Source organism: Rhea pennata, chromosome 17 (assembly GCF_028389875.1).
Source record: "Rhea pennata isolate bPtePen1 chromosome 17, bPtePen1.pri, whole genome shotgun sequence".
Classification (NCBI taxonomy): Eukaryota; Metazoa; Chordata; class Aves; order Rheiformes; family Rheidae; genus Rhea; species Rhea pennata.
The window spans coordinates 5475765-5731967 of record NC_084679.1 but is presented as its reverse complement, the minus strand read 5'-3'; the positions used below and the strand labels follow the sequence as shown (position 1 = coordinate 5731967).

The 256203-nt window shown below is 40.3% G+C and overlaps 1 protein-coding gene across 1 annotated transcript; it reads right to left on the bottom strand.

Annotated features, from left to right (window-relative positions):
- Window positions 1–32294: 32294 nt before the first annotated feature.
- Window positions 32295–239341, bottom strand: TMEM132C (transmembrane protein 132C). Its single transcript, XM_062589914.1, has 9 exons — window positions 239258–239341; window positions 181521–182409; window positions 122801–122947; window positions 86524–86707; window positions 61921–62064; window positions 45924–46129; window positions 45145–45418; window positions 43956–44147; window positions 32295–35318 (listed from the first exon to the last, which is right to left on the bottom strand). Exons 1-9 carry the CDS (start codon window positions 239319–239321, stop codon window positions 34119–34121), a joined length of 3300 nt encoding a protein of 1099 aa, XP_062445898.1. The 5' UTR covers window positions 239322–239341; the 3' UTR covers window positions 32295–34118.
- Window positions 239342–256203: the final 16862 nt, after the last annotated feature.

The following is a 256203-nucleotide window of genomic DNA, read 5'->3' as shown; positions in this document are numbered from 1 at the left end:
ATTAATCTGGCACTTCTCATCAAAAGAATGAGGCCTTTTTGAGGCCTTTAGCTGATTCTTCCTTCCTTTCTTATCTTCTAGCATTCCCACTACAGTCGCGTAAGTAAGATTAATCTATTAACTTTGTGACTGAGCACAGCACCTCATTGAAGAAATACCTTGAAAAGTACAATTTGCATTTAGTTATGTTCACTTCTTAGATTGTTGTAGTGCAGTAAAAAGATCTAACAGGAGTCACCTTACTGGACATATCTAAGCCTCTGACTCTGCCAGGTATCTTTGAATTCAACGCACAACATTGAAAAGCAAGCATTTGATAAAGATGACAGCATACAGCTTCCTAAAGTTCATTACTGTTATCCACAATAAATTGTGGAAAAGAATAAGCCTGTGCCTTATAATGCCCGTAACAAGCTATAATCTAATCACATATGAAAAGCAGCTTCCCTAGACCCTGCGTTTCATTTGAGATCGTGAGGTGGATGTGTGGGCTACATCTTGTGTAGAATACAAGCTCATATAACTTGCAGCTCTTCTGATAATACAGCAAGACCTGTTTTCCTGGGCCTTTTGTGCTTTTATGTCTATGTTGAATATTCCTCTTCAGAAAACAGGATTCTTTTAAACACTTTTTCTGCTTCTATAAATCTCCAAAGTGAGTTTAATTACAGTAGTTGAGGCATCTATCAGTATTTCCCTTAAAAGTCTATAGTTAATTCTGTATTTTTTTTTAATTGCTCAGGGCTGACACTTTATCAGACAAGAATTCAGCTCAACAGTAAATTTGTCTTAAGATGTATGGAGTTCTTAGTATTTTTTGTATTTGAAATTGCTTTTTGAAAAGCATTATCCCAGTGATTTTGTTTATATGCAGGGCAAGTTACCTTAGTGCAGACAAGCTCTTTGGAGAAACACATTACAATGATGTTTTTGATTTCAGTAGTCAGTTGTTTGAGATGCAAATTCATCTTTATGGAAGCAGACTTTTTTTCTTTTCTTTTCTTTTTTTTCTTTTTTTTTTTTTTTTTTTTTTTTTTTTTTAAATCAATGTATGCTATTGGTGAAGTAATGCATACACCTGAGAGCATGGTACTGGCTGGACCCAGAGCAAGGATTTCACCTTGGAATTAAAATCTATGCTGTGAGCACTGTAATGGAAGAATTATTTTCTGTATCAGTGGAAAGAATAATTGTCAAAACCTGATTGGGTAGTAACTGGATGTGCTTACACATGTTTTCAACTGTGCTTTACTATGTCACTAATGGTCTTTTAACCTACAGTCTTTTAGAGTTAAAAGATCATAGTAAAGGATAAAAAACATTATATATCCACAATTAGGAATTAATTACAATCCATCCTAGTACCTAATATTAATGCTTGAAAAGGAGATAAAATAACCTAGCGTATTAGGGAATTATCAGCGTATTATGAAGCAGGAAGCTTAAGTGGCTGATTTATATCCTGAAGAATAAGGGCTTACTCTTCTTTCCATTCCTTGATTAATTCCGCACTCCATGAGATGCATTTTTGATTATCTTTCCTTAACATGCTTCCTTTATCAGGACGTTCTCCTACAGTGAGTAAGTTCAAAATACATACGTAACATTAACAGATGTCCTTCAGTGGGAGGAATATTTTTGCACAGCTAAGTTGTGGCAGTGTTTTGGGTAGACAATCCTGAGCTAGCTAGTTACTGATCAGGATAGCTACGACACACATTGGTATGGACAGTCCTTGGCTGGCCCTGCTGCTTCAGGGAGATGTCATCAACATCCAACAAGCAGTCTTGGGTCTAGTCTACACAAATTCAAGTATATTAAGACTGCAGTGGAGACATTCAGTACTGTATTCCTTCTTCAGTGCATAGCTACAATACAGTATTTTACTGTAAAGTGTTTTACATCGCTCTTACTTGGAAGTGTTACCTCAGTAATGAGCTTGTGATAGAGAGTCCATAAATGACTTTTGACAGGGAAAAGAACACTTTAACTGAGCAAGGGAAAACAAGATAACTATTGCCCATACCTTAAAAAAAAATGGGACTTCAAATAGATAAAATTCTTTTTGAAAGCTGTTAAATGTTCTTGACCATCTCTGCACATTTTATGCTGTTCATCACAATCACTCTCTCTGTCCCATCACCTTTCCAAGGGTACTTTTTCTCTTTACTCTGAGCTCTAAGGAGACTCTAAGGTCTTGAATTGTTCTGGCTGCTGTAGCTGTGGAAGCTGGTTAATACCACGTACTGAAACACAAAATGACTATAACACATTTAAATAGCAATAATCATTGTAAACTTGATCACAGTGACAAATGGCTTTACTGTCGGGCAACATGTTATAAACTACTACTCTGGAAACTAAACATCTGTAAAGAGCCGAGTTCTGCTCAGAGGTAGGATGCAGGGGCTGGGGGAGAGATTTTTTAGGCAGATTGCTGTGCAGACACTGTAATAATAAAAACACAGTGCAAGATTCCCATTAGTCTAATTCCATATTGTAAAGTTTTATGGAGTAGTCTAGAGTTAAAGTACAACTTTCTAAAGTTGCATGACAAATTAATATACATATAGAAAAATCTGGATCAAGTTCCCAAAGTGGTTCATGAAATAAGTAAGACATACTGGCAGACTTTGAAGTGAGTTTTCATCCTGCGTATGCTAGGATGATAACAGAAGGACGGTAACTCTTGAGCCAGGGAACAGAGAGAAGGATCCTAGTGAGGCCTGTAAGTGCAGCGCTACATTTACATTCTTGTTCTTTCCTTTGAAAGATGTCCAGAGCATTTGATAAAATCTATCCCCTCAATAACTGACGTGCTGCCACCTCTGGGGAAAAGAATAATAAATCAGATAGAAAATACAGGAAAGCAGTAATTGAAAGGATGACATAAAGCAGCTGTACAGATGCATGAGTTTGTGTGACATTGCATCAGATGTGATGCTTCTCTTTTTATTTGATGTCTACATTTAGAGGGGTGGCATTTTTTGCAACAGAAAACTGTCTAAAGACTAGGGATAGCTGCAGGAGCACTAACTTGACTCGTAACTTCTTTGAAGGTTAGACAAAACTACGCTAACAAAGCATTTCTAATAGGGAAGCAGTTACACTGGCACGTAAGTACTCCTTTATAGCTTAATGATATTGTATAATTTCACAATAACAATTCTAACCCAAAGTTGAGCTGTTGGTTTCATAAATGCAAATATTGTCATTTGTTTCACCATATTCCAATATTGCTCTTAGGTTAAACTAAATGAATTTTTTGGCTTCTTTTTTAAGACATTACTGATTGATAACCTCTGTACCTTCTAAATAACTGTTAGCTCATCCCAAATGAGAATGCGTTATTTGATAGACATCCAAAGATTTCAGGTTTTTGGTGAAGTGAATATTGTATTAAATGTCACTGATAAGGGGAAATCGATTAACAGATGTTTTAAAAGCAGCAGTGGTGCTGGCCACTTCTGGTTTCTGCTGCTTATCAGGCAGCCGGCCCAGTGACGAACCTTAGAACTAGCACAGCTCTAGGGCAGATGTTTTATGACCAGAGATGATAGGCTGGGCTTGAGACTAGAGTTCCTGGAGTAAGATGGGAAATGTACCCTTCCCCTTCTCTTCCTAATAATTAAAAAAGGACAAGTGGTACACTGTGGGGGCTCAGTTCTAGCTGGGTCAAGCTCTGATGCCATGGGACCACGTCATTCTACATCAGTGCAGGTAAAACACTTTGAAGCCAAGTAAACTGGTTGTGCATTTCACCTTTTCTGCTCTAAATAGAATGTTCTAGCTGCTACAAGCCTGTAATTCAGGAGTTGATAAATTTCATCTTTATTTTTCTATAAGTGAATTCAGAACAACCCAAATGTTTCTTCTCCAAGGCCCAAAGGACTAAAGCAAGGCAGATAATTGCTCTCAAATAGCAGACATTTCACCTCAAAGGCATGAGTTAGAAACATAAACCAGGTGTTTCTCTGCCAGGAAACACAGTACTAGCACTGGGACTAGGTTATTACTCAAAATGGCAGAAGAAGATCGAATAAAACAAGCAGAAATGATGGTAAATTCTTCCACTTGATGCGTACATCTCTTCTGCTATAACCCAAGCATTTATGATATCGTATGTAGTTTCATGTGAGAATTATGAAAATGAATAACTTGTTAGTGCATCTTTTAATTTCTTCACTGTTTATTATTACATGAAAAGTCTATAGAGATATTTTTAGAGTTTTACTGTTTTAGAAGTATATTTGAGCACTGTGCTAAAATGTTCAACTCAGTGCTAGAAGAGTGACCCTAAATCAGGCTAGAAAAAGAAATCTAGTTGAATAAAGGACTAAGTAGGAACTCGAGTCTGGACTTGTTTGCAATTACCAGTAACTGGGAGTGCATCTAGAAGATTAGTCTGTCAATAATTATGCTAGTTAGCTTCTCATATTGATACTTATTCTGTCTAGACTACCAGTTTTAGCTGTTTTGAAATGGGTTAATTTAATCTGGTGCAAGATTTTGGCTAAGAGCCCTCCTGCAACTACTGACAAGAGCTCAACATACTAGTAACAATTTTGTTTATGTGCAACTCAATCCTGTATCTGAACCTAAAGTGTCCACACACTAAATCAGCATAGAGAAGTAATTATATCATAAAATAAGCAAAAATGTGAATGTTAAAGCACCTTTACAGTGTAGAGGAGCCTAACAGCTATCTAGAGTCTAGAGAAACACTTAAGCCCTCTTTCAATAGACTTGAATCTTGGTAGTTTAACCTTTACAAAGGTTTCTCTTTGCTGTCTTACAGTAGCCCACCCTTCAGTTCTGTAGCAGTCCAGCATCACTCATAGCTACTAGCTTAGCTGAGCAACAGCAGAGGATAGTGGGTAAATCCTGTCACTGATGCTGTTATAGGTTTTTCAAAAGTGTAATAGTTTCAAAAATTGTATTGTGCATGCCATAGTCCTCATCACTTCTAAATTCCAACTCATCAAATTTGATCTCTAATGTTACAAAATTGCTCTGCATGATAGAAGACTGTGCAAACTCAAGTACTTATGAAAACCATGAAGGGCTACAATAATTTAAAATAGCAGTGTGCTCTGCAAAGCACTCACATTGCTGGAACTAACACTTCAAATATTTTTATAAGGATATCAAACTGGAACATGGTCAAACAGTCTTTTGATGTGAAATTGGAAGATATCAAAAAACTCTCCATGTATTGTGAACAGCACTTAGAGGGTCTTGAAAAATAATTTCAGTTTGCAGCTTTCTGAACCTCAAGTGTATATATTGATGCACTTAAAGCAAGAAATTTGTCTGTTACAGATATGTTCCTGAGTTCAGGTCCTGAGCCTGCAGGTAGGTGCTTGTTTAATTATATACATGAACAGTGTTAGTAATAACATTTGTGACCTCAAAGCCCAGCATGTTTTGTGGCTTCCTAGAAGCAATCATCTTAATCAGTTCTTTTGAAAAGTCATTTAAAGTTCTTGTTAGTGAGAGTTCATGTTCATGCATTGCATTGTCTGACCAATGTAACAAATTCAACTGAGCTAGGAAAAATACATTCAAGCACCAGGCCATACATTTGGGCATCTTTCTGCTCAAGGGAAGAAGGCAAGACATAACCTACAAGATACCACGCTGTCCCGATTCCTAACAATTTCCATACTCAAGACAGTAGCTGTCCGTTAACTGTTGCCAGGAGATCTGGTCATATCTACATATGTGCACAAGTGCCACATGCCTGCTTGTGCATCTGTGTAAAAGGGTCTAAGAAAAAGTTTTGCTTGAGATAGGGTCTTTCAGCACTTAATGTATACTAAATCCAGCAGCCTAATTTTCAGATTTCTTAAAAAAGTGGCTGATTCAAAGTTCAAATTAGTTTTGTTTGGTTTTTGCACAAACAAGTCAATTTAATTAAAATTGTATCATTGCATCACTCAGTCTTACAAACTATGTAGTGGAAAAACAAGCCATGATAACATCCTCCATCAATTTCCTCTTTCGTTTTTTGCACAATGAACGCAATTTTTTCTGCCTTCTAAAGACGACACAAATGCATCTCTGGAATTAATAAAATAATACTGGGTTATTTGTAAGAAAAAAAGTTAAACATCTGCCATGTCTATGGCAGTACATTAAACAATACTTTATTATTCTTACTCCCCCGACCCAGGTCTCCGGCAGGCAGAGAACCCTATTGTCTGCTTTTCATATACATGTAGCAATTTAAAATACGCCTGTGAACAGAAGCTGGAGATGCAGCTCGGCTGCTGGGACAGGCCGTTAAGGAGAGGTGGCATTAATGGTCCCTCCCTGCCCTTACCAAGGCCGGTTGAGTGAGCCCTCCCTACGCTCTACTCTGTGAAAGGGCACGTGGAAATTGCTTTAGGGGACATCACGCCCTTCAGAGGGAGAGGGGTCCTTAGTGAGCCCATCCAGTGCTAGACCTGAAGGGGGTCTTCCAGCTCAGCTCACCTTTATGCTGAGGTAAAGTAACATCTATTCAGACCAACACCCTGCGACTCGGCACATCCGTCTTTGAACCGATTCTCATATCGGTAGCGGCTCTGTTCCAGGCTGAGCTTTCCAGTTCCTTAGTAGCCTGACGAGGACGGGAAGAAGTCTGGTCGCCAGTGAGACCTGCAGCCTATTTGTTTTCTTACAGTCTGTGAGGGGCTGAAAGCCTCGCAGAGCTGGGATTTCTCGGAATACTTCGTTTTCATAGTGACGATCTTAATGAAGGCAAAAATCTCACCAGGGAACATCCTTGAATACACAGGGCGAACAGGCTTGTTCTGCCTGCTCAGTGCGCGAGCATTGCTTAGACTGCTATTTTTCCCTGGAACTGTCCAAATATTGACTGTGCTCAAGTGCCACTAAAATAACATTCAGTGCTTCTGCAATCACTTCAGACTTCGGAAGCTCTCCGACTGAGAGAGTAAACATTTTGCTGGAGTACTGCTTTTTAAAATGTACTTTGGGTGTTATTGTCTGCAGTCAGTTTAGAGCAGGATTTAAAGGCATGGGCCAGCCTACAAGTGATCCTTGGCAGGGTGAAGAGAGGGAGGGAGGGAAGCAAGCAACACCACAGCATTAGTTTGGCAACTTGGAGGAGTCATGTAGTCTATGGTCAAGGCAGAAGACCCTGACAGGGGACGAAATTTGAGTAGCTGCTTCCCCAGCAGGAGGAGCAGGATGCTGCAAGGACAGAAGAAGCTCTGAGAAGGTAGCACAGTATGAAAACTGCTCTCAAGTGTCATCCCACAAAGGACCTGAATTTGAGAGAGTACAAGGAAAAGCGCCAGCACTGCCAGCCGTCTCCAAGGACTAGAGCACACAGCTCCTTGGTCAGGACTCACTGCCCAATCTATCAGCAGGGAAGGGGCTTCTGCTACAAACTATTTCATGGTCAAGTAGTGAGGAGTCTCCACAAAGCCCCACCACGCTCACAAACCTGGGATAAACAACCTCACACTTTAAAACTAGAAAAGCAATTATAAAAGCCTGCTACCTTTCTACATATTCTCACTGACATCTGCTCACACTACTAAAGTGTTCTTCTTGCCCAGATATCAACCATAGAAACAACTGCTTCCCTACTGAAAAATGTTTATTATACCCAGCATTATAGTCCAGCTACAGTTTCAGATTCCAGAGCAAATCTGCAGGCTTCCAGAAAAAGTAACTTCTAATGTCACAAGTAGGACTAGTGCGCACAAGCCCATCCAGAAAGCTTTTTCCCTGCTTCCTGAGCAAATCAGACCTACACACAACATCCCAGGCTGCTGCTCCACAATTATCATTCAGAATATTCTTTTTGCTAAATAAGAGCTGAGTTTTTGAGAGAAAACCTGAAAGCAAAGCATGAAATTCTGCTGCTCCCGAAGCTCTCCAAGGCTAGGATCCTTTCCTCTAACATAACGAGCTGTAGGAGAGGTGAAGCAACATGGATGATGAAGAACAGGAAGATAAATAATAAGGAATGGGAAAGTGAATGGGGGAACAACTCTTCACCGTTAGAATAGTGTTAGCGGCAGCTTTATAGCAACTTATCATTTCTCTTTAATGCCTGGTTTGGAGGCTATAATGTCTCAGCTGTTTTCTGTACCATCCGGCTGAAATTTAGAAAAAAAAATGTCATCTCAGAGGTAAATGAATTCCTTTCCCTTTATTAGAGTTGCAGTATTCTGGTAAGAGAACCAAGATACAAGATGGCCAACATTTAGGGGCATTTTGATCAGCTAAGGCAGTCTTCCCTTGAAATAAATCCTGTTGAGATAGCCTTGCCATAGAAGCAATGTCCAATTCTTCTGCAGGATTTTTAATCATTATCTGAGTATGCTGACAGAGAAAGAGAGAAGTTGTGAAAAATCAGAGCCAGGTGTGCTGAAACAGCTCACTAAGAAAAAGGCTAGAATAGCATCAGACCCAGGAGCAGCTCTCCTGTACTTCAGCAGAGATCCCATCTCTACCGAGCCGCTTGTTGGGATTTCAAAGCAGAAGCTCCCCCAGTCCAAGACAAGACCTGGCAAAGGTGGAGACACTGTCAAACCAGGGCTTCATTAGCTTTTGAAAAGGAGCAACAGGCACCTCTGTGCAAGCCAAGCAACTTAAAGCAAATCAAGCCATGTGCCACCTGGCACAGTACATGCTGCAGGTTCCTGTCCTTCAGTTTTGGCTTTGCCAGAAGTTTGTTACGCTTTCTCAGTCCCATCACTGGGCCCTTCTCGCCTCGCTATCCTGATGGCATTGACTGTGGTCAAATACTCCAAGACACCTGGAGAGGGAGAGCTTCACTCTGCTGTGACTATGAGCTGTTGTACTCATCAGGAGTGTGTGACACACAGAAACATCATCTCTTGCTCTGTTTCTAGGCCACCACGCTTGGGAGATGCCCTAGTAGGAATACAGAATGGCACCAAGGTGCCCTGGAAAGGGCTCCCAGGAGCTGGTGGCTCCTCACATGCTCTTTGCCATCTGTTAACTGAACACGAGCTGCTTCCAGCTCAGGTCACCTAATAGAGGATCACACAGGAGTTCCCACTCACCCATTTCTCCCACCACACGCCTCAGCTCCTCTTGCACAAGCTGCAGATGCTATTACTCCATTTCCATGTTTTACAACTGAACATTACCTTTTTCCTCAAACCCCAGACAATTCCTTTTAAATTCATTTTACATCCTGATTATTTCCCTGCTCTGTGCTGCTTTCCCTCACTGTCACCTTCAACCATCCTTTGAGTTAAAGGTATAGAGCTTTATCTGCTGAAAGAAGATTTTCCAGTCCAGACTCCAATTATGCAGCAAATAACGCAGTCAGTAGAGCAAGGTTGTTGGAATAATTTGTATCTTTTATACAAACTGATAATAAAAATTTAGCCCTTAGATGTATTTTTCTCCCTTAAACTGTAGTTATGTTTCCTTGAATAGATAAATGCAAGATAAATTCAATTACAGCATAATTTCTCCCAGGATGAATAACCTTTAAATCAGCTCTGATCTCAGAACACATTATAAGATAACATACTGTCCATTACATCGGTGAAATTGGGGCTATGGCAATGCCTAGAGTTGTCAGTATGAATATCAAATTATTTATGCTCCTCTTTGCATCTTTTAATACTAAATAAGCTTTGGAACAGTGACAGCAAGAAACCCTGTTTAAACACAGATTTTTAGTGGAGGCAAGAGGTGCTTACTTGACAGCTCTTGAAATTGCAGTGCACTCTTTATCACTGCGATGTGCAGCAGCACTATAAGTTTCCACTGCGCTGTCACCTTGCCGAGAGCTTCTTCTGCTCTTGGGGGACAGCTGAGAACTGAAAGCTTGCTTAAGCCTTCCACTTGAGTGACTGCATTGCTGCCGGTAAGAGCTGGTGTGGTGCCTGGTACTCGAGATAAAAGGGGAGAATCTCAAATATTTTGAGCAGGGACTTCGGATACGAGCCATTAATCAGGACAGTTTTGAAGTGCAGGCCTTTCTCTATCACTTGGGTCTCAAGACTTGCAAGTTCTCCCCACATCCTCTTCCATTTTCAGAGGCCTAAATATTAGCACAGTTAGATATCTCTGCTTTCAGGGGACATTTTTGCCAAAACAGCATTCAGTACAAAAGCAATGGGACTTAATGTGATGCCTCTCCAAGGCTGGGTAGCAGCATCACATGCTGGAGTTCCCAAGGAGAGCAGCAATGATGCCACATGGCATCTAAATGCATTGCCCTTTACACCACAAAACTTCCTTCTTACAAACCAGATTAACCCAATGTGACAAAGCTTGAGATCACCCAGCTTGCTCAGACCAAATGGTTCTTTGTGAATTTAAGTTCAGAAGTAGGAGAGGGATTTTTCTTTTTAAATGAAAGGGATGGTCTAGCTAGAGAAGGCCAAAGGCTTTGCACAAGCCAAGAAAAAAAAAAAAATTCAACCTAGTCACAACCTGCAAAGCAGGCTGCGTACAGGCAGTTTGAGACCTTCTTCTGAAAAGCCAGCAGATACAGCGAGAAACCTTAAACTGTTTGAATTATGGAGAAGGCGGGGGGGAAGTCTACTCCAAAACCAAATTGCACTTAGGAAAGCTGTTATTTTACATAAGAGACAGTCCTTGCTACGTTAAATGCTCCATTCAGCATTGGGGAAAAAAAAATATCAAACCAAGCACAGGGGACTTAAGTGAGAAGGATGACAGGAGGATAAAGTAGTTTCTCATCACCTCCCTTTGCTCAGACACCTAACTACTCAGTTTTGCCCCCAAAATTAACATAACTCTACCACCATGCTGTAGCAGAAGCTTTAGAAAGCAGCTTCTCCTGCTCTCTTCAGCATTTGCTTTCCTAATTTTGAAAGCCATCCGAATGACAAGCAGAAAATCCAGCCAGCTGTGGAGAACAGTAATTACCGTTTACAAGACACTTTGATGGCAACAAACCTTTGCACAGGAACCAGTTTACCACTGAAACAAGTTGAGTGTCAAAACGTCCAGCTGAAGTGCCTGATGCCTTGTTATTACCTAATGAACAATGAGGGCAGAGCAGAAGGTGCTATCTGAGCTACTTGAAGTAAATAAGCATGAAAGGCAGAAACCTTTTGTCCACAGCCTGGAGCAAGAGCTTGATGGTGCCAAGGAAGGAAGATGATGGACAAGGATCTTGTCACCAGCTCTCCGAGCTTCCCAGGAGCCCGAAGCACTCGGCAGCAAGCAGAGGACCCGGGTCTGCAGTTCCCACTGCTACCACTCTGGCCAAGACCAGGGAGCAATGTGCTTCCATCGCCTCTCTGCTCCCAACCGGGCTAAGGCATGCAAAAAAGCCGGGACAGCCACAAAAGCCTGCTCCTTTGAGCCCAGCAGGAGCAAAAAGACTGTAGGAGTTTGCCAGCCCTGGACCTCAGCAAAGGGATGCTGGGGAGGAGGGATATCAGCTGGGCAAAGAGATGGTTCACACGTAGAACGACCATGAGGGGCCACATGGAGCTTGCTGAGAGGAAGCCTTAGTTTCCTTAATGCCCCAACAGCAGGAGGAAAGCTTGGTTAGCAGAAGGGTTTGGAAGCACTTATCTCCAACTTGGTCATAATTTGAACTTTTTTGTTAAATATTTTAAGGCAAGAATAGCTGTACTGAATTCCCAGAGGTTAAGGGCCAGGTTGTCTACTTATGTAAATGAGGTTATGCCAAAGGATGCATCTTTTGCCGCTAGGAGAGTCACGGGACACTGGCAGGCGAGCGCAGGCTGCTTTCTCGGAAGCAGGCGCTGAAGTCACCAGTACAGGGAGCTCCCGTTGCTCACAGAGTGGCGTTTGCCCCACGTTTATCACTGGGATTTAGGCGGCCCAGCTTGACAAGCCTTCACTAAGCAACTCCACAAATCACCTTACATTTATGGTCTACATTTTCTTGCAGCCAAGGGACGTCACTTTGTAAAAACAGCAGCTGTTAGCCACAAACTCCCAGGCCCGGGGAGTCGGCATAACTTAAGAAACACGGCTGTCGGGTGTGATTTACCAGAGAGGAAAAAGCATTTAAATTTTCTTGACGTAACCAACAATAATCATTCTCTGCGTTGGAATTTTTATTAAAATATGTGCATTGCTGGTGGTGATGTACGAAGGAGACTGAAGATGGTGCTTTGAATCTCAGAAGCGAGCCTGGCCCTGCAGGGCTGAAGAAGTATCTGTGGCAGAGCAGTACATACGTACAACAGCAGGTGTCCGTTTTACGGGGTAATGACGCCTCTTTGACGGAGAGCAGAATTACTGTAGCAGTAATGTTTCTGAAGAGCCTCTGAGGCGGGAAGGAGAAGGGAGAGGCCTTCTGGTCAGACCTAGCCGGTCAGCTGCTGAACCTGGGAGCATTTTTCAGTTAAAATAGATTAGGCAGATACCTTCTGCACATTCCGTAAAGTCAGTTTTACTCTAGATGAGGAGTAGAGACCCAAACACATTTTGGTAGCTAGAGGCAGCCTTGCTCCAGGCACCTGGAGGCAGGAGCCTCACGCTGGAGCTGCTCCAAACTGCCTGCTCTAGCAGAGTCACTTTGTACCTTAGCTCTTCACTTAAAAAAGCAGCTAACGCTCAGCTGCTTGTGCTATTTAGCATCTACAGTGTTTTAAAGTACTTAATACAAGTCTTTCTGGCTAGCAGAAATTAAAATCCAGGCTAGACTGAGCACGCACGTTCCTTAAGTGCAGTAGCCAGGGCTGCTGAGGACAAGTACTTCCACTGCCTGCACCATCACAGGCCTCTAAGGAGGTAAATAACCAAGAAAAAAAAATCACCCCAGAAGACATACATACCACAAACAGTACCAAACACTATAGCTAAATAAAACTAGACCCAACCCAAAAGCCTTCGTGTGCTGCAGGGCATCTCTCCAGAAACTCTGGCAGTCTGGCCACCTGCTACACCTAAAGATTTAAAAAACAAAGTTTACAACTTTATAAAAAACAGAACTTTCCTGAAGAACTTTTGTTTAATTTTTCTTTTCCCTTCAAGGCAGCCATTTGTCATTCAAAAAGATCTTGAAATGTATGTTTAAGTCATACCAGATTCATGAAGGCACTTTCTAAGGAAGCTTCATCAGGAAGAATTATACCTCTAGCCAAACCATCACATTACTTCGATTAACTAATGCACCACAAGTGATGTGAGAAAGACAGCATAGAATTTACAGTACAGAAATTAATCCATTTTATGATAGCAGCTTCCTCTAGGATTCTTTTCAGGAAGCATTTGCACAAAAGTTAGGCGAATACCTATACGATCAGCAACACATAATTCATTTCATCCAAAAAGGTGTTTCTCCCTTAACTGCCAGTGTTTTCCATTTTCATTTTGCAGCTGTTTGTAATATATATATATAAAAAAAAAAAAAAAACAAAAAAAAAACAATCAAACAAAAATCAAACAAAACCCAAGTGTACTACCCATGCATATATACACAGTTGGGCAACAAGCTAGAACAAAGCTACCAGCAGTAGATTTGCCTTGAGGGTTACAGGGGCTCTTTCCTTCCCGTTTTAATCACTCTCTGCCATAGAATCATCATTCTCCCAATCCAGCCCTCCCTCCGTGTTATTTTGCTACTGAGTTTTGCAGTTCTCTGCTTTTATGAGTGGGGAAAGAGGGAATCCTACTATGTTACCGCATATTCAGGTCCAGGCTTCCCTTTGGTATCCTGAGCAGTGAAGATGATATCCAGCTTTGGCATTTATTGTACATGGTGATAAAAACCACTGCCAAAGCACATAAAAGATGGAATACGTGCATAGGAATAATGTGCAAGAATAAAAGAAAGGTCCGAAGATTTACCAAAACATCACATTAATGCCACGAGGCAGGCTTGTATTTGTAATGATCTTCAAACTAGGGGGGGCGGAAAAAAAAGGTGTTTCAAGAAATCTTTGTGTGTTATTAATGACTTCAAGCAAGGCCTGGAAACAGTGAATGATTTAGGGCTAATTTGTGTTTGGAAGAGTCATTTAAAGCATACTCTAAGAATACTCTGCATACAGCAGTGAGGACCGAGCAAGATTTCTGAACAATTTTTAGAGATATCAAGGAATTTTAAAGTGTTTTTGCAAAAAACGATTATTTGCTATGTGAACATCTAGCTCACTTCACTGGCCGTGAAGGCAGCATTGCTAGCGCTCTGTCCCCTGATGAGGGCTGTGCCCTTTGCAGCCGGCCTGCTGCCAGGGAGTGCTCCACTCTGTCCTTACACCCAACGCTTTAACTGCGGCACTGATGGCCAGGGCTTCTCTGCGGATTCACAGCTACTTCAACATCCGCCTTCAACATCTTATTTTTTTTATAGAAACAATTCTCCATCTTCCTTTATTTTTAAGAGCAGATATGATTATGCATTCTGAACAGTCTGCAATGGTTTTCTTATGAATAATCCAAGTATACGAAAAGGATTTTCCTGTATTTTTTGAGGACTGGGCCTCTTACAGGACTGCAGCCTTCATGGTCCATACAAAATGCTAGTTTGATTGCTGTGGTCATGAAGGTGTTCCACCAGCCCAGCACCTGCCTTGGGGCCAGGGCTGAAGAAGAAAGCACATCCCATGCATGGCACATTGCACTAGAAACTTTTCTGCTGGACTCACTGCAGAATCTGACTTCAGCAAGAACAAGAGACTGGGCAGGACTGATGGCTCTGCTGCACCGACTGTGGGGCACTGAGGAGCTGTGTGATTTTTGCGTTAATTATTCACAGACCTCTGGCCATCCAAGAACAACTGATTTTTGTTATGGTTGGGTTGGGGGCAGGGAAGGTGTTGCTTCAAGGTTGATCTGTTTACATTGTATACATTATATTTTTTGTTTTCAGGAAGTGTTTTCTCTCTGGTTGGTGGCTTTTCTGTAAAAGAAATAAGATAATTGTAAGAGCTGAGGATCTGGTGGGCAGGAAACTGAAAAAGTGAAATGAGAGGCTGTGTTACAGAGAAAAAGGGAGGATCTGAAAAAGTGGCTAATGAGAACTGGAACCAACAAAATGTAAAAAGGAGATGTGCTGTGACCTCTTGAAGAAAACTGAATTGTGGTCAGTTTTCTGAGGATTACTTACTGGTTCTGATATTCCTCAATTGCATTTCTTTTTTGTGACTTAAGAGGATGTATCTATTGTCTGATCTTTGACCTAGCTGCTGAGGTATCTTTTCCAATTTTTCCTAGTTCTACTCTGGCTAACTTCAGTTGTTCTCTCTGTTTTTTTGAGTTTTTTTTTTTCTCTTTATTTCTTCCATTAAAACTTCTGGGACCTACTCTTTGAATATAGATGCTGGCTGAACAATTCAGAGGCCAAATGCAGTTTGGGTGGAAATCCTGCTGGTTACAACACAGTTTCTAAACTCTTTGATGCATTTCCCCAGGAAACCTGCCTTTGACTTCCAGCCTCGGTGACGGTGCTTGTGCCTGTCACAGGGCTGATGTTAGGTCACCTTTTGAAGCTCATTATGCTGCTCCAGCCTCTATTCCAGCTCTTAGGCTTATCTTGTCCGCTGCATCTCTTGGGACTCTTCAAAGGGACTCGTTTTAGGCAGGATTATTCAGCCAGTGAATGTAGATAATGGAACGTGAAGGCTGGGACCTGAGCACCGATCACTTATCTGGCTAGCTTCCTTCTGAGCTTGCTATTTTGTTCAATTGCCCTTGCAGCTATGTTAGTCTCTTTTCTGTACCTCTGCCCTGGACACTGTCTATAATTATTTCCACGTGGGGCTGTGACTCTTGATCTCTGCTGTGTTCAGAAAGTTTGCAGTGGTGTAAATAAAATGCTTTGTCTTCTAGTGCCCTGTTATACGCAAGCTTAACTTGACTGACCTCAGAGCAAGGCGTTGCTAAGTGCATCTCTAGTATGTGTATGGCTAGATCTATTAGTTTCGGGAGAAAACCATGCATCAATGTAAGAAATGAGCTGAAGTAGCTGTGAATCCGCAGAGAAGCCCTGGCCATCAGTGCCGCTGTTAAAGCGTTGGGTGTAAGGACAGAGTGGAGCACTCCCTGGCAGCAGGCCGGCTGCAAAGGGCACAGCCCTCATCAGGGGACAGAGCGCTTCACGGCCAGCGTGGCCAGTCCTGCAGAAGGACAACGTGTGATTCAGGGCTTGATTCAGCAGCAGAGGTTATCTCACCACTGCGTCTGTGCAAAGAGAACAGTCTTAAAACCTGGTAAACAAAATTTAGACACGCAAATGCAATTCAACAAGGAGACAGGGGGTCAGTGAGTCCCCAGAGCTGTTGCTGGATTAATTTTAGCTTTCTTTTGATCACTATTGCCATTACATTAAGTAGAAAACTAGATCCCTTGTACTTTTCCTTAGCCTGTTTTATCAAGGATTTCTCAGCTTTTGGGGGGGGGGGGGGAGGGGTTAAAAAAAAAAAAAAAAAAACAGACTGAAGTCTCAGAGTTAAGTAAAGAGAACCAACTTCAGTAGGAACTGTTTCTACTTTTCTCCTCCAGGTCATGAGCAACTAGATGTAGTTGGCATCAATATTACTTTGATGGAGTTACAGGATGTTTTCTTTTCCTGAAGGACCACAGAAGCATTCTTAAACTGAGATTTGCTTTCTAGGCCGAGTCCTTCACCAGAAGCAGAACTATCCCAAATGCACCCAAAACCATAGCAGGAGAAGTCAAAACAAGCCACTCTAATAAGGCAGCAGAGCTTTATGAGCATGCAATTCATAAAGAATATAAGTTGTAGAACGTGCATAAGCATAAAAGGGACCCCCAAGGTGTACAACCAAAGCCAGACTCCCTGGTGAATTACAAGAAAACGAGATCTCCAATTCTGCTGTTATCCTGATGCAGGAGCCTGGAGAGCAGCCAGGATTCCCAGAGCATTTGGCCCCACCAGTATCCTCTGATGGGCTCTCACAAGCTTGGGGAGGTACTTATGTCTGCCTTCATTCCCCCAGCTTCACTCCAGATTTGAAGCAACTATGAAGAAGCTAAGGCAGAAAAGGCTCACCCTTTCTGAGTCGCTTTCAGGCTTCCACACAGACTGTTTACATGGAAAACAGAGGCAGAAGAGAACTGTACCCAAGAACAAAATGGCAGCAATGCTAGAAGTTGAATCCTCATCCAGGGTTGCTCTGATGGATTGCCCCTGTTGGGGTTCTTCAGTGGGCATGCTTGGATTTGGAGAGGATTTCCACAATCATAACTGTGGATTTAATGTCTTTCTTGGCTTGAGCCAGCCTCCTTTGTCCTTCCCAGGTCCTAGCCTTGCCTGCCACTCAGTCAAGTGTGCTGTTTAGCCAGTCTCTATTCCACAATCAACAGCAGGGCAGGGGAGATCAACTGAAACAAGACAGCTGCCTACTAGCCTTCTGTAATTTCATTTAGCTTAGTATTTTTCATTAAAGAAAATCCATGGAAACAGTAGCAGACATACTAATCTGAGGTTACTGTTTGTTGTTTTGTTTTCTGAGGCTGGAATTTAAGCTTTTTTTTCCAGCTAGGAGAATTAAATAAAGCATGTCAACACCACAGCAACAGGATTATTTCCTAAAGTACTGGGGGAAAGAGGGGAGGAAAATTGTTAGTATTTGTGCTTCAACACAATGGAAGTATTTGCTGTTAGATGAGAAGGGAGAGCAAGGCAGATGTGGCAATCTCCAGATTTTAAATATTGCATGGCCATGCTCAACTGTGTGGCCAAAGATGAGCTCCGGACGGACTTTCAGTTCCTTTATTGCCCTGGTGTGAAAAGATTGACTGTTCCCCCTCATCTTCAAATCTGCTTCATGTTCAGGGCTGGGGAAGAGGGGATTTTATTGTACTTATAAAGTTAAAGTAATTCTCTTCTACTGCTCACAAATTTTATGTTTTCAGCTTAAGGAAGGTCTGTGTGAACAGGTCATAACGCAGAGGGAGGAAGCAATAACAATGTGTGAGGGGTTTTGATGAGCAATGGAAAAGGGGGAAGCATCTGTGTCAGAAGACCTTTTCATTGCTTACTTTGCAAGATGCCAGCTGATATGACCAGTCACTTCTAGAGCTTTCCTCAGGAAAACATTTCGTAAAAGTTCGTCTCCTAGATTGCTCACAGCTATTGATCGAGGAATTTATGCTCCAGTGCTGAGCATGGCACATGTCCTTGACACTCTGCTCTCTGCTGTCACCGAAAAACATCTGCTCATACAGTTATGCCCTAGCCACCACTTCACACTCTACTCCATGAGATGTTTGAAACAGTGACAGGAAACTTCGTATGGAAATCTATGCATGATGCACAATCCTCATCTCCCAGGCACTTTGCAAGGTTTTCTTTATTTACCTTCAGCCCTGTTCTATCAGCATGGCATAGAGCTGCCTTTTCACTAGCATGGAAGGGTTCTTACAGTGCAGTGAGACTCTGTGTGCTATTTATTTGAATTCTTGGGAGTCTCAGGGGGAGAAGACACTTGCAGCCTGCTCTTCTACTATAGCTGAAGTTCATCAGTTGAAGCATAACAAGGGCAGGGCAAGAGGGGGCACTGCTGGAAAGGGAGACAAGCAGGAGCAAGCCTGAAGGTGTTGCATATCCTGACTGTTCAACTACTTTGCTCTAGTTTTAGCTATGGACAGAAATACAAAGGTGACCAATTTACGCTGAGGAATCATTTATCCTGTAATGTCTGCAAATGCCTTCTACTCTGCAGTACATGCAGGAGAGCCTGGCAGCAAGATCGATATGGTGCGCTAGTGATTTCTCGAGGACCTGGCGCACTAGTGATTCGCAGCCCCATGACCCATGACTCAAAACTTGTGAGAGCCAGATTTTGCATCAGGCGCATACACACTGACAAACCATGGCCAGAGAATGCTTGCTTTCATAACACTATCTGCAGTCTTTAAAGATATCATTACCAACTATCATGGGCTTTTCTGGTGCTCTATATCAAGCAGCAACACAAAAAATGGGAGGGAGGGAGGGGTTCTAAAGATTCCTCCCTTTTAAAAATTGTTCCTTCTACTGACAAGATATATCAGGAAGCTAGTCATTTTTCTTGTCATTAAGAAAAGCAGCTCTGCCTAAGGTGTAAAACATATCAGCTGAAAATGAAGACGAAATGTCATAATTATAGCAGGGATTCATTCAGAAGAGTTCCATTTTTTCCACTTAATTACTACAAGAGATCCTGAAGCTAGTATTCCAGACACAGCCAAGGCTTAGCTATACAGAATGACAATCCTGCATCTGTATTTGTAGACAGAAATTTCAGCTCTTCTCTAAATTCACACATCACAGGAACTATCAAAGCACAGATTCCTTTTCCCAAGGGACATACAGCAACACTGAAACCATGTCATGAAATCAGAAGTCTCTCAACAGAGCTTGAAAGTCACCAAGATCAAATGGGAAGACAGGCCTCTTACAGGTGTATATAAAAAAAAATGTAGCCTCTCACAAAACTTTGAGTCATACTGAACTCCATCACCTCTAGGTCTTCACGTGCTTAAATTGTCACCCAACGGATTAGAAGCAAGTAGATAAGGCTCCAGAGCATGTAGGCATGCCTAACTTTGAGTGCCACCTCCTGGCAAATAGTACTGTATGCCAGAGCACCGTATACGAAGTACTCTTACATGCTGATGGTATCTTTACATTGGTTAAGCAGCTAATTGCATCTTGCTTTCTTGGCCAAGGTTTCTGCCTAGGTGAGCACTTGCTGCTTTCCCTTTACTGTGCCAGGTTAGCATTTACTTTGCTGAGAAATTTCTTCTTAGCTATTTAGGATCACACACCTTCCTTATCTTCTCCCCAATAGTCTAGTTTCAATTAACCTTGAAATCTTAGAGCTATCTTTTTCTCATAATGGATGCATTAGAATTTTTTCTTCATAAACATTATAATGATGAAAACTCTGGACTGAAGCCCAGGACAGAGTGCCTAGTCCTAAGGGGCACTGCGTAATGCCAAGTGAGTCCTGTTCTTTCAGCTTGAAGATTTTCTGCCAGGTATTTGCTAATGTTTCTGCTATATGGAAAGCCAGAGATGAACTCCAGGATCAAGATTTTCTGGAGCTAAGTTCTAGTAACTCAGAACTGGGTACTTGGCATGAACTGTTTCCCACTAGATCACACACTGGAGTCTGGGGACTTATAAAAGCTATCTTCTCCAGTCAAACTGCAAGTCTGTTTCAAGGACTCATAAGATAAATCTGCTCCAAGACATTTTGTCCAGGATTGGGAGGGGACACTTTTCCAATGGTTTAATTTGGTTTATTTCCAAGAGAACTCTAGAATGAGGTCCTCAGGTTGTCATCCTACCTGCCAAAACCCCTCAAGTTTGAGACTGAGTTCTTGACCACTATTAACGGTCCCCATTCTTCTCAGAAACGCTTTCTTTCACTCATGCAAGACAAGAGATTCTTACATGGCCTGAAATTAAATGCACAAAGAAAGGAGAGCAACTTTTCTGAGGTGGCAAGACAAGCAAGGTAACAGTACAGTCAGAATGATGGTGCCTGGACGTGAGAGCCTGGATTCAGTTAGGAGAATCATCTGGTGCGCAGCCCTTGGTGAAATAAATAAGTTCCAGATGACTGGTCCAACACATTGTCATTGCAACTAGAGGGGTCAAAGGCTTTCTTAAACACCGTGTCCCCCATCAAAGCCAATGGATTTAAGCACCTATCACTGAAAGGTCTAGAATCTGAAATAGCCCTCACTCTTCCATAGTGCTCAGCAGCATTCCTAATGTACCTTCCAAATTTGGACCTCCACCCCAGAGCTGGAGGGAGAATTTCTACTGCAGTGGATTAACACTGGGTCTGCAAAAGCCTTTAGGATGCATTTTTAACTATCGTATCACCAATATTTGAAAGAGATTCAGTAACTTCAAATTCTAGCAGATTTACAATTCTGCATGAAACTGAACTAATTAGACTTGCTTAATTAAGTCACCGGGCTCTGAAACTACTAGCAAGCATTTTTGTAGGACTTTTTAAAACCAAAGTTATATTAAGCCTTGTTCAACCATCATTTTTCTTTTCCAATCAACTAAACCATCAATTAAACATCTAAGTACACTATTACTCATGTGCCACTTCAGTGCAACTGTTTTGCCCTTGAAGAACTCCTGCATTATTTGTAACTGAATTCTAACTTTATTGTAAAGAGCCTGTATTGAAATTTGTGACAATTTTGCTCTCCTTACTTTGAATTTTCTACTAAATAGCCAGAGATCCATTACTGAATCTTGCAGTACTATGTCAGTTTATCCCAATGAAGCTCTCTAGGCCAAACAGACAGAGAGCGGGCAAATCTGAGTTCTACCCAGCTTCAGAAAGTGCTTGAAGACAATTTATTCTTAGGAGCAAGACAACTTGTTCTAATGACTAAAACACAAGTTATAACATTACCTATATTAGCTTCCTAATTCAAGGCAGGAAATAACTGTTGCTAAAAAGACACTTGATGAGAGAAGAGACAAATGGGCTAACTAGGTTAATACTTTTTCCTAAAATGATTTCTCAGCATACAGAGATTTTTATGTTCATTACCTCAGCTAAAAGGCTGACATCAGGCTTTCTGGCTGGTTTCCACCCCCTCTGCTCTCATACTAGTATCAAGGAATATTTCTGGAAGTACCCATGGTTATTTTATAAAACCTGCTTTGTTAACAGTAAAGAGGTCACTTGTGATAGCCCTTGCTGTGCCATGCAAGGCTCATGCTGCCACTGTGCAACCCTGCTTCATACTAAAACTGATCCAGAAGCAGAGAGGCAGAAAAAAAAATAACCGCCTTGTCCCTCCAAAGTTCTCCATGCATTATTGTGACTACCTTGAGACTCGACAATAGAGAGCTGATGAGCTCTGGCTCTCTTCCCTCCCTCCATAAACACCCTCTCCTGCTAGGAAATGGTTTGTAGTTGAGGCTGGTATGCATTTTGATAGTATCCTGGAAGGGAACACCAGGCTGTGAATGTTCCCTCTTTCTGACCAACCTGAAAAGTCTACAGAGGAATAAGGTCGCATATAAGTTAATCACTACCTGAAGAACAAGTGCACTGAAAGATTCAGCATTATTGAAGGAAAAGAGCAAGAGCAGGAATGGGAAAAGAAAATCAGACTTGAACAGATCACACACTTGCTGCATATGCCAGTAATTACATGCAAGATATATATGCAAATCAATTATCTGCATTTGTCTGCACTGAGAAACACCCTGAAAAGGGCTTAATTTACTGTCCCATCTGCACCCACTTCTATGTGCTTGTGCCCTTCACCTGCTAAAGGGCTGTACTGGCTGAAGCACTGGTTTGCGTCATCACTTGAAGACCTTGCGGATCACCAAGCTCATCTTTCCAACAAGGTCAACACAGAGCAATTCCTTTTAGCATCAGCCCTATCACAAAATCTGATTACCTGCTGGTTTAATTTGGTGAACTGTTAATTTGAATCCACTGATTTATAAATTCAGTTTTAATCACAGCTTTTGTTTGATTGCTGCATTATTCCTTTCTGGTAGGTCAGTGAAATTATAGTATATTAGCTTAGTAATATGCTCGTTTCATATTTATTTGCTCATCTTTTTAATAAAATCTGTAACTACACAGGACTGGTTATTTCAAAGCATAACTTGATTCATAAATCCAAAATTAAGGGCAATTTAAATCAGGATATTAAAAACATTGATCTAAAATAAGATGCAAGAAGTGAATACATATAATCTCTCTCCCTCCTCCTCTGCTCTCTCTGTATACACTTTAATGCTGTCTTTCCCACCACTTCTCAGGAGCTTATACAACTGCAGACATATATTGCATTGACTTCTAGTCCCTATATAAATTAACATAACATGCAACACAGGAATATTTAACTACTGTTCAGCTAGTTAGATGCTAGTGGTGGAGCTTGCATGCCATTGCCTCTGCCAATAAGTATTGCATTTCAGAAGCTGCAGAGGCAGGAATAGCCCACTAATGCAAGGCCTGGCCCACAGAAAGACCTCAGGATATTCCCATACCTGCTCCAGTGAGGAGAATGACACTGTGAGAAAAGGCACTTGATATCTGCAGCTTCAGTGCTGCACTTCCCACCATCTCAGTTTAATTATACTGGATTTTTTACCTCAGCTGGTTCCCATTTAGGGGTAGGTGGGAATAGAGTGGGAAGAAAGGACTTAAAAGGAAAGAAAAACCCCTCTGCCTTCTTAGCCTTTTCTAAAGGGTCTGAATAATTGTGTTTTAATCTGCTCTTTTTATGAGTAGCAGCTGAATAAATGAGCCCTACTGTATCAGTCAGTTCTGTATGGACAGATGATGCTACTGCAGGGACTGCCAGAAAGCAACCTGAAATATGGAGGGCTCCCTGAAAATTCGTATTAGAAGAGGTCTGTACTCAGAGACTTGTGTGAACACAACGCTCTGAGCAATTTAATGAGAAATGCTACACCTAGTAACCATTCACTGCTATGATGGACCACAGCAATCACTCACAACAGCACATTATCCTGGGTGATAATTCACTCTGGCCACTTTTACAGAGTGACAAACTCGTAATTCTTATATAAATATTTAACTCCTTCCCACTTGAGACAAGCTGGCTATTTCATCAGCACATGTCTAGGTGCCTTCCCTTCAGCCACAAACAACAAGACAATCCCAGATTAAACCCGAGTCCACAGACTTTGCTGATGGAGCAAGAATCAAGGCAGCCTTGTGGAGCGGCAGCAGTCAGAGCACAGACATTCAACTTCAGCATTTCCTCTGAGCTACCTGCAATCATACAACAAGGAATAACAGGCCCTTGCGTTGATTTGAGGACGTCCTATGCAGGATCAGGTAACAGAAGGAACCCAATAAACCCTCACTCACATGTACTTGATTGCCACTGTCTGGGTCCCATTAGCACTACCCAAGGGAAAAAGCCCCAGAGCTCTGGCAGCTACAGATACAGTCACAAGGAACAGCATTTGGGGAACAGCTCATTCTGGTCTGCTTAGTGGGTTTCCGAAAAGCCCTTTTCCCCAATACAATCTTGTTTTTATTGAAGTGTATTTTAAAGCCAACTACTACTACAATCAATACGTTACAGAGCAGAGCAGATATTCTTGTAGCACTTTAAAAAACACATGTAAAACTCACGTTATGCTGACGGATGTAGTATGACGAACCTAGAGGCATGATGGAAAAAGTAAATGGCAGATTCCAAAATGCAGGGGTGGAGTGGAGTGGAAGGATGGGAAATGGTGCCTTGATTTGCCAAAGTGTTTCTGTTAAAAAATATTAATCTTTTCAGACACTCCATGAAAAGACCCTGTAGCAATATCATATTAAATTAATAGAGTCTCATCATTATGGTAACTTCAGCTCAGTTTTATAAGATCTATAGTGTCATAATAACCAAAGAAGAGTTCCCAAATAATTCTGCTCCTATAGCTATTACTATTAAATGACACTGAAGTGATGGTCATTAGCTGCATAGCATTTTCAGTGCCTGTCTGGAATGGAGCTTTTTGCATACAGTGCAGCAGTCCAATTAGACTCTGTACAACTCTACTTAGGAACCAAAACGTTGCCTGTCATCATATAGCATTTAATTATGACTTGCTCCCAGAATCAGTCACTATAAATGATAATTGAGGTCTCAGTTATTTGGACAGTTCATTATACAGTTCCTTAGGTGTTAGCACCAGTCCAGGCTTTGGTACCTACAGTGCTACTGCTCCTTCCCATGACGATGGGAACCAGGCAAAGAGACCAGAACAGACAGGGAAGTTACACGCACATTACAAACTCCCCCCAAAAAACTAAAAAGCAATCCTTTCTTTTATACAGTTTAAGCTTTTACTTAATCTCTTCTCTCACAAGACTTTTCATTCACTTCTTGCTTTTGTAAGAGTATGATAGCAGCCAATGGTAGGGATTTCTCAGCCAGGTGCCTCATCTTTTAGGCCAACTCTATTATACCAGCAAAATAACCAAGAGCCTTCTGTAGAATTTCCCTTCCTATTCTGCCAAATAGTGCACAGATAATTACAATGCTGCATTCTGGTTATGAAGGAGTCTAACCTAAATCACAGCTTTTAGGAATTCAGTTGCTATTCACATGTAGTTGAATTCAGATTACCAAGTTTCAATCTTCCAGCACAAAGCCGGATGCTGCAGGGCCACCCCAGCAGCCAAATCACACAGACACTTCTCCATCCCCTGCTCTCTGTTTTGCATGCAGCCAGTTTGCTGCATGCCCTGCAACAGGCAGGGGTGCAGTCACAACCACACCAACAAAAAAGGGGCAGAACAGGAGCCTACCTTCACCTTTTTTTTGGGGGGGGGGGGGAGGGAAGGGGGAGAAGCAGCTATCAACTAAGTGCATTATTGCACCTCCAGAAAGCTGTTATATTGGGTGGAAGCTGCCTGGCAGGGTGCAAAGCATCCCCTCCCACAGCCAGGGGAAGAACCAGCACAGGCTGCCTTTGCAACTTGATATGGCTCAGCTGAATGTACTGTCAGACATCTTATCCCTATGATGCTTGTAGCTGGCTTTAATATTGCAGTTTCTTACAAAGAGCTTTAATACTTCGCTAGCATAAGCACAAAAAGAATGGGTCCAAGTTTGTCCAAAATAAGAAAGAGTTATTTGCTAATTTGCATCATAATTGGTCTCTACTGCTGCATCTTTGCTGACAGCTTATTTTTAAGCATTGAAATCCAGCTTAGGAGCCTTTCAGAACAGAGAAAGTCTTGCTACTTTGGCTACTTGGTCATGGAGATTGGCAAGGGAGAAGGAAGTGCTGAGGATGACTGTACCATTTCCAGCCTAGCAAGTAGGGTACAGCTTTATGGATGAACTGCTTTGGTCAGTGCATTCCTGCTTTCCAATTCTGAGCACCTTTTTCAGGTTGTCTCTCAAATTAAACCAAAGTCTAACTATTCCCAGAAGCTGAAGGTGAGCCAGGACGCTTGCTGCTCAGAGGAACATGCGCTTTCAGAGGAAGCCTTTGCAGGATCAAGTAAAGCCATATCAGAGGGAATTAGCAGGTAGTGTGGATTCAGGATAGTGCTGGCTTTGCAATGTCAGATGTTTCAGCATGCACGTACCAGAAACTTGTCTAATCATCTTGTGGCCAAACTTACAACTCCAGTTTGTGATGTGGAACAAACATTGACAAGCTTTTCACACTGAGAAACAATCCCTGGAATTTTATCTCACTTCAGTCTTTCAGGAAAGAGTGAGATTTTTCTTAGTTTAAACGCTCTTCTAGGGTGTCATGGATTTTAAAAGGCTAAAGCTATTAAACAGTCTCTCTGCTCTAGTGTTCACAATCTTTTAGGTATATCTCAGCCCATCCAGTACTTCTGAGACTAGGAGCTTTCTCAGATCCTCTTCTAAAACTTGCTAGCTTGCTCCACTTCTCATTCCACCCTCTGTACTGAGTCACCCCTGCAAATCTGGGTTTGGGGAGGTCTCACCACATGCCAGGATCTACTGTCAAGGCTGGTCAAACAGATCAGCTAGGTTCTTATGAAAGCCCCTCTCTGTCTTGTCCTCCAGAAGCAGAGAATAAATGTTTATTCTGGCTAGAACAAAAGATATTTCTGCTCTCCATTAATCATGTCCAATTTCCCAAAAGGCTTCTTTGCTGTTTTTACCGCACCAGTCTTTCCCCTCTTCAGTGAGATTGCCACAGAAATATGAAGTTGCTCCCATCATTTGTCACAATGTATTCCAATCCAACTATAACGCATATATTGGCTTGAAGCTCTGCTCATCTCTCTTTTAAACACTTCCATCATGGTACTGTATAAAAAACTGGTGTACCCCCAGGGCAGCTGTTCACAGAGACAGAAAATGTTTCCTTTCCCTAATCCTGCCAGCAACAGCTTAAATTCAAAACCCACTCAGTTGAAAGCCTCCCCAGCATTTGGCAAATGAACCTTAGGCTTGTAAAATTTAGGGTCAGACTTTTATTGTGAGAGTGAGCTGGGAATTCTCAAGTATTTTTTCCAGACTAGTAACACCACTTTTTCCCAGAGCGTAAGAAAAATTTCTCCAATGAAGAATTCCTCATCGAAGGATCTGAATCACAGAGAAGCATCCCCCCAAAGCCCAGCAGCTCCAGCACATGTATCTCAAGCACGAGAGAAGTCACTCTAGCGAGTGCAGCCCAGCACGAGGGATCAGGATCCCCAAAGGAGCACGAGGATTTGGCATCTGCTTACACTCTAGTAAACTAGCTCTCAGTCCATCCCCACATCCTGCTCCTGTGACCACCCGGGTTACACAGCCAGCTGCCACCTGGGCTCTCTTCTGCAAGGTCCTTTTCAAAACAGAAGCAAGCGCAAGACCAAGAGCGGTCACTGCAAGGCTCCTCTACCGCGCGGCCGGGGCGAGGCTGCCCCAGGTCTCCTCTCCATCACCGGCGGCCCTGCACACCTCACACTGCGTCACCGAACGCATGTGCCCAGCTTCACGCCGTGAAAATCCCACCCCAGCAGCCGTGAGGGGCCCTGCCACGTTTCAGGCCCTTTGAAACGAGGCAAAGGGCAAACAAAACCATACTTTCAGGATGGTTTGCTCCTGCCATGGAAGTTCTCACATGCAGCAGGGGAGACAGCAGGCTGGAGCGCCGGGGATGGCAGCTCACCCCCACCACGAGTGCACGAATGCGGCCTGCACCGCCCGGGAGCCGCGAACGGCGTGGGCAGCGGCACTGGCAGCACAGAGGCAGCCTTCACCTTCTGCCTCACCCTGGAAGCTGGGGCTTTCAGGGCTTGCTCGCTCCCAAGCGAGGACACAGCCTGCCGAGCCCCGACCTGCTCAGGCACACACGGGCTCTGTTTCACGCCTGCGGCGGGGGCTGTTTCTTTGCCCCGGGTGACACACGAAGAACCTGCGTGCTTTCCTCCTGCCCGCTCTCAGCCTCGGGGTACTTAAGCAGGCAGCAAGGCTTCTCCCTCCCCCCAAACACAGCCCCATAATAAAAAATCCTAAATAAAGCAAGACTCACTTTTTCCACCAAGGTCCTGCCTGCACCAGCAGCTCCCGAGCATCCCTTCTTCTTCTTCTTCTTCTCCTGCCCCCAGCAGCCACCACTCTCCTACCTGGGCCACCTCTAACCACGCAGAAGCAGCACATCTCAGCCATGGAGCCCCCTTCCCCACCAGGCTGTGCTCCTCATTGCTGCCTTCATCAGGTGACTTCACTAATTACACCTTCATCAGGTGACTTCACTAATTACCTCCCCTGGGGCAGGCAGCCCCAGGCCTCGTCCAGGCCCAGCTGAGCTCCCCCGCCTCGGGCGCCCTGGGGCCGAGCACCGGCTCCGCTCCGGGAGCGCAGGCCCCCCTCACGTTGGAGGTGACAGGCACCCTTCTAAGCACAGATTTATTATTAATGAATTTCCATCCTGGCTCCTCAAGACATACCTTGCAGCACGTTATCTTTGCAGATGCGCGGTGCGGTGCCCTCCCCAGGCAAGCGCAGCCCCTTGCCGGCAGCGCCGGTCGGAGCCCCCGTCCCGGGGCCTTTGCAGCCGCCGCGCGGCAAAGCTTCAGAAATGTAAATCCTGACATTTGACCCAATGTGAGTTTCAAATAAATGCTATTTCACAGCCTGGTGGTTTCCTCCCTGCCGAGAGGATCCTTCACGCCGGCTTGCTCAGAAACGGGCTTTGACGGAATTTTTGGTCAGAGGAAGATAAATTGAAAAATTTGCACGCCTGCTGCTGTCTCTAAAGTGCCACGTCCTGCAGATTCAGAAAAATTAAATGTGATGTCAGGACTGCATTTTTTTTTTTTTTAATTCTCTCCCTTGCCTCTGGAAATAAGGCCTCTCCTCACAGAAACCATGCTGTTTGGAAGACATACTGTGCTTCAGCCGCACGTTACAGGAATCAGTCAGACTGTACAAGCCTGGTGGCCTCCACCTACGAGTAGCAGAGAATCACAGTGTCAAGTCCCCAGGAAAAGAAAGAAGACCCCTCTGCCTGCTCTTCTTCCCTCTGAAAAAATGGAAGCCTTATTTTGGAAAAGTTTAATGGCCTTTACATATTCTACAAACTGTTCCCGTGTGTTTAGTAGTTCTGTGCAGACAAGTGAGGAATGCCCTGAATTTCCATCTTGCTCTGCACCACGAATCCTTCTCACGCGTTTGTGTACCTGGGAAGGCATCAGGCCCTGCTGCACCTCCCGAGAGAAGCAGCAGCAGCTTTCAGGCCCCCTCCCCAGCCAGGGGTCTTGCAGGATTAGGTTGTAACTTTGAGAAATTTAGGGGCCACCTTGAGGTTCTTGAAATAAGGGGAGCTTTCTTTTGGCTTCAGGAAATGGCTCTGTGCAGAGCCTGGCTCCTGCCAGACGGCAGTGCCAGCAGGGCCGGCTTTGTTCTGTCCACGCTGCACAGCTCCTATGAGTGACCCTCTCCCTCTCTTCAAATTCACCACTGCACAGGCACTTTTAAAGCTGCATGCTAGTGGACTGGGGAGGAGCAGCCATAAACACCTCAAACCCTTCTCCCCCGCTGCTCAGCCAGGCCCAAATTGAGGTGAGGGTAGAGGCAGCGGGTACCTGAGAGGCAGCAGGCTGCTGGGAGCAGCAAGAGACAGATGCCTTGCTGACTTCATTTGAATCAGTGTCCTCATAGTCAGGCTGGCACCTGTTACTAAAGGAAATATCAAAATACATAAAATGGTTTCTGCTGCTGAAGAGACCAGCCAGGAGAGGTTGTCGTCACCCCATCCCTCCTACTCCAGGCAGCAGAGCCCAGCTCTCCCATGGCCACCTCTCTTCTCATTTCCATGGCAGGAGCAAACCAACCCCTCAGCCAAGGAAGTATGTAAGTTCAGTTCCACCATGTGGCAAGACAGCTTCAAAATAACTTTTCCTAAACCCTCAAGGACTTTTCATATGTATAAAATCAAAGGCCCAGACTCCCAGCTGCTCTCCATTAACGTGGCTCTACCAGATGGCTTCAATGGAGACGCACAGATTTACGCCATGTGTGGATCTAGACAGAAACACTGTATTTGTGACTAGCAAAATAGTTGATGCAGGATCTTGGGTCTGGAAAGGCTTCTTTGAGTCCTTCCTTCTCCCACCCCCAACCCCGCAGGCCTTGCATGGTGCAAGCCTGTGGTTAAACATACCTCACCCTGTCTGAACCCATTTTCCACATTTCAATTATTATTGCATATCTGCTGCAGAGCCCGGAGCTGTGGTTCTTCCTGTTCACCATAGGACAATGTCATGTTAAGATAGGCAGTATGTCAGGTGTCTTCCTCTTACATCTTTAAAACCGCACCTTGTAGCCATTGTGGAGGTTAGCTGAAATCCATCAGTTGATAACCTGAGAACTAGAAGACATCAATAACTGGCATGTGTTAGTGAAAAAGCAACAGAGAAAAACATTGCAAGTGCTTCAGGGATGCTTTGTTTCCATTTCAGTTTGCTCTGGGGAAGTGGCTCCTCCGGCTGCCCTAAGAATCCTGCAGCACTTCTAAAACTGCTGCTTATGCCTCTGCTTTCGGCCGTGGCATGTGCTTATGCTGGCAGTTGTATGTGACTGTCACTATTTGAGAAGTGATTATTATGGCACAGACAAGATAACAAGTCAGAAGTGTAACGAATGTCCATGGTAATCCGCAGTGTGTGTAAAATGCCGTATGCACGGGGGAATGGCACAGGTCCAGCCCTGCGTTGCAGGCTGCAGGCGAAGCAGCCGCATGTGTGTGAGGCTCCAAAAGCACCTGCTTGGGAGGCACTCTACAGAGACAACTTCTTCTAATTCAAATCCCATGATAAAATAACGCAATTGAGAACTTATATATGGCTAATAGTCAAAAAAATTTGGTCTTAAAGAAGGTACCACTTGCACATTGGCCAATGCTGCAGTGAACATCACTATACACAGTAAGTACCTTTTTTTCAAAGGGCAGTTATCTCAAACAGCCTAAGTCTGAATCTACACCAAACAGAGAACTATACAATCAACAAACAAAGGAAACGACTGTGATTATTTCACTGAATAAACTATAACTTTCCTACTGTTAACAAAATATCTGTGCTCCTCTTTGGAAAAGTTGAATCCAACCTGAGTTGCACTAATGTGTGCAAAGACACACACAATGTGCCTTTCAACACACATTTACATCACTGCTCATGGAAAGGGATTGTAAAATAGTTTCTCCTAGGAAACTTTCAATTTTTTCCCATTCTCATTTCCATGAAAAAAAATGTTCCTCTTTCTTGAAAAAACATTTGAGGTTTTGGAGTGGAGGTGAATTAGAAATAATGTTTCTATTCACTGTGAAATACTTTTCCTAGCTAATATGGTGAGACAGCAAGGTCAAAACAAACATGCACATGCCATCACGAAAATACAGAGCAAGATAAAGTCTCCCCTTAAGTTTTTCTCTCGGTAACCAACTGTTTATTATGTTAGATGGAGATACCATTTTCTCTTCTGATCCTGCAAAAACTCAGCAGCTGAAAATAAAGTCAGGGTGCACAGACTAGAAATAGTGATTTAGCAATCACTCCTTTTCTCTCTAGTCAGTATTGTACTAGCATTCCAGAAAATGCAAGGGAGAGCTGATTTTCTGGAGGTGCCATCCTTCATATGTGCTGTAACGCACTGGGGCTGTTACGAACATCTTCTGCCTTCTTAAAAATGCATTTTATACAATTATACTCTGTGTAGGTCTGTGCTACCCTAGTGTATTATTTTTGTTCCATACCATCTTTCTTGCTCCTCTCCTGCTGTATTTTGCAGCTCCATGCTGTAAATGTCTTTTTCACCTCAGAGACACCTGCATTTTCACAGGAAGATATACTGATCCCTGAGGTGTGGCTGATGCATCACTGTGCTTAGCTTGTAAAGGAGCTGGGGGTCCTCTGGGATACAGGGTGCTTTGTACATGTCAGTTGTGATTCAGTGCAACTTGCTTCCATTTGAACCTACTGTATCAATCAGAGAAGCAACATAATTAATTATGACTGGGCTGCAAGGAAGTTACACACATCAGAAGCAAGATTCCTGGAGTTGTTCATGCTGAGGGTAGGCATGAAGATGAGCATGATTAATAGTGACAATGCCATGAACTGTGCCTGCCTGCTGTCTTCTCCTGCCATCCATCATCATCACCACATGTTGGGTGGGAAGGGGAAATGGTTCACAAAGGAAGGGTCAGAGCAGTGAAAAACTTCTATATATCTCTATTCTTCTCTCTTCAGAAAGCAGCTTAGTTTTTTTTTCCCAGTGTTCCGCAATAGTTCAGCAATAGATGCAATACTTCAATACAGAAATGACAGAAACGGCCCCTTCTCCTCAGAAAAGAGAATTTGTCAAGCCATGTAAAGCATTTTAATTACAATTCGTATAACGTATAAATAAATATTACATTCTTTCAGTCTACAATGCATACTAGGCATATCTTGTTAAAACGTCCATCTATGTTACTGGGTGGCAGGATTGATTTTGTCCAAGTAAAAAAAAAACCCAAATTACTGAATGTAGTAATTAAAAAAAGGAATACATGGGTCTAAAGACAGGAACTGACAAACAATGCAAGTGCTTCCAGCTAACAGTCAAGACATAATACTGCTTGCCTAAAGGCTTGCTATAACAACCTTATCTCAGTTACAAAAGATTTTGGATGACAGTGGTTTCCTCATTGCATAGACTGTGATCTGCATCCTCCATTAGTGTAAACTGGCACTGAGAGGACGTGCTGCCACTTTACACAAAGAGTCTACTACTCTACTTTGTATTTGCTTCAGACTCATTACTGGTTTTGTATTTTGTTATTCAAAACAACAGCTTTACAATCTAATCTAGAATTTTCAGTCTGAGCTAGTCCAATGGCAAAAGTATCTATAAAATAGCTCCAAGTATTTCTTGATCTTGGTTCAGTAACATTTCCCTCCCTTCAAACAGTGTGTCCAGAGGCCAGCTCTTCCAGTACAAGGACATAAACATTCGGGGGAAATCAATGTCTTTCTGTCCATTCTTCTTCTAGTTTTCAGAGCTTGATTAGAGCTGGTGACATTAGAATAAGCAGAAAACTACAGAATGAAATTATAAATTCATAGAATTGGCAAAAAATAAAATCCAGGCTGTACATATTTGGCCCATGATGGTCTCAGTTCCAGGTATATTTAAAATGTACCAGTGGGGCATTCCCATCAGTTGTTACTTCTAAATGCTAACATAAAACAGCACCTTCTTCCGTTGGTGAAACATGGGAACTTTGGTTGTGGAAATTTAGAACAAACAACTAAACAAACAAACCAAACCTGCAAGTAAAATTAACACTTCTTCCAAATAGAACATATTTCTAGCTAGTGTGAAGCAACTGAGGCTTATACTTTTAGAAGAGACACCACACAGAAATTATGAGTTAATATTTATCCTCTGAGCTCTTCAAATTACAGGAAATTATTTATAGCTAACTTAGAAACAAAATATTCTTGGTCCACTGCAAACTTACTGAATTGCAAATTTTCCTGTTTTTTAAAGATCCTTAAAAGAAAAATACAATGTGGAAAATGATTCAGGATCACCTTGCAAGACAAATAGAAAGTAAAAATAAAAGTAACAGGTAATTTCTCCCTCCTACACACACTTAATAACAAGGACATGTCTTCACTTCAAATGAAGGAACAGAAAGAAACAATCAAGTAACAATCTAAAAAGTCTCCTTACAGGTCATGTGTCCACAATCTTGATCTTTTATTAGAAATATAAACAAGTTATTGTTTGTCTCCTGTTTATTCTTTTCATGCTCTCTTATGTTCTTTTTTTTAACAAATATTTTTGGTACTTTGAAACATTATTATCATTATGATTACGATGACCCATAAAATAAATTTTCACAAATAAATTTTCACAACCTCACCTTGCCCAGTTCATCATACTGGTCACTCCAATTTCTTATTCCTTTCTGCTATTTATATTCCATTTCCTAAATCCATGAATGATAGAATATCTGCTGGAAAAACAAAACAAAGCTAAAAAACGAAACAAAAAACAAACCATGGACAGTTTGGCAAATTTCTTTCCCTGATTATAAAAACTGCCTTATCACTTCTCCTGTGGATTCCTTCCCCTCCCCCTCTTCTGTCCCAATATATACTGTAGAACTGAAGGCATCAAGGTGTGGTTAAACCAATAAAACCAGCAAGGAGCTACACTTTGTCTTTGAACTTCTCCATGTACTTTCGTATCTCTTTGGAGTCCCCCAGGTCCATATCCTGGCACACCCACTTAATATCATCATCATTGCTGCTTAGGATCGAGTTGACAGTAGGACAACCATCGTCAGGTGGGATGGTAGTGAATGTTGTGAATTTAACCCGCTTCCGTTTAGATGTTGGAGAATGTAAAGGTTCAGATTTCTGTTCCTTTCCGAGTTTGCCCCCTGAGTCAGCACACCTATGAATCTGGCTCTGAATGTTCTTCTGAGCACTGCCATTCAGAAGCTGGTTGCTCTCTTCGCAGCCTGTCCCTCGGTCGATAATAGTTGTGTGCTCATCCTGCTGAGGTGATACATCTCCTGCGTTCTCCAGCAGTTCTGCTTCATTTCCTAGCCAGACCCAATCATGAGAATGGGTCATGGTGGCCTGTCCTTCCACCAGAACCTGCTTGTGACGGTACTTCAGTGCAAACGTTGCACAGTTTATTAGGAAGACAAGAATTGCCAGGCAGAAGACCCCTAGCAGTGCATACATCCCGATCTCCAGATCACTAAGGCCCCTATGTGTCTGTACCAGGTCATTTTCCTCCATGCCTGCATTGCTTTTTGGGAGGTCAACTTGAGCAGGGAAATTGGTGAAGTCTATGGGAATGTTCTGCAGCTGACTATCATCTGACAGTTTGCTGCCATCTAGCCTATTGTTTTTAATTACTTTATTTTTTATTACAGATTTTGCTGTAGTACTGACTTTCCTGATGGCGCTTTCCTCTCGTTCTGCTGAAGAGCTACCATAATGTCGTCCATCCTGACCATAACGTTCCTGATCTGACACCTTGTGCCGCCGGTCGCTAGCACGGTTTTCAATTTCATCAGCATCATAATCTCCGCCTGTATCGAGGTCAGCATCATTCTGGCCAAACTTGACTTTGATGTTGCCATTCCCAACAGCCAGGACACTTTTCCTCTTGGACTTTTGGCAGGCTTCGGAAATCATCATATCTACCTTGATTAATGTGCCCTGACCTTCACCTTCTGCTGTAACAACTGGCCATTTTAAGGCAGCATTCTGATGGATCGAGACAACAGATTCATCTAATGATATAGCAGAAAGGGAGAAGTCCTTGGAGTCATAAATATCCAGGGGAGTAACAGAGCTGTCACTGAATTGAATCCAGGTGCTTACCACAGCTTCCTGAAAGGAGAGGGATATGGTTAAAGACAGGGTCTTAAATAAACAGCTCAGACCATTGCAGCTCATCAGCCCCTCAGCTCCGAAAGGCAGCAGGAGGACATGGGAGACAACGGCTCTACACTGCACTGATGCCTGCACTTCAACTGATGAGGCAGAAAATTGGTCACATTTTTTCACTAAGATTCCATTGCTGTCCTTCACATAAATGTTTGACAAAAAAAAATAATAATAATTGATATGAGATTTATACAATACTAACATTAACAAGCTACAATTTACGTGATTTATAAAGAAGACCTTTCCTGCCATACAAAACCTGAAAGAGGCAAATAGAAAAATTACTAGAGGCGCTTGACAGTACACTTATTCTCCTCATGTTCCCCAGGCGGAGATTTCACAGGGAGCTGTCAGATTAAACAGGGCATAAATATCTCAGCAGGAATAAGGAGCTACCATAGCATCTTAGAAATGGTTGGAGCAAAACATTCACCTGAAAGAAAAAGATTTACAGAACAAATGCCATTTTACAGGAGAAGGGTTTGTTTTAAGTGAAATACACTCTATTTTCAAGATAATTAAAAAGTCCACTGCGTTTCGACTGCATTTCTATGTCATGGAGAGGACTGTGGGGATTCTGGTGTGATCTCTGTGATACACAAGCGGCCTGGATTTAACTGGACTGTCTTTGTTCTCTGCAGGTAGCATTGTTAGAAGTCACCATTAGAAGCAAATACAAAGCTAGAGGTCAGCTCTTTACCATTTAAATCCCATTCATATGATATAGATATTTACTTCTCCATGTCTCAGTAGCTTTCTTTGCAGGCGACTTCTTTATTTTTTCATTTGCTCCAAGTCTTGCCTGTTTAGCCAGAATACATGCAGGCAGGTTGCTGGAATGCAACTTCACACAAAACCAAACTTCTTTTCTTCACCCGACTTAAACTGTCGATAGCCTTAATAACTTTACATTTGGGTATATCAGAACAACTGGGCTGAAAATCACCATTGGGAAAAAATACTGCCACCCTGTTAACATCCAGTCATAATACAAATTTACAACCTAATATGGTTTTCAATTGGTTACAATTTGTTATGCTATGGTTATAAACAAAGGGAATTGCTACCCTTCTAGTTAAATTTAAAGCTTTTCAATGAAAACAGCAAGGGGCATTTAGCTGTGCAGAAGGCTGGAATTACTGAATATTTGATTTCCAAAGTGCTATCAGCAAGTTCTTAAGGGACTGAAAGAGGGAAAATAAGTTGTGGCACAACAGGAAAGAAGGCAAAGTACTTGGTGATTCAAATACACTTCAAACAGCTGAAATGGAGCCAGGGTAACTCAAAAGCTGGGAAGGGTGATGTGCATAAGGAAATTAAAACAGCTGGTCTTTCATTGGAGAAACAATCCTGAAATGGTTGAACAGTCTGAAACACAGAGCTGCAGCTTGAATTTACATCATAGAAGTCTATGGTGGAGCAAACCCAGCCGTGGGAAAGTAAACAACATTTTTTTCTATGGATTTGTTTGGAGAGAAAAAGATGCATCTCCTCAGGGAATCTGACACCCTGGTTGGTATCTTCCTTATCCCTAAAGCAGAGGAGTACAGCCTCAGGTACCACTGGAGAGGTACCACAGTGTGTTAGAAACGATTGGAGCAAAAGATTCACCTGAAAGAAAGAGATTCATAGAACAAATGCCACTTAGCAGGAGAAAGGTTTGTTTTAAGTGAAACACACTTTATCCTAGAGATAATTAGAAAGGTCCACTTATTTTTCATGAACTTATGGAAGGCAAAAACAACAGCATCATTTCAAGCATATATCACTACAGGCTTGACATTGTCTACCAGTGGCACTCTCTTTTGGAGAGCAGAATGAAAAAAATGATTGGAAAATTTCATAGGGTCAAGGTTGAGGAAATGAGGAGGCCTGCATCTCTTCCTAGCTCTATTATGGACTTCTTGCATAATGGGAAGGTCTCACCTGACTTTGTATTCCTGGTTTTATGGAGTAGATGCAGAGAAGAATGAAATGAGGTTTGTGGGCAAACATGTGATTTACTGTAGATAAGAGAGGTGTGCAATAGCCAAGCCATTATTTTCAGTCAGCACTGAGTTTTTTTAATTTCATAGAGATCCTATTTTTATAGGAAGAACCAATTTCCTCACAGCACCACACAAAGCTGTCATGCTTAGACTACAGATGATATTAATTAAAAGGAAAAAAAAAGAAAAGAAAAAGGAGAGAAAGGAGAGAGAATCTCAAATCCTGCCAAAATGCATTGCATCAGCCCAAATATTCTATTTGGCAAAAGATCATCTCCCCTCATTTACAAGGCAAGCTTAAGGCAGGGGAAGGAAGTGACTTTCCTAAATGATTATAAATTCTGAAAGGCCAAAAAGAAAAAAAAAGAAAGAAAAAAGAAATGATTTAGTGCCATGTCTTTCAAAGCGCTGTTTCTGCAAATCCTATGTACTGCATCAATAAATCCCCTCTGAATCTCTGACAAGGTCCTCCAATTACTATCAGCGGATGAAGACGGATTGGAGCCTTCCTACCTGAAAAGCTGCTGTCTCATGTCTGATGCTCCCAGCACAGAGGTGACAAATGCCTGTGCTCATTAATTATTAAGCATAAACAAATAGTTTGAGGGATTATCTGGCTCTCCAGCCATTCTTTCCTCCTCTTTTCCATATACGCACACACAAACGCATACTCACTGCACTCTAAACAAATTAACCACAACTACACATTACTGTCAGCATCTCTTAGAGGACAGGATGATTTATATGGTGACTGTGATGATGTGAAGTGAGTCAGATACTGTACATTAGATCACATCAATGACAGCACAATTCAGTGCAGAAGAGATAAAGAAATTCCTTCCCAGAACCACTGTTGATTACCAAATAATCTGGAAGGACATAAAGCACTTCCTTCATCATTTTCCCTTGTTGCCTTTGCTATTCTTCTTGTCCATACCAGGTAACACTACAAACCAGATCAGCAAGTTTGCCATTTTTAATTGACCAGCTGCAGTTCCAGCTCCTTTTTTTGGCCTTGAATCATATCGCTGCTCATCACCCCAAAGATGCCACTTGATATACCTTCCTAATAAAAAGCCAACTTGCATTTTGCTTGCTGTTAGTAGCTTTATCTCCTTTGTTATCTACTTATTATGTTTAGGTGGGCAAAACACAAAGGGGGAAGTATCAGCAGACATCAGCAACATGGCACTAACAGAAGCCAACAGCACCTGAGGAGCTCTGCACTGCCTAAGCTGGCAAGCCTCGAACCCTGTGGCAGGTGTTGTGCGCGGATGCCTGTTTGCTGCCTGTGTGTGATCTATCTAGTTAAAACAACCAGACAAGCAGCCCCACACTCCAAAAGTGACCCGAATGCAGAAAGCAGAGCACGTTTGGAAGCTCAGCAGTAAGCACGTCGCACTGAGAGCTGGTGAGTCCCGCTGCACTGTGCGTCGCACAAGTTGCCTGTGAAAATCTGGGAGATATAGCAACGATTATTTTGCCCTTTAAAGCCTTACATAGCATTTGAAAGTCTGCTTATCTTACTGTGTTCCAATGAGCCCATCTGCAGCACCACAGTCAGTATTGCTAGATACCTTTCACTATGAGAGACTGTGACTACAACATGTCTTTCAGTACCTGCTCGGAAAAGCTGGGGTCACTTGGATATCAGGGCACGATAGCTTGCACTTTTCAAGTAAAAATTAGGGGGAGTAAAAGATGTAGGATTGGCTGTATTTTAGAGAATTCTGCTGCTTAGAAAGATGGATGAGAGGACTGATCAGTATATTTGATTTTATTCTATGCCCAGCAGTAAGAGTCCTTTTAATGGTCTTCATTCACCAAAGCACAGATAAATTTATTTGTGAATAAGCCTTCAGTTGCTCGGGTCAGCTGCGATAGTCTTGGAGTGAGGACACCAAAGGCAAGAAATGGATGGCTGGATGGCTCTGCAGAAAACAGATGCATCCCTCCCTCACACAAAGGCCAGGGAATACTGTTTTCAGCAGCTTCTATTAGAACAGTTCTGATTATTTTATCTAGGGACTTAAATACTGAAATGGGTTTCCCTAGCAATTTTATCACATGAAATATCAAAGTATTCCATGTGCATTTATTTTTAAGCCAGTGGCTTATGTAGTAAAAATTGGGCTTCATCATTATGATGTGGAAATGAAAGGCAGCCAGGACTCAGATCTTAATTCAAACCATGCATTCCCTTACAGTGTACTTCTTTCTCTCTCTTTTTTTTTTTTTTTGTCCAATCTGCTAATGTGACATTCCTTTCCAGTGGGAATTTGCTTGTACTTGCAAGGGGAGAATTCAGATTTTTATCTAACAATACATCCTTTCTCCCTCTCCCAAGCTGCTTAATTCCTTTGTCATACTTGTGCACCATTACATTGCTCTGTCAGTTAAAGTAGCTATAAATACAGTTTAAGTGTAACTTATATTGCCAGAATGAGATAATGAATCTGTACCGTACAAATACCCTTAATATCTGTTACTTAACTCTGAGAACTAGTCTGCAAGAAGGATGTAAGCTAAAACAAAACAGCATTGTGTCAACCCAAAAGGCAGGGATGCGTAAGTAAGTCCAGCTGGTCTCCCTGGCTCAAGTGGTGCTGGGCACCCACACTCCTGTCAGAGTGAGAGCTGACACTCCAGGAGGTGAGGGAGGACCTTGCAGGATTGGGTCTTGTCACTGATGTCAACAGGAGTTACATGTGTGAAGGATAAGAACTTGGCCTTTAGCAAGCACTAACATTGCTCTTTTTTGCCCAAGAAAAGTTCTGTAGTTTTCCAGTAATGCTTAAGAGATACACTAATGCAAACAGCTATTTATTAAAGGCTTTCTGTTTTGTTTCATCCACTCTCCCATTTCACTTCCTTAGACCATAGGCGATATCCTACAGTGATGAAAAAGCTGATATAGCTGTGAGCTTCCCCTGCACAGCCAGCTGAAACGTAAGAGTCCTTGAAGCTCACTCTGATCACAAAACACTTAAAACACTGGAAGTTTTCTTTTATTTATGATTTTGGAGAAGGCTTAAAAACGGTACTGTTGATTCAAGTCTTCTGCAAGCTGAATGGAACAGCTTTTCTACCTGAGCAGATGGCCACTAAAAATAGATTGTTCACAGCTCTAGTTTCCAAATTTTCAGAAGTAACTTTGGCCAAGATATTTCAACTTTGATATTTAAAAGTTAGTCAACATGCATTTATTTTTAGGCACCTAAATCAATGACCCATTCTTCAGCATCACCTCACTGATTTCAAAAAAAAAGGCATGGGCTCAGTAGCCCTCAGGGTCATTTCAGGTAATTAGTTACCTAACTACAGATAGTGATACCCAACTTCAGGCATCCAAGATTAAAAATTTTGACTTACCCTCTTTGGATTATTAAGTATTTGGGGAAACTGTCAACTTTTAAAGATTTGTGCTTTGGCTGCTTCATGCTACTTTAGCAGAAATGGTACAGTCATTATGATCGAGAAAATAATCTAGTCATTATGTTCATTGAAAGAAAGTCACAGCTAAAATGCTGAGTTCATTCAGATGATACTGAAGTATGTGTAATAGCACAATCTGTATAATGCTTTACGCCTTCCATTGTACTACAGCAATGCACTGTTTAATTTGCAAGGGACAATACTATGCCTGCCAAAGTACCAATTACCCAAGGGCATTTGCTAATCTTTGCTGAGGCTTGGCTACTGAAGATGTTAAAGCAGAGCCAATGAAAATATTTGACTAAAAACACACTAACTGTTTTTTTCATACAACAATGTTGAGACATATACAATCATTTCTGAGAAAAATAAAAATAATTGTAGCTATCTTAGCTACAATTTATTTGTTTTTCAGCTGTATCAGTAAGGTTTCTATGACTGATTTGGTCTTTTTAAAAGCCTGTTTGACAGGAAAAAACACACTTCAATAATGAAGTTCTTGCAACATTCATACACTGACAAGTATATGCTTAGTTCTGGGCTGCTCCAAAGAAAAAAAGCCCCCTTTCAAAAATGATTCATTATCGAAAAATACTCAGAGCTTGCCTCCTGAAATTCCAGCTCCAGTGAGGATCTCAGCTGGTGTACTCCAAATCACTAGTCACTTTGTGTAAATTTGAGCCACAAGCATTTCTGCACTTGCATTAAGTGACTTGCAAGGAGCATTCCCTGCACAAGGCTGAGTAAGGTGTAGGCCTCAGGACACACAAATGCCTTATAATAAAGTGGAATGTGAATTCCATAGCACGTGGAATTAGCAGAGACCTCTGGCATGAAGCTACCATGAAAGGGCCTAGTAGCTGGGTCACCTTACTCCCAGCAGCCCCGTATGACCAGGATCGCTAAGAGGCAAATCTCACAATGCTTGAGGAGCTGACCATCACCAACACCCTTCCTGCAAAGCATTCAGTGAGGAAGTTGACAGGCCACTTCTCTTTCTCCCAGGGAAGTGGAGGTGGGTGGGATATGGATGTAGGCAATGGGCAAGAGGGCTCCAGAGTGGAGGGACTGAAAGGGGAGACAGAGATGGAAGTGGGCTTCTGCAAAAAGAAGGAGCTCTAAGTTTGCTGGAGAGTGGGCAGAAGATGTCTAGAGTAGAAAAAAATGACTAATTTGGGATTCTTACTAAGCATCTAGGTTTCCTTGGGCTTTCCAGGTCCTGGTTTAGAAAAGTTATTCCATTGCCTTCTAATGGTATCTAGATACTGATTTTTTCCACTTGAAGGCTGGAGAAGAAACAACAGATTTTAAAATTCTCTTACTGAAGAAAAGGTGTTTGAGTGGCTCTTGCCTCCCGTTTTATGGTCAGTGTCTTCAGAGAGCACAATGCAGCAGTGCTAGCTGTAGCCTGAGAAAAGGGACAGTAGCAACATTAGGACAGTGTCCAGCAGTACCAGAATCAGAAGGTATTGCTCAGAATGGGAGCCTGGTATGCCCACCACTTTTGTGTCAGCAGGTGTCATTCTAAGGAAGCTGAAATTGTTTTGCAAAAGAACATCAGCTTCAACAAAATATCTCATGAACATCATTCCATAACGCAAATGCTTGGAAAAGTAATTTCAAAACAAAACTTATTTTATATGTTTATATTTTTATAAAGTATACTTAAACTAAACTAAATTATATTTATAGTTTTATATTTATATTATTTACATCTTTTACTCTTTATTATTTCATATCTTGCCAATTGTAATGATGTATAATGGCATGTCATATCACATCATATCACCATGCCATAATAAAATATGGCGCGTCATGTTAGGCACTACTGGAATGCCATGTCATAATATGTCATTACCTGCTTTTGATAACTATCTTTGCATACTTAGGACCGAGTATCTATAAATCTGATTAGTTGATTAAATACCTCTGCAGCCCTTCCAGACTCACAAGCTCTTTTATCTGCGGTCTGAGCCATGATACTTCCAGTGATGCTGGAGGACAAACAGTGCACTCTGTCCTACACAGCAGAACTAGGTTAGGTATGCTTTAGCCTTTGTTTTCACAGTCTTTGTCTCAAGACAATACGTCAGGAGTGGTTTCTAAGCCCTGGAGAAGGGTATAAATGGGTTAATTACATAAGATTCTTATGTTTATAGGATGAAGTAAATTGAACAGATGGGCAGCATGTCCTTCTAGTTTGGGCATTTTCCTGTCACTAAGTTATAAAACAATCTAAATTATTTTTATGTTCCAGAAAATTAGGTAGCAATAGTCATGAAAATGGGCCATAAAACTTGACTTGAGTTCTTTTCCTACTTATGTGAGATGAAATACAGTTTTTGTGAGAGCAGTGATTGTGGATAGCATTAATTGCATGGTCCCCAGCCTCACTTGTCAAATCAACTGACAGAAAAAGCAATGAGCATACAGCTTGTTCCATTGCTATTGACCCTTGTTTTTATCTGTTCCACAACAACTGTTTGCCTTGATCTGGTGTCCTTCTCCAGTCCTTTTTTTCCATATGGGTTGTGACCTGAAACACGCTTCTTGAAAGACTCTCTTTATAGAGATGGAAATTTGCTGTCTGGAATTAAGTAGGATCAGCAGAGTGAGGCCCTAATGAACTCAGTGATGATCCCACCCCCCTCCAAATTCCAGCTAGAAAAAAGAACAAAGGAGCTTGGCTGTCTGTTGTGACTCTGACAGGAAAAACAAATGTGTTTGGCTTTCTTCTGCCTCTATTTTATAGCCTTCCAAAATACTAAATTGTCATGATACCCGCAGCTCTGTGCTCGCTGGTATGGAAAGCAATGGCATCCTCATACAGCAAACAGGGATCACTGTCCACAGACTGCCTGTGTTGCAGCAACAAAGGCTTGGGACAGCCACAGATATTGCATTATTTAAAGAAAGTGTACTACAATACAAACATAAGAACTTTTACTTAGGACCTAAGTCCATATTTCAAGGTAAGAAATGAGAAGACAATTCCAGAATGCCTCTGGAGGAAAGTAATTGCCACAGATATGTACTAAGGCTCTGCTATGGTGCTTAGCTTGTAAACTTGCCACTGAAACACCATCAGTATACCAGACTGATAAAATATCAACCAATCACGAAAGGCAGCAACAGTAAAAACTGTCATGCACACTACCTGTTTAGGAGTATGAAGCAGCTCTTGGGCAACTGTTGTAGCCACAATAGCTCGACTACTTGCTGTGCTTGGCTGAAGAAAGAGTGAAAGCCCAGCCACCAGTTGGACTCCAAGGTCTGTTATGGTCACTTTGTCATCCAGCACAGTCACTGTCTTCTCTGCCAGGATGGAGTCAGACAGAGGAGACAAAACCTTCAGAGAAACCCGTAAGAATGCATTTAGCAAAAGGTTGATCAATTAAAACAATCTTTATTTGATCATTAGCCTCTTGTCTTCAAAGTTTTAAGCACAGAAATGAAGTGACAGAACATGCGGAAAAGGCTGTCTGGTTTCATGCAGAGGATGGGCAAATAAATGTTCAGCAGAGAAGTTATGACTAAGAAGACTGGGCTCAATACCGAATGGTATTCTGTCTCAGCTGTGTTATTTGCATCACTTCATTTGAAGTGCTGATTTAAAACTTTCTTCCTCTGCTACTCTGGGTCCCAGGATGAATGAGCTCATCAGATTTATCTCCCAACTGATACAGAAGGAAGTTAGCATCATTTAGGATTTGTCCTTCACTTCTTTGCTTGGAAATACTCATTCCTCTGTCTTTGCTCTTTTTGATGGAACATCAAGGATGTATTCCCTTTAATGAGACTGATGGCCATATGGCTATCTTTAGGGAACTGAGAATAGTTAGTTCGTGTACACTCCCTTTTCTCCCCCTTTCATCTCACGTCTACACCCGAGACAAGCTTTATTCACTCTTTGTGCTTTGACTTAAGCAAGGATTTAGCCAAGAGGGGAGCTGGGATACAGTACTGGCAAATTCCAGTATTAGCCTTTCAGGGTTATTAACCAGGCTGTATTTTTGTTTCCTGAATTAGTGTTTAAATGAGTCAAAAGAAACTCAGCATTGTCTAAAGATCTCTGTCTCAGTCAGAACTGTGCCCATCAGCTGACTGGTGGTAACCTGCATCTGTGAGGGGCAAAAGCTCTGAATTTCCACTGAGTCTGAAGTGCTGGCTCTCCTAAACGTCTCTGAAAGCTGTATGTCTTGTCTATGCCTCAGACTGAAGCTAGCTTGGGTCAATGACCCTGTGCGGCATTGCTGAAGGCCACTGGAATTTTACGGGAAATTATCCTATTTCAAGATAGCAGAACACTGTATGGGAATGGCAGAATCTCATCCAGAGCACAGTACCTGCATTGTTGTCATTCCTATTTCCCGTCCGATCAAAATCCTGCCATCCTGCAACTTGGCAATGTGAGGCTCTTCCACTTTCATAAAATCCATTACCAGGTCTGTAATGTCAAACTGCCAGTCTGAGCCGAGGAGGTAGTTCAGCTGACCCCAAGGGCTGGAGTCCTCAGCTACAAACTGTGTCAGGACGCGCACCATGGCATGTTGGTACTGCAGAGTGCATCCTCGTCCTTTCCGTTCATCTTCATCCTCGTCATCACTGTCTCTGGTGGGTCTTTTTTCATTAAAAATGAAGCACAAAGAAATGTTTTCAAGAACATTAGTGAAAACTAACATGAACTATTTAACAGATATTAGCTAATGTAAAGTATCCCCTTAAGTAACAGCCCTCCCTTCTGCAGTGTTGGTACCGATGCTGATTCATGGCTAATTAGCCTGGTGAACAACCATATGGGTGGACTATACTGCTTCTTCACCTAAGCTGGTATGTCTGAACAGCACTTACTAACCCAAGCCAGTTGAAGTAAGTGGACTTTACCAGGGCATCACTCTACTCTGTTGCCCACAACAGACACACAGAAAGGACCAAAACTGTCACAGACTTTAAAAGCTTTATTACATTTGCAGATGCCCCATGCAAAGCTGGAGACTCCAGTATTGTTGTTCCTCAGGGAAGGACCCTGCATTTTGGGTGCAGGTGTTATAGCCGTTCTTGGTGAGGGTTAAAATCAACTCCATTCTTTTCATAAAAACATAGAAACTGAGCAACTCAGACTCACCTTTTGTTGGAAACAACGGGGACTCGCCAACCTTTTATTTGACTCAGTTCAGTGTCCGAAATGTCGATCTGAAGAGGCAGGCGTGGAACCCAGACTGTGATTTGCAGAGGAGCACTCAGATACTGATACGTGAAGTTCACAAGTGCATTCACCTTGCCTTTCATTTCTTTGCCATTGACAAAAACATAGTCACACCTGTCAGAAACCTAGCAGAGCGGGAGGAAGGAGAGAAAGAGGAGAAGGTAACTGCTGTGACAAAACAGGCTCAAAGGGGAACCCTGGCACCTCAGCTACAAAAACAAACAGAAAAGGCTCTCTTCTCCTCATGCATGTTAATGACAGCCTTTTACAATGGGAGCAGCTGAGTGCAGAAGTCCCTGGTAAGTTCAGGACGTGTAATTATATTGGAGATCCTGAAGACTGGATCCTATTTCTGAAAGTGATGGTTGATTTTCTGTTTGTTATGCAACAAGCCACTAGTGGACCACAGCTCTATGGAGTCTATAATGAGCAAGGCTCCTTCACAGCTTGGCCAAGAGGAGCCCAACAAACCAAGACAGGTCTCAGTGGAGGCACACAGTAAATCAAAGCTCTGCCCTGGTGATTTTGACCTCCATGGGATGTGACAGTGCTTTTAGTCTAAAGACAAAGCTGGCTCTGGAGTGGATTTCATCCACTGAAGAGTAACCACAATAAATGTTACCTGTTTATAAAGGTTTACATTTTGATTAAAGCTGTAAAGGATTTCTAAACACTGCAGTAGATTTATCATTAACATGTAAATACTGCCCTGAAATATAAGCAAGCATTATCATAGTCATGTAAGAGTTATATCAGTAATCACTGCTTTAATCAATGTTGTAATTTACAGACCATTGAGTTTTCTCATTTATTACCTTACTGAGTACTAGTGATAAAATCACTCCCAAATATATAAATCATTAAGAGGGATGCAGATAGTAAGAAGTGACTCCATGTGATAAAGTCATTGTCATATCTATTCCTAAAGGTGTCATAAATGTCTGGGGAAATCCTGTGGCACATTAATCATACATTAAGTGGCTAGCAATGGGAGCTGTTACATTACTAAATGAGTTGGTATGTCTGCAGAAATTAACAGTAAACCCAGCAGATCTCTTCAATTCCTAGGCCAGCTCCCATCCCTTCAGAATCCTATTTCATCATCCATAATGAGTATCATTACGAGTGGTAATGTGTCTCCCACCTGAACATCTATTTATACTATCATCTGCTCCCTTTAATCTCCACCCGCTCTTTCCAATACCATTTTATTCAAATGAGGTTTATCAGCTGGAAATGCTCATGTCCCCAGGCTAATCAAACAGATGGGTGCCCTCTATGACCACAGATACAGGAGCTTAACTGTTCCCAGTCGGACATCCACATCCAATTTGTATCCTCTGTCAGGATGAGGCACTGCTTGCATTCTAGTGGAATATTTGATGGTGAGATTGCAAGAGAAAAGTTCAGAGAACAGAGTAAAAACATTTCCCTGACACATTCCCTCAAGAGGCTTATGCTCTAATGGGGTTGTGTACATACTGCAATACCAGACCTACCAGTTTGGTTAGGCTTCTGCCTCAGATCATCTCAGGCAGGTTAATAAGTGGGAAGGTGGTAGAAATTCCCTCATTTTATAAATATGAATAGCATGGTCTGTTTTCACATGTGTTACTTGAATGCTAATACCAAAAAGGGCTTAGTTCATATTAGGCTGTTCCTGAACTTGTCTCATATAGAAGTCCCGCACACACCAGCAGGAGTTACATACCAGGAGCTAGCACTGACTTCCTGGTCCAGGAGTTATTTCTGCATAAACCTGTGCACAGCTACCAGGATGTATGTACCAGTTCTCCTATTTTCACTGCTAGTATCTAATGCAAGCCTATTGCTTAGCTGCTGTTTGCTGAAAACAGGAATGTCCAGTGGGTGACTCTCCTCTCTAAACACTGAATTCAGAGACGGATAAACTTTAAAGGAATTCACATCTAAACAATATACCACAATTAAATGCTACCTGTGGCACATCACCCTCAGTGCAGGGCTGGGTACAAGGAAGTCCTGGCTCACATGGGCTCTAAATCCTGTCTTCCTCTGTGATCTCAGAAAAGTCACTTAAACTCTTCCTATCCATTTTTCTCCCCTGGTGTGAGCACCACTTAGCTCAAGGAGCCTTGGTTAGAGGGAGTCAGAGAGTTGCACTGCATCTGGAGTGCAGACCATTTCTAGAGCAAAGCAAGAAGCAGTCAGTGTGCCTGGGGGAGAAGGCCCTATCTCCGGGACATTTGAAAGGCAGCTTCAGATATGGCTCTTCTTTTCTTAGCCTATCTTCCTTTGCACAGAAGCTTGCTGGAGGCTTGTCAGTACAATCTAATCTAATTCTGCTTGAAGCAGCAACCATTCCCATTCCGACACTCTCTCCATTCAGTTCATTCCTGCAGAGTTGCTCCCAAAGGGAAATGAATGAACCTTTTTGAGGTAGTTAATTGTCTGAGTTTCTTATTTATGCACATAGGAAACCACGCACTAATAGAGATTTCTGGTAACACATTCAGCTTCAGAGTAACTAGGTCTGGCCTAGGTGTATGATTTAACATTATCTAAAGCTCAACATTGTCAGTTAGAGAACAAATGCAACTGTCAGGGGAAAAAACACAACAACAGTAACAAAATTGCAATTCCTCAATGGTTCTGGGCTGAGATCCAACCTCCATCTTTATTTGTAAAGCTGCTATATGCCTTCATGGATATGCGACAAACAAATGGCTAAACAAATATATCCAGCATCCTAGGGGAATGGCTGTAGGAGCCATCAGGCAGCCCTTAAAATTGCCACAGGTTAATATTTATTACTGGATATGCATCAACCATAGCAGCAGGTCTTTATGACTTGCAATGAGAAAAGCATTATTCTTCACCAAGTACAAGCACGGTTCATGTCCCTACATATGCTCTTTCTTCTGTTCCTTTATTTCTGATAAAAAACTGAGAGAACAGTAGGACCACAGCTTCTATAACATTGCATTACTGTATGCATTTTAGCCGTGGTACTTTCAGGTACCACACTCTTCTTGAAGTAACATTGATTGCTTTTGACAAAGAAAGGCTACAGCTAGTGCTATACAGGGGTTGAAAGGGAGAAGGGAGCAATAATATCTTAGCATCTAATTTACAATGTGAATGTGCTTTTCATACGCACAGGCTTAGGATACTCCTTCTCTAGAAACATTTAATTAAAGCTATTCCATAGTTTGCAGCTTCTGTAATCACTGCATCTCAGGTAAGCTTAGTTGTAGAAGGCTAAGTGGAATAAGAGCAAGTGGAATCACTTCCCTTGTGCTTGTCCCATGTAATACCACTTAAAAATAAAATAAAATAAAAAGATTTCTCAGTCTGAGTGAACAAATCTCAATGTACTGATTTGCTGTAATTTAGATTATCAGAAGGCACGTGCAAGGTCTGATTTGCTAAGCAGATCCCCTCACAAAAAAAAAAGAGGATTACATGACTGCATTATGTAGTAACAGACCCCTTTAGCTCAGATTAACTTAGATGGAAATCACATCACAGTCATCTTGTTTTTGGAGCGATTCAAAGCAGATGTTATAACCCTATTTTGTTCTGTTCTCATATGGGGTTAAAAAGGGTGGGAACACAAGACTGGTAGGGAGAACCTAAAACATGGAGGAAGGGTGGTAGGGAGATTAAAAAGAGTAATAAATTAAATGGGAGCATATTAGAACTCAAAATCTTTTTAATTTAAATGATGTGTTTGTCTAAACATTTTTGATTGATGGTTGTATCTCTTTGTTTTTCACTGATGTTTTAAAACACCCGCAGGAAGGTCCCTGTAAATACAACAACCACCTCTCATCTCAGAGCCTTGCCCACAATACTTTATGGAAGTTTCTGAGAGAGCCTGGAAGGCTGGAGATTTTGTGTGAACAGTGATATTTCTCTCATCTCCTGTAGTATTTATGCTTTTACCATGAAAACATTTTCCCTCTGAAACTGCTTTTTATCTTTGGCATCTGAAGAGGTGTGAGATGATGAAGAGAAAGCCTGCTTAGCCACCACCTTTACGTGATTGTTTTTACCCATTCTGCGTAGCAGATCAGCAGGAAGTTTTGCATTTTAAAGAGCTTTCTGATGCTCTTTCAGCAGTTTCTTTCATTATTAAGCTGCATTCATCTACTTTTCCCCTTTTTTCTACTTTTCTACCTTCTCTCTAGATTAAAACTAAAATAAAGAAGCTAGACAGCAAAAGACAGGGCTAAGCACAATTCCCAAGAGGTTTCTTCTTTGTCTTTCTTTTTTCTGCCATCATATTTTTGTGCCCCTTTCTTACAAAGGCCATTGCCTTTCCAAATGACTTGGATAGCTTCTCTCTGCCACAAATCACAGTTTATTGAGCTGACTAAGCTAACTTCTGTCTGGAAATTGAAAAAAAGTCACTCCTGAATCACAACCTATAGCACTAGGTGGCTTTGTGATCTGGGGAGTGAATGCAGCTTTCCACCCGCTAATGAACAAATTAGTTGCAGCGAATATTAAGGAGATTCCCAGTGAGGTTCCTAGACAAATGCAAAACCTCTGTCTCTTCCTTTACCTGCTGTTTTGCAGATTACGGTTTGATCCTACAGTGAGCTCTGCATTGCAGAACTGCAAGAAGAGAGAAGCCTATTACAGCACAAGCTGCCTGAAGTCACCATGAAGAATGGGACAACATACTGCCTTGGAGTCTGCAGCCACAAAAGGGACTTACACTTCTGTAAGAGGGAGGAATAGGGTAATCCTGTTTTGTTGGGTTCAACTCCTGTGCAGGTTCCTGCAAAATCTTCATTCAATTACAGAGAGGTGGAGGCAGACGCTTTACAAGACAAATTCCATGTCAAATATATGTTAAGATTGTCTTTCAAAAGATGGTGAATTCAAAATACCGTCTGTTCTGTTTCATGTCTTCAGTGGCCAACAATGGACGGAATGATGACTAGAAGACCTAAAAATGACTGTTACAGACTCTGTGAGTCTATTCTAAGCTTGTTTAATTCTCTAGAGTTTTTTCACCTCTGGAGACATCAGTCTCTACCAACAGGCCTCTGAAGGACAATTCTGAAGGACAAAAAAGTGATGCTTTTAACATGGCAACACTGTTAAGCTTATGAACACTGTATATTTGCGAGTTATGAGCCCATCTTCTACGAACAAGTTTGTGTGGCTTGGCTTTAATTAAACACTGACGTTTAAAAAGTCTCAGACCTTTAAAACAGAACACAAATGAAAAGGTATGATAATGGTAGATGTCCTGTTTGTAATCATCACCTGTTATGCCTTATCTTGTGTATTACTTCCCTTCTTCATCAAACTTTACATGAAGACAGTAATTACATAATTCAGCTCTAACTCTGGGTTCAGCACTTGGTTTGTGGAAAACATTTTGATGTTCCAAACTCCATTTGGAGCTAGCACCAAGATGTCAGGAAATCTGCTTCACTTCAGAATAATCCACAGAAAAATGTCTGGACTGTAACAGCAGGAATATTGTATCCCAGGAGAAAGACATACCAGTAGGTTTGCATGACAGAGCCCCTAGGGTCCTTCATGTCTAGTATTCCTGACATTGACTCTTCTCCTTTTCACTAATGGTTTTAATACCATAGAAACAAAGAAGCTTGCATTCTTCTAAAGAGACCATACATCAGAGATTTTTCTTCTGTTTCTGTCTCTACTCCAGTCTGTTTTTATTGCTGCAAGAACATATTTACATTTTGTGCAATGGCCTCATACAGTGAAGAAACCACTGCTGCAATTTAGAAGAATCTAAGTCTCTTAGCAAGACGCAGCACAGATGGAGTGCCTATTTCTGAACAGGTTCAGTCCTGATGAGCTCTCTTCTCAGGGCCTGGGAAGGTCAGTTCCGTGATTTGTGGCTTTTAGTCTTTCCTCCAAGACTTAGGTTCACATTCTCTTCACACTGTAATTTTGATGTGACAGAAAGTGTTGTTGAATGTTCTTAAACAAATTTATCCTTTATTTAAGATAACAATTTTTTCAGTACTTGAGCAGCAGTTTTCTGATGAACTTTCCTATCCCACTGGAAAGATCCAGAATCTTTTATTTTGGTGTGTAAACCCATTTACTCATTTCTGTTATATAAACATAAGTGTTGCTAAAACATTCAAATGTAACATAAATGCTCAACTATTTATAAAAGCACTTCTATGAACAAAAACCTTTTCCCTAGTAACTTTTAAAGGAATCTCAATTTCAATGGAAAAAAATTACAGGATAATTAGTAAAGAACAGTGATAGTCAGCACTTTTCAAATTTATGACTCTCCTAGTATTTTAGCTCAATATTACATAACGCAAGGGCAATTGAAGCACATGAGCACTAAGCTTTGTGAACTAAGGCACTTATTCCATTAAGAAAGACTGAGCACCGGAATGATGTATCTATTGAATATACCGCCACATTACATATTATCATATGGAATATACTAGACAGTGATAACCCTTCCACAGTATTTTTGGACATTCCTTCAGAATTTTGTAGTATTAATTTCCTTGCTATAGAATTTCATGATATTCTTTCAAAAGATCAGCTATAGAAAGGAGAAAAGTAGAAAGTAAATTCTAGAAGTTTAGAGAGAAACTACCCCTAGGTCTCTAGCCTTAATTCTAATTAAAGACTATGCTTTTGCACAAAAAGGAAGTCCTATGCTTCATGCAAGCTAGGTGACGGCAGCTGCTTCATAAGAAGGATTTGAATGCCTGGCTGCATAATCCTGAATAATCAATAACCTACTACTGGAAAATGGAAGCTATCTCAAGGCCTATGCTATTTATTTTTTCATGTTAAACTGCTTAAGTCTTGTACGAGCTAAAGCTTCAGACTTGAGCTGTTCCATGATCGCTGAAATGGTATTTACAGACTTTATGACACTGCTAGGGCAGCCTTCAAAAGGAAGCATCCATTACAGGAGCCGCTCGTTGCTAGTGTAACTAGACTTGCCGGAGCCTCCTACCGTTCCCACCAACTTCAGCTGGAGCTCTGAGCCGTGACTTGGAAAGTGAGCCAAAAGCTTCCCGCACAGGCACAGCAATACAGGTAAATACAATAATGAAGGCTTAACACTGATGACTGTCATCTTAACAAATGAAAGATTTGATTTTTCATGTTACAGGCAAGAATAACGCTGAGACTTGTTTTTATCTAGGACCCAGTGGAAAAAAAAAAGAACTTGTTTCTGGAAACAGTTGCATGGAATAACTACTCCCATTCTGGAAAGAGTGATGAGGGACAGGATAGGTATTATACTTTAATAACTGATTTAAGCCTCTTACATTCTGCCATCCTTAGAATTAACTTTCTGCAGTTTTTGATGGATAAAAAGGCTTGTGCTTTAATGTTGCTTTGTGCTTGTAAGCAGCTGCCACGTTCCAAATACGGCTTCAATCCCTGCGATCAGTCCTCAGGCAAAATTCCCAGCAACCTGCACTAAATAACACAGGGATCAAGCCCTGAGGGCTGAAGAAGAGGAGAGCTCTGTAAAATCAGGGCTGTAGTTTAGGAAGCAATTTGGAATCGCTCTGTTTAGAAGGGTCTGCATTTTCAGTATTAGCAGCCAGATTAGCAAAACTAGAAAGCCCCCAAAGCTAGAGAGCATTTCTTAGGGAAAAGGCACATTATTTAATCTCATTACAAAGATTTTGCTGGCAGCTTTGCAGAGCAGAAGCAGTACATCTAACTAACTGACTCTCATTCACTGCGACAGAACTGAGAGAGTAAAAGGGGCACAAAATGCCAGCTGACACTGGAGGGCATCTATTTGCTCCCAACTGACCAGCTTTTGAAGCTGAACTGCAGCTCCACTGAGCCACAGCAGCTCTCTGCAGCTAGCATTATCACGTAAAACCAAATCTGTCTGGTTTTCTGCACTCTCGAGTCAAGTAATTTCTGAAAATAGGGAAGAACAGAGAGTTCGGCTCTACTCACTAGGGACATGCCAGACTACATGTAGACCATGAGTCCAAATAGCTTGTGTGGCAAAGCAGGATCACAGGATGAGTACAGTGACTTTTAATCTCTTCAGACTACACTCCTTGGACAGTAGTTGCTCATTTGTAAACATCACATTCCTTGCTGTTTTCTAACTTAACACATATCTACAATATAGAAATTCCCAAAGTATGAATTTTAGCTATTGAGATAAAAGGAAAAAAAGGGTACCGTTGTTTTTTCCGACTCTGTAATGCTCTCAAAAAGTTTGGAGGAAACTGCTACTAATCCTCCCACCAAGCCTACAGCTGTCACAAGACTAATACTATTTCTCCCATTTCCTTTCTTGGTCCTGATTGTGCAGCTTTGAAGCTGATTTTGAAGCATTTTCTGTGGGACTTCAGGCATTGCTATTGCTACTCTGCTTTGACTTTTAATTTGCAATGTACAGATTCTCTGCACTGACATTACTAACACAGCTGGGGAGCTGAGTAAAGGCAAGAGATGATGGGGAAAGAAGTCTGCAAGGATATGGCTTAAATGTTTCTTAAACTGCCCTTGAAAATTTTGCGTATTATGCAATGGCAAGGTATTTACACCTATCATATTGCTGAATTTAACTATCTCAGCCCATGTCAATTTTGAGTTTCAATTTTGAGTTTCAACCACAGACGCTGACTGCCAGGGAGTAGTGTTATATATACATTAATGAAAGAACTTCCTCTGTGAAAGCTCCACACATTGCTGGCCTGTATGTCATATTTGCATCTGACAACTGTGCAGTAAATTTCTAAAGCTTTTCTGAAGTTTTTCTGCTCTGCTGATGTATGTTGATCCTAGTAAATCACAGGACTATGAAAAGTATGGGGGATGGACTTTCTATCTGTAATTCTGTTCAGAATACAACATACCATTAGATTTACCAGAAGAAAAGCCAGAAAAGTAACAGGGCTTCAGACCAATAAGGCAGCGGAATTTCCATGTTCTCGCTGTTCTGCTGTGTTTTTAAGGCTTCTCATTTTGACATAGATCACAGGAACAAAAAGTATTACAAGAGAAAAGAGAACTATCGGATAAAGAAGGCGCTGGGTTTGCTCTTGAGAAGAGACACGGTTTCTGCTTTTGAGGGCTTGCAAAGCTGTATTAGGATGCCGTGAGTTGAAGGCGTATTTACAGTTCATCAGCTACTGCACTTGGACCGCAGGGAAGTCGTTTGGGGTAGACCCTCCGGGGAGGATGGGGCTGTGCAGCAGAGCACAGGACAGGGACCTCCTGCTTGTCCTGAGCCCGCTCGGGTGTCCCCACAGTTCTGCGTGGACACCAGGCTCCGGGCCCCCAGGCAGTGGGGCTGTGCTGGCTCTGACCTAGCTCGCTGCTCCTGCTCCTGGGGTGAGCAGAGGGCTTGCGCATCTGTGAAGGAACACACAGATCCCTCACGAGCAACAGCTCGACTTTTCTATGCTCCTGTCAGAAAACTAGACAATTATTTTATTTTTTAAAATGGTACAATTTTGTCTGTGCTCTGGGATGAAGTACCTGAAAGATGGATCCACCTTGCATGAGGAGCTGCCTGCATGCTAATGCGGAGGAGGACTGGCAGAACCTGCTGTTGTTTAGATTGAGCCCTTTGCGCTTTCACTGAGCCCTGCAGGACTCCCGTTAAACCATGAAAGAGATTTGCAAGCGTTACATTAAAGTGACTGCACAGAATACAGCTGATTTATTATTAGCCCATATTAGATTCCTGGAAACCCCATCCAGGGTAGCCTTCCATTTCTCGCTTTGCTTTATAGGACTGACTTAGGAATGAGACTTGTTTTAAGCTGAAGTTTATCTACTTACTCGTTATTCAGCATGTTCAAGTCTACAACAGCTGCACCCAGCTAACAAACTCCAAATAGAGTTTTATTTGACCTAAGTAATAAATGAGCAATAAATCAATTGTGTTACATTCACTGCACAAGCGTTTTATTGGAAATTAGTGTTCCTCCTGGATCGAAATTGCTGGTAGGAACAACCAGTCCTTTCTAGTCACTCCTTTGTTTTTATTTTCTCCTATAACCTGCACTAAAAACATAATGTGCTGCCCTAAATCCTCTGAGGCTTGAAGGCTTTGTAATAAAGCGTCATACAAAGAATATATGTGTATGCTAAGATGCAGAAATGCAATGCCTGTTTGGATGCTTACCCTGCCACACACAGCAGGAATCAGAAAGTCTGTGCCCGTGATGTGCCAGGGTTTCCAAGAGGATGAAATCTTCTGAAACTCTGCTTCCCCTTGAGATCATGTCCCCATCTCATCATTCCCTGGGTCCTGGCTTCACTCTCTCTTGACTGTAGGTCTGGGAAGTTCAAAGGGAGCTGGGAGCAGCCGAGCCCATGCAGTAGGCACGGGGACCAGAGTAGACCGGGCAGCAGAAGCTGGTGCTGCAGCAAGACGTTATTCTCAGTCAGTCCTTCAGTTGTGTGGAGCAGCTGATCCCCATACAGGTCAATACAGGTGCAGTGTGTGGGAACTAGCCGTATCAGCCTTGTTTATGGGTGTATAACCATGCTTTTCTAGGTAAGGCTAGCACAAATAGGGGACCGAACGTTTTCCTTGAGCTCTGGTGGCAGAAGCCTGCATTTGAATCAGAAGGTCCTGGCATCCAGGCTCTGTATTTCAGAGAGCAAGTGATCTTGCTGCCTCAGTGCATGGCCACTGATTCAAGTCAGAGTAAATAACTTCCTAGTTGTTGTCTAAACAATATGATGAAAGGCCATCTGTAAATACATACTCTTACTTTTCTTAAGGAGTTTTTGCTTTGGAATAACCATGGTACTATGATGAGACCTCAAGGAGCCTGAGGGACTGTTCCCATACCATTACAATTACAGGGGAGCTTTGCTGATGGCTTTAATGTGTGCAGGACTTTAATGAGTGCAGGACTGAGGCTTAGGAGATCGATCCTTTATTAGCTGCCTGCAGCTCAGCCACTCAGCCTGGAATTGCATTCAGCCTACTGGCAGAAAGATGCATAACTCAACTTTTACTAAAAATGCCTATGGATGCTGCTAACTAGATGTTCCTCCGCATATCAAAGGGAAAACAACGTTTCTGTATCTAGTTTTACACTAGATACAAGTTTTTCAAATACTTGAAAGCAAGGTAGAGTATTGAAAGTTCTTTGCAGTTAAATAAACACCTGAAGAGGTTAAAGTACAGCTAATTCTTTAAGATTAGGAATATTAAGACAATAGCCAGGTATCTTCTAAATAACAGCTGACAGCTGTTTTTCATTACTAAATAGGATCTTGTGATATAGCTCCAGCTATAAAATTTTGAAAATAAGCTATTAAAATTAGTACACAACTATCTATTGATCTCTGAGGAAAATGTCCATCTGTCAGCTTCCTTATTGGCAAACTGAGACTTTCCTGCATCATGTGTTATGTAGCATCAAGACTGGCCTTTAATCTGAATAGATTCACAAACGAACAGTTGACTTCTCAACCTAAGTTTGTGTCTATTTAATGAGAATGGATTTCATTTTATAAGCTGTTTTCATCACAAATGGCAAAATCTCTGAAACTCATAAACCCTAAATAACTATTTCATGTGAGTAAAGTCAGCAGCCTTCACAGTAAAGTTATTCATGTGTATAAATAACTACTGGATTAAGCTTTCAAACAAGAACTGTAGCCTTGACAGGTGCCTATAATTCCCATCACTATTGCTCTGAAAGCATTGACACCAGCAGTGTTTCCATTACTTGTCACTATTAAGCTAGAGTTTAACCATAAAAATCCCTAGGCAGATTTTCAGCCCCCAGCAGTTCAGTGTGCCTTTGATCTGGGATTTTGTTTCAACTTACTCTGATAACAGAGGGGCAGCTGTGACACTCTGCTGTGATTTTCAGCTCAAATCAGAAATTCTTAGAATTTTTTCCAGTGGCCTTTACCTGTGGTTATGTCTCCCTCTGCTCACTGCTCCCAATGGAAACGAGAGCCACTTACATTAATAACTATTGAGGGTCATCTTTAAGGTAACATCTCTGTTTCTCTTCTTAGTGATGACCATAGCAGCTACATGTATAGATTAGTATTGTTTGAATCCATCTTTTGATCTGAAAACATCTCCATGTTATTAATGCCATTTAAAAATAGAAATTAGCAAATAAGGTCTTCAGAATATGGTTCAGGACAACTACATAGAGATTATTACCAATTTTTTAAATTTACTAATTATAAATGATATAAATAAATATGAAAATAAAATACCATGTATATAGCATCCCTTCATGTAGCAGTGGCATAAAAGCTAGTCCAAGAATGACAAAATGCAAGCCCAAAATGCATACAGTAGCTTCTGAAATATACATAGACAGATTTTTGATCTCAGACTATTTCCATGGAAAAACTATCCAGAACTTAGTAAGCATCACCAAGAGTTTGCAATCTGGAAATGTCCCTAGGTACTCCCAGTCTCCTGAAACTCTGCTCCTCTCCACAGCATCAAACTGCAGCTGTTTTAGGAGCCCAATGACCTGGGAACCTGGAATCACGTTTGCTCTTGAGCAAACTGCGCTGAAGCAGCTACAACCCACTTGAATTTCCAGGAAATGGGAAGGTGTCTAGGTAAGGAACTACAATTACTATTAACGGCTCCAGATATATGGATCCTATAGGTAAATTCCAGCTTAGCACAGTCAGATTTGGTTGTTACTTGATTTTTACAGCTATAATAACTTTTTTTGTCCACTTTTAAAAGGTTGGATCATTGTGTGAAGGTCTACAGCATTCAAAGCCTTTTAAAGTTCTTTACTTCAAATTCTGAAGTAAAGGAGTAGAATGCTGTTAGGAGTAAAACCAGAGTTTTTACAAAAAGTAAAAGTAACTGTAGTCAGCAGATTAAGCCAGGACACAGACTACACACGGAGCCGCCTAGAGACCATGCTTTTTACCCCTGGAGAAACTATTAACTGTTACTTGTGGATTTATCTATGTTTAGATGTCCACTGGGCTCTGCTTTCGGGAACTATGTAATTGCAGTCAAACTGAAGGTACCGCAAAAATTAACACAAATAGGCTTTTATCTGGTGGCCATTCAAAGAGAAGGGCAGACACATTACCTCTGGGCTCTTTACGTGAACCATACAAATGGACACTTATTTATTTGATGACTAAATATTACAGACTAAGTCCTAATTGGTACCAAACAGCTCCAACTCCCAGCATAATTCTGTTTGTTTGCTTGAATCGAAAGTTATCAGAAATTTCACATAACTGAAATTGAACAAAAATATCTGTGCGAACCTCTAGAAGGTGAAATGTTTAAGTATCAAACAGCTCTCATCAATATCTCCTTATTTTTCTTAGTTTGTGGTTTAAATTCATTAATCGGCTTTCATACCAGTAAATATGTGCTGATGCTGCTATGACTAGCTATGTTTGGGAGCACGAACTGAAACACTTGAACACATTCCTTCTTGAAGACACCACGATCTTCTCCCAGCAGCTATTATTTATAACTGGGAAGTTTTAAACACAAATGTTATTCCCAACAAAGCCTCTAAAATATGTTAGAGCGGAAGAGGATACATCCAATGATGATATATCCAATGAATTTAACAGAAATCTTGAAGCGGATTTTCAAAATGAATTAAGCATGAAATGCCTTTGTGCTTAGATTTGAAACTTTGAGTGCTTTTTGAAATCAAAATTAAAACGAACATTTCAATTTGCTAACTTCATTTCTCTGTGTTAAGAAATTTCCTGGGAACTGGAACATTCTAGGTGAAAAAAGCCCTTTTTCCTTTATGACAAGATGATAAAACATTTTTGCTCAAAGCATTTCATTGAACTCTATTTTTTAACTAATGGCATGATTTATAGCAGTTAGCTCTCATGTGCCACAGATGCATTCCTCTTGGGATTCTGCATATATTTCGAAATGTACAGAAGATAGTCTATCTATTCATCTGAGTAATTTCAAAACATTTCTGAAGAGAAAGAAATTACACCTGAAAATTTTTTCTAGTCGATTCCAAAAACCATTTTGTGTTAGCCTCCAGTTATTTGCTTCACTTCAACTTCAGAGTGGCTACATAGGGAAGCCACTTAAAAATGTTCAGCTAGTGCAAAGAGACTCCATTTTAAGAAAAACCCTTTTAGTGGAGATAAATTATTTCTGTAGAAAATCAGAGAAGAGTACAGCAGGGTCCCAAGTGCTAATCAAAGGATACAGCGCTTCAAGGAAACTTTCCTTCCAAACAAATAGCTGAGAGCTACAAGAGTTCAAGATGTACTGCGGTCACTGAGAGAAGAACACTCTTGTTCTTGTGAGATTTGTTCTTGATCAATATGCTTCAAAACTAGGAAACCCAGAAGACGTTTTTGTGGAGGAATTTTTGGGGGGAACTCATTGTGCTGTCATCTTCTATGCATCATGCAGTGAGGTAGAACGAACACCCATCAGATTTATTTCGTTCTCCTTCTCTGAAAGGAAGATCTGGAATTTCAGTGGTCATTTTCACAGCTGGGAAGAACAAATCCTTGTGGAACTGGAATTATGTGGTAAAATTCTGTAAGCTGTTTAAAGAAGGCAGCTTGTCTTGGTGATCACAACAGTCCTTCCTGCATTTAGTTTTTTTTAACCTGTAAATGCCATCTTACATTTTTATTTCCTCAGAAACACTTCCAATGTGGTTTCCAATAAAGCTACAATTAGGATGAATCCCAAGTCAAATCTGAACTATTATTTTTTAGTTAGGCGGGTACCTTATAGGAAAAAAAAGTTAACAGGAATTCTTTGGAAAAATCTCTGTGAAGCATCTGACAGATGGGAGCTCCTCAAACACCAGAAGACTAGAGAGATTTGTTCGGGTTTGGTGAGTTCACTAGAAGGAGAAAACCATCTTGGCACCTCTGTAATGGCTTCATTAGTTCAAAGAACAACTATTCTTCCCACCTACTTGGTGGCTGGTATAATAAATACTTCTGCATGAATTGTACAACAGTGCAGCAAGCTGCTGGATGATTGAAGTTTACACAAATTTTATTGCTTTCAATGAAACTACAAACTGAACTCACTGCAAAACATAACGTGGTGGCAGCGCTATTTGTACATTGTATACCCAAGAGTGCTGAAAGCCTATTGAAACACCTAAAGATTATAATCACAAAGCCCACTGTGCCATGCACTGTACAGTCACATAATATAATAAAAACCTTGTTCCAAAGAGCTGAGGGACTGAGGCTAAAATCACCTTTGCTCAAAGACCACACACTATGAAAGCCCTATCTGGAAAGCTAAAGTGGGCTTCCCATGGAGCACTGTCTTCGCACTGACTCACTGCACAACTAGGAATTACCTTCAGGGCTGGGTCTACATATTCACAGCAGAAATAGCTGTGTTGCCTTAAGACAGTACCACTCTGCTGGTGTTTGTTACTGCATAACATTGAGCTGCTAGTGTTAAATCGGTGGATCAGGTCGTAGGAGTGCTTTTCAGTCCCTTCTGTGCAGAATCAACTTGTTAATTTGAAACAGCCCTCAGCAGAATGTGAAGTGGAGCAGGGTGACTTTGCACTGCAGTTGCTGGGAAAGGCTCGTACAGTCTGTCCCACTGATTCAGCTGCAGAGGTGATAATCACAGCTGGAAAGGTGATGAGAAACATCTGGAGAGGCAGTACTAACTAGCTGCAGCAGAACTGGTTTTGGAATGAATAACTGCATACAGAGGACGATGTGACATTATTAAGATATTTTAAAGCAAGGATACAAATAAAAATTAAATAATAAAATTCTGCTGAAACTGAGTGTGGTGATTGTACTGATGCACTTCAGTCTGTCTTTAAACATCTCCTCCTTACACTACTGGAACCAAAGAACAATCAATTTGCAGGACAAAATTTATTGGTTGATCCTGGACTATTATCCTGTTGGGTACAACAAGATGTGACATTTCAGAAGCCAACACATGGCATGAACTTACCTTGATGACATCTTCATCAGAGGACTTGCACTCAACAGATTCCGAGATGTCTGTCACAGCACTGTTCTCCTCAATGGAGACTACTTTGATGGGCACGGCAACAGTTTTTCCTGTGAGAATTGCTGTGTTCAGAATTTCCGTGTCCTGCAAACAGACCAAAGCACAGCACTGTTAAGGTACTGCCAAAGAGATGTCCAAAACACAAACTTCAGCTCTTCAGCTGCACCTATACTCAGGAGAAACACATTATTTCTCAGCACCTCATCATCTAACCTCATCTACAGTTAGGCTCAACTTGGTAAAACGTAGCAGCCTCCCATCTGTACATTTGCTAAATAGCCACCATCAGCTGTATTGTACACTGTTAAACAGAGAGCAAAATGAGGGCAGCTTAGTTCAGTTCACGCAGGAACACATCACAGGTCACCTCTACTTTTTAAGTATGTGCTACTTTTCTGAACATTTACCTTCTGAAATATGAGTTCAGAATTTTTACTAAACTGGATCTGAATGGCAATGTTTGAGATAGGATGCAAAAGTCTGGAAGAAAAAAATATTACCCTTTGAATTGAAGCCCATTGCAAAGATGGGGCCTCTCTGTGAACTTTTGTATCTGGAACTGTTTCAATATGATTTAATTTCCTTTGATATGGCCAATGAAGAAATGTAAGGAATCCAGAAGGAGTTAGTGATACTATTAACTGTAGAGAAATAACAAGGAAATCTGGAGTTTGAACTTGGGTCATGGCATATAAAAGCCTTTCAATGCACCATCAGTTAAGCTAGCTCTTCTAACAACTGGAATTGTTTCATCATCGCTGTATTCCCAAGATTCCAGTGCAGGAACAACTTCAAAGTTTTCTTCAACTTTTCAACTTTCAGCTCTATAAAGTGAATAAAATATTTAGCAAAATCCTCAGCACCAAAGTTGAGAGGACTGCAGCTATTGATGTCAGCAGCAGCAAAACGGGGCACTGATTCAATACACACTGTTTTTGATTCAAGTTTAGTGAGTTTGATATCTGGGTCAGATTTTCTTTTCATCTTGCAACTTGTTATTTCTCAGGTTCTCCTACAGCTCTCATAAGAAACCCCAACAAACTTTAACAAACTCTTAAGAAAAGGGATGTTGACTGTTCTGGGAAAGTAAGAACCCTATGTAATTCCTACAGCAGTTATGTAAACCTTGCTACGTAACACAGTAAATCAGAAGGAAATTTATAAATGTCTAAGGCCATTCTTAGGAACTTCTTATTGTTCAAAAGTGGAGACTCCCCACTCCATACATGTTCTGCCAGGTGCTGGCCGTTTTCAACAGCAGAGTATTGTAGGGAAATACATGGCACTTGGCACTTAACTTTTGTGAATCAAACTTGAAAATTTTGTTCCAGAATTTATTTCCTTGTTTATATTGTGTTTATTTCCTTGTATTATTTTCCCCTAAAGGCCAGAAACAGACATAAAGGGGCAGACTGTAACTAATAATTCAATAATAAACACAACCACTCTTCTGCCTGTAGATTTCCAAAGAAAGAAGCATCGAACAACCCAGATAGGCTCACCAATAGGCAGGCTCAGCACATTTTTCACTGCCTATTTTGGCTCCTGGAAGCACTGTGTGTCCTCGGAAATTAATCTTTTGCCTCAATCCCTTAACACCATTACTTATTTTCTGTGACTCAAAGTGTTAAACTGTGTGAACTAAGGACTCCAGGGTGAAGGAGCAGAAAGAGTTTTTGGAAATGACAGGGCATCTTTTCAGGCTATCTCAGCTCTCCTTTGAAATGATTCCACTCTGATCCAGTTTGTCTTTAGCTACTGAAATGAATTACTGATAGAGAAATCTAATTTAAAGAGACAGGTTCAGAGGAAGAGAAATCCCATAAACAGAAACATGTTTCAGATACAAAACATACTGCTTGGCTTGGAGATTTTTCCATGTGTGCATTTATTGGTAATTTTTGATGTTTCAGACACATAAGAAAATCATATACACACAAAACAAATAAAACTCACCCCATTTCCAAGAAAACAAAGAGACGTGATTATGCAACGAGGTGAAACTTAAATGCCAGGAGCAGCAGAGCAAATTCATCATCTGGGTGTACCTTGCAACAAACTGCTTGCAAGTCAATAAATCTTCCTCCGGTTCGGCTTTGCAATGCTGAGTAACCAGTGGCCCCAACAAAAAGTCAAATAATGACACAAACAGGAGGGTAGGTAAGTGGGAAGCCCATTAGACAAGGCCACAAGGCAGTCTGACGTGCAGGAGAAATCCTGATCTCCTAAGATTGCCTGGTCCTGTGAACCACCAGGAAAAGACCAAATTCTTCTGATCTGGTGTTATGCTGGGTGATGAAGACGATGATGAACTCATGTTTGCTGCATCGCCAAGGAGGGCTGCTGCTAAGCTCTAATCCTACACCCTGGAACTGTAAGCACACCAGAGGACAGGATAAGAATCGAGTATTGGAGACATGGTTTGAAAAAACTGGATGCTATTAAGGTTAAATGCAAGGTGCTACACTACTGCAGCAAGAACTCATTCTATAAATACAGGATGGAGAAGATCTAACAAGAGAAACTGTTCTCAGAAAAGCATTTGTGGGTTACAGAGGATCACAAGTTGAGCATAAGTTAGCAATTTTCTGCTGCTGTGGTTTAAAAACAGATCAAAACAGAGGATCCTCCTGAACTAAGATGTATAAACACAGTATCACCTGTAAGATAATGTGAGGTACTCCTTCTACTCTACTCAGCACTAGCAAGGCCTCAGCTAAAGGACTATGTTCAATTTTGAGCATTATACTTCAAGAAAGATGTGGATCAACTGAAGAGAAATAGAAAAGAGCAAAGAAAGAGCAAAGAAAAATCTGAAGTCTCGAAAATACGATCTGTGAGGAATGACTGAAAGAATTGCAATAGTTTAGCCTAGGAAAGATTAACTGGAAAGATGTTCACTTTCTCCAGATACATAAAAATCTTCTGAAAAGGAGGAAGAATAAATTGTTTTCCATATTCATGGATGGGGCCTGGAGGAACAGGCCTAAACTGCAACAAGAAAGATTTAAGTTTGACATTAAGATAATCTTTATTATAGAAATAATGATAGAGAAGTGCTGGAATAGGTTGTCTGAGATAAAACAAAATGCACAGTTTATTGTAAGAGATTTTAAAAGTATTTTACATACATCTTTCATAAATAATATAGGTTCTTTGAGTCAGGTAGCAGATGAAAGGGAGCAGAGGACCTCCTGTAGTTTCTTCCACCTCTATATTTTATGGTCCTGTAATTTTCCAAATGGACGATAGCACAACATGATCCCTCTTCACTTGACAAAAGAAAATGATCTACACCTTTAAAGCGAAAAAGCTGGACAAGCAACTGCAACTGATAACCCTGCTTTATGTGCTATTACAGTACACAACTGATGTACCACTTGTTAAGTAATAACCTGTCACTTCTGTTTCTCTCTTTCTAATAGGTCATTTCTGGGGAATCTGAATTCTAGGTGGGTTTGATATAAAGCTACGACTGCAAAGGTTAAAAAACTTATTGAAATTCCCCAAAACCTCTCTGGAGAGAAGCAAATTTGACTAGTGGCACATTATCAGCAATTAGAAACCTCAATCTTCTGCCCTTTGCTAATGGTTTCATTAAAGGAAGCACTGTGCATTTGAATGGATTTATTTTGATTTATTACTTCAGGTCTGCATCTGCACAACAAAACTGTAAAAGGTATAGTTTGTCATGATAAAGACTACTGAAGTTTTACATATAGTTTTACAATACCAACTTCAGGAACTTCACATTCATGATGTGCACAGAGGAAATGGAAATATATTGGACACACCACCTAACGAATCCATAGCTGGTACCATTACAATCATTAGCAGTCCTCAGCATTAAGAAGCAATTGGTAGCTACATTGCTACAGCTCCGAGCAGAGATGGAAACCTTCATATTTCACCTCCACTGAACTCCGTTACAACTCATTGCTATTACACAGGTTAAGAAACACTAAAGTGTAAGTTATTAACTTATTACACACCACAGCAAAGGCAATTTTCAAATCTGCCACTTCCCTTATTTGGTCTGTAAATGCCCTGTGCTGTTCAGCTGTGCTGCTGAAACAGGCAAGACCAAGGAATTCAGTCTTGCTTCTTTTGTCTCTGGTCAGGACTAAAACAGACCCTATGTCCCTGTATACTGAATGGCCTTATGGCACAACTTCTGTCTCCTCTACGTTTCCTTTACACTGCTGCGATAGAATCAAAGGCCTCAACACGACAGCGAACCGGCCCACTGTCTGCGCCCATACACAACCTGTCAGGCAGAAACCTGCAAATAATATAGGAAAGGATCCATGGTCCAAGACGCCTCAAAAGCTGGATTGGAACTTCATAAAAATGAAAGGAGCTTAAGCAGAACTCTTATGTGTGTCTGCCCCGCAATACTGAGCGCTCTGAACGAGCCCCAAAGACAAGAGGGCTCTCATTCAACACCCAGGACCGGCGTTTCCCGTACGTTCGGCCACTGCTTCTGTCACCCTGGATTATCCATTGATAAACTGAAATTGCAGTTGAATCTTTAAGAGCACATCAACCACTACAGAGAAAACAATTGTTTTCACATCAGGCAACTGCAGTAAATACAACAGCTGTTATAGGTGGTGATTTTTATGTTCTATTTTTAAATGCAATATACTATCCTGCTTGCAAGCTAATTTGGGAGAATACAAACAAGATTACCAAAAACCTTCTGAGAAGCTAAGAACTCATTTAAAATGTAGGCACTTTTCAAAATCACAGTAACTTGGCCATTTCCACTTTCCTTAATTTTTAAAATCCCCCAAGAACTAATCTACTTTCTGTGCAGGCAGCAACTAAAGTTTTAAAATCAAATTTATTTTATGTGGCAAAAGATTGAAAGCATCTGATAGCAATGTTTGGACTTGTTCCCAATACATTTCAAAATGGGGAAAGCTGTTTCAAGTAAATTGAGAGAACAGGAAGATGATGAGTTATAAGTAGGCATCAATATCCAAGCTGGAAAGAAGTTTCTAAATGCATTATAAACTTTTTTAAAAAAAAGGCTTGTCATTTCCAAAATCAAAATGGGGAGCTACCTGGCTAATTTGCACTGATTTGGAAGGGAGATGTGAGCTGTGAACTTCTTTGGGAGGTCCACACTGTCTTTGCAGTACAACGACAGAGACACAAGGTCTGACTCCGACTCTGCAGACACAGAGTTGTCCTGCACGAAGAACTGCCCGCCAGCTCCTGCCTAGGATCATTCTTTCCTATTACCAAGGCATCACTTTAATGAATATAGCATATGGAGGAAACCATTACTATTTGTACATATTTAATTAAGACAATACTATTAAGGAGCATCTTCTTTCTTGTTCCTATATTGGCTATAGGAAGACTCCAATGGCTTGGCTAGACTTAAGTCTCTCACTGAAGGAGACAGTCAGACATAAATCATTTAATTGTGTGCATAAGGAATGATTTTAAAAAGTGACTGAAATGTTAACTTCAAGCTAGTTTCCTAAACAGAAAACAGCAAATGTCTTCACCCAACAGAGCATTTCATGACCCACAAACAAAACACCTGTCCTTTCCCAGCTCAGATAACTTCTTGTACCCTTGCCCAGCTCAAGTCAGCACTTCTTTTGCTTGATGGAAATCCCACCCTTTTACTAAGGACCTGAACTGTCAGATTCGTCATCAAGGGCACAGACTGTCTCTCCTCTGCATCAACCTCCAGCATGTTTCAGTGACCTCAAACGTGAAGCCCAGAGGTCACAACAAGGTAATCTCTAATACAGATACAGAAAACCTTCTGTGCTGGCACCTTATGCAGCAAGCACAGTATGAACCCTCCGTGGGGGGAGCAGCTTCCGTCACTTATCCGTCTTCCCCTGATACACAAAGAAGTAGGAGGTCTCAGCGTCTTCCCTGCCTCTTTACAGCTAAGCACTTGATCAGCTGTGACTCAAGACAAAGGCAATATTCACAGTCACTCATTGGCATTCTTGATTTGAAAAAAACATTTGATCAAGGGTCCCACCTACAAAAAAATGGTTAAATTATGTCTAGTCATTTCGAATTCCTCTGTATGTGCAAATACCAAGTTACAACAGTTACAAATCTTCATATTACATTTATATAAAAGGAAAAGAATCAAATGGCATTACAAAGAAAAATGATGAGACCAGAGTCAGGCTTTGACACTAACCTTGCATCACATTGGGAGCTGAGTTCACTGAGACTAGTTGCAAGTATCACCACTATGACAGAAAGTCACAAGCTTTGCTGCTAAGAAGCAGGTGAAATTTGGACTGTAAACTAAACCTGACATCATGAGTGAGAGTATCATAAACTTTTGGCCATATTCTGGTCTTAGTTACTTCAGAGTTAATTTGGATGAAGTCCACCATGAATAATGTTGGTATAAACACTTTTTCCACACTCATTGTGCTATGGCACAGAAAATTCAGCAGAGCTGGTATTCAAAAAGATCAATTCTTTCTTAGAGATGGAAAATAACATCCATAAAGCTGGTGTGTTCTAGCCAGAGCTGAGAAGATGCATAGACTCACATTTTGGTCAGCTATGTATTCCTTGAAACTAGGTAACATTATGGTTAACTCTGCAAGAGTATCACTATTTATCACTGTTTCAGCCAGGGAACTTCCTCTGATGTGAGTGGGAGTTCTGTGCAAAGAGCAAGAATACAGAATATGAGCCTTAGTTGCTAAAATTTAGCTGAAGTTATGTTCATCCAACCTCTCAAATTTAAGACGGCAAGCATTCAACCATGACTAATTTAGGAACTAATACAACATTAAATTGTGGCAGAATGAGGAAGTAAAGTGACAGCTGTTTAATTAAACTCTAAATCCGATTAGATGGTGTTATCAAGAGAAATCCATGGGAGCCTGAGGTCATGAAAATGGTCCTGTTTACAGGCTGCAAATTCTGCAAGTGAAATGATGTTAATCATAACTTAGCATCAATATTTCTTACCCACACAAACGCACTACCTCATGAGAAACAAACCTGTGTTGTCGATCTGAAGGAGTGACACAGAAAAGCCGCTTAGGTTTCAATTTACAAGGAAAGTTTCTTGAAAGAGTTTGTGGGAAAGAGACAGCCAGACACTGTCTATCTTAAAACCAGAAATGTTTTTGCCTTATGGAAAAAAGACAGGAGCAGGGAGCCCTTGCATGGCAGTGACAGCACTTGAATTAGTGGGGACAACAGCAACGTAGGAGAGCTCCAGGACTGCGCTTCCAACCACTGTTCAACTCGTCACCCTTGATGAACAGTGACACCTTGGCAACACAGCTACAAGAGATGAAGATGGAGATGTGGGAGATACAATGCAAACTCCACATACGCCAGTTGCAAATGCCATAAATATTCTACCGCTGAGCGCTAAGTTATGCAGCACAAGTTTCCAGGGCACCCAAGTTAAAGCAACGTGCAGCATCCTGCTGCACTGCAGACAATTGTTATGCTGATTTGTGAGGCTGGCTGACATGATGGCTGCAGATTTGGGTTATTAATACTACTAAGATTACTGCTGATTAACAAACCATCATTGTTAGGCAGCAGATTCTGTTTATCCACATAATCCTGCGATTAAAAATAAATTATACATTCAGTTTTCAGCCAGCTGGGTTTTCTGACACTCCACATTCACAGATATTACGTATGAGAAGGGAAAGAAGCTGATGTTCAGTTTTTAAATTCTCAGCACACACTTCAGAATAACAGGAAGGTTTCCAAGGACCAAAGTGTTTGCATCATGACCTTTAAGCAAAGCCACCCCATTGCAGACAGGGGGCAGGACAGCTTTTGTTGGTGGGATTTGCATTGCCTCTTTCCTTTCATTTGATTCCAGAGCTACATGCCCACCACATGTAAATCCTGCTCTGCTTCATCTGTCAGCTTATAAAAATGAGGCCTTTACTTCATTAGTAACATCACATTGCAAAAGAAATGGGGTAATGCTGTTCATCATTAAAACCAAAAAGGCAATCTGCTTACTTAATACCGTCCCCCAGTATTCAAACGTAGATCCAGATGGAGTCCAGCTTACTTCATGATTCTTAGACACACAGTGCCAAGGAAAACGGAAAGTCATGAGCAACTTAATACTGGTGGAAAAATCAGGCCATTCAAAATCCACAAAAGAAACAGATTTATTCAATAAGAGATGCCATTCCTGCAGTCTGTTTCTGATCAGGATAGCAGAACAAAAGGTCTCAAAGTTTCTTCTGGATGCTAATTCTTTTTGACACATGACAGCCCTGTAAGGTATCTTCTCTTTATTAAATCTTTGTTAAGTGGCCAGCACTGTACATGGCACAAAAATTAAGGACAATACCTGCCCTGAAGAACAAAGAAACCAGAAGATAAACACAGATAAAACCCCAGCCACAGACCCAAAGGAGGACATTCGCATTGCTCTGTCCCCTGCATTCACAGTATTTGTTTGACGAGCTTGATGAATGTGATGCCTGTGGGTCTCTAGGGGTCTTGAAGAGAACGTAAAAGGAGGAAGAGTGGAAACAGGGACATAGGGAAGGGACTCAGACCTATATTTCTCATCTCCCAGAAAAGTGGCTTTAACACGTAGGTAAAGGCCATCACTGTGCAGGGCGAGGCTGCGCGCATTCACCCCTTCCTCTCAAGGATGGCCCACTACAGGAAACCACTGGCAGATTCCTGGGGCCAGAAGGAAGGAAAGCAAAGAGGCGCCTGTGGTTACGGCACTCAGCTGGGATGGGGAAGTCTCATGTTCAGCACAATCTTTCCTGTAGATTTTGTGAATCATGTAATTTCTGACAAAGATCTGAGTGTCTTTTCAAGACGGGAACTCAGTGTTCTGCAGCTGCAATGCTTCCTTAATCAATGATCCTGTCTGTTTACAGTCTCCGTATTGAGATAAATCTTAATTACTGGCCCTCCACAATAGTAACAGATCTTCCACTTTCTTGCTTGATTGTACAGTTTTCAAAAACCCTACTGGTGGAATTTCTGAGTCCTGATAAATTAGACTCTGCAGGCAGTAAAGGGGAAAGTAGAGTACATTAAAAGATATGGATGAAGAAAGATACCCTTGGATAACTAGTCCACGCTTTCTTTAGAGTGAATCTACCCAGTTAGCATCTGAACTTGCAGAAGGGAACATAGCCTATGATTACTTTGATGTAGCAGATGAAGACTGCATTGCTAAATGCAATTATATCATCACTCAAAAGTAAGTATCTCCTTTAAAAAGTAAGAAGAAAATGGAGCAATTTAACAAAATTACCCATGTGTTTAATTGCAGTGTTCAATTTACAGTTAGTGACATAATTACACAGATGGAAAGAGGTTATAAAGCCATTACTAAGATCTGTGTATCTGTGTGAAGGCCACATTGACTTAGGGTCACATCAGAGTCCTGACTCTATCAAGCTTACTACGACAACAGGATCTCACTTTTTTATTTCCTGGAATTTTGAATAAAAAAGAAAAATCTTATCTGCATAACCTGTTCCCAGGTGCAAAGTCTACAAACAATATTCTGCCTAGCAGAGAAACATGGAGCAAACACAGCTTGTTTCAGAACAAGAACAAACTCTCCAACAAAGACAGCAAGAAACTTTCTGCTTCATGAGTGAAGAAATTTTGCTAGCCACTAGATGTAGAAAGGTGTAATTCCTCTGAACAAGGCACTATATGCCACTTCTTCCGCTGGTGATCAGTTGATGATCAAATTCTGTTTTCTTTTGTTTTAGGATCAAACATTTACTTTATTATATTTGTCATACTCACTAAAACAATCATATACAGTTCACAATGCCAATTCAGAACTTGATTTCAAAGCAATAATATTTTATCATAGGCACTGAGATCAATCAAAGGATCTTATTTTCTCTCCCTTGTGGGACAAGAGTCCAAGGACTTCCATTAATATTTCCAGTAAAGCTCTGCTGATGCTACTAGCATTTATTATTTGTATAAGAGTAACCCTATTCTGGGCTCCACATGATAGCTGGGCCTCAATATGTTGAGCGTTGACTACCAGAAGAGACAGTTTCTATACCAAGGAGCAAATTCCAGCAACCAGATCAACTGATTCTCAGCCCAGCTTAGTAAATAATTGATTCTTATTGTCTGCTGAACAGATCTAGGAATGAGAAAAAGCATTCCAGCAGAGTCTCACGCAGCTTGCTTTTGGTTTTCTTGTTGAAAAAATGCTCAATAGATGTTTAGGTGTTCTAGTTTTCTTCGCATTTTATTTTCCAACATTATTTGGGGAAATAGGTAGTCCCAGGTTGTATCAAAACAAAAAAAGATCATATTACTGTTGTTAATGAACTATGGACTCCTCAAATACCACTTGGGCTTGATTGGTCTTGAGTTGATCCCTTATGATCCTTTTTTTTTTTTTATTTATAAAGCTTTTGTTTTATCTTAAAAATCTCTTAATCTAGCACAAAGCTAAGTGCAACTGAAAAAAGTCTTTTCCCCATAGACATTATGGATTCAATTAGATTACTGATCCCCTGGAGAACTTGCATCCTTGGAGGAGTTTAGAAGATCCAGAGGCCCAAATTGAGGGGGAGCGAATTGCCTAATTATCAAATATTCTGGAGAGAAGCGTTCCCTCCAGCTGCAACAACCGTCATCCCTTCTGCAAGGAAAGAGATGTCGTACAGACTCCCCCAGACTCCGGACAAGCAAGCGCACTGTCTCCAAAACACCTTCCTTGCACCTCTGCCACAAGAACAACTCCAGTCCTTGAATCAGTCAGGCTGAAAGTAACATGCTCAGCATACACAACATTTTACTGCACTTACGTTAAACATTTTTTTTTTTATGAATCAGGTCCACAGGAAATAGCTTCAGACTTTCCCTTCCACCCTAAATTAATCTGACAAGATGATCTCATTAGATAATCTAACCCCTTAGGTGACAGGAAATGCAAATCAATAGGGACATGAAATAGAATCCACAGTACATTTGCACGCTTGATTGTGTCTTCCTTTACTGTTTTAAAAGCTGTAAGTGTGCATAGTTTGTCTTTTTTAAGTGTCTATCACAATCAATGTGTATCAGCAGTGACCGAGCCTCTGGCTGGAAGCCACTCTGCTTTGCAGAAACTGTGACACTAAATTCAATTACGCAGAGCTTCCTGAAAAGACAAGTATTATGCTAAAGCTGTCTCAGTTTCCTGCTGACTAGAACGGCTATGTCAGAATCCAGCGACCACTGGGTGCTTTCAAAAAAAGATTATATTTCCTGCCATGTGGAGGAAGAGTCTGCAACTGAAAATGACTTCAAACAAAAAAACTCTGGAACTACTTAAAATGTAGAAAAAGGACATAAGAATGACTAGAGAAGATGGGAAGGAGAACCCCACATTTTGTTGTTCTATACTTAGACATAAATGAACCAAAAAATCTAATTTTTAAAAGACACAAATGTGTAACACAGGCAACTACCTGCTCCTCTTCTTTGTCAAATTTAATTCCTCACTTTTAATATTTTGCTAAATGGACTTAGTAAATGAGAGCTCTTACATAGGAAACCACATTTTCTAGAGAGAAAAATTTCTAGTTTTGCACTGAAATGTGATTACCTGAGATCCTCTAACTCAGAATCGTTATTGGTAATTTTGAGTACAGAAAAACGCAAGCACATGAAAACCATGAACTGACAGATTATAAGACTCCCTGTTTTGAGACCTATAAACGTGAGAATCTTAGCGCTTGTTGCTTCATAGCATCGTTACTTATGGGAATAAGTATATTTAAGGATATAAATATATTTAGATCTGATGAATATGAGGCAACTAAAGTTCTCCTGAAACTCAAGTTTACATTTACATAGTGCATAAATTATCTATATTCCATATACAATAAATATGTGCATACATCTATAATACATTCTCAAAATATTTTTCTGACAGACATTCTTACAAGTGTAGCCACACGCTAGAAAAAGAGAGCAGAGACAAACTACAAAAAACATTACTTTGGTGACTGTAGCTATTGACAACATTCCCAGGGAATAATAAATATTTGTTACTGATTCCAAAAGCTGTGCCAATAAAATGGCCTCAGAACCTGCAACATGTTCTGTCCTTTTAAATCTAAAAATAGCTTTTCATTTACTCAAACATCTAAGGAATAATTGTCTGGGAAAGCCTTCAGCTATGATGAACACCTCTCATGTTTTTCACCATTGCTGAATGGTCCTATTAAGTATTTCACAGATGGGAACAGAACAGTGGTACAGCCTGAATAGGAGAGAAGGGCAATAGCCACCTGGTGATCTTATAATGGAATGGTTCATGGATGCTTAAGCAGCCAGGGATGGGGCTATATAATGTCTTCTTGCTGAAATCATTTCATGGCTTACAATTCTCTTCCTGTTGCAAAAAGACTAATAAGTGAAATTTGTCAATTTAAGGGCATTTTCTAGGCTCAAGATGTGTTTGCCATTTGTTCTCCTTTTTCAGGAGTCAGAAGAGGTTATTTGGAAAAGGATCTCCATTTAAAATTGAGCTTGCTCTGCCATGAACCAGAACCAGCACAGCTCTGGTAAAGTCTCCATTCTGTGTGACCACCATGGGAAAATAGCTCATAGTAAAAAGGCAATTTTCATTAGCGATTTGAAACTCTTCCCATGTTCACACCAATTAAATCTGTGGCACTGTTACATAATTGGCTATATATCTATAATAATATTGCTATAATAGCTGTAATCAATAGATAGTTGCAGATTGAAAATATACAAGCATATTAGCTACACATGCATGGATGCACAGACAATTATGTACTGTACGTATGTATATATGTGAGTAATCTATATCCACACATATACATACACAGCTATAAAGCAAAATAGATTATGAGGCATTCAGTGTTAATAGCAGCCACATACTTGATTATAGGCAGACAGAAGCAGTACTTTTCGTTTTATATATAACATATTTCTACCTCATGTATTTCATACTGCAAATATTTTGCAAATATCATGGTTAAAATTCTGGCCCCTGTGAAACCAACAGAGATTTTACTGGTGGCTTCAGTAAAGCCAAGTTTCGTTCCGTCCAGCGGTATGAAGTAAGCCCTAAAGAAGTTGCCCTAATGTGCTGTCCTTCAGTCCAACCCTGCACTTCTACAAAGCCGTGCTGACACCAGCCTCGAGGACTGGGGTTTTATTCCTCAGACAAAACTGATTGATGTAATTGGCTGTTATGCTAATTAGATACAAAAGATATCAAAGTTTTCCCATCAATTAGTGATGATCTGGATTACAATATTTTTGTTGAGTTTATCACTCAATGTGTTCAATGTAGTTGATACGAAACCAGCACCAGCACTGACATGGATGGAGCTGGTAGAGATGCAGGACACAGCAGCAGCATAAAGTCTTGCTGGACAGCAGAGACAGAAATCTTAATGTGGTTTGTGAATGATGGGAATCAAGAATACCTTAAAGCAGCCTTCAGCTGGAGGCCTGATATTTATGAATACCTATGTGCACTTTCTCCTTGTTTCAGTTGAGAGCGCTGTATTGCTAATTAGCAGCAGGAAATGCTGTCCAGCAAGCATATTTTGATATAATAGAACTGTACATTGAAGAAACCCATATATTTTCAGACAATGAAGATGGCCTTTTCAGGCAGGTGCTTTACAACAGCTCCAATTCCCAATCTGCAGTTCTGGAGAAAGATTTAAGTGCCTAAGAATAGAGTGCCATTTAGATGCTCTTAGATATCACGCCTGGCCTCCAGATGCTCTTCCAGAAGGGCACAAGTCTCCTGCAGGTCCTGTGTGATACCTGACAGTCCTGGATGGATGGTTCAGACTTTAGGGCATTTAAAATGCCTTAGACACCTATGTTTAGCCACCCGGATCACTCCTCCTTTCTTCCCTTTGAAATAATGAGGGCAAGTTTCCAACCTGTTTGTGCTTCAGCTTCCCACCTACACGGGTGCTATAGGACTTCATCTGCCAAGAGTGGAAGTAGAAATTCTTTTATAATAAGTGAAAATGTGCTACCTCCTGTAACCAGCTCCTGGGATTTCAGCTGGATCCCCCAGATCCCAGTGAAACAAGCCATGTTTTATGTAGCACTAACACAAGCCATGCTGACGATGACCAAACTGTTCAGTTTGGATACAGGAGGTGAAGTCTCATCCAGCCTGCTTGTTTCAGGGGAACGGTCATGGTGGCACTGCGGGGCCGGATGCACTCTACAGCTGGGGTGAAGTGACTGCAAATGCTTTATGGACTTTAAAGATTAAGTCCCAAGGACAATTTCTTTTTTTAAGTAACTGGGGTATTGCGTGATACACAGATGATTTTTATGGCCACTGTGGAGGGTTGTGAACTTGTTTTATTTGTGTAGATTAACATGTCATGGATTATTAATGAGTTACTTTCTCCCTCTGATAGGAAGTATTCATCTTCAGTAAGTTTCTTAAGCTCTTCAATTTTTTGGCTGTGGAGTGTGCACAAACACTTGGCTCAAGTTTGTAGATTTTAGAACTCTATTTAAAACACAGTGGAAGTAAATCAGACAGCTTCTGCTAAAATCATTTTGATTTAATATAGTCTATTTTGAAATCAGCAAGAGAAAAGTTCTACTTGCTCCTTCCTCATTTTGGCTGTGAAGCTTTAATTTTTGATACGCACAAGCTATAACAGAGACACACAATAGAGTTTGTTAGGGAAGTGCTATGAAAAAGTACTAATAAAAATGCAGAAAAAGATCATTCTTATTATTATTTCCTACCCTTGCTCCTTGATTCTTTTTCCTTTTCAAATAGTTTATTGATTTCACTGACTTCATAGCAGGTCCACAAAAGCAAAGCACACAGAGGGCAGAAACAAGATTACTGCATTAATGAGAGCAGATACTGTACAGACATCAGAGACCTAGTACAGGTAAAAAGATGAGAGAGAGTGACACATAGGAAAATTAAATTATTGACTAGGCACATGCCTAACAGACTGGGGAGTCTACTATATATAGGAATTAAAAATGGCACATATGTAAAAAGTGACAAAGCAAATACAGTAAGCATAGGTATAATCACAGATTTAATTCTTTACTGCTTACTCAAGCAAAAACGTCCTTTAATTTCTGGGCTGCTTTGCAAGATCACCCTGGCGAGGGGTTCACAGTTCCAGCTGGAGAAGCACCCTTGAAGTACGCTGTTATGACTATTGCGTGAGTCACTGATAGGAAGGACAAAGGGATCAAATCCATTTACTTAAAGCAGTATTTTATTTGTTAGTATAACCTGAAGCAAGCACAGTGACCATTATTATCTTTATCTGAGCATCTCACAGCAACTTAAAACACTGAAAGAGCCTCAAAAAAGGGTTTGTGTGCTTGAAAGCTTGTCTGTTTTTCCTAATTCTATTGGCTGGCCTAATAGAAGATATTCCCTCGCTCTATAAACCTTGCCTCACTTACATTTTTACTGTTCATGACACGGACAACATAACCAGAACGGAGTGGAGGAGAATGCACTTTGCTTTTAAGCAGGGAGTTCTTGTTCAAGAATCAGCACTACAGAATGAACCTGTAAATCAAATATTTGCTTTGTAACACAGGAAATACTAACTACTGTGTCCATTTTAAAGATGAGTAAACTGGTGCAAACGTGAGTGTTGCCCAAGATCCAAGAGGCAGAAACTACCTCCAGACATGTGGCTCCCTGTCCATCAGACAACTCCTGTTTTTGCATATCAGCACCTCCCCTTGCTTAATGAATAGTCCATAATTTGCACAAGGTAAGAGCAGTGAGGAGGAATTACTGAGTCTCTGATAACTTATTTATTACCACACCAAATTCACTCCTGAAGCTTCCAGGCATTCTTAAAACACGTGCTGCAGGGGGCTTGGTGCCAGCTGGCAACTGCACCCTTAGTTGCTGCTTTTCAACGTCTGCAATTCACGTTTTGTCCCAGATCCAGAATCTAAACTGTAGTGTTTTTTGCTGGATCAGTCTAAGCTTCAAGCCCATACCAAACTTCTCCCTATTGGCAGGCAGACGCGCAGTACCCTGCACAAAATGAGCCCGAAGTACCTCCAGGTCGCAGACTGATCGCTTTGGTTTCTGCGGCTGACAGCAGGAGCCCTCTGCCTTCTGCTAGCTCTCCGGATTGGGAACTCAAGATCTCTAAGAGTTTAGAGCAAACCTGCTGGATGTCACTCATGTGTGCACCGTTTTTGAACACGAAAGGATGAGAATTCACCTTGAATCACACATGGTGATTTTGCCCACACACTCTTTCCCCATCAAAATCCTGGTAGAATCTGGTTTCTGCAAACTATGGTAAAAGTTTTATGCCTAAGTAAAAACCCTCATTCCACAGCCCTGAAAAACACACGCAGCTCTGCTTCTGCGGGCTCTCGGAAAGCAAGGGGCAACACAGCCAGGCCTCCTGATAGTGACAGTCACTATTCAATATTCAACTACCGCAATTAATAAAACCACACTGTTGCCATTTTTCACTAATAGAGGATTTCCAAAAGCAAATTGCAGTAATAAATTACACCATTACAGCCTTTATTATTGTTCTGTGAGGTAACAAATCTTGTGGAAAGACAATCAGCTCTGACAGAGAAAAAAACGCAGAGGACAAATCAGATGACTAGGAACTGATTAAAATTAATGCCAGTGTTACTTTTTGTTTCCGTCCCTTTGCTGAAATTCCCTCGCTCTCTAGCATGCTGGCTTGCAACATTCATGCCATGGTGCTGGTGCTTTAAATGACCTGTTTAGGAGGGAAATAAAAGTCTCAACAGGTCGGTGGTCTGTGCCGATTTCCACCGCCAGGCCCTGCAGTCGAAGCGCCAGGGCCATGGGGCCGCTGCCACAGTGCAGGAGTTTTGCTCTGTCAATGCACAGCCGTTGGCATACGTGCACCAGCGTGCACGGCCTGGGGTTTGCAGAAAGACTGTTCTGCACAGCCCCTCTACCTTAGGAAAGCATGGTGCAAGAGCAGCCCAGGCTGTGGTGCCGTCTTGGTACCCTCTTGGGTACCCTTGACACTAGGATTGTGATACACCAACTCCTATCACGGCAGTACTCCCCTTCTCGCCAGGACAGCACTCACCCCTGGACTCGGTTTTACTCTGTTGTCCCCCGCAAGCAGAACCAGAGTTCAAGGCACAGATTCCTGGTGTCTTGCTTGATAAACAGCCTCAGAGCTCAGAGCCTGGCTGGATAATAAGCTGTAAACGGGGTAAGCCTACAGGCATCTAATAACAAACCAAAGAAGGAAAGTTGTTGGATTTTTCTCATTACAACCCCGAGGCTTATGCAAGTCCTGGTGAATTTTTCCCCACGTTCATTCATTAACTTCCATTATGGTAAACTGTCTCCTTGTCGGCTGCTTGGTCCCACTGCCCTGCACCTCAGGCCTCACAAATTAGAGCCTGGCTAAACAATTCATAATTCTGCTAGGGATTTCACCCGATGGTAAAGTATTTCCCCAAAACATTCAAACTTTCTTTGCAGATCAAAACCATCATTACAAAGCTGTCAGCTAAGCGCAATGGCTCTGGTTTTTCAGCACGGGTGACAGGAAGCCTCTTTGGTGCTCAGGCTGGCTCAGCACCGTCCGGCCTTCTGGCTTTCCGGGTCTGCTCTCACAGTCCCCGTCCAGCCTCACACCCACTTCAAGTGACAGCAAGAGACGGCAGAGACCGTTCCTTCTCTAGGGTAAACTACAAATATTTGTAGGCTCAAGTAAGTGTTTGGGGAGCGTCTGGGCTTGCATTTATCAGTTAACTCAAGACAATCCATTGAAATAACACTAGTTCAGGCAAAAACTAGTATATTAACTTCCATGGGAGAGGCATTATCTGGCAATCAAGACTTCTGAGTTCACTCTCCCCTCCGGCACTGCCAGTGTCTCAGGAATAAACACGCGCAGGCTCCTTGCATTCGCTGTCCCTGCCTCTCCCTCTCAAGCCCGCGGCTGCGGGAGTGCGGTGCTGCAGGGGAAGCAGCATCCGGCCCCGCTTCCCTCCTTCCCCCTCTCCCTCGATGCAGCACATCCATCCGCAGCCTGGCTCGGCAACACTGAATTTGAGGGGAAGCAGGAACTTCTCCATCTCTGCACAGTGTAGAGCAAAAACACCTGCCTCGGTACTCCTCATTCTGGCATAACAGTTGCCTCCCAGTGACGGCCCCAAGGTGGGAATCACCCAAGTCACAACTGCGTTATTGCGAGTTAGTAACTTCTCTGCTTTTCAATTCAAGTTCTGTTCCAGTTGCAAACTTATGCAACCCAATGAGCCTTTGCAACTGGTCTCCTGTCGCTGCTACAGAGCGCTTCGCTGCGCTCCTCCTCCGCCTGCTCCGGCAGTGCAGGCAGCAGCAGAGGGCACCTGCGGTGAACACAGTCCTCAGCGGCTGCAGCCCCCAGATACCAGCTCCGGTAAGTCACTCTCAAGTGTTTTTGGCTGGCTCCACAGCTCGCTTTCTGCTGCCTCATTACTGTGTCTCTGCAAGGCCTCTGCTCACACATGCGTGGCAGCTGTGAAACTGCCTTTGTGGTTATGTTGAACAGTCAGGTTTTTAATCATTTAATCAAGCCACTTAACATTTAAAATGTTACTTAAGATATCCTCTTTTGATGGGAGAGGTATTGTAAACTTGAGCCAATATGTAAAGTAGACATGAAATCCTGCCTGATAAAGCACAAGAATCAAGGCATTTGTGGGCTCAGTGTTTCTGAGCCAGCTACTCCGTCCCTCCCCTGCCCTCCCTGGAGCTCAGCTTTATCCGCTCTTGAAAAACTCCTGAAACTTCCTCAGCTTGTCTAGTGGACTGCAAACTTTCTGGAGAAGATTTTGACTTGTCTGTCATTTGTCTGTGCAGCACTTAGTCTTGTGAGACACTGAGGGGAGAATTTAGGTATTACCTTAAGACTAGAGATAAAATGATTAAGTCACTGGATGTGTCTCTTGCATATATTGGCTGTTCTGCTTTTTTTTTTTTTTATGTGGCTCTCAAGATTTCTCTCTTCTCAAGGCTGAATAGCATATATGTAAAGTCTCACATTGGTAGCTCTCAAGTACCAGGAGGAAAACTGGCAAAGAAAACCACAAGTGCTCTATATGGCAGAGATCCTTTACAGAGTACTTAAAAAATGCGGAAGCTTGGTGACCTCATCTCTCCTCGGCACTTGAAAAATTCCAAAGTAATCCATTCAATAGCATTGTCAGAAATGAGGGGTGCTGGAAGAGGAAATTATACATACTGTTGTGCTGCACAGAAAATGATACACAAGTCGATCCAATGGAAAAATTAATTCCAGCCAGCTGAGAAGATAGCCTTATTGATCCAGTCTCATTTCCTGCAAAAGGTAGGATTGAATGTGATTGTAGTAACGAGAAGGAAAACAGAAGCTAGTGGCAAAAGTGCAGTGGCTGTAGAAATGATGACTGTGACTTAAAAAGGCACCGTAAAATTGAGCAATTTTGAATTCCTTTTGTGGTCTACATCTTCTAACCAATTTGGGATCAATGGACAGCAGCACATTCTTCTCTTTGCTTTTGTTTCCTGATGGGTGGACAACAAAAGAGCTTGCTTTTAACAGATAAGATTAACTGCTATGATTTGCCAGTGGACAGTGTCTTGAATTGGAACACTGCTCAACGGACTATACGACAGCGCCAATTTATAAGCAGATATGCAGGCACTTGGGTTCATCGGGTATAAATACAGAGCAATAACACAAACTTTAGTGAATCTGTACCCACTGTAAATCTAAAGAAAGAAATGCTATTCTTATTTAAACGATTGTAGGGACATAATGGAAATTGTAGGGATATACGTGATCTCAGTTACTGATTCTCCGCTACCAGTCAACAGCAGAAGACTGTAAGTCTGGTCTTTCACCCAGAATACAGAGTCCTATAATTAATCTGGCAAAACTCATGACTTCATGGTATTATTTAGGGCTTCACTAAAAGAAGTGAAACTTCTTTAAAGTTTAAACTTTTCTAGTTACTAACAGCAACAGGATAACTTTTACATCAAATTTCCTTCATCTCACAGTATTTATTTGATGTAATTCATCACTTCATTATCTGAGAAAATACATGTCAGCTGAAAAGTTTAATATGTAGATTATTTGTTAGTTTGTCTGTGTTAAGTAAATTAGGAAATGGATGTATTTATATAACTTCAGACTGTATCTTTTGGAAAGCTCCTGAACTGTGCAACTCCTCATAGTGCCGGCTGCACTTTGCATTATTCCAGACTCAAGGACTAATGGGAGTGGGAATCCTGCACTGCTGTGACCTTGAAACAGATGCAGCTTCCAGGTGGGAAGTGACTGTGAAGGGATGAGAACTCTATTTATGTAGGTCTATATTTTAAAATGATATACAGAGACTTAGCTTCCCTTTATTGCAATGAAATACCTTAAAAAAATCTATATCATAGAGAATAGTATACATATATCTGTATACCTACCACTGCTTTGGTAGGTAAATTTTTGATGATGTGTGTTTTAAAGGAAAGGTCAACAACCTTACATAAAAATGGCCAAAATAATGGCTTAGGCTAAGAGTCACAGCTCTGTTTCTTAGATCCCCACTTACTTTTACAGAAGAACTCTGAATACACTCAGTTCTGAACATAAAGAAACGTATATGCAAACCAAACACTTCCTAATGAAATGATTTACAACAGAGCAAAAAGTATGCATGAAACTGTACTGAGCAATGATAAGCAGAAGAGAATCTCAGCTACACATTATGACTGGGTTGGCCAGGTTACTCTACATAAAAATTTTGAATTTGGATTAATCAGTAGTTCACAGGGTGCTATTAAGCAGGGCAAAGAGGCAGTTTGCATCAGCAGCAAGGCAGGGTGTGTAGGGAGAGCAGATCCCTTTTATTACAACCACTGATGCAGATGGGGAAAAGACAAGCTTCTGGGCAAACGAAGTCTGAACAGCAGCAACGTGTCATGGCTGAGGACTGCTCCAACTTCAATTTGCTTGTAAGCAGTTATCAACAGGTTATAGAGCATAATGAATGAAGCCTCAAAGCGCCATCCTAAGTTTAGTATTAGTGTCATTTTAAAGAGTAAATACACATGGGCAAGTTACATGGCTTCCAACGGTGACAAAGTCTTCTGGAGCAAATTCAGACTGGAACTGTGTGCTCCTGACATCTGGTTTATGCTTCATCACTTTGAATACCTGGATTTCATGCAAGTCACAGTTAGAGGTGAACTAATTCACAAGGAATTTGTCTTGTTGTTGAAGGATTCTTTCTCCAATTCCATACAGAGGGACCCAGATGGTCTTACCTACATACCAAACCACTAATTCATCAAGTCACCTCTCAGAAAAGAGTTTTACTTTAATATTGATATTGCCTCACTGGCATTAAACAGTGGACTTATACATATGCCTTCTACCTTGATCCAAAGGTTTGCCTTGGTACCTTCTAACAAAGCAAAATTTAATGGTATTAAAAACATGTATTATTCATTTAAAGCATAAAAGAAGTCTCTTTCTAAATTTCCTATTACTTGATCTAGCACTGAACACAAACATATAGACCTCTTAATTAGATGAGATTTGTGTGTGTGTGCATGCTACGAGGTGAACAAGTTTGGTTTTGTTTTTTAATCTAGTCAAGTGGCAAAATCAATACAGTGGGCTGCGTTTGCTCACGACAGGACAGAAATTTGAGGAAAATGTGGGAAATCAGCTAAGCAACCCTGTACACTTTAATTGGCAAGTTCTGAGGTTACTTGTGATTAATTGAAGAGGTTTTCAAAAGCAGCTTAGCAGATAATTAATTAAGCTTCTACGAAAGCACTCTTCTAATTGATTCTGGAAGAAGTAACATGAAGTAAGAAATGCTTGAATAGGATACAGTTCAGACAGCAGATTCTCTCTACTATACAGTTAAATCTTTGCAGCATATTTATCCTGTCGGTAAATTGTAGGACATATTTTGTATTTTACCTTAAGAAATCTCTTTGTTTTCTTATTTAACTCTCTTCATGAATTCTGCAGGCCTCAATTTTTCTAGCTGTAGTATTCCACAGCTGTTATGGTCTAAGTAAATAAGTGAGGCAGAGATCTGAAGGAGGGATTGTGTGCCTGAAATAGCATCTATCTTTCTCCATCTGCATCACTTGGTCTACCAAATCACATTATCCCTTTACATATCTTGCCTCAGTTAATTATTGCTACTCAGTGATGGAAATATAATACATAAAGCTAATTTCTTACTATGAGTGAGACACACTGAACCTCATAAAGCCAGCATGAAAGACATACGGAATGGAGAGTTGCACCAAGTGTCTGACAGAGATCTATTCTTTGAAGCATCACCACCCACAGTACTTACTTAACTTAATTTTTCTAACTTTTTGTCTCATTTTTCTCTCTAAATATCTTCAGGGGTAAAATGTCCTCCAAAATTACTTAGACTGATTAACTTTCAAGCTCAAGAAGAAATATACCTCTACTTCAAATTTGCATCTACTTTTTTGCTACTTTTTTAAAAGATAAATTGGGACAAAAAGTTACTACACTTATTCTCAGTCAAGTAGTTTGATGTTTCTCCTGTTCACTGTAGTTTGTTCTAGTGCTCACTGTAGCAGCATCATAGTGCTGCTATTTCTTCCTTGTCCACACTATTTAGCTTTGCGGGCAGGCACACAGGATCTGGGTTCTACTAAAACACTCTCTATTGAGTGTATGATAAATTTCCACTGATTTTTCAGCAGCTGTATCGTACCATTTGCTCCACTGATCCAAGTCCAATATGGCTCTTTTTAAATTCCAGGTTCAGTTCTCACTGACAATGTCAATTCTTTAATTTCTTCCATTCCAAAATACTGTAGCAATGATTGCACTAATCCTTTAGAGGCCCACTTTTTCATTTTACCTCTTTTTTTCTAGGGTAATCAGGCAGAAGGCAATAAAGGGCTCATGATCTTCCATCTTTTTAAGTTTTAGCGCTGGACTGCTAAAATGTTCCATCTCACATGAGAGAAACTTTACTTCTCAAATCAGAGGCAACCTCTATGTTATACTCAAACGAAGGAAAGATTTGCTGCTTTCATCCCCGAAGGACTGACTAGGATCCCATCAGACCAATGGCAGAGACTTGATCAGACCTTGGAAAATCCTAACATAGTGCAATACCACTGGTAGTTCCTTCTTTCCCTTTTTTGGCCACCTTCAAAAGCTCTGAAGGACAGATTTTACTTCTGATGTAACCATTTTGTTATATAGTAACGTTTCATGCTTAAATCACTCTAATCTACTGGTGAAAGGCTTTAAGAAACACACTTGCTGATAAGCACTGAGATCTAAGATGTAATTTCTGTGCAACGTAATGGGCTGTGCTTTACAGAGTGCAGTTGAGCCAAAGCGTGCAGTCTGACTTCTCTGTAGACACAGTATCACCCTTTTTTTTTCCAGTGCGACTCTTCTTTCTGAACAGAATTGCCAGCTCAGCTAGAGATTAATGCCTAAATGAAGAAAGCATCCTAGCTGGATCTACAGTATTAGCTAACAGAAAACTGTGAAAATTCCCCTTATCTATTAACATCTTGCTAGTAAAGCCAATTTTGCAGTGGTATCCCATCCAACTGGATTCTATTAGCATAGTATATTTTGGCTCCAGCCAAGTGTTATCACAAGGTAGAGTACAGAGATAAATAAACAAAGAAAGCTTTGCAAGGAGAAAGGTTTAATGATTCTTTGAAAATCTCTTCAAAAATCACTGTGCCTAATAGCACATCTGTGAGGAATAAAGGACCTCACCATATGTGATCTGTTCCTCCCTGATTTCTTTAAGTTAGACTTTAGACAAACCATAAGTAAGATGCTTGCTTGTATCATGGAAGTCTATATAGAATTCTTCAGTTTTGCTCAATATCTGCTGTTCTTAAACATACTTCTGAGGCTGCTTTCACTGTGAGTATGTGTATGGATGTAGATCACTTTTAATGAAAGAGAAAAAAAAATCATTAGAAATTACATGACAGCCAAACAGAACTCTTCCTAAACAGAATCTTGATCAATGTTTTCCTAGAGAGGCCAATGGCTTTTTTCATCCCTTGAAAGACTTCTTCTTTGAAAATACATGTTCTTACATCGTTAGGGAAACAGCCAGCAAATTAGTATCAGCCTCAGCCTGCTATGAATCAAATAACTTTAACTTCAGCAGAAGGTACTCAAGGCTTCCTAGAGTTGCTCTGCATCTTGCAAGTTCAAGCCCTATAGCATTAATGTAATGGAAAAATTAGAATTGGGAAGGCAAGTCTACTTGGCTATGTGCTACCAGCTGGTAGCCTGGAGGGAACTGTGCATGACAAATTCAGGATTTAAAGCCTGAGAGAGAGATTTTTAAAGTGGCAGCATCCTGTTCTTCTGTGAGCATGATTTTAGTAAGTAGGCCTCCAGAACTGTAAAAAGGGAGGCAGGGCAGAGAGCCCTCCTTTACAAAGCTGCTGGGATACATCTTCTCAGGCCACACAAAGACAGGAAGGAGCAACATGCTGAAACAGTTTCTTACCATTGCCAGTGGAACAATTCCAACAAGATCCTTTTGGCAGATGAAGATTTCAGACAAAGTTATGTCTGTTGTCCCCTTCCGAGGGTATTCCACCTGCCAGGTGATGGGCTGCGTTCCAGAAAGGCTGCTGAAACTGGCTATTTCAAAGTTCATCTGCACGACCTCATGGAATAAACCGTTACTTCTGCAAAGAGCAAAATAGGGAAAGGGAAGAGCTATTACTTTCACTGAAGAAGGCAAATGAAGTGAATCATATTAGCTACTTGAAAATGCAGCTATTTACATGCAGATATAAAACAAGGCCTTTTCTAATCTACAACTTTTCTTCAGAGTAGACAATCTGGAGCTGACTCAAAATGAGTCAGCTGCTCTAACTATGAACATTATGTGAAGGGATAAAATCCAGAACAATGTGTCTGATGAAAGTGAAGTATATTTTACTCAAGTACTAAGTTTTTTATGATTTTGCAAGTATGATTCAATATTACAACAAGATGGACTTGACCCTGATTGGCCGGAGTCATGTCCAGTGCAGCTCATAAAGTTAGAAGAGGCCAGAATTAGTGTAGCAAAAAACACAGTACGATTCATTGTATAAATCCAACATCAGAGCTGTATAAACCCTTAGCAATGAAACTCAATGTAACTTAAGTTCATATATGCAGCTCAGAAGCCTTTCAAAAATCTAACATGCTTAAGTGGCAAAATGACAAGATTAGTCAAGACTTAGAAGTACCCTCTGGAAATTAAAAACCCATGCAACTGAAACCAAATAGAAAGAAAAAGGTAAAATTTACTATGAAGTCAGGAGGGCTAAGATAATTTGAATAACAAATAGGAAAAGACAGGCTAAAATTCTCCTCCTTCACCTTAAATTTCTTTCACTTTATCAGAAACAAAAAATGTATGAAAGAAATTTGTTGGACTATCTGTTGGTTTTCTTAAAAAACAAGACATATACGACAAATTATTTGAATTAGAAAGTATTCATTAACTTTTCTGGTGTTTTCCAAATGTTCTTCCACAGTGCAGAAAGTCCTGATATTTCACAATGTATTCCTTCAAACTAACCATACTCTGTAATAATTTTAAAATGAAAAGAGACAGGCACCTGCCTAGCTTCAGTAACTCAGTTTTAGCTTCATCCAGCTTTCGATCCATTCACCAAACAACAGCTTCAATTATCCTTTTTGTTAAATATACAATACACAAAGGTCCATTTCTGAGAAAATCCATTAAGAATTGATCACATCAAGCACTTATATTCTCAATTGCTATACTTTCTTTTTACCTCTTGCACAGAAACCACTATTTTTTATTACCTAAGACATATTTTGTGCCTTACTGCATGATTGCTTTAAAAGTAAATGCATTTCCCTGATAATTATTATTTTGATCATGGATTTCCATTTGGACAGCTTACTCAGAAAAGTCTTAATAGACCCAAATGCTTTAAATTTATTTCCTTGCTGTTTTCCTATAGTGTCAAAAGAGAGATTTTCTAACACTTGTGTGATAGTGGTCCAGGTTCTTCCATGCATTTAAAGAGTGATTTTGTGTAGCAATGTGATAGACAGATTTGGCAATTCATAATTCAGGATCAGCCTATTCCCATTCGAAGAGTTCCTACTAAATGAATCTTACTGCTTGTAAATACAAGGCAACTGTGGTAACTGTACTTCTTTCTGGGACATTCAAAAATGGCTACATACTGGATTGAACTTTGCAATTTGTTTGAAAGCATGATTATATGCAAAGATACCTGAACCACCTGAGCCACAATGTTCATTTAGCTGTTAAAGACACCATTATGCCTTAGATTGCTGATACCTGAAAGGCCACTATTTTCACTGTTTCTAGGTCTGATGCTTAGTAACTGACAGAGGAAGAGTTTTTACATGTGATTGACTATCTCAGTGCTTTCACTTATGTTAAACAGAGAATAAATTTTTGCACACATCAAAGCTGTTATAAGAGATAATATATGTCAGGAAAGCTTCCCTTGATCAGGAAGTCAGAGCACTTCTCTAAATAGCCTCTGAGCAGATGTGAAATGTGTAGTTTTACACCACCAAAAGCCCAGCAACACCACTGGTACGATCAGAGAGCTTCAGGTGGGAAGCAGTAGGTGGAAATTGCTCCTTTCCAGGCAGCCCTTGCTTCCCGACGCAGCCTTACGTGATGGCCGATCATGGCCTGCTGGCTCCTAGCTCTTGACGGAGCACACTCAATTTTCCCTGGTGCTTCAGACAATTTCTAAGAGCAGCCTTCAGAGGAGCTCTGTTCCCTATTTGCCCATATCACGAATCTGCGCGTGGTTTTGGGATACCCAGAAGGAAATCTTTGGGCTTCCCTTTTTTATAGAACACTTAATGGCATGTTAAACTGCAGAACGGACAACTCAGCCTTCTACAGCTGGCCATCTTTAGGTATCCATACACCCTTGTCACAACGTCTGATGAGTGACAACAGGCAACATGAGGGGACCAGATCTTTTCTATGTGATTCCCAATGTCTCCTGCAGCACAGGCAGATGCTAGACGTATGCAGCATGAACCTTGGCTCAGGCTGGTTACAGTTAGCATGCACCCATGCAGACCCATTTGAAAAATTCTCCAATGATCATATTAGAGGCAGGGACTGGTCAGCTCTCTGTATAGACACAATGTCTACAAGCTATTGTCTCAGTATGTTTATTCCGTATCTCACATGTATACTTATATATTCTGCAGTTTATGAGTCAAGAGATCCTACTCTTACTCCATCCTAACAATATTTAGAGGACTCTAGTACATCTTTTGGATTTGTATTTTAAGGCCATGATGCATAATGATTTTAATTAATACGATCAAAGAAAACAGCAGATTTTTTTATCTAGCATGAACACTCATATCTGCAGTGCTATAGGACAAAGTGCACAACCATAACATAAACTGCCTCAGATGGCAATTGCCTCAGTCGCACTCTGTGCAGTCTTATCTGTGCTAGAACCACAAGCAACAGTCTAAATCTCTAAGAAGCATTAAACTCCACCATAAACAAGTATGACAAAAATTGTCTTCCTTCCTCTCCAGTGTAGAATTGTAAGAATCACTCTTGCACCTGTGACAGTTGCATCTGCCACCTTGAGATCCTCCAGGACCAAAGCGAGGGACTTACTGTCCATGCTCTATTTATACACCATCTGCTGCTGTAGTGGGGTCTGAGGGCCACAGGCTCCCTCACGTCCCTCCCGTTCCAGCAGAAACACAGCTACCTCAGTTTTGCACACAAGGAACGGCAGAGAGGCTGTGCGACACGCACAAGGTCACCGGAAGGACCCGCGCAAGGAACTGACCTGCGCTTTTCCACATCTCTTGCTAAGCACTGGATCATGATTTTGATACCCCTGGAAATGGAGTGGGCTGTTCTCTAAAGCACTGCTAAAATGCTGCTTCTGTAAAACACATGACATACAGTACCCCAGATCTGTGTGGTACACAACGGAGGTTTTACTGGCAGTTTAGGATGACCTGCATAATTATTTCAACACCTCTGTTTGTGCATCCATCTCCGTCTCATAGCAGTAAAACATCTGTACGGTGCCACACGACCATCAGTTTCCTCCTCCTCTCTTCATACAGAGGAAACAGAGAGATGATCAACAGCTGGGAAGGCATCCACTTGAAAAAAAATACGCCTTCCGAGATGGGTAATGGCTGAGAAAAAAACTTCTCGTGAAGCACATTTAATGTTCAGAGCTTGTTCACTGACTGAAACAGCAATTCCTTAATATCTAACATTTAGAACTGCTCAACAGCCAGAACAGCAAGTAATTATAAAACTTTTCTGAAGTATACAGCACATAGTGATTACAAATGAGGCTTCGTGAAGGCAGGGCTCCTCAGGAACTGCTCTGAGGTGAATGGATGAGTCTAATTTGATTGAATTGAGAGCTCCCCTGAGCCAGTTCACTCTGCGGCTTTATCCTGATTTCCAAATATATTAATCACGCAGGGCTAGATCGGACCCACGAGGGAGCGAGTCCCCCTTTGATGTGCTAAGGGCCCGCGCCGGCTCCGCGCCCGGGCGGCCCGGCGGAAGCGAGGTGCAGCCGCCCCAGCGAGCCCGAGCGGCGGCCGGACCCGCGCCGGGCCCCGGCCAGCGCGGAGCCGCTTGAGAAAGAAGGTGCAGCGGAAATTCGCTGTTGATGGAAAGATAATGAAAAATGCACAAACGGCAACATAGAGGCGACATAGGGAGAAACTGTGCTGACCAGCCCCTGGCAGCTCCGGGGACAGAATACACACTTCGGGGATCAGCTAGTGCTCACTTAACTGAGATTCTCCATTTTAGGGTATTTTTTGAGTACGTTATTAGCCATGCCTTAGGAACAATTTATTGATCATTCAAACCTCCAGTGCCTGGAGATACACTTCCCCTCAGCAGGGAAACTGGTTTTGCGTGCATTCCTAAGATCGGCTGTATCAGAAGCTGTATTTAATCCGCTCTTTAACGGGGTGATTTTACAACACTCTATCATGCACACCCGACCCAGCCATAAGCCCATGCTTGCATCCCCAGCGTGGGTAACACCGCAGGGCTGCACTGCCAAACAGATTCACTCTCTCTGCACCGGTCTAGCGTAGAGCAGCGCGTAGCGGCCCAGTGCTGAAGAGGCGGCACCGGCCGCGCGTGGGCCGGGCGCAGCAGAGCCCCAGCGCAGGCACCCCAGGACCCGCGCCGCACAGGCGCGCAGCGAGGAAGGGCGGGTAATACTAAGGGTAAGGCAGGGTAGAGACCTCAGCTGATGCAAGATCCATAAACGAACAGAAATCTTTGTTGAACGCCTGCCTACAAGTGTGGACCAAGAGTCTCTGATGAGAGATTTCCAAGTGTTGCGTTATTATTCTAAGTAATAGAGGAGTTTCAGCTCTTAAATGACTGAATCTTAGAGCTGCTACAGGCTAAATCAATAATTTCGATTTAGTACAGTGGCCTTCAGAAGAGAAATTTAAAAAACATAATAAAGATGTAAAGCATTTTAAGTCAGCCTTTACTCCAACAGATTTTTACAGAAATTCCCTGTAGGACCAAGAATACTCTGACCTGTTGAAAATATAGCAACCCTTTTCCTCTTCAATGCTATCCAGTTTGACAGCGACATATTAACACAACATCAGCAGTTACTAAATGGCATAAAAATTGCAAGGAGTACAAACCCCCCATTTTCCCTCGTTTACATTGCACATCTTACACTTTACTGAAATCAGTGTGATGAAGTATGTTACTACCATGTACCAAGACAAACTCTCAAAGGCCAGTGGTCAAACTAGGTCCCAGAATGATCTGTATTTCAGTCTATTTAAGCTTCTGCACCAATTCCTCTTCCCATTTCATATCAGGCCATGATGGGATACAAGATTCTCCTCCTATTACTGCTATTTTCAATTTCCTACTCCTCTTGCACCTTCTCCTAACTATAACTGACAGTTGGGCTACCTGCAGTGGACTCACCTTAGTAGTAAAATGAATCACAGCAATTTAAGCAAAATTAACAAAACACAAAGATTTGAGTCTGATCTGAGAAGTGACTGATGATGACTTTAAAGATAATGAAATGAGGCAGGTAGCTCTGTACTAAAACATATCAATTTGCTTGCGCTGTTAGCACCCAGCACTAACAAGAGGTGGGTAATTAGCAACCCAGGTTGCTTTCAGTCAGTCACCTATGAGCGAAATGCTCTAACACCCACGACCATTCCCTTGAGCCATCCATTTCCCTTTTGGAAGGCTTGATCAACAAATGAAGTACAAATACTAGATATCAATTTATTTCAGCAGGTACTTAATAAGAGCTGTAAGAAAGGTAATCCCTAATCAAAACTATAGAAAGCACATGGTAATTAAAGAAGAATGCCAACTGCTAGAAACAAAATGCAGTTTAAATTTCTTATTTTGCAATATTAGCCTAGCTTTCATCTTTAAACCATAAAATCCAGCAGAGGGGAAAGAAAAGGATGAGCTATTTCGGCAATTAACATATAGGGAGGACATAATTTCATGGAAAACTGCCACATTGAAAGTATTATGAAGGTCTTTAAAGAAAATATTCAAAATATAACTCAGCAAACTCTTGAGCAACTTAACTTAATATATGTGAATATCCTTAAAGAGACAATATTATCCTGTACTTGATTTCTTCATAAAGTCCAGATGAAGAGCTGGATTAGTTAATAAGGTTTCTTAGCTTTCTTGTCATAAACTGTGATATAAAACATAGCCTTTTGATTAAGGTATTGGACTGAGACAGGAAATTTCATTTCACTTCCCAGCTCTTCCACAGCATCCTTGAATGACCTCAGGCAAGGCACTAAGATACAGATCCTTACTGCTAGCATAAAATCAATAGGAATTAGGCATCATGGAGCTTTAAAAAAAAAAGGCATCTGTCTGCCCCTTTAGGCACCTGGATACAGTATCTTTAAAATTCTGGTCCTGAGGGCCATGATCTCATCTGGGTTCAATTATATTCAATGCTGGAAAGAGGCAGAAGACCACTCGTATGGCCCAACCACTGCATTATGCTGAGAGCTCCCACATGCTAGGGAAATTCTTAAATGGCTAAATATGCACAGTCTGGGTGGCAAAAGATAGCTAGAGCCCGGGATGATGTCTTTTTATGTTTCCCATTTGAACAATGAGAACAATGATTGTTTTCATCTCGTCTTAAAACAATAATCAAATGTAGGTGGTATCTACCTGACTTTCTCTTTACAAGCCTTGCCCACTGATGCCAATCTCAACTAGCGATGCTAACTGCTATCCTAGAGCAAACAGCTCTAAGACAGACAGAAATCTGAATGAGAGATTCCCTACTGGAGGTAGACCTGTCTAGGATCATAATAACCTACCCATTCCTTCCTTCTATGCAGAGCATTTTCTTAAGAGTCACTAATCACCAATAAATGCTGCAGCCAAGATAGCAGGCTTATTAGTCTTCTCTGATACTACCATCACATCCAGCCAGGTAGATGAGATTGATTGTCCTTTCTCCCAAAGGAAAAAAGCGTGTGATTCTCAGCCTCAGACTGGTACCATTATGAAAAGGCTACATGCACATCCCAACAGTGAGCTATCATCATGTCCCATTTTTATTTTGTTTTCCATGCAGTTTGTGCAAGATACTACTCTGCAAGTGTCTTTGTATAATTTCAGATAACAAAATACATTGGCAGATTTCTCAAAATATAAACTTTCTCAGTGATTCATCATCTCTTCCTTCCTCTGAGAAGGGCATTTACTACTTAGTATTCATTCCGTGCTGGAATTTTTCCAGAGCCACTACAAGTAAGCAGCATTTTCCTCTTTTGGAGATAGCAAATGTTTAAGCACTGAAAATCTTCCAAGTGACATCACTGAAAAGGAGACCCTGAGCAGAGATTGTCACAGCCATTCACTCCAAACCCAGTGCTTTCAAAAAAAATTTTTTTTAATTTGAAAATGTCAATGGAAAAAGGAAGTTGGAACCATTCCAATCAGCATTAGATTATATAGCTGTTTCACCCTGCTAAAAGCAGCAAGATGAGATCAGATTAAACACGCAAAAGCATATTTTACCATTCACTTTTAATTGCTTAGTTCAGTAGTTTGGGAGCAGCTGCTGAAATGCATTCAGAGACTGGAGAACACCTTTGAAAAAGCAGACTGTTTAAAGGTTTTTGCTGATTACAAATATCTTGTGTGTGTGTGCTTTATTCCATTTTTAAGGAACAGCGCAGCTGGAATTGATACAGAAAAAGGTACACCACGTTCTAAATCCATGGATGGCTTGGATGAACTCTGCCTTCTCTTTCAGTCCTGCTTGTGTCTGCCGTTCATGCCAAGTCCTACCTGCGGATGCTACAGTGCAGCATGATTCGGAAACAGATCACCTATTTCTTCTGTATGCAACTTCAGGTGCCTAACTGGTATGTCCTGGAAGGGCATTGAAAAATCAAGGTACCCCAAATTAGCTATCAGTTTTTGAAAATAAGATCAACAAATGGCACAGAGATGTAGGAGAGTCTGATTACTGGATTAATCCCAAATAGGCTACTCTTTCCAGTGAACGTGCGTCAGTTGTTGCGGATATTAACAATTGATTTCTTTAATAACCAGTTACTAATACTGGACCGCATCCAGGCATTTGTAGTCTAATTCCTCCCTCAAATGACACACTGACAGAGAAAGAGATGCAGTCTAAGTGCTGACTGCTATGTACGACATCCCTCCAGGTATTGCTCATGTGGATTTAAGTGATAAAAGGCATTAGCATATGTTTTTCAACGAACTGAACATACAACTGCATTATGAATCAGGTGGCTACACAAATCACATTTATTTATATGCAGCTGCGTATGTAAATCAGATATGTGATATGCACATTTCACTTACAAGTCAAGTGTGTTCAGATTCCAAGTCACATGGTTTTTACTGCTGTTTTTCTTTTTTCTTTCCTTTTTTTTTTTTTTTTTTTTTTTTTTGTACTGTTCTCCTAGCATATCTGCTGTTGGGCAGTGTTTGAAGCTTGAAAAATATTCGGGCATATAGTTCCTCATTCCACTGGCTGCCTGCACTTGCCTCCTGGAAAAACACTTAGAAAGCTGAATATCCACTAGGCATGTAAAGCTGATAGAACGTCTGCATTTCATACAGGCAACTGATGTAAATAAAGCATACACCTCATGACATACTAAAGGAAAACAACATATGACTGTTGAATATCAAGGAGAAAAATACTCAAGGCAAAATAAGTAAGTTTTTCAAACTTTCTGGCCATGAACACTTCACAGGGCACTGGAATGTAAAGCCTGTGGGTGACATTGCCATGCCCTGTCCTGCATTGCACTGGAGTATGAGTGCAGCTTCTCTAATTCAAGTGCACAAAGAAAGCAAAGGGTTTTTTTAAGATCAGAAGCACTGATGTTACAACTGCTTGGTGGCAGCTCTCCGAAGGGATATCCAATTTAGCTGAAGAGCTTTTCTAGGTGTCTGTGAAGCTGCCTGAATAGAGAGTAAAAGATCTTGGAATGAGCTGCATCCTTTGAGAAAAAAGCGCAACAGCTGCAATGTCGTCACAGAACAAACTCAGTTTGTGTGGAGTCCCTTAGACTAGAAGCTGCAGGGAACTCAATAATACTCTGTACAACTCAGACTTAGAAAATATCATTCCAGGGAAGGTGGAGAAGTAGTTTTATTCTAGAGAATAAATATATTTTTGCAAGCTTCACTAAGGTGGAATCCGCAGCAGGAATATTTTCATTTTCTCCAATCTCAGGCTACATCTCAGACCATACTCTCTGTATTGATATTTGTATAATATGATATCTTATTCAAATATTTCCGATTCTTTTCCTGTAAATTCTCTTTTATGTTTAAGCTACTCATGCATTCTTTATCATGCTACAGTAAAATATGATTGGGGTTAACTAGACATATCAAACTAGTCCAAAGAAAAAATAATTTGAGCAGTGATAATAGGATAAATACTGAACTCAGCTCTACTGGTGTAAATCAAGCGGAACTTCACTTGAATGCAAGAAATGACATCGATGAAAATTGATAGTAGAGTAGTGTCAGGCATAGTGGCCTAATTCTGATCTAGTGATTCCTTGCAGGTATATTTATACTTTAGGGCACTGCCCTAAATAACAGAAAAGTCTGGTTCACCTTGAATACGTACGTCCAAAAGTTATCACCACAATGATGAGTAGCAGTGCTTTGCTCTCTCGCAGTCTCTGTAAACTCCTGCAATTATGTAGCATGATCTCGCAAGGTCAGGCTTGCAAAGGAATGTTTTACCATCTCTTGGCATAGCTTTGCTGCAGTGCATCGCGAGTTTATAGTACAAAACTGTGACAAGCACTGTAAAACCGAGGCTATGCATGGAAGAGTGTGAAGGACAGGAGAGCAGGGGGAGCTCTGAAAGCATTCCTCATACAACACTTCCCATCCTCTATTCACTGTCTGGGCATCAGGCTGGCCCTTGCATGGTGACCAAAGGAAAAAAAGTGTATAAATCTAGGAAGAATATGCATTTAGTATCTTTCAACATACATTATGTATGCAGTTCACCAAATCTGTCCTTGGAAAGATATGAAAGAAAGAAATCATCCCAAAACCAGGAAAAGGCAGAATGAGGTGCACACTGACATGGTAATCAGAGAACTCCCCTGACCTTGGGGAAAGGGGGAAGACAGTGCCACTGAAAGACCAGGCAGCATCCAGGTACTCCATCATAAGGAACAAAGTTTCCTAAAGTAAGACAGCAGCAATCGACATAAGACACCAAAAAAGAGTTTTAGCTCTTTATCTCTTCCTTTTTCTTTCCTCTGAAGGAGTAGAGAGGGAAAGGAAGCCACAGGAGCCATCTCAGACAAAGAACCTCCTTTTTGAGTTGATACTGAAAAATTCTATTTTACCCTAAAAGTAAAATTTAGTAAAATTATTTTGCAATTTTATCTTTTTGTAACTTTGTGCCATTATTTAAAATTCAAGTTTTTAAATAAAAGTGTTAAAAGCCTAACTCTTAACTAGTAGCAGAGCTGTCTCTGAGTGACCTGACCTTCAGAAAGGGAATCCTTTTTCATCTGCGTGGATCTCCTTAAACCAAAGTGCTGGGATAGAAACAAGTTCCTAATTCCTCCTTAGGATAAGCTCAGGATAACAGCACCTCATCCTTAGCTGCATGACTGAGTGGCAGTCAAGGCAAGAAGTCTTCTCCAAGGAGTTGGCATGACTGACAAGCTGCTCTGGAAATACATCACAAGGAAGTGGAGAGCACATATGAATCGTGAATGGATTGATGGAATTTGTCACGTATGTAATTCAGGATTAGTAAGGTGATGATTTGAAGATTCGTCTCAAAATGTTCTCCTACATAAACAGATAAATAAGGCCATACAGGTAGCACTGACCACTACTGGTGCACCACCACCTGGGTGGAACAGGCAGGAGATGCTCGCTCACAGCCTGGGGTACCCCCGCTTGGGAAAAGGCTGGATTCTAGTGACAATTACAACTGGTGCAAAAATGCCAATAGCATCTGTCAGGATGCTTTATTTCACTCCCCCTTCCTCCTTCTTCCCCCTCTTTTCCCCCCTCTCTTTTTTCTGCACATTTAAAACATAAACGTGTGATAGAGAGAGCTGATGGCAGTGAAGATCCTGTGGAAGTTAGACAACGATGTGACCGACTTCCACGGTCAGTGGTTAGAAACCAGCTCCTATTCAAATTTACAAAAATCATGGGCCTCAGGGCTTTCAGCATCTGCAGCTCCAGAAATTTAATGGAGAAATCTTTATTTTACAGTTCATAAAGTAAAGCTTTACAATAGAGCCTTCCTAAAACCACCCACAGTGCTCTTTCATTGTAAACTTAAAAAGAAGCTTATTACAAACTGGACCAACATAAATATCAGAGGCAGATCCATTAGATTTCACAATACAGTTATTTGGTGGCTAACTCAACTACTTCACCTCTTTCGTTTGAGGATAATAAAATGAAAAACGTCCCCATGACATTTAATGGCAGAAATGTCATTGCTGAAATGCCTATGATGTGTAATTAACTTTTTTAAAGTCATTTAAAAGGATACTGTCAGAGCTGATAGATTTGAGATTACACCAACTATCTATGTTTGGATTTCTCCATATTTCAGCATCTCCCTAGTAAGTTCACCCTTTCACTTCTGGATAGTCGTATTTTTCTTTCCCCTGATATCTCCTGTACTGAAAGTACAATATGTTTCTACCAATGACTTCTCCTCCACAGGAACTGTACTGCTACAGTTACAATCGTCACAGTTGTAATCAAAAAGTTCTTTTTTTTTAACGTTCTGCTTTCCTCAAGCAAGTTGTATTTTTCTCCACAAAAAACACTTGTGTTTGGAGCAAAGAAAGCGTACTGCGAGGCAAAAGCATTTTGGTCTTAGAGCGGAGCTAAAAATGGAAGAGTAGAAAAGTCATTCTCTATTATTGGTTGTTGTGGAAACAACAACATTGTCACCAGCAGGATGGAGACTTCAGGTTTGGAGTCAGCATTTTTCCATGGAGAAGAAAAGTCCTGGATCTTTGTTTCTTGGCAGTCCCATCTGACAGTGCTGCTTAATAGAAAGAAAAAGGACAGAAATACAGAATATATCTGCTATGGTAGTGGAACTGGCTCTAAACTAAATGTTCATCAAAGTTTCTAGGAGTTGCCAGCTACTTTTTAAAGATGTCATTGGACAACAACTGAATATTTGTATTTGCAGCTAAAATGTTTCTTCTAAGAGCTGATAGCGGACATCAGTTTTCAGGCATAGTGCAGACATTTCTGTCTGCCTGTCAGGCACATGAAGAGCAATGTGTCCTCAATATTTCAAGAAGACAAATGAAGGAGACACAATCCTAATGTTAAATGGCCTGTGAGAGAAGCAAGTGCCTACTCTACAGACAAAACACTTACAGATAAACTCAAAGAACAACTTTCAAGCAATGACTGACATCTCTGGATCTGTTCGTATCTGTATTGTCCCTACAGAGCCTCAATTAGAAAGCAGTTAAGTCCAATCTGTTGCCAGATTTCAGTTTCAAATTTGTCAAATCAGTCCCTGATTCAAAGCAAGAACATATTTCCTTATTACAATGGATTTGGATGAGGCTTTTAAGAGATGTCATGATTTACAGAGATAACTTTTCATCACTAGGAAAAAAATTTGCATCTGAACTTGACCCTTAGGAAGAGCATAGGATGGCCAGAGGGAATCATATGTGCAAGGTATCAGAATACTCTTTAAACAATAGCGAGCTTTTTATTAAAGAAAGCAATAAACAAGAGCGTAGCACAAAATCTCTCTATGCACCATATAGCTACATATTTATCTAGCAGCCCAGAGCGAAGAGAATCTACCATGATTTTTTTCCAGGAAAACATTACTGCCTTTTTATATCCCTTTTGTTATGCTTTTTGGCAAGAGGTGAAATATTCTATGCAATCATATAAATGACATTAAGAGGACACTGTCAAGAAGGAGGAAAAATCATTTGAAAAAACAAGCTTTCCTTTTGATATTGAAATTTGAAGCAGTATTAGTCACCATTCCTGCTCTTTGCTGACTTTCTACACTTCACTTGAGCAGACAGGTGGAATTCGACTGATGGAAATCCAGTTTTCCAAGGCTCTGAAGTAACAGAAACGTCTGTATGTGTGCGGGGAGAGATGATGGGAAGCCCATGTGAGATGAGAAAGAGTACAAAGAAGCAGGCACGGTTCAGGCACTGCAGCTGGCACACCACCATTCCACGCGAAAGCATGAGCTGTTATCAGCAGGCTGGTAGGAGCACCGTTCTGCGAGGCGAACTGCCGCTGCCTCAGTCGAACCAGGTGGATCAAGCAGGACAAGTTAGCTTCACTTCAGAACTAAAATTCATGATTTAATTTGGGTCTGTAGTAACGACTTGCTAGTAGTGCTTCAACAAAATCTTTAGCTCTCAAATCCTACTGATTTGTCTGCCAGGCCACATCTCTGGGCCTGATTCGGCCCTCGGTAACCCTGTCTCAAAGACTTCTGCAAGAAGCAAAAGCTTCCTGCCAGCAGATGCTTTAAAAATTACCAGTGTCACTAACAACTCCTTCCTCAGACTCGTGCCAGAGGATCCGGCCTCCCGCGCGGGAGCAAGCGCTGTCCGGCAGGCTCCCACGCTGCGCACCCGCCGCGAGCCGCGCTGCCTCGTCCGGCCACGCTGCCAAGAGGAGGCAATTCGAGCACATTTACACCTTCGCCTACGTCTTAAAGAAAACTTGTTACACTTGTTAATTGCTCTTCAGTGTGAACACAGGCAGAATACTGACTCCACATCTGTGCCAATGTCAGGTAAGAGACGATTCTCAAAGACAACCATTAGACTTCTATCCGCACGAGCTGTGCTATGCTCCAGTTTGAACTGCCAGTGGGAAAACGCAGCCAGGCCACATGTGAGGAACATCCGAGAGCACTGGCGTGGATTCGGATTTGACAAAACAGGCTTGCAGGAGCAACGCTGAAAAAAAGCTTTCGGAGGGGGAAAGATGACAGCCAAGCACTGACTGGGTGGTCTTTGAAATTAAGAGCATGAATATAAAGAAGTTTGCACCTTCCAGCCTCTTCCCAGCTACAGATACTTAATGTAGTTTGATTTTCCTGGGGTAGGGATCTGTCAGATGCATCCCCTTCAGAAGAAGATTATAAAAGAAGAGAATCATGGACACATTATTATTCCCCTCAGCACACAGCACTTTTCCTTTAAGTACAGAAACTGCAGTATGCAGGAAATGATCCATCTTTTAAAATTTGTGTCAACATCTCTCAAAACTCTTGGAGCTGCAAAGGGAACACTGCTAACCATTCTCATGTGTCTGAAAAATCAGTGCAATGACAACACTGGAATATATTACACGTGACACTTTGCTCCTGACCTTACTTTCACTCAAGTCAACTGGTGTTCGGCTTTTGATTTCAACGGGAAGAGGGCCACAGTTTCATTGGCATCTTCCTTGTACCTACAGGCCCTCTCCCAAGCAGTAGCACCTGCTTAGAGAAGCCCGGGCATGCGTTAGGGATTTTTTGATTCCCAAAGCAAACCAAGAGATGGCCTTTCTGACCAGCAGAGAGCCACTTCCAGGCTGGTGTTGACTATTCTACCAAGTGTAATGCTCTGCTCCCCAAGGTGACCTGGCTGCACTACAGGTAGGAGGTGGGTTTTCCTTTTGTGGTCCATCTCTTCCCCCAGATTCAATGAACAGGGCTCACCAGCTGATTCTCCTCTGCTCTGTACCTTTGTCAGAATTCCCGTCTTTGACAAGATATATGCTTTATTAGAGTTACTGGGCAGAGTATTCAGCCTAGGGCTGTGAAGGGAAGGACAATCAAACAGTAACACTTTCCTTGTGCAGCTATTATTTCAACAAAATAGGGTCCCAAAAGGTATATGCTGACTGGTACCACGCCTGGCCATGGAAAGTAAAATCTTCCACGTCTGAACTTTCTGGTCACAAACCAGGAAAATAGTTCAGGTCACCTAAAATACCTTAATCAATGTGATGTCTTGATATCGCAACAGAAAAGTAGCGAGTGTTGCAGGGTCAATGAAATTCAGGCTAAAATTACTGAACAAATGCCTTCAATTGTAGATATTTTAAATTCTGGCTAATGCAGAGACAAAATCTCTTTAGAGTAATCTGCATTAAGAGTTGAACTTCCAGAGGTGTTCAACTCTGGTACCCTGCTAAGGGAACAGTGTTAAGCCAACATAATGGATACAGAACTGTCAAATACATGTTATAAATTGCTGCAAATATCTTACTGTTACTGACTGCAGAGTGTACACTTTGTACCAGGAGGAATGAGACTAACATATTCTGGATGGGATAAGTCTTCTGAGTCTGTTACATACTCTGGACATGCTCATGTCTACATGCCATTTAACCTAAATGATTTTTGAAAATGGACAAATATTAAGGATTTTCAGCAGCATTAACAATTCTTTCAAGATTCACATTTCACCATCAAATTAGTTTTTATTTCTACAGTTAGGATAATTGTGCTGTCCAGTTACTTCTATGAAGAGATTTGGCATTTATGAGCAATTTATAGGTTTTCCCAAAGCAGATGGAACATTTTGAATACACAAATTACAGGAATGTGGAGTTCCAAATACTCAAAAATAAAGACAAAATTGTGTCTAGGGAAGGAAGAAGTGGTCTGGGCTATTGGAGATCATCTCTTCATCCTCAGTAGATGTCAAGTAACATACACTGACAGTATTTCCCAACATTAGTGCATTTAGATTTGATTCCTCTCGCTGATGATGTGGTTCATGGAATGAGAATGTCTTGGTGAAATGGACAAAGAAAGGGAAGAGAAAAACAGAGAACATCTTAGCTAGCCATATTAAATTAATGTTCTTTACTTCCACATTATTCCTATGCCCATAGACAAAAAAATGGTTTCTGGAATTACTGATGTCCTTTACTGGCAAGCACAAAAATGTCTGTGACAAGCTAAAAAACTGAGAAAATTGAACTTACGAATGAAATGCTGAGTGTGTTTGTGTGCACACAGTGGGTGATAATAGAGACACAAACAACATGTTGGACAGGCAGAGTTTGTCAAGCTTAAGTTACATCTGCTTGCCTTCCCTATGCTCCTTCTTAACCTATGCATTAGATTTGCATTATTCTTACCTAGCCAACATCTACTGCCAAGCCTCTTCGATACTTAACCACACCAGCTCGGCCCATTCCTTGCAGAGGAACATTACTGAAGGGGTTTCAGATCAAATCTTCTATTTACAGATAAATTCTTCTTGTTCACCTGCTGTCCCCTCTCTCTTGCTCTACTTCAAAGCTCTGGTGACTGATTCTGGGTTAAATGGCAGGAATCTCAGCTAGCTCTGTGCTGTTGGCTCATGAACATACCACGTGCTCTAGTGTTAAGTCTGTGTCAAAGCCCTTTCTGGGGTCATGGACTAACTGTATGATCTCACACCAGTCATTTGTCTTGCCTGCCCTTCTATTAAGCCTGTTAGAGAATTGGTTCAACAGAAGAAACGCAAGAGCTCCTTAAATATGTATTGAGACATCTGAGTTGAACTTTTTGGGTGAAGACGCTATAAAAAAATGACTCTGCAGTGAACTTTGAAGTATCAATTTGTTAAAGAGGCAGATATTCCTTTCCTGAACAATGCTTTTTGTGGTGTGAAGCCTTGCAAAGGGGAAATGATGAGTATTTAGAAGCACTTTCAAAAGTATTCATGAAGGAGTGAGTGATAAGAAATGTTTCGAAAATCATTAAGACTGCCTAAATATCTGTTCTCTACCAAGTCCAAGCTACAGCTTAAACCCTGGCAATATATTTATTAAGATTCTTGTCCCCGGCTGCACTTCCTGACATTTATGCCAAAACAAAATTCTGTAAAAGGTCATAACGGGACTCAAGTGTTATTAAGTGTATGAATGAGCAAACAAAACAAGTGACCTTCATTCACAGTTGCCCGTTCCTTCTGTGAACCCGCAAACAATAGATCCTGACCACTTCCTCAGAGGCAAAGAAATATCCATCTTGGATGAAATCATCCACATGTAGACAGTCAGCAGAAGCTGTAAATGCCCCTGAAGTACTTCAAAGCGAAACTGAATTATGGCTTAAGACTCTTTGCAACTATTATGTTTTCCTTCCTTCTACAATTTCCCACTGAATACTGGCACGCCTTTGTGCTAAGTGCTGTGTATTATGTACTTTCACATATTAGGAGACCTTCTGGACCACAGAGAGAAAGCAGAACAATAAAAGAACAAAACAAAGTTTATTCGTCCCATTTATAAATGGAGTAATGAGGCACCGAGAGAATAGAGTGACTTGTCCCAGATCACGCTGACTATCTGCAGCAGTCAGACACTCTCACTTCAGTGCTCGAGCTTCAAGAACTGCCCTTCCTCCCGCGCCGCTCAGCAGCGTTTGCAGAGGTACCATAGGAAGCCAGGGGGTGAGGTGGGAACTGTAGCTCCACCTTCTAGAGCCCCATCTAGCTGGTTTTGTTGCAAGACTATCCTTGCACTTCTTTTTCCATGAATACATTTCATTTCATTTATCCCACAGTACTACTCAGACTTTTGGGGACCTTCATAATACTCCACTAAAAGCTCCCAACAGCAGCCAGAATTGCTTTTATTACTGTTTAACACAGTATTGAATTTAAATGGCTAATGTACATGCTCCTCTCCCCCACACATGAACACAAACTGCTGCAGAACAAAACTTTAATTTATCAAATTAAAATGTACTATACATGAATTTATTGTATCACTGCTCATAAATGTTTTTATGCATTTGATTTTTTTGTCTTTTATGTTTTTGGCAATAGATGGAAAGCAATCAAGGTTCCATCTGAAGCAGCCGTGTAAGCAATTCTCACTTAACAGAAGACAATGAAAAATTAATCTAAACTGAGTGTAACTAAGTTTTCATAGAAACAACAAAACCACTCAGACATTATCATCTTCAACAGATGTTTACTGTCTTCATTTACAAAATTACCTGTCAAATTTTACTATTTCCTCCAGGAAAAAGAAAAAAAGCACCTACCTCAACTGTCTCACTGAATTAATAAAATGTTCTGTGTATAACAGGGATATTACAGATCCCTTTCTTGCAATCATAACACTTAGCAGGAACGATTAAGGTGAAGTAACATTCAACATTCTCCTGTGGGTTTCAATTCTACCCTTTTAACTACAGGAAAAAAGTTCAAACAAGCCTGGTTGGTAAAAGCCTGGGTATTTTCCTCCTTCCCGCTTACTCTCTGGAACATCTGCCCCTCTTTTAACAGGCAAAACAACATTTGTCATTTCTGGAAAGTTGTTTACTGCAAAACAATCACCACTTTCTTGATATAAATGAAAACATTTGAAGGAACACCAAAAAGAGATAACAGCAGAATGGATTATTTTCTGGTGGAAAGCTTTATTGTCTGGTATCAGACAGTATCAGTTTGCTTCAGTGATGAATTGCGTTTGAAGAATTTGGTTAGCTAGGAGAGCAAATGCAGCGGGTTAATGTCATGCGATGCACATGGTGGGAAGGCTGCCAAACAAACATCAGGATCAAGGGTTCAGGGAACACGCTGCCCAGTGCTCTGACTGCCTGGCGCCAAAGCCAGCGGGGTACAGCTGACGCTCTGACGATCGCAGGCTTGCTTGCTTACCCGCGCAGCAAAGTCAGCAGCTTAATAGCTCAGGAAAGCGAGGACAACAGGAATAAGCAGACAAATCCAAAATGTCTGAATAAATTGTCCCCCACATGCACATTTCCCAGGCTGAATGCTCCAAAAGGCTGTCTCAAGGGCTGCTGCTCTGACTGCCTCCAGATTTAGGAGATCTGAAGGAGTTAATAATTGAAGGGCAGCTACAGCGAGTGGGATGCACAGCTCCTATTGACTTCCTTAATGGTGGTAAGATGTGCAAATCCTGTGCACTGTAGCTGAATTTAAATTACAATGATTACAAAATATAAAGCCTAAAAAAGAGGATTTACACATGAGCAGATTTAGCTGAGACAGACTCCCCCAAGACCTACATTTTGTTTACATGCAAAGTAGACTATGCCTCTTGAATGACTTTAAATCCTGATGATAATTATTTATATATTAATCCACACTCCTCACATGGCTCTGAACCATAGTTCCTGCTGCTAGATGCCTTAGGGAATATTTACTAGTTTTAGGCTCATCGCCGCATTCTGGCCATTGTCCAGCAAAGCACTTCCAACATGTAAACAGACCTGCTGCCCTCAGTAGGTCTGCTCACGTGATACGTCAGACCATAAGAACACGCTGCTTAAAAAATACATAACAATAACAACAAAAACAATACTAATACCTTCCTCTTGTTGCTTTTGGACAGAGCTTTTTATTCACAGCTCTCAGGAGCAGAGTACCATTATCCTATTTTATGAAATGCAAGCTAGGGAACAGAAAGAGGAGTGACTTGACCATGGTCATACAGAAGGCCATTAGAGAAATGACGACACAGACTACAAGCGCATGGTTAAATTAAGTACTGCAGTTTCTGCAGAATTCTACCTACTCTGTAAGTGAGGCTTTGAGTATCTTGACATTGCTTTAAAGGCAAGCAGTGAGCTTAAATCAGGATCTAATATTTTGCCATCTACTATCTGGTTAGCCAATCCAGCTCCATCCTGTCCAGAAAGTGCAACTAATGTTTAACTCATGTTAAGGCCAAGAAATCACAAAGCAAAGGCTTTTATATATTCCTGACCCAACTACAGGAATAAACTTGAACAGTCTCCATTGTTCTAAATTAACAATAATCAACAGGTAGTTAAAAAAATAGACAAAAAATATTCAGTACCACCTTTAAATAAAAATTTTTAGCTAAAAAGATTCTAAAATCTTAAAGCGAGAAATGTTTGTTTAGAAATGGTGATGCCATCAAGCCCTTCGAAAGGTATCTATCCATAGCCATACCCATACGGATTATAAGTTCTCTGCTGATGCATATCTATCAAGCTGGGTCAAGCTGTCTGGCGTGGAAAATATCTGTCAGGAAAAATTGGTACAAACTGTGTGCAAAATGAACTGGAGATAGACTGAGGCTATTATTCTGTCTGGCTTACTGGCATGGTACTGCAACAACCTTTGGGAATGTGTACTCAATGTCACCTGGATCCAGGAGTAAGAAAGAGCTAGTACTGGCTGAAATTTGCCAACTGAATTTTTTTGTCATCAAAAAATGCTTTGGCACTACAACAGAATCATTTCTATCAAGCATTACGATTATGAAAATGCAATGTTCAATATTTAAAACAAAATAATATGGACTATTCCTAGATTTTACTGTCATTCTAGTCAAGGGAGAACACAGGGGAGCAGGGCCAGTAGTAAGTTAGTGCTCTTGATGCTCTGTGATCAACAAACTCCAAAGCTCAAACTGACTACTACTCAACAGCATCAAATTCCCTGACAATCTGAAAAGGAAGGCATGTGATATAATCTTGAAAAGTTCTGAAGACTCAGACTGTTGCAAATAAAAATGGTTATCCCCAGTGCTATGAAGGTAGGCCAGGGCCCTGAGAGCTCTCAGTAGGAGCCTCCTTTGGCGTTACACGGCCTGGAGGTGGCTGTTCAAACTCAGCGTTGTTTCCTTAGGCTAGGCACAAAATTAAAGCAAAGATGGATTTGCTGTGTCTGCTGTTTATTCAGCCCGGTTTCACATGTGGCAGTGAGGAAATGCTGAACTCCAGTTAAAACACAGATGTTTTTACCACTTGTCCTAAGCTAAACATCCAACCGACTTACTCTTATATCTCATCTATTCTTCAAGCTCAACAGTCTTCTGCCTTCTCTGTCATCAAGTCTAAAATACAATTCTCTTTTCTCAGTGCCGGGTTCGGTATCTGCCTTTCTTGGCTGTGTTCAATTTGAACAGCTTAACAGAAACAGCTTCCCCCACTACCCAAGCGCCTCGTGTTTTCAGTCTCTTGACTGGGTCCTCCCTGCCTCATTCTCACAATCCATAGACCAATTTGCAATAGGAGAAAACTATTACATATGCTACAAATTTCCATCAATTTTCTACCCCATTTAAAGAAATAATCTTAATTTTCAGGGTCTACTGTCAGATCTCCGGTGGAGAAAACAGGTGAATTTTCTAGAAGTACCTTAGTTCCGCCTTCAAAAGCGACTGGGTAACCCCGGGGTTTTCAAAAGCACAAGCGTGCCTGAGTACAGTTGCTTTCAAATGTATCTGCCTTCTCTCAAGCAGTGGGAATTAGAGGCCTCAGTGCTTCTGAAAATCCCTGTAAGTGTTAAGCAGCTGAAATAGCTGCTCTTTAAAATCTAGATATTCCAAACTACACTCATCAAAGTATTTATGCATTGCTTCCCTTGGCACAGCAAAGCCTAAGTGAAACAGATGGCCAACTCAGGTTTCCAAAAGTGACTCAGATATTCAGGAACCCAACTCACAGTGGACGTCAATACCCGTTAATCTCCTAAATGTCAAATGGCACTTTTGAAAATAGCACTTTCTATTACCAACAAGGATCTGAAACTTTGTGCTTTTTAAATGTTTGCTTTGTACCCAGCAATACCCCAGACTCTACCTGTCTGTCTTTTCATGTTCAAAGGACAAGTGAATACTTCAGCAAAGCAGTCCCTTACAGGCAGGTCACCAGCAAATGCAGCACTATGGATTTCTTCTCGTAACGGGCATTTTTAGGCAACGATCTGAGGCTCCCTCCTGGATCCACCGTGATATACACCCCAGCTCTTCTACAGCACGACGCTCCCAGGGCAGGGGCGGCTTTCTCATTGTGGCTATTTGGTGTCACAAAACATGACTCAGACAGGAGAGGTTGAAACACTAGGAATTAAAAACTTCTGGGTGCTATCCCAAAACACAGCACACTGGAGACAGTGCACTGGGTTTAAAGAGAATGTAATGGATAGAAGACGGTATTAACCATTTCCCCCTTCAGACATCACATACTCAGAGACTGGCATGGACCAAAGTCCAGCTTGTGACAAAGAGCTCCCATGCATCAGCCGCTAGAGAATCTGGAAGTCCCCCTAGCAACTTCCAGTGCCTTCATGCTACAAATGAGTAATTAACCAAATCAATGTTCTCCCCAGGAACTGACCAAAACCGGAGGGAACTGAGTTCACTGCATTTGGTATTTTTAACCCAGAATGTCAAATAGACGAATAATGACTATTATCCCCAGTATGTATCTTAGGGAGGTGTTTTCTACAATATCAGTAAGTCTAAGACAGAGTAAAAAGAAAGACGGACAGATAAGAGTGGAAAATGGTTTACAGAAGAGACTAGAGGGAAGCCAGTCCTACAAGACTTTGAAGGTTAACCTTATGCCCTTTAAGGAAGCTCTGGAAAAGCCTGCAAGTTCAGGATTTGCAAAAATAAGTTTTCAGATGTCATCATGGTTTATTTCAATTTCAGTGGAAATAGATTTGGGTTTGGATATATACATTCCCTTGCAAAATGTCAAAATATTATCACTGACTTACAGCAACATAGAAACTCTCTGAGCCTGTTTCCATGGCCGAGCGTATAGGAATGCACGGAAGGAAGCCAGCACCGGAAACGGCACACAGCGAACTATGAAGTTCCATGTGCCGAAACTCTTTTTCGCTGTAGAGGATTATTGTCATTAAGCTACACATAGCATGACAATAACTTAAGACTGTAGTCACTGAGTCAGAAGCATTAAGATTTGAGAAAGAGCAATACAGAGACGAGGAGGAGAGACACTGAAAGGCTCACAAAAACTACACTTGATTTTAATGAGACAAAGAGCTTTGAAAGGCTTGTGAGAGGTTTGGCCTGGACAAGCTCCTCTTCGTTTCTATCCTACTCAAACTTACGGAGTGCTTCTCCCTGCAGTCCCATCAAGCCTGCACACTTGGCAACCCAGCTAATTAGCCCCTCTGAATCCTTTTCTTCTTCAAATCCCCACTGCTGAGATGAGGTACATGAGGGTCTGGTGACTTCAGAGCACAGTTCAATGCTGATCTGCAGAGCATCTTAGGCTTCTGAACTGTGAAAAAGCCTTGGGATATAAAGGTCCCAAGCTCTGTGCTCTTGGTGTTTAATGCATATTTTGCAGTGAGAAGCAAGTAATGCAGGCAGAGTGCAAACCAGCTCCCTGCGAGCTCTGTACCGGGTGTTGCAGAGCTGCATCCTCCTTGTCCTCCATCCCTCACAATCTTTCATTCTATTCCTCTTTCATATAGGTGTTTCCCCATGTGAGAATTTTTGGCTATTGGACTCCTATAATAAAACAGCACTTACCCAACAAGAAGGTGGAAAAAGGAAGATGTCTACAGGGAGCCCAGTTCTGTTTCACACACGTGCAATGAGAGCGCTATGCTGTAGGGGAGGGGAGACACCGATGGCTCTGACCTCCCCTTGGCCGCCCACAAAGCCCAGATCAGGCTGCGGTCCTACAGCAACAAGTCAGTGACTACCCTCAGCAGCAAATAGCTCTTGAACCTCAGGGCCCCCGCTACTCAATGCGTAGGAAAATCCCGTCTCTCTTGTCCTGCTAAAGGTGAAAACCCGACAGTGACGACAATATTAAAGCATTTATACACTTCCTGAATCTGTCTCCAGGGCATCTGGAATAGTTCGAATAAATATACTAAAGGCAGAATTCGACCTCAGACATTACTAATTCATTATATGTATCTATGTTTAAATAGCGGAGTTCTAAATCTTGTAGGGCACATACTTTAAAACCTTTATGTAAGGGATTTGCCTAAAAAGGAATCTTCACAATCTCTATAATACCGTCATTTGAACAAAAGATCTCTCTTTAAACTCTTTGAGAATACTCAGGAGACACCAAATTATCTAATTCAATTGGCTCATGTGAGTAAAGCAGCATGCAACAATTCTCTTATTAAAAACTAAATCCCTCTATGAGAGGATTTATTATAAGAAAAAAATATATAGAAGAAAATAGATATATTAAATAAAAATGTAAGAAAATACAATAAAGGGAAAATATAATAAGAAAAAGAAACAATATTCTTAAATATAAGAAAAATGTCTCACACTGGCCTGAGATACTCAGCAGCCATTTATATTACAACGTGATGAAGTTTCCAATAATCAAAGTAATCTGAACAGTAAGTCATCCACCACAGTCCACAAAGATATGGCTTCAGAGTAAGCAGGCAGGATTAATGGTCCTGCTTTCTGGCAAAATGAGCTCAGGCTCATTTGGTATATATATGTGAATAATTTTACAGAACACAGGAAACAGCTATAACAGAGCTTGACAAATATTTCAGAGTCAACTATTTACTCCAAAGAAGGCACAGTTTTTATCTTGACAGTGTCACTGAAACTAAGCCTCCCTCCCTTTCTATCTGAGGTACACAGGGAACTCAGCACTGGAGGTATGGAAAATATGATGTAGATAAATGCAAACGACTGACAGCATTTTAGCAGTTAAAGCATCTATCCATCCATCACGTGGGTTACCGCCAAACTGCAGGACCTGGAAGTGCTCCCTTGCTCACGCGCCTGCGCACATCCACGTTGGGTCTATAAAACCCTTGCGCTCGAACGTCCTGGGTTCTGCTTTAAAGAGAAGTTGGTTCTGTGACTTTGGGCAACTTCTCCAATCTTATTATACATTTATACAGTGTTTCAGATCCACAACAAATCTCTGCTGATTTGCATCACTGAAGGATATGGGCATCAGATGATGTTTGATGACTACATGTTTCCTCTCACCTCAGCAATTCTATCAGCCCCAGGAATACTGAAAAGAGCAGGAGAGCTGCCTGTCAAAATAATTCATACAGTTTTGATTAACAGAACATGGCAACAATCCCCTTTTTGAATGGTTCTGGGAGTAATGTAGCGAACGCTGTGTTTTTAGCCAATTCTTAGTGATCAAGTCCCCTACACTTATCATCACATTTCTAGGTTAACTATTCCAAAAAAGAGCATCACTGAGAATTGCTCTTATTTCCTAGGTATTTAAATACTATTCATCTGTAATGCATAGGAGTTTAGTAGCTCATTGTGAGGAGTTTATAAAGATATAACCAAACTGCAGAACTATGCAAGCATAGATAGCCAAACAGATAGGCAGCAATGAACAATATCTGGCTTTAAATATTCCCTTCCACTTAGCCTCATTAAATTTCTGAACTTTTCTCAAGGCAAAAATTGAGAAATAGCATCTCCAAGTGGAGAGCCTCACCTTCCTATCGCACTTCTTCAGAGATGACAAAAATGCCATAAGAAATTATAATCAAATACAATTCAAGCCTCTAAACCCTGTGAGCAGCTGCTAAACTAACCACAGAGGTTATGTTCCTTGTGGATTCTCAAAGGTACTGGCTAAGTTCTAACTTCGTTGAAACCTAGTAGTTATAATAGAATATTTAATGCAGATCATATACATTACAAATTTCTTTTGTCTATTACATTCCAATGAACATTGTCACACAGAGGCTGTAAATGATTCAGGGTTTAAAAAAAAAAGATGTATAAACATTGAAATCCTTGTTGGCTGGCTAACAGTAATGCTTTGGCTGACAGGGTAGTGTGCTTTTAAGCCATTCAATAGCATTGCTAAATATGCCGGTCTCATTAAAAGTAGTTGAAATTGGAATGAATTCAGTGGTTAAGGTCATTCAAATACTCTGGCAGTGTCATTATTGAATTTTTAGTAGTGTGATTACAAAGAGTGCACACTCAGTCCATTAATTTGCAGCAGGGAAGCCAAAAATCAATGGGGTGCTACTTACAACTCCTTTTGTAATAATTAAAATCATGTATGCAGGTATACACATGTAATGGGAGCGTGCGAGCTGCTCTTTCCAGCTTTGAACAAGAAAGAGATCATCTAGTTTACTGAACTCTATATCGGAGAGAAGGAAGGAGAGAACATTAAAAATTTAGTCTGAAGTTCTGGTAAAATTCAGACTGCAAAAGAAATTTTGCCATTTACTCAACGAAGTCAAGATTTCTTCCCTGGAAATTTAACTAGAACTGAAATCCCTGAAAAGCATGAGGAATTTGGCACTGATCTATCAAAAAACCCTGAATAACAAATAACTCAGTTTGCTTTAGTAAACTTGTTTCCCTGTGAAATTACTAGGATGTTGGTAAAGTCATAATGCAAGAGATGTCTGAGCTCTTTGTGAAAGACAGTGGGACAAAGTCCTAACTGGTACACGTCATTTCAGCAGACCTACACCCATTTACAGTGGGTGTAATTCCGATCCTTCAAAGTAATAAGGATACATCATGGATTTTAACAGGAAAAAATACTGAATTTCTTTGCTTAAGAAAAAGTGCAGTTAAAACATATGGGCAAATTTTGTGTAGCTATTCCAATTTCATTTTTCATTATTAATTTTGAAAGTATTACACAAGAACATGTTTACTAAGCTTAATTATACAATATTGCCCACTGAAAGCAAGAGAACCCCAGGGATCTTATTCAGGCAGGATTTGATGGATCATAACCAATCTTTTGAGGACTCTCAGACAGCTACTACCTTTCAAAAGAGCAGTCCGTTTCTACATTGCCCAATTGCCAAGAAATATATAGTATCCTCCAAACAGTTCCCATCTCCCCTCAGACCCACCGATTTAAGTAACAGAAATCAGCTCAGACCATGTGATTCATACAAGCACTTGACACAGCAAGACAAATTCTACACTGATCTACACTTAAGGGGTTGTGGCTAGACAGCTCTGAAAAGAAAGGTTGCCTTTTAAAACAGCAACATTTGCTGGTCATCACTGTGAAGTGATAGGGAAGAAAAACAGCATACCTATAACGTGAAATACCAGACGTAACCCTGCTGCTTGCATAGCAGGTAAATGATGACTTGCAAATGATGACTTACAGAAGCCAACAGAGTTACCACTCTTTCTTGCATAAGACATTATGTCTGGGGAACAGCAATGATCTCATGTGATACAAGCCATTTTTTAGACTCCAGGAGTTCCTTTGCCTATAACAGGCAAAGATTCTTACTTTCTAAGTCTATAAAAGCAATACTATTTCTGTCTCCTACATAAAACGTGTAGAGAGAATTAAATGGAATCCATCATAATAGAATATGAGAAGTCCTTAGTTTTGCTAATTTGCGTTATCTGCAGCTTGAATTACACAAACTGTTTGCTAACAGTGCTCATACACTGTAAAGCTCTTTGCAGAACAGTAACGATGTTGCCTCATTCATCGCGAAGCACTGCTAGCATGGCTGATTAGCAGTTACACAGCAAAGCAACCTTCTCTCTGTATCAGCTTGCAAAAGTTTCAGATGTGCTTCGCACCAGGCAGAGACCTAGAACTACAGGCAAATAAAGGAGGCGACTATTTATTATTAAGAGTAGGAGCTTCGTCATAGGCTAGGACCCCGCTGTGCTGCACTTTGTACAAATAATGAACACACGCTGTCTGCTTCTGCAAGCCTACCAGTTTAGCAGAAGAACAGAGACAGCAGATGGATAGACAGACAGACAAGAGTCCTTGGAAATACTGAAAACAACACTGAAGAGCTGGACAGGAAGACAGCTACATTCATCAGAAACCCGGTCATTGCAAAAGGATGTCCAAAAAGATAACTGAAGTAGAATCAGGTTTAAAAACCATAAGCCAACTTAAACTGGTGTTAACGAGACAACAGCTAGGTTTGCCAAGTGTTTATGAGGACAAAACCTTCTTCTATAAACCCTGACTCAACCAGATAACTGATTTTACGTGATAATTTTAATGTGCTTATGAAATTATTTTTTCATTAGAACTACCTCCAGGTGGAAGGTATGTGACGGGTGTAATGACCGAGGTTAATAAAATGCATTTAAACTCATTCTAAATTTTTAAAAAGAGAGAAAAAACGCAGTGTGTAAAGAACATCTAAGTTCTGTTTTTTTATTATCTAGGCCCCGCCAGCGGCCCAGTGATGAAGGACGGCCAATGTGGTCGCCAAACTGGGAAGGCAGCGTGAGCAGTGCTCACCCACCCCAGCTGCAGGTGCACAACCAACCTCACTGTGACAGCTGTGTACCCGGGCGACCGGGAGCGCGGCAGCCTGAACCACAACCGCAGCCACGCACGGGGACCGCAGGGACAGCCTGGGCGCCAACGGGGAGCTGTAAGCACACGGCACAGGCAGCACACCACCAGATCCTCGGAGTTAGAGGTTACCATGATCTGCTAGTTTTCTTACCAATTTTGCCTAATTTTTAAGTCTTACAACAAACACTTAGTGAACGTATAATAATTTTCTGCCTGTCTCATATAGCAATCACCATTATTATGTAACAACACCAAAAAGAAACAGAGATTTTATCTGTACTTTAAATATGAAATAACTCATAAAACGGAAGTATCTTTGAATGGAAAGGTAAATGTGGTACCAGTAAGGTGGTGCAGAAAGAAATGGTTCACCTGTCTAACATATTCTGGTTTGCCTAAGGAAGTGCAAAGGTCTCAGGTAAATGGTGGTACTTTACTATCTTCAGGTGATTAGCCACCAATGGAGGCACAGGACGGTACGAATATTTTAAAATGATGCAATTCACTTCCATGAGACTGTAGTATATTTTCTAGAGGTCTCTCCTGTCCAGCACTAAGCATCATGTGAAATAAAATGCCCACCAACTTTTTCGAGGAGAAAAATGAGCATAGGGCTTGTGAACTTAGGACTGTTGTATACTGTATCTGCAATAAAACTCAAATCAGATGAGTTCAGAGGAGTTTTTTTTATTACAAAATTCCTCAAGCAGCAATGGTATAGTGAGCTTATGTGTGCAAGAAATGCATCTCAATTTGCTTTGATGAATACTAGCAAAACATGTTCACTATATTCTAGAAAGGTTTGGCTTTTGGCTCTTTTTCCTAAATTTTCTTCATTCTTTATTGCCTGACTGATTTATTTTCTTTGCTGTGGAAGTTACAGAGGAAAGCAGAGTTGCTTGGCAGCATGATGTGCTATTGCTAACTCAGCTGTTTACGGGTTTCAGCTTGAAGCAGATGTTTCTGCTTCAAAGACAGTGTGAGAGAAAAGACACATGCACAAATTCCCTCCCACCCCATCCTGCATCTTTTGTCTCTCATCTTCCACTGCATTACAATAGCTGCTAAAATCTCCTAACAGTGTTGACTGTCACAGCTAAGCAAGAGCTGCCCTTACCCCAAACTAGAACTCATGATTTAAGATGCAAAGAGAAAAAATTAATAGAAGTGTCAGCCCATAGATGTGCTGCAGCAGAGAGAGATTTTCACAGATAACCTAGTTACAAATTACAGCTTATTAAAGTGGAAAGTAATGAGGATTGCAAGAGGCAAGAGCACAGCAGCTTTCTGCAGACCATGCCAGAGACCAGCCAGCCTCTCTTCCTGCACTTTCCAAGAGCTCTGCAAAACACAGGCTCAAATGTAAGTCAAGTGTGCAAGGCTTAAATGTAGACAGTATGTTTTCTAGTCGCTCTCTGAGAAATTATTATTTTGTCAGAAATCAAAAAATAATCTTACCCTGGACATCAAGAATTACAGTTATTATTGAATCCGTCTATCAATTTGGAACAGATATAAAGCTGTCCCATTATTCCACGATCACACATCCGATTCAATTTAATATGTGTGGGGCTCTGCTCTATTTACATAATAATGATATAAAACAATATATCCAACCTGACCGGAATGCAGGGAAGGCACTGGCAGCAAGTGCGACAGCTTTCTCAGCAAGGCTGGCTTATTGCATGCATTGGCTAAACATCCAGCATTTGGTTTTGATAAGCATGTAAAAAAGCTTTTCCAAACTATACAGATTTGCTGAGCAAACAAATTTGATGCCTTCATTTGGGCAAGAAATATGTGAAGAATGACCTTTCTCTTGGTACTTCAGCCCTTCTGCTTCCCAACAGACCCAAGAATTCCAAAGTAGGCAAAAAAAAAATTTTTTAATTTATTGGAACTAGGCTGGAACTTCTATAGACATCACGGACGGATCATATTTTATGCACCTTGTTATCTCGTCCCTATTAATTAATCTCTTTTCTTGGAGAGAGAGCCCATGGGACTGCCTTACTCCTGGACTAATACCATGTTCAGCTATCTATAAAACCAGTATAGTATTTTAGATTAGTCAGGACTGAACTAACTCTGTTTCTTTTGAAATCAAAGATGAAAACTTATGTCAAGGGTGCCTAACAACAGATTTTCAAAAAGTCTCATCCTAGATTATAATGTCTCATTCTGAACTTCAAAGAAAAGAGCAAATGTTGCAGTAGATCTGATAAAAAAGAAAATACTTTGCATCTAGGATCTTCCATAGCACTCAGGAAGATCCTGTTTGTTTTCTGACCTGGCCTTTATTTGCTTCAAAGTAGGTGTCTGTGCTGATGATAAGTTAGACACAAAGTCCTAGCGAAACTATCTGCTGATGATAATGCTTTGTTATTTCTTTGGATTACAGCAGGGCCAGTAAATTCTAGTTATGGATCACAGCCTTGCATTTGTAGGCGCTATATGAAAAGCAGGCAGAGGTATGTTGTTGCCATGACTATTGCTGCAATTATCTCAAATTTGATCTTTTTGAACTTGCGTTACCGAAAGTACTCAAAAGAAAGGGTTCTTCAGCCTCAGTGAGAGTCCTCGTTCATGAGGACTCCCAGGGAATTCGCTTTTCCTTAATGCAGTTGAGAGCTGCCTGTTAGGTTGAAACCACTCAGGATTCACAAGGTTCAAGAAGTTGCTTTGCTCCCCACAAGTACCAAGGCAGTAATACGTAAGAAACAAATATTCCCTCTCCAGCAGCTTGTGCAGACGCTTGCTTAGACACTGCAGCAGACATTTGGAGCGGGTAATGGTAACTACACATACGCCTCCTTCCCGCAGGCAGCTTACTCTTAAAAGAGATACAAAAGATAGTCTTCATCCTTCCTCCCTCCCCAGCCCAGCGCCTACATAAACACTCCTGACATTCAAAGCAGCAAAAGAGGAGCCATATGAAAGGCTCCTTTGGGAAGCAACCTTCTAACTTTAGTATTCTGTGCCCTAGAAAAGATACTGTTACAAGGCACAGCTGGCTGATCCTCCACCATATGTGCAGATGTCCAGTGTGTCTTTGGCACCCACTGCATCCATTGGAGACATCTGTGCCCCAATCTGACCTGAAGCAGGCATTCTAAAATAAAGAGAAATCTTCAAATGCAAAGATAGCAGGCAGAGATAAAGTATCTGATAAATCAGAGGAGAAAGGGTGGAGGGAAAGGATTTTTAAAGCAGTAGCTAATGACTTAGCTAAATTAATCCAGATACTGTTACTGAAAGCTACATGCACACATTCCCGTGCATCATTTTAGGCAGACAGATGCACATCACAGCAATGACTGGCCTTAGAAACTCTGAGGGTTGCACTGGTAATTTGCCAGCGGCCTAAAAGACTGCACCTAATTTGCACCAAAATATGCAAGATGCTTAAAATGAAATACTCAGCAGGCCCTGACATTTGTTCATATGTGACTTATAAATGAATGGAAGTCATTCCTCTCTTGGGTTTCAACAGTAAAAGAAATCCATCGCTGATGTCTTCCTCCTAAAGTAGCTTTCCAGTTTGTACAAAGCAATTTCTGCAGACACAGATGTGACCTCCTGAAAGTCTATATAATTTCCCAAGCATCTAATATTACAGCAGTAGCATGTGCCATCTCAGCCCTGATCCTGTCTCAATTATCAGTCAGAAAGATGAACAACTAATGAAAAATCCTGGCACATAAGCACCAAACATATGAAATCTAGTGAAAACTGTGGTGCTGTCTGCTGAGACTGCAAGGTTCGGAGGTGAGCGGGCACCACCATCAGTTGGCTGAGCTTTGCAAACCACACAGACCCAAACTGTGCCAGGTGAAGATGCCATACATTCTAAAAAAATTAATATTAAATCAGAGATTTAATTAAAATTAAATCTCATCTGCCTGCAATCTGTAAATATTCTACTGTACGTCCGTACACTAGGCATGGACTGACTGTCTTCAGGTAAAGCTCGATACATGCAGAGCATGGCTTACTGCATTATACATTTGAGATATGTTGTTCATATATGCTTTCCTTTTATTTTCTAATCTCAAGAGAACATCGCTTCACGGCAGTCACCCGGCACCACGCAGCGCTGCCAGGCGGAGGAAGGAGCTGCACAGAATCCTCGCGGCTTTCCCGGGGTCCTCCAGGCCCTGCGAGATGAAATGCAACCTGCTAACATCATCAGCTCTTCCCATGTGAATGCACTGACACCCAGGCAGTGTTTAAGCAAATAAATAAATAAATAAACAAAAGCGTGCACGCGTGTGGCAAGGGGATAAGTGCTTGCGACACAGCCTGAAACATAAACTCCACATCTGGAAGTGCTCTTCCTGAGCCTGGCTCTTTATCAGACAGATGGCTAGAGAGCTGGGAGCCCATGGGCCTCTCAAAAGGTTCAAGGCCAAGAGGATAAAGCACTACATCACAGCAGTTTTCCATTATGTCAGGTCTCCTAACATGCCTCTCTTTTCTCCCACGCTCAGTTTCTCTACTCAGCCAGGGAGACAGACGCCGCCGTGCTGACAGAAATCCAAAGCACTGGGCGACTCCAGTCCTCCACGAATGAGGAAGGATGTCCATGGGCCAAAACGCCAACCTGCAAACAGCCTGCAGGCAGCTTGTTCCAGCCTTCTTCCAGGCTTACAGCGGGAGGGAGAGGAGTTAGGCCTAGATTAGCCCTGGTGGCTTCTTCATAGTGCTTGATATCACAGTTACAAAACCCTTGGGCTTTGGCAGAGGAGCCAGCTTAAGCAGTTCCTCAAACCCTGCCTGAACCTACCCTCAAGCCATCCTTCTCATCCCCGCAGCTGACCGCACACCGGCCAACGGAGGCACGCTGTAAGACAAAGACTATGAAAATTACTTAGATTTAAAATAGCCTTTGCTTCATCTTGGAATAACTCTTATGTACGGTAGTGGCAATGCAGAATAAAGTGCACAGCAAACATGAGAGCCCTTTCACTGAAGCAAGACTAAGATACAGAAGGAGTTATAATGGTAACCAAAAAATCTTTTCATCTATCCTGAGGGCACACTCCAAACCTACCAGCTGTCCTCTAGAAATGAGAAGCAACACGGGAAACCAATTGCCCAGACAGTAATCTCGGCCTCGTTGTCGCTAATCAGCACACTGTTGCTATCTTCATCACTAGCGATCTGAATCGCAGCACAAGGTGCATTATCAGGCACACAGGCATTGCTGATTTCAAGCTGTTCTCACTTACTTGCTTTAGTGGTAAAATTCATCGGAATAAGTCAAAGTTAAGATGCTACGGCTTTGGCATTTAGTAGCACAAATTTAAAGAGAACAAATAATACTAATTTAAGTAGAAAGGCGTGGCCCATTTACATTTGCAAAATCTAATGGTAAACTATTTTTTATGTTCTATAGCTAAAATATGTCCTTTTTATTATTTATATAATGTGAAAAGTATACTCGTTGCTAAGTGATGTTGCATCTGCATATAGAGTACTTGCCTCAAAGTGCTTACAATGTAATTATATCAATACATTAATGATGGTGGAAGGTTATAAGAAAAGAAAAACAACATGGCAGTGAAAGTGAGTAGTTATGCTGAACCTGGGGTTTTGTTTCCAAGCATCTGAAGGGGAAAGACTGCAACAGTTAACCATGGTGTGTCAGAATTTCCTGTCCGTGGGCTGAACAAACTCTCCGTCTCACTCCTCTGCATTATGATCAGAATAAACCCTGGGATGCAGTTTTCTCTGGCTAGCACAGAATGGTTTGTAGGAGGCAGCACTTACTCGCACTAAGAATCTACTAAGAATTTAAGTAATATTCTGTCTTACTTTGCAACCAACTGGAGACATGTGGCAGTCCAAGAGGAGAGCCAAACTACTCCTTTTGGCTGCAATGCAGGAGGAAGAAGGCACAGCTGTAGAAGACTTCTCATTCTCCTTTCCTGCTAGCTCATTCTCTGAATTGTGCTGGAAGCAGTTGGTCACATAAAGAAAAGCAACATATTGTGCAAACAGCTATTATCATCTTCATGACAAGCTGTGTCAATGTTCGTAAAGCAATCAAGAACTAAAAATCTTTATTTACTTGCTTTCAGAAACTTTTGCAAAGAAAGTGGAATACATCTCTCTGCTTAAATGAACCAATATACTTATGTGTTCACTGAGTTTGCTGCAGAAGATTAACCCATGTTGATGCTGGAACTCAAAACATCTACTCTGACCTTGCTACAGAACAGTGCACGTTGCCTAGATAAACTACCTCGATAAATTACTCTGAAAAAGCTGGTGGCAGCTCAGAAAGATCCCATTATGGGCTTGCAATTCTTGGCCAAATTAAATTAGCTTAATAGAATATTTGTGCTCTGCACAGAAAGCTCCAAGTGACATTCAGTAACTACTATAATGCCCAATGCATCATATGCTTTTCTTACTGGGATCTCTGTGCAAACACATGCCTAACTATCATTCCTAACTATTTAAAGAGGAAATCCTTATGCAAACTCACATTGTAAAATTTATGTTGATACGGTGGTGGGAATTGAGGTTTATCTCTGTTTTTTTTTTTTTTTTTGTATGTTAACATTTCATTCAAACCTAGGCTTCTCATGCTTTTGAAAGACAGGGACTATTTACATACACAAATGAAAAGAGGTGTTAATTAAAACATTGACTTTTATTTGCATAATCAGCGCTAAAAATATTTTTATAGGTTAATTAGACTTTATGCAAATTGGGTAAGGAAGATTTAATTTCAGTTTTGATAACTTGACTATTATCGTTCCACGGCTGCGAACACACTCAGAATTAGATGCCAGTTCTAAAGCCATGTTTTCCCTTTCAAACGTATCTTTATAACTTCCAGCAGGCTCAAGTGATTTAGTTTTTTCTTCCCTTTATGCTCCCTACCCCCACCACCTCCCCACTGAAATCTCGCAAACGGCAACGATATCAAGCGTAAAAGCAATTAGTGAGCTGCTCACGACAAGAGAAGTTCCCACACTTCACCGAAGCCTAATAGTTACCCTGGGCTCTGCCTGGGCACACAACGCAAACGTCAGGCCTGCTCAGGTTCCCTCTGCCTGAAGGCAGTACAAACCAGCTACATGGGAAAGCACTAACCAGCCTAATATCCACTGAAGATTTTATGATACTCTTTAATGAACCCTGGTCTGAGGCTAATAACCAAGTGCAGAGCTAGTGTTGCACAGATCTATACAATGAAAATGCTCCGCAGGGACTAATGCACAGGAGTGTTGTGAGAATTCATTAAGATGACACCCAGGGAGAGCCAAACGATCTCCACTAAAACCAGCCTTATGTGCCTTCATTATCTGTTCTGAAAGGCGATCAGACTTGCTGAAAAATCACGGGCATGTGCTTCAATGCTTGTGGAACTAGATCAACTCTCAGTAAAAATGTATCAAATGGGAAAGCAGCCACAGGCAGGCCAGATCACACCAGGCTCTGGCTGTGACAGGTACCAGCAGCAAATGCAGCCTTCTCCTCTGCCCCTCACAGGCAAGAAACTGTGCATAGGATACTTACGGAACAGACAAACTGGCCAGAAGGGAGATCTTTTCTGAAGCCCAGGAAGTTGACTTCTGCAGCAAAGCAGGAGGATTTATATCATGTACGGGCTAGCAAATGAATCTCAAGTTCTAGAAGCAGCAGCTCATTGCAAAAGGGGATTCTTTTATATTACGCACAAGACAATAAATACTGAAAGCTTTGAATAATCACCCTGTACTGAGCTTAAAAGTTACAAGGCTTATGCAGAAGAATTAATTGGTGGCTTGATGAACCAACCACAGAAGCTGTGATATCTTTGGAGAAACAAGGTCAAAACTATCAACTATTACTATATTCAGCAAAAACCTTTAAAATTAGAGATATTCATATTCATGCCAAAATGCCCCCTATATCTATGCCTATTCTATTCATTTTGAAATTTAAGCTGACGAATTTTATTACCTGGAAAGTGAGATGCCCTGTTATAGATCAGCAGATGGTACTGTAGTTAACATAAGTGTCTCCAGATTTCCAGGCTAGAGGTTTAATAGCTACGTAGCGGTTAATATGAGCCCTAAGTCTTTCAACCAATGAATGCTATCATAGATATAAATGAGTTTAATGTGCCGAGAATATGAGATTTCATACCTGTTCCTTGAACTTGGTGCTATCCTCTGACAAACAACTGTTGTGGTCAAATGCTTTCCACCATTCCCCACTTCTTGTTTCACATCCCACTGCCGGGGGTCACTTGCCTTTGCACCGAGAATGTTTACACCTTTCTTCACCTTTGCCCTGTTGGAAACAGCAATTGTAAAAAGTTTATAAGACAGTAATTCAGGTCTGTGATCTTTGTAATGCAGCTCAGGCATGGAAAACTCACTGTATCAGGACTATGCTAAGTATTACAGCTGTTTTTAATCCACAAGCAAATAAAAGGAGTGATATCGTGAATATAGACCTAAGGCAAACTGTTCCTTTTTTGGGAGAGAATCAATTCACTGTGTGCCTTTATATGTTCTGACAACAGCAGGCTAGGGTTATGATAAAGACTAAATTTGCAGGAAAACCCGCACTCACGCTTCTTTCTCTCTTCTGGTAATAATTTCTCTCAAAGAAAAATCTGTCCCAGTGTAGAAGACTCAATAAAGTTCTGTTCATTGGCATGAAGACAACCTTGCACCTGACCACTGCACAGAGGTATCAGACTGGTTCATTTTGTTGTTTGTCTGCCTGACAATTCCCTCTTTGTAACAGCTTCCTAAGGAAATCTGTATTTGAAGTTTCTGCCCAGGAGAGCATATACCTATTGGTTAAAACGTGATTTTCATCCTGTAAGAACATCACTAAACACTCAGTGATGTTCTTACAGGATGCAAATTTCTGTCATGATTAATTGTTATCTATCATGGAAAAGTTAATTCTGTTTATCCAGTGATGCTAATAACATCAGCAATGACTGTATGGAGGCTTAATTACAGAACATTTGCCTAATTAAGGAGCATTTGTATAAAAAACTACCAGCAAAGACGCTATTTGGATGCAGACTGCTGATCTTAAGATCTATTACAAAGCAACAGGCATGAGAAATGCGGAGATACTTACCCAGCCTTCCTCTTCGAAGGACACCAAGGCACAAAGTTCTGCCTGTGATGTGTACATGGGGAGCAGGGTGCTAGGTGCAAGTACGTGGCTCGGAGACCAGCTCGGCCTCAGCGTCAGAGCGAGAAGGTGCCAGGGTATCTACCAGAGTGTGATCTGTATGGCCTCTAACCCAGCAGAGACTGGCTTCAGCACAGCAAAGCATGGTGAAAAATCGTATTTTTCTAAAATACTTGTGCAACCCAAAATTTTAGTTATTGAGGGGAAAACTGACATCTACTGAGATGTTGGTCTCTTCTTAAAATCTTTAAGGATTTGGCACCTAATTTCCTTAAAAAATCCAGCTTTTTTGCATCTTCAGACATGAAAACACTTAGAAAAATATGTAGTCATGAATAAGTTGAGAGGGCTTACTTCTCTTCCTGCTACAGTTTTTCAACACTGAGACAAAACACAATTAATTTAAGACATTCAAGAGGAAAACAAATTTTTTTTCTGAGTATAGAAGCAAAGTGCTAAATTCTCTCACTTGATACACAGAACATCATGGAGCTTCACCAGTTATAGTCTTGTTCTAGTAAAACTTCTACAAACCTGATGTATCTCTCATGCCTCAGCTCAATTATTCAGAAATGAAATCAGAAAAATTAAAGGGAGAAACTAATCCATTACTGAAGGTTCATTAAAGCATTAAGCCCCATTAACTTTTCCAGCACACTAGTAGTTTAAATAAATGAACAATGTAAATACATTTCATTAATATGAAAACACTACTATTGATCTTGACATTTGTATAGTACCATAAGCTTGTATTTGGTAGTATATATTTTAGGAAACATTTCTTTTACTGTTATTATTTAGCCATTGGAGGTAAGTAAAGACTGATCATTTAGATATTTTGTTCAGCTGTGCCTTAAGGTGGGTACTGAAATGGCATAATGCCCATCAGAAAAAGGTACCTTGTGGTTAGATGTTGAACATAATTACAATTTCCTCAGCAGCTGCAAATCGCTCTTTCCACCATGTAGCTTGACATAGTCAATACCTGGGCTTCTGTTAATTAGGATGGACATTTTGTATGGCCAAGGTTAGTGGCAAAATCCACTGCCAGAGGATGAAAGACCACAGCTATGACACCATTTTGTTAATTAACTACAATATGGGGCATTAAGTTGAGTGGTTTTCACATATGCCATTATATAATGCCCATTAAAAAAAAAAAAAAAAAAAAAAAAAAAAAAACTCTCCATCCCAGGGTAAAGTAGGTTATGTTTAGTGAGAAAAATCAATGTTGTGATTGCACTTAACGCTGGAATTAGGGTATGAACACCCAGAAGATTGAACTTCCTAAATATGCAGAAGCCCAATTTGCAACTCTCCCTCTAAAAAGGACATTGAGTTTTATATAACAAGGTCAATGGATGAATCAGAATTAAGCTGGACAGTATTGAGTCCCTTGCATTTTTAAATGTAGTCTGCACCCATATGCTACAAATGTTTTCACTTAATTTTTTATTTACCTAGTGTTTGAGTGCTAGCAAGGAAAAGTCTGTTTTAATTCCTTTCCAAAGATTCATTGACCTTGTTGTATGCCTGTGATTAAATATTAAATTTTTAAATCAATAATGCCAGCTTTATATAAAAAAAGTGTAAGTTACAGTTCCTCAATAAACCTGAGACCAAAGACCTGGAGGCTGAATTTCTTGATAGCCTGCTGTATTTACCCACCTAACCTATGCAGTACATACACTTTCATCCTATTTACTTTAGGGACGGAGGTATGGTGCCGATAAATGAAGATGACAAACAGCTGAAATGCTCCAGGTTTCCGTAGTGCATGGTTCCACCACTCCACCTGGCAAGTTCTCCCCTTGCCATGGCTGCTATTCAAATGAGAGAACTGCGCTGGCCACATTTCTCTAGCTCCGGTTGTAGTGACTCCGGATGCCAAGCCACGGTGGCATCTCATGTGGTCTGCTGCAGAAGCTCCTCCAGCTCCGCGGCTGCTCACTTTCCTCTGGAGAGAGGAAGGATACAAATACCCAGGACAGTCTCAGGGGCACTGAAACCCAGTTCAGTTCTGCCTTGTATTTTGCAAACTTTATTTCACTCTTCTTTTCCACCTCTTTGGGCATCCTGTTTTACTAACGTGCTGCTCTGCAGTGTTAGAAATGGTTCAAGAGGCTCCAAGTGGCCTCACAAAGGGCTTTTCTACACAGCTCTACAACCTGTCTAGCATCCATCAGCACAGCCCTTACCTGCCAGCAGGGACTTCCACCAAAAGCGAGTCAAAATCTTCCTCTCTGACGTTACTGCAGACAATTGCTGCATTTTCTGTATCATCAAATTTCCTCTGTCACTTTGACTATGTGCTCTCCATAGTAGTAGTATGAACTAAACCAAGTCCCAAGTCTGCTGACCAGTAATAAAAAACGGGCCCTTTCCTTTTCCTAGGTCTGAGCACAGACTCTGCTAAGCAACCCACCAACATATGCACAAAACTTCAAGGGCAGCTTATTTATTTGAATTTAACTGTCTATGTGCTGGAAGTTAAGCACAGTTTTTGATCTTTTGACCAAAGCAGACCTTGCAATGGGAAGATGAAAGAATTACTGTCAGCAAGAGCAGAACAGGATAGCAGAGAGGTCAGCTCCAAAGCCACACGGCCAAGAGGACTCCAGCAGAGACGGGTTTGAAGCTTTACGAACACATGGCAGCCAGAATGGGGAGGGACCTTCTGCCTTGAACCTCCAAGGTTATTAACTCACAGGGCAGGGAATCTCTGCTCAGCTTTGTCTCAAAATAACTGAGTAACTTCTCTTCCTTTAATTCTTTCAGAGGGAGAATTTAAAAGTTTTGCTGGCATGCAGAACAAGCAGCATCTTAAAGACATTACAGAAAAAAGTCTTGAGCAGCTCACTTAGAAACCACTACATTTTGTCAAGACTAAGTAAAAATATTTACTTCTTTTGAAAGTCTCCCAATAGATGCGTTTGTGTAAATGTACAATTTCCAAGCAAATATTCTATTTCCAAATTGAAGTAATTAATTGTATATGAAGATTTTCATTTAGCACCTTACCTTCCAAATGTGTAGAACTTATAAATAATACTTCTAACTAATCCATTCTGATCAACTGCAGAAGAAAAACCAGCTGTTCTACTCTCCTGCCCTCAAGTAACAAGAAATCTCAGTATTGCTTAAAAATAATACTATACAGATAATAAGGGCAGTAAATGAAAGGCAACTGAATCAGCAAGAGCTGAAGATGTGATTTATGATTTCAGGAGTCTCTGAAGTTCAAATTATAGTTTCCTATCTAAATTTAAATCTTGCATAACCATTTATGGTCATGAAAGGATTCTAACACCAGCAACAGTATGATATAGAGGGGGCATATGGCCGAATAGTTCACAAATGTCTCCATATGCTGTACGGTTTTGCTGACGTGTGCTAATCCTAGAGAGCATTACCTCTAGCTCCAGAGAAAGTCATTCCCAAAGCCCAGATCCCAGCAGGGCTGCGTTGCTGGGGCTCCTGTGGTATAGATAAGAAACCTAAGGCTGAAGCTCCAGGTAGGCTGGCACAGCCAGAAGCTGATCCTCCCCACCCGAAGCCCTGGCCAGGCAGTCCTCCATCTCCCCTTAGGCTAGCACTAAGGCCCTGCTGCCAGCAGTAGCTGGCGGAGCTGCAAGCATTCATCTGCTGATAGTTTTGCTTCCTGGCCTGGCTCAGCACAAGACGAGATGAGTAGCAGTTTCAGTGCCAGGAAGTGGAGAAGCCTGTCACGAAGGGTCATGAGCTGAGCAGGACTATGTCCTCAGCAGCAGCAAGTTGCCAGGCTGGGCTAACGGTACCCCTGTGCTGCACCTTGACTGAAAGTTTGCCCTGCAGCTTGTGTAGACAAGGCTGCTCTAGAGAATAAAAAGCTAAATCAAAACTAACTTTCGATAATCAATTGGCTCCATAACATCTGGAAAAGTTTTCCAGACACTAAACGTTCTGCTTCTTGTTAGACTGTTTCTCTCCAGAGGGTTATCCTCAGCTCTGGGCCATCGTACTCTCAGCTGCACCCTGAGTTGAGCATGGGCTGTGTTTTGGAGCAGTGACCACTGCTTTACCCAGACGTTCTCTTCAGTTCACATCTAGTATCCAAGCTGCTGCACCAGAAGACTTTTCCTTAGGAAGTATTTAAATGTAAATGTTAAAAATAGATGCCAGTCCTGCCTGCCTTAGGGAATCAGCTCATCTGTAAGGTAATCCCTGCGTCGCAAGAGCTGAGCATAGGCATGCCGTAAACGCCATGATGGGGGTGAAAGAGGATGCATCTGCATTTCCACTTCCAAATCCCTACTTGTATTTGTCAAATTGATGCTTCAACTTAACAAATACTGACCCCTTTTGGTCAGTCTTCTCTGGTGCCTCAATGTTTCTTGCAACTATTTGCTAACCCTTCCTGAGCTGCCCAGACCAGCAGAAGCACTTGACATTACTGTTTCTAAAGGTCACATTATAAGAAATGATTTTATTGCATCTCCTGAAACCCAGAGAGCCTCTCCTGGTGACTTGTTTCTGGGCTGCACTTTACAGTAAATCTCTAACCTTCCCAAGTTCTGCCAAAAACATTTCAACTTCTTCCTGCCATGATTTAAGTTCACTCCTTCCCTTCTTTGTTCCCAGAGTAAATCAGGAGATTAAAGCCAGCTGCAGGAACCCATAAAACCCAGGCAGGAGACTAACCACAATAATTAAGCAAGATTTGTTTTATTAAGTAAGTCTTTTTCCTTTCATTCTTCTGGGTGAAACGAGTTGTTAGATCTCACCACAGATCTGAATGAGCAGGAGGGACATCTGCCTCACAAAACAATATTCATTAAAAGCCTCATTGCTGGTTTTAGTAGAAAACTCGGAAACAGAACAGAGCAGAAGAAAATGACCTGGTTAACAGCACTGACCTTCCAAATATGCTCATTTAATTTGCAAAGTAGCCACTTAATCACTCTTATTCTGTCCATCTATGACACAGGAAATATGAGGGAGTGGATGTCAGTCCCAGGGTTCCTGCATGACTTTGCATAAGCCACAGGATTCCTCTTTGCTTTGGTCCTGCAGCAACAAACAGATCTCTACCTGCACTTCCCATGGCCTCCTCTTTGCTATGGAGGGTTTCATTTAGGAGCCACAGGCAGAGGTAAGCAGTGCAAGAGGGCTCCATTTCAACTGGGGGTTTCAGGTACTAACAAGCTGCTGCTAACAGTATTTCAGATTTGGTTCTTCTTAAGTTGGCTACTGTGAAGTGCCACCCATAGGTGCATTCTGGTTTCTTTGACTTCTAGATATAAGGCACAGGCTAATCATTACTAAAAAGGAGGAACTTGCTCCTCAGAGCATCCTTTCTTCTCCAAACATTTTCTTCCTCGTGGAGTGTCAAGAAAAAGACCTTTAGGAAATGGTGTTTGAAGAAAAGGGTAAACATTCTTGAAAATGTCAAAACAGTTCATTTATAGATATTTATCTCTCATTTTTGGCCCCTTCCCCTTTTCCTTTCACTTCTTAAAATGTTGGTCCATTTGAAACAACTTTGAAAAAAGCAACACTATGTCAAAACAAAAATTTGAAATGTTTTACCCTGAAAATGTTGCAATCAAATGCTTAAGAATCTCTAAAACAGAATGCTTGAGCTTTTTTGAATACAGGTTTAATTTTGTGAGCAGCTGAGACAGATTTCAGTATTTCTGAAACTTCCTCTGTCAGCTGAATTGGACTAAATTCAGCTGCCCCCAAACTGCATATTTTGGTGACTTCACTGTTCATCAAAATTATATAAATTCCTTCCATTGCCAGTGATGAATCTTGGGACTTGATATTGCTCAGGGAGTGTTATTTTATAGAGTTTCTTATATTACTGAAATCCCCTGAGACACTAGGAAAATTAGCTGTCCTTTAATTCAATGGGAATAGGTGCTTCATATCCCTGAAGAAGCTTTGAAGAGCTCAGCTGCAAGGCACGGGGTGGATGCTGTCAGCTGTATTTTTGTTTTTATTTTTTTCCAAAAAAGAAATCATACACACTTTGGGATGTCCCATTTCTATAGTTAACTCTTTGTTAGCACTTTCCTCTTGAGGTCTCAGACAACCTATTATTCATTTTAGAAGAAAATAAAAAGATATGATTTCTGTTAAATTTGGATATCACTAATTAAGTTGCTGAACTAGTAAATTAAGCTTCTAATACATCTCATGGCAAAACTGCTTCTTCCAGCATTGAAAGTTAATACCTTTTCCTCAACACCGATTAAAGGATTATAGGAAAGACAGGGGAAAAAAACACATATTTAAGTAGGAGGAAGCTATACAACACAGAGGATCTGGATTTGTCTTCCTAACTGAGAGAAAACTCGATCTGAATTTACAACCTGTTACAATCCTGCCTTCTGCAAAGATAAATGTTAAACTCCTGATGTTCACAGAAGCTGTCCTGGGGCTGCTACTGCATTTCACTTGGACTCTTTAGCTCATTGGGCTCTCAGAGAAACCACCACATTTCAGCCGAGATATCACTGAGAGGTTCTCAAATCTCTTTCTGAAAAGGCCTGTGTATTTAAACCTGAGACAGCTCATAGGAACCCAGAAAACAAGGGAGCTGCTGCAATGAATACGGACAGTCCTACTTGGCTTCTGCCATGCATAACAGCATTTATTTAGGTGGCAAAACCACTGACATTGAGCTCAAATCTTCAGAACAGTACTAAGATAGGACTCAGAGAAAAAGATGGTCATTTCGAAGAAATCAAAGTCTTGCACCAGACACTGCTGTTCAGCTTACACCTCCAATTCCAATTCAAAGCTGCAATAGTTTTCTTCAGACACAGCAGTAGTCACCAACTCTCACAACCAAGTATTGCAGAGTCCATGGATTTAGTCAAGCCTCAGCTCCAGAGTCAAGCTGGTCTGAGACACCTTGAAACTATTAAGAAAGGTGGAAGAGGGAAAACAAAGCAGAAAAATCAGTGCCTTCAATAAGAAAACTCTGTGCAGGGGTTCTTCCTTTCTTTTTTTCCTTTTTTCTTTTGTGTTTTTTTTTTTTTTTTTTTTTTTTTTTTTGGTAATCCATATTCCTTAATGCTGAGGTTGGCATCCCAAAACACAAAAATCCCTCCTGCTTAGGGAGGATCTAGACCCTGCTGTGATAAGCACTGTCCAAGTATGGAGCAGAAAGACCCCCTTCTCCTCAGAGCTTACCTAGTAAGTATGAATCAGCAGATGGGAAATACAATTTGGGAGCACAGACTGGTCAGCTTGGTGGCACAACCGCTTTTCATCATCCTTCACCTGTTACTCCTAGACTCAGCAAAAATCCTGGGTTCCCAAGAAAAGGCAAAGGAAGATCTCAGTGAGAGGACTAAAGTTTTCCAGTGCCTGTGAGGCCTTTTCCGCTGTGCTTTAAAACCATCATAGTCCTCATGATAAGCGTTTTAGATGCACTGGCAATATTAAGTGGGGAGGGGACAACCTAAGTTTGCAGTTTTCTTGTGATTTGTTCACCTTTTCCATGTCTTTAAAACTTGAATGAGTGGGAAGACTTTTTTTAGAATACAAAACTCAAAACAACCAAGAGGTACATGTCAAAGCTCACAGCCTCTGCAAGGACAGCAAAGAAGTTGATGCATGATCATGTCTAGTTAAAGTCCCTGAAAAAGTCTGCTGCAGGATCAGTACTTGGATATTATGCCTTCTGCTCTGTTATCTGTTGAAATGTGAGTCAGAATAAGCAGCTGTCTCACACCAACACATGCTTGCAGAGCGAGACAGACAGCCATGAGTGTTGAGTAAACAATAATGTACCAGGGTGAATCCAGACTGCAGTCTCAACTGCATGTGCTAAATACGAGGTCACCATTTCCACAGATCTACTTTATAGGACTGGAGAGACTTTTTAGATAAATAAATGCATTGAAATTATATTTACTACTGTGTGTAGTTTCTGTTATTACAGAAAGAGCTCTAAGCTGAATTGGTGACACTCTCCCAGCTAGCAGAGCACCAGCACTGCTGAAGAAAACCCTTACTGTTTGCAGTATTTATTAGGATTATTACTTAGACCTCAAGTGACTTTTTGAAGCAATCTTCCCCTGCAGTCCCTTTGTGTTTTTAATCCCATCTGCACTCCCCCTTACTCCCCCTTCAGCAGCTGTTATGGATGCAATTTTGCTATCAGCCATGCAGCCAGGAGGGTTGTGTTTTCTTACCCTGTGGAGAAATACAACATTGATGAGATCAACTTCTAGAAGGAGGAAGGGGCAGGTGTCCTTAAAACATCAAGAAAGAGGAGCCGTTCAGTCAAATAATTGTTTTAAATGTTATGTACTTCAAAGCCTGTACAAGTGATGAAAGGAAAAGGCAGATTATCAGCTAGTTCATCCCAAGATGCAACATACACTTTTGTACTCTAGTGTAGCTTAAATTGACTCTACCATTTCACTGCTGTCCTAGAGAAGATCACTTCCTAGATGCCTCTGCGCATCCCAAGCAGCATGAAGTTTGCTGACTCTGCACGGGCTGCGTCAGGTCCTGCCTCCTCTCCTCTCCCCTCTCTTTGCAGCACCAACCAGCCAGGCGGAAGCTTTTGGCAGCGAGTGCCATGACTGCAGTCAACAATTTGAGAAGACTGCTGGGAAAAGTAAGTGTAGATTAAAATAAGAATGATGGCAACAGGTTTCCTTTACACGTCTCGTAACTCCAATGTTTGGTAACAGTTTTTGCTTTGCTCAAATGTGCATATAGTCACTTTAAGGCACATTAACACTGCTGTTGATCTTGTTTCAGAACAAGCAAACCTGCTTTAATTTGCAAGTTAGGAGTGTGGTAGACATGCTACAAAGATAGTCTAGAGGGACAGAGTGCACAGAACTGCTAGATTTTATGTTTGAATTCAGTCTCAATATAGTACAAGCCGCCAGTGATCTGTACCACAGCCTCCGAATTGGGCTCTTTCATTCTTTAAGTTTACCCAGTAATAGAACAGAGCCTTGTGCCTTGAGGCACTAGCTAGTAGTTTGTGTGTTTAGGTACAGATCTGAAGCCGACACAAATATTCCAGCTGACCTCAAGGGCCTTAGATCAGCTACATAAAGTGCACACGGGCTTCCACGGGGCTGCCACCTGGCCCGCCAGAGCCCGCGGGCTTGCTCAGCAGGCAGGGCACGTGACAAACTCCCCTGGCCCTCCCAAGCGAGGAAGCGGTGCTAATAAATTACGGATGCGATGTGGTTCAGGGAGTTCAAGTACTGTAGAGAACTACCCTTATCCTCTTGCAGTTTCTTTTGTAATTTAAACCCTTATTTCTCTCTTTTCCAAAAGTGACTGAGTGGAGAGACAGCCACATAATTTTCTGATCACAGAGAAACACTCAAAAGCCTGGCAGGTTTTGCCTTGTGTATGTAAGTATGTATACACACACACGCCAATCATTTTATATACAAAGATTTCTTCTTCCTTCTCTCCACTCAGTCTTCTCCTCTTCCTATCAATCCCTCCATATTTGCTTTTGACTGTTTCTGTGCATCTCTGCATCTCCTCTAGTAACACTCCTTTTTCAGTTGCTTCCCATTTATTTTCACCCTCTCTTTCATTGATGGCTCTAGCTGACCAACTTCAGTCACTGCTGAATTACACTTGACCTTCCAACCTGTCCATCCCTGCTTTTCTTTGGCAGTGCCTAGAGTGTACTCTGAACCGAACTGTAGACCTTCAGCTATATTTTTTGAATTCAGTTTGCAGTTGGGTCACACCACAGTGCAGAGGTGTTTATTTTATTTTATTTTGTTCTCCAAAGGAAATGTAGTGTCAAAAATGAGGTAATCATTTCCAATAAGCTCAGACTTACAGCCCATCTATTGAGGCTTCCAGATGATATAAACACAGGCAAGGAGGGGTCCTCCTGAGGCCTGGAAGTTGTGGTGTCCAAAAGTATTTTCTAAGTTAAATGAAAAACCTCTCAACTCCTACATTCATTAGTGGAGAGACTCTCCACCTCATTATGTTGCTGTCCTTCCTGATCAGTTATCCTGCTCCTCTTTGGGACAAATTCTTTCCATTAAAAAGCTTATTTATCTTGGTTGGATCTAAATAGCCTTAACTAAAGAATCGCAACAAAAGGAATCTCCTTCAAGTCTCTGCACTTTAGAGAAGTGGGGTCCAATTCCTGTTACAGAAAACCAGGAATAACTATTACCTGTAACAGCAATGAGTCTGTTCAACTGTAGGACTGTTGCACCAAAGGATTAGGTACTAAGAGCTTCGGTACCAAATCTCCTGGAAGTTGCTTTCCTCTCCGCTTCTGCATGTGCATGCTTTGGTTAGTCTTACAACAGGTTTAAATATCTAATAATAAAAGGCAGCTGTGGAGCATCTCAGCCAACTCTGTCCTCTCTGGCCAAAGAGGGCTGTCAAAGTAATCTTTAATACTAACTACAGACTACCAAAGAGAGGGCTTTTCCTGTAAAAACTCAGCAGCAAGAAAGGGAATAACGACAACACTCAAAATAAAATCATGCCTTGATTTTTTTTTTTTTAACAGGTACTCTTTGCCCTTTTTGAAAGGTTGAAAAGATTTTTTAAGGGAAATTGTTGCTGTAGGACTGAGTGGGCAGAGGTCTGTGCATTACAAACCACAAACCTTTTGTTTATCACTGTACAGTTACAGGATCAGGTTTTATACCTTTGATTTGCTAAGCCCATTTATGTCATCAATATTACCTCAATAACCATTGTCAGACATACCCACGGGCAATGGCTCCCTTGTGCTATCATCAGCAGGACCTTTTAAGGACTTATTTTTTCTGAGGGTGAATCTGCACTTGAGGACAACTGTGGACTCCTGAAGCCACAGTGAATGGAATGAAGTCTTGAGAGGTCAACAAACTGCTGAGCTCCTTTGACATATTGCAGGAATCAGCAGGAAGATTCTGGGATATATCAAAAGAAAACCAGCTGTTGGTGAAAGCCAGGGGCAACAGCTTGTTCCTGGATGCAGCTATTGAGGTCATAATACACTTACAACAAAAACAAAAAAAAAAAAAAAAACAGGATAAAATGGATCAAGATATTAATAACTCATATTGTGTTTATTCCTTCTCTTTATAAGGACTGCAAATCAGCGTAAATCACATGCCCTTCTTACCTCCTGGGGAGTCTTTTTATCCCCTCCATGACTCTCCCCAAAAGTCATTTCAATTCATCCAACTGTAGCCAGCTACTAACTGCAGGAATGAAAATCATTTTGTTTCAGCTTGATGCAGCAGAAAAGCACTAGACCTAAATAGCATATGACAGGGCAGAACACACAAGCACCTGATTTAGGGTTGCACAGGCTTCAGCAGCAACAAAAGGATTTGCTTTCTGAAAATGCTGAAGCAGCTACTACCCAGCGCTGTCTGTATCAGCCTAATAATGTTCAAAATGAAACACGGGGTAAAACCTCTCTTCGTGCCAAGTTCTCTAACCTTTTATCTCCAGTTAGAGTCTTTGGCACCCTGAATTTCCCCCATTTCATTATTTCATCTGCTCTAGTTTCAGCCTTCAGTCAGCAAAGATTCAGCTGGTCAAATGCCACAGCAAGTTTCAGGTGTAAGTACATTGGCTTACACATTCTTCATTGGGCCAAAACCCTGAGGAAAGCAATACGGACTTGCAGCATTTCTCCACTGTCTATGCTATTCTGGAAAGTATTTCCGGAAACAGGGGAGAACAACAGTCTACAGGTCTCTTCATGCTAGAGTAACAAGCCTGTCAGTGTGAGGGATGCTTCAGTACTGGCCTCCATCTACTCGAGAGCTGATGAGGTTACTCAGCAGCCACAGAAGGCCGCATTACCAGACTCACACATCACACAAACCTGCCAATTTAATGCCCTTAGCAAACCTCGACCAGTTCCCTAAGCCATTCACTTCCTTATTTGAAAGGCTTAGATAAAAACACTAAGAGTTATGGGGTACACAACAACCAAGGATATAGAGAAATGACAAGCACAAAGAGACGAATATGAATAATACACAGAAGAGGCCGTTATTCTAGGTACTGAGGGAAAGAGCTTCTGCTCGTTACAAAAGGAGGGATTTATTTTTCTCTGATCAGAGGTGACAAAGCTAGAATGTTAATGCTATAAAAACACGGCTAGGGCAGTAAGAAGGCTGCTAGCAATTTCACTTTGATTTCATCAGCCGATCACGCGATTATATGTTTACTTTTTTGCGAGGAGCAGACACACTTTCACACTTGGAGCGTTTCAGGTGAGAGACAAATTACCGAGTCCAACATCTTTTCACAAAATTTCACGCATGTATTTCAGTCAAGCAAGAGCTCATTTTCTCGATCATCTCTCCATTAGGAGGGACCCTGCTACCATTACTGACTTTTAAGAGGACAAGACTGGGCATCAGATACTACGTCCTTTCTCAGTGACATCACTTTCATGCAGACATAACTCAACTCGGATCAGCAGAGCCAGTTCTCGCCACAGATAATCACCGAATAAGGCCTTTAGTACCTAAGTACCTAGCACTTTTAGTACCTAAGCTTCCCTAAATTTTTAGTATATTCTCTCAAGCTGTCATGAGCTCTTCTACTCCCCTGCTCCAGACCATGTGTCCCAGTGAACATCTAGCTGGCACCTGGAAACAGGGTACCTGTGTTTGTGGGACGAGGCTTATTAGCTCTCAGCAATGTCTACTACATCAGAAAGCATCACGTGAATGCAATTATATTTCTTGCAGACTCAAGCTAGCTTGTATTCACCCATCTTGCACGACTCTATGCTCTGCTTCAGTGCTCACAGCGCTGAGCTTAATGTAAATGCAAACATGTCAGCGTGAACATACCTCCAGCAAACACAGAGCTGATAAGGCTACCCAAGTGAGAATACAGCTTGGATCATATCGTTATTATTATTAGCAAAAATAGAAGCCTCATGAGAGTAGACAGTAACTCTATTATATCGTTGTTATTATTAGCAAAAATAGAGGCCTCATGAGAGTAGACAGTAACTCAATCATGCTGTTGTACTAACACATTATTACAGAGTTTATACCCCAAAAGGATTTGTTAAAGGGAAAAGAAAGGGATGAAGTCACACTGTAAACTGCTGGAGGAGCTCTGATTTTGTTAGCCTCAGCACCAGGTTCATGTAGTGGATCAACTGAGTCATGCCTGGGTATTGCCTGGGAAGAGAAGACTGAGGGGGGATCTTACCAATGTGGATAAGTACCTGAAGGGAGGGTGTCAAGGGGACGGGGACAACTCTTTTCAGTTGTCCTATGTGACAGGACAGGAGGCAATGGACAGAAACTGAAGCACAGGAAGTTCCACCTGACCGTGAAGGGGAATTTCTTCCCTGTGAGAGTGTCAGAGCACTGGAACAGGTTGCCCAGAGAGCTTGTGGAGTCTCCTTCTCTGCAGATAGTCAAGGCCCGCCTGGATGCAACCCTGTCTACCATGCTGTAGGTGACCCTGCTGAGCAGGGAAGATGGACTAGATGATCTCCAGAGGTCCCCTCCAACCTTACTGATTCTATGATTGCCTATTTGCACATGGAGCTGAAAATTTATTAAAATCCCTGAGGCTTGTGCTTTAGCTTTGTTGTTTCTATCATTGTAAGGGAAAATGCATATTAATTATCAGCATGGAGATTCACTAGGATGAATAAATAATAACAGTATATTTGCAATATATGGAGCAAAGTTGTCAGTAAGTATCCAAGTAATCAAACAGTTAATAAAGCCAGTTTGCACTGAATATCCAGAAGGTGTCCTGGCCTTGCAATAAACCAGTATTGCTGTGTTATGACTTCATTTTATTTCATATGCTTGTAGGACATTTTCTCTTTATTTATTACATTTTAAGGCCCTCATTTCAGCATAAAACAAGTAGCAAAACAAGGTGAACTAGAAACTGTTTCAAATACTTAAGTATTGTTACAGAAAAGTGATTGTGGAAAGTTTCAGAAGAAAACTCTCAAAACTAACCTTTGATTAAGCACCTAAGCCAGCTGTGTAAGCTTTGGACACCTGCCCCGGGACTAAACAGATGTATCTGAGATACAGGTTTATGCATCTAATATGGGAGTTGCAGACCTGATGATAAACACTTATCATGCAAAACAGAATGCACATATCTTAGACATATCTGTGATAGATAAAGCGAGTATCTGGGTCACCTAAGCCAGCAGCCCTACTGAGAGACAAGGTCCACAGGGAAAGATTATTGAAGAACAGCAGCAGGTCCTTCCTTCTCCAGGTGACCTGTTTACTCTTGCAATATTTCGTCATCCTAATGAAGTTCTACACCTTTTGTTTTGGCTGTGAAGTATATTTTCCTGTAGGCAGTCCCTGTACCAGCTAGCTTTGCACTGACCTAGATGAATGCTGTCAGCATTAGGACTGCAAGCTCGGCTTCTTCACCGGCCAGCAGAAATGGAACTGCTGAAGAATGCTCCTAGTTAGCATCCAGTTAAGTGTTTCACTATCAGCTTGCTCTCTGAGTCTAATTTTACCAATTGTTAAGAATCTTTACCCTCATAATCCAATTATAGTGGAGTTTTTGGAAAAGATTTTGCTGCAAGTGATTCAGAAAAAATAGACCACTCTCACCATTCCCCTTTTGCTCCTTCTCCCTCCTCCCCCCGCCCCGCACCAAAACAGTGACTTTCCACGTTAACCCCTGAAAACTCTTGAGCACTTTGGAATTTCTTTGAAAACAGATGCTTATTTTTGCCCTTTTGTGCAGCCCTTCTACCTGGAATTCCCCAGCCTCTGCTGCAAGGGTGGCATTTGGAAGACCAATGACCTATTTTTTATTTTTTATTTATACCTCTACTATTCACAAAGCTTAAGGCCCCAGGATAAACGCATTTTCCACAGTGCACACTGGATCCTCTATTGGCTAATGACATTTGTCTAAAGCTTCTGGTAAAAACAAGGACTGCTAGCTGAGCTGCAGTAATACCAAGGGTTCACGAAGGCAATAAATCCATCACGTGAATGGTAGCACAGATATTTATTTTCCGGTGATAAGGTAGAGTTGAAAAAGGAGAGCTTATGAAATCACTACTGTACAGGAGAGGGGTATAAAGAAAAAATTTTTGTATTTACACATTTCTATTAAAACTCTTACATGGAGTTTCACGAAGGGGAAAAAAGCAAGGAAATAGTATTTTTATTCCCCTGACTATTTATAGCATATTTTAATTATTAGAATTTTTATTGCCCTCTATATGCATGTTAAATGCAGCTTAGCAGCAGCAGTAAATAATGTAGATTTTACAAAAATAAGAAGTCGCCTTGCAGAAGTGGAAGCAAGCACGTGAGCTGTTCTGTGCCTCCTTTACTGTGATGTCCATACGAGAATGGAAAGGCTTTCACCGAGGGGCTAAGGCCCACGGGCACATGGCTGAAAAATAACACCACCTTTTCATTTGAAATCTGAACAAATTTAATGTAGAAGCTATTGATGGAAAATCAACTTAGAACCTCACATTTCTATTTTTCCAGGGTAGGACGGTACGTTAAGTCATTGCCTGCATTAATGGAATAAGTGCATTTGTCTCTTGCAGGCCTGGACTGAAAAATAAAGCACTGAGAAATAACATATGGAATATGCCTTGGGCGAGAGATTTTGTTGTGCTACTGCTGTTTCGCTAGTAAAATTGAAATCATGGCATGAGTGCACATGCTCCTGTAAGACATTTCACAGTAGGTGGCCTAAAATAGAGGCACCCAAAAATTCAAAAGTCATTTTTTATAAAGCTGCTCATCTCAACTATTCAAAACTCAATGAACAGGAACCCCCAAACTCACAGGATTTGGGATCTTTTCATTTCCCTCTAGGTGCTTTGTTTGCTTTTGGGCCTTTGCTATCGAGTTTAACTTCTCTGTGAAATTTCCACAGCTTTCTCATGTAAATACGAGGGCTAGAAACTGCATTTTGTAACTATATGCCCCAACTGCAGTAGCAGATGCTGCTTTAGGAACGATCAGCGAGAGCGCAGCTTGCCGAGGAGGTGGTAAGAACTGGCTGGGTGGGTTTGAAGAAGCCACGGTGGTCGCACAGAGACACGGTTCTACAAATCCAAGTGAGCCTGTCTCCAGTCAGGTTAAAATACTGAGAGAGCCCATATTAGCAAAGAGCTTTAAAGCAGAGGAGTGATAAGCATTGCAAGTACAAGGACTACAGAAGAGCCTTGAGATTATCTTTACTTTTGAAAGTCTTTGATGCTGGGTCCTGGACAAGCAACACTGCTGTCTCATGCTCAGTAAAAATTTATGCTCTTCCTCTCTCTTCCCAGTACCTAGACAAGCCTAAACCTGAACCACACGGAAAACACTGATTCTAGGGACAAGGTCACGAGCACTCAGCTTCTCCTCTCGAAAACAGCTACACAGTAAGTCTGCCTGGTTAACAAATGCCCAAGCGAACAGCATAACTTCCATCGAGTCTATTTTGATTTCGAGTTCACAGTGTCCCCAGTTCCAGAGGAACGTGCTTTCTGGTTGCCTTGTTTCACACTTGGAGTCACTGGCTGAAAAGCTGAGCCGGGAGGGAACTGGCAGTCTCTGAAGCGCAGCAATGTTTCACCACAAACCGTCTAATACAGTAGCAAACCACTCAGAACCGCAGTACGCGGCAGCCTCCCTTGTTGTAGCTCCTCAGTTACACACATTGTGTACACGTTGCGCCGCTTTCGCTTGCCTTTTTTCTCCTCCAAAAAATTAAGCAGAATTCAAAGAGTTATCTTTCCAACTTTGGTTTTTGCTGGGAAACAGAAAATCATCACATTAAAACAAGTGGACAACTGTTCCTTCAAAGCCAATGAGTTAACAATTCCTGCTTTGGTTTAACGATATGGGGTAGGAATCACAATCTGAATAGCACCAAGGAAAGAAGTCCGGAGCATCCTTTGCTTCTGCAGAATGGAGATTCACGAGGTTTTTCCTGCTGTGTTCCCAAGGCACTACCCACTGTGTTGGCAGTACACAGGTTAGCTCTGAGCACACTGTTATGCCACAGTGCAACTCAAAGAAATGGTATCATGGGCCGGAGCAGTACTTGGTAGTGTCAGAAGTGCAGTGCATCTGTGCAAATTTGCCCCGCTGCTCAGGAGAGTGAGCTACTCCTGGGTGCAATAGTGCACTGACAGAATTGCTCAGTTTTCAAGATCTGAACTGCCTACATAAAAATACACCAAGCAGAACGGACAAAACTAGTATTCAACAGAGAAGCTGTAGCAAGGGTCACAAAAATCCTCTGCTCCAAGGTAAGCAGAAAGGACAGGTTTTGGGATCTGTCAGTCCCAGAAAATAAAGTCAGGTTGCATGAGAACACCAGACATGCTATACTGTCATATTTATGACAGTAAAGAAAGTCCCATCTAGCACCCATAGAATCCACATATTATCTAACACCAAGACAGAATACTCATCTGTGCTGATGCATAGCCCCTAACGTAACAACTTAATCAACTAATGGACATGAAAAGCTGGAATGCAGGTTTCACTCCTTAAGGCTTCAAAACTCCTTGCTTTAACAAAATACAGCAGCGTGATTTTTTGCCCTCTTTTCACTGTCCATGTTAGCTTTCTTATTTAATATCCAGCGTGGAACCTATTTGATGATTCCCATATAGCATTACGCATCAGAAGCTTACATTTATACCATATACTTTCTATTGTTGCTGTTGGATAGTTAGCATCGGCAAACATATCTTGTTAACTATACAGGAAAAAAAAAATCCTATTCTGTAACTGTTTGGCAGCAAAAATGTTTTGCAGAACCTCCAGACTCCATGGGTAAGTATCACTGGATGAAGGGACACATGCAGTTTTTTTGAATCTGCAGCAGAAATATAATTTATTAAATGGTGGAGACAATGAACAACAAGATTTAACAGGCCAAGTAGCGATTAATGTCCTGTTCCCTTCTGAGAATTTAGGTAATGAATCTGATTTTACACTTCATGTTTTCAACAATGTCTGGAGAGAGAGAGCAATAGAACGCCCATTATCCTGGCGCAAGATTGACATATTCTCATAAAATGCTTTGTGATTGTATAAATGAGACCGAACAAAGGAAAATCAAGAGCATAGAGCACATATAAAATGTCCATAGACACCTCATGTTTTCCTATTCAGCAGGAAGCAGCAATGCAAGCAGAGAACTGAAGGGTATATTAAGAGGCATTTGTGCATTTCAGCATTTCTCTCTGTCTTACGTGAAGGTGCTTGATAAATCCCAAGCATAAAAATAAAAAGGAGAAGGAATGGAGTACGCGTGATCCTTGATGCTGATGCTGACTTTTCATTGCTAGGGTTCTACTTCAAATATGGTCCATATTCATATTATTTATGGATCATTATCAAAGGTGTAGCACTTGCTGGCAGGAAAAGCATTTCTGTTTATGATCAAAGCCACGCTAGCACTGCTTTGTAGAGGGCGGGCAGCTCAAAAGTGTTGAAGGACTCACCCAAGGTCATACACTGACTAAATGGAAAAGGAAGGAACAGAACGCGCAGGATCCAATTTCCTTTCACATACTACCTTGCACACTATGAAATCTAATGTTATCAGTGACTAGTTTGTATGTTTGAGTTGGGAGCGTGTGTCCACTTAGGGCAGGAAATAGCTACTATTTACTGGAGTCTCCAAAGATAGGTCAGAGAGCAAATATATGACAGAGATAAAGCAAGACCACTCCACTTCAGATATGAAATAACTTGGATGAGGTACAATCGATAAAACAAAATTTCCTTCCCTTCATCACACCTAACAGCCATGTAAACAGCTAAAGGTTTCCAGGTAAGAGGCATTTCCAAAACCAGCTCTGCAATCCCAGACACAAATACAGAAAGTTGAGCTTTCTGATAGCTCTATCAGTCAGAAATAGCTATTTTGGGGGGTTACAATTCATACTGACATGGACATTTTCTATCTTATTCTCCAAGTTATTCAATTTATGAAACTGTCAGTCCTCAGTGATACCCATAGCAAGTTTTAGGAGATAGAGACCTTTATTTTTTTTTTTTTTAGCTTGTCAAAGTCAAATAATTTGTGAACAGAGCTGGATGATCTGACATTTCCAAAAAAGCCTTTAAAAATTATGCAACCAGTCCCTCCACCCATGTCTGTATGGGATGAGTTTAATGAATGCAGGATTGCACTAAAATCAGTCTAGCTGCTTTCTGATGAGAGTGAAATTTCCTCCTGTGCAGAACATCAGCCTAAAGCCTATTCACCATTTAAGTCTTCAAAACAAGATTAGGGAATTTAACTAGCACAGAAGCTTTGTATTTTCCATCTAGTTTCTTAATGAATTTTACCATTAATGAGAGTGAGCATTACAAATGAGTATACAAGCTTCTTGACAGCCACAAACCTTTGGGGTAAAGAGTTCAATGCCTGAGCTCTGCAGCGTACATTTGCTTTTTTTGAACACAGATTCACAAAAGTGAAAAGTGAGTGAGTGATGGATCTTTTCCTTCCTTTTTATTATTATAAGGGATTTTTCAGTCTGTTGTTTTTAAGTTGGTACTCAAAGCCAGTCCTGTATAGCTGCTGGCTTCACTGCATATTACTCTTCAAATACTTAACTTAGAAGCAGTTCCTGACAGTCTCTATGACCCAAACCACATAAACAGAAAAATGAAAAGCCCATGTTAATTAGCAGCTATTTACTCCTTTTAATAAGCAAAGACAGTGAAATGAAAACAAAACTGGATGTCACCCCATTATCACAAGCCATGCTAATCCCAGATACCCTGCTGCACAAGAGGTTTATTAACTATAATATTTCTTTGCACTTTATGCATGCATGTAGAGTGACATTTTATCTAATGATCTAAACAAAACGTACAAGCATTAGCTAATTATATTTGTTGCTAATTATATTGGTATGGACACATCTGTTTTGTTGTACACGTGATGTAAAATCTGCAGAGCAATTGTTTATTTAGGACATATGAAAAGTAAACAGGAGCCTGCTCAATGCCTCCATGTTTGTAGAATAGTAAAAAAGGGATAGGTACATTGAAACCTGTAAGAAGAGCAGGCGTCCACCCTGACCAGCAGACATCAGATGTGCATCTAATGCCCTGACCGCAGGATCAGCTTTCCCCTTCCTATCATTATTGAAGCTGTGTAAAGTGTTAGGAGACAATCTTTTGGAAGCCAAAATGTAAGTACCAACCATTCTCACTAACCTGTGATTCACTGGATATGGGATGCCAAGAAGGAGATGATTATACTGTGAAGGAGATGGAAAGCTAGGAATGGGACATGGCCACCCCAGTTCTCCTCTCTAACCTCACAGACTATCTAATGAGAAAAAAGAACAAAAGCAGTATGAACATGAGGAGGTCTAGTCTCCAAACCAGACATATGCCTGCCTTTCATTAGCGTTCCTGCAAGATATAAGTGCACATCTGTCAGGAGAACCAGGCCCCATGAAAAGTAGGCATATAAAATCCCAGATCACTTCAGAGAGGCAATAAAAACAATATGGAAAATTTATAACAATCCAATGTAATTGTTCAAAGGTAACTGCTTCAAGGACTCTTATGAGGCTTGTAAAAGTTTTTCGACTGATAAAAAATGGGACATCGTTTGTAAGACAGGATAATATAGAACGTTGTTGAGCACAGGTTTTGCAGGAAAATAGGAGAGTGATGAGCTTGTACTGGTTACTGACCTGCTAATGTAAATGCAGGGAGAAGCCATTCTGACTAGTAAGACAGTATGATTTTTATTTTCACACAAACATTTTTAAACAGAAAAGTGGCCTTCACTCCCTTAAAATGCAATAGTTACACAGCAAAAAGTATGACCACAGGGCCCAGACTGATAGTGTTGTCTGGCTAGGTGAAGGCAGACATCCACTGACTCAATCTATGGCGTTTTCAGAGCTTTATGTAAGAAAGCTGTGACATCCATATAAAGTGCTCTAAGTACTGCAATGAAAACATAGCTTGGCATGTTTATAGTTTAGGAACGCTTATCTTTGATCAAGCAGGTCAGGAAAGCTATAGATTTGGTGGTCAGACTTGGGAAACAGGAATGATGTGCTCCGGTCTTTCCTTTGCTATTTACTCATTGTCCAATGATGCTGTTTAACCTTTTTACACATTGGTGTATTCTCTAAGTAGAACAGGTACAAACATAACTTTAAATTCCCTACAGGTTCCCTGCTTGTGAACAACACTTGTAGAAGGCTTAAATGAACAAATTTAATTTTTAATTGTAAGTCACTGTAATGTTGTCTCCTCCTGTTCTAATTCTACTGTGTTCCTGGGAACAGTACTATCACCTGAAAAGAAGTTTCACTGGTCTTTTTCATAGCTTATATATAAAATATTTCCTAACTTCAGAAGATTTAAATTTAAAAATATTATTTTTCTCTTTAAAGTATTAATCTCCTTCTGAACACCTTCTTAATCTATTCAGTTACATCAGAGTTTTCCCTCTGTTTGCTATTAACAACGCATCATTTAGCCTCATTTTTGTTTTAATCATAACAACAGAATCAGGCCAGATTGTCTATGCCTTTATCTGATAAATGCCTTGCTTCAAATGTGAATATATAAATATTAGCAGAAATTGGCAAAATAACTATATTTGTATTTGAAAAGACAAATTAAATATTGTAGGGTATAACATCCCTCACTGGGAGGGAACATCAATACTGTAGACATAAAAAGTACAATGAGTCTTTTACAGCAAGTTTATTTGCAATAATGCAGTTGTCATGTTTGTTTGCTTATGCCTCCTTTGAATTTTCTGAAATTACTATTGGAAAATGTTAAAGCCAAGAAGGTAATTACAATCTTCAGACTCTGTCACTAATGATTCAAAGAAATGGAGCAAACCTATAAATTATAATAGCCTAAATCAAGCTCTGGTCATGAAGAGTAGCATACACTACAACTGCACTCTTTGGCCAAGTCACAAATGACGGCAATGCAAGAGAGTTGCTCTGTGCAAAACTGCCAGTGGGCTACAGATTGGATGTCAAGGTGTGCACATGTTTTCAGGTGTGACACCATCCTTTGCTGCCTACAGAGCAAGGGGCAGGGATGATCTAAAGAGAGTGTTATGTCTAGGCATCACTGCCAGCTCAGGGAACAGGCAATTTGAATATAAAAATGATACAGATTTACCAGGAAAATTGAGGAAGCCTCAGCCCGTCCATTAGCACCAGAAAACGATGAGGTCACGGCTATGCCGGTGAACTCTTCACCAAGGACGCGCTCACACCTGCCGAGCACCTGAGATTCATTGCCTTCACCTTACTAGTAGCCTGCGAACTAGAATTCCTGTGTGAAGGATCCAGTCCTGGATAGCTAAACACCAGTCTCCCAGGCAGCTTTGCCGGGAGACAAAAGCCTGTCATCTCTTGTTACTAAGTGAGGCTTTTGTGTGCAAGAAATGCTGGCTTTTACACTGAACTGCTTAAAATTAGAAACACACAAAGCCAGAGAAAAGAGCCTGAGATCATTAAATCTTTATAGGTATCTTAAAATTCTATTGACAAGAAGTAATAGAGAAAAAATATAAAAGATGGAAATGTGGTAGCCAAGGGCCATTGCACCACGTCAAAAAGCAAAAAGGGGTCAGAATTATTTGAAAAAGTCACTGTTAATTCCTAGTATGACTGAACTTGCTGATTTACTTTTTACACTAATTGGGGAAAGAAAAAGATGATACATTAAGACAGATGATACTTAAGTGACCTGTTCTTTATTATGGTTAGCTTTATGCCCTTTTATTGATTTTGTATGTCTATACTCACATTCCCCTTCAACCTTCTCCAGATTCTCCTTTCTGATTAGTATTCTTTCAATAGCATCTTAGAACCACACTGGTTAAGAGACCTTGTGACACCTCTACTCCAGTCCTCTGCTCAAAGTAGCATCAACACTGAATTCAGACCAGGGTGCTCAGGGCTTTTTCCAGTCAGGTCTTGAAATCCTCAAAGGCAGAAATTCCACAATCTCTCTGGGTCTCTGTTTCAACACTTAGTTGAAACTTAATGACATTTTCCTACCTGTTATCCAGTCTGAATCTTCCCTGTTTCAATTTATAACCACCGTTTCTTGTTCCCCACCCTCACACCTCAGTAAAGAGCCTGCTTCTGCCTTCTTGGTCACCTTCTCTTAAGGTCCTGCCAAACGTCCTCTTCTCCAGGCCAAACAAGCCCACGTCCCAGGCTCTCCTCACAGGCCACCTGCCCTAGCCCACTAGCTCAGCAGTCCTCCATTGCACTTGGTCAATGTTCCCACGATGTTTTTTTTTTTTTGGGGGGGGGGGGGAGGGAGAGGGGGCAGAGGTCAGCCCAAAATTGGAGGCAGTGTCCATTTGCAGCCTAATGAGTGCCAGGGAAAGAGGAATAACCACTTCCCCTGATCTACTGGCTAACTGCTGTTGATACAGCCCAGCGCGCTGTTAGCATCCACCACTGCCCAGGAACACTCTCACAGCCAGCTACTGCCCAGCAAGAGGTCCCTGTCAGCACAGGAAACCGATTTTCAGAACCCTCTAAAAATTATTCTATTTTCTCATCTCTTCTGATCTCTTGCTTTCATTCCTACAGTGAGCATTAAGACATTGCAATGTAGAGCAGAAAGAAAAACTTGATGATGCTATATACAAATGAATCCTGATGAGGACACCTAGCCTGCCGGCACATATCTGAAATACTGTGCTATACTGGTATGATAAACTTGAAAAGATCCAGAAGCAATGGTGTATATAAATAAATGCCTTGCCACCACACAAGATATCTGATCACAGACCATGTTTGAAAGCTGAGCGCTAAGGTTGAGATCAGCTTTTTGACTCTGTCTAGATGAATCACCGTGTTGTCCATTTCTGAAACAAAATCAACCAGTCGCACATCAACGCTGTCTTCCAAACAAGAACTGAAATATTTGAGTATCCCTGGGAAGGCAATTTTTTTTGACCCAACACTTTGCCATCTAACCTTGCAATGTTAGATGTTGTAAATATGATATACTGCTGCCATAAAGGTGGGGGTAAACTGTCTGAAATTCAAAATGAGAAGGCAGTGGGAGGAGGATTTTCCCCTACCTTCTGCTGTATTGTTGTGATACTTAAAACCTAGGATCCTGAAACACTATCTTGCACTACAGCAGAAAACATCATTCCTCCCTATCCAAAAATGCCTACGTCATTATAAAATGCTATTCTCCTAGTCACGGTTTGGCACTCGCTTTGCCCAAACACAAAGGTTTTCATTAAAACTCACTGGAGTCGATGGACATCCAATCGATTCTGATCGCCTCTGGGGCAATGTCGGAATTTTATAAAGCACAAGATCCACTAGAGACATCTGAGATAACCAACAATTCAGTGGCTTGGGATCCGTCTTTTAACTTTCATATCAATAGGGTATTATAGCATAATCTGTAGTCTTAGTGCTGCCTTGTTTTGCTATCAGTTCACACTTCAGAACTGTAAGAAATCTGTGCAGCTTCTATACTGAGCCCTTCCTCCCTTGCTGATGGTTCAATGCTTTAACGAGATGTGTATTAAATTAGAAAACAGCTGGCGGCTGCACATCTGAAAATGTGTGTGGAGGGGTTGTTTGGGGTTTTTTTTTTTTTTTTGCCTTTCCTCAAAATAAATCGCAGTTAGAGCTTTTCTGATGAAGGCCTGCACAAAATCCTTAAAATAAGTCTTTAAAAATATCCTGTCAATCATTCTGCATTCCACTGATTAAACAGTAACATTACATCCACAGAGAGAGTTCGGTCTCTCAACAACAGACACAGATCTTTGTGCACCTATTTTTCTAAGGTTACTGATGAAGGACTTTGAACTGTGAGCTATCTGCCGGTAAACATCACACCCATAGTGTGCCAGAATTGTCAAGACAGGGTCCTCTAATGATAAAAGGAAGGGTCTCATCCTCCTGGTAGTATTTTCTAGGGAAATACTATATGCTTTCTTGTTTAAGTGCCAGACATCACTCAATACAGAGACATTCTCAAACAACGGAGGATTTAGGTGGTCCAATCCAGGCCAATTCATTATCTGATTTCATATATTCTTCATTTAGGTATTTCTTTTTTATTCATTTTTTCCTCTTTGTAAGATACAAAGTATAGATAATACAGATAAATATATCTATACTCACTTCTGTAAAATACTTCAGGAACATCAAACATAAAACTCAAAGCAATGCAACAGGAAGGGTCATGTTGTTTCTCAGGTCATTTCTGCCCTTGGTTCCAGCCTCCCAATCTCAGGCCGTAGGAGATGTTCACAGCAGAACTCGCTGCTTCAGGCATTAGCAACCTTGGGTGTTTGTTACCACCCCATACTGGATATTGGGTGCTCCTCTGCAGGATCTTCTTGAGGAAACCAAAATCACCAGCTGCTTCTAACATAAGCCTTATTTATTTATTTATTTATTACAACTCTGTTCTCTAAATGAACCTACCAATCAACTACACAAGAAGACATTAAATGACTTCTACACAACATTTCAGTTAAGCCGAGAGAACATGAGAAGAAAAATGGGCATATTTGGAGTATCTGTCAAGAATGATTGATTGCAGGTTACTAAAACCTGCATTTGTTTGGCAATTCAGGACAGCAGATGAAGAGGCCACCTAAAAGGCACGTTCTGTGCCAGCGTACTGACTGAGGAGGCATTCTCCTACCTGAACACAAAAATGAGCGCTGTATGGGGACAGCTCAGACTGTTTGATCCTAACGCATGGGATAAATCATTATGGGGAGGAGGTAAAAAGGAAAGCTGATACATATATCTAGAAAAAAAAAAGAGAAAAGTGGGGAATACTATAAACCCATCATCTCCTTTAGAAGAGCAGGCAACTTCCTTGAAAAATATTCTATAAAAGAGCATGAGTGATTCTCAATGGTGTATTTGCAGTTGTAGTAGCTGTTGCTCAGGGTTGTGATCATTGCTGTGATGATCATTTAGGAGGAGATTTTGTCACTTTCTGAGGTATTAGGAGAGTTAACATTATGGATGGTATTACTGTGTCACAGTGATCAGTGTCTTGTAATATCTGGTGCCTCTCACAGCCCACTGGAATTGCTGTATGAATACACCAGAATCTCAGCTGTAATTTTTAAAATACATTCCTAACCTTCATAGTACAGCAGACAGTGCTTGCTCATGTGATATGTTCCAAAGACAAATACTAACCCAAGTACACACTGTTTAAAAATTGTCCTCAGGATTTTCAAGCCACTCGTACAATTCTGGGGAGGTTCTGTTCTGAACTGCCTGCAGTGGGCAATAATATGTCATACTCCGAATGCTTCCAGGGGAATCAAATGAAGATAAGTAGAACACCTGCAGAAGTGAAATGTTATTTCTACCACTGCCATGATAGCAGAATCTTCTGTTTCAAAAGTCTGCAAAATTGCCAAGCAGAGCTAGTGAGGAAACCTAAAGATTCAGAACCACGCAGTCTTAATGAGATTCAAACGCTCCTGAATTTTCCCTATACATTTATATTCAGCTGTTCAATTAAAGGTGACTAAAGGGTAATTCTTTGTTTCCTCCCCCGCTCTGTTAACTTGAACAGCTAAATGCTGGAAGCAAAGAACAGAAACCAACATAGTGAACTGCCCTGAGTTTTTAGAATATGGTTTTATTTTATTTAAAGCATTTGCTTTAGGATAGCCAGAGAGATTCAAGCTCGTCTTTAAAAGAGCCCTTGGGGACCACAGCAGACAATCTGAATTTGTACAAGTGCAGTTTCACTTAACCTCATTAATACAGAATTATCTCTGTGAAAACAGCAGAGACTGATGCAGAAATCTTTGGAATTTCAGAAAAAAAAAAGCTTTTAGTTAAAGACTCTTTCTGAAGCACAGAGCAAAAGTAGATGAACCACGATTAACAGGGACATTTTCAACTGCCCTACCTCAAATGTAAGAACGCAACTCGCCTCTTAATTTTCAGAAGCACTCACGTTTCTAAGTTTCTTATATATTTTCTTTTCAAATCTGTCTATAAATTATCCTGTGGTGTCAGGATAGGGTACAAATTTCAGCACATTCTTCAGGGCAGAGTCTGCCTCTCGGTACACAACACTCTTTAGCCCTACTGCAAGCGTGAGCGGTCGTGGCTGCGGGGAGCGGCAGGTCTGCAGGGCCAAGGCGCAGGTCGGGCGCCGCACGGGCAGCGCTCCTTCTGCCCTGCCGCCACGACCCCGAGCGCTCTGCGCTCGCTCGTTACCCGCGCAGCACAGTCCAGACGTGTCGCTATAGCTCTTGCACAACACAGCAATATGTGCTGGCATTTGGAGCACAGGAACAATGACAAAAAAATTAAAAAAATAAGATATTTCCCTAGTATCAAAGACACTGCTATAGCTACAGTTAACAGCAACAAGCATAAATTTCAATATTCATTGAAACAGGACAGATTAAATGAATGATTCACTTGCAACTGTCCTCTCTTGTTCTTGTCTGCTTGTTAATCCTCTTTTTTTATACTGATCCATAAGCACAGACACCTGTCAAGCATAAAATGGCTGCAATCTTCCTTACAGCAAAAGAGCAAGAACTAACTGGGCAGGTCACCTGTGCGGTACAACCTTGGATCTCGCAGACGTAGCGAAGAGTCGGCACTCAGACCCTCCCCAGAAAAGGGGAGATAGTCACAGGAACCTGGGCATCACTGCCCCCGCAAGAGAAGCCATCTGTGACAACACCGGTCTGCAAGAACGCCTGCTTGCGCATGCTTGCAAAGCCTATTGGAAATCATTGGCTCCAATGTCAGGCTGTCTGAAAAAAAGCAGAAAAGTCCCTTCTCAAATACACTGCTCCTTTATTGTAAGGTTTCCTTACAAGCTATGAATTTGCACTATACATTAAGAGTTGAGGAATCAACAGAAAACTTGGTGGAAAATGGTTTAGCAAATAGAATGGCCAAAGTGTCATTAAAGCACAAGAGGTAGCAAAAGGCCAACATACAGTTAAGAAAGTTTGTTTTAACATCGTATTTCTCGCAGGTGTCAAATCCAGGAAGGGCAACTGCCTTCTAGAATATTTGGCCAAACTCCAAAGTAGTAACAACAAATTAGCCGTGACAGCGACTTTATATGGCCCTTACCACCACAACTGTCAGTACGTTCAAGTCCCACAGTAGCCTCATGAAATAGTTTTTTACTGCCATGTTTACAGATGTGAAGAATAAGGGGACTCGAGAGGTTTGTTCATCATAACAGAGAAGTCTGCGGCAAGACAAGAAAATAAGAGCTCCAGTGACTACCATGACTGCCCATTTCTCAATACAAGCACTCAGCCAAGAAGCTGCAGCTCAGATTTCCTGCTTTAACCTAATAAAACCTGTTTGTAGATTTTGATCAGTTCCAAGTGGACATGAATCTGGTCTGGAAACCAGCATCCCGCCAGGCTACCCAGTTGTTTATGAGTGATTCTGGAATTCACACTGAACTTCTGGTTTTAGAAAGAGATGCCCCATCAGGGAAGAGTTCAGTTAAGAGACAGATGAAGAAACGATGGAAAACTTATCCTTATGTAACTCAACCTGGACTACAAATGTATCTTTAAAAAAATAATAGAAAAGAAGCCCTTATTGCTTCCAGCTGTCTGAGTCTTTCCCTTCAACACATCATAGAAAATGAATCACAAAAAAATGACAATAAAGTATATGGAAACTGGAAGAAAAAGAAAAATAAAATGATTTTTGCCCTGTATGCATAAAAATACACATAGCCAGATAACAACAGCAGGAGAACAGCAGCACAGCAGAATTCCTTATTGGTTCAGACCATTTGCAAGTTTTGATCCCTTCACTTATGTGCCAGTGCAAAAAAACATACACAGGGAGAACTGACTGCTTATGCTGCTCTAGCTAGCCCCCGAATAGGAATTTCTGATGCTGGATCCAAAATTAAAGCAAAACTGCTTAACCTTTGTATTTTACTAGCTGACCTTTAAAGCTGATAAAAGCATATTTTTTTTCCCTTGAAAAGAAACAAAACCATTAGGGAGCCAGGAAGTGCTTTATCTTCATCTCGTGACTCTCTTCCAAAAGCTTGCATTACATTTTTCCTTCTCATTTTTGTTTCTCATTTGTGCCAGTTTGGTAATACGATTACAGGACGGTATTACTAGCTCAAGCATGGCCAGTATGCAATACAGCAGAAACTTGCCTTGCCTTGCCATCAACAAGAAGAAAAATCTATGTGAAAGACCTGTATGCATATGTGTATATATATGTGCATATGTACGTGTATATATATATTTATATATGCAAAAAGGCATTTAGTCTAAACACTCAAATGGAAATTTTACAGAAATTTTACATTAGCATGTGCCAATGTAAGACAGCATTTAAATTTCTTTTACACTTGAGTATTGATTCTTTTATACATTAATCTGCATGATGCTACCCTTAACATGATTCATACACAAAAGCTGTGTATTTCATAACAGGTTGTATTGTATACATTTGCGTGTTAAAAGAGAGGGCATTAATGTCTTCAGCAGCTACACTTTGCACTTCAGTAGAAGTGTGTGACTGTGCTGGTGAAAGCAAAAGGGTTCAGACTTCCCAATGTTTGTGATTAAAGAAGAAAAATCATCTGCTTTGAGGAAAGCGGGTAATTTGCAAATGAACAACCTATCTGCTGGGATTCTAGAGCTGTCCCCCTATTTTACTGCCCACCAGAATTTTTTAGAACAAAATTAATTTTGTAGGAAAAAGAGTCAGAAAGCTATTACAAGGGTTTAGGTAGGTTGAAAGGATGTGGCAAAGATGGTTTATTTAATCTTTAATTAAAGGAAATGACCACTCATCAGTAAGATAAACAGGAATCTAAAAATATTCTCTCAAGATGACCGTAATACATTATGCAACACATGCACACTGTGAGATCTGTAGTGTCTGGTCCTTGAGAATTAACAGCCTACTATTGCTGGCTTCTAACACTCTAGCTTTTGGACGTAAGTTCATCAATCCCCAACAGTGACAGAGTAACCTCAACGTCCTTGTGACTCCAGCTTGCCATTGGGTCTAAAGAAGCCTAGCTTCGCTGGAAGCAGGATTTTGCATTTATGCATTTCTCTGTCAAACATCTTAATCTCTAATGCCTGCAGAAGGTTTTGAGACAAAGTCATACTTAGCATTTCTGCACTGCTCTAATCATAACACATTAACATTCATTAACTTTAGGGACCTTTTGTCACTAGAAAGAGAATGTTTGAACCAGAATGTACTTGCTGATCTGCTGAGGGTCTACTTAATGCTTCTGTCTCTTCTTGCAGATACTGCTCCACTCCTGTTTTAAGAGATTCTGTGCCACCTATAATATAAAGTTTGATTTGTCGTTTTGCTGGGGGAGGTTACAAAGATGCAGGTTTTCTCACTTGACTTTTTCCATTGCCTCTATGTTTAGATTATCTGTGCTGTTACAATCCCGAACGCTGAATGCTCTCTGCAGCTGCATAATGTAGCACAGATGCACAGTAAGCTCCTCTCTATATAGCAGCATTGTGTCACAGCATGGTGCAAAGGATAGAAAGCTATTTCTGGATCTGACACCAACTTCTTGCGTGACATTGGACGAGGCCTCTTAACCTCGCTGTTGTTCAGCCTTCTTCTCTAAAATGCTGATGATAATATAAACCCACTTGATTGCAAAGAACTTGGAAATCAAAGGAGGAAATTTCAGAAGTAATGCTATTTACTTCGCTCCAAAACATGCACATCTGTGATGAAAGAAGATATTGCTCTCTATATCTCTGTCCCCATCCAGCACTGAGATGCTGGTTTTTTTCCAACCTCAATTTTTTGTCCATCTCACTTTCTCAGTCTCTCCCAGGCTTGCTACAGAATGGAACTGTGAGGTTTGGCCCTAATTTTTCTTAAGAGATATATCAACATCTGGTCTAAAACTCAGAGCTTTGGTAAACACGCTCCTATTCAGACCAATCTCCTAATTAAATCCAGATTCTGTTAATCTGTGTTCATGTGTTCATTGCTAATATGTCCCTTTCACAAAAGCCTTATCCAAAGCTCTTTAACGTCTGTAATACCACACCACACAGAGAAAAAGCAGAACCTGTCCTTCAGGAATCTGGCGTTCGGGAAGGAAATTTCGACCTGGCTACATCAGAGTTAGGTTGGCACAACATGGAACAGAAACACTTTGGCTGACTGTGTAGCTGACCCAGACCACGTGTGACTCTCCTCTCCGTTCTGAAACCAGCCGTAACTCTTCAAACAGCAAATACTACGAAACGCTCCGAAGCTCACATAAACCAAGGAAACTCGACAATGTGGATCGCTCCCGGGGTTCTAAACAGAGCTCTTGACAGAAAAGGAGCGTATCAAAGACTCACCACGCTTCCCCAACCCGTACAACCCATCACCTACTGGGTTTTCACAAATCAGCACTCTAAAGTAGGACACAGCCATAACTCAGGTATTCACAATAATAATAAGGGATTACATGGACCATCACAAAGACCCTGCAATGTAATTTCTCCTCCTGGGATGTCAGAATTTTTTCTACTTCGGTGAGCACCCTTGTAGAGGACTCCAATTACCAAGAAAACATCAAAATACTTGCTTGGATTTCACTGTAATCTCATATAACAAAATGTGCGTGAAAGCAGTTAAATATTTTTAATATAACAAACTACCTACGAAAAATGCTCCTTCCTCTCTCCATCATAATTGTTGAAAGGAGTATGAAAATTTATTATACTTTCAACATTGTACTGAAATCTTATCCATAGGAAATGTAGAAGTATCTGGAAACCTTTTTAAACTTGGACTCTGCTCAGTGATCCACGTTTTCATCATCTATGCAGAATTTTCTTTTCAAAGACAGAACTGTAAGACCTAAGGAACGATCTTTGCTAGGTGGAAATATCGATGAAGTCAGTGGAACCGTACTGATTTATAACAGCTAAAGATTAAGCCAAAAGAGCAGGCTCAAAGCATACTCCTGGTTCTACCACTGCTTCCAGCACTCTGCGACACGCAGTAAGCCAGTAAGAGCCAGATTATCTGCTCTACTGACTCTGCAGTAGGAGCCCTCACTCACATCACAGATGTTGTTACACCCCAGTAGCAGTGCTCAAGGTCTCTGCAGTTAATCTGGCCCTCAGCCACCCTGCACTGGCAGTGGCTGATACACATCACAACACTGCAGGGTACTGCTCTGCTGTAAAATAATAATGTATCTTTGCACAGAAAACATCATTCAGCAGCACAGAACACAAAAGGGCCTGGTACACAAGTGTTCTGTGAGCTCAGTCATGACAACACCATGAGGCAGTGGCCATCTCAGAAGAAAACCTAAATATAATTACATATCTAACCTCTAAATACCTATACTTTCCTACCTCCCTTCTACCCCTAGCTTTACTACCTGAATAAGTGAAAGACTAATGCCAGGGTTTGCAATAAGTCATATTACATTTGGAAAAGCCATGAACTGACTGTCAAGATCTGAAATATAACTGAACCCAAAAGCACCTTCTGGCCCGCCGTGCCACCAGGCATTCTGGTTATCAAGGGATACACGAGGAAAGAGCGCAGGCACAGTTACCTCTCTGCTGAGCAAAGTGTGTATCAGAGAGTGAGGGGAAGAAAAGCAGATGAAGGACTGTGTCACGGCCATGCCCTCACAGGGATATGGGAGCAAGAATAACCTACAATTGTTTATGAAAACCACCAAAAATACATAGCTACCTTTTCAAACAGAGCACAAACACTGGACTTCAATGCATGCACTGCATTCATAAATCATTGCAGCACAAAGTTTTCTTTTGTTACAAGCAAATGTAAGAAGAAGGGCAAAGGAAGGCTGGGTCTATTTTCCCCAAAATATTTTAATATTTTTGAGGAACTCGAACTTCTTGTATGTTCAGCTTCACCTATACTGCACATTACTAAACCACCATGCACAGAATTTGACTGTCTGTATATTAAGCATTGTACAGGGCTGATAGCCTGAAAGAAACAGAATGAAAAATAAATACAGAAATGACCCATCTTTAAAACTAACTTACTTACGACATTATTTGACCTAGCATATTGCTATGTATTCCACTATAAACAAGAAATGGATTAAACTCCATTGACTCTATTCAATATCTCATTAATCTTGCCTTCCTTTTTCAAGGTTGGTTTCCATTACTTAGAAACTGTTTTCTGACAATAGCAAGCGACTTGGAAAAACACTGGATAAGAAGCGGTCTGAGAACAGCAGGAACACAACTGCAAAGACAGTGTTTGTCTCAGTATGACATTTTAAACTGCAAGAATTCACGGCATTTTTTAAGGATACTAACAAATAAAGGTTTAGAAATAGGGCTTTGTGATTGAGTTTGCTGGTCAGGCCAAACCACTAAAAAAGGTAAAATGACTACTGTCAACACAGAATGGTTTTGGGGGCTGTTTGGGCAGCTGTTACCAAAAAGAAGAAAAAATGTTATTAGATGAAGTGAACATTTTTTCCCCCATAAACTGAAGGGCTCTGTTTCATTTTCAGGTTGCTCAGCTCTTTCTTAAAATAAAATTTGCTATAGTAATTTCTTCAGTTGCTCCAAAGTTGTGCACTTCACTGAATACATCTTTTTGCCAAGAATTTAGCCAAGTTCAGCTCCTAACAAGTCTGAGCTACAACATGATAAAGATGACGTTTTTCCTATTATTGGAAAAAGGGAGCTATATAACATTTCAGAAAAATAGTACAGAGGCAAGAGCACATGAACTGTTTACAGAATTGCAGCTATGGAAAGAATTTCAAGACAACAGAATATCTGATTGAGTTATTTTATGTAAGACAGTATTTATTTATGTAAGACAGTATCACATCTCAAAGGGAGCAATAGAGAGTTTCTACTGACCGCAGCTCATGAGGCTCTTGGTTGCATCTCACCCGAAAACCAACCTCTACCATGGGAAGAGGATGGTTTTTTGGACACTTCTGAAGAAAACTCTCTCTCCTGATACATACTATATGTCCATCATGGTAGAACCTGTACCAAGCTATCATGTAGACCAACCATACTTCATTACATTCATGAGAATCATAAGGCAGAGTGAGCTCAGACTTCTTTTAAATTTTCTCTTCTCATTTATAATCCCAAACTCCAATTTTTGCTTTTATGGAAGACCACAAATTGTCCTAGGAATGTTATTGCAGAATGATGAATGCTTGAAGCTTGCATTATTATCATGCTTTATTATAAACAGAATAATTTCTTGCGACTCTGAAATACTTCGCTCGCAAGCTACCAGACATGATCATTTGTTTATTTCAAAGCTGTTAATAGCATATTCGTACTTCACATTCTTTATGCTGATGGTGCATGAAATAATCAAATTTTCATTCTTTACCTGTGCCACATAAATCAAAATTCAACTTTAGATGCAACAATTGCCAATCAAGATTTTTTCAACATGAAAACAGCAAATTCACATGCCAAACGCTACAGTTGTCACTGTGTTGTCCTAAGTTGAGGTTCTGATGGCAGTTTCAACCCCGTTAAATACTGTACACAGAAACAGACTTTCAGACTGGACTCTTGAAGACAACACACAATCCTGCTGCGTTCTAAAAAGCAACATTGCTTTATTTCTAGTAATTGTGCCCCGTGCAGATGGGATTATGAGGCTTTCAGGATTGAATTATATTTGTTTACATTTTAATGACATGACTAATCATAGGCTGACTGTTTTAGGGTGAATGCTGGCAAAATTTAGCTCAGTTTCTTTCACTGATCATAATTACTAGAACTGGTATCTACAGGTTGGTCTCCTACAATTCTGTCATCTTCCTTGTGAACTTGTCTGTTTCTGTATCACTGTTTTTTGCGATATCATTTCAGAACATTTTCCTACTTGAAGGAAAATAGAGGCTTTTCAAATGACTTAACTGAGCAATTGAAACATTAGTTGTAGTAGACAGATGAGCAGTACCAGCCATTCAAGGCATGGTGCAAAAATCTATGTGCGTGCAGAAGGAAAGTAATTTTTGCAATGAGTGAGAAAGACAGCTATGAGTTATTTCTCCGTTCATCATCAAAGTAAAGAAGCAGGTTTCTTAGCTCACATGCTTGTATAATGATTTTGCAAGACAGACTTAGCAACTATTTTATTCTAATTTAAGAAAAGACCACAGTTTTCAGAGTGACTAGTCACCTGCGAAAACCAATCTGAGATACTAGAAAGGGCACGATGTGCCTTACTGTTAGCCTAAAAAGACAAACTTCCTAAATCGCAGTAAAACTTACCCAGATTTTTAAAGATATTCAGAAAGCTAAAAATGAAGAAAAGGATGTAACGTATGATCCAACTTTAAGATGAGGAACTGATACTCATTCTGTGTTGGGTATCTTAAAGCCTCTCTTCACGCATCCTGAAAAGACAGACTTCTGAAAAGCTAATCCAAAGTTAGTTAAGCAAAATACCCGTATTTGAGTTTTTCAAGCAAAATACAGTATTCTGCCTCTTGAGGAATACAAGTGTTTTCAGCATGACTTAATAAAAACTGGTTTCGGCAAGAGGGAGATTGGGGTTTCCTCAGGCAGCAGGAAGAGCCCAGTAACCCTTCCTCAGGGAATGGAGAATGGAGCTGACCTGCGCTGTTCAGCAGTAAGAACAGGGGAGGAAGGGGAAAAAGTGTTGAAAGACAGAAAATAAAATTCTAAATTCCTCATTTTTTTTGCAAGCTTTTCAATTCCATTTGGCACAAGAAGATAGAAATAGAAGATGAAATTGCTGGTGACTCTAAACTCCACAGAGAGTGTTTGCAAATCTACTTGCAAACTGAAATACAGGACAAAGACAGAGATGACGGAAGAGGTGTTACAGTGCTAGACTGCCTTCAAACACATCCGACTTAAAAAAAGAAATAAAAGTACCTAAGTAATACTCTGAGAGCAGCAGTATCTCTCCTTTGCAGTTTCTCCCATATTAGTGATCAGGGCACACTATCAGGGACCTCACTACCGCTAATCCAGTACCTTAATTGCGTATCATGTTAAAATACACCAGCAAAGCATAGGGTAGCACTACATCATCTTCTCCCTTATTCTACTCTTTGCACTAGAGGTTCTTAAGGATGCTTCTACCCTCATGAAGAGAAATGGGATGTAGCCAGCAATGCAATTTCACATGGTTCTTAGTCCAGGTGACATGATTATTTATCTTCTGTTACTGTGAAAATCACCACGTGGAGAACTTGCGCATGGATGGCCAATTTAAATGTCAATAAAAGTAAATACATTTAAAGAGGTCATGTTTATGCATTATGCAAGGAGCAAAAGAAAAGGCTTGCATTTTTATCATGTTAATTAAGTTGATATGGTTATTGCAAATCATTTTGTTTCACCTGGAGCTGTAATTAAGTGACACCATTTAATGAGAGGGAAGCAGCTCCAACTGAACACATTTCTGCAGTAAAGTTCCTCTGACAGTGAAGAATGTTTCTGTTTACACTGCTCATCATTTCACGCTCCTCAGTGCTGATGCCCTTCTAGTGAGGTAAACACTATTTTTAAAATAAACAATTACAAGCATTTGTGATAGCTTTTAGCTATTTTGCAGGCTGAAAAAAACCTTTGAAATAATCTTAAGTATTATTACAACAGCAAATAGATTTTTTAAAAGTAAATTTTCAAAGTAATTAAAATGAGAAATTAAAATTTTAGCTGGCATTTCTACTATGATTTACTTCATCTGTGTATACTAGGCCAAATTCTGTTCTCTTTTATGGTGACTTAATCCTGGGATTATTTACAGTAGATCTAAAAATCAGTTTGGCCCCAAGACTTCAAAAAAAATTAATATAATAATAAAAGTAGCTTTGAATTTCTCAAGTGCTTATATAGGGTGGTGACAGACACTCCAAGAACAAGCTAGAGACAAGACAGACAGACAGACAGAGATACTAACGAAGCACAACGTTACTATGTCTTTCTACTTGGATTTCTTCGCTTGAAGCTGCAGTCTTTCACCTGAATGCAGAACACACACCAGGTTTATTTTAAGGTGAAATAACAGCTTCTGCTGACATCTCCTGCCACTATGTGGAAGTGTGATGGATGGCAGTAAGACGACATATGAGGCGTCACAGGATTTTGCCAGCATCAGCCACACCAACCATATGTCCCTCATCTGCATAGCCAAACTTGGCAGAACTCTCTTATTATGGCTCATTTTGTGGTCTCTGAAAATCCCATCAATATTTTCCTACATGGAGAAGCCTTACCACATTAATTATAATAGGACTGCTTTACTAGGCAAATGGAAACACTGCCAGGATCCAGTAATTAGGCATCTTGATGCTTAATATTCACGAACAACTCACATACAAGATGCATCTGGAATGCCTACTGGATCGTTCAATTGCACCAGCAAATTGGATCACCAACTATTTTATCTTTTTATGCTTTCAAACTTGAAAGTGAATGCAGTGCTTTTGGAAAATAAGGATAAATAGAAATGTGGTGAGCCAGGAACACTGTTGGCAAGGTCTGTGAAAACTCTTTCATCCACTTCTGTGAGAAGATACTATTTTTATCCCAGGTCACTCTCGAAGAGACCATCTTCAGGTTTACTGTGTAATGCAGTCAGAACAAGACTGGGCTGCCAGAGCACTTTATATTACTACTGGAAATCATATTTCCTAACCAAAATCTAGATAGGTCTGGAGAGAAGGCTCACTGGAAAAGGCTCCTCACAGTACTCCATTGCCATTTACTGTTGTTCCTAGAGGTAGCACAGAACATCTTTGTACCTTTAGAATTTTCTTAAATTTGTCTGTAGGTATGAGGCTGAAAACAAGTACTGACTTCTGACAACATAAAATTGCTTTCATTAACAAATGATATAGAGAAGTATATATCTGAACTAAAATGAATGAGGATAAGACTCAAGCTCCAAGGAACCTTAAAAGTAAAATCACTCTTGAAAGGAAAGCTGATTTCTCAGATTCAGACCAACCAGATAGTTCTACTATTCCAGATCCTGAAAGCTCAGGAGATTTCATGATCTGTGAATCCCAAGTCCAGCACTCCCTGAGTTCAATACCAAGACCAAACTCTATTTTACATGAGATCCATGTAAAAACATGGCCTCCACAGCAGACCACTGAATCTTTTGGCTCCAGTTTTGCACCAGCTGAGGAAATATTTAAAGAATATAAATGCAACCCTCTTCGCAGAGAAGCCCAAGAGCAGTAGGGATTTTGATTCTAGCGTGTGTTAAACACAATCTGTGCACATTTACTCCATCGTAAGTGCCCCCAAATCATGGGTATACCCCTGTAAAAATACGTAAGATAAAATGAGGTTTTCAGACATACTGTTCACAGAGGGCCCCACCGTGGGTCCCTACCTTGTTTAGCTTGATTAGGAATCATGGGACACCAGCTTACAACAAAGCGCTGTCAGAAGTCAGAAGAGCAAGATTCAGTCACTTCATTACCGTCGGTGGGGAAGCAATGTTCTCACAAGACAGACAGACGGCTGTCTTGAGATGCATCACTGGCACTACATACTAATAAGCGCTTGCAACCATCCATCTTCATAGACAGGTATGTCTGCTGTCTGCAGATCGCTAAGCAAACTGGCAAATAGCCAACACCTCTGTTCTTTCTCCTCTTCTCCTTTTTTGGGCCAGAGAGGGGAAACTATGCCAGAACAACCTTGGCAATTTTCCCTCAGTTTGTCGCTACTATCTTGTTTCAGCTATTAAAAGTTTTGTAACATACATATAAAGGCAAGAAGAATACCTGCATGCAGAGGAAGGCAAATGCTTTGACCCCTAAGTCCCACTCTTTGCACAAGCCATAAGATCCCAGATCTAGTCCCAGGCCCTACACAGCCTGTTGACAGGGGACCCAAAAGTGAAGTCTAAGAACGGGTATAGAATTCATCAGCCTGTCATATGCTTTCAGCAAGAGTCTGCTTCTGTTACTTCTAAATAAATTTATATGCACATACTTGTATACGAATATTTATTTATATATTTCAGTAAGCACACACAGTAGAGCAGGAGAGTGGAAGCTACTTGCAGACTGCAAGTCTGCTCCAGATTAAAAGCTATTATTGTAGCCACATGCATGCCCATCACTGTGCACCAAGGCTCTGCAAGGTTTGTATTAATTCTTTTGACTACAACCCCTTGATGACACTCACAATCAGTGTTTTAAATGCACCTAATTTTAATACATCTCAGCAGATTGTTTGCTTTTCCAACTATTATATGCTTATGAAGAGGGGAATATAAGCCTGGCTAGCCTTCAGCCATTCTTCTGCTGATTCTGACCTCTCTTGTCCTGAAGGTGGTGCAGCTCCCATGGACATCAGTGAGAGCTTTTTGCCTGAGAGGGACTGTGCCAACCGTTTATTTAAAAATAAACGAAGTGAACTGTATCAAAGAGTGTGGTAGGTGTTCAGCTTCACTATTTGGGAAAAAGGAAAAAAAAACAAACAAACAAACAAAAAAAAAAACTTAATCCTTAATCCAGCCCAGGAAAGGTAGTAGAGGCCAGAACAGTTTTGTGAATAAGGCCCAATTTGACTTTATCCTGCCCCACCTCCAAATTTCAACTTTGCTAATGGCCATCTGTGAAAAGCACAGCCAGAGAGGATTCCTCTGTTATTACTACCCAAATGTTTTTTATAACAGCCAACCAGTTTTAATAATGGTTTTCAATAACTAACAAACCTCAGATGGTTTCCAGCTCCCTGAACTCTACAGAAAGTGTTTACAGCGTAGTCTATCACCAGGGCCCCTTGTCCTGCAGACCTTCGCAACATGGCACGATCACTGAAGAAAGTTTCTTTTAATCATCTTGTCCTACTTTTACTTTCTATAAAAGCAATAATAAAAACATCTTTTTTATTAAAATAATCCCATTTTAAGCTTAAAATATAGCCAATAGGAGAGAACAAAAAATTAGCTACTAAAGGCAGGAGTTGAAAGTCACAGCGCTGAAATTAATAAATACCATATTTATGTAAGTATGTGTATATAAGTGTTTCAGGTTTCGTATAAGATCCCCTTTGCCAAAAATGTGGCAGCTTTATTTGCTATTCTCCGTGGGTAATATTATAAAGAGTCAAAAGCAAACAAATTTTCCTTCCAAATAAACGTGACCCATATATTTTAGACACGTTTCCCTTTGAATTCTAGTCTCTCTTTGATAGTGCACTACATATTTTTCCCTCTGTCACACAGGCCTTTGCAGTTTCTGAAGCTAGGAATCCAAAGTCCTCTCTGCTCCTTCCGCACTTTCCTCAGGCACGTTGCTCAAACCCTTTCCACTGTTTTGCGTGCGAACTTTAGCTGTTGCACTTCCATCATGACAATTTCAGAAAATCTTAATGGCACATGACTCTGTATACAGAGAGTGAGATAGGATTCACTTCTGAATTACCTATGACACCCGGCACTTTTGTATTCCCTCTTCCTGCATCGTAGTTGATGCATTTTTCTTTTGTTCCAAGCTCTTCCTGTGTGGGAATTAGCTCTCATTATCCTTCTTCAGCTAGGATGAAGACTTTTTTTTTTTCTTTTTTCAAAAAAAAAAAAAAAAAAAAAAAGAAAGAAAAAAAGGTGTCTGAAAGAATTCTTGCCTCTTTTAAGCTTACACAAAACATCTACGTTAACAATATTCTTGTTATTTTAGAAATATCCCTGCCCATCTTAACATACTGGGTAACAGGGTGCAAAGACACCACACGCTGAAGCATCTAGCAGGACTCAGGAGCTTTGGATCCAGAAGCAGGAAATTACAATTTGAGTAAAAGTACTTTAACTCTTTGCTTGTGGGCAACAGCAAATTTACACTTCTCTATAAGGCGCACCCACGATACAGACAGAAAGACTCACCCCCATCAATGTACTGTCCGTCCACCATTATTTATGCTATGTTTTTTCTGCTAATATATTTACTGACCTCCATCAACATGCGTTTAACAAACAAGCTACGGTGGTGCTTTCACCAGTTTACTTCTCCAGCAAAGCGATTTCATTTCTGTTCAGCCTTGCTTTTTCTACTTCTGCCCTCACTAATATTCTTGAATGAACAACTTTTCAAACAGTAGCAAGTCTGTTGCATCAGAAGTTATTTCTCCTTCTGGACATTTCTTGTTTTAATTATCTGTTTTTAACAGTATGACTAATTACTGAAAGAGGAGACGGGGATAATCAAGAGTCGGAGTGCGATGTTACAGGCTAATAGTCTTTAGCACAATTACTCAATTTTTGACCTGATCATGTCCTCGCTAAAGTCAGTGGGAGCTTTGACACTGATTTAAGCTGTCACAGGATCAGATTTTGGATCAATTTAAATCCACACCATTAACTGCAACCTTTACATAGCATTTACATGCTTGAGTAACTGAATGTTATGGTACTACCCCACCAACCCAAAAAATCCTGCAGCCAAAATGGGTCAGACCATGAGGCCATTAGCTGGAACAAATTCCTATTAATATCTACAGTCTGAACACATCATTGATTGCAACAGGACTAACACAGAGCACTCAGTGAACGTGATTTTTTCTAAGAATCAAGTTGATTATGCTTAATAAAAAGCAGAATTTTTCTCCTGTCTCCAGCACTTTATCTACAAATACATTTTGTAAATGTGGAAAGCTCACACTTGGGAACTTCATGCTTTCTAAAGTGAATATATCATGTGAAAACTATTTCTGGATGATATGCTTTCTATTATAACAGGCATTCCAATGAACCTCAGAAAAATGGATGTTCTAGTGAGGGGAATCAGTATATTCTGAAATTCAAATCCACCATGAAAACACAGCATTGCTTTTACTAATTAAAACCAAAAATGTTGTGATAAGGCAAAAAAAGGTCCTAGCCAGGATCAAAGTGTCTGGTTCTGTACAAACATATCCTCAGATGCTTTCCCGGTTCTCCTAGACAAAGTGCACGGTAGGAAAAGATCCTAGTTAGATCCTGCATCACAAGATTGAACAGGCAACTCTCAAGCAAGCTTCACCTTGCAAAATAAATGAACACGGATATTTAAAGTCAGTTACATAGGGCATCTAAAAGCTAATCTTATTCCATTTCTCCTACACACTAGAGGCTGCAAAGGAAGTATACCTGTCCTTTATTGCTCTCCTAGCTTCTTCTCACTTCTCCCTCTTCTTTCTGTATCTACGAGGCCAAATCGTCACTGTCCTGTACATATGAAGACAGAATATACCATAAATTTCTCTCTTATATACAACCTTTGCGTAGACTCAGTGATCAGCCCTCAGATCAGAGAATGTGCAAATAGGGCCCAGAAGACCAGCTCTAAGGAGGAAAGCAGAGCCCTCTTCCCTACCATCTGTGCTGACTCTGTATTAGGGTCACCTACAGCAGTACAAACCACTGGTCAAGAAGCAGACTGGATAGCTAAATGTCATCTTTTCCACCTATTTATACTGGGCATTCTCAAGAAAAATGATGCCCTCTGCACATCGAACAGCATAGATGCCTGGCAGATGGAATGATCTCTGGCAGTGGGGAAAGCAAAGACTAGCGTTTGTTAACCCAACTAGTTCCGTCCTCTGCTTGCACACTTACTTGAGCTCAACACTTGTTTAAATATTATATATGATACTGTTCAAGAATACAAAAAAAATATTAACATTAGGCTTACTGGACAGTCATGCACTAATTCTTTGGCTCTAATAAATTTTTATGCAGTAAGTAAAGAAAAATAGAGGAAAAAAGCTCAGTGATAAATGCTCCTGTTCATGGGGTTTCATTAGCTGAGTTCAGAATGACAAATGAAAGACTTCAGATTCATTTTTTGTTTTCAATAAAAATCTTGTTCAACAGTGTCATGAATATTTATGTTTTTGGCCCAGCTCCAGATTAAGCAAGAAGAGCCAAATCAAACAAGAAAACAACAGTGCACTTGGCTCTACAAAAGGAGAATGCACTGAATTTTCTGCTCAAGTATGCACTTAAAAAAATAAAAGCTACAAAACAAATATTGCTCTGACTGTACTCAAAGGGAAATGAATTCCCCCTACCAAATCAACCTCTTAGTATGATAAAATAATGATATTGGGCAGCACTTACTAGCTGATCCAAATCTCTCTGCAGTCAGTAATGGGTCACGTATCTACACCCTAGAGCGCAAAGGCTGAGGAGCGGCTGGGTCTCAGCTGCTGCTCATGGTGGCCGAGACTCACACTGCAAAGCAGCGCCGGGAGCCCACTCACTAAGCCGGGGGGCTGCGTGGCGGTGCAGCAGAGTGGTTTGAAAGGTGCTGAGTGCAGACCTCCAGCTCTGCGCCCCACACAGAGGGAATACAGTTGGAAATGTGCTTCCTATGGAGGCATTCGAGCAGCTGTCTGTGGTGGCCTCAAGCAGCCCGTGTATTTAGGTGGATCAAGGACTGGATTTGCATCTAACACCAGTGCAGGAACAGAGGAGAAAGAATGACTCCCAAAACACAGTTTTTCCCTACCCCTTCAGGTACTTACAGATCTCTTGTGAGCTGGTTCAGTGTTACAGTCCCAGTGTTGGATGTATAAGATGTGGAAAGACCAAAAGATTGACAAATGACTGCAGCCTGGTCTAGTGGCACTGGGGATGGCATCCAGCGGTATTTACTCCAATACTCACTGCTTGAACCCTTACACACTACCACTTGCACCAAGAGGGTATACTTACATGTATGTGATAAGCATGTAATACACACTTGCTTCCAAACAATAAATGATGAGAAAGTCACTTGTCTATAAAACTATTATTTTAAAAAAGTCAGAATAAATCTCACCGTTATTATTTTGAAGCCTAACCATTTGGAAATTTAATATACAAACATTGGAACACTGATAACATTCTGTCCCCTCTCATCACATGTTGCAAAGATATTATTACTCCAGCATAACAGAACCCAAGATGCATCAGATCAAATGCAAGTTTTGCATTGTGTTTAATCAGACAAGGGAAATTACAGCTCCACTCTCCATATTTCTCTCTCAGTGAGAACGTAAAGAGTGGAAGGTGCTGATAAAGCAAAAAGTTGAATAGGCTGCTTAAAGAGAAGAAAAAAAAGTTTAGCCAAATAGACGGGAATACATGAAAAATAAATCTCAAGTCTCAACCCAAGCAGTACTTACTCACTTCTATAAATTTACTCATATCGGAACATAAAACTTAACTGAAATGATCCCATCAAGAACTGCACAAGAAACATAGTAAAAGTTAACATAATTATTAAGGTTCAACTTAAATGAAGCTGGAAAGCATCTCCTTGTCCCTCTATAGCATACACTCCCCCCAAAGAAAACCTCACATTATACAGCTGCTGTTTCCCAAACTCTACTCAACATACCCACTTCTGAGTGTTACACAGCGACATCATACTCATGTCTGTAAGAAAATCTGCTCTAAACGTATTTTCAAGCAGGGTAGGGGTCCTGGCAAATGTTGCTCAGGAGCTCATGACAACTCTCTCAAGCACATGTAGCTAGTGGTCAATGAAGCCGTTTTCTCGGTTTGTGACCCATCAAAAGGCAGTGGTGCAGGCTCTTTGCTAGTGCAGCAGCAGAGACAGCTTTCTACACGCATACACCTGCAGATTAGATGGAGAAAGAGGATGAGCTGTCTCTTGCCCAATCAGTAACTTATGGAGTGTCCTGGATAGACTGCGTCAAGCAGGAAATTGCAGATACTGTAGCGGAAAGAATCTGTGACACATGTCCAAGAACAGAAAGTTTTATGGTGATGCAGATGTGTGGCTAGAGCTCAATTCAGTCCAGGTCTTTTATGACTGACTGACTCACTTGAGCTGGCCATCTCTACTCCACGTTACATGACCATCTCTGTTTTGGGTCTCCTGTTTCTAAAGCGTTTTTTAAAACAGCACGAAAACACAGCACTCCAAGTTTCCTTTCCATCAGAGAAATGCAATCATGCAAAGCTCCTACTCAAATATATGTGTAGTCTGGACTCTCCCCGCATCTCCTGACAACGTAGGGATTTACATTTTTCCCACCCAATCTTAAGAATGTTTCCAGATTGTGTTAAACTCAATTTGTGTTCCTTATCTTTTGTTTCTCTGTTCCAGAAAGATAAAAAGGGAAGAAAAATAAAACCAAAAGATATCCACAGCATAAAAACTTTTTTTTCCCATATATGTATTTTTTCCCAAAGTGATAACTGTGATTTTGAATACGACAGGATCATTTTCTTATACTTGTAAAGACTTGCTTACTACAGCCCTCTTGCATTTTTCCCTCCTCTTCTTTCATGTTTCTGACTCTGAAGCGATAGGATTTAGTAAGGCAAATCCTGGAACCAATGTAACTAACTGAGGTGTGGGGGGGGTGTCCTTTAACACCATTTAAATGATTATCAAAATAAACATCCCTATCCATTGAGACATTTTAGTAGAAAAGGACACATGGATGTTCACTTGCTCTTGCCACAAATCTGTTAAACTTCCTTTTTGAATAGCTCAGATTTAAACAAAAAGACATAATAGAATGAAGGGCAGCGGGATATGTGGAGGCGGATACAATTACGCAACACAACAGGACAATCATTGCCTTTCTGACAGCTTCCTAGAACAAGGAGTTCTTGACCATTTCCCATTCCCAGGGACTGCTCCTATATCCAGCCGAGATCTAGTCATGACTCACTCTCATTTAGCACTACGGGAACAAGAGAGTTGTTGTGGCTCTTTCTATTAAGCACTTTTACCTAATATTCCTAGTGCATGTTATCAAGCAAGGGACCCCAGAAGTGACACCTTCTGGTACTAGCTTTAGTAACACGGGAGGAAGGAATACTAGCCCCAAACTGGGATAATCAGTAATAATTAAAACCTAGCTTTGTCATTCTCTTGCTTTAAAATAGCTACAAAAGTATTAGATGATTAGTATCAAGTGAGTAAGCAACTAGATCCCTTTCAATAATACTCAGTCAATACTCATTCAATATGAATGTACATAGCACATTCCCACCGGAAGGATTAATTTTTTTTTAGCTTGATCTTAAGAACTGCACACATTTAATTATGGCCACAGTGAATGTTTGGTGCATTAATGTTCTCCCTGCAGAATCAGGCTCACAGCTTCAAACCCCGCAAGCACTTATATTGCAGGTATAGCATTTTTAATATGATCGTTCCCAGTACAATGGTCTATGAGACTAAATTGGGCTTGATTTTAGTGGAAGGTGGTTCAGACTGTTTTTCTCATGGGAACACTCTGTAACACTTAACAAATATGGACCCAAGAGATCTATAAAGATCTTTAATGAGGTTCCATCTGAATTACTCTAAAAGTATATGGAACATAATACCAAATATCAAGCCTCTTCTTTTAGATAAAAACTAGATTCTTTAAAACAAAAAGAGAATTGCTGTATTTGTCAGACTATGGTGATGGGGGGCAGAGAGAGCCTTACCGACCTTGCAGGAAGGATTTTTCCAGCAGGCTTTTTCCTTCCCAGAATAACCAGCCCTAGCAGCTCTCCTCGCATGCATGCATGCATGCATGCTGGTGGCACATTGGCTGCTCTCAACACAAATCACCCTCCTTGATGTGGAGGAGGAATGCACTTAGCTCTACATTTGCATCAGTCCATCCTGCTCCTGAGGAACTGGGATTTGTAACTGAAGCAAACTGGGTAGCAAAGCCTGACTCTTCCTCCTGGAAGGGACTGCGGCTGCCAGGTCTTCACGTCCCTTGTCAGGAGATGTTTGTTTTAAGGCAATGAAATAGAATACTGACACAGAAAAAGAACTGCTACTTCCATCGTTACCATTCAGAAGGAGGAGAGGAGGGATTCTGAACAACTGCAAAAGTCCATGGGATCAATTCAACTTCAGAAGGGAATTGTTTAAGAGCAAAGATGAAGTTAGCATGTCTCATCTGCTATTAGATCTCATTTCCTTTAAATGCTCAGCACAACCAGAGTGTGTTCCCACCGTGAAGTATTTGAAACCTAATTAAACATAGGTAGGAAAGAAAATAGAGTTGAAGTAGGTGACATAAAATTATGCAGAAGTTGAAAGGGAAAACTAGTCTTATATCAGGTCACTAGACTTTCAGTTTATTGCTCTCTATCCACTACAATCAAGAGATACTTGCATGGCTATGGCACCCACTAGGATCACTGCGGGGACCTGTAACTGATGAATAAAAAGAACATTACAGTGGGTTTTATGTCAATGTTTACTTCAAGTACAAAATATAAACAGTTGTTACCATAGCAATGGACAAACTACATATCACCTGAGAAGCTATGAAAATTAAAGAAAGCAAATCACACATGACAGGCAGAAAATTGGTAATATGGAGAGAGGAGGCTTATCTACTTTCTGAACACATCTTCAGGATTTTTTTGAAATTCTTTTGGAAACTAACACTAAAGTTAAACAGCTGTAACTGTCCAGAGCCAGCAGATAAAATCTTTGCTTAACCATATCACTATTTCTGCCCAGGGTTAATTTTAAGAGTGTTGTTTCAGCCTAGTAACAAGAGAAACATTCTCAAGCAGTACTCTGGAGTCTTAGAAAATAGAGATAACACATCCACTTCATGATTTCTGCTCAAGCTAGACTGCTGTTTGCAACATCCTTAGCTGGGCTCTGTTCAACTTGATTGAAGACAGTAACACTCATAGAAGTCACTGGGGGATTGCTTCAAAGCTCAATGTCACCTAGCTCAGACCCTAAAGGACATAAGCCACAAAGTTTCTTTGACTTCCCTCTAGAGAGTCTGCTGTGAAGTTGAGCTCGTTAGGTCTGGAAACACCACATTCACATGTCATCATGAGCACAGCAGCATCTGTCACAAAATTAAAGTCCAGTGTCAAGGATCCCGGTCATATATTTGAGTGTTGCTGGGGTTACCTGCAAGGCTGCGTGACCCTCCTGACACTGCAGCTGCCTTGTGCAGCGCTGCCTGCCTTCTCTTCTCGCATGGGTCCTGAGCCGCTCTGCTCTGTCCAGCTCTGTCCTTTTCACAATGTACTGAGGAGTCAAATGAACTAAGACTCTGACACCATCCTTTTTCATCTAAAATCCCCTTTTTATCTAAAAAAAACCCAGTATTATAAAATATGCAAGTGTGCCTTGTCCACTATCGTTATCAACAACAGACAACCAACATCGACTAAGTACCTACAAAGAAAAGGCTGTTCCTTCCTACAGCAAAACTGGAATGAGGCTGCTAGAGAGAAGCAGAAGCTGGTGCTAACGCAGCTTCTCATGAATGTCGCAGAACCCACAGGGATAAAAAGCAGCCTGAAGCTTGTGAATATTTTCATTAGCTTTGGCAGGACTAAATTTAGGTGTGTTCCTAAGTGACAGGCTCCCACTGTGGGTTGGTCTTTCCTTTCTATAGGAAGAGCTTTCTATGCAATCAGGCCTTTTTCTAAGCTAGACGTAACCTCAAGCATAAAAATATTTTTGTTGCTACTGCTGGTATTTCTACAGCTTGCTGAGGCCAAGACACACCAAGTGACTCAGTGACTGCAATAATTAACATCACAGCACCTAATTTTTAAAAAATACATTAAAGCTTAAAATCCTGAGTGAGCAGCCATGCAATACATATGAAAATTTAGTTTCCTCAAAACAGAATCCATAAATTCCCAATATACCTGAAAAGAACCCCCCCCCAAGTTAGTCAGCAAAAACACTGAAGATGGATTTGTGTCTTAATGCCCTTCTTTAGGGCTCAGCTGTCTTCCCAAGCACTCCTGGGCACAGTCATACGTACACTTAGCAAGACTTTATGGTCTAGTGTGTCGGGCACTCTTATCAGTGAACCAAGTCATGACTCATGATGCAGAAGCCTCGTGTTGTTTAACAATTCACTGATGGGGGTTTGAGGAACTGAGCTCCAGACTTTGGTGTTTAAGTACCACTTTAAATACATATTCCCTCTAACGAGTCCTTCTCTGTTGTATAAAAGACTCAGTGTCATAGCCCTTTGGAAACCAAGGCTTACTTCTCAGAATCAGAGCTCACAAGGGAAAGCAAATAGTTTAAAGCAGTCTGATAGCTGATAATGCAGAGGGCTATGGCATGAAATGCTCTCTCGCCCCTCCTTTTCTTTTCCTTCAAGGTATGTCTTATTCCTCAAGATTCTAGACTTGCTGATCTAAGCAGCGATTTGAAAACTTAAAAAGGTGTTTGTCTGAGATGATTAGACTGCTAGTGCAAATTAACCCCCGGCAGCTTTGTTAATAGAGATATTTTATAACACACCAGGAACCAGACAAGCAAACAAATGTAGTGAATTTCTTTTTAACCCAGTCGGACCTAAACTTTAGATTAATCAGTCTGTACATATACTGAAAGGTCCATAGAAATGCAGCTTTCCTTCAGCGGGAATATTACACACAACATAACACACCTTTCTGAAGAGGCAGCACATGCAGAGCAGGATGGGATTTCAGGGAACTACAGAGCACCCCAAAAGGGTCCCAAATGAAACAGCAACACAACTGGAGTCAGATGCTCAGTATCTTGTAAGAACACTCAGCATCCTGTAGAAACGAACACCTAAGACTAGATGAGTAGTTCCCTTTGTTCCCTTGTCTTTTGCAGAAGTTTTAACTATAAAGTGCCATAAGAAGTTACAAACAATTTAAGTTCATTGTGTAGGTGCTGTCAGTAGCGAGGAGGGACAGTCTGCCAAAACAGAAACTGCCCTCAGTCTGACGCTTTCTGTCAGAAATAATGAGCTCCACAAGTGCCAGCAGAACAACAGTGATGAAACCATCAGATTTTAGAATTCTACTGGGCCAGGTACCTACTCTTGGACTGCCCTACTGCTGCCCCCAGCAAAAATATCTTCCCCAAAACCTTGAGCTACGACTCGCTGGTGTCCCTGCCAGTAGCACTCTGGCAAGTTGCTATTGTTTTTACAGCTTTAACAGATGCGCCATGTTTTAAAGCCTTTGGATACAGCTTTTCTCAGGGATACTTATTTCCATTCAGACCACCAGGCTTGCACTCTTTGCTGCTTACGGTGGCCTTGGAGCCCCTCGGCTCATCAGGCAAGCGCACTGAGGGCTCCCAGGCGCACCCCTAACGCACCGGCACACAGCCTGCTCCAGATGGCCAGGAAACATGATCTTTGTTAAACGAAAGCCCACTCCCAGTAGTAGGAGATTCCCTCCCTACTGTTACCTGGGGAGGACTCAGGTTTATACAGTACGATCTTTTAACAAGTCACCATTGTTTCTAATTAGGCAAGTAACCAAGTATTTAATTAACTATTGTAACTCGAGTCACATACATGACTATAAGCCTCCAAAGAAATTAAGCAGAGGTGCCTTATCTCATCTTTAAGCAGCCTTGCACAAGCACAGGCTTTTTGGAAAGGTGGGGCAGAGAGGAAGCTAGCTGGAGGCAAATTGCACTCGAGAGCCATATGCCTCTGAACAGAAGGGAAAAACCCAGGGGCGCAAGTGTGCATTTAAACAACACATGCTGCAGCACTTTCGGAAAAGCAGCCAGAGATGACTTCACTGCTTTGCTACAACTGGAGAGGATGGGAAGGAAAACTACTTGCAGGAGACAATTTTAACAAGAGGCCTCAATATAAAGTTTTTAAAATTCAGATATGCACCTAAATTGCCAAAAGTTAACCCAAAACTTCAGCTCTAGCACTTGATGCAGCGTCTACAGCAATTCTCTGGCTGACTGCTTATGCAATGGTTTTGTTCTCTGCTACTGACAGTCTTTCCCCTGCAATGATCTCCATTAAATTTCGTATATTTTTCCAATGAACAGACTGGGGAAAAGATTTTAAATTTACATGCCTGAAGTGTTAAAACCCAAACGTATTTTATTGTAGGGTGATACAGCACTTCAGGTTTGTCTGCATTCTGCTAAATGTATTTCAGGTCTTTGTCAGCGTTCCCGGTTATGTGTCAAGGAACACCTACATGTTCAGAGGTATAGGCTATCAAATGGATATTGCCCTGGATTTGGCTCAAAGAACCCACAGGTTTAAATAAAGCCTGCTCTGTGTAAATGCCTGCTTTCAGCATATAAAGAACATTCCTACCAGGGTGACACTACTGATTAGTTAAGCCTTACAAGACTTCTGCATTATAGGAATTCCGGTTTACAGATAGCTAATTAAGGTGTTAAGGATAATGTTATCAAAAGGAAGTCTGTAACGTTTAATTCTCAACACCAAGTACTCAGGGTCTGATTTCCATGGCCTCCATCACTGCTTGAATTCAGCTTCTCAATGTCCTGGGATCCAAGGTGGACCCTGGTTCACTGGCTGCAGAGCTGTGATTCAGTCATCGGCAGGCAGTAAATTGCTTTCAAAGCACGGAAGGGAGATCAGTCTTCTAACAAGTCCAGAGCTTATTCTCAATTCTAAAGGGGACCTTGCATAGAAGATGTCAATGGAATCGTTCAGAAGGTCTCTCAAGCACAACGAAGTTTTTAAAGAGGGTCAACAGAAAGGTGCCTGTTTTCTCTTCTGTGAGTAGCTTCCATTTTAAATCAGTAATCTGTTCCTTTCTAAACTTTACCAAATCTTGATGACTGATACCACAGACTCAAGTGAGTTCTTCACCTCTTTATTTGTCCTGGTGAGAATGAGTCACTTGTTTGGAGGACCCAGCTGTCTCTCTATATGACTCACTAATGTCCACAAGAAGTGCCCACTAAGGGCTAATGAAATTAAACTAACTGCAATGTAATACCATTCTCTCAGTACGACATTAATGCATTCCCTTCCTTGAAAATACATTTTTGATGTCGCAAATGCTTTTTAAAACTATATGGGGAGATACATACCACACATACCATGACTGAGTTGGTCATGTCCTATACTATATGACAAAATTAGCAGAACTGTTGAAGTCCTTCAACAGACCATGTCCCCACTGCTTGCTGAACCAGAATGTAGAAGATGATAGCACATGACTGCCATTAATTTTTAACCAGGCGTTTATCTTGCAGAAATCTTAACAAAACACTTGCAAACTGCTACCACACTTTGTCACTTGCAAAAACAGTAATACTCAAAGTGTAACAAGTCTTATATGATTTACTGTCACTCCACATTCCCCCCAGGATTCTGAGGCTCACTCTATGAAACAGTACACACAAAGCAAGGCCCAGTCTCTTCTCCGACTTGTGATAGCACAAACTAGCAACCTGAGAAGAAGGTCAAGACGCAACAAGGACAAGATGATACGCCCAAGGTCATACAGTAAATCCTAGACAGAAGTTGGAAGAGAATCCAGGTCTCTTGACTTCCTAATTAGTGCACAACAGTGACTAGACCAGAATCTTTCTTTTATTAACCAGCTCCACTATTTACCCCAAGCTGAACTGCTACTACTCATTTTATAGAAAGGATATCCAAAAGTTATAATAATATAAGAACAAAAGTTTCACAAGGCTGAGCATCAGACAATTAGGTATATAAATCCTTTGTCATGACCCAACCAGTAATCCATAGTTCTGAATGCTTCTGCAAACCAAGTCTGGCTTAGCACCTGGTTTTATGGGCCTATCCAATACCATAAAGTCACTAGGAAATTCCCTCTGATACTCTGAAAGATTAGGGAAGAGTTTCTCCAGTTTCTCTTAACCTTTATTATAGGTTTGTTTCTGAGACCACTACCTTAAATGACTATCTCAACTCAACAGAAAATTACTTTAATTTTTCAATTTTGACTGCATAATAATTGACTTTATTACAAAAGAGACAGAGAAATATAAATGGAATACTGCAAAAAAACTTAAGTTTACAATTTGTTTGTTCAAGATGTAAACAAGAATGGAAAGATTAAATCTCAAATAAGAACAAGTGATAGTTTGCTACCCAGATTGCCTGAGATGCACACTATTCTTTAGCCAGTGAAAACAGTTTTATCTGTGACTCAGAATACAGAAAGCATGTCTACAGAGAAGGTTTAAGGTAGAGTAAAAGGAAATCTAGCATCCAGAGACTATTTGTTATTTTTCATATTTGTGCAATACCTAAAACTGTGGGTCTGAATTTCTGAAGATCTGATCTGCTTTAAAACTGAAATGAAACACTTCACAATAATGTAAGATTAAGATGTCAGTATCTAAAATTTAACAATACTTGCTTGCAAACATTATTTTAGTTTCTTTAACACATAGCAAGAAACAGTTCAGGGCAGGGCTAAGCACAGACTACTTCTGAGTAGTTGCTCCCTAGGGAGGCTCCAGTAGGTCTCCCATGCAAAACAGGCAGAGTTAATGCTGAATATCACCCCTTTCCATCACCAGTTTCTCCAGAATAGCTGTCTTTGAATCCTTGAGATTCGCAAGCAAACAGTACAGCTATTCTTTAGCGCTACTCTGTGCACATCTTCCCCTAGGTTTTCAGCTGTTCTTCACACTACCTAATACAACACTGCTGTCAATACTCATCAGGAAGTGACATATAAAGCTGCCTCAGCTGATTGGTTTAATAGCTTTCCTCACTGCATTTACCCTTAATCCTTGTTCCAATCTGTAGATTTATTATCACTACTAATTACCCATTGTCTTGGGTTGATTTGTTTGCCGAACAAAGGTAATTTAGTAATACCACTTATAAACTACAGCCCTTCAGGAACAATGAAAGTCATACTGCAAAATCTGTAAATAATAATCCCAAGTGGACAAGAAGTATCAGCGTTTTTCACTCCTTTTCTCTAAGCAGGACAGATGACTTCATCCCCTGTCCTTCTACTTATCCTGCTCAATACCTACCATAAAGCGGGTTATCTAGTGGTTCAGCACCTTCTACAGTAAGTCAGGGATTAGCTGCTGCCCAGCAGAGTAACCTAAAACACTTAGCACTCCCACATCTTTTCCTTCGGCCCTGTGCTATACAGCACTCTGCCAGATCAATCGTTGTACATCACACCATGAAATATAGATGGAAGGGTCTCTTAGTAATGTAGTAGGTAGAAAAGCAGAACTACAGAGCAAAACCAGCTATGCACACAGGCCAATCTTTTCAAAGCTGCCTAATGCACTTAGATGACAAACTCCTCAGTATTACAAATAGGAGCTGAGTGGCCAGCTTCCCAGTTACCTTCAGATAGCTCAATCACTGCATACACACAGCTACCTGTTATTTTTAAAAAGTTAAACTCACAAGATTAGGCTGTTTTCAGCATGGTTATGATTTTTCCCTCTTTTCTGTAGCATGATATGTGTGAGGGAAGTTCACAGGAGCATTCACGAACAGGATCTTGCCCTTAAGGATTTTTCTATCTAATCCTTAAATATATGCAAATGATGACTCAGAAAAATCTGTGTTTATAAAAATTGGTGAAATGACAATCAGTCACTGTAATTCTACTGAAGCCGGACGTGTTAATTTACAGCAGCTATGGGAAGAACACAGAAGACATAAGTGACTACAGTTTAAATATTATTAGTTACCTGTTGGCTCTTACTATGTCAAAAGAAGTTATAATGATGCTACATTTCTTCTGTTCATAACTTACCCAACTGCTAGAGGTAAAAGGAATTTTTTTGACTGAGCAGTCACCATCTCTCTTTTGGGGGCTCTGAAGTCCTCCCCTATGATAGGAATGAAGCACAACTCTTTTTTTGTAAATTCTCTTACCTACTCTTCCATTCAAGCTCCTGCTGATAATATATGGCAAATCTGGAACCCTTTCTATCAGAGGAAATCAAAGTCTTTTAGAAATAGGACCAAAACTGGCTTCATACTCCTGAGAAGAAAGGCACACCACCAAATTTTCTATTTTAGGTAGAGAAAAAACAAACATAAAGACTTACCAAAGATCATATGGCAGGCTAAGGACAGGGCTATGAACAGAATCTATATCCTACAACCTACCAGTATTATTTGAACCATTTCACAGCAGCCCCTGATGCAAGAGAGAGAACTCTCTGTATATTCAGATGGCGTTCCTACTGCATTAATGCACTACCATGCATAATTCGCCTTACTTCCTGTCATATTAGTCATTCTCTTTGACCTTACTAGTGTTTCTTGGGCTGATAAATTTATGGATACAGTAATGGGATTCTGAATTAAGATACAATTTAAGAATACAGTTTCAATTCAAGTGATTTGTGGATATGAGGTCATTCAGACCAGTCTACTTTACTTTTGCCAGAGAAGATTTGTAGCTATTATTCCACCCCCACCCCCAAGCAACGATCACATGCTGTTTGCTTCAGCACTGTTATGTGGCAATACTTCAATGAATAATATACAAGAAGCAGAAAATAAACAAACCCACTATGCCTGAGGATAATGCAGAGTGTGTTTTTCTTTAGGATGATTAAATGTGAACGCATGTCATAGGATGTAGGGGTTGCTCTGCCAGGAACTCATGAATATTAGAGCATACAGCCCTGTATATAACCAGGCAAATGGTCACAGAGAAGGTTAAAACAGCCCTTAGGCAGACACAGCATATGCACTGGCCACTTTCTGGTTGCTGTTTTTGTTTGGCTTTTGTTCTATATACGCACTTTATAGATTCCTGGGTCAAACTCTACACGCATTTAAACCAAGAAGGTTTTACTGAAGACAACAGGAACTGCAGAACAGGAAGCTGAGCTTGGCTTTGCCAGCCCTTCCCCAGCTCTCATCCAGTAAAAACACAAAAGAAACCTCAGCAGGTGACAAAATGGGCCACACAGCTCATGTCTCGGGGGACAGTGCCACATTAGTTTCTCCAGTGGCCATTAGCTGTCACTTCCTCCTGAGACGTCAGATAGATGGCTAAACCATCCCCATTCCTCTCACACAGACCTACCCTCCTCACCAAACCAAAGTGAACAACTGCACAGATCAGCATCTTTGGTAGAAATAAGAGACTAACATGCTTGCAAGACGAAGTTTCCAAACCCGATGATTGCCTTGGAATATCTCCCACTGCTTTTGCTCTCTTTGGTTGGAGAGAGGAGAGAGAGAGAGGAGTAAGCAGACTGAACAGTGCTGATTTCTTTAAAGTGAGTCAGCCTTATCCTGTCTCTCAAGACAATCACCACCTTCCCATCCCCATTGGAAGCAGGCAAAAGCCATCTTCTTCTGAATCTCTGTCTCTTCAGCCTCTTGTTCTTGTGTCTGACTCACAGAACATAATTTTTGCCTATTTTTGGCAAAAGGGCACATCAGCAAGGGAACATTGCCTAAGCTCTGCATTTACGGTAACATGGAACACTCAATAAACCAAGAAATGTCAGATTATTCACTTCAAATAAATCAGAATCACCTGCTCTCAAAACCAAAGCCAATCCAGTTTGTCCATAACATTAAGCCACACAGGCAACTCCTGTCCCACATTACCGTTTCTGCCTGCTGCACCTCTCAGCATGCAAACAATACCTCCACCTAGGCAATCAGATTCATTTCTTAGCAAAGACATACACCATCAGATTTCAACAAGCTTGTTTATCTCTAACTCACTTTTCAGGAAGATAAAAGACAGTGACACACACATCTTCAAAGGGTGATTCCCCTCTCCCATCCACCCAGCTTTGCCTCCAGATTTCTTCTTTCACCACAGCTACGCTTGTTATGCGGAAAAGTATTCTGTCTCCACTATTTTGTAAAAAAGGATTTGCAATAAAAGATAAGCAACACAGTCAGAAAAGACTCCTCTCTATCGGAGGTTTCACTCAGTAAACAGGTGTCTGGCAGATTATCTCACCAACTTAACCAAAGCTGCAAACATCAGAATGATTCTGGGATGACTAAAATCCCCCTTTTTTAAAATAAAAGCCTTTTATCTGTTGAGTGACACTTCCTGTTCTAAAGGCTATTCTCCTCAGTAGCTGTCAACTGTGTATTAATCTAATTCATATGAGCCTTAGAAATACATACTTTCATGTGCAGTATCTTTTGGAAACTCTGGTTCCCTGGGGCTTTAAAGAGCAATTGTTGCTTATCACCGTGGAAATTTTCCGTGAATTTAAAGCCTGGTATCCACGAAAAAAAAAGATACATCAAATGTTTCAATGATTAACAAGTTTTTCAGTCTTTGTCATCCTCAGAGGATTTTCATCTGATTGGTAGGGAAACTGCTGAAGTAGAAAATGAAAGGAAGCTGAGCTGATCCAGCAAGGCAGTCCTTGTTCCCTTTTGGCACTCCTTTCCAAAATGATGGCACTTATATCTAACAGTCCCTTATAATCAACAGCGATACCAAACACATTAGGCCTTATTTTAATGGGTATATGTATTGCCAAAAAGACAAATGTTAAACACATGTAGCTAGTTAAACCCCCTCTCCTCCAAAGAGTTTTCAAAACAAAACCACTCTGTGCAGGAGAGGCAAAGCACTACTGGAGCACTTAAAGAAAAGCAGGTAATTGAAGTTTTGCTATGTTTAAACTCTGTGTCTGTGCAATAAAAAGCTGATTTTAAAAGGTCTGAAAAGCAAAGAACTATTCTGGTGCTTTACTGTCTGTTGTAGGATAGAAACAGCCCTGCTAAGGCAGCAAATTGTGTTTTGTATGTTGTTGCAGAATGTTAGCATGTGTTAAATGGCATATATGTTAAAAGCCTCCTAGTGACGGAGGCTTTCAGCCATTTTTACAGTGTCCAGGAGTGGGAAAAAAGAAGGGATTTCAATGCCTAAGATCATACCTCAGTGTGCAAAAACTCCAGGCTGGTTGGGATACATCCCCTGCCCACAATGTGTGCGCTACCACATTAGGAAAAGGCAAAAAACAACCTACCATACCTGAGTATGAACTGATCCACCGTAGAGTTGTTGGCGACTGTCACATAAACATTCACAACCTCTCCTTGTTTGACAGGCTTTGAGGGCAACCAGATGACAATATTACTATCCAGCCGCAGCTCCATAAGCTGAGAAGTCTCCTGGCCTCGATACAGGCTGACAGATCCAATCCTCTGCAAGTGGGACATGGTTTCATCAATGCCATCTTTTCCTGGCCGGATAGAATTGCCCTTCCTTAAATCCTCAGCGGTACACTCCCCCTTCTCATCTCCCAGCTGGATAGTGTAGTAAAGCTCCACAGGGCTCCCTTCAAACTGATCTGGTGCCTTCTTACGGCCAGCAACAACCGTTGGGGGGTTAAACCAGCTTGGCAGGAGTTCCAGCTCTGCCACACACAACCCCAGGTCCCCTTTCAGCCTGCAGCTGCCTCTGACTTCCCGTGTCTCTCGAAAGGCAAACACCCGCAGGCAGGGCAGCCGCTCTGTGGTGCTATAGTCATCCCAGTCCCTGCCCACAATGTAGAACAGGATCTGAACTTTGGGCTTGCTGGGATAAATTTTGTCACTCATTATGTAGGCCTTAAGTTTCCAGTTATAAGTAAACTTGTTGGTAGGTCCAAAGAAGTTGGAAGTTAACATTAGATCCTGGGGCACGACTTGTTCAACAGAAAAAGGTCCATAACTGGCATTTAATATTGGTGGCTTCTTGGCTTTATATGGGAAGAACGATTCCACCCTAGACTGCAAACTGGAATTTCGCATAAAGTCTTGGTTGGCTTCTTTGAGAAAGAAAGATGTCTCAGCACTGAAGATCCGATAGCTCACAGGTAGGTATGTTGGTAATGAAGAAAATCGCTGAATATTGTCCAAGATCCCTCGACACTCTGTCACTAATAAAAGAAAAGGTTATGTGAGTTAGATCAGAACTGCTTATAGGTTCAAAAGAATGTTTACTGTAAGTTTAATGACGCTACCTGATGAGTCAAGGACCCGTACAATTTAATGCAAAAATATTTACAGTGTAGTTAAATGCTTAACTGCAGTTAATACTCTTCTATGTTACATACTAGAAAGAAAAACTGATGTAGACACTGGTGCTACCTTGCATTTATCTATGACAGCATCTGTCATAAACATGCACATAGACTCACACAGATAGTTCATAAAAAGGGTTGTTTGTAGTACGATCAGCTTTTCATAATTTAGAGTTGCAAATCCACTAAGTCATGCTCACTATGCTCATGCAAGTGGCCATCATTTCCTCCAGTATACAGGCAGTAAAAAAGAAGCAGAGCACTTGAGCCTTTTTATGCCCAATGCTACAAATAATTATCCATGCCAAACTCAAAGTCCTATAGTTCATATACTCTTCAGTTGAACATATCAATCTTTCCACATATAAGTTTGGGAAGATCTTCTTTGGTTGGTTGGTTTTGTTTCCCCGGAGGGAGTGGGAAGAGAAGGGTTCAGACCACGCGCCAGAATTGACCGTTGTCTCAAGAGACATTTTATAGGGCTGCACTGAACTGCAGCAGAGCTTTGGTACAACTGCTGAATACAGAGCTTGGTTATAACACAGCAATATCACTTTTGGAGGAATTGCCTTCATTAGAGAAATACTCATTTAATACTTTATTTGCCTCTCACCTGGATGAGAAATAGATGGGTTACTTTTCACTTCTGTTCAACATCTCACCTCCCCAACAAAACTTCAAACGTGCACGTTTGCACACACCAGTCCTCAGTTAGGGACCGGCCACAAATCAGCAACTCCAAAGAAAGTCTCCCAAAAGCAAATCCATAAATATATAGAGTGTCTTTTAAGCCACCAGTGCTCATTTTCTCCACTTTTTTCCTGGCCATACCACCGCCTTGTAAGATTTCCACCCACTTAGAAACTTCCCTCCTGCCTTTTCAATCTTTCTGTTCCATCAGAGCACGTGTAAGGTGTTCAGTGCATTGGTAAGGTCCGCTGAGCCCCAGCCCTTGAGCAGCTGCTAACCACTGCCACAGCAGGAACACTGGAGTGGAGATCAAAGCTCATTTCTGCTCAGCAGCCAAAGGCAAAAGTTGCTTTTCTAAGAACAGACACAAACCCTACTTCACCCACTTCCTCCAACAAAACACTTGGGTCTCATGTTACTATCCTTGACGCTATGGGCTACACCTTTTTATAGCTTAATAGTGCCAGTAACTTAGCTTTCTAAGTTATTTAAACACAGACACACATCGCATAGGCTTGAAGTATTTCAACAGGTGCTTACACGTAACACACAAACACACATTATTAGTATATAGCGGCCAGTTTTAAGTTTCTGCTGAATACTAAATTCCTTCTGACCAAAATGCAATTTGCCTGTTACAAAGATTAACAGCAGATATAATGTGGACAAACAGGACATTGACAGAGAAAATTTATTATCTGGTTCGAGCAGGCAAAAACATAGGACAGTCCGCAAGTGCAACATGTAGATGTACATAATAGTCGCAATTCCTCTTCCCAACTCACACTGAAGAGACTAACCATAGGTACAGAAGGCATACAAATGACGGTGCACCTAATGAGCCACCTAGACTGTCCTTCATATATAAAAACAGCCTTTGCCAGTGTCCTTGGGGAATTCCATCAGAGTCAGGATTTGTATGTTCTGTATATGTGCACCTCTTTAAAGAAGAAAGGCAACCGCAAGGACAACATGCAAAGTGTGGATTCTGCTGATACGCTCAGGAACATCTACCACTAAAGAACCTTGCAGAAGACCTCACAAAGCTCTGTGCCTCAAGAGGTCTTTAAAATAATAGATTCACTGTCTTTCTAGAACGTCTGGCTGCTACCACATTAATTATCCAGGCAAATTTAATTAAATGTTTGCAAGTAATAAATAACCAATATTTGTCATTACAATTGCTACTGCTGACAGATAGACAGCTTGACTAAATTCTGTAGAGCGAGCATATTGCTGGTGCATTCCTCAGCCCTGCAAAAGTGAATAGCTTTGAAGGCAGGTGTTAGGCAATTAAGAAAAAAGAAAGAAAAGGTGGAGATGGAGAAAATCAGAGCTCACAAAGGATGGCAGGCATAAATTTGATGAAGTTCATTCATATTTAATTTATGCACCAGCACAGGATGGTAGAATTAGTTTTCTCATAAATGAGTGAACTGCCATTACTAGACAAAAAACAAGCAAACAAAAGATCAGAAAGCAAAAAGAGAAAAAAGAAAAAGGCAATAGGCCTGTTGATGAAAATTCCAGCATGTCGCGAATTACCAGGAGGAGACCCTTTCTGTCAAGCAGAGTCATGTTTAAAATATAACATCAGTTTAGCACACTGTTACAATCCCGTAAGTCTCCAAATCTTGGCATACGTTTTAACACTGCTGGAAGGGAATCTACAGATGACACCGACCACACAGATTTTTCATTAGCTGAATCAAAGCATCAGTCTTTTGGGTTACATCCTGAAGCGATATAATATTGAAATATGGAATGCAAAGAAGATGCACTGATCCATGATGGACCTTCCAAGAAAACCGCGAAGTCTATGTATTCCTTCTGGTCCAGGAGCACAACAGGAACTTAATTGTGACTGAAGCAGTAGCAATTTAGTCTCACTTTTCTCTCTATATTCATTCACCTGCAATGGATGAGCTGCTGAGATTTGATCAACATCCTGAATCCCTTTGCAAAGGGCACAGTCATTTACATGACAGATACTGCCATTCTTTTAGAAATGGCTCATTTCCTACCAATATTAGCAATCAGTTTGCATACTGAATTTAACTTGAGGAAGCATTAGAACTTATTTATCAGGCAACAAGAGGACAAGAGCTTCGTAATACTATAGGGCAGCAGGCTCTCAATTAGGAAAGCATAAAAGCTCCTCCTTGAATATAGGCATTAATTGACTTAAGCACAGAGCTACACCTCCCTGAAGTATCCAGGATTAGGGATGCTCTTCAGTATCTTAGCCAGTACTACTGAGGGGACACCATTGCCCTCAACAGGCGTGTAAGGAGTAGAAATGCATGAGGCATGCTGCAGAGACAAGGGAACTACTATGATTTCAAGGGCTGTTGATCAGGATCTACGTCCAAATCCTAACAGCTGTTTTTCTCTAATTCTCAGGACTTTTGCTGTAAACACATATCCTCAGACAGACACTGGTCTCATTTTCACGGGCAATCCATTTATTCCAAATCAATCACATGCAGGACGTAAGCAGGACTTGGCCCAATATTAAGAAAAATGGCCAGGCAACTTCCACTTACATAAACTGCATGCAAACTGTAAAATCTATTTTGTCAGACTGAAAGTAAAAAGAACAAAAAGCTTCACTTTTTTTTATTGTAGTCTAAAGATTTCTGCTTGCTGTTGTACCATATGTAATACAATGCTGTAATTCTCCACTGACGGCTGCACTTTAGACAATCTACTTATTTAAATGTTTCAAGCCTTTTACTGGTAAAACTGATAGTTAAAAATGTCCACTATTTTAGAAACCCAAACACGTGCAGCAGCATCTACAGGCCATCATTTAAGGGATTTGTTTTATACTCTTCATCTCTACCCAATAACCTCCGTGTCCTGGTATAATTAATTACCAGTGTCTCCAGAGAACTTTTTAGTATGCTTGATAATCAGCTCTGCTACAAAGTTCTTTAATTTATCGAAGAATCTATTTAACAAGATACCAAGGCTTTCTTGCATTTCATACCATAATTTATTATTTTAAGTAAGCATTAAGCATAAGGTTACTTTGGCTAGCTGAAAAATAAAAAGATCTCTTGCTACAGAAGAAAAAAGAAAACACGCTATTTTTGATGTTCAGGTGTTCTGGGATGGTTTTCTCAGTTATAAACTTTTTTCTGACTAATCACTGAAACATATTTCTAGTTTTATGTTAAAGCAAGGCTGAAATTTAAGTGCTGCATCCCTATGACAGTGTCACCTGAGGGAACAGTATTTCACTGCCTCTTCAGCCTCTGATGTGGCCACAACTGTATCAGTAAAAGAGAACTGTGTTCCTGTAACAGTAGTATTACAAGCACCTTTATACTAATATAACTCATTCACACCAAGGAAGTGACTCTCTCTAAACAGTTTACCTAAACGGTGTAAACATATCCTGAGCAGGCCCTGGATGCTTCTTCTCTGAGTCTGTATCTTTAGGCAGACAAGCTAGGTTGCTTGTCAACCTAGCAATTGGGTTCATGTAAGTGGAACTCACGTTTCATGAGGGCTTCTTCAAGTTAAAACAGAAATCTAAAATACAGATGGGAGTAAGAAAAGAAATGCTGAAACACCACTCTACTGAAAACTAATCCTCGTGACAACCAGCTTGACTCACAAATAGGAAGTTAAGTGCTTTGCCCTTCTGAATTATCAAATGGGAGTCTAACTCGTCCAGAGATGGAGTACAGCCTGGAAAAGACTGAAAAGCAAAAAACAAAGTCACTGTTAGCCAAGAACAAAAGTTAAGGCTTACAAGTAATTACTCCTCCTTTGTAAGAGCCTAGTGACTTTGTAATCCTTCTTCTGGCATCACATGCTTTTGCAGCACTTCATCTGAATCTAAACAGGCATCTGTTAAGCACATCACTGGCTCCACTGTGACAGTCCAGCTCAAATTCTTATAACCTAGCAAGTTCATTTTTGGAGCTGGATATGAAATGGTGAACTCTGAGCTCTATTATTCTTTCTCGGATTCCGATGTGACAAATTATCGGGGGGGGGGGGGGAGGGGATTTAACCGAACTGGAGCCTTGAGTACTGGATTCACTGGAACAATCATAAAAGCCTAATATTTTTTAAGCCATCCTTTTATGAGGTTGGTTTGAAAGAACTTTCTTTTGGACTGGGAATTAAGAATTTAGATCGCGGGTGGGAGATTACTGGCCAATGGCCATGTATATTCACTTACTGATGTCTGATGAGCCACTGAGCCTTCAAGGAAACCATCTGCCTATCTCCCCAGCCAAAAGGCTCCTAGCCAGAGAAAGCCAGTGAGAAGCAGAAGACATCTGCCTATGCAAAGGAGGAGTAATGCAAGGCACTTTCCCTGCACCTTGTATGGTCCTCAAAGGCACATGTACAATTACTCCTTCCAGGAAGGAAAACATGTGAAAAGCAGTAGACAAATTTCCATCTCTCTGTTCTTCTGTTTCCCTAAGCACATATGCTAGCATATCAGTATGGCTAAGTTCCAAGAATCCTACAACTTTTAAGGCAGGATCTCCTTTTTATAATAGCTTTACCCACCACCTCATCCCTCCCTTCCTAAACAGAGTTGCAACTGTATGTTGTATCATACTGAAACTTTTTTGCCCAAATTCCAGGCTGATAGACTTCCAAGAGCAACAAACTGGTATTCTTTATTTACACCCCTCCACTCAAATCCTGTAAACACTGCCCCTCCTGATGATTCAGGAGGGCTCCTGTTCCCACGCCACCCCTACCCCAGACATGCCGAATGTGTGATAAGCACATTATACCAACCCTCCCCTCACAGAAATCCCTAACCTTTCCATTTTCTTCTATTCCAATTTCCTCTATTCCAACACCGTCCTGCTGCTGCATGGCAAATCACATATCCCAGCTCAGGGAATGCAGAGAAAGCAGGGAAAGAATAAAAGTAAATGCATTTAAATCAATACAGATCCTTCCCTTGCCACAAAATGTCAACAGTTATGTTTTCTTGCTCATTTTCCATTAATTGTCTACATTGGCACCACATCTGTTGACTTCAGAGCTTGTGAAATCTTGTAGCCACTATTCTTCTTAGAACCAGAGCTCAGCTAATACTGCAAGAAAGACATGCCAGTGAATATTCATTTAGATTTCAGAATGACCTTAGCTGTACTTTTAGCCCTTCTGCATTCCCTCCTCTTAACATAGAGAAAATTGAATTTTGCTATTATTAGAAAGGTTGGCTGGAACTTAAAACCAGACAAACTCAAATTAAAAATATGGAACACAATTAACTGTGAGGTTGATTAACCAATGGAACAAACTACGAAAGGGAGCAATGGGTTCTCCATTTGTTCACATCAAGGCTGGATTCCTTCTGAAAGGTACATTTTTGTTAACCACAACTTATTGTTTCAGTATGGGCATAAAGGGAACCGAATATTCCCTCCAGGCTTAGAATCAGATGGATCTACAATCGTTCAAGAAAAATCAATTAGAAAATTTGCATGGCAGAATAACTGCAGAAGCCATATTTTCAATTGCTCATGTTTGCCCATCAGATGTACTTTCTCATCCAGTAAGAGAACAGAGGGACTCTTTGACTAATTGCACATACACAATGTCAAGTGTCAAATGCTTGTGGTGAACGCTTGAGACCAACTCATGAAGTTAAAACTAATCTATGGAAACAAATCTGACAAAGAAATCCATGTAGGGAACATATTTGAGGGAAACTGCAGTCTATTCTCACGTATTTTGTGAGCAGAGGAAAAAGGCAATTTTATCAAATAAATGATTGCTAACAAAGTTATTTTTTCAGCTCTTTTAGAATCCAGATTTCATTAAACTGAGACCTGACATCCAATGATAAGAATAAAATAGCAGTATTTCCTTGATTGACCTGGAATGGCATATTCCCTATTCACACATAGGGACACCCTTAGTAACCACCCAGACATTACATTTTAAGTCCAGATGTAGATTGAATCCTATTTACTCCAGTACACACAGAGTTCAGTTATGCTACATCAGACAAAAACCGGCAGGGGAAAATATTATAATTGATTTTGAACAAATTTCATATTTTAAGTGAGACAAACAGATTAACCTATTTCACTCATTTTATTAAATGAAAACTGCAATAATAATCTATTAGATAGGCTTCTCTTACATACTTAAAGCATATCTTTAACTGAAATAATGTCCTGTATCTTATTACTGCCAAAATCTTCAGTAAATCTCAACAGACTTTCATAGATTTAGTACAAGTAGGAACATTTCCCCCATTCTTCTCCAGCAGAGGCAGAACATGTCATTTCAGAACTGTCAGGGAACATGACAAAAGTACCTAAAATAATGAACGAACAAAGGTACACGAGGAACTTCTGCATTTCTTTAAAACAAAAACAAGGGCACATTCCCTGAAACTAAACGATGGGAATTCAAAGTGGATAAAAGAAACGGTTTCACAGAGAGTGTGATTAGACGATGGAACTCATTGCCAGGGAGGAAGTCACAGAGGCCAAGAACTTAACAAGACTTAAACTGATGATCTGGATGTTGGAAAGATATGCAGACTGTCTACAATGTCATTTGTTACATGTAAAATTTTTGAACTGTTTCAGTATTTATCTATTAGAAAGTAGGATTAGATACATGCAGTGTAATGTGTTATCCAACATCTGTCAAATTGCCACATTTTCCTCAAAAATACTGACCCTATCTGTGTAGAAACCACAAATAGCTGTTTTGTGGTACATAACCTTTCCATAAACAGGAATGAACATTTTTAAAGTCTAATTTGGAAACAAAATGAAAACCTACAGAAAACTGTATGTTAGAAATGTATTAAATGACAGCTTACAAGCTCCAATTTTAGATGGTCATACTTCTATATATCTGAATCTTTCACTGCAGAAATTCTGAAATACCCTTTTATTGCAAACCTGTCTTCTCAGTTCATATAATTGATACATGTAGTAGTTAAAGTGTGCACCTGACATTCAGGACCAAAATCTATAAACTGTTTTCTCAGACTGGTTGATGACCTTAAAACTCTGTAAAGCAGCGTATACGCAAAGGTCAGTGAAGGTTTCAGAAAGGGCTCCTGCTCCCAGCGCTGACATTACAGAATGTCTGTACTGCTGAGGCCATCTGACATATTTAAGCTGTTTTACTGATTAGAATCAAAGATAAATATCTGGAACTCAGATTTTGGCTAACGAAAGCTTTTGTTAACAGATAAGGTTTGGAAAACTTTTATATAGGCACCATTCAAGTACTTAGGCTTTCTTCCCTTTACAAGAAGCTGCAAATGTCAGTGTCCAAGGAGCAACACAGAGCAGGTAAAATGTCACATGATGGCCTTGCGCTGCAACGCTGCTTGCCTGGTGGTGGTACACTCCACGGCTTCTGCAGTCATTCACTGTGTCAGCGCTAGAAGTCCAAAGCAAATAACACTTAGGCTGATTTTGCCTGATAACTGTAGTTGGGAGGGGAAAAGGATTTAGGACACTAGAGTTTACTCCTAGCTCTGCCAAAGATTTATGGTAGCCACAGGCAACCTCTGCAACCCAGGTTCTTTAGCTATGAATCGAGAAAAGCTATCACTACATTTGACCGACTTGTGATTAAAACACATACAGATCATCAGACAAGAGACTGAGTAAAGCACTGAATGAATTGTTTTTTAAAAAGCAAGGAAAAATGACCCAATGTAAGGCTGAAAGCAGAGAATAAATAGGCTATAGAGTCAGGACTTTCTAACTTAACCAGTAAGTTTTGAGAGATCTGGATTGCTGATTTCCCACTGCAGGCACTCTACTGAAAAGGTCTGATTTTTCAGGGGAGTACAATTATGTGAAAGCCAGAACAGAAGACGTCTCAGATTCAGCCACCAAGAAGATGACAGACAAAATCCTCAGACATTTTAAAACTTTGACTAGATGTTTATTACATGATCATCTCACAGCAAAAAGTATTTTTTAATTATTGAAGTGGTGTAAACATGGCCACTCACATGCAAATTACAAACAAGGAACAAATAGCTCTGGCCTTGGCAATGTGTCAATTCCTTGTCCTCTTTCTCTCATTTTTAATAGCGCTGTGCTTTCCTCTGCTGTTTGAGCCTTTGTTAGATGCTGATAGGCACTCACTCCTCTGTTTAGACACTAAATTGCTTTACACAGGCTCCTTGTTTAAAAGGAGATTAGGATCTTAGAGCTCGAATAGCGCAATTTGCTCAGCACTCTCCACTGTCACCAACATCAGCAAGAACTGCGAGCTCAAAGCTCAGCGGGAGCAGTGCTCAGATGCGGGCAGGGTGGAGCTTTCAGCTGCCCAGGTTTAGGAGGAGGACACAGAGGAGTCAATACATGAACTGCAATGTTTTTCCTACCATCATTCAATAAGAAAAGGGGAAAATAATTTTTGTAAATAGGCACCTTATCAGAAGCTAATTAGAAACAAAAACAACCAGAAACAACGGGATATTGTATTATATCAGTGCCAAGAGGCTCACTCTGAGATTCAATCTCCATGCTCTGCATTGTACAAATATACGGGCTACTCCTCAAAGAGCTAGATATAAACTGGCAGCGAATAATTCTAAGGTTGAAGGTAAAGAAAAGATTTCTCGTCATCAGACCTGGACCAGTCTTTTCTTGGGGCAATAATCTACTCCTAGTATGCATCTTGACATGTTCAAGACTGGCTTCCTACATTTCAGAGTCTGTATTGTCAGGGTGCTGGACTCCCACATGGAATAACAAACCCTTTCCAGATCTATCATCCTACATTATCAATCTAACCATGCGGCATGTGGAACAATTTACCCCAACACCTAGAAATAGAACTGAGGTAACACAGTAACACACAGTGACTAAATGAGCGTCCTAGGAGAGTTTCTAGGAAACTAGGCAAAGAAATCAAACATCTTTAGACTCATCTGATGTCTTCATCCACAAACTCAACTCTTCCATTTCTGAACCTTTTCTGTACACAGACTGATGACAAGCTTATGGCAAAAGCCTCAGAATTTTATTTTATTTTTTTTAAGGTTAGGCAATTTATACTTGCTGCTGCAACAGTCAATGATCCTACGCAAGCCAACAGGAACGCTCTGTAGGAAAATAAATTCCTGATCTGTGAAAAGAATTGCAGATTTGGATGCTGTAACTAGGAAAGAATCGTTTTTGAGATCCTGTACTTAAAACAGACTTTGAATCCCCACGTCAGTGGAAATGCAGAATAACTGGTCGCCTAATACTAAAAGCTTAATACAAGTACCATATGTCTTAATGGAGATCTGAGTTATCTTTAGGCCCAATAATGTTCTAGTTTCCACATGGATTCTCTGGGGTTTTGTTTACATGCTTGAGAGTTTTTCATGCTCCAGTAGACTATGCATCAGTCAGTCTTAGATACATGCAGCAAAGCAAAACCCCTCCTGGATAGCAGTTTCATTTCTTTAATAGCACTTTCCTTAGACCTGTCATCATAATAAAAATGTTTACACAAGAGCACTGATAGCTGACAGAAGGGATATGCGACTTAGATTAGTGGCAGTTTTATACAACTGCCTTCAATAAACCTTTCAGCTTCCCATCCTATGGTCTCAAGGGAATTTTTCTTTTCAAAGGAAGAAAAATGTCATTAGCAAAAGAACAGTTCCATCATCCTACCCAATACTTGTTATACAATACCTTGTTTTGTTTGCTTTAATTTAGGCCCAGAACCTGCAAAAATCAAGCTTAGTAGTGAACACTCAATTTACATTTCAATGCTTGAGATCTACATGCAGGGTCACATGGAAAAGACGTTAAGGACTACCTAAGGTGGTGACACACAACATGGCAGTAGTGCTAGTTTGCATTCTGAGGAGCACGGGAGATAACCCTTCAGCAGATCACAGATAAAGCCAACTAGCTGCACTGAGCACATGGAGCAGGACAGCAGGAGAGCTGTGTGAGCTAAGAATGCCTGAACAGCCCCATTCTGTGTCTGTTCACAGCCCCATGCAGAAAGCTAGCTGCTGTCACGAACAGAGCAGAGGGCAGTGGCTGCTGGGATGAGCAGCCCATCCCCAGACCCCAAATTCTTGTTTCTTTCAAGTGCCCTGACCAGACTCCCAAAGCTCTGCGGCAGCATTTCAGCTCTCAATAGCAGCCACTGGGGGGCTGGTTGGTGAGTATTGGTCCTGCTGATGCAGGACAGAGGAAGGACCCTAAGCGCCAATCCCCACAGCAGCTGAACTTCAACCATTCTGTAAAGTGTTCTCTCCAGCTCAACTGCAAAGGAAAAATGAGTGTGTACAAGAACTGAGAGTAACAAAAAAGGATTATGGTTTCTGTGCTGTTAGGACAGGGTATGGGAAAGTTTAAATTACAAGTGTCAGAATGAGTTCCAGCAGAAGGCATCCTCCAGAAAGACACAAACAAGCCTCATGGAATACCAAAACATAGTGAGGAAATACAGAAAAAGAATTGTGCACGGGTGGTTGTGGCTGTTTTTATTGTTTAAACTAAAGATGATGATTTAGAAATCCCTCTTTAAAGTCTTTTTTTTTCCTTCAGCTGTCTTTGTCATCTGTCCAGAAAGGGTCAAACTATAACACACCATCTGTGCAATACCTGAGGAAAGTGTTCGGAGGAAGTCATCTGGCAATTTCAATTTTGGAATTAGGATGCAGGAACTAATGAGACCAAGTGCTTCCTTCCAAAACAAAGTTTATACTCAAGGAGTAAACTTGGAGGCCAAGAAGAACGAGATATGTCCAAGATGAAGATATATTAGAAGAACCTAGATGCAATAGATGAAGCAAAACAAGAGTCTGATGAGCCACTGAAGAATAAGTCAAGGAAAACAACATCTTCGTGGGCAATTCTGAAAGTACAATAGGTCTCTGTTCCCTGGGGCTGTTAGAAAACAGAATCCCTTTCTAAGAATCCCACCTTACAGTTGCTCCTCAACTGTCCTTAAAGTCACCAACAAAGACAAATGACTATGATGGATACGAGCTTCTTACATGCCGAGTGACACAAAACTGGGCAGAGCAAATGACTCTTGTACTAAGAGGTTGAACGTGTCATGCTCCTAAAGTGCCATGGCTCAAGAATCAGAGATCTCTCTGCAAATCAATGAAATGGAGCTGTGCTATACGTTTTGTAAGATGCATTTTTGCCTTTTCCAATATAACTTCCAAACTTTCATTCTCCCCCATGTACCTGCCAGAGATCCCTATTTAATTCACGCAGCTAAAGACATAAAATGCCTCCTACCTTCCACCACCCACCCCCTAGGTGCAGTTCTTAAAGATAAAATTAATTTTTTCATTTCTTTGCAAGTCATCTTCATTCAGCCTGGCTCCTGAGGGAAATTAATGAGTGCTCACTGAATAAGTTTACATAAGATTGCCTCAGGATTTATCCTATTAAACATTAAGAGTATTTTTAGTCTGCTCTCTAAGGGCCAGAGAAGCTGACCTGGCTGGCCAAAAATGTCTCAATACAATGAACATAGTCCACTCTTCACCACTGGCAGTGTCGGCTGCACAAACACGCTGCTGGTTTGCAGTGTGCAGCAGGCAACCGGATGGCTTTGGTGACAAAAAAACTTGCAGCAGAGACAGGGGTTACGGTCAAATAAAAGCAATTGGTTTCACTGGAAGAGTTAACGGCTCCACTGTTAGTGGGATGCTGCAAGACCAAGACCTACTCAAAGTCCAAGGGCCTGTAAGTCCATGGGCCCTTGAGTACAGCTTTGATTCCCACACAGCTGGCCCGCAAGCCGCAGCCCAGGGTTGTCCCCACTGCTCTCCGGAAGTGAATCCCAAAGCTGACGGAAGGAGAGGCAGGCCTGTGACACACAGACCAGCCTGCCGTGTGCGTCTCTCTACCCAGATACAGTTTTTCACGTTGATCTCTACAAGACCCCAAATGCTCACTCCCAGATCATTTTCTCAGGAACATTTCTCTCTGACTTAGAATTTTTAATCACTGACTATAAAAGCTACAATATTCACAGGTATGATTCTGTGATTACTGGGCCCCACAACTACAGCTTAATCTGTACTTCCTGATCTAGACTCTTTTGGAGGCAGCGAGATGAAAAACACTTTTTGCTAATTCTGATTTACTTAGAACTTTACATAACAAAAATTCTATTAGAGTGCATACATACTTATAACAATCTAGCCAATATATATTTGTGCACACAAAAGAGTTCACTTTTATATAATAAACTGTAAATCAAAGTCTTGACCTAACTTTCAGACTGGCTGACCATATTATGCTGTCTCAGCAAGGAAGGGGCTAAATACCTTCCCCCTGTAACTTTACTGAAGCCAGATGATTTGCTTCAGAAAAGACTGTGGTCTATCATAGCTAATGGGATCAAGATAGCACTGCCACCAGTGATTAAAGATGCCTGTGGCTTCTGGGCAGGCAGAAACAAAGAAAAACTTTGAACTGAAAGAGAGGTAAAATAAAATTCACTGCTGTCTCCACATCTGCTGCTTAGTCTCCACATTCATTAGTTAATAAAACAACAAGGTCAGATTAATTTTTTTCCTTAACAGAGAGTTAACTTTTCCCCTTAATTTAAGATTCTTGCCAGGTATTATTCAAACATGACCAGTTTACAATGCTTATCCTGCAGTTCCTTTTGACTCTATGTTTCTCCAGGTAAAGCTAGCCAACTAAAGCAGAGGGGTACAGGAGTCATTAACTATGTCATGCATGTTCAAAATCCAAAACTAAAGGGAATCATTTTTTTCCTTCCAACAAACAAATATAAAGTCAACACTACCCTGAAGTTCCAGGGTACTGTATTAACTCATGTAAGCTATAGGGCTTTTGGATTGCTGTAGTATTTTTGTTTTCCTTTAAAAGCCTATTTAAACTTGTCTGAATTTAAGTTAGGTAAAGCTGTTTAGCCACGTATGAACTCCATTGATGGCTGGCTGCAATGAACTAGACATGCTGTAACCCGAGCAGGCAATCCTGCTTGCTTGCTGGAGATACTCATTCAAAACCGAAGAGAAAGAACAAGAGGAGCTTTAGAGCTGCTGTAAATACTGAGCCACTCAGTGTGAAGAGTGATGCATGGTACTTGTTCTCCATGGAAGGAGAAGGCCTGCGGGGAGCTGGGGGGAGGGCAGCCTGTTTACACCAGGCTCCTCTGAGCTAACAGCCCATTCGTGCTGTTTTGCTTTAGAGGCAATAGGATGCATTCAGATTTCCAAGACAGATGTAAGCATCTTATACCCTTGATGGATACAGCTCTTCAGAGAGCAATGTAAAACTGCCTGATGGACTGTATGTATGGTAAGGAGAGGAAAAAGTCTCTTGGTGCAAACTTAAAGGGAGGATCTTCAAAGGCCAGTCAGGTTTGCAGTCCAACAACCCTGCCAAGTGTTCCTTTAATCCTTTATTTACCAGTAAATCTGCCACTCTGTTCAGCAGGCTTTTACCAGTATTGGGTTTCAGCTTGAAACCCAAAAGCTCTAAGCATATGCTGTGCAGCTCTAATGAGAAACTCAATCTATTAATGGGCAGACCTTCTCCACAGGACCAGGTCTTGGCAACATGAGTCAGTTCCTGAACTTTCACCTCCCGCTTGGCAGCATACCAGACTAACTCCACATCTCTCAGCTGGCTTACATTATCAGCTCATTATTAACATACATCATGGCCAGATCTCTTTTACATGCACCCAGCAAACAGGAAACTACACAAGGGGAGAGCTCCTCATTTTTGTCCAACTCTGGAGCTCATAAAAATGACTAATTAGAACCAGCTATAGTGGGAGGCACTGTGCAGAGTTACTAGCATGTGCTTTGCCCTGCACCTTAGTCCTGACTTGTGAGAAACACTGAAATGCTACAGTAGTCCATGGCCATCCATGATTATCAAGCACCCCTTTTCACTGCCACAGTGACAAAACTCTGTGGAAACAATGACAATTAGAAAAGTAAAATGCTTCAAAGCAACTGGTCAAGAATAAACCACAAACTCTTCACCGTAATTACTGTAAGAGTGCAAACTCTGAAGTCAGATGAAGGCTTTGTTAGCTACAAATAGTAATTTTAAGGTAATCCTGAAATGCAGCCATCACATAACATTCACAGTTCTCCCAGAGCTGCTGAGTTACCTTAGGCAATTCCTTTATACTTAGAGGCACCAAGTAAAATGAGCATGAGTCCTTTTGCATAAAGAAATGCCTAAAGCCTTAACTAGTGCTCATAAAATGTTTTGGGATCTTTGAAAGAATCAGAGTATGTAATGGAAAGTGGTATTATTAGTATTATAGAACCATACCATACTAAATTGCCTTAATACAATGTTATATTAACTCTAACATTACAATGAGAAAATATATATTTAAATATTTATTTTCATAAATCCTTTATTCATTCACATTGTTCCACATGACAAGAGATATCAGCATGAATATAGGAGGGAGAAGAAGAAGATACAATTTGCTTCCCACTAGATACTTGATGCCAGTCTCTCTCTAGAGTTGAGCAATTTCAGTCTGAGTAATTCTTTATAGTAGGCACAGGAAGCCTGAATCCTGTTAAGAATAAAGAAGGGCACGATACTGATCCAGTTAAGTCAATGAAATTACTCCTCCTAACTTCCTTGGTACTTGGAACTGACCTGTGAAAATCTAGGCAAAATGAATTAAAATTATTTCCGATATATAAAACTGCATCTTTTTCTCATTAAAAAATAATCTGGATTTCATCATTACTATAAGTGTTTCCACACGACCGTTGGGCAAACAACTGGTATGCCTCACGGCAGGCACCTACTTCCATGGAATGGGACCAGCCTCTTTACCTTGCCTTAAACACCTCCATTTGTAACCTGATTTCAGACGTGCTGAGCTCCCTCAAGTCTCAGCAAAATTAGCCCCATTAAGCAGCAAATCAGTCTGCTGCCTACATACGGATTTAGGAACTTTACCTTAGGTTACCCAGTTAGAAAAACATTTTCTCTCTCTCTCCCCCCCTCCCTCCTACCCTTCCTCCCTTCCTCCTCTAAACGCTTTCAAATTAATGAAAAAAATCCACATATCAACGGTAGAACAAAGATTCACACTTTACGAAATTTGCATATAAATCTGCTGAGAATCTATTTTAAAGAGATGAAAAGTTAAGCAAGATGTTTACTGCTCAGCACTTCAACATCTCACACCAGTTTTATTTTAGATTTAAATGTTTTAGAGGCACTAACACCATTTTTCATTAGTGTATATGGTATTTTCAGCTTGAAAGACGTAAACATTGCTTTTTACCAAATAAGCTACCAAATAGTATTACTAAATCTGCCCGAAAACCAAAGTACAGAAGAAGAGGAGGTGACTTGCAGTTGTCCTATCATCTCTTTGGTTGTAGACCCTCCCATTGCACATCCAGTTCTGACACTGCAATGGCAAATGGATGGCTGGTTTTGCAGCCCAGATTCCATCCTTCTCCAGCTGTCAGTTAGCAAAGGAGCAACTCAGCAACTTTCCTGCCACCCCAAGGTTGCCTTTCCAGCAGGCAACTGATCTCCAACTAGTTTATAAGTCTACTGCTAATATGCTTCAACATTTCTAATGTCACCAGAAGTTTGACAGTCCCTTGATGACTCAACTTTCTTCCAAGTCAGAAGAAACAAGCCTACTCTTGACTGTGCCTAATCAGACAACATGCGAAAATAAAGACTAATCAGTTTATTTTCTATACCACATTCATACTGCTGCTAACATCTGGTTATAAATTTAAGGAATAATCTATAAAAGTCTTAAAACATGTGGGCCTTATTCAATAAATTTATATTGTCTAGTTATGTATACCACTAATTTCTATAGATTAATGGTAATTGTTAGCAATATCCGCAATCCTCCAGTACCTAAAGACAGACCAGAGCTATTCTTCCAGAAAATTTCTATCAGCCTCCACCACGTCAGCATCGCTGACTCTTCCCTTCCTCAGGCATTCTATCCATTTTGAGTGCAAAAAGAAATGTAGTTTCTGTGAATGCTGCCTCAAATGATGCACGTGCTTGGAATGTCAGCAGACCTAGTTAATATTCTCTGGCAAACATCTGTTTCATAGCTGCAGTTACAGGACCAGCTCTTAATATCACAAACCAGTATCCAACTCCGATGAGGACTTAGAAGAACGTTTCCTAAGATCTGACAGCTTCAGATTCGTCTCCTTTAACAAAAGGGCTCTCCTGATATTCCTTCAGTTTACACCATGTCTCCCTAAGCACATTTCCCTAAGCTGCCCTGTCTCCCTAAGCAGCTACAAGCCCTAAGTGAAACAGATTCATGAAATATTAGTGGCATTATTCATGTAAATAAATGGTTTTCTGATAGGGTTTTTAAAGTTACTAATACAACAGCATAAATAAGCTTCCTTGACAGAGTACGAGTAGTGTTTGTTGTCAGAAATCCATTTCACGATATACTCAAGCAAGTAACTTCTGAGATCTTTATTCCTGTAACTGGCAAATGACAGCATGCACCACTTCATCCTGTTGAATCTCTTTTCTACATCTTCTGTTTATTTCACTTCAGCCACAACTCTGAAATACTATCACCAGCTCTAAGAGCTTCTACTGAACCACAACAAACCTCACAACAACAACAACAACAATAAAAAGTCAGGAAATAAATGCCCCTTTGGCTTTTTGACTTCTGAAGCTCTCATTAGAAATACCTCCAATCAAAACAGTCTAATGGTCAGAGCAATAAACTGAAGTGGCACATCCAGATTTTATTCCTACACCTCCAGATTCTTTAAGATACTAGAAACTGATTCTTTTCAATCTTACATAAGTACTAGCTACTTGCAGTCCAGATTTTATTACTCACGTGTAGCTCAAACTCTTATCACCACTAATGTGCAACAAACTACAGATTTCCGGTATATCCATCCTAACCATGTCTCAGTTCGTATTTTAAAGTATGCTGGAGAAAAGACCACAAAAATACATAGCACTATTACTATTTCAGTCCTTTAAGATACGTACTGCTATGCAACATTCACAACTGCTCTTCTTGGCTTTCCAACCGAAAAGGCATTCTCAGCAGGAAATACTCAGATCTAAACATTTCACCCAATTAATCTTTCTTTCTAAGCCCTCTCAAATCCCACATTTTACATATGAAATCTTGCATCCATCTCCCAGACTCTCCTCACATCTATTATGAAAGCATCTTGAAACAGTTTTTTTGAGGGGGGTGGGGGAAGAGGTGGAGGGCAGGAAGGGGGGAAAACCAACAGTTGATCAAAACCAAGATTAAATCAGCATGTTTCCGGTGTAGGTTTAGATCTGTCTGGCTTTCTGTAACTACAGATAGGAGAAGGAGTATTGGGCATGTCAAAACTCACCATATGTGGCAATCAAAGGCTAAGGAAGAAAGTTCAAGCAGCAGAAAGACTTTTTCTTTAAAAGACAAATGCTTTGAGAAAAAACGAAAACCAGCCCACGAGGAATGAGAATGATCTTATAGCAAGTCTCTTATACAGCCTCACAGACATACTGAAAAAAACCCACTCTTCTAATGGATAATGTTTATTTCTATTATAGTATGTCTGCCAAAAGCGCTGAGAAACATGCTTTAAGTATATTTCTTTTTTTAACTTAATGCTGAACACTTAGGCATCTGAAATGTAAATGAAAGTAGAACCTTCCCACTACATACTAAAAAAAGCAACTTAAGATTTAACTGCTAGACACTCACACTGAAGTTAAATCCTATGCAGTACTCCAAAAAATCCAGATTCATCCGAGACGAGCAGAAGTAATGCACTTTTTTTTTTTTGGGGGGGGGGGGTTCATTGTTTACACAGTCTGTCTGCAGCCTCCACAAACAGGTTCTGTTGGAGTCCATGCATTGGTATGTCTGCATCTGCAAAGAGAATAACTACAGGATAAGCGTTTCTGTTATCTCAAACTCTTAATCATTCTGTTTTAATTCCAGTTATTCACTTTTTACTTTTAGATACATCAGCTATACTTGTGAAAAACAGACTTGATGAAAGCATCTGTTATGCATCAGTATCACTGTCCTTTACAGTGAAAGTCAGTATCATTTTCACAGTGAAACTGAGGAACAGATGAAACAATCTGCCCAACCTATGGCAGAACCAAACTACAGGACTGAAGGACTGGCACTGCAATTGCACAAACCTTGAGACATGAGAATGCAAACTTTTTGGAGCAGTTCTTCTGTTATGTCCAGGACAATTATATTCATACTCTGATCAGCAAAAATACTCCAGATAGCCCTAAACTGCAGGGAAATTCGTATCCTGATTTTAAGGTTAAATTCTATTCCCGCTATTTAGAGAATTCCCCCATTTCTCCCTCCAAAGAGATCTGGGATTGCTTCTGCTCTGCTTTCTTGCCTCCAACAGAAGCTTAACTGGATTCTATCTTCTGGGGATGTAATCACTGCACGCTAATGTGGCAGTGAAACAGAAGGCTGTTCTGGTGTTAAATTCCCTAGTTGCCCAGATAACTGCTTTCCCTGCTCCTTTGCTAGTTGCTAGGAATCTGAAGGTTCAGTGGTAATTGCAGTGGTTAAGACTTCAGTGTTATTGGAAATGAACCAAAGTCTCTGAAGTGCAGTGGGAGGTGCAGACTGTCCTAGTGTATCCACTGCCTGTGCCGATAGTTCCCTCCCATCATTACTCATTTTTTATGGGGTAGCATTAGTCTTAAAAATTTTATTTGAGTGACCCCTGAAAACATTACGGCCTCTTGCTTCAGCAAGACATGCTTAGGAAATCTCAAGAAAAGCCACATGCTGAGGGGAGAAAGAATCATCTTTGAACTCAAGGATGATACATGATTAAAAGGAAAAGAGCATATCACATCACTAAGTTGACTTACTTCTCCTAGGTACTTGCATACAGCAGAGCTATGCACAAAATCTAGTCTCTCTACAGCTTTCTAGTAAAAACTCAAGACAACAATACTGTACTCACATTCAGGATGTTCAAAGGAGGGGGTAATTTTTTTTTCGTTTGCTCGTTTGTTTTTGGAAAAAATCATTCCTAATGCTGATTAGGAACCTCTAGATCATCTCTTGAAGATCAAAAGAAAGTATCAGACTCTATTAAGAGCTGAAGAGCTGCTGAATAAGTATCTCAAAATGTTCTTTGCTACAGGTATCACCCACTTATAAAAACGAAATTATAGTTCTTGATAGGGCTACATGCATGCTACGGAACACAATACCAGGTATATATTCAGAATTACATATAAAAACTACACCTAAAGAATGCTAAGAAAGATGGTTATGAAATTCTTAAATTAGGGAGTGTAAGAGTTCAATCTATGTGTAATCTTAGTTTCCCTCTGTTTTGCATATATAATACTAAATTGTATGACTATCTAGCATTCTCACAGGGCCTACATTCATGGCATAAAACATTATGAAAGTAGCCCTAGCACATTTCAAGTCATTTCTTCAAAGCATGAAGGCTTTAGAGAATCTCAATGAAATGTTAGATATTAACTGAAGATCATCAACTTTTTTTTTCCTGATTTCTTCCTCTAAAAATTGAATATATTTCATTTTAAAAAAGTAAAATTCAGCCAGAGAAACATCTGGTACTGAAATTTTCAATTTAGTTTACAATGTATTTACAGACAACAGGATAAAAAAAAGTCCAATAATAGGAAATTTCAGGCAGCCTCAACTCTAGATGGCGTTGCCAGCTCCTGCTAGAATCATTTGTTTGCACAAAGGCATCAAGCTCATTGTAATTTGGACTCTGATATGGTCTTTCTGCAGTCAAAGAAAGCATTTTTAGTGAATTTACTGGGAGAAAAAAAAAAAAGAAGCAGGTATCTGTTCAATAATTGAAAGGTGACCAATAGTTAAAGTATATGCTGTCTTGTTTGAGTATTATTTATTAGTTGTATTTCCAAAGAATTGCATATTTAGTAGTAATTAGAAATGATGTACTCATTTCTGCAGTGAATAATTGTTTCAGTGCCAGTAGGTATGAACTGTGAATATTTATAATTCACACTGCATTGAGCAGGCACAGGTCAAATGGTACCGTTTCATTTCCCTGATTACAGGATGCAGAGTTACAACCATGAGTGAACTTCAAATGCCTTGAATAAACCATTCATATTTTGCACTGAGACTGTGTTAATTCCTATTAACAAGAAACCCAGAATATGTAATTCCTTCTATGCTCAAAGCAACAGAGCTGCTGAACAATAGTCAGATTTACTTCTCATTTATACGTCTGGCAAGGTGCTGTCAGAGGTGCCTTCGCAAATGTCATAACATGAGGGGGAAAGCTGAGTGCAGTCTCTGTGTGCTCACTAACTGTTTTTTAGGTACAGTTTTCCACGCAGGTTTTTCTCTGCTCAGACCACCATCACTCACCGTAACAAGCAGTGATTATTTATAATACTCAGTTTTACTAGTCAAGTCAGAGTAAGTATATGTGTAACCATCCCTTACCTCATACATTTAAAGATGGATATGGAGAGGAGAATGTATGTATTCTTTCATTTTGGCCATGATATTCATACTTTTGAATTTATTGCTGTTCTACCGCATTTCTTTATTGTTCAGAAATCAGTACCAGAAATGACCATCATCAGACAGAGCTGGTGTCCCAACACAGGCCACGCGTGCCCCCAGGCAGGTGCTAGGGAAGGTTTGGCTGCTTCACAAAGGGTCTCTAATTTCCAGAGGAAAGAGGTGAATCTTGAACAAATAACACCCAGCCACTCAAGTGAGTACGACCATGACGGGGACCTCCTCCTCTTTCTGGAGGAAGGCAGGTTCTATTAATTACGTCCACTGTGCAACACTCCCTTTGATATTACATTAAAGCACTACTTAAGCCTGCTTCTGTGACAACTCTTTACTTCAGACGATTGGTTTTGAAATCTAATAACAGCAGTTCATTCCTGAGCGAGACGATCTTTGAAACAGCACCCTTAAAGGGAAATCCGAGGACCATTTTAGTGTTTCCTATACTAAACAGAATCACATCCATGGCTAATTAAAGTGAGGATGAACTGCTGTTATGTCTTTATGAGCCAATTCTCCTTTCCAGGAACCAAAATAAAGGTTATAGCACTTAAGGTTATAGGGGTGCAATCTTTCAAATGTTAACTTGCACAACTGCAGTTGGAGTCCAGCACCCAGAGGCTGTAATTCTGAAACTCAACATACAGGGCTCCAGAAATTCCGCTATTTCTCTCCATATTTACTTGAGGGCTAAGCTCATTTGAAAGTTTGGCCCCTGGGGTTTAAGAAAAATCCTATCTGCAGCGTAGATTCTTACTCCACAGTTTGAAGTCTCGTTGATGTCAATGAGTTTTCCACATGCTGAACAAGCAATTGATGTGCAACAAGGTGCTCACTATAAATAAGGAACCCGAACGTACAAACAGGGAAATTTATTTCTGTCCTTCCTTGATTTTGCCGTATCATTATTAGTTTACTTGTTTTAGTAAGTGAACCCCAAAATACTGTAAAGTCTTTGTCCGGACCTAAAATCCAAATCTGAACCTTTTTTTTTAAAAACAGCTTTGCTACCCAGTCTCTGGCAAGACATTTGCATTTTTTATTCGTGATTTAGATCAGAAGCATAAAACCCCCTACATGAAGAAAAAGAAAATTCCATCAATACCAATAATCATATCCCAATCAGCAAAGTATAAAGTGTCTGATGGTGTTATGCAGACTCAATAGCTCATTTTATAAAAATGTGTCCATCTCTTCCCAGTGCTCTTGCCCCTAGATTTAGGTTTGCTCTCTTCTGAGAGCAGTGAGTTCTACACAAATTCTACTCATAGGAAGATCACTTAAAGGCTTCCTCTACTGCTAAGATTGATCAGTGCTTGAACATATAAAAGAATTTCAGAGAAATTATAGAAATGAAGATAGTGAACTATGAATAAAGTTAATATTTATTTGCAGGGTATACCAAATCAGAGAGAACCACACTGATCCCTGAAAGCTGATGTTGCTTAGCATTAGCCTGTGAGCAGCACTGAATGTCACCTGTTTGCTGCTACTTTCAGTAGAAAGTTAATACATCCATCCACAGCTAAATCCCTTCAGCTAATTTCATTCATTTTAGTTTTGCCTTTAAGCATCTTTCTAGATGTCTGAAAGAGATAAGGCAATTACTCAATTTCATCCTTAGGATTTTAGCTCTCATCCTCGGCATGGTGCCTCTTTAGTGCTTGATTAGCGTCTACATTCTCCACAGATTAAAGAGGGTTGTCTTCCTTCTCAGTGTATTATACACACTGAGGAGAAAAGAAAAATCAAAAGGGCCCAGGCATCAGTGGGTGTAGATCAGCTCTGTTTCTTTCAGCTATGGAGAGGTTGTACCAATTTACACACAGTCAAGATCTACCTCAAAATATTTTTTCAAGCAGATATATACATTAAGTATGCTATAAAGTCTGAGCTATGACTTTAGAGCCTGAATTAATTATAAATAGTCTCTTTTAAAGAAATAAATACGCTCTCATCAAGTGATCTAGAGTAAACTCTGCAGGATGTGTTGAATCTGTGCCCCAGAAATCATTGACTATAAATTGGAAGAGGAGAAATGGTTTGCTCAATACATGAAGCAGGACTGAGCACAGGAAAATAAGTAGACAAAGCTACTGTTATAGTTCTCTGGTTTACTTCTGTCTTAAAGTCCTTGAATAATGATCCAAAACACACCACTAGCGATTACTGTTTCCTGATGATTAATCAACTGCAAAGTCATAATCTTTTTTCTTCTTCATCATATCCCTGAGAACAGAGAAGGAAGTCATGCAGTGGCTTATTGAAATGAACCATTCTTGGTTTCAGCTGCTCTGACGAACCCCACATGGGGGCCACACATTTGAGCCTGCAGCCCCTATCTTACTTAATCAAGCTCCTTAAGCTGTAAGTTATTTGTACAAAAGAGGAGTAAAAAGAATTTTTGCTTCCCTCTAATCTCTTCAGTCTGCATTTAGGAAAGCTTTCAGAAGCACTCCTTTTGTGGTCTGTAAAATGTATGCAGTAAATACAACAACAAAACTGAGGTGTGGGAGGGAGTTTCACGAATAATATCTCACAAGAGAGATCAGAACCTATCCTTCCAGCTGTTTTCAGATATCCTTTCATCAGAAGTCAATGGTGTAAGCATTCTTACGAGATACTGACATTCCTGAACTTCCAGACCTAAACTGCATTGGTTCAAAAGACTAATATACACTAACAATTTAATTGGAGATAGTAGCAAGATCAGATGTTCTTCCTTTGCTACTTACTCCTAACTCTACAATTATGCTGCTATAGCTTTACTAACTTTTTAACACAGCACCAAGGAATCAGATAGGTATGCTTGACAGTAGGTATATTAACATTAACTGATGATCCAGTCTCAAGTTTGTAATACCTCACCAATTCAAAGCGCAAGTGATGTCTTTTTTCCTCCTTTTATTTTTTCAGTTTTTACCACAAACAAATTTAGCTTTGCATCTCTTGTTGAAACCTTACGAATTAAACAAATAAGCTTATACATGAAGGTGTTCTGTTTTTCATTATCCAAGTGATAGAAATGCCACAATTAAATATTAATACCTAATAAAATAGAGAAACGCTAATTTTTCATTTTGCTTCATTTAATATGGAGTGTTATAACACACCTAAGTTGTACTTCTCATTTGATAAAAGAATTTATCAATTAAGAAGGATCTGTTTGATGGTACGGAGTGCAGGGTGCAAGGGCTTGCTAACAAAGCTTGGGTCCCAATTCTGAGCAGCATTCTTCCTCAGAAAGTCACTGCAGCCCACACCTAAGGATTTTCTGAAAATGAGATCTAGGCTCTTCTCAACAAGAGAATTCTCACTGACAGTAGCTTTGCAATATCTCTCAAGTCATTCAGACAATATGAACCTTAAAAGGAGAAATGCAGGATGGAGATTTAAAGAATATGAGCTGTAAGAGAAGTCTGAGAAGCATTTCCAGCTCAATAGTAAAATGTTGCCTGATGTTTGCCGTTTCTAACAATACTGGCTGCAATAAACACATTCCAGCTAGGAATTAGCAGTAGCATGATTTTCAGAAACTCATCCTTTAATGCCCTGATGAGACACACCTGGGATTTTTTTTTTTTTTTTTTTTTTTTTTTTTTTTGGGGAGGGGGGTACATTTTAAAGCAAGTTTTACAGAACAGACAGTTAGGTACTGTAATCAATCAGTCCTTTTGGTCATTCCCAACTGAGATCAGAAGTATGCAACTCCTTTCCATGTCTGGAAATATTGAAACAATAAAGGTACGATCTACAAAGAAAAGATAAAACAATAACATTTTTAAAATGACAAAGTAAGCTACTATACTAGAAGTTTAGTTATTAACACACATACTAGAATATACTATGTAAAAAAAATCATATTAAAGCTTACAGTTTTAATACTTTATAATACCCACTTTAACTGCCTTACAAACAAGTACACAACATCTGTGAGAAGTAACGAGCTCATGTGCGCCTTTCAAGTTTTTAAAAAAGTATTTGACACCAAAATTGGCATTTTGCAGTTTTCTAAATCGAAGTAATGTATTCAGCTACCGACAGTTTTGTTTTAAAGATACACACACAAAAATCATGGTGAACCCCTGCATTACTCTCCCTTCCTAACATAACTTGACCAGAGAATGCAGAGGGGTCAGACCACACAGATACATGAATCAAGTTTGATTCTGGTTTACAAAAGTCAATGGAGTCACACCACAGATGGCCTTTAAATCTGCTCTGACTGAAGGACTGATCAAATATACTGGTCAAATTACACTGGATATTTTTCTTGCCACTGTCACCATAGTATCTTAATCTTGACAGTGCTTGGCTTCAAAGCCCCTCTATGAGACTACATCATCCTGTCTTGCATCAGGAGAACAGAGATGCAAAGTGATTTGCCCACGGTTACACACACAGATTGTGGCAGAGTGGGGAAATTTACTCTATACCTTCCAATTTTACATTTTACACTTACAAATGTAGTATCAGTAGAGATGGGTAAGATATAAAGCTTCTCTTACTCATAACAATGAGCCCTTACTCATGAAAGTTGCCCAGTAGTATCATAACAACTAAGAAGAGATCACAATCATGAGACTACAGCCATGCTCCAGAGTACAGAATTTCTTACATCCTTAACACACAAGTCTAGAGACATTTCTTACATTTTTTATTTTCATAGAGTCTTAGGAATAGCTGCTCCCAAACTCTGAAATTAGAATCTCAGATTCTGATTTTTATTATACTCATATTAGAGAAAAGCAAACACAAGTAATATTAGTAAGGTAAAAATGATATTCTGAGCCATGAAACTCAGGTAAAATGAGAAGTAATCTAAGAAAGATCACAAATTGAGCATCATTTTAATTCAAAGCAGCAAACTCAGATCAGATGCTTTTATACCTTAACAAGACTGGCTTAAGTTGGAAATTTGTGTTGAAACATAAAACCAGGAAAAGTCCTATGTGTTGTTACCAGTATCCTCAAGTGGAGGAAAAAATCCCACAGAAATTACTGCTTATTTCTAAATGGAAATAATATTCTGGTCACAGAACTGTATTAGCATCCTTCCTTTCAGAAAGGAAAGTTCATGTGAAAGTTACCAAACAGAAGGCAAAAATTAGGGCGGGAAGGAGGACAGAAATCTGATGAAAGAAAATAAATCCAATTACAGAACAAGACTAGGTTTTTCAGTTTTGACCATAAGGGCAAGTCTACCAGCTTTCCACAGGAGCTCTGTATTCATCTTTGTTAGTCCCCTTGGAAAATTCCACTCCCACCTTCCCTGCAGGTTCATCTGCTCTGGCTCTGAAAAGATTACACCAGAAGGGGTTATTTTGTTTTTCTTTTTTCTTTTTTTTTTCACCTTTTTAAAAGATCTTTACCAAAGCAAGTATGTTTTCTTGAACTGTCCTCACGCCATTTTCTATTGCACTAGGAGAGGTGCAGAGCAAAAACTTTTCAGTTTAATTTTCCCATCTTTAAATCCACATATTTCCTCCCCGCACTCAGCAATGGGAAACAGATTCAAACAGCCTTAAAACACTATCTCAGCAACAAAGCATGCAATGTGCTCCATCTCATCTCTCCACTCCAACTGAGTTTACAGCAGTGGGTGGCTTTCAAAGCTAACATTTGATCAAAATGAAAAACTGGGCATTCCTTTCACCCTATGACAGGCAGGCTGATATAAATCACAGCCTTCCCAGCAAGGGTTCTTCCACAGACAATCAACTGTGGCAGCGTCTCAAAGCTCAGCCCTGGTCATTGTAAAAGAAAGTTTCAGGTTTTTAAAGCAGGCCTGTGCTTTTTACAACAGCACTAATAAAACTAAAAGAGAGAAAATTTATGGTATGGTTGTTTCGGAGGGGTGAAGAAGGTGTTTTCCCTTTAGAAGTTTTATTTCCAGTGCTTTGCTCCTAGTAGGTTTGTGCCTGTTTCTGCCTGTATTATCCCTATTTTACTAGCGCTGAAAGTTCCAAACGAAGGCATCCTCCTAGAATTTTACACACACACACACACACACAGGGTAAACATGAGCTCATGCATTTCTCCGTCATTGTTTTATCAGTAAACAGAACTGCTTCATTAGTCACCACCTCAGGAAAAAGCTCTCAGATCTGTTTTCTCAAGGAGAGGACTGTATTACATACACCTTCTGGTTCTGATTTAGTAATGCAGACAATGTAGACAAGCATTAAGTAGTAGCTATTAAAACTCTTGTGTGTGCGCAACATCACAATGTCTGATCAAAGCAAAGCTGGTATCACACACAGTACCATCGCTTTTCCTTGCTAACCCAGTAACCCATTAGAAACACCCTCCAGTCCCAGCAATGTTAAGCCTTGACTTCAAAAGATCAGCTTATCCTCCAGGGCTAAGCTGACTGACAGGTGGGGGTCAGGATGAAATCCAGGCCCTCCCTCCAGCTCCATCGTATAGAATTGCACAACTGGCCAGGCACATTAGGAGGTTTCTTTCACATTCCTCTGAGGCGTTTGAAAAAGGCCACCTCCAGAGTTTGGACACCGAATTTGATGGACCACTAGTCTGTATCCCTGTCCCAGCTTTTGCTTAACAATAGTTAAGTTTACATGAAGGCTGTACCATGAAGAGGCAAGAAGTTGGTGCTTTTGTAGAAGCTAGCTATTAGATTATGCAATGGAGTTGTAGCAGTCTAGTTGCCTTTGAGATCCACGGACCTGCCAGAGGTGGAGGACATAAGTGAGCAACACTGTTTGCAGCTGCTAGCCCCACTTAAACAGATGCTGGATTTCAAATAGTTGAAAAAAGTGTATTTGTAAAGATGTCTATCCCAAATCTGCTGTGCTGCAGGACAAGAAGTATTAATTAAAAGTAACAGTGCAATGAATATAATGAATGCAGGTTACAATGCGTGCCTAGACTAGTATTTCTAATCTGCTGATTAGAAATTGTACTTTTGGGGAGTAGCAATATATATTCCAGCTGGTCCTCACCACACAAGATAGACCTTTTTCACCTGAAAAAGAAAGGAAACAGCTGCCATTCAGATTTGGGCAAATCCCAAGTGTGATAAAAAGCCAAGAAACAAGGTAGTGAAAAGTAGTATTGCAAACACCCATGCATTGATTCACATCGATGAATTACTTGGCAGCACTCTGCAGAATGAGTCACTGATCACAAGGCTCAGCTTTCATATGATCCAATTAAAGGATGAAAAGAAAAGGTAGACAGTATAAGAACATGCATTACAAAAAGAGAAGGCAACAGGAAAAAGAGAATGTAGGACACACAGAAAAGAGAAAAAAAGAAGCAGCACATGTGATCTCAATGCCAAGAGTTTTTGAAGAGCTGTCCACTGGGGCACACATGGAGAGGCATTCAAAGATTTTTCCCTTGGGGTATATACAATTCCGATCAAGGGGTCAAGAATTACTGCAACAGATGCTATGGCACAACTGTCTATCATCTCACCCCCAGAAGGGCAAAGTCATGAGTTTTACGTTGTCTACATTATGGAGTTGTAAAATATAAGTCATGCTTGGTCAGCATTATTTAAAATGCAGCCTCTCCAAAGGGCTTCGCACTTTTTACCCACTCTCCTCTTTCTTAGAAAGTTAGGACAGGGTAAGAATCTTGTGGAGCTGAGACTTCGCATGCTCTCCTTATCGAGTTTGTGATTGTTCCCTTCCATCAAGGATGCTTTGGTCTCCCATGAGTTTAACAGTTAAGTGGAAGCCTGTGTTATATTCTAGCAAGACAAGAATAATTTCCATCAGCTGAGAATTCACTTTATTCTACCTCACCATGTTTGACCACCTTACTTATATCAGGTAACACATTATTCTTGGAAGTCATTTGCAGTGTAAAATGGGTGAGTAGTGATGGATATTTTCCTCAAATTCATTTATTCCCACAGCAAACCCAATGCTAAATTTCTCTTAATACATCTTCTTGGGATCCAGTCCAGCCAAACAAAACTAATAACTAGATAACGAGTGCACAGTGTTGTTTCCCTTAGTAGACAAAAGTCTGTTGTATAAAAATCTACATCCACATTTTCTGCCACACAACACTGGAACCTAGTAAACAACTACATTAGAGATTATTTATTCAAAATGTGGATTATAGGAGGGACTCAGTTTTAGGGAAACTGGCTTGTCTGTCTTTAGAAAGAGAGGTACAAGAAGCTGGCTTAGAGAGCCCTTTCCTGCTTTCATCTGTGATTTTGGACTTCTGCTGCCCACTGCTACCCAACATAGCCGGTTCACCAGTACCAGAACTTTCAGTCAGTGGTCTTCAGCTCTGTCACTACTGCAGCAAGAAGTCATTAATTACTCCAAATTGAGTTTTGCCAAAATAGCCACAGTGTTAACTAGCAAAGAAATATAAAAACATGGTTTTGGCCAGTGAGCTGTATGTTGCAATCACAGGCAGCTGTGTTAGAGAGATTTGTTCCACAGAGATCCACAGAACATTCCACATGTCATCACAGAGCACCACACACATTTAATAACAAGTATTTTTTCAAATATGAAAAATAAATGTAATGAGCCACAGCAGAAAACCAGGAGATGCAAAATAAGTAACACAAGCACATGATAAAAACAGCAGATTAACTTAAGCACTGATCATCAGCATTTTTAAAACTCGAGGAACAAATACCCCAATCTCCTTGAAAGCTCATGTCTTCCTAGGAAAGAGGAGAAACAATACATGGGTATATTCAGATTTAAATATGTTTAAAAACAACATTTTATCTCTCATATCAGCATCTTGTTGATACAGTCTGGTATGCTTACTGATGGTAATGCATGGGACCAGATCTTCAGCTGATTTACATCACTAACTTTAAATAACAATGCATGAATGGACAAAGTGCCTGTTTTATAGCATCCTCCCTTTCAGCATTTCTCTTGTCTCAGTTCATTTCCTTGTGGCATGCTTTGTTCTTAAAGCAGTCTTAACCACTCATACATCAAAATATTTAATCAACATTCTTAGTCAGAAAATAATCCTGCTTTAGACTAATTCAGTGGGAGACACTGCAGCGGATTCAACATAAAAAGGGTCAAAATGCATTTCCGAGGGTGCTTTAGAAAAATCAATGCTGACATGTTTTTAATGAAAATCAATAAGTGACATCAGATAATGAAACAAATATCTAGCAGCATTGCAGGCAGGCTATGTAGGAAGTAACCAATAAGGTTAGTGCTTGAATGTACAAGTCAGATATGCTTAAAAAAAATAAAATAAAAAATAAAGTAAAAGGTACCTTTTAAGTGAGAACTTCAAAACCTGCTTCCTGCAAACAAGAATGACCCAAGGGCTTACAATTTCCCTTCTTCCCCATTCCCTCCCCCCCCCAACTCCAAGTAAATCTGCCTTAGGAACCAGTGTCACGGTTCCTCTAACACTGTCTCTCCATTGGGAACCACTGACCCGTGGAGCCGCCGCGAATGCTTTGACAAGCTGTGATGCAGCCTCAGCAGGGGAGAGAGATCCATTAAAAGCTGAAGTTGTGAAACTCTTTAGAAGAGCCCTGTCCCTTCTCAGAGTAATTAATTCTTTGACTGCCACACTGAGATGCAATGAATGAACACATACTCTCAGGAGTAACAACTATGCTAATAGGGAGAAGCTGTGCAGACAAAGAATACAAGTGCTCAGTTGAATCAGGTTAGGCTCTCTATATGCAAACCAATGGCGCTATACACATGTCTGCAAATCAACAAAACTGGAAAGAAACCTACCTCATAGACCAATATTTACAATGGATGAAAGCTTAGACTCGCATATTCTTTATCTAAGCCTTTTACATTCTGTGGGAGCCACCAACGCTGCCTCTGTGCAAGCAATACAAACTCCACATCAGCTTGTAACCTATAAGGTAAAACTCCAAAGCTTTGGGAACAGGCACACGGAAGGTCTCTCCCAGCCACAAGGATAGTTATATCTCAATACGACAACATCACAGCCACCACTCCACCAAGATACTGTACGGAGATCTGCCACACAGGCCATGCATTTGAAGAGCATTGCTCCGGCTGCTATTGGACTCGGAGGTGCATCAGCAGCACAGAAATGGTCTCACAGAGGCTTTCCGCATAGGGGAGGAAGGCATTCCCTCTGCTTAGGCTCTGCGCGTTTGATTAGGATTTGAACAACTCATTCTCAATACTGAACTATCTCTAAACCCAATCAGTATCTTCGTAGGTCTAACTGTACCCACACCTTTATCAAGCAAAGCTATGTTTTATTCACCAGTTTAAAACTTGTAGTTCAACCTTACTACAAGCAAAGCCTCAGCAAAAGTAGTAAATATCCATTTCGTTATCGTATTCAAAAGTATCTCACAACTTAGTAGCAGAAGGTAAGTTCATCTGACAGAAAAAATACATATATAAATAATCACTGGCCAGAGTATGAAAACAGTTGAGAGGAAACTAGCTATTACTAAATGACATACTGAGAAACAGGTAACTGTAAAAATAAACCTTCCACTTAGAGATACACAATAGTCTCACCTTTGTACTAGTTCTAGTTTAATTCACATCTTTAAACAAAACTTTAGAGCCATTCATAAAACGAACTAAACTTAAACAACTCTGGTAACTCTGGTTCCATTGTTTTAAAATGTCTTTCAAAAAAAAAAAAAAAAAAAACACAAAAAAACAATGAAATGGACAGGAAAAATATCATGCTCTCCAGGACAGTTAGCAAACTGAGTAAACCTTAGCACAAAACTAGGAAGCATCGAAGTTTCTATGAAAACTAGTGATATTCAAGGACAGATTTTTGAATAAAAGCCTACCCACGGAGTCAACAAGATGACTGCAAGATTCATTACAAAGTCAGACATGGTGTTTTGGCTTCTGGCTGGACAGAAGGCTGTAGCATTAACACATGGTTCATTACAACAGAATTAGAGGCTGGTTATTCAGTACTGCAGAAATTAGGGATGGTACACATCAAACGGATTTTCCCATGAAAACACAGAGCCTCCAGTTCAGCCCTAGAAGATCACTAATTATGGTGCAGAACCAATTTACATTCACAGACTATAACTTCTGTTTGGCAGTTCTTTGTCTTGTTTTTTCCACAGCAAAGGATTTTGGTTATCTTCATGAAAAGATGCAATTGAATCTTTTTTTTTAATATCACAGCAGAAATTTTATCAGGAATAAGATACAAAAGTGTAGATTAACAAGAATGAGTTTAATATTGTCTCTTAGGAAGTGCACATTGATGTTTTATTAGCAGAATAAATTATTTTCACCTCGTAAGTGAGGCCTGTTACACTGAATTACTGTTACAATTCAGACACTATATGTAATCAATCACCGAAGATTTTAGGCCATTACCATTTAACTCTAAGTGCTGCTCTCTCTACTTCGCAAACTCCTACCCATCTCCCGCTCCCCACTGACTGCGATGTGAGCTGGCCCAGATCCTCACTGACAAAAGCAGGATGAAAAGATAAGGGATACAGTACAGATGTTTCCACGATTCACAGTGAAAGTCCACTGTGTCAGGACATTTTTTGTAGCTCATTGAGTCTTTAAAGAAGAATTTTAAGAGAAAAGGGGTATTGGTGAGAGATGGTTAACAGTACAGAAAATATGAAAAGAAGCAGTATGTGTGGAGTTGAGAAGTAAATTCAAAACAATATATAAATCTCAACCCTTTCAAGCTGCTCTAGCTGCAGGTGTTAATATGGAAGTGTAACAGTGCTGGAAGAAATAAATATGCTGCTAAATATTTATAATTTGAAATGTCTCATTCATGAAAAAATATTTCTGTTTCCTCTGATTAATTGTTTCTTTTACATGGGCTGCGTGATCTAGTGGCCACTTGGTCAGTTCTCTTCTTGACACTTGCTAAACTAATCAGATTAACTAAATTAATCCTCAGAAGCAGCTAGCACATTTTCTAAATGTGCTGGCTAGCTGGAGATTTTCTCCAGCCTTATTGCTACAGCTGACTCAGCTGGCTGGATGGCTGACTCTCCCCTGAGGATGGCCAAATGAATGGCTTTATAGCCCTCATTCCCCTGGCAATCTGTCATTGAGTTTAAGATTAACCTTACAGTTCCTCATCCTTATTGGCCAAACACCAGTACATCGTTACACAAACGTGAAGTAATATCCCTGCCAACTTTCAAAAAAAAAATACAAACTATCATACAATTTTATTTATATTTATATATATAAATATGTATATATATTTATATATATATATATATGTATATAAAGTTTTAAAAATTATATATTTTTTTCAGCATGAACAGCTACATTAACACACTGCTTTCTCTGACAATACATCCTCTGAAACAGCAAAAGGAAAGTGAAGTCTTATCCTCTCACAAAAGCAAGGGAATAATGATTCCTACAGCAATTTCATCCACTTCAATACTACACTAAAGCATGCTCACTCAATTGTGACTTTAATTTTCTATTTTCGAGTACTAGATAATTAACAGCTAGACTATCGTACATCTTCCTCCACTTGCCTTTCACCCACAGCCCCAAGTGCCCCGACCCTGCCTGAATCCAGGAGTCTTGAGGACAGACCCTCCTCAGGCTCACTACCTTCCTGTAGCGGCTCTGAAGCTCTACAGACTCATCAGTTGGACAAGATCTACTGTTTTGTTGGTAGAGATCTACAACTGATGAGATTTTCCAAGTGATTTTATTAAGCAACAGCAAGTATTTAAATGATAAGATTAACAGGGGGTAGCATTTTGAAGTTACTTCTTCATCCCTTCTTCTCCTGAATAATGATTCCATTTCATAAAAGCTCAAGAAGGACCTTATGTGTCAATCCCTGCTAACAAAATTATAACGAAAAAGTCAGTTACTTCCTCAATTACTGCAAGGGAACGTAAACAAATTCCATAAAGGAATAACTGAAAGCAATCAGATTCACCTTTTGCAGAGTTAAGAAAAATGCTTTTACTTAAAGGGGGGGAAAAAAGAAAAATTAAATTTTGGGGTTCTTCCAAACTGTCAGTCTGTTTCAGTGAAAAAAGTCTACCTTTACATTACAAAATTGGCAGACATATTGAATCATTACAGTAAACGCCCCATCCTTCAAAGCTGCTGTAAGAAATCCTCTAGGTTTTTTGGAAGTAGATTCCCTCTATAAGGGAGTATCTTGGTCGCTGAAGTTATCTACTGCACAGTAGTGCCACTGTCAGCTGGCTGTGGTTAGATAGAGATCATAATGAAACCCACTGCAAACTAGATGTCTGGCTTATATCCTGGCTCAGAACAGCAGTTATTAGATAATTTTCTTGCAAGTGATATTTGAGAGAATCCTCCTAGGCTACATCCTGCTTCATCTATCTGGCCACACCACACCATACATTTAACCAACAGATGCTCCTATTTAAACAATGCTCACTAAGAGTATCTCTATACATTAACTAAGTATCCCTAACAAAGAGCTTTTCTGAACAATTAGAACAGTGTTCTTTTAAGGGCTCTGTGGGCTTGCAGCTTCACTGAAAAGTGCATGGATACTCAGCATCTCTCTAGATCGTAATTTTAAGCTTAGCAGGATACAAAGCCCTGACTCAAATGGCATGAAAATACCTGTCTGAATGGGCTAAAGATAGGCAAAAGGAAGCAGGTCTAAGATCTATTTGGCTAATCTAATCCAATTAGCTCAAGAAATTCATCCAGCCTCCTCACCCCTCAGAGTCATCACATGGACCAGCCAGTGAGAAAGCAAAATATATCCATTGACTAATTAAAGTCTTTACTGATACCTTGTCTGGAGCACACAGGATGTGTCAACTGTGTCATCCAGTCCAGTCATGCTGTCAGGCTGCCTGGATACCCTAACACCTTCATACAGTAAAGGTACTGAAAACCAAGGGACAGAGACATTCCTTAGAACTGCATCAAAGTATTTTCCCTGATGCATAGACTTCTGAGAGAAGAGCTGAAGGTCAGGGAGAATATCCACTTAGCATAGACAAAACTCACAGCGTAGCTACTACACACGTAACTGTGAAAAGCACTCAGTAATGAAATGCTCCAAGGGAATGGAATAGACCAAGCCAGTCCTTTCCACACTAAATTCAGACTTCACTAATGAATACATTACACCTGGGACTGCAAAAACTAAGTCCCAGGCTGAGTGAGCTTTTCACCTTGACTGAATAGTTCCTAGCTACTCTGCTGTTACAGATGGCAAATGGGATCATGCTAAGAATAGCACTCAGCACTCATTTTAAAGACACAGAGCTGAAGCACTGTCTTTTGCTGGGAACTGTTACACCAGATACACTAATATTGCAAACTAGCCCAACCAAATGGAGATCATCACCATAGCATCAATGCTATGTTTTCTGACCCCATGCAAACACCACACCAATCCTCTTCTCAGAGTTTACATCCCATAAGCTGTAGGCCTAGTAAAGTAGTAGAAGGAACTGGCAGAAGATCAAGCACTTGGACACAACTGACCGGAAGTTTGATTTGAGAATCAGTAGTAGTTAAAAAGATAATGTCCATTCCCTACGCAGTTGTTACTGTGTGCCACATACAACCTAAAAGCTATATATTTATATATAATTTCTGTGAGCAACCAACTTTAAGTGTCATGCAGATTTTGATCTTCAACTAATAATAGATATCTCAGCAGATCAGATTCCCCTGCTTGTTTCTCTGGTCTTCATCTCCTTCCCCCATGCTAATCTCTGGAAGCTGCCAACTCTCACATGGATGCATATGGGAGCTAGAAAACTCATTTTTTATCATCTTGTTTTATGATAGTTTGCCAACCTTGAGGATTGTTCAGCATCTTCTTTCAGATGTTTATTAGCACACTGCGGCCCGTTCTGAAGGGAGGCCTTCCTGCTCTTAGCAGTAGCATTACACTGGGCATCGTTAAACGTGCAGCAGTTGATGCCAAAGCTCTCTGCATAGGAGGTTACCACCTTGACAGATGGTGGTATTTGCAACAATGAAGCAACAAGTGAAGAGTTTTACATGACAGCCCATGGAGGGAGAGGGAAGAGGAGAGAAGAGATTCTGTCAGGAGGGGAGAGGCATGGAGCTGGGACAGGGAAGACGATTTCCATGGGGGGGGGGAGCAAAATGGAGTAGCAAAGAATAAAGCATTCATCCCCAAGTTCTGAGCTCTTAAAGCCGAAGGGAGCTATTACTGTGACAAATTCAGGGGTATCTATATGAGCTAGGAACAGGGAAGGATGTGCCACATGCCAGTGGGGAACCATTCCTCCCCCTTCCACACATCGCCATCCCCCTTCCCATGTACCTGGCAACATTCCCTAGAGGCTCACCAAGCACTGGAGGGGAGAATGCCAACTTTGTGTGATCTGAATAAGGGAGAGGAGAGAAGGGGGAAGGCAGACACACAGAATTTTTTCATTCAAATGTGAAAACTCAAAGATATGCATGGGTATTAGTACGGGAGCCTTAAATATTTAAGTCATCTCTAAGGCTTTCACACTAATCATTTAAGCCAACCTAGCATCTTAAAAAATCTAAGGAATTATCCAAAGCCTTTTTGTTAAGACAGTTCTAAGGATACAATCAGCTTCTCTCCTCCCCTGACATCACGCAAAGCGACTCAGGCAGCAGTTAATAAATCTAAGCCCCTGTGATGGATTTCATCTTCCACAGGAAAAAGCTGGAGAGGAAACCAAAAAATAAAAGAGGATCTGAGGGAAATCTATTCATTGATCAGGGGAACCAGAGGACTAAATTCAGCTGGCAAACAGCAGCCTGGCAAAGGACTCATGAAGACCGCTTCCGAGTGTACTGTCACAGCTTTGTCCTGTATTATATAAACTCTAATTCAGCCTAAAGTGCAGCATGTTCTTCTGTGCACCCATCCAACACAGCAATAGTCCGGCCTTTTAGATTCAGTTTTTGAATCTATTCAAAAGAGCACTATCCTGGGCAAATCCATCCTCAGACTATATCTCTCAGTGCCAAAGATGTGTCAGATGACTATCTCAGGCTCATCTGTAATTGGCATATCCTAGTGCAGAAATCCCCATCTTCCATAAACAGAAGATTCAGAGTGAAAGACAGTCACTTCTTTTCAGCACTGATCTCTAAAATGACTCACAGTAATTCCACACCAAAAAAAAAAAAAAAAAAAAAAAAAACCCACATACACAAAAGAAAAATTTTCCCCTACACTACAGAGGATTACACTTAAAATCAAGCAGAAAGTTTTGTTGAACAGCAGAAGGGGTTAAATTCTGCAGAGAATGAGAAACAAAGCTAAAAGCAATACTTTAACATTAAAACACCAATTTCAGTCCATTTCTGTGCAGAATGCAGGGGCATTCTAGTTTGAATATATAAACATCTTCTGGTTTTAGTGAAGAAATTCAATTTTCACTAATCATCAGAAAGCATATACTACAGCAATATAAGCTTGTGCTGGGTACAAGTTACAGCATGTTTTGTGGCTGCAAGGCACCTGAAGAAGTTAGGGAGTCTCAGAGAAAGCACAATGCACAACCTGTTGATTGCTCCAAAGTACAGTTTCTGAGGTTGAAATGGGAGGGGAGGGCAGAAGAGAACAGCATCTGTGAATCCTGAAGTGTCAGAGTATGAACACAACAGGGGCGAAACATCCATGATACAGAGACAAAAAGCCTTAGAGACAATTACTGCTATCTAGTTACTTCATCATTGATAAAATCAAATAGATCATAATATATTGTCTCAGTGCTATACTGAGACAGCTGTAATAATTACAGCTTTAACAAGCTCTCCAATACAGAACATTACAACAGAGCAGTGTTGTGATCTTCACTCTCGAGCTTGTCCAGCTGAGAAGGGAGGTCGCGCTTATGTTAGCTTGAATTAGTGCACCACTTACCTAGTTTCTAAAGGCAGAATTAAAGTCTTCTGCCATGTGCTGACACCTGGCTGCTGTCACACTTGTGCTTCATTACTATCATACCTGAAAAATAGGAGGCTTCAGCAAAACCACAGGGAGATGAGGAGAAAGACCGTTTCCCATTACTGTCAGTTAATTCCGTGCGCCCACTCCCACAGCCTTCAGGAGCCAGGAATCCTTGAGAAATCACTTGTCAGGAAGAATTTAATTCACCAGTTGTCAAATTCACCAATTTGGCTACTGGCCTGCTATGTCCTCCCCTTTTGTTCCCACATGCTTATCACAACATTAGTTCTGTGCTAGCATCTTGGATATAAATTTAACCTTAATGCTGTGTTTCCTAGGTTTGTAATGCACACTTTGTGAATAACCAAAATTCCTACAGTATATTTTGTGACTTTAGAGAACAAGATCAGCATTTTCTGGAGAAGGGAGTCCCACAGGTAGGCTCTTCAAAACCTTCTTAGCATTGTCTCCCCACTAACTGACTCTTGCTATTTTATTCCAGTGCTATTCCTTGCACGGATCCAAGTTGTGCAACTCTGTCCCAGCACTTTCTTGGGACACAACAGAAATTGTTCACCGCAGGCTAGGCTGAATTCACCAGCTGTGACAGGTAATGGTCCCTATCTCTAATAGCTTAACCATACTATTTCATGTCTACTTCACTGCTAAACCCTCTTTTCCCATATTCCCAGAAATAGGTAAAATAAAGCAGCAGAAGAATTACTGCTTAGATAGTCCTCCAGCAGCCATCAGTGTTTTCTACGTTCCAGAGGTTCTCAGAACCTTGCCAGAGCAGTAATGTTTTATATGCTAAGCCTAGCCAGATTATAGAAACATTAATATTGCAATTTGTTTACCAATTTGCCTACAGACTCAATAAGTATAATACTTGAAAAGTAATGAATACAGAACATTAGAAGAAAAATTAAAGTCAACAAAAATGCAAGATCAAATGGACAGGACCATACTTCAGAAAGATACGCTAGCTTCTAAGAGACAACTTTTCAGAAACATTTTTGCAACCATGGTTCTTATCTGTTCAACATGAGCACAATTTAACTGCTAAAAATTTCTACCTGGTAGAAAATGTTTTTGATGTTAAGACAAATAAGATACCCACACATTTCCCAAGAAATGAAAGGAACTTGAAGGGAGAGAAAAGAAAAAAGTACCATTCTGAGCTGGCTTAAATGCATGAAAAGTCCTACACCAAGGGGAGGAAATCTCTAACACTCTCAGCTCTAGGCTCTCTGACCTATTGGGCAACTTATTCCATGAATCTATCACTTTGTAGTTTGCTGCCAAATGTGGTGATTCTCATATCTCTACAGACTGAAAAGAGCAAAGGACCTGCAATGTACAGACACACCAAAAACTCCATTAATAAGGCTGTTAAAAAGCATGCATATTCCAAAAGAAATTTCAACACAGCTATAGTAAAATATTCAGTAGTCACTTATATCAGGACTTCTGAAATCCAAAAAACACACTCAAAACTCTTTAACCATTGATTTTTATATTAAATATCAAGTCCAGTCTCAAATGAACAAAGATAAGACCACAAACATTCTCATTTTCCTGTAAGCATTCAATGTGCTAACACACTTTAGCAAAAATTCCTGCTTAGTCACGCCTGACACAATCTAGTCTTTTAGGCAAACATTCCCTCCATTCTGTATGCTATGGCTGCCAGCCAGTTTTCAGTTGATGTACCCAGCATTTTTCTGCTTGTGTCCAAGTACAGTGAGATCTCTTAAACCTGCTCTCACACAGCATTTTTATCCTTGCATATGCTCTCCATTTATAAACCAAGTATATGCATATTTATATCGAGACAGATCCAAATACTTCCACATTGATTTTGAAGATATCAACAGGAAAAAAAAGTCAGATCTTCTAATTCAGGCAACATACAGCAAATACGATAACCGCACATCCTAAAATAAATAAATCCTTTTGCAAACAGCAATCAAAGTGAAATTATTTTTCACCATGGAATTAAAGCTTTGTCGCAAGCTGATTGAAATGAAAGGCTGCAACTCTATGGAAAAATATCGGTAGAAAAATATCACATTGCTCTTCAAAAACAACTTTCAAAGCTCCCACAAAAGGAAGAAAAAGACGGATGGACTAAAACCTTCTGTTAGACGTCAGTCTATGAAATTGTCACTGAAAGCACTTCAGGAGCATTTCTTAAGCTGCTCAGAGATCCTGCACTGGATTCCTTCTAGTTATCTTCCTGAAAATCCAGAGTTCTGCCTATCATCACACACAAGATTTTGCTGAACAGAAGTGTTGACCCACATTGGCCCACAAGTTGCTCACCATTCTCGCTATGACATCCTCCCTAGTTTAGCCAACTACTTGTTCCCGATACTAAGAACAGGAGTGGGCTAACACTTTCTGAAAGAAAGAAGAAATAATGTTTCCATGTTCCCTGAAGTAGTGCTCTTTGGATGGTGGACGGCAAAGACTGCTCCCGTAAAACTTAGGCCACATCCACATAGGTAGGTAGGACTTCAGCAAACAAGAGCATAAAGTTCAAGAAGTCCAAGCCACAACCTGCACTTGCTGATACTCAGGTGAAAGTCTTCCACTATTAGACAGTAGCAGATAATACCACTGAAGTCAAAGAAAGCTGGGAAAGAACAGCTTAGCCCTTCAGGCCATCAGCCACCTCTTTTACTCTTGGCACAATACAGCCATGCCTTGTCCTTCTCAATACTCAGGATAAAACACAGTTCTTATGTCTTTGATGCCTGAGGCTCCAAAGATATCAAGTTTCCTTAGGTTGAAAGAGCACTCTGAACACTCAAATCTTTCTTCCAAGTCCTTTCTCCAAAAAGGCCTGCTAGACATTTCTCCAGAAATGCAGCAGAACAGCTGCTACTCTGGAAAACTGTTAATTGCTTCCCAAAATGTGATCAATTTCCAAGTAGTTATTTTAAGATAGCTGGTCCATTGCCTCAGCTCTAATTACATTTCTCTCGTCAATTAATTAAAATCATACTAAGTGAAATACCAGTTTTTAAATAAAGTTTAGGAAAAAAAACATGGGATACAATTAGACATTACCAGACGTGATCTCAGCAGGTTTTCAATTATTCTGTGTATAACAGATCCCTAATTCAATACAAAGCTGTAATTAAGAATGTAATTAACTTGTGGCATTCTACTGATGTCATACACCACAAGAACACAAAGAGCTACAGCTTTTAGTGTGGTATCCTAAATGGATTGGTCTGTTTCATTGAGAATGAGAATGAATTAGGTACATTTAAAAAAAATTCACTATGGGAACTTGGCCAATGCAATTGTCACATTTAAGAAACAAGCAAATTATAAAACAAGAGCAAATAAATCTTGTCCTGACAAGGACCACCTGGCCAGAACCCAAGCTCGCATCTGGTACCAATGGCAGGAATCAGGGGACTTACCTTTGTATCAGAGCTCACCAACAATGCCTACAGAGTTCTTGAGAATGGGTCGAGGGACTGACAAAAAGCACAGCATGTTTGCAGATCTGCTTATAGTTCGGATGTGGACAGCTTGTGTGAGTAGGAACAGCAGCAAATTAAGCTGCCCGATACTGTTCTGGTGATATGCAGAGCTGCTGAATGCACACAGCAGACAGGGTCTCATGTGCTTTGCAGAGCATCCTCCAGATTTGACTGAAGCACAGCTTCTGGGTTCACTGTCTGTATTAAAATTCTGGATCTCTGTCAGGGTTTTATAATACACCACAGTGCATCTAATCTGTGCTGGATTTAGGATTAGTTTTGCTTTGTTTTTTGTGGACCCTTGCTATCTCCTTCTTCCCTTTCTTCTTTGGAAAGATACTCCAGGAATTTCTTTTTATAACAATGTAAACAGCAGACAAGGCCATTTTTGAAACATTAACCACCGCATTTAAAATCTGTAGATAGATTCTCTACTCCACTCTTAATATCTTAATTTGCCAGAGCATTTACCAAGTCAGCTAAAAAAATGCTTCAGATTAGAAATTAGGAATGGTTCTTATAATCTTGACCACTTCCTTATCAAGCCCACAGGTCAGCATTATTCTTGATCTTGAATGTGTTCAGCCTCATCTGCAATGTGTTGAGACTCTACTGCTGGTCAATAAAGTGACACAGGTAAGAGGCAAATAAAAGTCTATCATTTATTTGTGTAGTTTCTGCTGCTCTATCTCAGCTAAAAGCTACTAAAATCATCCTATGACAGTGTTCTAAATCAGGTACTTCTGAAACAACTCACAGGAGCACATATAGCAAGCCAGAAACAGGGCTACCCTTCATAGTTTATAAGGAAACATGTTTGATTTATTTTTTTCTCCTGGGCTCTCAAGGCTGTGAAATGAAGCCAAGCACAGTCAGAGGCTCTTTCCTCTGTTACCTCTGCAATTGCTAAATTCCCATAACACGCACCGCTCGGATCCATCTGTGTTGCAGGTCCATCTCCGTGCCCTGCAGATGTGCCAAGTAGTTTAAAATACTTCCACTGAACTTATTTTCTCCTCTTTCCTCACAACTTCGCTCTCTGCTGATGAAGAGTGAACACACTCTGGCCTATCCAACATCAGGACATTTACCTCTTGAATGACAATAATATGGAAGTGTTAAGTTCACCTGCCCATAGAAGTCTTCTCAAAGTAGTTGTTACCTCTTTACATTCCCTAAGATATCCTTCCAATAAACCATAGCCAAATGCTCTTTCGTTACATTCTTTGCTAACTGACACTGTCAGTTTCTAATCAAAACGGAAGTGACTGAATTAATGGATTTCCCCTAGTTAGGTAAAGAAAGGTTCTTTGAACCACAAAATGTTTCTTCCAGCACAAAGTGGCACTGAAAGAATCAGAGTTCAAATCCATTCCCATGGACCCAAGGACTTTCTTCAAGCTTCTTACCCTCCTTCCACAGCTCAAGATGTTGGCACTCAATGAATCAGTCTCAAAGGATATTAAAAGCAGCAGAAATGGCCTACAATGAGCCAAAGGTTCCCTCACAGAAAAGAATGTTAAGTTTGCCAAGCCAAGCACTAAAAAAAATAAGGAAATCCACACTTAATTCATCCCCACATACATATGCATTAAGATACAGCCTTTAATGACATATTATTTCTTCCAAAGAACTTCTGCCTTACCGCTGACAGAAGGGACAGCCACTCATCATTTCTTTATTGTTACATATGACCCTGTGTACTAATTCAAGACATAGTATGTAAGTGCTGTACTGAATTAAATATTCTGATAAGCTTGTTTTGCTGCTTGTCACAGTACTATATAGAGCACTTCACAAATACTAATACTTTATTTTCACAACGCCTTCCTAGATCAGGCTTTAATGCAAGAGGGTGACATGTAGTACAGCAAAATTAGCAGATGCTTCTGGGAGTACAGCCACTAATACAGATGCCTAATTTAGAAAACCTCTGGCCTGATTGTCTAAAGAATACAGTATTTGTGCAAGATCACAGCAAGTCTCTTGCTATCTTTAGAGACAGCTATGAAAAAAATTGAATGCATTACCTAGAAAGATGCATTTTTCAAGCATAACACTGACTCTGTCAGGAGCAAGAACAGAATCTAGTTCTCCAGAGTCTTAGAAAGTTGCTTTAATCATCTTTCTCTTTCTATAGTCTCTACTTCTTTCACAGGTTAACCTGCAAATGTATTCAGCACGCCTAAGTAAATAAAGGATTCAGAAAATGGAGCGCTGATTGCCAAGAGAAACTTGAGAAATAACATCAGATGCTCTGAACCAGACATTCTCTGTCTTCGTTCTGTACTTTGCACTTGCCTCAAGTGGACAATCATGTGGTCTTTGAGGTGCTATTAAAAATGTGTTCTAGGATGCCATCACAGAGTACGAAAAACAGTGACAGCCTCCATGGCTGTTTATACTCAAAAATACCAAGTGTCTTTCGTACAGATTCAGAAATTAAACTCATACTGAGACTGTAACATCTATACTTTCCAACTTCTGTAACAGATGAAGCAGAAGTCCACAGGCAATAACCTCCTTCAGTACAAAAAACAAAGATTTATTCCCAGGAAGCTATCCATCCTGTGTACAAAATGAGACAGCACTCCTGCAGATAACCACCTGCTCCTTAACCCTTGTCATCCCATGAGATTGCTTCCTCCTTTTCCACATGAAATGGAATAGAGGAAGGAAGTGTTTTGAGAACAAGTGAGAGCACCTCTGTGGCTTCACAGCTTTTGCCCTGGAATCTGGGCCCAGCGTGAAAGTTAAGAGGAATATACCCAACAAAATCTGTACATGGATTCGTGCATCTGGGATGCAGCACACTCCACAAAAACAAGGCTTTCAGCCAATTTACCTGCCAGTCTCTCTCAAGTCCACATTTAGAATAGACAAAACCCAACTTTCAGCCATAGACCTCTGGCAACTCTGAACAGATTTTTCAGTGAAATTAGCTCCAAAGCTATACAGCATAAAAACAAAACAAAAACAAACAAACAAAAAAAGCTTTAGCCCCGCTTTTCTCTTTTTTTAATGCTAGAATAAAAAAGGAAGATCTTTGCAGGAGTTATCTGCAGTCATTAATCTTGCTTATTAAAAATGAATGCTGGCACTAATATCACCACCATGTCAGAAAAAGAGATTAAGAAAAATATAATCTATCTTTTCCTCTAACAGTGAAAAATCATAAGATTTAACTCAACTAATGCTGTTTACTGAAACACTTCTAGTTGGCCAGAACTCTGGATTTCTAGCTGGCTTTGTTCTTGGAAACAACTGAGCCACTACACTGAACTTTCCCAAATCAGTCAGAAAATATGCATCACGGAAAACTTCAGCTAGAGCTGTTACAGCTTGAGATAGTGTTTTTTTTTTTTTTTTTTTTTAATAATGATATTATAATGAAAAGTGCTGAACAACTGTAATCTGGATACAATTTTCTGATATGCAGATATCTGATGAAAGCTTGTGACTATAGTCATTTTATAAACTACTAATTCAGACCAGACCGGAAAAAAAAAAAAAAAAAAAAAAAAAAAGAACCCATTTTACTACACTTCCCTGACTTCTTTTTTGATATAACACTGTGCCATCAGGAAATATCACATATGCAATGAATTAGACCATAGACCTTTCATCTCCTTAAACTGTTTTGAAGAGTTGCTTAGTAAATCCACTAGAGCTAGTTTCTCCAATGAAGACAGATTTCTTCGCTGGGTTTTCATATTCTGAGTATTCCATGTGGTCTACGTTTTCTGTTTCTTCAGAAGTTTCCTTAAAGCTCACACTGTTAGATTTCATTTTCAGTTAAGAGGAAGTAAAATCTGAAATGTGGTCAGACAAATTCATATCAATCTGAATCACCCTCTGGAAGCATTTATCTCTCTTCAGTGACTAAAGGAACAGACTAATTAGAATCTAAGCTTGAGTATGAATCTGGGCTAATTGGATGTTTTTCCAAGAAGTGCTGACCACTTAACAGAGATTACAGGCACATCTGCTCTTTGAAAAGTAAGTCTCTACGAGCTGAATTAATCTCACAGACATTTACATTATAGCATCACTAAGGTAGCTGTGGATGAGTTGCTGTTCCCACTGTAGTGGGTGAAGATGTAGCCAACACAAATGAAATCCAGAGAGCAAATCACCTCATTCTAAAGCACATCTGCATTTGGTCAGATGAATCACACTCCTGAACATCAGACTGTTGACCAAGATCACAAATGACTGTAATGGGTGCAACACAATTGACACTCCAAAAGTTAAGTGATCTTCAATGCCCAAACAAAACTCTCCAAGCGCTAAAGCATCCAAATTCTATAGACTACTAGTGAAAATACTGTCCTTTCTTCCACTCTTTTCTCATATCCCTCAGCTATACAAGGCAGGTGAAAATACTGTCCTTTCTTCCACTCTTTTCTCGTATCTCTCAGCTATACAAGGTAGACAGCAAAGCTGACAGGAGCACTGAGGGTTAGATGAAGACAGAAAGCACTGCAGGAACTAAATGTTATTCAGTGAAACCATAGATAAAACGAGCAACTGTTGTGCTGACAAACTTCCATCAAAGTATCTGAGCCTCCTTCTGTGCCATCTAAAACTCTATGCAAAGCTATCGCAAAACACAGGGTGGTATAACTCAAAAACACTTTTTTTTAAAAAAAAAAAAAAAAAAAAAAAAAAAAAAAAAAAAAAAAAAAAAACGTTCCCACCCCAAAGTAGTAAGCAAGCACAGGTATATTAAAGCTCCTTTGCTTTTAACAGTCACGTAACATGGATTAAATGTATTTAAAATTATTTGAACACATGAATTCAAATGCAGTGTTTAAAACATTTTCCCCTTTAAGTATACTGAAAGGGTAATTTTTGAATGGCATTTAGTATTTATAAATGCAGACTAATTATGACGGGAGGGAAAAGAGAGAGAAACTGACTTCCAAAATCACTTCAACTCTGACAGTATAATCAGCAGTGCCAAATTTTATCTGGTACCTGAACCAGGCCCCCTTTTCCAGTGAGCAGATATGTAAGTGCTGTAAAAGAAGAATTCACTCAAAATTGTTCTCTGCCTGTGAATAGCACTAAGAATGTCCTCTTCATCCAATGTGTTCTCTTTAATAGGGAGACAAACTGCATGGCAAAGCCTGTAATGCTACACAGGCACATAATCATGAATTGCAAAAAGCCAAAAGAAACTAATAAGCACTGGTGACTCCAGGGATTTAGTTTGACACACTTATTTGACACTTATTAAATGATAAGCAGAGTAGGTAAGAGCCACACAATACAAAAAAAGTCCAAACAAGTCCGAAGTTTAAGTGCATGTGGAACATTGTATCCTGACCTAGATCCTGAAATGAATCTCTTACCTTGCATATTGAATCAAACTAACAAAATTTTATATGCAATCAGAACTATAGATTTTACCCCAGCTTTATAGATCACTACTACTTACGAAAGCATTTTTTCCCTTTCCCAAACAGAACTAAAACAAAAATCAATGCAAGTTACTCTTCAAATAAGCCATTTGTACATTGTGACCCTCCTAAGCAACAGTGCCTAAAGGCAAAAATTTTACCTCAGACCTGTTCTGACATTATAGCACTACACAATCATGTTTAAATATCACCTGATACTTCCAGTTAAAGTGCCACAATTTCATCATTACAGCTAATTTAGAGCGTGTTTTCAAAACCTAGACAAAATTTCAATGGAACCCTAAAGTTTTGAGGGCCTGTGAAGCTTTGAGCCTGAAATAGTGACACAAAAATTTTACCCATGATTTAACCAAGGCAGTGCCATGGATCTGTGGTTCTCAGAATACTGCTTAAATTTAACAAAATAAGATTTTCCAGGTGGACATTGCATTGTAGGTGTTTTCAAACCAGCTCACTGCATTTGTCTTTCACAAACAGCACCCTCCTTTCAGGCACAGACCGCCTGTGATACTCCAAGGAGAAAAACTCATTCCACGGTGCCACACACAACTAGAAAAATTCCTTCTACCATTTTACTAGTGTTCCAAAGCATGATATATTAGTCATCTTTTCGGGACTGACTCCATAAGCTAATGAGCAGCTCTAGTGAATTGCTTAATGCTATTATGTGACACTGATCTCAGATCAAGGTGGGTTTTTTCTGAGTAAAACTGAAACAGCAATAACACACATTACTATCTAATCAGCTGCATATGTTACCATAAAAAGAATGTGCAATATCACTCTAAAGAAGAAAATATTTTTTCTACCCACACTATGATAACAAAAAGGTAAGCAAGTGGTGTAGTCATACTCCTTTTACAGATGAGCAAATTAGAGAGAGGTTACAAGTATTCACATTTGCACCTCAGTCAGGAGAAAAAAAAATATTAAAGGAATCAAGGGATCCTGCTTACAATTTCTTGTTCTTCATGCTGCAAGTCCCTTTTCACTGCCAGATGGGACGACAAGAGGGCATCATCTTGGGAAGAGCTCTCTATTTCTGAAATCTATTAATAGATTTCATTCTGAAGCTGTCAGCATCAACTCAATAGTGTCTTCTCATAAAAGAGAGCCTTTTGTGAACACCTTTAAAAATCAAAATGTAGAACACTTAGCTAGTAGAGTCACTTTTTCACCTGAAACTTTTAAGCAGTAAGTTTTGTCACCTGAAGCAGAGAGACTCAGACATACCAAGACAGACTCACAAGAAACCAGTCAAAAAGAAGAGCAACTCGGGTAGCATCATGCCAGCTTTCACAAGAGGCACAGGCTTTACACTTGCACTGGGCATTTGCAGCTCTCTTTCGCTATTAATGTCACAACTTGGAACAGTGTCTCACATGGAAATGCATCGAGCAAGCATTTTACACCACAGATGCTGCCTCCACAAAATTTGGAGCCCTTCTAGTCATGCTCCCCGTGGAGACACTCAGAGCTGCTGTTTGACTCAAGTCTGAATCCCATATTACAGCTGCAGACAAAGGAAAGCATCTTTCCATCCAACAGGTCTGCTATTGCACACAAGGAGCTGTGAAAAGCAACATCAAGTATCAGAGTACCAACTAGAAGAGCAAAGGAGACACAGAGGAAGTTCTAAGTTGAACTAATCATTGAAAATGCAGAAACATTTGAGAAGTATCAACCTAGAGTTGCTAGGAAGTCTGACTAAAGTGTGATAAAATTTGCTTTTGGGGGGGAGTTTTAAAATAAATCTACTGCAAAACACAAATGCTCCAGAGCTTACAGGCTAATACAAACAGTCCAGCCTCACTAAGGGGCAACCATATTCAGTCTCTGTCTTCCCTGACATTTTGATCAGTGAAAATTAACAGGCACTAGGAAGCCAATACTATATTACCTTCTCCACAGTAGTTATTTATTGTATTTGCTTCTTATTTCATGCCAGCAAAGTGATAAGTCATTTGATTCTATAGAGTGCAAACAAACATTCTGGCTCTTTCTACACAGACACGAAATTAAAAGAAAAAAAAATCGCAGGTCTAACAAAAATAAGTCAAGTTTAAAAGATTAAAGGCCAATAGGGCATAATTACACCATCCACCAGCACATATACAACACCATCTGAGGAAACACTGAAGATGAGTGCACACAACAAACATATGGTAACAGTCTAGTAAGAACTGGCACTTCCGTCCCCCAGCTTTGTTCTTGTAAACCACTGAACTCTTGACTCAAGTCCGAAAAAAGAAAAATATTCAATCAGAAGCAGATGCTTGGTATGGAATATTTTAGCTGAAACAGTTAATGCTTGGAGAGCTTATAAGAAACTAAAACCAAAGTCTTTTAATGGCAGTTGTAATAACAAGCAATGCTACTAGTGCTGTTTGCAATAACAGTACGTGAAAGTTTTAGTATTTTTAGTTTTGTTTCATGAAAACAATTTAAGCATTAAAAATTGTATTTTTCTGCATGAGAATACGGAGATATTTTTATGTAAGCATCACTTAAAAAGATAGACACAAAATCAATAAGAAAAAAAGAAAACACCCAATACAGAAATCAAAGTTGTATAGTGCCTACAAGTGCTTCTCATGTTCTCTAACCCCTCACTGTTTAATATCTTGCACTGAATATATAATCTAAGCAACTCCCAAAACAATCTCTTCTTAGTATGTTGTCACAGGAACAAATTAAAGCCATACCGCCCTAAGCGTTAGGCTGCAGTGCCGTAATTATTTAAGCTGTCTCTCCCCCACTTGGGCCCAACCTCCTTTGCTTAAACAAGCAGTCAATAGATCACAAGGTGGTACAAACTTACCCTCCCACAAGTGGGTATTTTTTTTAAAATGTGTTTTATCTCCTTGCAGCAGTTTATAGTTATAGAGGAATCAGAAACATGCCCCTGCTGGCACAAAAGCGTGATGGGCAAACCAAGCAGACTGGGCAGGGTTGCTCAGCCTGGGAAAGGGCAGGAACCAGAAACATGGCAGCACCAATTTACATTGCCTTAAATTGGTGAGGAATTGCACTCTCAGGCAATATAGCTGGCTATAAATCAGAATTACAACACTGAAGTTTTGAAGTTTACCGTCATTCTAAGGCAGAAGAACTGTTGCATAAAATCAGATTTCTTTTCAAAGGTTATTTGGAATGACCAATCTTTTCATAGTAATCATATCAAGATGGTTCGTTTTTGTAATATTGAAACAACATATTAGAAAATACTAATGATATGTCCCAGTTCCAGTAACGGCATACATACTGTATGCCATTAGCAGCCCATATTTCAATATATTTAGTGGAAGTCAAAGTGATATTTGAAGTGAAATACAGTTACCTGAACTAAAACTAAAGTCAAATTCATTTAGATTAAAGTACAGTTAAAAACAAAGTAAACTGATATAATTTACAAAATGGAATGGGAGAAGTAGTTAAACAGACTCAAACATATTTCAAAACAAAACATTGAAATTTTTTTTCAGCTGATCAAGTGGAAAAATACAGCAATTATGTGAGTAAAACAACATTACATGTACTGGTAGATATTTTTCAGTCTCTGAACTCTATGATTCCATGTTACAATTAAACAGCAAAAACTAGCAGACCAACCCCTCTGTTACACCAATATCATGGGATTTCTGCATACCTTTTATTTACTTAAGACTTCCTCTTAAAGCACAGTAAAAATGGTCTTTTGAGCACATATAAAAGCCATTAAGGACTTGTTCCATCCAAACATATAAACATTTTTATAAAAATCCGTTTTCATAACTGAGCAAACTCTCATCCCCCTTTACATTCTTACTTACATAACTTCAAGGTTTTCATATAAGTGTGAAATTCTTAACCACTGTTCCCTGACTTGAGTGTTTGCCTCAAATTATTGAAAAGGTCAACTTACTCAATTCTTAGACTCCCACTGCAATAGTTCTGTGGATCCTTAAAGAGCAACATGCACAACAAAAGAAAGTACTAACTACATAAATTCTGGTCACTACAGAAACTAATGGATAGGGCTCCACTCTTCCAGCTTCTAGATTTATGATAAAAATTCTAGAAGTTTCACAATGTCCTGTACAAAATTAAATCTTTTATAACAGTTGTAGAGGAAAGTAGAAAATGTTATACTAGAAGAAACAATTAACAAAAAGGGTGGTTGACCTTATACAGGACACTTGTAACACTAGCGGATGCTAAAATCAGATTAAATTCTTATACTGCAGTATATAATAAAAGGAGTCTCCACTTAAGGAGGCTTGTCTAGCTGTTTACATTTGTCAAGCTGCTCAAACTGCATAGTACTTTTGATAATGACAGTGAAGCTGTGATTAGCATGATCTGTGTTACTCAAGCAAAAGAAGAAGTGCCAGAAAACATTGTCCCTAAGCACAAAGTTACTGACCCAAGATGTCAATGATGCAACAGTGAGACATTACCAGGTTTCTTAAGCACAGAGGCAAAGAACCACTTACTCAAAATGTACCTCCCTAAAGCAAAGTTCAGCTAATTGACCAGCAGTGCAAAGATGCCTGTAATTTTAGTGATGGGGATGACACTTTGTTTATGGAACTCAAATTCAACAGATTAATGTTTTAGAATTGCAAAGAAAATAGTAGACTCGACTCACTGGGTCATTCCAGTAGGTACAGCTGGAAAGAAAAATGATGACCTGAGGCTGCGTATTGACCCAAAAATATATGCACAAATAGATAAAGAGAGTATTTCCATTTACTAAAACAGACACAGGCACTACTGAAGTAAAATTATTTCCAAAACTAGATGCATCCGCAGGCTTTACCAGATACATCTAAGCGAGGAGACTGCAGAAGCTATGAACTTTCAATGCACCATTTGTCCGTCCCTGTTTCAAAGGGGTCACATCTGTCACTAGAGCCTGAGCCAGTCCACAGAACACAAAACAGTACAACTGTTTGAAGAGCTGAACACAGCGAAACTGTTTTTTCTAGGGTACTGAGTCTGTAGGAAGACTGAATAAAATATAAAGGACACAGGCCTGTAAGAGCAAGCCAAAACAACAGAGTTTGAACCAGATAAGGCAAGTTGGCTGGCCGGCAAGTTATTGCATATCACTATGAAGGAGGTATCACTCACATTTCAGTGAAAACCTTGAGTTAACACCTTACAGCATCATAGAATATTACTTGTATTTGTATTGCAGCAGTGTTTAGATTATTAAAAAATTAAAAGGTCCGACTGGACAAAGCGGCAAAGCAAGGATCAAGTCTTCCAAAGACTCAATCCAAAGAAACCACAATGTCAGTGGCTAAGAAAGACTAGGAGCAAGAGGGAAATGACTGACCAAAACTCAGAGAGCAAGTCAGTAATATCCCCAGCACTGGTGCGAGATATGATTCCTGCTACACAGCTTCCCTTCCACTAGGACTGCATTCCTCTTTGGCATCAAATTTACCTAGTATATGTCTCCTTCAGACTGAGAGATGAATCTTATTTTTGTAAGTTATCCACAATATTTGCTTGCCTTCTGTCTTCTATCCTCAGTACACTTTCTAGTATCCATATTAGACAATTTTCAATTACTGTCTTTGCACACTTCTACCACGTTCTCTCAACTTGTTGCCATTTTACTTTGACATCTTTCATCATGTTTTTTGCTTCATTCAGTAGCTAGGACACATCTAGCGTAGCCTGTTAGATGTGAACCACTGCCAAAATCTCAGTGTGGCAGCACTAATTGGCATGCAGCGTATGAGCAAATTTCCTCAATCAAAGGGCTTACCACAGACTTGAAAACTAGAATACAGTGCAACACATCAGTGTAGCATCACGAGACTGAAGACTCGGAAGATTTCAAAGTTTCCTTAATCCATTTGCCTTAGACTACCTACACTAAAGTTTGACACGGCCGAAACAGCAGTTACAAACAGCTCGACATATGAACTGCTCCTCTCTCTGCAATGAGGCATTTCTTTGAAAGCCCTACCATAAGAAAGTTTGTATGCCAATGCTTCCAGCAAATTTACCATTATTTATAGAGTTTCTAGCTATTCATTACAAGTCAGTTTTTCATTGTTGCTGACCTACTTCTTCAGCTGATACCAAAAGAAAAACCCACAACACACTAAACCCCAAATCTCAATAAAACCCCTATCCTTTCTTCTCAAACATATTTTGTCAATACTTACTAATATAAGCAATTTAAGAAAGCTTAATAGTGTGTTATTTATTACCTTATTTCATATGAATGCTTAGTTACACTAATTCAAGAGTCAGTCACACATATTATGCATTACAAGACATGTCACACTTGTAATCACCTCTTTGTCACAGACATGCATTTAGAAGCATGTTTGAACAGTAATTTACAATATTGCAACTGCTACTTACTTCACTAGGTAAGTACGGTATACGACAAACTAAGATCTACTACAAAATACGAAAACAAGATAAATTAGAATATTAATAGTACTATATCCATTTTGAAAGTTATATGCAAAAGACATTACCCACTTACAAAATGCTATGCTATTATAATTTAATGTAATCCCTGCTGTGTTTTTAGCTAGCACTAATGAGATGAAATGAAGAAACAGAAAATTTAGGATATTTTTCATAACATTCAGGTGTACCATACTACTAAACCTCCAATATAGTTATAAGAATTCCACTGTATGACAAGTCTGAAACTAGAATTAAATTATATTCAAAATAAAGATCCTCAGACAGTTCTCACACCACTAACTAAAATGTGGACTTACATCAAATAATTGTGGTATAAATGAGTGCAGAAAGTAGCAGCTATGCCAGCCTCTGGATGCACAACTGCATATACATTTTTGTACAATCACTATTATGAGTGCCTAAAATTCAGGTAATTCCATACACATTTGACTGCAGTTCAGGTTCACTATTTCTCTGTATACGTGTATTTCTGGTGCATGCATATTTCTGCTGCAAATGAATCTATACTGTGGTCATGTATACCTGAATTCATTTTTAAGACTTACTACATTCTGTATTCCAGTTTCTACAATTCTTGTTCTAGCTTACAGCAAATCTGAAACTGAGAATTCCCAGTTATCTATGTCTTATATAGTAAAAGAAATCTGCACACTTGCCTTCATACTTAATGCTCTGATTCAGGAGAACAATTAAACAGATACCTAACTTCAAGCTCATGAATACCTTCCATTGGCTATGAAGAGATTTAAGCACATGCATTAGCATTTGGCTGAAGAGAGGTCATTTCCTGAAAATAATACGTATTTACACTCGGGATTTACTTACGCAAATATGATTTTACACACATATGCTCTACCTAGAACACAGCCATCCAATAATCAGTATGTAAAGCATGTGCATGTACCTAAATGCAGCAGCACTTTTGCATGCTGACTTTTTTTTTTTTTTAATACAACTTGGCCTGACTAGAGGCATGGCTTAAATTAAATGCCAAGCTTCTTTCTTGAGACTGAATGAATTAACATTATTAGCCAGATAATAACCACAGTATAATACCACACTGAAGCCTAGGGCAATGTTTCAGGAGAATTTTCTTAGAAATTCAGGCCTGATAGGAGATGCTAATGAGTTCAGAGAAGTAAATATAGTTCTTTAAATAACAAATGACAACTTGTCTATAATAGTAAGTTTCTCAGCACATTTACAAACCATTTGCTTGTGAATGAGAAAGTGACTTTCATTTAGCTGGACTTCAGCTCTCAAGAACAATCACTATCCTAACATGCCAAAAAAAAAAAAAAGTGCAATACGCAAGAGGAGAGCAAATGAAACACTTGTTAAGGCCTCGCAAGGAAACCATACAAACACCTTATTAAATAAGTTTAATTAACTGGCTCTTTTCTAAACTGTACTGTGCACAGCAATGCTGAGAGGCAAATTCCTTGCTCTGAAGCTTTGCTTTACTTCTCTGCAGGAAACTAGTAATTTTCCCCTCTTTTATTCTCAAAGAACACGGCCCAGAATCTCGCAGCTGCTGCTGCTAGTAGTGGCTAGCTGTGGCACTGCTACTGACTCTTTTAGGCTATGTTTTTTTGGAGCATGGTTTAGTCAACATTGACCCAGGTTCTAGCTGAGAGAAACGGCTTAAGGAGATCTGATTGCTCATAATCTGTTGCAGTAACACTTTCTCCCACCTTTAACAAGTGTAACCTACAGGTCTCTCTTTTATAAAATTGTTTTCAGATAGAAAAAGGCCACATATTGGTGCTTAACCCTAAGTCTAATGCAAATACTTATTTGAGAAGATGCATTTGCGACTCTCAAAACAGCATGGCAGCAGAGATGTACTGCTCTAGAAGAAAGCCAGACTCTCTTTACAAGTCTGAATCTCCTGCAGTCTCTGAAAGTGAGCAGGAGGCTAATATAATTCTCACCTCCAGACTGCAGCAATCAAAACAGAATCCCATATTTTAGATTCCTCACATCAGCACTTTTACAGTATGTTGAGTCACTAGGATGTTCATTAATTTTAATGTACTATATTAAAATGACTGGCACTAAGCAGGCCATGCAATTTTCTGCCAGGCACTTTGTTTTCCCTACCTGGGAAAAGTCCCTTCATGAAATACCAGTGATTTGGCTTTTGTTTCACTCTTGAGGTGCTTCCATATATCTCATGGCTGCCTCTACAATCAGCTACCCTAGGGAAAGGATTGGCAGGACTGAACTGGAACAAACTAAACAATGAAGAGTCTTTTATTAGTAATCTTCTTATGTCAGTCAAACAGCACCACTAATACCAATAGGATAAAAAGCAAAATGATTTTCTGTTGTTAGAGATGGCAACAACAGAATTACAGAGGGCTTAAAAGTTTCCCTCCTCCAAAAAAAGGAGACAGCAGTTTTTATAAAACAGTATCCACAACCAGCACGGTCTGAGCAAGAACTGGGAAGCGTCAAGACTCGGCAGTCACCTACAATTCTGCACACACAAAAAAAAAAACCACTCTGGATCACGCATGTACCAAGTTTGCACTCCTGCATCACTTCGGAGAACATCTGCCTTTGCCAGAGGAGCTCCACGATCCCAGAAGCTCAGTGATGGAAAGACCCTCAGACCACTCGAACGACCCCTCTGCTGACACAGACCGGTTCCTCACCCAGGAAGATCACGAGCATCGGGCCCAGTGCCCATCTCCAGAGCTACTACTGCACGATGCAGCGTCAGCTAAAGAAGGTTATTCCATAATCTAAACATTGCCACTGTATTACTAGTGCTTCCTACAATCTTTTCACCCCTCCACAAACTGTCCCGAGCTGGGACACGCTCTCCCATAGAGAAGATGCCACTATTACAATGCAGTAATTAACGCATTTGCGTTAACAGTATTATTTGCAAGAGGCAAAAAAAGAAAGGAAACTTTCCCCCTTTTCTCTTTTCAGTCAAAAGCAAACTTAAGGTTTCTTAAAAAACATTAGAGGAATTCGAAAATTTAAGGAGAGAGAGGTAGGGAGAGGATTAAACATAAAGGGGTGGGGGGAGAGACGGGGGAAGGAGGACGAAGTCGTTTCGTTCACACTCTGCCACGGGGAAAGCGTGAACCCGCTCAGGAAGGCGCTTCAGCCGGCGGCTGCGAGGCGCCCGGCGCAGCCTGCGGCTCAACTGGTGCCGCCGCGCGCGGCCCCGGCAGAGCCGGGCGGGCTCCCCCCGCGCGGCGCCGCCGGCCGCTGCCCGCCGCTTACCTCTGCAGAGCAGCGCTCCGAGGAGCAGCCTGACAGCCGCGCCGCCGCCGGCCGCCCCCGCCATGCCGAGCACACGGCAACGCGTCCCGGGCGCCGCTCCGGGAGCCTCCGCCGCCCGCACCGCTAGCTGCTGCCGCCGGCGGCCGCCCGCGCCATGGCCCGGCCTCTCACGCACACCTCCCCGCGCGGCGGCGGCGGCGGCCCGCTCAGCGCCGAGCCGGGCTGCTCCCCATGCCGGCTCCGCGCCGCCTCAGCCTCGCCTCGCCCCCTGCCCTAGCGCGGGGCTGGCGGGCGCGTCGCCACCGCCGCGCTCCGCAGGCAAAACTTTTCAAGCGGGCGGGCGGGCGCGGGGCGGGGAAGGTCCCGGAGCGCGGGGGGAGCCGCTGCGGGCTGGGGCTGCCCCCGGCCGCCGCCTGCGCTTCCCCGGCCCTTTATCTCGGGGCCGCCGGCAACGGCGCGCGGAGACTTTTCTCTGAGGGGGGCGAGGCAAAGCGCCATCAGGCGGCGGAGGCGGTAACCTGTGGGATGAACTCGGACGTGCTCCAATCGTGGGGGGGGGGGGATCCCGCCCGAGCACCCGCGCACGGGCGCCCGCGCCCGGCCCGCCCTGCACCCCCCCCACCCCCCCATGCCGCGGCGGCCGTTGGTCTCGCGCGGGCGGCCGTTGGAGGCGGCCGTTGGAGCGGGCCGGGGGGCGCCGCCCGCCGCGAGGCCGAGGCGGGGAGCGGGAGTCAGTGCCCTCGCGCGCAGCCCCCCGCAGGCAGAGGCCGACGAGGTGAGGGTCCCCCCCCCCTCCGGCACACACCCCCGTCAGGGCACCGGGGAGGGGGAAGGACGGATGTCGAGGTCAAATGGCGGGAGAGGGGAGAGCTCGGCCAGGTTGGGGCAAAGCACAGAGCTCGGGGGGGGGGGGGGGGGGGGCAGAGAAAGCCCACGCAGAAACGAGGGACTGTCACTCCCTCCTTTCTCCAGCCTTGCTTTCCCCAAGCGCTGGTATAGAGCAACATCTTTTTAAAATAGCAAACAAAAAGAGAAGAGCCTTACTAAGAACAGGAGACTTCATCACACCTACATACTTCCCTCAGGAGACCGCGTGAGAAAGGTGTAGCAGGTTTTAGTTGTGTTGCTTGGGCAGGTACAGCCTCCAAGCTGAAAAGGCTGACCCACCTGGGTTTTTCCCATCTCCAGTTCAATCGTTGCTTCTTCCTCCTTATCTTCTGTCTCTCTTTTCCTTCTTTCTGCAGGAATCTTTAGTTCCTTCTTCCAAACATAATTCTCAGGCCATATTTTTATTCCCACTCATTTAATTTGATGCTCTCATTTGAGAGTCCTGGATAACTTTGGTATCTCTTTCTCCTCCTTCTGGCCAAAAAAAGCAAATGTGCATAGCCCAACATTTAACACACTTCTAGTAATTTTTGCTAGAGCTGTGGCATAAGGTAGGCAAGGTATAGTTGCTCAGTGAGAAATACAGAGCACAGGAGTTACCTAAATAGGAAATAAAACCTACTACTCCTAAACAAAATGTTGCTGAAAGCAGTGATTTTGCTTGCAACCTGCTGCTTTTTATCCTGAGAAGTTAGGCCCTGCCCCTTCAAGCAAATACTCGCAACTGGTGCCCTTTTTGCTGGCTAATTGACTAAATTGGTGAGATCTGTAGCCAGATACTGAAACAGGGATGAGCACTTTTCTTTAGGAGGTTTCCTAAGTAAAATGAATAAAAACTTATGACTGATGCTTATAAAAAACCCAAATTTTTATATGGGGCATTATTCTTAGTATAATAAGCCAAATCATAAAAGACTACCTTAAAATACTGAATCCTTATGAGGAACTGAAGAGAATTTTGTCTGTAATATGTTTTGTATTGGCATAATTTACATGATTTTATTGTCAGTAGCAGCTAATTGAAATCCAGAAAAAGCAATAAGAATGTATCATATAGATACAATTCTAAGATAATTTTCCCTCCTAAGACTGTAAAGAAAAGCTTTTTTCAATGAAAAACTCATTCAAAAATATGTAACATTTTTGTGTACCATGTCTCTTCTACTGTGATTAAGAATTCAGCTAGACACTACAGATACTTGTTAGATGAGCTTAAATGTAAGAATCCTGCAGCCAATAGTAGAATATAGAAGCTAAAAAACATTTATGCCTTATATGCACTTGGATTTGTGGATAATATGTATATACAATTAATCTGATTTATAAGGTAAAGCAGGTACAATAAGGATAAATGGTACTACTTACCAAGGGGCCATATATAATGTTATATAATGTTATTTGCATAAAATAAAATGCTCAGAAGAAGGTTTAGGGTATTATATGTAGAATCCATTGGCAGAGACTTTCATGGACAAGAAATGGAAATCAGATAACAGTGATAAACATGGTATAAAAATCTGAATAGAATAGATTTTGCTATCAGCTGTCTTTATGCCTTTGCAATTTGATTTCTTGCAGTGGATGCAGCTGAATGCAATTTTTTAGGTACCAGAACTTTCAATAGAAGCTATGCCTAAGATGATTTGTTTAGATTGGCATTTTCAAAGGAACCTAAATGAGTTAGATAAGCAAGTTGTACTCAGATTCAAAGAAGCTAGCTTAATTTATAACTGCATTTATAATGAAAATAGGGGATCCTATGAAGAATTTAAAACAATGTATTTAATAGCAAACACAAAAATAGAGGATGAATATATCTGAAGACAATGGAAAAAGGAAGATGGAAAGGAAATTGAAAAGGGAAACCATAACATTAAGATGCAAAAAATATGGAAAATGCCATTACCAGTCTTTGATATTGTTCAGATTCTGCCTGGAAACATGTAAGCAAAGATATTCTATAGATGTTAAAATATAAGTAATACTAAAATTTGGTTTTATGATTTTTTATGATATTTTATTGATCCAGAGTGGTTTTGTCTATTTAAAGTTAGATTCTGCCATTTTATTCATATTGATTATTATGTTACTCCTCAAATTATCCTACTGGACTCAAGTAGGTTAGTTTGCAGAAGCTATGTAACATGAATGGGTACGAGTTTAGTCTGAAGAGATCAGGTCTGTTCTCACTAAAGTTTATGGAAGTTTAATCCCAGAATCCAGCTTTTGCCTTTTCAAAGGGTTAATAATGTGAGTGAAATGTTTTTTTTTTTTCCTTAGTGAGTTTTACCATTAACCTTAGCTTAAACTTAGCACATAGTAATGATGTATCAAGGCGTTTGTTCTGAATGCAAGGAATGCTGATTAGTGTATAACTTAATTTTACATAGATTTTGTCATAATTTTGGTGTTTTTCATTTGTAATAAATACTTCATGAACAGATACTTTTAATATAGTTATATAACTTGATTTATATAAGGGAATCTCAAGAGTTGATATCTCAAATTTTGATGTCTTCATAGACTTTTTCTGTGTGACTTAAAACAAGCACAACTGAAATTTTTTGGTCTTACATGCAGTGTGTTTCCTGCAGTAAATGTAAGGAAATTTGGAATCTTCCCAGAAACAACTAGGTGGTGTCAGTGGGCTAAATTTGGCTTCTTAGGGTCACTCAGCCTCCTAACATTTTCAGTGTACTTTGGGCTACCTGCTTCAAGGGCTGTTGCAACCTGCACTTTAGATTTTGGGAACAGCAGTGTTGAAGTCATGTGCCAATTCACTGACCCAAACCTGAAGAATCAAAAGAGCAACTGGTATGGGAACTCCCCAGCCTGTGTGCATCTTCTGAACAACTAGTATTTTGTAGGTGCACGTTATGCATCCGTACAGAAGTTCTGTATGGCAGACATACCTCACCAGCATTTCTCAAGTGAAAACATGGTCATACACTTGTAGGCGTCACGTGTTGATTGAATAGGTGATTGAATGTTACAATAGGCACTTACAGCTCTCCAATTTCCCAATCTTTTGTTGGGTAAGAAAAAAAGCTATAGCACTGTTTTATACTGAACATAGAGATGTATAACATTCATCGTAAAATGGAAAATGCTTGAAGTACAAAATTTTACACCTTTTTCTTAATGTGAATGTATGTTTATTTTAAGGAGAAAAAAAATGGACAAATTATGTGCAATGTAGACCTTCTGTAACAAAAGAAATTAAAAAATGTGCTAAGCAGACCAAAGATGGGACTGGAAGTAAAAGTATGTCAGAAGGAATATTCTGATAGGACTTCAGAAGGGCAGATATTGGGGTAGTGATGTTGCCAGCAATTCAACACTCACAACATAAGTGAGTATAATAGACATTATAGCCTGTAATCTTGATTTTAATCAGTCTATAATGAAAACTAGTCTTTGACCACTGTAATATAATTTACCCTCAAAATATTTATTGTCCTTGATACATGCAACTATTTTTGGATATGATCATTTAACACTGACTGTGTCTTACTACCCAAAGGCTCATTTAACTTGTTCTGTATTTTCACTTGCCATGTATTGTTGTCCTTGGCACTATATCATACAAATGACTCTGTCTTTCAGTGTGACCTTAAACAAGTCATCTATTCTATTCCTCAATGTCTGTATATGTATAATGGGATAATGACACCAAATAGCTTCTGTAAAGTGCATGGGCATGTAGAGGAAAAAAGCAATATATATATTCTAGCATTCTTTAAAATTAATAGGACTCGATTTCTTATTTAATATATGCCTATCTGCTCGCATATTGTCTGTAATTTATTCATAATTGTTTTTAACTCATTTGATTTAATTTAAATTTAGCATTTCTTTTTAAATCCTTGGAATGTGATCATGGCCAGTTTATTGCAAGTGTCTGTACTGAAACTGCATTCTGTGTTGCTCCATGTATGCAAGGTCTCAACAGGAAGAAATGGAGGTGGGGGGAGCAAATTCTGCCAATGATCTGAGGCCATGTTAAGGAATAGAGTGCAAGAATGTTCAGGATTCAGTTTTATCCCATCTTTGCACCTGGGTGTGTTATCATCTCTCTTCTTTCTTTCAGGCTTTGTTTTGCAGTTGAACGTATTGCTACTTAAAGTGATTTTATTATACTTCAGCATCAGCATTTCTCCTTGAAATAGAGATAAAATCTCTTAGAGTTGTTCCTTTGTGCTACATGCGGATAGGATGGCATGGGTTTATATTCAGTACATCTTGTGTTTATTTTTCTATCATAGTGCCTAGACCTGTCATCTTTTTGTTCAATTAATTTTTTTAACAATGACTTTGGAGCGTAAGATGCCATTACTTGGAAAAAGAACCAGCGTACTGATTTCCTGTTTTCTTTCCTGGTTACACTCATGATTACGTGGGTCAGAAATTTGGGTGGGAACAAGTGTGTATCCTTCAGTCTTAGAGCTGGGGAGGAGGTTTCTTTTTTGACCCAAAGAGCACACTTCAAAATCTAGCAGAATATATTAAAAAGAATAGTAGATATTCAAATCATTGATGTCACAGGGAGTGAGTATTCTGCCTCCCCTCCTACCTTTTTAACACTGCTACAGAGGTGAGAAATTTTAGTAACAATGGAGACAAGATACCAGGTGGCTAACAGTAGTTCTAAGTATTTATTGTCTAATTCTAGTCACAGATAGTTTAGTAAAGTAAAGGAAGTGTCTCTTTTCTCACTCCTGCCTTTGCAAAATTTATCAGTGGGAAGCTTTAGAGAAACAGGTCCAAGAAAGCAACATCAGGGTAAATGGTATATCATTTAAAATGGGACATTTGATAAAGAATATATATATAGGGATCTATGAGTCTTTTCAAGATTTGAATTTCTGGTTCTTTTCTTAGGAGCCTTGTTTGAGGCCTTACCTGAGACATAAGCTTTAGTAAAGTCATGCTATTAGATAGATGGAGAGTTTAATTTTTTATACTTAATATAAAAAATTACTCTATGTTCATGTAAAAGCTTTTCCAAAGTGTTCAGTAATCAAAGTTTTTGAACAGTCCTGTCTTTTTTTCCTCAGTATCTTAAGAATCTCTATTATGAGAATAATTGTACAGAGTCAGACCAAAGGTTCACTGAGCTTGTTTCTGGCAGTGGTGAAAAAACTTGTTGGGAAGGGTACAACAGAAGGGCAAGTGTGCAGTGGTATTCCTTTCTCAGGCTCTAAATAATTGAGGCTTAGGAGATTCCCGAGACAGCAATAGTTTCATTGGCTTTGATAACACTTGATGGATTTCACTCCCCCGGATTTTTCTAATTGTTTCTGAACTTGTCCACATTCTTAGCATCCACAAATCCTGTATGAATTCTAGAAGCAAACCCCAGTGTTTTTATACGTAAATAATGATTCTATGTGACTGTTTTTGGGTGACAAACTTGTGATAACTCAGAAGGGCCAACTTTTCATGATCTCTGTACTTCTAGTAAATACTCAAATTATCATTTCAAATTAACGTTCGGAACTGTTTGCTTTTAGGAACATAACTTGAACATAACATTTGTGAAAAGCAAAAGTGATCAAAACTTGAACAAAGCAATGACGAATTACTGCTTTTCATATTACACACATTTGCTGAAATCTCTGGTAGCATTTTTTTCAGCTGTAACGCCAGTTTCTTTCTTTACTTCTTTGTTTTATCCAAGCATTATAGGTTACTATAACCTGAAACTTCAAACTCTTGGGAAGGACTGTCTTCTGTAAAGCTGTGCACTCACTGAAACAATGGAGTCCTTCACTAACTATGATTTCTGGATTCTACTGCAATAGGAGTCTATAAACCAGTAATGCCTATGGCTTATATAGTGTTTTTCATGTGTATATCTTATAGCAGTTCTGTATATGAGTAACATTTAGGAATAACTCATCCACAAGTCTGATCCCTCTTATTGCTTCCTTTACATTTATATACATTTAATACAACAAATTAAGATACCCTGAGAAGCTTCAAATATATATATCATAAACTATTTCCTGCAATGTGAAATAATCGTTAGTACATATAGATGTACTAACTTAGGATACAAATATTGTCAGCTATAACACATTTGAAAGGTGTTTGTTACTTTACTGCAGCATGTTTTGTTCTGCTTGAAGTTAAGTCTTTGAAACACTCAGACACATCTGTTGCAGGTTGCATTTTGAAAAAGGATAGCTACTTCAAAGTGCTGTGTCCAGAATAAATTGCTAATCCAGGTGAACCCCGTGACACTTAGCCTCAGTTCAACCATTAATTTAAACACGTGGTAACAATTATTAGACTCTAAAGCTGTTTTAGACGTACCAGATCTGTTGTGACTGTACATGTGAATAGTTATATTAATACCATATTCTCTGACAATGATAACAGAAGTGAAAGCATCTGAACAGGGGTTGAGATAAACATCTTTCATCCTTTCATTAAAAAGACTTTTTTTTTCCTATTAAGGTTGGTTTAAGCTCAAAGTAGTGAGTTAGTTTTGTTCTAAGGTTTTGGATCAAGGGATTTTTCAGCTGGGCGCTCGCAGAGCTGAATGCGGATGAGTGCCTTTGCAGTGCGAGCAGTGCCCCCTGGTGCATCAGCCAGGGCTGCCTGCATCTTGCCAGAGGGAAAAAACAAGGCACAAGGTTGGCTCTTTTTTTCTCTCCTCCCAATGCATCTGGTGCTGAAGAGCAATACGAAAGCACCAAGTTTCATTAATGTGGCACACAGATAAACAATATTCAGGTCATTCTGTGGTCATGATGGATTATTTGGTCACAACAAGCATATTATCCTTGCTTAATGAATGGAACATGCCATTTCTTCCTAGCCATTGTCAGTCTATGATGCAGTACAATTAGCAGAGGTTCTCATTTAATTACCTAGCGTAATAGGACCTGAAATGCTGAAATACAGTCTTTCTTATAACTACTGCTTTTCAACAGTCCTTTAGGCTAATGAGGATAATGTTCTAACCTCATGCATATTATTTATAAAGAAAACATTGCAAAACAAATACAGACTTACAGGATTATTCTACTTCAAATTGCTTTAGGAATTGTTTTGATTACTGTGACTAATAACTGTGGTAAATTGATGAAGATGCAATTAAATAGTACTCATTAAAAATTAATAATAATCTTGCCAGAAGTAGGAACTTTAGTATATTACCATTGTCTCTCTCTTTTCCCAGTCAAAAGAAGAAAGATGACAACAAATGGATTTATGATGACATTTTAAATACAGCTGTCTTTTTAATAGTAAGATTTCTGATTCTTCCCTGTGTTAGGATAGATTTTATTTTAAAACATAGAAAACTTCCTTTAAGTGCATAAGTCATATAAAAACAACCATTTCTAGAACTAAGCCACTTATTACGACTATCACCAGAAAATTAAGATCTTTCAAAACTCACTTCACCATACATTGTTCTATTCAGTCTCTGTTACACGTTGACACTTAATTGTGTAGGAGGCATGGAGCAGCCTACTGATTTCTTACACTAGGGCATTCCAGTTCTGTGCAGAAACACTGAAAACACCTGATATGATGTTTATGTTTCAGGGAGTTGCACTAGATAACCTGCAGAGGTCCCTTTCAATATAAACTATTCTGTGATTCTATCTCCTAATTTATGTGACATGGAAATCACTAAGTTACTTTAGAAGGACTTCTTTTAATATGAAGGAGAAGGATTTTTTTTCGAATAATAGCTTCCCATGCAGAGCTGTCAGTAAATGCATCTCAAGAACATCAGAGCAGAAGAACAAACCTGGTTTATTCTTTACAGGTGTCACCAATCCCATACAAATCATTGGTGTTGAGAGTAGGAGGTTAAAGTAAGAGAAGAACTTAACCCAAAAAGCTTTAGAGAAGCAAGTAATTGGATCAGTGGACTACAGTCAGCCCTGAACATTTCTTGCAGAAAGCACCATTGCAGTCACCATCATGAGACTTTTAAAATGAAAGGTAATATGATTCTGCAGATGAGCCATAGACTATTTGTTATGTGCCTACTAAATATTTGTGGTCTGAAGATCACAGTTGGGCAGTCTCTGACGTCCACAGAGATAGGATGTACACTTTATAACATCCCCTGAGATCAATAGGAACTTAAAAAGGAGTGTGTAACCTTGCCTACACTTCCCTCCTTAGTAGCAGATATATCAGACTTTGTTACAAGTCGCAGCTCAATTTCCTGAAGTGCTGTGTTTTATTTAGACTGAGAAGATCAAGGCAGAAGCCACCCACATAACTCTTCTGTCAGTGCTCACTGCTTTTCTGACTGTCTTTGCGAACAGGAGTTAGTAGAAAGAAACTTAAAGATGCCCAAGGAGAAATAGGTCCAACATCTAGCTCTGTGGCTAATCTTTGATGTTCTAAGCTGCATCATTCAGCAAATTCTAATACTTTCAATTGATAGTTTAATAGGGCCCGTGTGCCAGGTAGGCATATCTGTTTAACTCCTGAATGTCTTAGATAAATCACAGTATCAGAATAGCAGAACATTTTTCTGTAGTAAAAAGATGGAAATTTGTAACTTTGGAATTAAAAGTGTCCTTCTGCTGTATGGCTCACATATTTAGTGCCATAAATAAGTTGTGGATGAAGTCATTTTTCTCTGCTGACACAAGAAGTATTATAAAGATTCATGATGAGCTTTTTAAAGCTTCCTTGATTTCTGTCTTCTCAAAGATCTAGACTTAAAGCTGACATAATGGTCCATATATCAGGAATGTTCTTTCCCCCCATCCTTTATAAAGCAGGAGTTGGCCAGGCTCCCACAGCTGTGTACAAGCAACATGCACTGAGCTAAATGAAAGCTGCTCAGTGAGACAGCTTTACATTTTGCCTACATTGCCACCAAAAGTAGCTACAGAATGAGTACAGTTAAATTACATTTTGCTGTAGAGCTGATCAAATGATATAAATAATGAAGGATAATGTAAAGGTAAATCAGGAATTTCATTAATTTCTCCATTAATGCAAGGCCAAAGAGATACTCAATACAATTGCAAGGGCAATTTTAAAATTGCACTTATGAAAAAAGGCAGTGTGTGGAACTCCTTACTACAGACACCACTGGAGAAAGAAATTTATAGCATTAAAAAAAGATGAGAGACTTACATGGAGAATGTCCAAATTTACAATAGCAGTATTTACACAAGTCTTCAAATTTCAGAAATTTTATAAAACCTCATCCATCAGAGTATTAGCTAACTTTTAACCAAAGAAAGTAAGGAACTCATTTGCTGGCAAATTATCTTGTAAACATGTACAACAGTTCCTCGTGCCTTACTTGGAGCAGATGCAAGGTAATAAAACAGACGAATCTCTGAATCAGTGAGGTATTCTGACTTGTCCATTCATATTAATTCGAAAGATTTCATTAGAAATAACCAAGAAAAGAAAATTCCCTGGCTTTTAACTGCTAATTTCATTTGTAAATACAACATTTAATTGAATCAGTAGTCAGCAACTGCATTAATCCAAACCTTTGCTGCAGCTGCTTTTAGGAGGGTTAAACTGTGAGAGCTTTTGCTACTCTTACCTGATTTTATTGTGGGGCTTAATTTAAAACTGCACATGACGGCATACTAGGATACTTTGATATTATTGTCAATACAACAGAAACATAATTATCTTTTGTTATTAAATCATTATACTGCATTGGCACCTAGAGGATGACATATTCTATTTGTGCTACATGTGGTGCAAAACTGGTATTAGATACGTCTTGGAAACAAAAGCTTGCAATCAGCAGCATAAGAATTGGATGAAACTTCTCTGCAGTTTACTGCTACGAATGCATGTGTTATACTTTCAAAAGACTCAATCAGTGCTCTGATTTCAAATATCAACTGTGTTTTCTTGTCCAAAACAGAGTAACTTTCATCCAGAGGAAGCAAAAACAACTGCACGCTTGTGACCTGTAAATAGATAAAATGTCCATGTTTTGTACACAAGACTTTGCCCTCTGTGTCCTGTGCGATGCTTTTCCCTGGGAGAATGAGCAGTAGAAATTTTTAATGTTCCTCTCTTTCTCCTAGAAAGGTAGCGGTCTCAATCCTTGTCTCTGAAACATCCATAAAAGCCCTCTCCTGACTTCAAGGACAATAGTAGTCTGAGTGTTCACTGTCTCCTAGAATATTTATTCGTGGACATTCCTCATTTAATTCATAAAAAGTTACTGTGTTCTTTCCTTCTGATTAGTGACAATGATTTAAACATTATGTTCCTCTAAATTTCCTATGCTCGCTCCTTGGATGAGTGAACAGAACCAGACATTGATCTTGTTGGGTTATTGCTCTGTCCACTGTGCTTGGCCGCCCAAGTTCTGTTAATTTGAAAGGTGTGGAAAAAAAATAAAGCTACAAAAAAAATTTTTGCATCAGGATTCCATCTTCAAAGTGGAAGACCTAGACTTAGTTTGTCTGAGTGACAGTTATCTACATTATAGGAAGTAATAGTTTTTCCTTATCTGATAAGATAATGTGGAGACTGTTGTGAGGCTTGTAGATACTATTGCATTGAGGGCTTCCTATAAATTTCAGGTGAAGAAACAGTAGGAAGAGCACATGATTACTTTTAGTCTTCTTGCAGTCACATTCCTCATCCTTAGCAATTGTCAATATTGAACAGAGTCATTTCAAAATACTGCGTGTCCATTATTCAAAGACCACAATTTAGTCATGTTATGAAGTAAGAGTTTTATTTAATGCAAATTGATTCTGAAGTGCTGGGAATATCGGAACTGTATTTCAGTGAATAAATGGAATGTATTTGATATTAAGAGAACACAAAAGAAAAAAATCTACTGCTTAGACCATTGCTATGTAGTTTGATCATTTAGATAGCTGCTTAATGTTAATAATGCCAATCTCATAAAATATCTGTATGAGAGAGCGTAAATTTTATTTGCTTTAATTTATGATATTGAAAAGTGCCTATACCTTTTAAGATATTCAGACTGGGGTTAATTTTACTTATAGTGCCTTATTAAGCAGCTTAATGGTGATTCGAAGTGAGAAGCTATTCAGACGCAATGGTAGTTAAATACTTTCTTCTAGGTCAGGTTTTTAATTGGCTCTAGCTGTGGAAGAAAAGGGTGGAGGACTATAAAAAGAGAGGAAGAATTTCTGTGCATTGATTGAATGTCCAGACAGAGCAATATTTTAAGTGGAAAAGGAAAACCATGGGTTCTCACTGGGAGTCCTAATAGATGGTGAAGTTTCAGCAGGGAAACAAGTTCCACAGTTGCATACAAGCTGTTTGAATAATGATATTAATCATCAATTTTTTTCTTAGTTCCTGTTCTTTTTCTAATTTCCAAATTAAGTAGAAGTGTTTTTATCAATCTTAGTTGGATTCAGAAAGGTAGTTGAAAGAAGAGAAGTTTCCTTTGAGGAGAGATCTTTTTACTGGGCATTCCAGGTGCTTGTTCATTTCTCTTTTGATTGTGTGAATGTTTTACTTCAACTTTCATAAACAAACATTTGCCTTAGATAATATAAAGAAATCTTCGAGTATTATGAAAGCACATTCCAACACTACAGAGCACTGTGAATGGTCACGTTTACAAGGTCAAGCATGCTTGCCAAAAGACCAAAGAGGCATATTTTATTTAAACAGAGAAACAAAGGGTGAAAGGGCTCAGGCCACTGAAAAGGCTATTGTCTTTCTTTCAAGGGACTGCAGAGTTCATGAAACAGAAATTAGATCAGACTGAGATCGAGCCAGATGGCTTTGCCGCCTGACATGGTTAGGCAATCTGTCTGACCTTGTTAGGAAACCAGAGTGAACAGAAAATAATGCCCACTTGCCACTTGCACCTAAAAAGGTATTTAAACAATAGTGAAAACCTAATATGTCAATTATGCAGCTTATACCGCTAGAACTAATGGGAGGATAATTTTAGTGACCTGCTATGTTATTCCATTATTACCATGAACTGCACGGCAGAGGGCCCTGTAGTACAGCTACAGATAAAGGAAGGTTATTTTCTAAAGCTCCATTCATTTTCTGATGCCAGCTGAGATAGTTGTGTTGAGCAACTGGAAGCTTGCTTCTATTTGTCCATATGCATTTGGTTTTTCTCATGTTTAAAATACCAACCATTAGTAAAATGATGAGCGAAATGCAGTTTTATTGTATTAAAATTCATTACTCAGTTGGACAAATAACGTTTTGTAGCTGAGGAAATTCAAAGTAGAACCATCTTTTCTATTAATTCTTGTAATCTTTTACACCCATATAGAACATGCATACTGTGCTATAAAAATCAGAATAGTGATATTACACCACTTAATGCCAGTATGCAGGGATACAAAAAAGATAGGATAGTAGAGTAACACAAAATAATAGCAGGCTGGTACTGCTAGGCAAAATATTTTTACCAAAGCTGTGTGAAGAGGCAAACTAATATGCTACATATTGTTTGTGAAAAAGCTTCTACCTTGTTTCCCAAGACTGGAATTTTGCAAGACTTATGACTACCAAAGCAGTTGGAAAAAAATCTTTCGTGTATTAACTGGAAAAAGACAGAGTAAAATGGTCAAAATTTGGGTTTCCATGTGTTGTTTTGAATACTGCTTCCCAAACCTTTCCATGCTATGATGATCCTCATGCTGCAACCAAATAATGTTTCAAGGACCATTGTTCAACCATAGAGAAGTGTTGTGGACGTTTGAGCCCTTGCTGTAATATCTGGGGAGAGAAAATGTCTTAGCAAGTTAGAAGGTGAAGACCTCAGAAAGGGCATACGTGAGTCATAAGTAGATTTGACAGGTGTTTAGACCATAAGCTGGAGCGCTGAAGATTCCAGATCAATGGAGTTCCTGTTCGGACTGTCACCCAAAAGCAGAAATAAGAATATAGTGCAGACATTACTTAAGCTTCTTCAGGAGCTGGCCAAGAAGATGACCCTAGCACTGTTGACATCTCTTTTTTTTTTTTTTTTTTTTGGCAGAGAAGGGAAGGGAAGCGGGAAAATTCAGGACACTGAAGGAAAAGTTTAATCTGAACAGGTGGCAATCTGTCAGGACCTCAGGCTCTCCAGTTAACCCTTGCTACACACAAATGAATTCTTAAGTAGTAACTTTCTAATAGCCAGTTCCACCTCCATGAATGCACATTATTAAGCTGTGATTCTCTTTTTCTTCCTTAGAATTTCCTTTTTTTGTTGTTGTTGCACAGCCACAAAATTTTCTTTCAAATTTCTTTTCCAAATCTTCCCTTCCAGCTATAGATGGCTCTCATATTCTAGATTTCTTGTTCTGTTAGCATCTAAGTTTGCAGTTTTATCTCCTATGATGCATCATTTTGATGCACTCAGCACCCCCACTGCCTGACTTACCGTATATAATTGTATTCACAGGCTTAACTGTAATGGCTTAGTGTCATCATATTGTCATTGCTATGAATTTATATTGAAAAACTCCAAATGCAGCTGATAGCAGAAAAAAATGTATGACATCAGTAAATACTGATAAAGTACGTAAAGGTATATTCAGAAAAACACAATAGTCAGCTAAAAGTCAAAAAGCCCGAATACATTACATTTTCTCCAAAGAGCTCTTGTACACAGAATATGTCAAACAATCTGAAAGTCCTGGTGATAATATTCTGTTACTATGAGATGAAATAAAAATGAAGCTTCAATTACAATATTGAATATCTTTTCGGTAAGTGTCAGACTTCATTAAAAATGAATTGAATCATAAAAGTCTTTGGATAGTGGGAAGAAAGACAAAAAAAATCCATTATTGCATGAACAAATTATTTAAAATCTATGCACTGTGATACATTTCCATTGTTAAAGATGCTACTTGTTTGGGATCTAACAAAATGAGATTACTAATAGGTTAGGATATATTCTGTGTGAGCAAGTATGAAGGAAAATGCATTAAATATTACCACATCTTATTTGGTTGCATTATGATTAATGGTCCTGATCAAGATTGAGGTCCCACTTTAGCTGGCAGTGGGCTTGTTGAGTTTACAGTGTAATTAAGAAAATGTATAAAGTGAGAGGAGAAACCTTCTCAAGGGATCCTCTTCTACAAGATCACATAGTATGTGGGATAGAGCTGGGGAGAAAATTGGTCCTGTTTGTTAGTGCAAGGTTGCCTGGTTTGCCTCCTTGGAGCTGAGTTACTTCAAGCCAAAGCTGAAATGTGTCAATCTGCAGGGCCTGTATGCATTCATATGTTCAAATACTTTGTGTTACTGAAGGGGGAGAATGGGTATTTGCAACTACACCACGTCATTGAACAGAGCATCTGTGGAAAATGATGCATGTACAAAACTGACAGGAGAACTGAAAATGTATGGGCAATTTGGTGATTCTTTTATTGTTCTGTCTCTGAGGCAGTTTTGTATCAGTTTTGAGTCTTTTTTTCTGAGACAAGTCTGTAACTGTAGTATAAGGTATCAACTTCAGCAGGCGGTGGTCTGCAATACAATTTGAATTCGTACGACAAATTTCTTGGGATTATTTTTAAAAATCCATTAATAAAATAACAGTTATTCCTTCTTTGTTTTTATTTACTCTTTCCTTGTTGATTAAACAGTAAATAGGAAAAATCTATGCAGGCAACAGAACTTCTGTGTATAAGCTATTTGACTGTTAATGCCCAGAACTGTTCTTATGAGCAACTTAATGACAGTGGTTGTCCATGTTTCTCTACCTCATCTAATGTCATGGATAAAGGGGAAAAAGGCAAAAGAGATTTGAGTGGGCTGTTGTTCCAGAAGCATTCTGTATGTTAAGAAATGTGCCGGTAGGAGGTGGAGGTCTAAAAATATGTAGCATCGTTCTTGGGGCTTGTGGGGTTATGATTATTTATTAGTTTTGGATTGCAAATGGCTTCTTATAAGGTCTCTGCTTCGATACCAGTCAACAGCCTATTTACCCAAGCATTGTTGCTGTGCAAGAATTGAGCAGTGGTTGCTGAAGAAAAGTCCTCAAATAATGAAATTTGGAATTTTTTTTGATAATGACTAAAAAGCCTTGAAAAGTCTGAGTTAGAGTTTACTTAATGGAAGGAAGACTTTTCATTGGCATTCAAAAGCTGTAAATCCAGTCCTTAACTAAACCATGAAAATTTGTCCCTTCAGGAGAGTGAATGCCTATCTAAGTTGATGTGCATCTGAATTGTAATATATTTTGCTTTATGCAAATATGAACAGCAAGATGAATAATTAGCAGATGGAAATAAATAGATTCTGGGCTATTATTTGTTAAACCTTTGCTCATAACACTGCAGTTTAGTTGCCTTTATACAGAACTACAGCTGCAAAGAGGCCAGAAGAATTCAGCAATCAGATAACACAAGAACAGTGATTTCTAAAACACCAGTGGGCATGCCCATTTCACTAATTTTCTTCCTTATATCTTCCACTAGTAATAGCAGCAGTAGGATCAGATTAGATTCCTCTCCGCATCCCCAAAGAAAGTGTGTAAAAAGAGTGTGACCATCCCTCTTCCACTTTTCAGCAGATAGTTACTGATTAGCGGAGAATAAATACACAGAAACACCCCTTGTCCTGTCCTCGGGCCATTGCCCTTCCCTTTTCTCCAGTGTTCAGTGTGTATGGAGAGCTAGTGGACTGAACCCTCCACTTCACACTGGTATAGAAGCGTGTCAGGCAGAAGTAACACATATTCCTCTGTGCTTTTAACACATCAACTCTTTCAGAGCTGGAGGGATCTCCTCAAGGTGAAAGAAGGAAGCGTGTCTTCCTTTGGTTCTGACTCTCAAAGCCTAATACTTGTATTATCAGTTCCTGAATGTAATTTTTCTAATGTGGACACTTTTTCAATCAGCACTATTTGCCCAGTACATCACAGTCTATTCATTTTCCCAAATAATTTGAGACCAGAAGATGTTACTGAACTTTTTATTACTTCTGGAAGGAAACCTTTCTGAAAGTGACTTTCAGCTAAGAAATGCTTTTTGGATATTTCAGTATAGGTATCATTTGAAGCTTCTAGTCACTCTAGAAAAGCAGAATTCTGTGAATCAGAAATCACTTTTTGAAAGTCAGGAATTGCCAAAGAT

What these genes read in the sequence shown, in the direction of transcription:
- TMEM132C (XM_062589914.1), bottom strand. Translation starts at nt 239,321, where the DNA reads ATGGCGGGGGCGGCCGGCGGCGGCGCGGCTGTCAGGCTGCTCCTCGGA. An exon ending in GCACCAAGTTCAAGGAACAG is followed by an intron (nt 86,708 to 122,800) that starts GTATGAAATCTC and finishes TGCTCTTTGCAG; the next exon opens with AAGTAACGGTTTATTCCATG. An exon ending in CTGATGAAGATGTCATCAAG is followed by an intron (nt 46,130 to 61,920) that starts GTAAGTTCATGC and finishes CCGCTCTGCTAG; the next exon opens with GTTTCTGACAGGTGTGACTA.